General features: G+C 43.5%; 8 protein-coding genes across 24 annotated transcripts in view; 5 read left to right on the top strand and 3 right to left on the bottom strand.

Annotated features, from left to right (window-relative positions):
* The first annotated feature begins 829 nt into the window (after positions 1-829).
* On the top strand, positions 830-20,082 carry si:dkeyp-117b11.1 (B-cell linker protein). Of its 3 annotated transcripts, none has more exons than XM_048996688.1 (19): positions 830-915; positions 3,715-3,740; positions 4,083-4,111; positions 4,842-4,879; positions 7,590-7,689; positions 8,099-8,178; positions 8,452-8,506; positions 9,307-9,399; positions 11,458-11,486; positions 11,591-11,627; positions 11,782-11,869; positions 12,498-12,528; positions 13,051-13,072; positions 15,116-15,239; positions 15,710-15,765; positions 17,002-17,045; positions 17,356-17,439; positions 18,269-18,427; positions 18,827-20,082. In XM_048996688.1, the coding sequence occupies exons 5-19, from the start codon at positions 7,641-7,643 to the stop codon at positions 18,941-18,943; spliced, it is 1,068 nt and encodes a 355-aa protein (XP_048852645.1). In that variant the 5' UTR covers positions 830-915; positions 3,715-3,740; positions 4,083-4,111; positions 4,842-4,879; positions 7,590-7,640; the 3' UTR covers positions 18,944-20,082. The 3 variants fall into 3 exon arrangements, with proteins under 3 accessions (XP_048852645.1, XP_048852641.1, XP_048852644.1); XM_048996684.1 differs by lacking the exon at positions 830-915 and adding an exon at positions 1,571-1,745; XM_048996687.1 differs by lacking the exon at positions 830-915 and adding an exon at positions 1,573-1,745 and having other exon boundaries at positions 7,590-7,683.
* A 1,991-nt stretch (positions 20,083-22,073) lies between these two features.
* cltcl1 (clathrin, heavy chain-like 1) lies at positions 22,074-77,348 on the top strand. 6 transcript variants are annotated; one of them, XM_048996394.1, is made up of 33 exons: positions 22,074-22,349; positions 46,589-46,796; positions 49,695-49,963; positions 51,350-51,511; positions 51,845-51,958; positions 53,535-53,708; positions 54,066-54,263; positions 57,384-57,584; positions 57,782-57,934; positions 58,166-58,288; positions 58,729-58,866; positions 59,373-59,537; positions 59,651-59,831; positions 60,306-60,469; positions 60,844-60,969; positions 61,802-61,944; positions 62,287-62,521; positions 62,653-62,775; positions 64,675-64,820; positions 67,316-67,499; positions 67,846-68,038; positions 68,715-68,872; positions 69,099-69,263; positions 69,495-69,602; positions 70,042-70,209; positions 70,291-70,440; positions 70,562-70,693; positions 70,995-71,105; positions 71,476-71,646; positions 72,081-72,302; positions 73,342-73,362; positions 75,317-75,364; positions 75,848-77,348. In XM_048996394.1, the coding sequence occupies exons 1-33, from the start codon at positions 22,308-22,310 to the stop codon at positions 75,857-75,859; spliced, it is 4,908 nt and encodes a 1,635-aa protein (XP_048852351.1). In that variant the 5' UTR covers positions 22,074-22,307; the 3' UTR covers positions 75,860-77,348. The 6 variants fall into 6 exon arrangements, with proteins under 6 accessions (XP_048852351.1, XP_048852327.1, XP_048852344.1 ...); XM_048996370.1 differs by having other exon boundaries at positions 75,317-75,392; XM_048996387.1 differs by having other exon boundaries at positions 73,342-73,368.
* Positions 77,349-80,774: 3,426 nt separating this feature from the next.
* Positions 80,775-102,296, top strand: si:dkey-178e17.1 (tricarboxylate transport protein B, mitochondrial). 2 transcript variants are annotated; one of them, XM_048996830.1, is made up of 9 exons: positions 80,775-81,146; positions 89,686-89,793; positions 90,728-90,827; positions 96,167-96,305; positions 97,385-97,469; positions 97,872-97,976; positions 98,571-98,686; positions 98,925-98,998; positions 99,421-102,296. In XM_048996830.1, exons 1-9 carry the CDS (start codon positions 81,035-81,037, stop codon positions 99,533-99,535), a joined length of 954 nt encoding a protein of 317 aa, XP_048852787.1. In that variant the 5' UTR covers positions 80,775-81,034; the 3' UTR covers positions 99,536-102,296. The 2 variants fall into 2 exon arrangements, with proteins under 2 accessions (XP_048852787.1, XP_048852792.1); XM_048996835.1 differs by lacking the exons at positions 80,775-81,146; positions 89,686-89,793 and adding an exon at positions 89,804-89,910.
* Positions 102,297-104,696: 2,400 nt separating this feature from the next.
* Positions 104,697-131,975, top strand: si:dkey-178e17.3 (somatomedin-B and thrombospondin type-1 domain-containing protein). Its single transcript, XM_048996908.1, has 5 exons — positions 104,697-105,249; positions 119,782-119,964; positions 121,790-121,880; positions 128,531-128,689; positions 129,173-131,975. The coding sequence occupies exons 1-5, from the start codon at positions 105,015-105,017 to the stop codon at positions 129,276-129,278; spliced, it is 774 nt and encodes a 257-aa protein (XP_048852865.1). The 5' UTR covers positions 104,697-105,014; the 3' UTR covers positions 129,279-131,975.
* A 3,476-nt stretch (positions 131,976-135,451) lies between these two features.
* On the bottom strand, positions 135,452-143,961 carry snap29 (synaptosome associated protein 29). The gene is made up of 6 exons (XM_048996888.1): positions 143,841-143,961; positions 143,297-143,556; positions 141,873-142,066; positions 141,569-141,654; positions 141,358-141,465; positions 135,452-136,236 (listed from the first exon to the last, which is right to left on the bottom strand). Exons 2-6 carry the CDS (start codon positions 143,546-143,548, stop codon positions 136,076-136,078), a joined length of 801 nt encoding a protein of 266 aa, XP_048852845.1. The 5' UTR covers positions 143,549-143,556; positions 143,841-143,961; the 3' UTR covers positions 135,452-136,075.
* A 560-nt stretch (positions 143,962-144,521) lies between these two features.
* On the top strand, positions 144,522-190,385 carry pi4kab (phosphatidylinositol 4-kinase, catalytic, alpha b). Of its 2 annotated transcripts, none has more exons than XM_048996308.1 (55): positions 144,522-144,685; positions 145,411-145,527; positions 146,065-146,158; positions 146,294-146,382; positions 146,518-146,590; positions 146,773-147,032; positions 147,377-147,443; positions 148,384-148,532; positions 149,283-149,348; positions 149,437-149,533; positions 153,222-153,413; positions 153,753-153,853; positions 154,293-154,422; positions 154,601-154,730; positions 154,887-154,982; positions 155,063-155,246; positions 155,528-155,631; positions 156,144-156,312; positions 157,234-157,284; positions 161,872-161,980; positions 162,061-162,197; positions 162,419-162,552; positions 162,969-163,051; positions 163,179-163,249; positions 163,345-163,469; positions 163,624-163,705; positions 164,717-164,800; positions 165,089-165,178; positions 166,217-166,336; positions 171,068-171,160; positions 171,269-171,428; positions 171,769-171,896; positions 172,508-172,666; positions 174,874-175,025; positions 175,669-175,776; positions 176,174-176,301; positions 177,173-177,331; positions 177,792-177,871; positions 178,405-178,604; positions 179,541-179,631; positions 181,993-182,160; positions 182,608-182,661; positions 184,627-184,747; positions 184,958-185,087; positions 186,125-186,195; positions 186,480-186,552; positions 186,656-186,726; positions 186,865-186,971; positions 187,309-187,413; positions 187,576-187,701; positions 187,956-188,076; positions 188,310-188,469; positions 188,711-188,800; positions 188,989-189,072; positions 189,756-190,385. In XM_048996308.1, the coding sequence occupies exons 1-55, from the start codon at positions 144,587-144,589 to the stop codon at positions 189,805-189,807; spliced, it is 6,294 nt and encodes a 2,097-aa protein (XP_048852265.1). In that variant the 5' UTR covers positions 144,522-144,586; the 3' UTR covers positions 189,808-190,385. The 2 variants fall into 2 exon arrangements, with proteins under 2 accessions (XP_048852265.1, XP_048852256.1); XM_048996299.1 differs by having other exon boundaries at positions 171,766-171,896.
* On the bottom strand, positions 157,894-160,983 carry serpind1 (serpin peptidase inhibitor, clade D (heparin cofactor), member 1). Of its 3 annotated transcripts, none has more exons than XM_048996623.1 (5): positions 160,762-160,983; positions 159,463-160,385; positions 158,967-159,240; positions 158,679-158,823; positions 157,894-158,489 (listed from the first exon to the last, which is right to left on the bottom strand). In XM_048996623.1, exons 1-5 carry the CDS (start codon positions 160,890-160,892, stop codon positions 158,298-158,300), a joined length of 1,665 nt encoding a protein of 554 aa, XP_048852580.1. In that variant the 5' UTR covers positions 160,893-160,983; the 3' UTR covers positions 157,894-158,297. The 3 variants fall into 3 exon arrangements, with proteins under 3 accessions (XP_048852580.1, XP_048852573.1, XP_048852582.1); XM_048996616.1 differs by having other exon boundaries at positions 160,720-160,981; XM_048996625.1 differs by having other exon boundaries at positions 160,809-160,963.
* A 36,789-nt stretch (positions 190,386-227,174) lies between the features above and the next one.
* Positions 227,175-239,162, bottom strand: part of LOC125720732 (hypermethylated in cancer 2 protein-like) — a 19,582-nt gene continuing 7,594 nt past the window's right edge. For all 6 annotated transcript variants that reach the window (XM_048996533.1, XM_048996549.1, XM_048996558.1 and 3 more), the window contains one exon: positions 227,175-234,582. In XM_048996533.1, coding sequence (XP_048852490.1) covers positions 232,816-234,552 — 1,737 coding nt within the window. In that variant the 5' untranslated portion in view covers positions 234,553-234,582 and the 3' untranslated portion in view covers positions 227,175-232,815. The remainder of the gene's footprint in view (positions 234,583-239,162) is intronic.

Below are 239,162 nucleotides of genomic sequence, written 5' to 3'. Positions count from 1 at the left end.
ACTCCAGTCCTGGGGGACCAGAGCCCTGCACATTTTTGGGTTTCCTCTCATTTAACACACCTGATTCAACTCCTTGTAATAATTACCACACAGCTCTTGAGCTGAATCATTCATGGTGGAACAGGGAAAGAACTAAACTACACTGGGTTCCAGCCCCCCAGGACTGGAGTTGGGCTCCCCTGTGCTAGACAGTCCCTGGAACGCATTGCTTCATACTGGCCAGAGGCCCCTGTCTGAAGCCAGGGGAAGTGACACAGTCGTAGAGCCCACATGCATGTGCTGCCAGAAGGAAGACGGTTTGGAAACTGTATATCAGATTTCCTTGGATTCTCAGTAGATGCCCTTGTCGTCTTTTCTGCTTCAGTGATATGCCCAGCTAGAATGTTCAGAAACGTTGTAAGAATTTGGCTGGAACAGCAAACCGGCAGATTGGCCATTATGGCCTGAGACATGCAGCCTGGCACATTCCTCCAAGCACGCAGAATTTCTGCAAACTCCGTACAGTTTGTCACAGCTAACCAAGTGCTGGAAGGTCTTGGCTAGTCACCTTTGCATAGGCTGACCAGATAATCCATGTCAGAGAGGACACTTCAAGCTACTCCAGGTTTTATAAACTACTTTAAAACTGAAAGGCACCTGTGCTTTGCTAAATAGCTCACTTCTTGTGCTTTGACTCCTTTGATTGAAAAACATCCAGCTGTTAAACATAAACATTAGTGGCATATGCATGATTACATGAGACTGACCAATCAGCACGCAGCAAGAACTCTGTGCTTAACTGAGATCCCGGTTCTTTTATTTAAAACGGTAGTTTAAAAATCCTGTCCTAGCTCAATGTGTCCTCCCTGACATGGATTATCTGGTCACCCTACCTTTGCATCGATTTCCCTGTACTCTGTAGGCCACGTCGCTGAGGTGAATGCAGTTATGGTGAATGCAAGGCTCTTACACTCTAATACTTTGATCGTTGCCTGCTAATAATGCATTATATCTGACACAATAAGCACATTGTCACGCTTCCCTCTCATGTCACGGCACCCTAAGTTAGCAACCTGTTCTATCAGTTCAGAATGAAAACCTTAATTGTTCCACTCACATGCAACAGCATATTGCCGTGCAAATATGTAAATATATTTACGGGATTGGAGTCTATATATTCTCCAGGAAGGCATATGGACACGTGTCAGTATTGATTAGTGCATTTTACCGAAACCATAAGAAACTAGATACAATGCAACAGAGAAAGGAACTTGTTCTGGTTCAGTGATATCACTACAAATGTTACCAACACGTTAATATATGTTGTCGTTTATGAAGCTTCGTAAGCAGTTTCGCCATAGTACGGATTGTCCAAGAATTTAAATCGACAACATTTACCTTATAATATCCTTATAATAATCGCTGTTGTTAGTAATCTCAGACATTTAATAAGGAACATTTTGACGTAAAGGCAAGTAATTTTCATTTTAGCTCCTGACAGGGCTAAAACCTTTCTGGGTTTTACTGGTTTTCGCTGACAGTAATTTGGCGGAGCTTTAAAGTCGCCCGAGGCAGATGCATCCATCTGTTCGCAAGGCGACAGCCCATCACACACACTGGCATGCAAATAATCCCAGCCGCTGTACCTGGGCGCTTTAACCCACCTGCCGCTTTCATCCCTCCTTTGTTAATCATTATTTGCATGCGAAACCAGCAAACGCGTTTCCTGATGAGTTGAGCTGAACTTCAGTTCCATGAGCACTATGGTAACGTAACTAGAATTATTCATTCTAAATTATTATTCAAAATGATGTGCTGTGTTTGGGATTAATATGTGCCTGGAGAGCGTCGATTATAAGTATAAAATGCGATGTATAATAATGCAATGCGCTGCGTTTCTACCGGCGTTTCTGTTTCTGACTGCCAGTTACTGCTAGTAGCCGCTGGTTAAAATAGGGTTGTTAAAACTCCTAAAAGAACGACACTAATAGGACTAGACTGATTATAATTGTATTGCTCTGTATTTTGTTTGCATATGTGTTCATTCGTAGGAAGTTCGTGTGAAAGCAGGGTTGTGAACGTAAAACTTTTACGTTATAATACCAAAGCTTTTTCGCTGAGCTGCCGCTGCTATTACAGTGCTCATAATTACTATTTTCAATGCTTAATCTTAGCTCCCCCCCCAATGAACAATATTTTTACTCTCCCCGTAGCGTGCAAAATATGATCACTGTAAAATAATGAATGTGAAAAAGCTTAATTTACGTGCTCAAAATAAGAATTTAGGAAAACCAAAATTCCGTCACTGATCATGGCGACACTTTCATTGCTAAATGCATCAACCTGTAATCTATGACATAATTATAAAATTCACCTTAAACCTTTTCCGTTTATCAGGAACACATTATAAGGAAATTACTTAATTTGGCTTAATACAGATAAGAGAATAGTGGTGTTTATACGAATCTCTGTGGCCTCCCGGATCTTGCTCTCCATGAGACATACAGAAACACATACAAACTAAAAAAAGAGCCTAAAAGAGTCACGTTTCGAATATTTGTCGATATAATTTTTTTTATATAGTTTTTTGAGGATAGAATGTAAATTGTTGTTGCGTAGCCTTGACTCCCCCTTGTGGTGTGTTGTGTACTGCAGTGTACTGCACTCATCATTTTGACAGTTTTGTTTTTGGATTATAGTTTTATACAGTAGACGGTACTTATGACCAGTAAAGTGTGAGAGAAATGGGAAGATAAATTAAACTTGTGCAAGTGACACTTTTTAATTAGTATATTATCTCCAAACTCTTAATGTTGTAGATTTTTTTTCTTCTTTTAACCCTACATGAACTTTTATTTTTGATTGATTTGTCTCCCAAGAAACGTACTGCTGCACTAACTCATTTTTTGCATTAGATAATGGAGGAAATGATTATTATCACTCACATGTATCTCCAAACAGCGACGGTCAGGTTTGGTCAAAATCTTGATAATTGGTCGGGAGGAAGTTGTGACTGTTAAAACTTAACATTTGGATAGGACTGCTTTCTCATGGTATCTCTATATTTTGCACAGTCCAGTGGCCTGTACTACAAAGCGGGGTTACTGGCTTATCGGGGCAACTTGTCGGAATTAAGGTACCACGGTTTAAATGGACTTCATTTTCGTTCACTTACATTTTGCCCAGACTACCTTAAATCTGACAAGTCACCCCGAGGTGTATACACAGAACCCAGACAGCTAGCATGTTTGCCGAAGCCGTATTTGCGGTTAAAGCTGAAGTGAGCATATTCATGCAGGCATCACCAGTACAGGCCCTGGAATCTTTAACAGAGATACATAGCTGACAGTGTGTTTGCTGAGGGGACTGCTGTTAGCTCTGTCTGTGTGCGACTTCAGTTTCTTTGTGACACATTACACTCTGTGGTGACTCTCCTGTCACACCGTTCCACATTTCCCCCGGTGACATTGGGTATCATTACCAGCTTCCTCTTTCCCTGCCGCATTTTTATATGCAAGCTGGAGCATTTGGGGCAAAACAATCTTCATTCATTGATGCCCTTTGTATTGAACCCATATCGTTTACCAAGCAAAAATGACAGTGTTAGTGTACCTTTAATGAAGCTGCAAGGTTATTTCATATAACCGTATACAGGTTCATATAAAAACGCTCTCATTGGCCGGCTTGTGAGTCTGTGTGTGATTCTGAAAGTGCTGCGTTGTTTTGCTTTCACAGAGTTTCTTTGGGAAGTTGAAGAGCCTGTAAGTAGAAATGCTCAAACATTTCTGTTCTATTCGTACTAGTGCCGCCTGTACATGTAACACGCAGGAAGGATTATGGGGAGTCATTCTTAAAGCATAACAGCAAAAGCTCAAGGTGCTACACAGTAAAAGCAAATTCGTTGGAATCCACACCAACGTAGACTTTGCTTAAGAAGATGAGTCTTAATGGAAATAGGAAATTAGTGATGGAAATGATTTTGTTTAGTGATGACGGACAACCAATTCGCTTATAACTCACTCCTATTGAGGAAATGTCCTAAATCATGTTTTTTGTGTCATTTCCTGTGTGCTTTTCCTCTGTGGTCCCCCTGTTTGAAACAGTGGACCCCCAGCTCCACCCAAAAGGATTGGTGAGTCAATTTGGCACTCCTAGAGACAGTCCTCCTCTTTCTGTGGAAGCTGTTTCCTTCAACACTGACATTTTGAATATTATTGTATGTTTGAAAGCACCAGATGGTAGCTTCTTCAGCAGAGCATACACACACACACACACACACACACACACACACATATGTATGTATTCTTATCTTTGTAGGGACCGTCCATTAATTTCTATGAGAACACGCTAATCCCAACAATGACATCTTTAACACCTACACAGCCCTATCCTTAAGCATAAGTACCCAAACAAAATACAACACTTCTGTCATTTTTAGTTTTTGAATGGCAGTCACAGATTGTCCCTTGGAGATTGAAAAAATGGTCCCCACAATGTCAAAATAACAGATTTTGAGCACACTGTGGGGACATGTGGACCCCACAATGAAATATATACATACCCCCCAAACACACACACAAAGTATGAGCTCTGTAGACACTAGAGTTGTGTTTAAACATTTCTACTCCTTGCACTTCCTTCTAGATGATATGGTTTGAATAACTGTTCCAGTTGTTCTTCCTGTAAGCCACCCAGCTGACAGTGTCATTGATCATGTGACACCAGCTAAACGCATTAGTACCAGCCAGTGTGACTGTTTGCCCTAGAAGCTGACTCTCTCGCTTTATCTAAAATGGTGCCACAGTGGATTCCTATTGGTGTGCATTGGTGTGATCAGTCTTCCCTTTGAAACTGTCTTTCAGATAACAGCCCTGCTTATGACTGGCCGGAAAATGAGTTTGTAAGTTTCCAGAAATATCTGAGTACCGTACTGCCTTTTAAAATGTACGTGGAGAGATGGTCACAGATGCATCAAAAAGTCTTGTTGCATTTGATGAACAAGTATTTGTAATGTGTATCAAAATTAAATACAAAATACTGGTGTGAGAAAATGTATTTAATTGAAATACAAGAAATTTGTAATTCTGAAAATACAGAAATACACGTAAAATAGTAATGGTGCATGATCAATACATGTACAATTACAGCCTTAGTAATGTGTAATATTTACAAAATATTCAGCTTGTCAATCTTTCCAATTTTACATAGAATAATAATTTTGTGATTGATATGTCTTACACAGTGTTATGGCAGGAGATGGAACCACGATATGAGAATGTGGGCGTTGGTATCGCGGTTTCGGTCTCAGTTTCAGAATCACCAAACCCTTAGTTTATACCCAATGTATCCCACAGAATTAGTGGGGATGGCTGACAGGGGTTCCGGTGCATGCAGATATGCATGGAAGTGCCTCAACTCTTTCTGAAGTTAATTACCATACTATGTGAATTTCCCACTTTGTCTTACAGTAGGGTGCTGAACATGTGCAAATTCAGAGAAGAACCTTTTTCTGATATATGCTTAAACAAATAAGCAAACAAAAAAATAGAACCAGAGGCTGTGACGCATATAATAAGCAATGTCAGGTTCCCCAGTCGGTTCTCCCTTTTACACAGACTCAGTGGCTATAAAAACACCTACGTTTAGCGGATAGAAATTGACTTTTTTACCTGGGAACAAAAGTAACTAGCCTAATTTATCGCTGTTGGAGGCTTTCATATATGAAAAACCATAAGAGGCCACTGCCTGAGTGTGCCTGTTGAAGTGAATTAGAATGTCACTAACAGGCTAGTAAATTAATTCACAATTCCAGTTCAAAGTTTTGAAATCATTAACAGAGATACACAGCTAACTGTGTGTTTGCTGAGGGGACTGCTGTTAGCTCTGTCTGTGTGCGAGTTCAGTTTCTTTGTGACTTTCCCGTCACACCGCCCAGTGACCTTGGGTATCATTACCAGCTTCCTCTTTCCCTGCAGCATTTCTGTATGCAAGCTGAAGCATTTGGGGCAAACAATTGATGCCCTTTGTATTGAACCCATATTGTTTACTAAGCAAAAATGACAGTGTTAGTGTATGACTTTTAATGAAGCAGTAAGGTTGTTTTATATGACGTTATATTTGTGTCTCATTCCTCAGCGCACAGTCGGACAAATCCTATGTGGGACCTTAGGCAGGCTTCAGCACTACCTCCCACTGAATTGGGCAATTTCACCCTGTTCTGCGTGGTTGGGTGGGGGGGGGGTCACTCATTAACAAAAATCAATTCTATTACAACGGGTCATGATGAAGGAGGGACGGTCCACGTATCGGCTCTCAACAAACGGGGTTTTATTTACAATACAGAACAGAACAGGAGAACCAGAAGGTACCACGAAGGAACATAGAACAAGTATATCAAAACGAAAGCAGGGAACAACACAAGAAACCACAATAAATAACACAGGAAAACTACCACAGCTACAAACACATAATAACCATACAGCAAACAAAGGGTAACAGCCGGAAATATACACAAAAATACCATGAGAAGAAACGGGTATCGGCAAACAATGTCCAACTGAGAGACAAGGGCAGGAATTTAAATAGTCATTACTAATTGCACAAACACTAGAGATTAGGGCAACAAGGAGCAGGTGAGAGGAATTAACAGGAGCTAAGGAATTTAACACAAGGAATACAAGTGAAACAAAACATTACTGAGAAATCTAATGGACACAGGCAGAACTGACTAGAACATATACAGAACAAAGATCTATACTACAAGACAATGATAAAGATGGCTGGGGCCCCTTATGAGCCTCTGGGCTTCAGCCCAAATGACCCTCTGCACTGGTCATGGTGGGAGTGATATCTGTCCCCTGGTTTACATTTTGCCAAGAGCACAGTATTTACTGTGAAATGAGTACAGATGTTTTATTCCTATGCAGAATATCTTTAGTTCATTAGCGTAGAGGATTGTTTTACAAATGACTGAAAATCCTAGATGTGATGGTTAATGAATTGGCTGCAAATCACCTTCCCAGAAGGGGCACAGTACTGCACCACTGTACTACTGAACCCTGCATAATTTCAGGTTATATTCAGTGCTTTGGGCTAGAGTGTTGGCTAACATATTACATTATAATACTAATAATGTTACCTGAAGCCATAATACAGACACTTATGGTTTGTGTAAATACATTGAGCTGTAAAGAAAATTCTTCTGATATGGAATGTTAACCTATTAGCATAAGAAATGCTTAGCATTTGGAAGGCTGATTGGCCATTAAGGAATGAGGCAGCTGGCTTGTGATTCTCAGTCAAATGGTACATTTCTGCATTTACGTACAGCTTGTGCAAAGCCCCTTATTATTTTTCTGATAACCGCAATAAATCTGCATTACTGAACTCCTGTGGTTTATTATTCATGCATGTATTACTTACATCTTACATTGGGCATTGTTTAAATGACACATCACTGTGTATTTGTGCTGTTTAACAGTAAGATGTGTATTTAGGACTTGCTGGAATATAATGTGGATAAAATGGGAGGTACTGCTGACTGCCAATTGGACTGTCACTGCATGTGTGTTGCGTTTGCATGCATGTGTGTCCTGTTGCATGCTGGATAGGATGAGGATGACTGCGATACCTATGAGGCCCCCCCGTGTGAGCGACCTGTCATGACGGTGACCCGAAGGCCGGTGGAGACCAATGTTTACATAGGTAATGGTAGGTCAGGGGTCACTCAGCTTGGACCACACATCAGCCAGGCCTCCCTTTTTCTTGGCTGTGACATCATAGCCCATTTCCATTCTGTATCTCACAAGCACCATATCCCACAAAAACAAAATTTTGAGAAAATGAGCTCCAAAGTTGTATTTATCAAAAAATCAGTGTGCCTATACCCTACAATTGATCATAGGTAGCACAGAGATATGACTTAGATAATAACAGATAGACCCTCAATAATTAATATTGGACACTAAACTCATTTTTGACTGACGTGGGATAGCCCACTTTACCTCTCAAGGGCACATATCATATCAGACTGACCCAATTGTCACATCAGTTTTGTTCTTTTTGTGCAAGATCTGGTTAATTGTAATATTTATAGCATTGATCTGTTTTCTGATTTAAGAGAGATCCTCCGCTGTTGTTCCACCAAGACAGGCCCCACCCCCCCATCCAGCTAAGACGACGCCTATCGGCAAAGTCCCGGTAACGCCTCTGTCGATTGGTCAGCCTGTTCCTGTCTGGCCAATTATAAGCTGTCCTGTCTGAGAATTCACCTCTTTAAGTGGTCCCTGCCACAATATGCTGTATCTCGGACTTGTGATCATTTTGTGTCTATTGCAATGAAATTGAAATACCTACCTGTTTGTATGGCTTTTTGCTCATTGGCATGGTATATATCTGATTGGTACTTGTGTGCACAAAATCGAATGTTATATAACATGCGTTACGTTTTTCATTATGGTGACTTTCGCACAGAAACCGGAGCCACGCAGGGATTTCGATGAAATGCATGTCCAAAGTGCCAGAAAACGTAAGATTTTGCTCTTTTGCACCTTTTGACTAAGCAACCCTTTTGAACTTGTGTTTTCTCCAGGTAAAGTGTAGTGTTTTTGACAATGACATACATATTCAGGACACAAGTAAATTTTATTTTTACTCTAAGAGGATGCAAGTTACATCCAATGCAGTTACGTTTGAAATTGATTGTTATGCGCATGGTGCATTTGTATGCATAATTCAGTTTTATACATTGTTACAGCAAGAATATTCTCACACCTGTGACAATATACAGCAACTCATACTTCCCTCATTGCTTTGATTCAGAATTCAGAATTTCTACTCAGTTTTTCATTTGGCAGTTGCCCATGCCCTCACATTCACTGTGGTTTTCATCTTATGAAAGGAGACATGCTATGAACATCTCTGTAGGAAGTGCAGGATCCAGCAGAGGCATATGAAAAGGGGTACATTAAATACAGAGACAGATAACATCCCAAGGGATCTCCAAGGATACCAGGGAAGCCAGAGGATACTGAACTTAGAATATGGCTGAAAAACGAAGCATGTTGTGTGAGCTGCCAGTGCTCCTCACTGAACTCTCATGCCAGCCCGACTGCTTTTGAAGCTATGAAATTTGAAGCAATATAAAAAAAAACAGTAAAAGTTTTGTGTTGCTTTTTTCCAGTGTTAGGATTTACCTGCACTGGTGACTCTTAATAGGGGGGCACTCTGCACCCTCCAGTGATGGCCGGCCATAGCTAGGCGATGATGAATCTATCTTGTGTACCCTTTGTGTGGTGTTACCCAGTCTTTCACTTACTCCACTGTCAGCACCTCAAGTGAATCGCAAGGAGAAGCCTGGAACGAAGATCCCCCCAGCACGGGCTGCCCCAGTCCCTGTCCCAGTACCCCAGTGTGAGGAAGGTATGAATAGTCTAGTTCTGAGAAACAATCCTGAGTCTCGCTCGAGTGCATGTCCAAACAATGTATGTAGGTTATGTATGAAACAATGCACATTAAACATCAACTGAACTAATCATTACAGAGCATAATGCAGAAGTAAAATCCCCGATACCGCAACAGGGCAACAATGATAGACCTGTGGGTTAGTTGTATATGAGTTCAAATCCCATTTGACAGGCTTGAAATTCTCCTTGAATTAATACTAGGATGACTCGCAGGAAACTGATGTGTTATAATATAATAGGACATGAACATTTAATGCAGAAGTTCTCAGCCCAGTCCTCAAATTGCACAACCACTCCACTGTTTTACTGTACTTTTCCACATGCATAACAGAGCCAGATAATCATCAGCTGTATTTAATTCACTGACAAGTAAAATTTGATACCTGTGCCGCGAGTCTGAATCAAAACATGGACTGGATGAGAGGGCAGAGGACTTGGCTGAGAATTGCTTTTAGAGCTATAGTTTGCATAAAACAGCCTTGTGGGGATATTCCGTCTCTTAAATGAAAGCATCCCTTTGCGTTTGTGCAGGGGAATAAATTATGCAATTTGTTCTTGATAAAACTACTTTGCACAATCATTAAATAATAAATGAAGCATTAATCAATGTGTTTAAGACAACAACAAAGAGGGATGACACTATCGGAAGGATAAATTTCACAGTATCCTCCATCCATCCATCCATCCATCCATCCATCCATCCATCCATCCATCTGCTTCTAATCTTCCAGGTCTCTAGTACAAGTAAAGATGTCGAGATCTTCCACTCCCCAGCCACCTCCTCCAGCTCCTCCAGGGGGATACCCAGGCACTGCCAGATTAGCTGAGAGATATAATCTCTCCAGCATGTCCTGGGTCTGCCCCAGGGTCTCCTCCTGGTAGGACATGCCCGAAGGACCTCCCCAGGGAGGTGTCCAGCAGGCTTCTTAGCCAGAAGCCTAAGCCATCTCAGCTGACTCCCTTCAGTATAGAGAGCAGCGGCTCCACTTTGAGCTCCTCCTGAATGTCTGAGCTCCTCACCCTGTCTCTAAGACTGAGCCCAGATACCTTATTGCGGGAGCTCATCTCCGCAGCTTGTGAGCAGATCCTGGCAATCCTTCCCTCCATTCTTCCCACGCTTGTAAATCAGATGCCAAGATGATTAACTTCCTTCACTTTAGGCAGTAACTCATCCCCAACCTAGAGGGGACAAGCCACCATTTTCCAGTTGAGAACTCTTACCTCGGATTGGAGGTGCTGATCCACACTTCAGCCACTTCACACTCAGCTGCAAACCACCCCAGTGCACACTGGAGGTCACTGCTTGATGAAGCCAGCAGGATCACGTCATCTGCCAGAAGCAAAGGTGCAGTCTTGAGGTCACTGAACTGGACCCCCTCTGCCCCTTAACTCTGCCTAGAAATCCTGCCTATAATGGATTTGTACAGAATCAGTGACATGGGGTGGTGGAGAGAAATGAGAAATGCAGAAAAGTATAGTGAAGCATGTCTTAACTTCTGGATGAGCCGAGTTTTCTAATTCCGGTTAAGCTCTACTTGCAGCTAAGAGTCTCTTCCCAGCTGAAGGCTAACAAAGGGGTCATTTTATTGAAGCCTGGAACCAGGGAAACCTGTCAGGCGGACAAAGAGCCAGGACTCTCTACTGCTGCAGATGCCCAGCAGTCCAAACAGGAAATGATTTTGCAGCCTATGTTTTCACTTATGATTTTTTTAAGGACTCAAAAAATGGCCAAGAATCTTCTCTAGAAACTGACGTCCAGAGATTTCATAACGCATTTTTTTTTTGATCTGTGATTTTTAACCCTGGGCTGCATGCAACTTGATCACAGCAATCAAACTCGGTCTAAGTGCTGTCATGTGAACGTTATTCAGTTTGGTTTAATTAAAATGCTAATGGTTCAAAGCAGTGTTTGCACACTCTGTTCCACCAGGGTCCTGGATGATGCTGTAACTGTAAATTTAATACGTGCTAAGACAAATATGAGAGCACTTATCTGGCCTTCTTTGTTTTTCAGATTTGTACTTGGACCCAAATGAAGGACAGGTGAGTACCTGTTCAGCCAGACAATGATCAAAACTAAAAAAGGCTTGCAAGCTGTTTTGTGGTCATAGGATAATAATGGCCACGTTCTACTTCTCTGTTTGCAGGAGGATAGCGACGACCTTTATTTAGAGCCTCATGGAGGTCAGCATTAGATGTTTGCAGTCTTACTTCCTGGATCATTGACCACAGTCCGTTTAACATCATGTTCAAGGATTTCTTCAGGATGCTGTTACTTGGGCAGTGTTGGCTTCTCAGACGGCGCATGGGTATAAAGGCGGTTTCTGTTTATCTGCAGCTTGTCCCTCAAGTTCCCCAAATACTCGGACCCCTATGTGGATGCCCACCTCTCCCAAAACCACATCCTATGAAGCTCAAGCTCCCATGTAAGAAACATCTGACAGGATCAAACCTATTAAAGGGGCCCTATTATGCTTTTCCAGTATTTCCCTTTCCATCAGAGTGTTGTATAGCGTTATGTGCATATAAACTATCTGCAAAGTCTTAAGGCCCAAAGTTCACACCAAAGGGAGTAACTCACACTACAGAAACCACTCTTCTCTAATCTGCCTGAAACACCTTATTGGAATTCCAGCCCTTACTTCTGTAACATGGTGAGGTCACCTCGTAACACAGTCCTTATTGGCCACCTACCAGCAGGAATCTCTGCAGGCTGCAAGAAAGGGATGGAACGTGTAACTAGCCAATCAGGCAAGCTGGCCAATTAGAGCACATTGGGTTCATCAGGGGTGGGGCTTAAAGTTCTAACAGAGTGTTTCAGACAAATACAGTTCAGAGTTATACACAGATGTAAATCTATTTTAGTAGACCCCACAAATAAAATTATGAGTAGTGAAAATGAGCATAGTAGGGCCCCTTTAAAATTATGTTTAAGTGGATCATTCCGAGATTTTCAAGACTAAATCAAAGTGTCTGTCTGTAGACAAACAGATATTGTTCTCCATTTGAGTCTTGTGTTTGAATGCTCACATTTCTCCACTGTCTGTCATTCAGAATGAAGCCGCCAGTGCCCACCACCAAGGCTGTAAGTACTTCCTGAGGAACACTCAGACACTAAATATTTGTCTCCCATTCATTCAAATGAATTTAATGCTGTCAGCTGAGGTTTCTGAATCAGGAATCCCAATCAAGGCAAACCTTACTATACATAAAACTAATTAAAAGGAAATGAAGAGTATTGTGTATCTTTTAAATGAGTGGTGTTTTATACTCAAGTGAATTGACTTTATACTGAATGCCGGCTGAGTCATTAGTCTTCAGCAGACAGCCGAAGGATAGCTTGTTGTTTGTGCTTTAGCTCTGCATAAGAACTCCTCATTTGTCCTGCTATGGCAGCATCCCACAGCTCTGTAGCCCATGCAGCTGGAGCAGTAAGCGTGGGGCTCTGATTGCCCAAAGAGCTGAGGCGCTCATATCTCTTCATACATTTGCTGAAAAGTTGCCCTTCTGAAGATTAATGTTTGTGTTTATGATTACTTGTTTGTAAGCATGCTGCTATTTCCCTTTGAATGCCTGTTCATAATTTTTGTTTTCTCATTTTTACCAGAATGCAGCCATGCCAAGTAACGGTAAGAATCCTAAAAAAAATATGATGCAAATGAAAGGCCACCTGTCCATATTCTGACTGCTTATCCCGGTCCGGGGTATGCGAGGGCCTGGAGCCTGTCCCAGGCAGAATGGGGCATGAGGGTGGGGTGCAAATCCTGGGTGGAATGATAAAAGGCCATGTCTATCTTTTTTTAATTATACTCGAGCTGCAGCATATATTTAAAGTAGAGTTTTACGTGTTACTCTGACCTATTTGAAGTCTCCTAACAGGGGATTTAGTAGTAGATATGCAGTTTAACATACCTTATCAATCAAGCCATTGGGGGGGGGGGGGAGTATTTAGCCCCTACTGTAAAGGTTGCAAGTATTGGTTTAAGTGTATGGGGCATTTCAGAATATCAGATCAGGTACATCTGTTTTCTATGATGTGGGAAGCACAGGGCACACCTTGGTTGGTCATCACAGGGAACACACTCACATCAGGGATGGATTATGGGTTGTGTGGGCCCCTGGGCAAAACGTTTGCGAGGGCCCCCCCCACCACCACCACCACCACCACCAGCACCACCACCACAACCACCACAATTCAAGGGCCCTTGGCAGCCAAACGCCCTCCCTATAGGGTCAGGGACCCTTGTAGGCAGAGGATCAAAGAATATATATATATATATTAAGATGAAATTAACAGCAAATTAACAACAGTTTTTAGCTGCAGAGCTGTTCATGCTGACGCTGCCTCCAGTCTGACACACATCCCCATCAGCAGACTCTTGATATCTCTCTCTGACATGTTCTGCCAAGCTGTAATGACAGCCTTTTTCAGCTGTTGCCAGTTTTTCAGGTTTCATCTTCATTTTCTATCTGTTACAGTGAAGCACATGTTCAGCTGAAGCCTTCCCTTTATGATGAGCTCATTCACTAACTGTGCAGGATGCCCTGGTTCCTTGTGCGTTACAAACTTCTACTCAAGGAGCTTGGAGACTTTTCTTGGATATGGGACGACAAGATTTTTATGTACACTTTGGAATCCATATCATCATCACTAACATCATCAATGAAGAGCAGTGATCCAAGCCAGTGACAGTCATAACGTTGCCTTCTCTATGCTTCAGAGACGAGGGATTAGTGTCATGTAGCAAAGGACAACCCAGATCCAGGCTGCGGGCGAACAGACCCCTCGCAGGTGCATTTATTGTGGGGAGTGTTTAGCTGGATAGCACACGTGGGCAGAGAATGATGACTGAACAGGGAGCACAGGACTAAAGGGCGCTGTGGCTGGTTAACGAGAGGACAGGGATAAGAGGCACGACTAACAAGCTCCTGGCGCAGCTGATTGGACACCACGCCCAGGGAAACGCAGGGATCAGACAAGCAGGGCAGGGCTGGACATGGCAGTTAGGGTTAGGATCATCTTCAGTCTGTCCTTTTCTCCTTCTTTCCTTTTCCGTTACTCTGCTAAGGTTTACAGTATCTTCATCTCATCCGTCCATGGAACTCTGCTCTAAGAATCCTCTGGTACATCTTCATATTTCTTTGAATTCCAGTCCAGCTTTTGTGATCAGCTTACATCCTGCAATGTAGCTGCTGTGTTTCTCCTTTTGAAGTCTTTTGTGGATGATGGATCGTAATTCTCTGACTCCTGCCCTCTTCGGATTTCAAGACTGGGACCACCACCCCTGTCTATCATTTCTTTGGTTGTTATGTTTGCTTATTTCTCTGGTAGTTCATTTCTTTTCCAAAATATTCCATAAGGTTGATTTTGCCATCCTTTGGCTTTGCTCTGCAATGGTTCTTACTGGCATTTGGCATAATTGATAATTCATCATAGTTTTTCTCTTAGCTTATATCTCTTGTCTCAAAACCAGACTCCAAAGGCAAACTCCGGTGGCTACAGTCCATCCAGTATTCACAGCCCTTCTGTGTCGGCTAGGAAATATCATGCCAATAAAACGTCCTCCTCCTGCCTGTAAATTGCTGAAATGATTTAAAAAAAAAAAAAAAAAAACTCTTTCGTGACTCACTAGTGATGTTGAATGCAATCATCAGTCCTCCTTTCTCTGTTGTGTCCCATCCAGTTCCAGTTCTGCCTCCTGCCCATGAAGTCAGGCCCCCCCAACCAAAGCGCCCCCCTCGCATCCCAGGCCTGAAACCCCCCATTCCATCCCCCCAGAAGGAAGCAAAATCCAGGTGAGGGTAGCACCGTTTTGACCTATGCATTTCTTCTTATTGAGTTAAATTTTATTTCTATACTATTAAAACGTTTTTGGGGGGGAGGTGGATTCTGGCATTAACTAAGATTTTGGAAGTGTTCCATGGCACCCGATCTTCAAGGGCCCCTCATGTGAAAGTGTTTGCAAAGCCATTCAGCTCAAACATCTAAATGCAAAATGTTGCCCAGATTTATTTAATGCCTTCTGGAAGTTATCATCAATGGGCTTTGAGTGTAAAAGAACAATCACAGCAAGTGTTCCCTGGCACTCTGTTTTAAAGAGCACCTCATTGGTGTAGGGGTATGATTTTCACTGGTTCCAATCCCCAGCAGAATCTTGCTCTACCTTAAATCAGTAGTAGGGGGTTTAATGTTTCAATTCAGAACGAATTCTTCCAATATTCCCGGCAGATGAAAAATGTGAACATAAAACTCTTTTTGAATCTAGCATGTCGTACAGCCCCCCACCTCAGGCAGCCATGGAGTGCCACACGGCAGTTAAAGGTGAGTGTCCTTTGGGGGTGTGACCTAAAGCAGCTTGCATGCTGTCAGCTGTTTGTCCAATGTGTTTGTGAGGATTCTTCAGAGCTCTGTAAACAGCTGACTGTCTGCATTGTAGCTGAAGGCTGTTGTGTCTTAATCCACATCATTCGTTTTTTTTTTTTAAGTGCTTGTTGGCTCTGTTAGACTGAGAACATGACCATATATACAGATCCGAGAGTACTGACCCTTATTCCTACTTAGCTCTTTATTAATTACTTAATGAATGAACTTGCTCAGTCTAAGCTGAACTAAACATCTTTGGCTGTGGGCTTTTTATCACTGATTCTTGTTGCACCACACTTGCACTGATATAGCAAACAGACGAAGGACACATGTAAGTGTGAAATAAAACTAGCATAATGAAACATTTTCCTTTATTTCATTCTGACTGAAATCTAAACAAATCCTGATACATTTGTTTTATCCTTGTACTTTTGTTTTATACTTGCACTTTAATTGATTAAAGCAATAATTAACTAATTAATAATTCATTAAAAATCTATGCATTATTTGTATGAAAAATACATGAATGTCCCAGGGAGCACACACAAAAAATTGTAGTCCTTCCCTCTGCTGTAAGCTGCTTCGAAGCAAGTGTCAGATAAATTACTTAAAATGAAATTTACATTACATTTACATTTACAGGATTTGGCAGACGCCCTTAGCCAGAGCGACTTACATAAGTGCTTTGAGACTCTGCAATGAATTTCCGATGCTAGCTCAATAAGGACCCAAGCTATGAATACTATCTCTGAGAACTCCATTGAGTAGTGCAGAATTGTTTTTTTTTGCGTTTTTTTTTTTTAAACTGTAATTAATTACAAATGTAATTAATTAAGGGAATTAATTCAATTAATAGAACAAACAATTGCATTAATTGGTTTTTATTAAATAACATTAACATGAACATTAATTAACTGGCAGTAGGGAACCTGTGGACCTATATTTCTGGAATGAACTAATTTAATCTGCGCACCATTACAATGTGTTCCATAGCCATACGTTTGGCTTACATTAAAAAGATAAGTTCAATGCATCAGTTAAGTTTCGGTTTCACCTGATCTAAATGTAAAAATTATCCACAGTTAGTCTATGAGTGTAATAGGTTTAAAGTCAAAGATAGGGTGTATATCTCATGTAGTAATACTCAGCTATTGGAGCACTGTGACGCTGTGTCATTGTTTTAATCTGGTCTAGGTAGCCCAACTGCTGTGAGGCCCCCCCCCATATCAGGGATAGAGGTAAACACCTTTTGCTTTGGGAATGTCGCTATCAAGAAGGACTCTTTCAGCTCTTTGTCCTGTTTTAATTTATATTAAATGATTTAAATTTCATTTATTTTCCTAAAATGGGATGTGTTCCATGTCAAAACAATCACAGTGATGTTATAAAGTGAAGACAGAATGTTAGAGCAAATACATGCATCATCATTGCATTATAGATGGATATCATGATTATTTCTGATTTCTGGAATGCAGTGTGATTTTGGGTGATGCGGTTGTCATGGTGCCAGTGTCTGTGACATAGTTCTGATGGCTGGGTGTCCCACAGGCGTCACGTCTACTGGACATGGAGTGGTTTGCTGGGAACTGTGACCGCAAGGAGGCTGAGGAAGTGCTGCACACGGTTAACAAGGTGGAACTGCAGGGAAACACACACACACACACACACACACACAGTTATATGGATTATACTGAAATGCATACATACACAGCATCATACTATACTGTGCAAAAGTCTTAGGCAGTCCAAAGAAATGTTTAAAGCTGTTTATCTGGGTGGTAAGTGTACTTTGGCTTAGAACAAAAAACACAATTTAACATTAGAACGTGCTAATTAAGAGTAACACAATAAAAACTAGTAATTTCTTCTGTTTTCTAAAAAGTTACTGATATCTAGTTGGATGGCTAGATGAACACCGCTTCAGTTCCCAAACTTTTCCTCAGGGGCACCTCAGCCATTGCATGATTTTGATCAATTTCACCAACAGCTCAATTAAATAATTAAATATATTGGTTTAAAGAGTCAGTGACAGATTGACTAGCTATGTGAGGTGTGCTAGTGGCCAAGTCAAAAAATACATGGCTGCACTGGACGGTCGCTGCAAATACTAGGATGATTTTAGCAGAGGTTCTGAAATGGCTAAGCTGACATACTTTGACAGGCATAATATCATAGTTTTACACCTACATGAGGATAATCTAAACATCATTTTCTTTGCCTGCCTAAGACTTTTGCACAATTCTGTATATAGAAACACTGAAATGCAGACATACACAGTCATGTATAGAAACACTGAAATGCATCCATACATTATATACAAGCTATTTAATTCACACTCCTCAGTTATTTGCCTGTTTTTAGTTGCAGGATAGCTTCTTTGGTGTTTATTAACCTCAGGATGACTGAGCTTCATGTCCTTCTCCTTATTACACCCCCTACTGGTGGCGTTGCGATGGTGCAGGATGGAGCCTTCCTGGTACGCCGCAGCTCAGCGCAAAGCGCGCGGCAGCCTTACACACTGGTGGTGCTGTACCACGAGAAAGTCTACAACATCCCTGTACGCTTCCTGGAGGAGACACAGAGCTATGCCCTAGGCAAAGACGGCAAGAAGTCTGAGGAGGTGAGGGAGGAACCAGAAAGAGGGAGATCCAGGCATTAGCCAAAGAAAATAGGCGAGAGAATGACAGGGAGCATGACAGAGCTAAAGAGATGAGGGCAGCATACTACCTTCCTACAAATAGCATGGATTGAAAATGCATGTCTAATTATAAGAGTTGCATGACGCTTGTAACCTTAAATAGATCATTGAGGGACAGAGCTTATGGGCTTGTATGATTTGACTTGTTCTATGGCATCAGGCCCAGGGCTAGTCTCAGATCACTAGAAGGGTTGGGTGACATCATTAATTGTTGACAGGCAAGGGTGAGGGGAATCTAGCCTTGCTGAGGAGAATTAGGGACAAGGGAGGTGTTTATAATATCGATTATACCACTTTCTTCTAATTTCCTCTGTGTTTCAGTTTTTTGGAAGCCTTATGGATATCATCTCTCACCACAAGAATAACCCCATCGTCCTGATCGACAGCAAAAGCCAGACGTCTCAAACCACATATCTCAGCCATGCTGTCCGTCCATGACACAAGTGGCTCCTTATTTCCACACAAACACCACTGATGCTGTTTCATTAATGACATCTATCATGCATTGAACATCAATACTCTTATAATTTAAATAGACTCTGAAACTTGGAGGGCTGGATGTCTGTCTTTATACATTAGCACAATGCCCTTTCACAGCATAAATAACCATTTACGTACTGACAGAGTACAGCCTTCGGTACGCCCTCAGATGGCCATATAATTCCAGCAGCTATACATTTATACATAACTTTAGTGTCCAGTGTACTTTTATATTTGGGAGGGGAAAAAAATAAAAAAAATCTTTAGCACAATTTTAATAGCTTTATAGACTATATTGAGTATGACGGTGTTTAAATAAGTAAAACGTGATCACAGCCAATTTTTCCTCACATTTATATAATGGTTTAGACAGGGCATGTAATAACTGACATGAATAAGCATGGATTTTATTATCATTTATATATAAATTAATATGATGATACTTTTTTGGACTTTATCATTTTGTGAAATGCTTTTCATGTCCTTCTGGAAGTATGTGCCATGGGCCCCTTTGGTCTTCATGCTCTCTCACCACTTTTGTACGTGCAGGTCCCCTTTTGTGAAATGTTAGCATTGTTGGTGCAGAGCTGCGGTCTGTTCCAACAGCCCTGCATTTGTATAATTTGAGTTGCGGTTGTATCCACAGCATGGGGTCTGTTCTGTTTTCATTTGAAAGTACCTGATTTAAATGAAAGTTTCATCTAGATCATAACTTTTGACACTGATAGTGGCAAATAGCCTTTAGATAAACATAACCTTTCTAAATACACAGCATTTTGATTAGATGTGAATATTTAACTTATCTATGATTTGATTATGAATTATAAATTACGAACTTATTAATATAGCTGAAAACTTCAAGGCTCACCATTCCATCAGTATAGAAAACTGTCCCATTTTATGGGCAGAATGAATTACAAGAGTGTTTTACATCGGCGAGTGTCTATGTGGAATTCTCTCTGCAGTACACGAATATTCATTTGTAATTAGTGGCTCACCACTGTTTGTGCTGGTGCAGGTGCATGGTCATCACTCTTTTCATTACTTCTGGATTATAATCTTTTAAAGCTTAAAGTATAAAAAAATGAAACACTCTTGTTTTTTGTCTTTGTAGATCCTTGTAGTTGGTGGGAAATAAGCCAAAGCTGTCTGAGTAGACACACTTCACATAAACATGGTCATGAGTCTTATTTGAGATTCCACATGATCAAAAAACCAAACAAGGCAGGAAAACTTAATGTAACTAAAGCTGATCTCCTATTGATTCACTATTACAGCATTTAGTGTTATTTAACTTTTTTCTTTATAAATACAACCTGTGATTAACTGATATTTTCTAATCTGATGCTAGTGATCAATTACCCAGGTGCCTGGTTTATTAAATGTTCACTGAATGAATTAACCAGTAATAAGCTTCTTCACTGGTCTTTAAATATTGAATTATATAACCAGTGACTACATTGAAATGACCCTGACTAAGATGGGCCACAATGGATGGATGATAAATGCACTGCATTTATATAGCGCTTTTGTACTCTTACGAGTAAAAGTGCTTTACATTTCATGCCTCACATTCACACACCGGTGGCAGAGTCTGCCATGCAAGGTGCCAACCTGCAGACCGGGAGCAATTTGGGGTTCAGTGTCTTGCTCAAGGACACTTTGATGGGATCAGGAGGAACCAGGGCTCAAACCTGCAACCCTCCAGTTGCCAAACAATAGCACGACCTCCTGCGCCATATATCTGGATATATAGAAATGAGAATTCAATTGACTATTATCAGTTTTTAGACTGACGACCAGTTTATTCTAGTTTATCAAAAAATAAACAATGGGAGTGATGCAAAAGCATTTGAGTGTTTGAGCAACAAACAAGGTAAGATTTTTTTTAAAATTTATATCATTCCATCCATTCACTCAGCCTAAGTAATTAACAAAGATGATAATTAAGGCACCCTGTGCCATGAGGTGGTTTTGATGCTGATTTAGACACCTAAAGTCTGCTACAACTCCAGAAATGTGGTTGCACCCATGCAGTTCTTACACACTTTACAATATTTTCAGGGAGATATTAACACATTATTCCTTTGCTCTCACACGGCAGTCATGGAATCCCTGCTTAATGATACTTTCATTTGAATTTTTATTACCAAATCTGCAGGGATAGTAAATCCAACAATGTGCTGGGGGCTCCGGTTTCCTTCACAAAAGCGTGCAGGGCAGGTTGATTGACAAGTCTAAATTGGCTGTGTGTGTGCAACCTTGCGGTGTGTTGGCAACTGCCCAGGGTTCTTTCCCATCTGTGCCCCTTGTTCCCAGGATAGGCTCTGGTCCCCCCTGCGAACCCAATTGGGATGCAGCAGTTATGGTGATGGATTGAGATCTAGATGAATGATATGGAAAGTTTAGGCCTAGATTCTCCAGAAGACCATGTGATTGTTTTACCTCTGAGGATATGGGGTAGGTGCAACCAAATAAAAAAATGTGTAGGTGAGGAAGGGGGAGTTTTCCCAGTTCATTCTATATAAGTATATGTACGTGTTTGCTCAAGAGTTAATATACACCACGTGTGTACTTTTAAAGTATAGGTGAGAATGACACTACAGTGAACAATCACACACTACAGTATTATGACATTAAAACTGGCACACAACCAATTGCCCTTTTAGGAACGCAACATGGCACTTAGCTTTCAGCCAGTGAATGGGCTGTCACATAGACAATAGAGGAAGACATCCACATCGGCTAGGCTGTACGATCAATGTCTGATACGCTGATATTCGCCCAGCTGCATTCCCTATATCCCCTGCACTGAGTATGCAGAAATCGGAAGAAAGGTTGGGGGGCTTGTCACGTGCCTTGATTCCGACGTTGAAAAGGAAGGGGGAAGGGGCTGCGGAAGGGTACAGCTGGGCATCCGAAATAAGAATTCTTAAATATTCATCGAAAACCACGGGGCTCGGCCGATACAGCAGATGGTGAAAAGCGCAATGTGGCATCACAAAGACAAACGCAACGCTGCGGCGTGACGTCAAATCCAGGTCGATGATTGTCAGCCTCAGCATCTTGCGCGGCGCACTAGTTCGCTCAGCGGAAGCATAGAGCGCTGTGCACGGTTGCACTGAGTGTGGGACTGAATGAGACTAGTGAATCAGATTGATACCAACGCAAGCTGGACGGCGTTATAAAACCCGTTTAATATTTTGCTTGTAGTTTTTTTTTTTTAATAAATACTATACGCCTAGGGAATAGCCCGTGTTCCTTGTGTCCCCTTTCCCCCTTTTTCTCCTTTCTTCTTTTTCTTGTAGCAAAAGCTGAAGGAATGGCACAGATACTTCCAATACGGTTTCAGGAACATCTGCAGGTAAGATTGAAGAACAATAACGTGTAACCCCGTTTTGGCCGCGCGCCGTGCCCGTGCCCGTGCCCGTGCCCTGCCCTGCCGCGCCGCGCCGCGCTCCAGCTCCTTTACCGTGGTAAAATTTAATATTTACAGTGTTGCCCGGCGCCTGTTTTAGCCCAGGGCCTAGCTAGCTCCATTTGGGATGATGACTTGTAAAAATTGAACAGTTAGCTGTTATTGTGTGCCGCCAAAAGGGTGAACACGCTCTTTGTATTAAAAAAGTTTTATTTATGGATTTCATACGGGACACTGGTCAAAATTTCAGTATGTGAGGCGTTTTATTCATCATTCCTGATGAATGACACTTTGAAAGGTGGACCAAAAGGCGATTTTACTATCAGCTCACAAATGCTGCTTATTCATTTAAATTCTTTTTTTGTTCTTGGGAAAGCCATCAAGTTGCAGCCGGAATAGACGTGATAGGGTTGAGTGTGAATCATTTTTTCTTTTTAGAAAAGATAAATCAGCTGTATGATGGCAGAAGTACCGCTCACTTGCGTGGCCTCTCTGGTTTATTTGAGTTGCTGGTCTTTTACCCTCCTTTTTTGTGTAAAACCGCTGGCTCAGCAATTTTAAATCATGCAGATTTCTTTTTTAAAGGTTCAAATGACTTTTCTATGTGTTTTATGGTTTTCTTTAAAAAAATATACATGTTAAAAATGTTTGACTTGTGGAACTGTCAAGTATTTTTTTTTCTGGTGCTGGGCTGGTTGTTACCTTATATATCCTATACTTAAAATTTTAATTTTATAATTTTGTATAGCAACATCCAGAATACAGGCAAGTGGGTTGTCATGAATTCAGTAGTAATGTATTAATGGTAAACACATTTCACATTTTAATTTTCCAGTAGATAGTGACTGAAACAAGTCTTGTCCTCTGAAAGTCTGTCGCATCAGATAAAATTCTGAATTGTCCTTGTAGGGATTATAATTATCACTGGTTGAATGTTGTGTCTGTAGCTGTGGTGATCAAATTAAGTGGGATTGCCGTATTGCATTGTGTACTGCAACACTTCAGACTCAGTTTTTTTCTGCTTAGCTGTGTCAGCAGATCTAGTCTCTCTCCCCCCCCCCCCCCATCTCCCTGGATCACAGCATGTCAGAGTGTTGCGTTCAGCTGGAAAGTGCACCTCAGCTGGGCTGTTTCTTAGATTTAACCAATGGTTGCTGTAGTAACAGAGGGGGGCAGAAAATAACTCGAGCATAGTGGGGGTCCACTCTTCCCAAGGCCTTTTAGTACCCAACTAAGCAGCTTGCTTCAGTTTGACTCGGTAATTAAGCAGAATTTGAATAGCTTACTACATTTACCAAGCCTTCCCTCTTTATAGCTAAATATCTTCTACTTAATCAATGGTGACTAGTTATACTAGTTATCATTAATACCTAAAATGGTTATGAAATGGTATACCCATTTCATTTGTTTCTGTGAACTTCTAATGAGTTTCAGGCACAGCTGGTAGGTTGCAGGCAGCTGACAGGTAGCATTTAGCCTAACCTTGTGACAGAGTATGTTATTCCAGTGGAGTAAAAGTTTGTGTTTTGGTTTATGTTGAGGTTAGTTACTAGCAAGCTATTGTAATCTGTGAAATGGTTGGTGTAGCTAATTAGATTGTCTGCTGTTATATGTACATGCACTTATTGCACGATCTGCTGTGGTCATAGAATTTCAGGATTTGGTGCATATGCTGTTTTCCCTCTAGAGTTATGCCCTTAGCTGTTTTATTTCTGTCACCTTTTAATGGCACTGTTGGTGTGAAGCTAAATACTATCGTACCTGTACTGTTTAATTCTCACCTAGCCTCATTTTGTCCATCACTCTTTGGTGGAAGGATTCATTGCCCATTGTTGAATGTCAGTCAAAATGGACATTGTTATATCCTTGCTGGGTAGATACAGCTTCCGGATGGATGATGTCACATGACTTGTCAGTATTCATGATGATATTAAATGAGTGGCTGTTCTCTCTGAATGTTTTTAATCTATAATTTAATGTTTTTCATGCAATTAGCTTATTCTAAGGCTAGATAGCACACCATATACAGAAAGAATGAAATATTGACTGTATTTTCAATCCTTGCAAATGGTAAGCTAGTGATGAATATACTTCTGATGAACATACTTTTAGTTTCCTTTTCTATAACAATATTAAACTGCAGATCTTTTAAAGTACTTTTAAAGCCCTGTCTTAATGTATTTCCATGAGATTTTACATTAGTCCTGTTGTTTGTTTGGAATGAGAAATTAATGAAGGCCCATTGCATTAATATAAAATTCATTTGTTTCTGAAAAGATGAGCATCAGTCTAAAATGAAACTTTGTCTTCAAATGTTTACATGTAAATAATAGTATTGGCATCCATTTTTTAGAGTTTACTAATTCTGTTTATTGGTCTTAAAGTGCAAAGACTGGTGCACCTTTCAATGCAAGCTTTAGATTTTTTTTCTTATTACCAAATCCAAAATGTAAGAATACGATTTATATTGACAATTGGATGGAAGCAAAGAGTTGCTAATTACATGCATGTGTACAAATGCTGATGAGCTTATGTTAAATATGGTGAGATTTTGTGAAGCCCGAACTTTAGTTGGCTATGGAAACACATCTGTGGAATTTGCAGACTAAGGGCTTAGGGACACATTTTGTTTTTCTCCTTTCTTGGCAATGTTTTTAGTCCTCGTTACTACAGAGTGCATTTCGGTCTTCCTATTCATGCAGTGATGGCTAAGTCTCCTTACAACTGCGGTGTCTTGCTTCCTTTTTATGCAATCCCCTTGCATATTTAACTCATCTGATGTTTTTCCCCATTGCTTTTGGTGGTGCCCTGCTTCATGTTTTAGCTGTAGAACATTCATAGTACTGCAGTTAATTGGGTAAAAGGATTGCTTTTGCTAATCTGTGTTACGAGGCAGCTAACATCACCTCATATTGTTTAAGTCTAACATTCACAATTTAGGGTTCGTCAGCATATCTCAGATGGTATCTAACCTGGTGTATCATCTTGTGATGTGAATGTATTAATTTTAAAAGAATACAAATGCAAAAGTGTAGAAAATTAGGCAGTTGTAAGACAGAAGTACTATCCCAGATCCCAGTACTGTTGCCTTTAGGCTAAGGGCATACTTGCATTTGGCCTGGTTGCCTTGTATTATGCCTGTGCATGACTGCCCCCCAAGTCCCACTCCCCTGCTGGCCACATTGCACTTAACGTTCCTGGCCTGGGCACGGTTTTGCCATCATTGTGTGGCATTTTTGTGTTGAAGAAAACATACGAAGGAAAATGCTACCGTACACCAGAATGGAATTCAACATTAATATCCTTGTGTTGTGGCTTATTTGGAGTCACTTTGGGCCTGGTGACACACAGATTTATCAAGTATGCAATGCAACAGTTATTTATTTGTGCCACACCAATACGAAGATAGTCCCACGTTTTACCAGATATCTCAGAGTTGTGCAGACTAGTGTTGATGGGATACTGAAACGGTATTGTGGTACTGTTTTTTTGGTATTACCCGGTATTATTCGGTATTTCTTTAGCACTGGTACTAATTACACTGTTACAGACACCGCCTATGCTATATATTTTGCTAACCAACAAATCAGAACCATGGACTCGGAGCCATGAACTACATCTATGTCAGAATTGCATGCATCATGCTATATAGAACAGTAAATTGTCTCCCTCGCTTCAAGTCAGTTTATTGATTTATGTAAGGGATCTTGTAATATTGCTGGATCTTATAATGTAGTCCATCCATCCATTTTCCAAACCGCTTATTCTACTGGGTCGCGGGGGGTCCGGAGCCTATCTCGGAAGCAATGGGCACGAGGCAGGGAACAACCCAGGATGGGGGGCCAGCCCAATCACAGGGCACACTCACACACACATGCACTCCTACGGGCAATTTAGCAAGTCCATTTAGCCTCAGCATGTCTTTGGACTGTGGGGGGAAACCGGAGTACCCGGAGGAAATCCCACGACGATATGGGGAGAACATGCAAACTCCACACACATGTAACCCAGGCGGAGACTCGAACCCGGGTACCAGAGGTGTGAGGCAACAGTACTAACCACTGCACCACCATCACAATAGCATGTTTATACCTACACGTTATTCGGCTACACTGTGTTTTATGCACTTGGACAGTAAAGCATAATGTGCTGTGTGGAACTTTTTAATGTTTATTGTGCAGATGAAGAAAGCAGAAGAAACTGCTGTAACCTTTATGTGCGCTTATATTAGTGTATATATAAGAGTAATGGTGATGGCTTACGGAAGAAATACATTTTACATTTTTCTTCATTCCTCAGCGTAGCGCACTCTCAAAATCCATATAACGAATCGTATCCATACTGATCCCCCTCTCCCCCGCTAGATACAACCTGTACAGCCTATCTGATCCATTTCTTCCAGGTTCGGGTCAAGTATAGTGTACATGTGTGCATGCGTGTGTCAGTTGCATCATTGATGTAGTGTCTGTGTTCTACACCCAGGTACAGTTAGCAATCACACAACATCTGTACCGAGTCCGACTAATCATGCTCTGGTCCACCTCTCCAAGCGGGCCAGGGAACGGTAAAGCGTACCACACCCAAGCTTGGTATGGAACAATCACACTAGTCATATTAACTGGACTTCAACTGGGGTCAAACGTGCTTGTGCACTGTACGGATCAGCTAGTGTGAGCTCACCCTTAGTGTTTTTCATAAGAAGTTTGGAACTGCAGCTGATTCATTATAATCCCCCCCCAAATCAAAGAATGACCTTTTAGTTTTATTCTGGTGAAGTGTTTTAAATCTGTTATCGATGGGTTTGAAACTTGTTTGCAGAACAGTTTTTTTGTTGATGTGTTGATATCTAATAGTATCCTGCCCCATAATTTGTTTGTTCAGTCTCTGCATTGTTACTGTGCCAGTGCCTATGATTACCCCAATTTATTTATTTTTAACCAACAGAACAGCTTTAGTGGAGACCAAACTCATTGTGCCTGACTTCAAAATATAAAATACAAAAATATAAAATTGTTGTAACTTATTTAAATTTAATTGTTTTAGAAGTGCAGAAGATTAAATTGAACTACAGGAAAGCCTGCAGGAATTATGCTAGGAACAAGGTTTATCTGTAACATGAATTGCAGATAGATAAATCTAATAAACTTACACAAACATAATTCCCTAATTGTGCACATGCCTGTATTAAAGCATTGCACAAGATTAGAGTGGATTTCTAGAAAATTGTGTTGTGTCATTGTGTATGTAAGGGATATTTCATAAAATGTGTGTATCTGAATGAGCATTGTGATTATTGAACAGTCATAGCCAAGGACCTATGTATTTTGAAAATGACAGAATTCAGCCCGTATTTCCAGTTTTTTGGAAAGATTAAGATTTCTTGTTTAGAACCCTCATGATTGGCATGTAGTTCTTTTGTGGAAATGTTTTACCTTATAATGTTACACCCCGTACACCTTTTTAATTGATCAGAAGTGAACGCTATTACATCCTGTCCTCCTCCTCCAGCTCACAAGGCTCAGCAACTATGCGAAAACACCTGGGCAATGGCTGTGACGTGGAACTGATTTTAAATATGAACATCATCTTGCAGTTCTCCATTAAATATTCTGACCTGGCATACCACTCCAGTTCACTAGCATTGGAAGTAGACTTTAGTGGATGTGGGTTTAGTTTTCACTGTTTTGTTATAGTACAATGTATGCCAGAGCTGAATGATATTGGGAAAAAATTCACATTCTGATATCTGGAATATTTTTGCAATTAATATTGTGACCTTTATAAAGCAAAAAAAACAAACATTTACCCAAAAATGTAGCCAAACAGAACTTATTTATCAATAGACCTTAGGGGTGGAGGGATATCGCTTCTGTTGCGAATTGAGATTCTTCATGTTGGCAATTTTCATATCGCAAAAAATTGACTTCTAAACATCAGTCTAAACATGGGTTAATGAAATTGTATTTTCTCAGTTGCACGCAGCCTAATTCTGCTTAGGAACAGACACGCTTGACTTTGACCCAGTGCTGATATGAATCACTGTGTGCAGAGACTTTTCCTGCATCGTCTCAGTTTAAAACCACAACAAGTGTGTGAAATGTATACTTACTTGGAACACTAAGAACCGTTTCTAAAGAACTGAACTATTAACACCTGTAAACTCCTACCTTAGGTTTCACCTCAACACATGTCTTGCACTTTTTCATTGCCACTCACAACACTTATCAGAGTACAGGATTTGGAGTTGCTGATATGTCTGGATACTTAGCTTGCTAAATATCTGAGGAGTGTGCGACGCATCGGCGAGACTGTCCAGTCACATCTTTGAACTAATAGACATGGAGATGGAGTGCCGATTTGCCAGTATCAAGGCGAACACTGATTTGCCTGAGATCTGGGGCTTTTGTTGCCAATTACCAAACACTTTCGGCAAGCGGAGAATCAAGGCTAAAATCATGTGATGTGTTTTTTTGAGTCTGGTCTGAATTTCTTGGCAAAAGATGATGTCTAAAATGAGCTAACATGTTGGATGTATTTCACGAAAAATATCTAAGTCTGACATAACTGAGCCAACAGACCTTTTTAGTCTTATCAGCTACTCTCTCTCTCTAGTGTTGGTGTAATTTATTAGGAAGCCAGCATGTTCCCAGACTACTGATTTATGTGATGTAGAAGGGTGTTTGAGTTCGTTAGCACGGACTGTAGCCAACATAAAACCACAATTAACATGTTTTCCATATTGAATTGAGGTTTTACCTGTTTCAAGAAATGTATTCATTATTTCATTGCAAACTGAAAACACTGTATGCAAAAGACATACGAAAACATGTACCGTTATAGCCCTTGTCTTTAAATGTAGACCAGAAATACTTTTCAGCAAAATCTGTTTAAAAATTGCAATCAAATCAGCAAGCATGTATCGATATAAAACCAATTCAGGCAATCACTGCCGATTCCCACCCCTTGTAGATTGCCATGTAAGTTTGCTAGCAAACAAATCATATATTTTTGCTCAATATCATCTCTCTAGAATCCAAAATATTTCCATTAGGGCAGTTACTATGGATTATTTTAATTGAGTAATCTACTGCTTTAATTACAAATTTATTGTACAAATTGTTGTAATTTATATATATATTGTAATATATATACATATACAAGGTATTTTATATGTATACCAATGAGCCGAAACATTATAACCACCCCCAAATGAAGCGAATATGTTGAGAATCTGTGGGATGCTTGGTGCCCACAAGTCTGATCTATGGCTTGGTAGCCCCATATTCAGCAGCACTCCTTGCACTCTACGTCATGAGCCATTACTCCCATGATCCTCATCACGATTACCTGCATTTGTGCCACCGTAGCCCTTCTGTTGGTTTGAACCACATGGGACGGCCTTCAATCACATGCATTGTGAGTTCATGTTTTTTTTTTTCTCTCCTGAGGCCGCTCTCAGTAAGTGCTCCCCACGGCTGACCATGAGCACCCCTCAAGCTTTGCCCTTTTCGGAGATGCTCTGACCCAGTTGTCTGACCAGCGCTGTTGCCATACACTGCCGCTTTGTGTGTGTGGAGTAGGGATGGATATTCAGTATTGGCATTGGCCCGATCCTGGCCTACGTTACTGGATCGGCTATTGGGAAGGATTAAAAAATGTAATCTGATCCATAAAAAAAATCACGGAAATACTTAACAGAACTTGCAACATGTCGTAAGCAGATGCATCACGTTATCACATAGGAGCAGGATGTGTCATGTCATAAAAGCTTTTGTTGGGCGTGAAACTTGTCACCATGTTGGCAGTGTGGAGTTACTTCCAACTCGAAGAAGAAAAAGGCAAGACCGCCGAATGTAATTTATTCTGTACAAGTGTTTTGTGGGGTGGGAGCAGCATTGGAAACTTTAACACCATGAACCTGATTAAACACTTGCAGAAATGCCGTGGAAATTAGTATGCCAAATGTATTCATGTTTCTTTAGATACTCAGACTTAAAGTCTTGCATAAAGTTGCACTTAATATTTCAGGATGGATGTTTGGATGGTGCTGACCAGTCTAATACAGCTAAAAGTGATAAAGTTTAAGAAGCAGTGTTGCTGAACTGAGTCACATTTTGGGTGCAATATATTTCTCCCTTTTTATGAGTATAATACTTGTATGCTTTTGTGTTTCAGTGTTGAAGTGTGCAAAATGCATCGTTTTTTTTTTTCCCCCAAAGTATTATTTGTCTTGTTGTTTAAAAATAGTGAGACCGTATCCACAGAGATCCAAATTTACAGTATCGGTACCGGACATAAAAAGTGGTATCGTGCCATCCCTAGTGTTGAGTTTACTTGTTCTCCCTGTGTGTGTATGGGTCCATGCTTGACCCCCCCCTCCCCCCCCCCCCAGTTTCCTTCCACAATCCAAAAACATGCAATTTAAATAAACTGGGATGCCTAAAATATATATAATTAATCACTTGATTAATTATTAAATTATTTGGTAGATTATATTGATAGTGGATTAATCTGTAGTGAAAGTTGTAGTTCCAACTTGCATTAACAAATTTGTGATCCTGAGCTCCCTCTCTCATCCTGACTTCTCTTGTTCTAAAGGTTGTTGTGTGGACACAGCTAATATGTTTCATCCATTCATCTTCCAACCACTTATTGTGGACGGGTTCTCAGGGGGGCCTGGATTCTCTCCCAGGCGGCACAGGGCAGGGGTACATCCAGGATGGAATGCCAGTTCATGACAGGAACATATTTCATTTGGCTCCATTTGTCCTTCCATGTGTATTAGTGTGCAAATGGTGTGAACATTTTGTCTCGGCAATTTTAGAAGAGCTGAAAACATTTGATGGCTGATGTTTCACATGGTCCAAAATTAAACAAACCAGCAGTTTTAGATCTATCCATCCATCCATCTGCCCGCTTATTCTTGTCAGGGTTATGGGAGGACCTGCAGCTTATCTCAAGCAGCACAGGGTGCAAGGCTGAGTTATATCCTGGATTACAATTTGTGTTTGGCCCTTTCTGGATTTTGGCTGCTTCAGTATTTTATATATTTGTTTATATATTATATTTGTTTTTCACATGACCCGAATGTCATTTGTTTTTCAATCTTTGGGTGCATGTTTTTTGGGGTAGTTAGGTGTATTGTCTTTTCCCTTTTCTTGCCTTAAGTCTAAGAAAGGTAGAGAGCTTGTATGTTTAGGTAGATGTTTGCTTGTTTTGGAAAAATCTACATCCAATGCTGGTTGTCCATCTCTCACTTCAATATTTCTGACCTTTGTGAATAAACCTCAGAAAGAATTTGCTTTGATCTGTATGATATATAACTATACAGTACATGCACCCTGTCGCAACTCAACCCTAGACTGATCCGCAACACTTACTACAAATCCCTGATTTAGGTTATAATGCAGGAGACCTAGCCTTTCAGCACATTCTCTAGTGTGAGAAAGCTCTGGGGATATTGATGCTTTATCAGCAGGTTTCCCCACCGGTGCGAATAAATTCATGGAACCTTAACATTGGCTGATTTTATTGGCTAACAGATATTTTTTTCCCCTAATGTTTTTGGCTTAGACCTGTGGGTTATAGTTGTGATCCTGGGATCTCTTGGTGTCCATATTTCAAAATGTAGTTGCTTACAGAATATTCATCTATTTTTTTCACCAGAGTTGTGTTACATGAGTCCTTTCTCAAGCCACACATATAAATGGATTCTGTCATGTCATGCACTTAGGTGAATTTATACTTGGTCTTGACTTGGACTCAAACAGTCGTCACTCAAACTTTCCTGAGTCAATCTCTGTCCACAGCATATATCTGTAGCCTGCCGGCAGCTTAAGTGTCTTACCTCCTCCCCCGATTTCTTATATTAGCTTCAATGTTTTTCAACATTGTGCACGCACTCACACGGTTAACTCACGTCCTCATCATGTATGCTAAGTCAGCAATTATGCATTTTGGATACCTAAACCATAAGGAATTTCTGTGCTAGACCAGTAAAAAGAAGCACACTACAGAATGCTAATATTGCAAATCATTGATCCAGAAATGAAACTTAAAGACAAGTATAGAATTATAGCAAAATCAGTGTGTCGAAGCAATGACTAGCTAGGGTTGTCTCATGATCTTTATAATACACAATTGCCGTCCATGATTTGAATTGTGATCTTTCTTCCCAGTTTTGTACTGTCAAGAAAACCCAGACTTGAACAAGCCTAAAGACGTATCTATCAGCAATATTTACATATTGCATTGAAGATACTTTTCAAAATGGTAATTAAATGTTTTTAATGTGTATTAGAGATGTGCACGAGTACTCGATTAATCGATTACTCGAACCCATCAGCGACGATAGAGCATGAAAATGACGATCGATTGGCTCTAAAAATGCATTTTTTGAAATTAAACTACTTTCATTCTTTCTGATTGATTATGCTGGTATTTGGGCGGTAGTCTGATATTTGATTGGTTACGGCTGTGAGAAGTTGCGGTCTAGAGACAAGACCGAAGAACAGAGCAAAAATGGCTTCTAAAGTGAGCAGCGATGTCTGGCAACACTTTGAAAAACTTGGCGAAAAAACAGTCAAGTGTAAGATGTGCAGCGCCAAACTCGTCTACAACTCCACAACGAGCTTGATGCGTTATCATCTTGCACATAAACACAAAAAAGCAGATGATACCGATGCCACTACCAGCAGTCAGACGAGCATAAGAGATTTGACTATCAGACAGAAATGCGACAAAGGCAGGGCAGAGAAGATGACGCAGTTAATAGCAGAAATGACAGCAGAAGACTTGATGCATATTAGTTTTGTTGAAGGTGAAGGTTTTAAATTTAATTACGTTGAGCCCCACTATACTGTCCCATCGCGCAAAACGGTCACTGCAAGGATCGATGCTCTATACGAAAAATGCTTGTTCACTAAAACACAGTCTGCTGAAGCCAGCGCGGTTGGCAATAACTATGGACTCGTGGACTTCGCTAACCACCGAATCGTATATAACGCTAACCTGTCATTACATAAATGAATGGAAAATTCACAGCGCAGTATTAGCGACGCGAGGTTTCGAGGAAAGACACACAGCTGTGAACATTGGCAACTACCTGAAAGATGCAACAGAAAAGTGGCTGTTAAGCTCTGAAAAAGTTATGGCATGTGTGCACGACAACGCTGCTAACATGGATCTGGCAAATCAAAGTCTTTGGGAATCAGTGCCCTGTTTCGCACACACCCTGCAGCTTGCAATCAATGAGGGCTTCAATGTTGCGACTGTAAAAAATGTAATAGCTGCAAGTAGCCGCTTGGTATCACATTTTCACCACAGCCGTTGTTTTAAAGTGATGGGAGAAGCGCATCCACTATTTTATGATTGGCACGTAGTTCAAGCTCACATGCATTTTGTGCAGATAAATACAATTTGTAATATAACATTTACATATTTATGTATCTAGGCTATGTGATTAATTTTATATACAATGCGTCATATAGAAAAGGCGCTTCAGCTTCACCTCATGCTGTTATTTCTTTTAAATGTTTACTGTATACTGTGACGCAAACGCCCCGCCCCTTGCTTAAACTCCATTAATCGAGTACTTGTTTCTCAAACCTGTTTATTACTCGAAATGAAATATGATCAAAAATGCCCATCCCTAATGTGTGTATATGTATATGTATGTATGTATGTATGTGTGTGTGTGTGTGTGTATATATATATTTTCCAAACTGCTTATCCTACTGGGTCGCGGGGGGTCCGGAGCCTATCCCAGAAGCAATGAGCACGAGGCAGGGAACAACCCAGGATGGGGGGCCAGCCCATCGCAGGGCACACTCACACACCATTCACGCACACATGCACACCTATGGGCGATTCAGTAACTCCAATTAGCCTCAGCATGTTTTTGGACTGTGGGGGGAAACCGGAGTACCTGGAGGAAACCCCACGACGAAATGGAGAGAACATGCAAACTCCACACACATGTGACCCAGGCGGAGACTCGAACCCGGGTCCCAGAGGTGTGAGGCAACAGTGCTAACCACTGCACCACCATGCCGTGTGTGTGTGTGTGTGTGTGTGTGTGTGTGTGTGTGTGTGTGTGTGTGTGTGTGTGTGTGTGTGTGTGTGTGTGTGTGTGTGTGTGTGTGTGTGTGTGTGTGTGTGTGTGTGTGTGTGTGTGTGTGTGTGTGTGTGTGTGTGTGTGTGTGTGTGTGTGTGTGTGTGTGTGTGTGTGAGATATATATTAAACAACATTGTGCCAGATGCTTCCTTTTAAGATAGTTGAATAGATTTGTTATATTACCTCTGCGAGTACAGACCGTGTCACAACATAGTTTACGGATAACTTTGCTTTGTGAGATTTCTGCCGGGGCATGCCTGACTTACTGCTTGCGCATCTCCACATGCACAGAATTATACTTTACAGAATATTTTACGACTGTGCCTGGTTTATACCACCATTGTGTACCACTTTGTTTCATGACATTTTCACGACCCAACCCGATCCCATTAATATTTCTTAAAGTTTCATTGCATCACATTTTACGGACTGCATGTGAGCGATCTCCACCAGGCCGGAATGGGATATTAAGCCAAAAATTCTGATTCTTGATTCTTTGTGTTCTCCGTCTGTTTAATAAAAGTTCTGCTTAGCACCTGCACCTTTTGTCTGAGTGTGTTTATTAGTGTCGTTAAATATCCCAGTCACCTGTCCCTTCTGTTCATAATTGAACCAAAGCTGTAAGATTACCAAAATACCCAAGATACCCTGTTGCTGTATAGCAGCAATTTCAACTGATGGAAATATAAACTAATATTTCACATATGAGATTGGGTAATAGTGTTGAACCAAAAACTAGAAGTAGACAACCGGAGTGATCACTTAAAATGACAAGCAACAAAAACGCACTGTTCTAGCCAGGTTTATTCTTAGCCATTGTTAGCTATACCAATTAATAACAACACATTACATGGTATTTTGCGCATAAAATCACCTGCAATTTGTCCATAGACAGAGGTCAGAGAGTACTGTGTGTACAACTGATTGAATCAGCCACAAATAAGACCTAAGTCCTAAAAATCAGTATATAACTGCAGCTTCAACTTCTTCTGTTGATAAAGGGCATAGCCATCTTCAGTTCAGAGGTTCGGGTTGCAGTGATTCCTCCGATTTTCTAACTCGGAATTCCAACTTCAGAGGCCATTTCAGTTTAAATTTCAGACTATGAACTTGGAAATTCGACTTTCCAGTTAAAATGGAACACAGCATTACACTTTGGATCCATGCTAGCTTCACAAACCAATAGAATGCCTTCCTACTAGATGGCTCTGCTGATTGGCCAAGTTAAATCAAATGTCCTTACCACTGGGTCTCTTTCACATGATGCATTTCAAAAATCATTCCTTGTAAGCTATTGGTATGCCAGGTGAGGAGGTATTGTACAGGTTGGGCAGTGACACCCGTTTGTACTGTCCATCGAAGTTTTATGTGACGTTTGGAACAATTAATTTAAGGATGATCTCTATGATTTGCATGAAAAGCAGATCGTGGACATTTTCAAGATTAATAATATAAGGTCACCCCCCCCCCCCCCCAGAGCAATAGCTATCCACTTAGCGAACCATCATCTAAAAATAATAATTTTAAGACTACTTTTTTTGTGCCTATGTCAGAAATTCTCTTTTCACTTCCCTCACCTTGGTCTCCATTTAGACTGTTTGGTATCAAATCAGAGTCAGTCAGTGTTCAACACCCCTGGAGTAGTTTAATGTTTAATTGTATTACTCAAGGGCAGTGGTTCTCAAACTTGGTCCTCTGGACCCACTGCCCTGCTTGTTTTCCAGCTATCCCTGCCCTACACACTGCTGATTACCTGGATCAGGTGTGTTCAGTCAATCAGAAGCTGAATAACAGCTGGGACTTGTGTGTGTGGGGCAGGGATAGCTGGAAAATAAGCTGGGTAGTTGGTCCCGATGACCGAGTTTGAGAACTACTGCTTAAGGGTCTAGTGATGATGTCATTTACAGTATCTGCTTGGATTGGGACTCTTAACCCTGATCATGCATGTTCAAGCCATAAAAGGCTCATAGCATTTGTGTTTCTCAAAGGCAGTGTTGAGAGTTCCAGTCATCATAGATGTACGTAGTGTGTTACATCTTTCATTTTGTGTGGACTTTTAAGAGAATTTCAAAACATTTGTTAAATAATAACTTGTTTTATGGCTGTTCTTTGCTTCCCGAACAAATGTTAAATGTGTTGATACAGTTACACTACATTGAAATTAATAATTCCTGCAGGATGCAGTCAAGGTGTTTTGTGTTTTGGAAAAAACATTTTTTTATTATCTCAGAATAGTACAGGGTGATAGGACCAAACATTTGTATCACGGTATTTTTGAAGATTCTGGCTGTTTCATGGTATAACTTGGTATTCATTTTTTTCTCAAGTTCACCCTTACAATGGCAGCAAGCATTTAAAACATCATTAAAATGTTTACGAATGTTTTTCAAAAGGTGTGTTTTACTTTTTAATATAAAAAGTTGTTTATATTTAGCTTGATGGTACAGTATAACTGACGTGTTTCATTCAGCTTGATAGCAAAATATTTTATTGATTTATAATCATGATTTTTCACTGATATGCTTAGATTCATATTTAGCTCTATAGAAAGAAATGTTTTATTGATTTATACTGATTTAGCTCTAAAGAGATATGCTTTATTGATTTATTACCATATATTTGACTTGGTGACAGCATGTTTGCTTGACTGGCATGACTTCATTTTTACCCTGATTTGGGATTTTGCTTTACCAATATGCATTTAATTGCCGACCTAATTATATTGTATGTAGTCCAAATTTTATATGGAGAATTGTTGTGTTATAAAGTTATGACTGTTAGTAAGAAGGGTAGGCACAATTAGCAGTGGTTCCCTCTCCATGATCGATAGTGGTGTTAATTTTGACTAAGACAAAAAAAAATACTCGCCAACATTTTTTCTGTGACGAAAACGGAACAAAAACGAAATAAAAAGGTATCTTTAATGACAGAAACTTAGACGAATGCTTTTAAAAGCATTGTTGACTAAAAATAATCCAAACAAAAGTGTTACAGTACAAACAGACAACTGGACAATAAGCTATGTGAAGCTCTTTGCAGATCTTTATTTTACATGCCATGGATTTTATTTGGCACTTAATTTTGGTTTTATTTATATTTTATTTAATGTTAAATAAAATTCATGTAAAGCCATTAAAGAATTACCATGTTCCGCATCACAAGAGTTAATTCTATGCCCTTAAAGACTATGTTCAATCAGCGTGTGTGGGTCTGTGTACATGCATGTGTAGACTATGACTAAACCGGTCAGTTTCTTTTGACTACATGTACTGTAGATTTAGTCAACTAAATCTAAAGTAGCTTACTTGACTAATAGGCTTGTCGTGATAAACGATAAATCAATTAATTGCACGATAATTAAAATTAGGTCGATAATTTTTCCGGCTGCTATAATTTTCATTTGCATGCTTGTTTGTTTTTTCCTCGTGTCTCTCTCTACCAAATGGGAATATCGGCTCTTTTTAGAAAACCAGCTCATTTGGCTCATCTCACCAAGAAGAGCCGGCTCTTTCGGCTCCTAAACGGCCCTTTTTAAAAAACCCACCCCTCTCTTCATTTAACCTGACGCTGATTAGCGTGACCTGATTTGAGCTTGTTAAAAATAAGACAGCGTCTCGTGAGCGGGCTTTTTCGGAAGACAACGTGTTCAGGCCACTGTCGTCCTTAATGCTTGGGTAGCTCAAAAACCCAGACAATTCTGTAAACATTAATAAAACGGCTCTTGAACAGGAGCCGGCTCCCATCGTTCACTAAAAAGTCAGGTCGAAGAGCCGTCTTGTTCGCGAACGATACATCACTTGTAATGAGGCGTGAACTCTCGTGTCAGTGGGCTCTTTGCACGTCAGCTTCTGCGTTCATGGAAATGCGGCTCGGTTATTTCCGGTCTGTGAAAAATGACATGCCGTTTACAGGACTTGCCCAAACTTATGATCAACGACGTACATCGCTTTTGTAAATCCTTCACCAAAGTACCAACAAGTAAATCAGAGAAGGGCTTTAAGATGTTTGACTTGTCTTACATCCACGGATACGAATAATGAATGACATGAAGAAGAAAAAATCGGTTATGATGATCATCTGAATATAATTATCAATTTCGCCCAGGCAGACATGTTCACTATAAGAGGCAAAGTAAAATGTGGCAATAAATTATATGAATATGATTATATGCAATAAATTATATCTCTTGCTCGGAATTTGACAGACTGAAGTGGCCTGTTGAGGCACCTGCTTTATTCATATGGAGTGTTTTGTTAGTTCGCACTTTTTGTTTACAAAGGTCCTAACTGGCAGTTTTGCCTGTTTTCCCTGTCTGAACCTAATGTTTAACATTTTAAAGGTGATTTTGTTTACAGAGACTTCTTAATCCATTTTATTGTTTTTGGTTGTTTTTGTTTTACCTTTTGTGTTACCTTTTTGTTTTGTGATAATTTGAACTACTCCCATAATTACATAATGCTGTTAAAAGAAAAGATTTGTTATAATGAAGCATTAGAAATCATAATGGTAATCTTATTTTAAAAATTAAACAAACATTCGTCGATTTTAAATATTCATGCCGACGCTGATTGTCGTCGACGCATTTTCAGTGTCAACAAGACTACATGTACTACATGTCTACTAATCGCAGTAGTCCTAGTCTTGATTAAAATTTGACCAAGGTGGACCCAAACCAACACTGTTCATATCTAAATGATAATTAGCTACAGCCTTTCTATATTGCGTATGCCACAAATATGAAGATGCCATTATTTGATTTATATTCCGAGAAATTTTATGTATGGTAATTTAATGCCTTAGATGGTAACATGAAAAATGTGGCATCCTGGGGTCTGGTCTTTTGATTTGTTCAATTGTCTCGGCAGGTTTACTTCTGTTCCTCGAGTTATAATCCGTATGAAATGGATAATGGAAAATATGTGATGCGTAAACAGTCTGTGATGTAGGCTAGCCAGACTAAGGCCACTTGTTAATGCTGCTGTTTATCATGCGTTGTACTGTCACGTGTCAGTTATTTATTGCTGGGGGAACTACACTGAACAGACTCCAAGCTCTGGGGAGGACAAACGGTAAAATGCCAAGTGAAACCAGGAATGTAAGCTTCTGGGCAGCCGCCAGCAGGGTAGGAATGTGCAGCTGGTGGTCTATTTCCTGTGACTCAGCACCCAGCCAGCCCACACCCTGTTCTTACTGCAGCCTGTGTATTGGTGGAATGGCATGTTAGTCATTTTAGGTTAGCCTTTTTTCTGAAACTCTTCAGTAATCAAATGTGATGATTTTTATATTCCCCCCCAAACTAAGAATAATTTTCCTGGTTTATAGGAATTACATTCCTGAGACTGGGATTTACAAAGATGTTTATGTGACAAATATATGTTTATCTTGATTTTTTTATTATTATTATTTTTTGAGGATTCTTTGTGAATTCTATCGTGGTTGATCATCCATAAGCTATATGAAGGACGTGAATGTAATTTATTTTTGGAATGTGAGCCTTTCCGTTCCGCTATTTGTTACTCTACTGTGATGACTGAAACATTTTTAGTTATAGCTGGGCAACGTTGCTCAAAAAGTTGCTTAGTGATGATACACAGAGCAAAAGTCCATTTAAACTGCGCTACCTTAAATCTGATAATACATTTTGAAAAATTTACCCAGCTAAGCAATTATCAGGCTCCTTCTCTGGAGTATAACCCTTTATTTTGACAACGTTCGATACAATTATTTTTGTTTTTGAGTAGAAGTTTTACACTTGGTGCTAAAAGTAGCATGGGCAGTATGCAATTCTCATAACACAAGGTATCTTAGCTAAGTATCTTGTCTACGGCATCATCTTTGAAGTAGCAACTCATAGAAGAGTTTAAATCTGTCACTTTATATGCTCGTGATTAGAGATGTACTAATTGTATTGACCAACTATCATCATTGGCCGATTGTTAAAAATGAGCCGATATTTACCATTGATAATTCCCATAAAAATTGACACCCATATTACTTTGCACACCTGTGTACTAAACAATTACAATAATGTCTGTTGTGTGGAATTACAGTAAAACCTTGGAACTTGGGACGGAATGGTGGCTCTGAGGTTAGGGATATGTGTCAACAGCTAGAAGGTTGCTAGTTCAAATCCCGTGAATGCCCAGAATGATTCTACTCTGTTGGACCCTTGAGCAAGGCAATTATTGAGGGTTGGTGGCAGGATTGGAACTCCAGCCACTGGAAAAAAAACCTCACACTGGTCCATTCAGACAATATGGTGCTGAGGTATCACCCAGCACATGGCTGCGCTCATTCTCTCATCCTTGAGGTGGTTTGTCGTGTGGTGGGTGTGGAAACTTTACCTCTCCCTAGGAACTCGAACGCCTCTTAACTCGGCCAACTCAGACATTGAACGGGTCTGTCGAATTTTAAAGACTTGTACCTCGACTTAAATCTTAGAACTTGACCATTCCTGTTAAAACTTGTATGGATTGAGACACATTCAACTCCAACAATTCGGACCTTGAAGAGGTTGGTCTAACTGTAACTTGCCCGAAACCTTGGAATTGACCAAAACAAAACCAGACCCGCTAAAACCGGTACGGATCGAGACGCATCTCTGACGGCCTGATTCAAAGGCAAACAGACCTACTGGTATCCTGATGCCCTATGAATCGCTCTCAGTCTCGCAGTTCCTCTCGACGAGGTGTGCTTTATCTACAGTCCATTTAGTGATACAGTAATCATGGCCCCTAAGAAAGTGAGCAGTGATAGCAGCAAACCAGAGTAACTGTAGAACTTAAAAAGGAAATTATACCGAGACTTGAAGGTGGTGCACGTGTGTCAACTCTCGCTTTGGAACATTGGTGGTGTCATTTATTTAATGTTTATTGCTTTTGTATGTGTGTATTAGTTTTATATTGAATGTCAATGCTTTTTGTCATTGGGTAGGTAGATAAGTTTAAATAGGCAATCATTTTGGGGTCAGGAATGGGTTAAATTCATTTACTGTATTTTTATGGGAATTTCGACTTGGAGCTCGACCAATTCAACCAGCTTTCTGGAATGCATTAAGTTCATGTTCAAAGGTACCACAAACTTTGTTAGAAATTGATGTTGAAAGCATTGTTTTACTAAAATTTCATGAGGAGAATCTAGTAATAGAAATTTCACCGCAACAAATAAATCTGTTCCAATAAAAAAGGCTGCCGTACTGCCGAATAATGGTAGTCCATCAATAATGCAAGCATTTGATAGTAAAAGAACAGTACAGACTGAATTGTGAAAAGATATTATTTGGATGGGTGATTTGTTTTTAAGTTTATTTGGGTGAAGCGTCCCTTTAAACTTACAGTAAACAGAACCCCCCAAACAGATGGTATCACTGTGAATCTCAATGAAATGAGATATACAGAAAGTGCTTGAGAGTATGCAGGCTTGATTTCATAATTGGCGATTGCTGGTTTGTTCTGTCTTTATAATAATTCTGTGCACTTGTGTGTACTAGTGCACTTGTTCCTGGGCATTCATTGGAAGCTAAGCCTATCCACAATTATGCCTAGTCAACTCCTCAACAGCATCTATGCTTACAATGTGCTATTTGCCTTACTTGTACGTTGGACAAAAAGCATATGCTAAATAAACATAAACATAAATGTAGTGCTATATTGTGATTCTTATACCTCTGAAATGTGTACCGTGGATGCAATTGCAATCGTGTGAGATAAAATATTGCCATATAGACCATCCGTCTATCCATCCATCCCTGTTTTTTTCCAAAACACCGCAGTAGGCCACCACTAGTTGGGACAAAAAGTAACGTTAGCTAGTTAGTAATGTTAACTAAACCGCAAGCATCTAAACTGTCCCTACCCCCATGCCAACATGTACCAAAACCATCCTCACACCATCCCCACGTTCACTAGTATAACCAATGGTACAGTGTAAAATTAAAGTTGCTCATATTTGCCTTCAAATATCTTAATTATGAAATTATTCACTTGACACCGCTTCCAGCTGGTGTTTGGGTGAGAGCAAATAATTTCATGGAACAGAAGGACTATTATAGCAGATGTAAGAATATACATATCTGAGCAATATCATTACCATTACTGCGGTATTATCACACTTTTCATTACCATCCCCTTGGGCATATCCTAATGTTCATCTCCATTCCTGCTCTTACCATGGGAATATTTTCATTTTTTCACCATGCATTACCGTATATTTCCAAAACATTACCAATTTCCCCATTCTCATGCAGCCCTACTTGATCAACTCATAAAATTGGCCATATTTAGACTGATTGGAAGGAAGAAAAGGAAGAAAATCATCTATTTCCAATCACTAGCCAATCAATCGGTGCATCCAATGTACAGGTATATACTGATTTTTGTGATTGATTTATTGTTTAATTTGGAAACAGATTACACAATTTGCATTTAAAGAAATATTTCTGTTGTTACTGAATAAAACAAAAACAGTAAATCATGCTGGCTGTGGATTTCTTCCTGTAGCGTAGTGACATAGCTTTTGTTTTAGCAACATAACCATTATATTTTCCTATTCTTATCATACTGAAACAATGTCGTTATAGCACAAAATGCAGTTGCTTTGCCATGTTAATTGAAATTTATTGATCCAACCCTCTCATTTAATGCTTAGTAAAAATTCAGAAAAAATATAGGTTTGGTATCGGTTAGAGGTGCTCCAATCCATCTTTTTCAGTGCCAATATGATTCTAATACCTGAACAGAGGGCATCAGCCAATATAAGTACCGATCCAATACAGAGCACTTTTTAAAACTAGTAAATTCAAATGAAAAAAGTCTGCCAAAAAACCTTAATTGGGCTACTAGAAACATTTGAACATTTGCAGCAAATTTTACACAAATTAGCTATTTAAAGGAAACTGCAAATAAAATGCTAAAACTTCTCCCACTGCCAACAGCATCACTTGTGCTTTGTTCGTGATAGCAGCCCCTCGTGTAATATAAGCTAGGGCTGGATGATATGACCTCTGATCAATATCACAATTAATTGAACATTTTACCTTGATTACAGTTAATGATTAATGAATTATTTTGTTTTTGTTTTGTTCCCTCATACTTCACAGATTAGGTTTGTACTGTAAATATGCTGAACTATTAAAGCTAGGATATTTTTTCAAATGAAAGACTGTATTTCTTAAAGGAAACACACAGATGAACCATTTATGGTTATTTATTGAACATTTCGAACAACTGAAATCAAAGCATAATTCACTTGAAATGAAAAGCCTTATGAAAAGTGTCACGATCCGTCGCGGGGAGGGCGGTGATTGTGCGGGTTGGCTGGTACAGAGCAGGCAAGCAGGCAGGTTTCGGGGCGAAACTGGGGTTTATTGTGGACCGGGGACTTGGAACAGGAAACAACAAGACTACCATCACCAAACCACAATGACGGACAGGGGAGACAAGCAAGACCAGGACTTAAATACACAGGACTGATCAAAGTAACTAGACACAGCTGGGTACAATCGGGGAAGCACACGTGGGTAAGCAGGGGGCGTGGCACACACGAGGAGCAGACGAGCCGGGCATGACAAAAAGGGTTACACTTTACTGTAAAAAGCAAGTTCCCTAAAATAGAAAATAAAATAATGCATTTCTTGTAAACAAAATAAATTACAGTGGAAACCGTTTACAGTGATCATGTCTGTCTGGGTGAAATTGATCGCCATAAGCGGATGGTCGTTAGACTTTTTTCTTTGTCTTAGGTAGATTGACATCTAATTGGCATATGTATATTTATTACATGAATATAAGGTAATGAAACTGACCTCAGTGTCACTATTGATTAATTTTACTGACTCAAAAAACAGTACAGCTGTTTAAAAAGCTTTTCAAATTACAGTACTAATTTCTAATTTACATTACTGAACTATGTATAATTCTAATATGCTATGATACAGTACAGTACTGTGCATAAAATTTAACTTGGTGTAGTTTCACTACTGCATCTCGTTGGCTTGTTTTGGGCAGTTTCCCGTCAGGTTTTCTGTGTGCGCAACATTAGCCTTGGATATCTCGCCATAAGCAGATTGGTTACTGCAAGGCAAAGTAGGAATGTAAGAACAAGAAGAATAATTACCGTAATTAAATTTTTTTTCCATGTTATTTTTAAAAAGACCATGTGCACTGTAAGAGGACTATAAAATAAGCAGTTGATCACTGTAACTGTGATCACTATAAGCAGTTTCCACTGTATTTAAAAAATATTTGAAACCGATTGATAGTATTACCTTTGGTAGCAGAAATGGTTTTTCCGCAGTGTTTACATTTGATGCTTTTTTGTTTGATGTCTTCACTAAAGCCACAGTGTGTCCAAATGATGGATACAGCATTTTACAGTGGTACAAACTGCTTGAATTGCTGAGTCAGTTTGGTGTTTGAGTTCTGCTCCATGTTGCTTCCATGTCACAGACTGGACTGGGCAGCGTTACATGACAAGACAAGCAGTAGTATATTCTGTAGTAGTATATAAATGGACAGTACATGAACAAACACTGGGGAAAATATTCACAAGATTCTTTTTATAAGTATTAACAGAAAAATTGAAGTAAGCTGCAGCGAGTATGCAAAACAGTCCAAGCTAGCGATGCCCAAATCATCCATTGCGTTTCTCATATTTCTCGCATTGTCTTGCATAACTGTGTGCTGTTCGTTTAGTGAGGTTTTCCATTTATCCAGCATGGCTCCGATGGCATCTGAAACTGGAGTGCTGCTGTGTCATCCAAAAAATTCTTTAACTTGTAGCACCACACTCTGAAAGTCATAGTTTTGCGGGTTCATCCAGTGTACAGTTAAACTTAACAGAGACATGGGGTTCACGTCCGAGCTCCAAATATCTATAGTGAAAGTCATAGACTGCACATCTTAAACCTCTTCCAAAATGAGTGTAATAACTCTAGACTGCAGATCAGGAAATGTATTTTAGCGATGACAAATTGTACCTTGGTTCTAGATGTTCCATCAAGAGGTGAAATGCCGCATTATCTACAAGATGCAGGGGCTGATCATCTAGAATAATGAATTCTGGAACCTTTTTTGTTATTTTCGCTGCTTTTGGGTTATTGGTCAGAAGTTTCTCATGACGACTAAACCCCGGACTCAAAATAAGCTGTTTTTTTTTAACTCTTAGACTTTTTTGCTGTTTAGCTTGTGTTTCTTTGTGGCATGATTTTTAAGATGCTTGGATAAATTTGTTGTTTTATACACAGCAATGCTACTTCAATCTCTCAAAACTTCTTTTTTGCTACTTGTTTCAAGTGTAAAATACTTCAAGATTGCAGATGTTTGTTAGTTTGCTTCACAAGCTTGCAAGTTGCATTTGCTATCGTCACCCTCTTATGTGATGTTCACACTCCTCCTGCTGCAAAGGACATGTACAGACGTCACCTCAGGCAGAAGTCGTTGTGGTCACACCCAAAGAATGGGCGAAAAAACTGAGTGGCAGCATTAGTGTTACTCCAAATCACTCCTAAATGGGATTGAGCTGTTGTACGATTGATTGTGCAAATCGATTTAACAAGAAATAGGAGGTACCTTTTGCCAAAAACTAAATAAGTGTTGCACGTGAATTGGTCATATGTGGGTGATACCCGGTCCATCTGATTGAGTATAGATCTGGGCCGATCCTGAATATCGGATCGGTGTGCGTCTAGTATTGGTATCAGCAGATATTCAAAATTTTAATCTGGATTGGACTACAAAAACACAATGTGCCATCTGTAATTATCATTGTTATTTTAATCTGTTACTTTCCAGAAGAGGAACAATATGCATTTCTGAGGGAGATTGGGGATTTGAGGCAGGCAATATGAAATAAAAAAGAAAGGCCTTGAACAATGCATTCCATAGACGCTTCCCCACACATGTTGGCTAAGAGCTTGGGGAGGGTTATAACGGAACAAGGATAATGCTGCTGGTATGCTGTTCATTTACAATGGTGTGAGTCTGCTTTTTGAAAGTCCTGACAGCAGGGCTATCCTCTGTCATGATTGTTATTAGGTGACAATTCTTGTCCACATTGTTACCCTGACCCACAGCTGCAGAACCTGGGAGTGAATCCGGCCAACATTGGCTTCAGCTACCTGACCTTGGAGTCGGACAAGTTCATTTGCATCAGGGAGAAGGTGGGAGACCAGAACCAGGTGGTCATCATTGACATGAATGACCCCACAAACCCAATCCGCCGGCCCATCTCCGCCGACAGTGCTATTATGAACCCTGCTAGCAAGGTCATCGCCCTTAAAGGTATGTTGTATTACCATGCAGTGCTTCCGTGTGCCCTTTTCATAGTCATGGCTGTCATCTGGCCCTGTTGCATTGTTAAAACTATTGTCAGCTGTTTCGTCACTTCAAGAAAGCACTTAAGAAATTCTTACTGGAGTTTTTGAATCGGCATCATTTGACCACTGGCCATTGTGACATTAGAAGCCTGGAAGATGTTCGTAAATACTGGGTTTTATTCTTAAGTTTTTGTTTCACCAGATAAATTGTCATTTAGAAGTATTTCATTTACTTCTAAGAGATCAGCGATCACCGTTTTCATATTTTTTCTGTTTCTTTTCTCTGTTTTTAAACAGTCATTGTGTTTGTTATAAAATAGTAGCTTCCTGCGGCATACCTCTGAAACACATTCCGTCTTTTAATAAATGTGCTATTTCCTGCTATAGTGCAGAGTTTGTCACTTAAATATATAAACTTGGTAGTAACTGGCCTTGCCAGCCACATACTACATCAGTTGTGGGAAATAATGGTTTTTCCATGTGTCAAGAGTCGATTGTATGTAGTTTGCGAATTTGTCTATAGAAATACAATACTTGTCTGTTTACTATGGGCCACTCCCAAGTTAAAGCTTGAATAGTTGATATTGAAGTAAAAAATTAATATTTCGGGTGTAATCTGCATTCAGCTGTTTTATCAGGCTGATAATTAAGTTTTAATGGAATATTAATACACATCTTTAGATTATGTTGTAAAAATGGTGCCTATCAACGGTTCAGTCTTCATCTTTGGTACAAGTTAATTCCCCTTACAGTCTAATGCTCTGTTTCGGTATCAGAATGTAAGTAAAAGCCAACAATTAAAATTTCTTTCCCATACCATAGCTAAAGCCCGTACCCTTCACCATTTAACTACTATATTTACCTCTCTTTCTCTTTCACCAGTCTATTCATCACATACCTGTTCAAGTAGAAATTACTTTGCCTGAAATATAAGATCTTCCCCAATTAATGTTAATTTTATGCAACAGTACAATGGAAATTATATAATTAGTTTTTTTGACAGCATAATAAAAAGGTTTATGTTCATATATCCTGGTCTGGTTTAAGGTCTGGAACTGGGTGTTTTCCAGTGTCATTCAGCATAAAATTGTAAGGTCTGCTGAAACACTGACAGTTTGAAACTCTTTTTCTGAAACCTAATAAGAGTGTCGTACACTAAACGGGTGTAACTAAGACTGTATAAATACTACAGTTATTGTTGAGGGCACTAGTAGAGCGCCCGCTGCCCCTTTGTCACGCTGCTTCACTTCTTACACTGTTTTGCAATCTTTGCCTCCCCTTCCTTCTTTTCTTTTCCAAATCTCTTCTCTTCACTTCTGCTTTCTTGTCTTGTAAAGACGGTGAGTTCACCTCAGTGGGTTTAGATTCTTTCTTTCTGTGGCTTGGTGTACGTGGTGGTGTCGTCTCATAAAAGCTGACAAAATTGGGACCCTCAGCCTTATATCTTCCATCCTCTCCCAGCCGGCTCTCATGCATTTCCGTGAATGTTGTTTGAGTATTTCTTTGCGACATGTTTGTTTTCATGTCTGCCCAAATCACCCATGAATATTGGCTCGTCTCTTCAGATGATTGTCTTCCAAATGCACCCAAAATCTATATGAGCAGCAATTTAATCAATTCTCACAGAGGTTGACCTCTGAACTGATAAGTCCATCTCCAACCTGAAAGGATAAGTTAAAGCTTATCTATTAAGCTGATAGCATGTAATGTATATACATTTGAAATATTTTTGTTCTTACGATTTTGGTCGAGACCTGTGAATATTTAGCGTTTCCATCAGTTCAGAGCAGCCTGAACTTAATGCCGTACTAACACAGGCAATCCACCCCACATACTTTTATGAGAACCCTACGTGTGTAAGCATGATTTGTTGTATGCTGATAAGGACTGTGGTATGCATTACCAGATAATGTGAATACTGGAATAAGGGAGGAATATGACATGGAGAGTCTACATACACGTATCACCATGTAACTTTCCAGAGTGTGAGATGTGTGGATTCATTTGGATTCATTGTCACAGATGTGTGATTTGTAAAATGGTTGCTACTGCTACTAGCAGCAATGTAAGTAGAAGTGGGGTCACCGTAATGTGGTAAATAAGGGACTGACTGGACTAGATGACTGTGATGTCAGGCATGTGAAGACAGGAAATCATGAGAGAAGGTGCCTAATTCAGAAGCAACACTTGGGGGATGCCAAACCTGTTTAAGCCATAAATTCTCACGACTGGAATCCCCATTTTATCTGGTATAAAAGTAAGGAATGCATACTTGAAGTCAAGTCTTAGTGAACAAATTAAAACACAATCCATATCACAATATTAGAGTCAAATGTGGTATGATTTGTTGCTGATTGCGGCTTTATTCTAATAGGTGGGATATTTTACGTGGGTTTATGTTGAACTTTGTCCCTAAAGGTCTCTTTTTTTTTTAAGTACACTGCTTAGAGTTTAAATAAACCCTCACTAAATGTGGTTGCATTATTGCCAATAATTATGCAGTGCTACAGAACCTCTATAATATCTTCTTGCTGGGGAAAAGAAACTTCCGTTAGACTTTGATGGCTTTCTGGTGTAAGGGCCATTAGATTTCTAAAGGAGTACCTTCAGAGAAGCCAGCTTTTCATTTTGTAATGCTTCGAATAACCGATCATCATCCTTTCAAAAACAAAACCCGCAAAACAAAAAACACCCACGTTAACTGAAATTAACTCTGTAGTTCCAGTTAAGTGTGACGTGGTATTATTTTGGATGAGTTGTATCGGTATGTGATGGGATACTGCCACAGACATTAGCTTGCCAGCATGCAGATGTCTCTGGTTCCAACCCCACCCTTTTTTTCCATTGCTCCGCCCGCCTTCAGCTGCCAAGACGCTGCAGATTTTCAACATTGAAATAAAGAGCAAGATGAAGGCCCACACCATGACGGAGGACGTGATGTTTTGGAAATGGATCTCTGTGAACACGGTGGCCCTAGTCACGGAAACGGCTGTCTACCACTGGAGCATGGAAGGCATCTCTCAGCCCGTGAAAGTGTTTGATCGACACGCCAGCCTGGCGGGTTGTCAGATAATCAATTACAGGACGGATGAGCAGCAAAAGTGGCTCCTTCTCATAGGCATCTCTGCACAGGTGAGTTGTCACACAGGTGTGCCGTCACAAGGGACACCCTATATAATGTTGCATTATGTCAGTTTAAGCACACAGTGCCCTCATTGGATGATAATTCACACGCAGTGCCCTTAATTGGTGCCACTTCACAACGCTACTGGTTGCAAAGCTAGGTATTCTGATTGACACCTATTTGTAAGTGGAATGTCATTCAAGTTTCTTGCCTTGCATTATGTAAACACACCTTGGACTTTCCCCATTAACATTCAGCAGCATCAGTTTTACTGACACCACTGCTGAGAAAAGAGTACATTTCTGTATCAGCAGTTCCATGAAGATTTGTTGTGATCATGCACAGATCACCAACATTCTAGACTGGTCTACCACTGCACCTGGTTGCCCTAGTGTAGCTGCAAATGTGTAGCATTATCAGAGGATCAGTATATAAATAATCACAACATTGAATGAGCGCTTACATTAGTGCACAGCAACGGAACACGGCAATCCACAGTGTCAGTTTATGTGCCATTATTTCTACTATTACTTTATAACATTCACATTTTATTCCTCATTTCTCCAGTAATAGCTTGTGTGATTTCAAGTAACTTTCTGATACTGAAACATCTTTTGTCAAGCCTCATTTGCCCCAAGGCATTGCATTGTTTCCTTCATCTTGTCGTCTCCATTTTAGAAACTGTTTAATAGTCTTTTTTTTTATTTTTAAAGGTGTGCATAAAACACATTGCAGACATAAATGGATCGATGTTAAAATACTGAGCATGAATGCATACATAAACAGTAGGTCAGACACTGAGTATCCGGGGCACTCTTCATCATAACAGGCCCATTGCTGGCAGCTTCAGGGGGTCCGGAGACTCAATATTGCCAAACTGCTTAGTAGGCCAGTGGTTATTGGACAGCTTTTGTTTTCTTAGTGCATCAACATTCAGTTTCTGCAAGATTCAGGAAACAGATTGAGTTTGAAGAACGTCAAGGATAATCAGACCTCACTGAGGTTTTTGTAAATATCATAAGCTGTAAGTTTGGCATTCAGTGACCTTTATTAAGGAGAGTGATGTTTCTGAAGATGTGAGTTTTATAATGCACTTACACACTTATTGTTCCCCTCCCTGCTTGTGTATGGTTTATATCCATAACCCAGCCGATGACTTGGGTCTCCTTTTCCCTATTGCAATGCAAACTTTGTGGAAAGCACTGCAAGTTAATCTGCTTTACAAGGAACAAAATATATCTATCATATATTAGCATAAAATATGATCATATAAGATGTTTCTGAGTGTCTTGAATGTTCCCCAGTGGAAAACAGCTGCAAGATCAAGTGAGGCTTTGTAAATGTAGTTTTAATAGGAAAAGCCTTTGAAGGTACGTCTCCTATGTGCCCGACAGCAAAACCGCGTGGTGGGAGCAATGCAGCTCTACTCTGTGGACCGGAAGGTGTCTCAGCCCATAGAAGGCCATGCTGCCGCCTTTGCTGAGTTCAAAGTGGAGGGTAATGCCAAGCCCTCCACGCTCTTCTGCTTTGCTGTGAGGAGCCAGGCTGGTGGCAAGGTAGGATAGACTGATATCGCTGTGTTGCATCACTCTGTGTCTGTGCTACGTTTGCTCCTTAATGCGATTTGGCTCTTCACTTACCGTTTGTGGGTTTATCCACATAGCTGTAGCAAGGATTTATGCTTACTGTCCCTGCCAGCCCTGAAGTTGACTGCTGTTTTGATTCAATGATTATTTGTTGACATTTTAAGGTTGTGATCAGGGTTCAGTACGTTTTATTTCATAAGGGCAGTAATAATGATGAAAGCACTGGAACTGAGCCTGTGGGTTCCAGTGGCTTCCAGTGGCTTCATGGATTAAGACCATACACATTCACCTTCCACCTTCCAGCTGCATATAATAGAAGTGGGTCAACCTGCACCTGGGAACCAGCCATTTGCCAAGAAAGCAGTTGACGTGTTCTTCCCCCCTGAGGCCCAAACTGACTTCCCCGTGGCCATGCAGGTAACGGTGATGACCCTGCTGGTGGCTCTTGTGGCCTCCCGTTAGTTGAGGAATATTTTACAGTGGTGCCTGGAGCAGCCTGAGGCTCGTGGGTTTTAGGATATATGACAATTAGCTACAAATCGATAGCTCACTTAACTGGCTACATAATTAGCGCAATAAACAGAATAGGGATAGAGGCAGAGAGGGAAAAAGTCAATTCTGTAACCAAAATCAGTCTGTAACCATCAGAATGATCCTCTGTTTTTTTAATATCAGTCAGAAATCAAGGATCTTGATTTGTATGCTGATTAAGGATGTGGTGTTTTGTGACAATATTCAATAAATGTCATTTAAATTACCATTTAAATTATAATTATAAAGAAAACAACCTAGTATCTGATTGACTACATTGCAAAGTACAACAGACTGATCTTGCCTAGTCGATCGAATTCTCATTTATAACTGCATTTTATCCATATGTTCTATCCTGTATTATATCCTAACTTCTCAAAATCTTAAACTCTCCTAAATTTAGAATAACAATTAACCTGTCCTAACTTTCACTGTCTACCACATAGTCTTAGTTATAGCTAAACTTCAAGTGGACCAGCTATCTGGTAGGCTATAGAACATCACTTGGGGATTCAGGGAGACCGGCTATCTGGTTGGCCATAGAACATCTCTTGGGGATTCAGGGGGACCGGCTATCTAGTTGGCCATAGAACATCACTTGGGGATTCAGGGGGACCGGCTATCTGGTTGGCCATAGAGCATCACTTGGGGATTCAGGGAGCCCGGGTATCTGGTAGGTCATAGAACATCTCTTGGGTGTTCAGGGGGACCGGCTATCTGGAAGGCCATAGTGTAGTTATCCTAAAGTTAGGAGAGTTTGAGATCTTGGGAAGTTAGGATGCTTGTGTAATAATTAACATTTTCCTGTCTTAAATTAGGATAGGAACAATGGCTTTTTTCCCCTAAATCGGGTCTAAACCCTAATTACCATGGTTACCAGACAGTTAAGATCTGCAAGTTAGGAAGTTTCTGTAGTACTGGCCCAGGATGGAACAGACAAAAAATGTGGTTATAAAAGAGAATTCAGTCGATTTAGGCAAGAGCATTTTGATGTAACCTTAGTTTGTAATGTAACCAATTTGTGGTATTAATGTTGTTTTGTTTAAAACCTATTCACTGAGTTTAATGGGTGACTTTGACAGATAATTTTAATGGTTGCTAGTATTAGTTCATTTAAATAGTGATTTCAATGATTAATATAAATAATACTTTAAATGGCAGCAATTTAAATAATCATTTAAATAACATTCATTTATTGAATATTGTCAAAAAACACCCTCCATAAAGGAGCGGCTTTTATTTGACATTTCTGACAATCTGTATTCAGCAAAAAAGGCTACACTGTAGGTTGCATCTACCTGAACCCATACAATGCTTATAACAGCATCTACTGAACAGCGAAAACAGATTTTGTTATATTGGGAGTACATATAATCTGTTTAATTGCAGGAGTTACACCTGGCTTTACTGTAACTTACTGCTTTGGGAGTCCACTTAATCATCCAATTTCCCTCATATTTAGATTGGTGTCAAACATGGCGTTATCTACTTGATCACCAAATACGGCTACATCCACATGTATGATCTGGAAACAGGAGTGTGCATCTACATGAATCGCATCAGTGCTGAGACTATCTTTGTCACCGCCTCGCACGAGCCCACCTCTGGCATCATCGGGGTCAATAAAAAGGGACAGGTAAGCCATGTCCTTCATACCTACGCAGTCAGCAGCTGGGAATCCGCAGCCTTTAATCACGGAGGTCACAGATGTTCGCAGCTGGCCAAATACCTCTGCCTCCACAAGTCAATAAAACGAATATTTCTTGAAGTTTCTGTAGCTTTTATCACCATTAAGCTATGGAATGAAGTCAAAGTGGCTGATTGGTGTAGTGTGTGACTGAATCATGAAGTTGACCCTCCAGGTCGTTAATTAATTATCCTGTGGGCTAGTTAGCAGTCGTATGTACTTGGCTTCTTATACTGTATTATAGGGGGTGTTTGAAGGATACAGGACATGTTTGTGAACCTCATACCACTGCCTGTGTACTTCTAGGTGCTGTCTGTGTGTGTCGAGGAGGAGAACATTGTGAACTACGCCACCAACGTGCTGCAGAACCCAGACCTGGGCCTGCGCATGGCTGTGCGCAGCAATCTGGCTGGAGCAGAGGAGCTCTTTGCCCGCAAGTTCAACACGCTCTTCGCCCAGGGCAGCTACTCTGAGGCGGCCAAAGTCGCAGCCTCTGCCCCCAAGGTGAAGTATCACATGCTGGACTGTTTCGCTGAGTCAGAAGTCAGACTGGCTGGCCCCAAAGCTGTTAGTGTGGAGCAGGCTTTCCAATTCAGGCTCCGGACTCCCCGTGACCCAGTAGGATAAGCGGTTTGGAAAATGGATGGATGGATGGATTTTATATCTCAGAGGTTTTTAACCTTTATTGCAGGTCTAATTCATGTAATGTGAAAAATATTAAAAGGAGACACCCCCCTATTCTTATATAACAGTTACTTATGCAATCATGTGCTCTCTAGGTCCCTAGTTGTGCTCTGTTTTTTTTTTTTTTTTTTTTTGGGGGGGGGGGGGGGGAGATCCGTGGTTCAATAAAGGTTAAACTCTTGGGCCCTGTTCACACCTGGTATTAACATGCATCCTGGGTGATCCGATCACAAGTGGACAGCTCTAAATACATCAGTTCACACCTGGCATTAACACTTGTAATTGGAACTTACTTTCCCACAACTTATTTAAATAATCACGTAAATCATTTCTGTTTGTAGAATCTGCCACACATTCAAAGAAGGAGGAGAATAAATCAGAAGCTATTTGCTTTCGCTATTGAAATAAATATCTATAAATAATAAATTTATATATAAATGAATAAATAAATATTTGAATACTTATTTTATTTGACTTTTTTTAATAATGCCATAAAAGGTATTATATTTCATAATGTTTGTCTTCTATGTATATTCTTTAAATTGTTTCGTAATAATGTAATTTTCATTAGACATTCATTATCATAAAATATTATTTCATATAATGTAAATATAATTACTTAAATTCAAAATATATTTCAGAAAAAGTTCAACTTTCTACGTGGAGACATGCATTCTTTACATCCCGTCAACACAGTCCAAATGTAAAAAGGTCTTTCAGTACTAAGATATACTGAACAAAAATATAAACGCAACACTCTTGTTTCTGCTCCCATTTTTCATGAGATGGACTTAAAGACCTACAATTCATTCCAGATACACAATATTACCATTTCTCTCAAACATTTCTCACAAATCAGTCTAAATGTGTGATAGTGAGCACTTCTGCTTTGCTGAGATAATCCATCCCACCTCACAGGTGTGCCACATCAAGATGCTGATCTGACATCATGGGTAGTGCACAGGTGTACCTTATACTGCCCACAATAAAAGGCCACCCTGGAATGTGCAGTTTTTTGCTTTATTGGGGGTCTGGGGACTCAGAACCGGTCAGTATCTGGTGTGACCACCATTTGCCTCATGCAATGCAACACATCTTCTTCGCATAGAGTTTATCAGATTGTCAATTGTGGCCTGTGGAATGTTGGTCCACTCCTCTTCAATGGCTGTGCGAAGTTGTTGGATATTAGTGGGAACTGGTACACGCTGTCGTATACGCCGGTCAAGCACATCCCAAACATGATCAACGGGTGACATGTCCGGTGAGTATGCTGGCCATGCAAGAACTGGGACATTTTCAGCTTCCAAGAACTGTGTACAGATCCTTGCAACATGGGGCCGTGCATTATCTGTCTGAGTGGCTGGTCTCAGACGATCTTGGAGGTGAACCTGCTGGATGTGGAGGTCCTGGGCTGGTGTGGTTACACGTGGTCTGCGGTTGTGAGGCCGGTTGGATGTACTGCCATATTCTCTGAAACGCCTTTGGAGACGGCTTATGGTTGAGAAATGAACATTCAATGCACGAGCAACAGATCTGGTTGACATTCCTGCTGTCCGCATGCCAATTGCACGCTCCCTCAATGCTTGTGGCATCTGTGGCATTTTGCTGTGAGACAAAACTGCACATTCCAGGGTGGCCTTTTATTGTGGGCAGTATAAGGTACACCTGTGCACTACCCATGATGTCAGATCAGCATCTTGATGTGGCACACCTGTGAGGTGGGATGGATTATCTCAGCAAAGCAGAAGTGCTCACTATCACACATTTAGACTGATTTGTGAGAAATGTTTGAGAGAAATGGTAATATTGTGTATCTGGAATGAATTGTAGATCTTTAAGTCCATCTCATGAAAAATGGGAGCAAAAACAAAAGTGTTGCGTTTATATTTTTGTTCAGTGTATTAGGGCAGACTAATACAGGGACAAAGGGCTCAGTCTGTAATGCATTATGTAAATACACTAACATTGGTTGCCATATGATAAAGTTTTAGCTTTTAATAATAATCAATGAAACTCAAAGCGATTGGGACTGAATTTCTGACCAGGAGTTCAAGCCCCTGGACAGTCCAATATAAAACTATATAAACAATTATACTATTATTATATGTTTCTACTGACATATAATTTTTCTAGGCTGTTGAACGCACATTCTTACCTACATGCTTTAAATTTCACGTTCATTTATTTTTCCCAAAATTGCATGGAATATTACTAATGTACACTTTTGATAAGATTTCCATGCGAATGAGTCGCGACAGTCCTATATTAAACCAACTTCCCAGCACATTCAAACTTATTTTTTGGTCTTTTAGGGAAAATGCATTGTTATTCACAGTGCAATGAACCCATTCTGCACTGATAGATGTTCTGAAATAAATCATATCAAATACTGCTTGCGTGTTTAATGCGTACTTAATGTGTTTTGGGTGCGTTCACACCCGTAATTAGCACTGTCCACTTGTGATCGGATCACCTCGGACTCTTGTTAATACCAGTTGTGAACAGGGCCTTCATCTGTTGTTATTTATAAATATGCACTTTGCAAAATCAGTCCTGATAACCATCATGTGGAAATTCTTTTGTTGGAAAATTTGTGTTAAGCTACATGTTTTTCTGTCCCAGAATTCAGTTTATTCTAATTAAAATAATATTTTAGATATGGTCCATTTTCTGGCATGCAGGATAATTTATTGAATAATTTATTGGCTTTGCTGCTGCTTGGCCAGGAGCTAATTATTGCCTGGGTAAAGCTAGCTGTCATCTCGCTTTCTGTGAAATGTACTGAAGTAGTGCTGGGACACTGAAAACCGCCAAAGTCTGACAGGAGTCCTTTGCGGCATCGTCCTGCAAGTGTGGCGTTTGTTTGAAAGTGGGTATGTAACATACACCTAATGGCTGTCAGGCGCAAAGCAATCGACTGAATGCCTACTGTCCCCCCAGGGCATCCTGCGTACAGCAGACACCATCCGGCGATTCCAGAGTGTACCGGGTCAGCCTGGCCAGGCTTCCCCACTGCTGCAGTACTTCGGTATTCTGTTGGATCAGGGCCAGCTCAACCGACTAGAGTCCCTGGAGCTCTGCCGGCCCGTCCTGCAGCAAGGTCGCAAACAGCTCCTGGAGAAATGGCTGAAGGAGGACAAGGTACCTGCTGCCCGCCCTGGACACAGCTAACTTGGGGAGTCCTGATCGGGCAGCTTGGCTGCTGCTTGCTGTTGGCCGTTGGGCCTTAACTACTTGCCACTGCTTTCCCTTGTGGACCCTCAGAAATGGCTTATGTGTTGAGAGAAGGGGTGCTGGCCTTTAGTGTCAGGAAGGCTAAGCTGGGCCTGTGTTTTCAGCTGGAGTGCTCTGAGGAACTGGGTGACCTGGTGAAGAGTGTAGACCCCACTCTAGCCCTCAGTGTTTACCTGCGGGCCAATGTTCCCAACAAGGTCATCCAGTGCTTTGCTGAGACTGGCCAGTTCCAGAAAATCGTGCTTTATGCCAAGAAGGTAAGAAACAAGATTTCTGGGATGCAGGTAATTTTTGTATTAACCTTACAAGAGCAACTGCAGTTACCTGAACACATGCAGTGTCCCAAGCTCTAATATGGGAAATAATGAAATCACGTTCTTATGAGCATTTTTCTGATTTGCGGATCCACTCTTATGTGAACTTGGATGTGTTCACATAGAATTATGAAAGGGTCCTTAGACAAACATTGGAGTTTCTCTTCCCCCCAGGTGGGTTACACCCCAGACTGGGTGTTCCTGTTGAGAAGTGTGATGCGTGTGAGTCCTGACCAAGGGCTGCAGTTCGCACAGATGCTGGTCCAGGATGAGGAACCACTGGCCAACATCAACCAGGTACTTTTCACTTCCTGACTCCCTACTGCTGTGCTGTTGTCACAGATGGGAGAGGTATTCCTGGTATGTGCTCTGAAGACCAGCAGCTCCCACTCAGCTATGTATTTAAGGATCATTGTAGGCAAAAGCTTTTTATGAGTCGACTTCCATTAGCAGATATAATTGCAATAAATAAATAATTTTTTCCCAATACCAGAATTAAACACAACATTAAACTTGATAGTCCCCAATTAACACATAAATAAAAATAACGTGATGAGATCTCATGCAGTTGAAAATAGAGGCTTATATAAGGGGTTAAATGAAGTAAAAAGGATAAAGCATTTTCTCAGCTCAGCTCTCAGTCAGGAAAGAGTCAAACATTTGTTAGCATATGGAACCCCCTTGTAATCTCCCTATGCTCTGCCTGCGTCTCTGTGTGTGTTCGCCTGTTTGCCCAGATCGTGGACGTTTTTATGGAGACCAGCCTGGTCCAGCAGTGCACCTCCTTCTTGCTTGATGCGTTAAAGAACAACAGGCCAACAGAGGGCCATCTGCAGACCCGGCTTCTGGAAATGAACCTCATCCATGCCCCACAGGTATGGCCTTGTGGGTTCTGCCGCCACTCACGCTGTTTACATGCAAGCACACATGCAAATCAAATTCAGCACTGAGATGGGATGGTAGGACACCACTCATCACAGCAGTGAGGAATCAGACCATCAGGTTATGTTGTATGTGCATGACAAAATTATTTTCTGTATATGTGTGCATTTTTTCCTGTTTCCTTTATTTTTTCCTGTGCTTATTTTATTTATGAATTGTCTTTTAATATTCTCTATTTTGCGTACTGAACATGTATGCACCCACCCCAAAGATGTGTTTGATTTACACGTTTTATTCTTGTCACATGTCTGCATGTTTGTGTTGTTGTCTATGATTTGTGACAGGTGATTGTGAGATCTGATTTTAAAGGATGGGATTTGTCTGCTTTTTGAAAATGATGGCGTTTTTTATTGGTAATTATGATAAAATGCTGAGTACCTGTGATTCTGGTAATTGTACATGTTTGTTTGTTTGTTTGTTTGTTTGTTTGGGAGAACAGGTGGCAGATGCCATCTTGGGGAATCAGATGTTCACACATTACGACCGTGCCCACATTGCCCAGCTGTGTGAGAAAGCTGGTCTGCTACAGAGGGCGCTGGAGCACTACAGTGACCTGTACGACATCAAGCGTGCTGTGGTCCACACACACCTGCTCAACCCTGAGGTCAGGACCTGTGGCATGACATGCGTGTGCCATAATAATGAGGTTATATGTTCCCATTGATCTGTTTGTATGTCTGTATTATATGTAATGTTCCCCCCCCCATCATTCTACAGTGGCTGGTGAACTTCTTTGGCTCTCTGTCAGTGGATGACTCCCTGGAGTGCCTCAGAGCCATGCTGTCGGCCAACATCAGGCAGAACCTGCAGCTCTGTGTTCAAGTCGCATCTAAGTACCACGAGCAGCTCAGCACACAGTCACTTGTGGAGCTCTTCGAATCCTTCAAGAGTTATGAGGGTGAGGGCTGTCGCATGACCTCTGTGTGGAGGTCAAATGCGACATGCATGTTGAAAGAGAGTGGACCATTATTGAAAAGTACCTAATGTTATGTCCAAACTGTGACGTCGTAGCAGCCAATGACTTGGATGTCGTTAGACAGTATTCTCTTAAAATTTCTGTCTATAGAATAAATATTAGTCTTTACATCTCTCTAAAAATCAAAAATATTGAAAAGCCTACTATTATTTAACTTCTGCAAGTTGAACCAGGTGAAAGATTAAAACTGACAGTTTGATAATTCTGTAATGTTTGGTGTTTGTTTTTGTGATTTGTAGTGGAGACAAGCAAAAGTCTCTGAAAAACCATCAATAGGAATAACAGGACTAAATGGCTGGATCCTGTCATTACTTTCTTGTGTTTTCCCGTTACTGTGGAAACGGATTCTTTTACTATTGATTGAGAGAACTTGGCCGATCTTTGTCTAATTTGTAGGGCTGTTCTACTTCCTTGGTTCTATCGTCAACTTCAGCCAGGATGCTGACGTCCACTTCAAATACATCCAAGCCGCGTGCAAAACAGGCCAGATCAAAGAAGTAGAGAGGATCTGTCGTGAGAGCAACTGTTACGATGCTGATCGTGTCAAAAACTTCCTCAAGGTACCACATTTCAAACTGCCACCTATTGTTTTTTTGAAGGTGCTCTTTATCCGGAGTGATTTACGTGATTGGCAGGTCCTTGGCTGAAATATTATTTGCTGGAGCATTTCAAGCTGTGAGACCTACTTTGATTTCAGTCATAGTGCCAGTGCTAAGGACCATGGGAAAGGCAGGGCATTGAAGTTTCATAATGACAAGTCTTCTTAATACCTTATTGCCAGCTTTGGTACTTTAATCGTGAGACAAAACTTAAAATGACACACTTGTGGCACATTTGATACAGATGATTGTTTTCGTTGCCTTTCTCATTTAACCTGACATCTTAAATTGCGGGGTTCTCTCTTGACCATATCCTGTTTTATGTTTGCTTACAGGAGGCCAAGTTGACTGACCAGCTACCTCTAATCATTGTATGTGACCGATTTGACTTTGTCCATGACCTCGTCCTGTACCTGTACCGCAACAACCTGCAGAAGTACATTGAGATCTATGTGCAGAAGGTAAAAGTGGTTGTCACAGCATGACACAACAGCTGCCATATTACACCAGGAGTGAGCTGCGTTTCTCCTAGCACAATATAATTCATCAGTGTGTAGCATTAGCCTGAAATGAACCAGGTGAAAATTGCCAGATGGTTCAATTATAGGAAGACTGGGTATTTGCATTGGTTCATTATTAATGATTATGCCTTTGATTTATCTTGGTCATGTGACATGCATTTACACAGATGGGAAAATTTGTATCATTATCTCCCCATCGTTCATTTATTGGTAAACGTAGCATGTCGATATCCAGCTTTTTGCATGTCAGGGAAAATTTCCCACCTGGCTGATATCTGAAAACCCATGACAATGGGATGAGATGCAATGATTGACCAAGACATTTTCATCGTATTTTAAAATAACCCTTTAAGCAAATTTTGTTTCAGTGTTTGCATCGTCATTGCTTAAGGGCTATGTCAGGGCAAACACTGCGTTAGAATATTTCTGTGTGCAGAAACAGACAAGGTTTCCTAAATGCAAATTTCAGTTAAATTATCTTCAAAGAAAAGCTAAGCATTTTCTGATGCCTCAAGCTCTATGTTAATGCTCTTGTTGAATTCTCTGTGACTTTCAAAAAAAACATGCCTTTAGCTGAATTGGTTCTAAACTGCCCTCAGTGTATGATTGTACATGTGCCCTGCAATATGTTTGCATCCCCTCCAAAGTATCCTCTATATTGTGCTACCTAAAATATATGCCCCAGGCTCACAGTTGACCATGTCCTGAAAGATCATTGTGTAGGGCTTGGAAGGAGGGGGTTGCTGATGTGTGAATGCTTTTGGTTTGGTAGGTGAACCCCAGCCGTCTGCCTGTGGTTATTGGAGGACTACTCGATGTTGACTGCTCTGAAGATGTGATCAAGAATTTGATCATGGTGGTGCGGGGGCAGTTCTCTACTGATGAGCTGGTGGCCGAGGTTGAGAAGAGAAACCGGTAAACAGTGGATTAAAAAATAACCCTCCAGTACTAATATTGATCGTTTTTAGCCTTCTCTGCTTTTATGTCCAGGGTTATGACTTTTGATTAATAGGAAGCAGTAGGCTTTACATGTCTCCACCACCTAGGATACGGTATGCTGGTTAAGAAATCTGATTGTAGGAAGTTAACCTAAAAGGTCCTTGCAGATTCAGGTACTTCTGTATTAATTATTAGCAGCTATTTTCTTTGCAAGATTTTTTTAGATAAAGATTAAACTGAACCGGACTCCCAGAATTTCACACCATTGTGGATGTTTCTCGAGATTGTGGACAATAGTGTCTTTGTTTTCTGTCAAAGGCTGAAACTACTGCTGCCATGGCTGGAATCCAGGATCCATGAAGGCTGTGAGGAGCCCGCTACCCACAATGCACTGGCCAAGATTTACATTGACAGCAACAACAATCCCGAGCGCTTCCTGAGGGAGAACCCGTTCTATGACAGCGCTGTGGTGGGCAAGTACTGTGAGAAGCGGGACCCCCACCTGGCCTGCGTGGCCTATGAGAGAGGCCAGTGTGACTTGGAGCTCATCAAGGTCTGAACCCTTGTCACCACTCAACAGTCATTACCTACTAGTTGGTTGTATTTATGGTTCATATAGCGAATTCCCTTTCAGTATAATTTAAATGGTTAAATGACTGTTTCCTTTTGATGTCACCTGTCTAGGTTTGCAATGAGAACTCCCTGTTTAAGAGTGAGGCTCGCTATCTTGTGCGTCGGAAAGATCCAGAACTGTGGGCCAATGTGCTGGATGAGAACAACCCGTACAAGCGGCAGCTGATTGATCAGGTAATTCCCATCCTGTTCTGAGAACTGTAAGAGAGAACTTCGAACAAGGCTTTCCAGTGGTGGGGGGGACAAAGTAGACCTATTGCTGGATGGCTATGATGCATCAATAGTTGGTATGGATGACTTTCAGCACAGCAGATGTGGATTTTCAGGGATGCCGGTCTATGTCATTTGTCACCACAGGATCTGGATCTATCCACAGAATTGAGCCTATACAAAATTTACATTTTAAAACATAATTTCACCAATAAATCATGTTAAATGGGTTAAACACACATTCTATAATGAAAAACAACTATTGCTGACCATAAATAGGTTGTCCCTTTCATTTCTTACTCTTTTCTAGCAGTTTCAAGGTAACATTTTGTCTTAAATGTTTATCGGAGCTTCGAATTACTGAAATAACTCAGTATTAATCCAAATAATTCCTTGACACACTATATGAACAAAAGTAAAGGGACTCGTATCTTAATTATTGAATTCTAATGCTTCATTCCGATCCATTGCCACAGGTGTATAAAATTAAGCACCTAGCCATGCAGTTATGAAAGAATGGGTCGTTCTGAAGAGTTCATTGAATTCAAGCATTGTTATAGGATTCCACCTTTGCAATAAGCCAGTTCGTGAAATTTCTTCCCTGCTAGATATTCCACAATCTATTTTAAGTTGTATTATTGTAAGTTGTATATATGTAGTGGAGGCATTTAGGAACAACAGACCACGTCAAGTAACGGAGCGGGGTCGTCTAATACTGAGGCATATAATGTGTGAGTCAGTAACACTCTGTTGATTTAATAACTACAAAGTTTCAAACTTCCTCTGAAATTAACCCCAGCACAAAAAGTGTGCAGTGGGAGCTTCATGGAATGGGCTTCTGTGGCCGAGCAGCTGTATATAAACCTCACATCACCAAGTGCAATGCCAAGTGTTGGATATTGTGGTATAAAGCACATCGCCACTGGACTCTGAAGCAGTGGAAATGTATTCCATGGAGTGATAAATCATGCTTCTCTGTCTGGCAGTCTGATGGACAAGTCTGGATTTGGCAGATACAAGGAAAATATTACCTGCCAGTCTGCATTGAGCCAACTGTACAATTTGGTGGAGGAGGGATAATGGTATGGGGTTGTTTTTCAGGGGTTTGGCTAGGCCCCTTAGTTCCAGTGAAGGGAAGTGTTAATGCTTCAACATACCAAGACATTTTGGACAATCTGTGCTTCCAACTTTGTGGGAACAGTTTGGGGAAGTCCCTTTTCTGTTCCACCATGACTGTGCCCCAGTGCACAAGGCAAGGTCCATAAAAGCATGGTTGGGTAACTTTAGTGTGGAAGAACTTGACTGGCCTGCATAGAGCCCTGACCTCAATGAGGAACTAGAACGGAGATCACGAGTCAGGCCTTCACATCTAACATCATAAATGCTCTTCTGGATGAATGGGCAAAAATTCCCACAGTCACACTCCAAAATCTTGTGGAAAGCCCTCTCAGGAGGGTGGAAGCTGTTATTGCAAAGGGGGACCAACTCCATATTGATGCCTATGGATTTGGAATGGGAGGTCATGAAAGTTCCTGTAGGTGTCCCAATACTTCTGTATATATAGTGTATATTTCTGAGGAGGCTGGTCTCTGGATGCCTAATGCCATCTGTTTATGAGGATGTATTGTGATAGGAGTTTTAGTACATAGGTCATTTTGACTATTGCGATGACTATTGCAGTGAGAGTAGTGTAGGTTATTTTTTCATCATTGGCTATTATTGGCTGTCATAAGCAGTAACTGAGACCTTGAAGGTGATGATGAATAATATTACAATAGCTGTATTGTATTATTGTTATAATTATAAGTTTGTTTGTTTGGGAGTCTGAATGTTTAAATTCTGCCCCTGCTGTGACCTCCTCAGGTAGTCCAAACAGCGCTTTCTGAGACCCAGGACCCTGAGGAGGTGTCTGTATCTGTAAAGGCCTTCATGACTGCTGACCTGCCTAATGAGCTGATTGAACTGCTGGAGAAGATCGTCCTAGATAACTCGGTCTTCAGCGAGCACAGGTTAGTTGTTGGTTTCGTGTATAATCCTTATTTTAGTGTTATTTTAGTGTTTAGCTCACTTTGGTGTTGTTCTTGTTATTATTATTTATTATTATCCATCCATTTTCCAAGCCGCTTATCCTACTGGGTCGCGGGGGGTCCGGAGCCTATCCCGGAAGCAATGGGCATGAGGCAGGGAACAACCCAGGATGGGGGGCCAGCCCATCGCAGGGCACATTCACACACCAGTCACTCACACATGCACTCCTACAGGCAATTTAGCAAGTACAATTAGCCTCAGCATGTCTTTGGACTGTGGGGGGAATTCGGAGTACCCAGAGGAAACCCCACGACGACATGGGGAGAACATGCAAACTCCACACACATGTAACCCAGGTGGAGACTCGAACCCGGGTCCCAGAGGTGTGAGGCAACAGTGCTAACCACTGCACCACCATGCTGCCCCTTATTATTATTATTATTAATTATTATAATATTATTATTATTAATAATGATGATAATAATAATAATAATAATACACATAATGTGATGGGCTCAGCTGACCGAAAAGTAATGACTGCTGATATATTAATTGAATTTGATAATGCTAAACCAATAAACCATAACAAAATTTAGCGGAAGCTAGGGCTGAATGATCTATCAATTTCAAATCAAAATTGCGATTTGAAACAACGCAATTAGTAAATTGCAAAGACTGTGTTTTAGGATATGCATTATACAGCATGTCTGACTCCAGGATTTATAACTGTCGTGAGAATAGCTATACAGATTCATTCTGTCCTCCTTGTGTAACAGTCATGCTCCCCAATCAGAAGTGGCCCAAGGCGACTGCGTATACACTCACAAATAACAAACCCATGAAACGAAATGTTGTGGAAAAATATTGATTCTGCTGCCGGGTTATAAGTGAACTACCTACATATTTCGTGGTCAGAGATTGTTTACAGAAAGGTTCTGTTACTAGGGGTCCAAGCAGCATTAGCTGCGGAATTGCTATTCATATCTTTAAGTTTTCATCCTTGCATTACAATATAGACTAGTTATTAATTTGGTATTTCATGTTGTAATTCTGCATCATATGTTTTAAATCTGTTACACATTAAGTATTGAACTGAAGCTTGACTTTTAAACTATATTGCAAATCATATCGTAATTGCAATATCTGTTAGAAAAATTGCGATTAGATATTTTCTTGAAATTGTTTAGCCCTAGTGGAAGCTAACGATAACCACCAGCTTTTATTATGAATTTAGCTTTGGTTTGGTTTTGGGCTCTGAACATTAAATTCTGACCCATTTAACAATATGGTTCCACAGGGCTGGAGTGATTACCTGGGGATATTTAGGACTTACCCAGCTGGCAATCGTTGGATTCTGTAGAGTCTCCAGAATAAATTTACTTTCAGTGATATTTCATTTTCAAGGCACCGTTTACCCAGAACTAGCAAGGAGGATCTCAGCTCTTTATTGATCTATAAAGGAAAATAAAGGGAAACCAGGGGCCGTGACAGGATTTGTTACTTAGCTGGATAACTTATTTAAGGTAGTCCATTTAACTAAGGTGCCTGAAATCCGACGAGTAATGCAATTAAGCAAGAAATCCAGCTTTCTGATACACCCGCAGTTCTCTGCTTAGTTCAGAATACTCCAGTTTAAATGGACTTTATCTTTGTTCACTTACATTTAGCCCAGACTACTTTAAAAAGGCAACAGGTTATCAACCAATCACGTTTTGTGTTTACACATAGTCACCTAATAGCAGTCACCCTTCACTATGTGTGTGTATACAGTGCTGCAGGGTTAGAAAATACTGTTTATTCAAAGAAAAACAAATTAAGAAAAAACACATGTGCCACAATTGTTGGCACCCTGGGAAATTAAGGTGAAACCATGTAACTGAAGCATGTTTCTCATTTAAATTGGACTCTATTAAGTTACAGGTACTTCAGCAAACAGTGATTTTGTTTTTATAACCCTTACTAATTTTTACAAGGGGTGCCAATAATAGGGGAGGATGCTGTGCATATATACATGCACCACATACTCTTTTATTCGTCAAATTAATTGGTAGATTACTCGAATATTAATATAACCGATAAGTAACGGCCCTACGTATCTAAACCTTCTTTGGTTCCAACATAAAGTGGTTCCTAGAATGGTCATGGTGGACCTCATTTTGAATGGAGCACATGAGTCTTGCTCTACAAGAGAGAATACAGTAAAATCTCGTTTTAGTGGACTCTCTTATAACAGAATATCATCCATAATGGACAAGGTCCGCTGGTCCGTGCGCCTTTTAAGAACATGCAGAAGAAGCATCGGATATAGCGAACTCGCATATAACGGAATTTCACTTGTAACGGAGAAACAACTCTGGACGTAACAGACTTTGGATATAAGAGACTGTTTCGCCCGGTCCCTTGAAGTCCGTTTTAACTGGATTTTACTGTATTCTGTATTCAATTAACATTTAGCATTTTTTTCTTAATGTGACAGGAACCTGCAGAATCTCCTCATCCTGACAGCCATCAAAGCCGATCGTACCCGTGTGATGGAATACATCAACAGGCTGGACAACTATGATGCCCCTGACATTGCCAACATTGCCATCAGCAATGAGCTGTTTGAGGAAGCATTTGCCATCTTCCGCAAGTTCGATGTCAACACATCTGCCATCCAGGTCAAAATGAAACGCTTCTTCCAGTGCAGCATGCAATTATGGTTGAGACATCTCTCGAGTCACGCTATTGTATGCACCTGCATATGTGTGTACTACCTTATGTTTGAAACATCTGATGAAAAAGGAGATGGAAATTTGCAAAAACAGAAAAGTAATCAGAGCTTCAGTGTTTATCATGACTGTTAAAAGCATTATTGTACTGAAATACCACAGTCATCATGAGCCTGGCTTTTTTTGGATCTTACATGAAACAGTGACTTCTGACTGTTCTGCATTTGATTGTATGCCGTTGTAGTTTGAATGTCTCTCTGTGCTATTTGTGCTGCTGCTACTGTTTGGCTTCCAGGTTCTGATTGAGCACATTGGGAATCTCGATCGGGCCTATGAGTTTGCTGAGCGCTGCAATGAACCTGCTGTGTGGAGCCAGCTGGGCCGCGCACAGCTGCAGAAGGAGCTGGTCAAGGAGGCCATCGACTCCTACATCAAGGCAGATGATCCCTCTGCTTACATGGAGGTGGTCAGCGCGGCAAGCCGAAACAGTAAGGAGCCGGAGCGGGACCCCTTAGCTGAGTCTGTGGCACGTTCCTGAAGGATCAGGAGACTTCTTCTGGTTCTTACATGAGTAGAATTTTGCTGGGAAAATATGAGAAGTTCTGGTGTGTGCAAAGGCAAATAGCATTAAATGTTCAGCATCTGTTTGAAATGAAGTGTCAAGCTGATACACTATGGATATCGGTGGCAGGGAATGTTTAAAACAGGTGAATTGTGTCTATTACTGGTATAAAAGTGCTGTTTCTCTTCAGTCCTCCTTAAACACTCTCTGGCTGCAGTACCCATCTGTGCACAAGTTTAATGATCATGGTTTAATGGTGGTGATGGTTCTCATAGATGAGGAAGGCACTTGTCATTCTCGTGATGTCAGGATAATTAATCATGTTTGTGAAGAGACTGCACTTCTGATCAGTATGATGCAGAAAAAATACAAACATACCTGTTTGCTGGCTTTATGCTGGGATACAGCTTCTACCTTTCGGCTGACATTAGTAAACTGCATTTGGCAGATTTTTCAACTTTAGTCAATCAACATGTGCAAGAGATTTGGAGACTCATTGTGTCGTTGATATTTCAGTAAATTGGAATATGGACTGGATTTTGGAATATGGACTGGGAGACTGATTTGTTTTCAGATGGGTGACTTTGGTTATGACTCCTCAGATAACTGGGAGGACCTGGTGAAGTTCCTGCAAATGGCTCGCAAGAAGGCAAGGGAGTCCTACGTGGAGACGGAGCTGATCTTTGCCCTGGCAAAGACCAACCGACTGTCAGAGCTTGAGGAATTTGTGAGCGGCCCCAACAATGCTCACATCCAGCAGGTATGACCTCACCCTGGCCAGACTCTTTGGAAGTGTTCTGAATCACTTGGGCTACATGTCATGGTCGTGTGCCTTCCCGAGTCTTTATGTGTGTTTTATTCCATTCACACCGAACAAAATGAACTCTCATGACAGGGGTTGCCGCATGCCTGGGACAGTTGTGGTTGTCTAGCTTCACACGGGTCCCCTTTAACCTGTGAGACTGACTTCTCCTCTCACACTGCAGGTGGGAGACCGCTGCTATGATGACGGCATGTATGACGCAGCCAAGCTCCTGTACAACAATGTGTCCAACTTTGCCCGGCTGGCCTCCACATTGGTGCACCTGGGTGAATACCAGGCAGCCGTTGACAGTGCTCGTAAGGCCAACAGCACTCGCACCTGGAAGGAAGTAAGTCCTCCCCCTGCTCTTTTGATGCCCCCCCCCCCACATACATACACACACACACACACAACCCTTCAGGCTCTGAAACAACCGTTAGTATCCCATCCCTAAATCCCTTGGGTTTTCAAGTATGTTTCGTTTCCATCATGCCCTATCGGACTTGCATGGGTGTTATGCTGTGATGTGACTGATGAATGTTGTACATTGTCTGGCTTCACATGGGGTCTCCTGCACTAGGTGTGCTTTGCCTGTGTGGATGGGACAGAGTTCCGGCTGGCCCAGATTTGTGGCCTCCACATCGTCATCCACGCTGATGAACTGGAGGAGCTCATTAGTTATTATCAGGTATGCTGGCAGCTCATATTGGCACTTTCAAGATGTGTCTGTGTTGCAGAAATCCTTGCTTTTAGAACTATGTTGCTGTAATATTTAGAATCTCTTGCATTAATGCATGTACTACAGCACAATAAGAGCATTGAGAATGTGTGCTGTAGATGCAAAGATCTTTATGCTGTAAATAGGTTTTTGGAGTGACACACTCTGCCTCAGAGGAGTGCATTCAGTCATCAGCCTGTTCTTTTTGCCGAGGTGTGATTGTAATAGTGTAGTTGGTTGTCTGAGAGTTAGGGCCAAACACTAGGAGTGAGTGACTCTTAAGGAATGCATAGGTAGTGCACCTAGTCAAAGACTGTCAACATGTGCAGAAATGTGATCTGTAAGACACTCTGGAGCAGATACCCTCCTTAGAACTTAAAGGGGGGTTGTGCCTTGTCTCATCCTCTAGGACCGGGGATACTTTGAAGAGCTGATAGCTCTGCTGGAAGCAGCACTAGGCCTGGAGCGTGCCCATATGGGCATGTTCACAGAGCTGGCTATCCTCTACTCAAAGTTCAAACCGCAGAAGATGAGGGAGCACCTAGAACTCTTTTGGTCCCGGGTCAACATCCCCAAGGTAACGTCCTAGAAGCAGGCGAGCTATGATGGGCTTCTTACTAATTATCAGTGTCAAATTATTGTCATCACTGCTGACCAGGTGCTCCGTGCTGCGGAACAAGCACACCTGTGGGGAGAGCTTGTCTTCCTCTACGACAAGTATGAAGAGTATGACAATGCAGTCATTACCATGATGAACCACCCAACTGATGCCTGGAAAGAGGGCCAGTTCAAGGACATCATCACCAAGGTGAGCTGATACCCTGCACAAAGTCACACTGTAAGCACTGCAAGCCAGAGTCATAAATCCTGCCATAATAATAATAACAATGGTGGTGTTGTATTGATTTATGTTTTGTATCCATTTACAGGTCGCTAATATGGAGTTGTACTATAAGGCCCTACAGTTCTACCTGGACTATAAGCCCCTCCTGATAAATGACCTGCTGACTGTCCTTTCTCCTCGGCTGGACCACACGAGAGCTGTTTCTTTCTTCTCCAAGGTAGGGAGCATACAGTGGCAGTGGGCGGGGGGCACAATGCTTTCAGCTGAGTTGTCAGTCAGCACACTATGGAAAGCTGTGTTCAAGCTGGTTTTGTTTCTCCCAAGGTCATCTGCTGGAACTGACTTTCTGTTCTCTGAACAGTTCGCAGATGAGCTCTGCTGTAGATAACACTGGGAACGTGGTGTGTAAGGGGATGTCAGCCAATACATTACAAGGGCTCTGTTCTCAAGTCAAAGAAATGGATGTAGATCAACTTACGAACAATCTTAACATGATTATTTTTTTCCATGCCTAACAGATGGGCCAGCTGAAGCTCGTCAAGCCTTACCTCCGGTCTGTGCAGAGCCACAACAACAAGGGGGTCAACGAGGCCTTAAACATGCTCCTTACGGAGGAGGAGGACTTCCAGGTGACCTGCTGCACTGCCCTAGAAAGCCTTTACTGTAGTCAAGCCCAAGGCTCTGTTTGGGCTCAGTGTGTGTCTCAGGAATGTTCAGCAGTGCTGTCCCCATTTCGGCCTCTTCTGACCTGAAATTCTATGTCTGGTCCATTTCATAAATTGCAAAAAAAAAGAAAGGGTTAAAACGTGTGTCTTCTGCTCCTCATCATACGGTGATGACTGTACCGAATGTCATCCCACCCCCCGACCCCCATCATGAGAATTGTTGTGTTTGTGCTTCAGAGTTAATAAAGGTCTCCATATGATATAGATTATGTGGACCTCTCTGGTTTGCTGGTCTATATGCATGTCCAAACCATTTGCATGGTTGCCTTTTCAGGGTCTGAGGGCCTCCATCGATGCGTACGATAACTTTGACAACATCAGCCTGGCACAGAGGCTGGAGAAGCATGAGCTGATTGAGTTCCGCCGTATTGCTGCATACCTCTACAAGGGCAACAACCGCTGGAAGCAGAGTGTGGAGCTGTGCAAGAAGGACCGACTATACAAGGTGGGGCGCCAGTCAGCGGAGCCCTCAGAGGTCCACCTTTCAGGAGATGTGGCGCTTTAATGCTGTCTCAGCATTGATGCTTCTTCTGGTTTCTGTTTTCTTAATGAGTTTGTTTTACACCTGTAAGTCATTTCTCTAATAATTAAAAAGGTTCCTGAAACGCATCATATACGCTTTTTCCGACCACGTTATCCCTGCTGACTGTAGACTTGTCTTGGGACGCTAGCCTGCTAAGTGTGCTAACCGAGACTATTATGCATATTATCATGCAGAAGTACTTACCTCAGTGCTAACCTGTTGACTGTGATCACAGGCCTGTTACAAAATGTACGCTAATAATGTCAAAAATAAACTTAAACCCTTTGTAGACGTTTAAACTAATCAAACATTCTAGCCATACTAACAGTGACCTCACACCTGCCGCCTTGTCTCAGGATGCCATGCTTTACGCGGCCGAGTCCAAGGATTCAGAACTGGCAGAGAAACTCCTACAGTGGTTCCTGGAAGAGGGCAAGAAGGAGTGCTTTGCGGCCTGCCTCTTCGCCTCCTATGACCTGCTCCACCCAGACGTGGTGCTGGAGCTGGCCTGGAGGCACCGCATCATGGATTTCGCCATGCCCTACTTCATCCAGGTGATGAGGGAGTACTTGACTAAGGTGAGTGTGAAGATCTGGAACACTACCCAGACTGCCGTGCAGTGGCCACATAACAATAGTCTCAGGTTTTGTTGAATTTTTTTAATTAGTTGGTCAAAATAAATATAGGATCATCGCCAAAAAATATTGTTCATTTGCAGGTAGTATGTTTATTTATCACTTAAAATATAATACATGGCAATATTCCCAGCATCTACTACTGGTGCGTTCTGTCAGTTTAGTCTTGTATGGGTGCAGTGCTTTTGGATTTTCAATCGCCTTTTTTGTCGTCTTCACGGATGTTTTGCTTTCTGTAGTGTCTAATTCACGGTTTGGTCTGGAAGCCAGACGGCTGTCTCTTAACATCCATTCAGTACGTATTGTACATGTTGGCCTTTCAGATGAGATAAAGTCATGTCTGCTGTTTTCAGAGTGGATGTGATGGTTTTATTTAATCTATAATGATCGATGACTTCCTTGGATTATTGTGTGTGATCTAGAAAATGGAAGCCAGTGTAGATACCTTTCTTTGCTTATTTTATACAAACTGTAAAAGGCAAAGAGAGCTTGGGAACATTGTGTGGGGTGTATCGCACCTCAGACAAATCAAAAAGAGAATAGGGAACTCCTTATATTTATCCATCTATGTTCCAGCTGCTTATTCGGTATCGGGTTCTGGAAGCTTATAATTATAGCCAAAAAATTGTTCCCAAAAGTAATGTGACTATTAGCACTGTGTCTATATCCCATTTTCAGTCAGCCTTCATTTGGTGAACTTCCAAATAAAGGCATGGTTTCTAATCTTCAGGACTGCACTCATCTCAGCTGTGAATGTGCTTTTAAAATGGGTTTTGTGGAACTACATTGATTCTTTTGCTGCAAGAAGACAGCTTCACAGTCCATTGGCAAAGCTCCATTTCATGTAATTTTAAGTGTCTTTGTGAAACCCTGTGATCCTTCATGGAGGACAATGTTTAAAAAAAAACAACAGAATAACGCAGAAGGAAAAGAGAACTTGCTGCTGATGCTGTGAGGATCCTGACTCTGGATTTTCTTACAGGTCGATCTGATTGCGGCGAAGGTGACGGTCTCTGCCTTTTAATTTTTCTCCTCCTTTTGCTGTTGTAACATAGATCTAGGTTTCTGATATAGGAACCTACCTGTAGTTATAGTGAATGTCTAACTATGATGCTCTTCTAACACACGTGTCAGCCTGGTTTCTGTTTTAACAAGTTGTCTAGGCCCTGTTCAGTAACTGAGTGCATCTTTAAGGAGTGTTTACACTAATTCTACAAGCACTGCTGTCACACCCAAAGTGTTTCAGACTGTCCTGTAGGGAAATCTGTCCCTGTCCCCATAAAAACATCACTGGAGCATCCATCTCAGACCAGATCTCTGGCACTTATTTTTCATGTACGGGAGTCCCATTTGTAATCATAAACTGGGAAAGTGCTGTGAAATTGTAAAATGTGCTAACCACCTGATCCCTGTGCCTCGCCACCCCCAAAGAAAACTGATTTTCTTTGTTATTAAAAAACATTTAAGATTGCTTGAATTGACATAATGATTACTTAAATTGAGTACAAGTAGTGCTAAGTACTTTTACAATTGCTTCATTACTATTGCTTATCGTTATCTTGATTGAAAATGAAATTGTTTTTCTCCGGCATGAGAGGTTTGACATTTCTAAATGCCATCAAGTTAGCATATTGATAGTGTAATAGCCTTATTTGGTTTCACCGTGAAATCCGAATCCATATTTATTTTAATATTTTGTGATTTTAAGTTAACGCTTCTGCTAACTTTGGCTTTAGAAGATAATTGCTTGCATGTACAACTTAGATGACTTTGCAAGGAAGTGGTATTGTCCAGCACATTAAAATATGCTTTCTTATGGATTACTGGGTAGTATCTCATTTTTAGTGTATATAAATACATATTTGCATGATTGGAGTGCTTGTTGTCTGTAATATGAAAGATTATTTTTGTGTCTCTTGGAACAATTCATGAGAACTGCAACAGAGTTTAAGTGCAATTTGGATGTGGTATTACAGCATTAGTGCAGTGGTTATCACTCGCGGCAAGAAGGTCCTGGGTCCGTTCCCGGGTGTGGGTTCGCACGCTCTCCCCTTGTTCGTGTGGGTTTTTGCTGGGAATTTCGGTTTCCTCCCACAGTCTAAGAGTGTGCAGGGTAGGCTGATTGGTGTATCTAAATTGGCCCTGTAGTTGGGTGAGTGTGTGCGCCCTGCGGTGTGTTGGTGTCCGCCCAGGGTTGGTTCCCACCTGCCCCCGTTGTTCTGGGGATAGGCTCCGGCCCCCCGCAACCACAGTGGGGATTAAGCGGCTGTGATAATGAATGGATGGATATTACAGCATTAATGTTGTCTTGTAGAGAGAGATTTGTCCTGTCCATAAGACATCTTTGAATGTGGTGTTTAAAAAGCATGACATTTTGTGAAGAAATTTTGTGTGCATGGTGCTTGGCAGTTATTCTGACCTACAGAATGGGTGACTGTCTCATTGACCCAGGATATCAGAACTGCTGAGTCACTGTCTTTGTGGAATTTTGAGAACTGTTTTTTGTTTGCCTGCTCATTGGCACTTACTGGTTGTTAGCATTTATTTGCCCTTCAATATTACAATCAAGTCAATTCTTAAGTGCTATTTTAAATTATTTAATAGAGTTGCCTTTTGTTTGGAAGTGCTGCTGATGATGAAGACCTAAGACTACTTAGTACACACAAGCTTATTAATTCTGAGTGACTAGAGCTTAGTTTTTCTGCTGTCTCCATTGAAATATTACAGTAATCTATTGAGTAATATTTAGAATAGTGGGTGTGTGGTATTTTTAAATGTGTTAGGAAAATTTGCCGATTATCTGGATAGAAGATTTGACTTGATTGGCAGTTTTGTGGGGAAATTATCTAAAATTTTAAGCAGCATCATGTCCTGCAGTCACATTTTCCGTTTGTGGACACCTGAGGATGTGCAATCTGGGTGACGCAAGTGAAACAGACTTCCCTTTTCACCTGCAGGTAGACAAACTGGAAGCTTCAGAAAGCCAAAGGAAGACCGAGGAGGAGGTGACAGAGCCCACTCCCATTGTGTTTGGTATGTGTGTCATGTTGTCCAGGTTGCCTTCAGCTCGGCGAGCGTCTGCTCCTTCCACTTCTGCGCTGACTTGGACCTGGCAGCTCCTGCTCAGCTCAGAAAATGCAGCATTTACTGACATTTGAAAGTGATAAATAGTGACATGGCACACACTGAGGACCGAGGCTTGCATGAGTCGCTGTATGCCCTTACAGATGTGAGTGTATGTGTAATCAGGTTGGCCACTAAAAGCACCATGATGCCAGACAAGTATCTCATTCTGCAGCTTTTTGGGCTTCTTAAGAGTGTGTCTGTCTGTGTGTCTGTCTGTCTGTCTGTGTGTCTGTCTGTCTGTCTGTCTGTCTGTCTGTCTGTCTGTCTGTCTGTGTGTCTGTCTGTCTGTGTGTCTGTCTGTGTGTGTCTGTGTGTCTTTGCTGGCATGTAACCTACTTGTTATGTCCACTCTCATCCTACAGGCCAGCAGCTGATGTTGACAGCTGGCCCAAGCACTGTGCCCCCCCAGCCTGGGTACCCAGGGTACGGCTACGCTGCACCTCCCTACACCCAGCCCACCTATGGCTTCAACATGTGAAGGCGGGGTCCACACCTGCTCCGCCCACATCGACCTCACCTATCCAATGGCAAGCTAGGGATTCACACAGCACATCACGCCTTTTTGTTATCGCCAAGCCAGCTCCGCGCAGCATGAAGACAATGCCCAGCTCCTCTCGCGACACAGCCTGCTTCTGCGTGCTCGTTCCCCCGCCCATCCTCTTGTCCAGTTTCCGTCACACTCCACCTGGAGGGTTCTGCGCCTTTCGGATTGCCGTGTTAATTGTGAGCTGGCAGCACTGATTCTGAAATGACACTGTGCGGGAGGGTCTTTATACTCCATATGTACATTGTATCATGGGGAGGGTAAGTCTTGGCTTGCCCCTCTCTTTTTTTGGACATTTGAATAACTGCATATTGACCTGCTGCGGATGCCCATTATGTTCTTGTGGTAGAATAACATCACTAATCAGCTTTCTGCAGGTGTTACATGTGGGGAGGGGTTTGTTCAGTTTTGTGTTCTAAGCATGGTGGAATGTAGATAACGCCGACATCTCTCTTCAGCAGTGTCACTCATCACTACAGTAAGGCACATGCTGGTCTTTGTTTCCCTACAGTGTTGCCACAAGTAGTCATGGAAGCCAGGCTGAAGTATACTCACCTTCACATTGACTAACAGTACAGGGCTCTGCAGTCCTGCGGATGGTAGTCTTGAGCAAGGAGTAGCGAACTTACAGTGTACTTGTTTGTGCATGTACCGGCAAGCCGTATAGAGCTGTAACGATGCAAAATGGAGCACAATTTAGATGTGGTGAAAGTGTTACCGATGTAGTGAGAAGACCCTTGAAATGTGTGTTGTGAAGAATTCAGCCTTTCTTACGAAAGGGCCAGGTAGGACCACAAGGAACATTTTAAATAGTACAAATGCGTTGAAGAAATAAGATACAGGATAAATGGATTATATCGCTGTACCACTTTTCCAAAGTAGTATCATCATTTTAATGTACTGCAAATGTATAATTTAAGGTAATGAAATGTTACTATTCCTAATTAATCAAACACCAATATAATATAAAACCATATGTATTGTCTATAGTGCATTGTTGTAGTCTTAAGCATAGTATTATTTTTAAAAAAAAAAAACAAATACAAAACAAATTATTCAGCACGTGTCAACAGATTTCTTTTTTCAATTTTAAGTAGCAGGCTTGAAAATGTTGTGTAGCTCCTGTATTGACAGCCAGTTCCCCTGCCACCGTATCTCTATGGAGTTCTGCTGACTGGGGTCTTCAGCGGTTCCTTCCGTCCTGCCGGCGTGCTGTTGGCCAAACATTTGGATTCAACAGATTCTCAACTATAAAGTGTTTCCTTCCCTCCCTGCACAAGTCATGCCTTCTGAAGGAGAAATAAAGTTTACACACATTGTCTCTGTTTCATAGATTCCACTTTCTCCCTACAGGCCAAGCCAGAAGCGTTTAAAGTCTGATTCAGCTCTCGGAAGTCGAAACGTTCTTGTGTTTAGTTACCAGCTACTGCATTGTCAAAATATTTACTCTGGGGGTTAGAATGATAAAGAGATGCAGAAATTTTCAACATGTAATGTGAAATGAAAGTGATAAGTAGAATTAAAGGAGGACATGGGGAAATGAAGAACCTTTAGGGTATTTGTTGATTTTCCTCCTCATTCATCTGATCTGGCACATTTTGTAGGAGCTGGTCTTTCCTAGGGCTTCCAGTATTATGTAACTGATTGGTTCATAAGCTAAAACTTTCTGCAGAAGATGGGAAGGAATCTTCCTCCTTGCGCTATATATAAAGTGCTCTTTGGTTCATGTAGGATGTGATAATGAAGCCTTATTGTTCTGAGAAAATGCTAATTTTGGGCTTCTCATGGATGTTGTACTCTGCCCTCTAGTGGGAGAAATGGATACAAACTGGGCAGTGTCTCTTCAAGTAGGCTAATTTTGAGAAATTGGTGCTGGTGTGAAGCACAATGTCTTTAAAAAATACATTACAGTTTTCTATTAGTGTAACTTTTGAGGAGTCAATAATTTTTGGGAACATTATATAACAAGCCAGATGAAGTGATATGTGGCTGGCTATGGGAAGAACCGTGTGGCGAATCTGCTAGGAACAGTTATGCTTCCAAAGCTGTTTGAAAGCACTTCGCAGCTTCTACAGCCCTGTGCACAGGCAGGATCCATGTTATTCTCTTCTCCTGCCGTTCGCTTTGCAACATTTTGTTGTGTTTCCGTCCCCCATCCCTGCCAGCTTTTCTGATTTCAGTTAATTTTCTCAGCCATATCCCTGAACACTACGAATATTCATTAATAAGAATACTGATAAGAGATGGGAGCTTTATTGTCATCATACTGCAGTAGAATGACATTTTGCTGACACTTCTTGTGCAGCAATTTTAAAATAACAGTCAGAAAGCAGGTACTTCCAAAATAAAGTGCCAACTACAGACAGCAATAACATGCAGAAGGGAGATAATAAATATAAAATATAAATATGCAAATGTTAATGGCAGTGTGTCTTTATAGTGCCTGTATTTGTTGAAAATGGGGAGGTAATGTATGGAAATATTTACAGTTCTGGGGGGTTGGGAAGGGTGTTCAGGGTGCTGAGAGCCACAGATCTGGGGAAGAAGCTGTTTCTCAGTCTGATAGTCCGGCATCTGAGTCACTTTCTTGGCAGCAGCGGAATTCATCAGGTTAGAGATCTTCTTCCTACTGTAGTGAACTGAACTCATGATGCGGCCTGCATAAAAAATGCACTTCTTGAGGAAAAAAATACATATCTGACACTGGCATCATAGGTGCAGGGTAAGTTAAGTTGAAATTGGTTACTACTGTGTTTCAGTGTAAATGCCACCGACCCCTGCAATTTTATGGTAAGGTTGGCTGCAATGAATTAGTCTTCAGCCAGCACCATAACTAGTAGCTCTGATTGACTAAATCAGTATTTCCCAACCTGGTCCTCTGGGACCCTCAGACATTCCAAATTTTTGCTCCCTTCCAGCTCACTGCAAAGATGTGGACTGTTTGGCAGGGTGCTGGGAGGGAGCAAAAACTTGGACTGTCTGAGAGTCCCTTAGGATTGGGTTGGGAACGTTTCTGCTATATGTCAAGAATTGAGCAATATCCATCCTTCCTACCTCCAACCGCATCACCACATACTGTTACTCTGACCTGATCGATAATTGACTTCTTTAATTAATGGACTTTTAAGATTTTTAATTTGCCAATTTTTATTATACATAGCACAAAGTTAACGTGTTATTTAAAAAATCCAAATTTCCATTCAGTACGATCATTTTCAAAATTACATTACATATTTCATGACACCTGTGTAAATCTATCCATTAGAATATAAAAGTGATAAGCTCGGTTGTACTTCATTAACTTTGTGCATTAATTAGGTGTACAACAATGTAACAAAGCTGAAAGCACATGCGCGTGAATTTGCCCGTTTGTATTTCAACCGATGAATGGGCATAATTTTGAGATTCACGCCCCTCGGCTCTCAGCACCACGGGCCTCAGAAGGAAGCATGACATGATAAATTTCTCTGAAGCGTTAAGAAATTTGGGCGAGGTTTTTTTAAAGAAAAAAAAATAAAAATCATGCAATCAGCCTTTCATGCAGAGGGTCCCGATGCCGGCGTGGATATAAGTCCCCTTGTAATCAGCGCGGTTGTTGCGCTATGCTTGTGTATAAGTGCTACAACTCCTTTGACCGACGCCCCTAGAGCCTATTTAGTTGGGCTTCAGCCCCCTGAAAAATAATTATTCTACATTTCAAACCCCCAGCTCGGCATATTTTATCGTAGCCCTACCTTTCTGCGAAGTTTATCACAAGAGACCCCGCCCATCTCTCCGCTCGGCAACTTGTGATCATCTGGACTATCTTCCCATACGGGTATAAAGCAGAAGAGGGTGACAACTTGGTTCTCTGTATGTGTCTAAGAAAATGCAATTGCCTGTGTGTCATCGAGTGCATATATTACAGGGGGTTCTCATCTGAATCTTTTCTCCCTGTTATTTAAACTTTTTTTATACAGGGGCGTTGTGCCGAGGTTAAAATGGCTGCCTAGAAAATTAAATAAAATGTGGTGTTGAATACTGTTTATATTTCACTTAACTTCGCCACCTAAACCTGAACAGTAACCGGTCCGGTGTTACAGCAGAAGAATAGTTGCTAAATATTTCCGGGGGATGAAGTTAGAAAGCGCACTCCTCCATTTTGCGCTAACCTGTACACAGCCCTCACATGGTTATTTCCCCCCAACAAACGTTGCGATCTTACTGATATCTGGATCGCACACTCATTTACCAGAGCTGTAAGAAAATAAATCGCATAGCTGTGCTTGTCTGTTATTTATATTTATTTGTTTGCTTATTTCTTTTTCGTCACGGAATGGGAATCGCGAAAGGATCACGAAACAAGACCTTTAGGTTACGGTAATCTAATCAATAAATAAATATGACAGATTTATGCCGAATTTTCGGACTGTACGGATTAACATGCAATTCATATGACTGAAGGTGTGCAACTTGGTATTACAGCTGGTCTCATATTAGGTGGAACGTCTAAGCGCCATATATATTTTTCGTAACTTGCAAAATTGAATTATCCATAAAGCATTCAAACGCATTTATGCCTCTGGGGAAGGAATATTACATTATTCGCGATATATTTTTCTTTTTAGGCGACATATATACGAATTCTTCATCCAGCACTACTGTGCTGTTAAGGGATTGCGTCAGTCTACCTTAAAGTGAGATTCTTCTTTGTTAAGGATGTGACGCTCCGCCCTGCTCCGCCTCGAAAGGGGCCGGAACCGGAGCGCCCATCCGAGCCGCTGGGCGTCCAGCGGGGCGAGCGGAGCCGCTGTCAGGAGTTGCGAAAACAACCGGATCGCAGACGGTTCCCGTGTTTTTGCGCTCCTCTGCCATCGTTATGCTCATTTAGCTTATTTCCCGTCGCCTTCCCACCTGTCCGCGCTGCTCTTTACCCCAACTAGTAATTCAAAAGCCACATTGACCAAGAAGAACCGTATTTTTTATGTTACTTAGTTGTAATAAGTTGTAAGTTTAGTTTACAGATATGTCAGGGAATCCCGTGTTTGTCAGTCACTTTCACAGACCGCAGTGTTTGGCGGCTGCCGCTCCGGGAGAGAAAGCAAAATTAACTCATCCGGGTAAAGCGATCTTAGCGGGTAAGTTTGTATTTTTTCCGCTGTTTTTTCCTCCGTCGCCGAGCAGAAACGCGCTGACAGCCGCGATCGCCGTCCGCCTCCGCCGCCCGTGCGTTTATACCTCCCCTCTCTAGCATGCGAGGTTTATGCCTGCCATTTCCAACAGCAAACATCGTTCATTATTTCCCTCCTTCTGATCGCTGTCAGACACGCTCTTAAGATCTTCCGCTTATTACATTAATAATGACTTTCACCGTGGGGCTGAACTTCACCGAGTTACACCGGAGTTTGCTATCCATTGTAACTGTCGAAGAGTTTGTTCGGCTAGTCGATCCAGTACCAAGGTTCAGGTTTTTATCGTTGAAGTCTCAAAGGTAAACAACATTAAGGAAATTTATTTTTAAACCTTTTATTTCTTTCACGGATGCATTTGTATAGTTTAACTAAGTGCTATAATGTTCATAAAATTGACATTCATCTGAGACATCTTTTTTCCACACTTACCGAGGTAGCTATTTATTTTTCCTTAAGCTCTTTAAGAAATATGACATACATTCCCTGGCATCATCTAACAACTTATCTGGGGGGGCTGGAGCTTATGCCAGGCAGCACAGGCCACACCCTAGGTGGGATGCCAGTCCCTTTCATAATTATACACCGCGGGCAATTTGGAGACACCACTTAGCCTAACTGCATCTCTTTGGAGTGTGGGAGGAAACCTACATTACATGGAGAGAACATATTTTGTATGTGTGTATATATATATATATATATATATATATATATATATATATATATATATATATATATATATATGTTACCGTAATCTTTGGTGATGTCGTGAAATTTAAGTACAGTGTTTTGTTGCTCCGAGGATCACTGAGCAGTTTTCTAGATTTACAGCATTCCCCCATTCCAGGACTGATGATTTTTCTCAAGAAGAATGTATAAAGTGTTCTGCACTAACGATCGCACTGATGTCGTGTTCCTCAATGACAGGTGTCTCAAAGTGTTATTAAACAGCGTCTGAGTCGAGGCAAGTATGGGTCCGGGCATGGACTGTTTCTGGGACACGTCTCTTGCTCTCCAGAGGCATGCTCACCTGGCAAAGAAGGTCCTCAAGAGCCTGCCTCTCTCTCTGCGTCTGTGTGTGTGTGTGTGTGTGTGTGTCTGCGGTAGCTGAAGCCATTCTGTGGCCAGTTCCATTGTGCATCGTGCTTTCTTCTGTGGGTCAAAGATTTACACCTGTTTAGTGACCCACATGACCAGGCAATGACCATGTTGTTTTGGCCGGAATGCAGAACCTCCTGAGGAACAGGGGGCGGAATGCAGGTCTTCGTGAATGCGGCGTGCTGCATGCAGTTTTGCTGTTTCTCCCTCGTTGCTGCCTGTTGTTTACTGGGAGGGTGATTGGCAGAACATTACCGGTTGCGCCCTGACTTAAGTGATGGTTGCTCTGCTACTGGTTTCATTCCCTCCCACCCTGATAAATATATGGAAGCCGATTAAGGGGTGTAGTGTCAGTTCTACAGAAAGACCAAAGTGACAAAACTAATGTGTGACAGTGTCATCTAAGCTCCGCAAATTCGCCTAAAAGATCATATTTATTTTTTGTTATTTTTGTGTGATTCATTATATATGTAATATAGGTAGTTAACTACAAGTATAGATAGATATGCATAGGATGTATGTGAGTGCAGATCAGTGGAATACAGTGGGATTTGCAGGCCGGCTCTCCACAGCCAGCTGAACCTGAAATTCCTCACTGCCCGACCCTCAGGCTGGGATTCTAGGCAGACAGTACTTTAATTCTGCTCTAGCCGCTCTTTCCTGTTTGGCAGCTTTTACGCTGCCACTGGAAGCAAAGAAACCCACTGGGGAAAGGTCACTGCTCGTACGGCGGATGTGACAGAGTGCCTCTTAGTGCATTTTCCCCTTTCATAGTGGCCACAGCGTGACAGTCACATCAGGGTCACTTTCAGCCCTAACGTTCAGCTGCGTCCCTACACTGGGCTGCTGGTCAGAGGAGTGTTAAGTTATTGTCCTCGGAATTAGTTTTTGTCCCTTACAGTGTTATGAAATAGTTTAATGAGACGGTCTTAATAGTCTGGGGCAGGGTTTGAAACATTACGCTTCAGGGCTGCGGTGTCACGGTTATGTGCAAATGCATGATTTATAAGTTTGTGCTGTTTGCTTGCGTAGTGCGTAGATGCGCGTAGGACTGTTTCCATCCTGAAGCCCCAGGCCGGAAAGACCTGCTTCTTTGCAGGGCCCTGCACCATGCCAGCCGTGGCCTTTTCATAGACCAATCACAATTTGGGTTGGGCTCCTGTCAGCCAATCAGGGCTGAGGGATCGAATATTCATGAATGGCTCCACTACCTTCTGACACTTCTGTTGGAAATAGAGCTGCATTATGTATTTTTTTTTAAGTGTACATTTTGTGAACCTTGCACTTTCTTCACACTTCCTTCACACTGAAATGAACTGGAATCTCCAATCCATCTTCACCGTTAATTTATTGCATTTCAGCTGATTCAAACTCAGATGCTGGCCTAAATCTGCCTGAGTGAGCAGGCCTGGCCCTTTCTGTCCCTTACAGGTCACTGAGTGATTGAAGCATTGAGATAAACTGAGTGCTAAAGTCCAGGCAGACGGTGCTTCACGCTGCACAGACCTTGAGCTCAGACCCCCCCTCTCTCATACTGCCTCCTGCCCAGATTAACTGGGCCCATTGCCAGACAGCCATTAGAATGGGAGTCGCTCCAGGAGGTGATGCATCAGAAGGCCACGTCAGTTTCATTTAAGATGCTCCAGCAGGCTGGTTGTGACTCTGCGCAGTTAGGGGACGTTACTCTCTAACAGTGACGTTATTTGCTGGATGCACATCACGGCATGTATCGGGGCAGGGTGACTGTTTAATCAGTCGGCCTGGGGGCTGTGTACCGCACTGATAAAGTTGAGTGAAAAGAGAGTCGGCCTTTGCACAATAGATGTTGCTCAATGGAGGCAGTGTGTCAGTGATGTAAACGGCACAATGGAGGCAAGTTCCGGCAGTGACTTGGTGTCTCTAATCACGGAGCTCATTCAATCAGTCGGCCGAACCCACAGGCCCTGGATTCTTCATATGCTTCATAGGGCTGAGCAGGATCCCCTTCTGGCCTGCTGCTTGGTGGGGGGCACTGTCATTCACATCTGTGTGCAAATGCATGATTCGAATTCATACAGCATGCTCTGTTGATAAGGCACTTTTGATTTTTGTAGCTTCATATCATGTTGTAATTGAACATTTGTCATTTTTACTTAAGGTTAATGGCTTATGTCTCAATTATAAACAACTTGGGGGTGGGCAATCTTATCTGCAAAGGACCGGTGTGTATGCAGGTTTTTGGGGTAACCTTTAGGTCAGCTGTTCAAACAAGGGGTGAGGACTCTTCAGCCAATCAGCCCTTTAATTAGTAATCTAATTAGGGAGTTGCAGCAAAAACCAATAGCCCTTTCTGGATAAGATTGCCTATCCCTGGCTTAGACTGGTCAGTGAGTGGGCAGGTGCTATTTAGCCTCAGATGGGTGGCAGCTTCTCTGTCGCTCCTTGGACTCGCTTGGACTGTGTGTAACGGATTCAGCCTTGCGGGTCAGACGTGGCAAAAATCAATGCAGCTGCTGACTAGCTTGTTCCGAAAGGGGTGTTTTACAGCCCTAAGGAATGACATTACAGCCTTGCGTATCACTTTAGGCTGAATGTGGCTTGAGAGAGGTGATGTGCAGCCTGCCTGTGATTAAAGACGAGGAGGCGCACATAGCCCTGGGTTCAATGGACAGCCTGGCCATGATTAAAAACGAGGAGGCGCACGTAGCCCTGGGCTCCGTGGACAGCCTGGCGGTGATTAAAGAGGAGGAGGCGCACATAGCCCTGGGCTCAATGGACAGCCTGGCCATGATTAAAGACAAGGAGGCGCACGTAGCCCTGGGCTCAATGGACAGCCTGACGGTGATTAAAGACAAGGAGGCGCACGTAGCCCTGGGCTCAATGGACAGCCTGACGGTGATTAAGGACGAGGAGGCGCACGTAGCCCTGGGCTCCGTGGACAGCCTGGCGGTGATTAAAGAGGAGGAGGCGCACATAGCCCTGGGCTCAATGGACAGCCTGGCAGTGATTAAAGAGGAGGAGGCGCACATAGCCCTGGGCTCAATGGACAGCCTGGCAGTGATTAAAGAGGAGGAGGCGCACGTAGCCCTGGGGTCAATGAACATCCTGGCCGTGATTAAAGACGAGGAGGCGCACATAGCCCTGGACTCAATGGACAGCCTGGCCGTGATTAAAAACGAGGAGGCGCACATAGCCCTGGACTCAATGGACAGCCTGGCCGTGATTAAAAACGAGGAGGCGCACGTAGCCCTGGGCTCGCAGTCCTGACCCCTTTTGGCTGGCGAGTGCCGCTTGGATGAGGTTTCTCTCCCTGGAGGTCCTGGACCAGGGTCAGCTCTCACCTAATTGCTGCTTTTCCGCTCCCTGCTCTGCCTGCTTTACCTTTGGAAGATAAAGCCTGGCTACAAGCAGGAGCGCTTTCATTATCTGCCCCCCCTGAGGGTCGGGATCCGGCACGTCCTGGGGACCGTGCTTAACTGTGTGGGAAACAGCCAGTGAGGTGGCAGTTAAATAGCTAAAACAACCTGGGGAACAGCATAAACTCTTAGTACCAAGAAAGAAAGTAGAAATTTGCACGTCCTCTCAGAGCTCAGGATCCCCGTGTCAGCGTTGCTGTCTGTGGACGAGCTGTATATAAAGCTCAGTGTTGATGCTGCTGCTTCATAGTGGGTCACCCCCCCCCCCCCCCCCCCCCCCCCCAGGTAGCATTGCACTCGTGTAACAGAGAGGGGGGGGGTCGGTGTAGCCCTGGTAGCTGGCTCCGGACCCGCCTGCAGTTTGTAAGGCTTTTCAGCTTTTCGATAGTTACGCGCTCAAGTCAAAGGCAGCACAAGCAGCGAACTTTAGAGTTTGAGCTCGCTGCCAAAATGCAGATGCTTGCCTTTATTTGTCTGGTTGTGGACCTTGACTTCCTGCACGTTAACTTTCCCTGGGGGGTGGGGGAAGCTCAGGGAGTAGACAGAGAGACCGGAATTTCTCTGCTGCACAGAATACCTGTCAAACCTGTGTGAATGTGAGCCCTACAATGGACTGTCCCCGCCTGTTACCCTCAGCTACTTTATGCTTATTTTACAATTTTGCTTATATAGCCAATATTATCATTTTAACTTTTATGTTTCATTTTTGAATTGCGGCCCTGCCTGTGACTAAGCATGCAAGCTTTTATTAAGTTTAAACAGGGTTACAGTTTGCTTTAATTTATATAAATAAGAAATATTTAATTTCAAACAGCCCAGTGCGCCAACAAAAACGTCACATGATGTGTGTGTTACCCAGAGGTGATGCAATAATTTGTAAGTGTTCATCTTAGTTTAGGTTGTAGTATTTTTTTTAATTGTAGTAACAATTGTAGAAGCATGATAAAAAGATCTAAAATCAGGTTTGGGCTGCATTTTTTGTAAATAGCCAGAAATAACTCATGCTGCATGAATTAACATCGCTGACTCGTTTACTGTATCCATAACTGACCGTTTTTTGGAATTTATCCTGGATTCACCCCTCTAATGAAGAGCTTTAATTAAAATGCTTACGTATGGGTGGTTTGTTGGGATTCTCCCAGGAGCTTACGTCAGGAACCCTGGGTGAACTGCAAAGTGTAAAGAGCAGGTCTGAACTTGATTAATGGGCTGTTGTCTTAATGGGAGAGCAGGCGGGCGGCTGGTTATGTTGGGAAAATCAATCCTGCTCTTACTACTTTAGTTTATTTCAACAGGACTATTGATTGAAAGGAAGTGAACTGTGTCTGCCTCTGTCTGCCTCCGTCTGTCTGTGTGTCTCTCTGTGTGTCTGTCTGTCTATGTCTCAGTGTCTGTCTGTCACTGTCTCTGTGTCTGTCTATCTCTGTCACTGTCTCTGTGTGTCTGTCTGTCTGTCTCTGTGTCTGTCTGTCTGTCTCTGTGTCTGTCTGTCTGTCTCTGTGTCTGTCTGTCGTCTGTCACTGTCTCTGTCTGTTTGTCTCTGTTTGTCTCTGTGTCTCTGTCACTGTGTCTGTGTCTCTGTGTCTGTCTGTCTATGTCCCTGTGTCTGTCTGTCTATGTCCCTGTGTCTGTCTGTCTATGTCCCTGTGTCTGTCTGTCTATGTCTCTGTGTCTGTCTATCTCTGTCACTGTCTCTGTGTCTGTCTGTCTGTCTCTGTGTCTGTGTCTGTCTGTCTGTCTCTGTGTGTCTGTGTCTGTCTGTCTCTGTCACTGTCTCTGTGTCTGTCTATCACTATCTCTGTGTCTGTCTGTCACTGTCTCTGTCACTGTCTCTGTCACTGTCTCTGTCACTATCTCTGTCTGCATTGATATCATGTCGTAGGTGCTGTATTTGTGGAGTTTCTGATCTGAATGTTACAGGTTCAAGTTTCAGCTTAAGTCGTATTTCCCCTGTTACGTATTTGCCTGTATAAAGGCATCAGATGTGTGTCTGCATTATGCAAAGTCTGCCAACCACATGAATGACGATCAAAAAACAGAACGTGTCTATGATCTGTAGCCTGCATGGCATGTCAAACCGGATACACGCAAAATTTGGTCATTTCATCTTTTCGTTGGGTTTTGTAATGCGGCATGATCACTGTTCTGTGTCTTAGGCCGTGATACTTACAGTATTTGGTAGTTCATGATAATATGATACTTCAGTCACATGTTTTCGCATAATGGGCACGTTTTTTTCTGGCATTGCGTGTCTGGGTAACAGGCATTCACTGAGCTAATCATCCTGCCGCTTCTTCTGGGTTTGTGCTCTTTCCTTGTGGATTTTGTGTCCCTGTCCTAAATTGTTTGTGTCTACATGAGTATTTGTATAAAATGACTTTTTCCATCTTTATTAAGGGAAAAAAACAATAGCTTGTGTTGTATACAGAGCAGCTGAAATGCATGTATGGGCAAAAGGTGATGTTTATTATTCACAGACAGATTTTTAACGGTATCATGTAACTGAGCCTGTGATGGGAGTTTAAACGGTTGATTATGTCAACTCACGAACTAGTCAGAACCCAGAATTTTGTTGTTTTGTCTTACTCAACCTGTTGTAAGTAAACCTTGCGAAACCAAAGATATTTGGTAATGAAGATTATACAGATGTTATTTGACAAACTGCATTACACAAACAACCTCAAAGGTCTTCAGTTTGTATTGGTCAATGCTTCCTATTGAGTCACAGTCACTGATTCTTTGACCACCCAACTGCCCATTACCCACCCAACGAGCTATTAGTCGTACAGACAGCCTTTGTCCGAAGGGCCAACTCCATTGGCCAGTGCAAAGTCAGGTCACATGATTCCTGAACAAGCCAATAGTCAGCCTTATTTCTGTTTGGATCTTTAATATCCCAAGTTGTTTTTCAAAGAGTGCAAAAGTTACACTTGAAGCTAGAAGCTGAATTTTAATCTTTGGATGCCAGTTGCAACACTTATCAGGTTTAAGGCAAAGTAGTTCCTTATTAACTATGGTAACTATTTACTGCCAAGGTTTGTTCTGGATGGTTAGAAGAGCTCACAGCCTAATCTATAACGTATCCCTGCATGTTCATTACACACAGGATGGTCTGTCTGATCCCACGTTGTTTTTTTCTGACTTGTGTAAATCCATGTATAAACAAACAAACAAATATATTAACAGGAGCATTCAGCTGGTTAACTAAATAATTCAAAATCACAGGAACAGTTTACATTATTGTTGTTGTTGTTGTTTTGGTCTTTCTGAATCTTCCATAGTTTTCCCATGTCTGTGTATCAATGCTCTGCTGTTAGTCTTCTAACTCCTCCCTAGATAATTTAGTTCAAAGTTGTGCTTCTGGGCCCATTTGTGCTGATTCAAAGCTGTCTGGTCCACTAGGGAGGCTTGGATTCTAAGCTAGCTGAGTTTCTGCCTTTGTTAGCACTGTGGCTGAGTTCATATGTCCAATATGCACATCTGTGTGCCATCATCATGGGGGGGCAGTAACTGGGAAATGCCGCCCTGCTTTTCTGTGGCATCACCACGGGGGGGGCAGTAACTTTTTAAATGTCCCCTGTTTTTGTGTGTCTTCATCACGGGTGGGGGCAGTAATTGGGAAATGTCTCCTAGTTTTGCGTGGCATCATCACAGGGGGGCAGTAATTGGGAAATGCCCCCTGCTTTTGCGTGGCATCATCACAGGGGGGCAGTAACTGGGAAATGCCCCCCGCTTTTGCGTGGCATCATCACAGGGGGGCAGTAACTTTTTAAATGTCCCCTGTTTTTGTGTGGCATCACCACAGGAGGGGCAGTAACTGGGAAATGCCCCCCGCTTTTGTGTGGCATTACCACAGAAGGGGCAGTAACTGGGAAATGCCCCCCGCTTTTGTGTGGCATTACCACAGAAGGGGCAGTAACTGGGAAATGCCCCCCGCATTTGTGTGGCATCATCACAGGGAGGCAGTAACTGGAAAGTGCTCCTTGCTTTTGCAGGTGGAATCGCTGGAGGCATCGAGATCTGCATCACCTTCCCTACAGAGTACGTGAAGACGCAGCTGCAGCTGGATGAGAAGGCCAACCCTCCCCGCTACAAGGGCATCGGTGGGTGAGCTTCATGGCTGCCGATAGGACTCCACATTCTCTTTTTGTTGCCAATTAACAGAAGAAGTACCAGCTAGACTGTGTCAGGCCAGCAGGTGCCCTAGTGATTAACCAAAGGTTAGTCCTTCACTGTACCTGGCAGATATGCGTTATTTTCTTTTTGAAATGTGATCTGAGTCAGTACTGTCATGTGATTAAATATGTACTTTGTAGGAGTGGTGAAGTTATTCAGCATATCCTTGATTTTTCAGCGCTCCCCAGAGTGCTATGTAAAGGTGGTAAAGGTCTTTATTTGTGGCCCCCAACTCTAGGAGTTTGAAACTCAGGTGTTTGTCTGCAGCGCATTTTATTCGCACGCTAACAAATAATCCTCATTAGCGCACCCCAGGCAGAGCTTGCTAACCTGATCTCCTGCAGCCCCTCCCTGCGTCGTTCATCCTCTTTGATCAGCCGACGGTTCAGTTGTCTAAACTGGACGTGCTTTGACCCTCTCTGTGAGTCATGTGACCTGATTGGCAAACATTAGCTGCTGCTGAATCTCTGTCCCAAAACCACAAAGTGCTTCACTGCGGAAGCAGAGGAAGGGTAGTGATCAGTGGCTGTAAACAAACTCTGCGTCTCTCTGGGACTTTACCTCGGCTTTTAATGAGACAGCTGCTGCTTGCGCTAATTACGCTGCACATGCCGAACAGTTACACACCAGTGTGTCCGTAAAAGTGGGATTGCATAAATATTAAACACGGAGAAGAGGTGAAGGTAATTCAGAGTGAGACTCTAGGGAAAGTTAATATGGTTTCAAAGGTTTGCACATACAGTTATCTATGATACTTAAGATGGGGGAGAGGTATCCTCCTTATGCAGCTCACCTCTTTCCTTAAGCAGCGCTGCCTGTAACCGCTATGGATTCTAACGCAGTACTGGCTCTCTCCTGCAGGGGACTGTGTGAAGCAAACGGTTCAGGGCCATGGCGTTAAGGGGCTGTACAGAGGCCTCAGCTCGCTGCTCTATGGCTCCATTCCCAAGGCTGCTGTCAGGTACCTGCCGCTCTTACTCCTCTTATGCTCCAATGTCTGCAGGTTCTTCTGTGATTCTGTTACTGCATACAGTGTCATGGTGGTTAAGGATGTGAGCTTGTGAACTGAAGGATGCCGCCTGTTCAAGTACCAGAAGCAGATCACAGATGATACCCTTGAGCAAGACGGTAAACCGGATTGATTCAGTAAAAAGATTCTGCCTTGTTTGAACCGGGTTTCAATTTTTGCCTGTGTTCGAAGGCCCCCTGCTGGGGAAACGGATTCATTGTTCCTTGATGGGAGCTGTCTAATCAATAAGGGTCTATATTATTCAGGTGGCTAGAAAATGCTGGTCGCCAATGGTGTGGATCAAACAGTTTGGGGGGGGGGGGGGGTGTCATCGCTGAGGGTGACCACATGTCAGGCGGACTTGCAGGTTATTGCTTTGGATAAAAGTTTACTAAGCAGCTATTCTGTGCTGAATTCAGCAGCAATGCAGGGAATCTGCATATCCTGGAATGTTCCATGTGTCCAGCAGATAGATCATAGCCTCATGTATGACACAGGACAGTGTGTGGCTTTGGTTGCCAGTTCATATCCCGTGTTCAGCAGAGTGATGTTACCATTGGAGCTTTAACCATTAATTGCCCCAGTGGCTGTCTGACTCTGTTTTCTCAGTTATTGTACGCCACTTTGGATAATAGCTTCTGCTGAAATAACTAAATGTGATGTAAAATATATAACGGTGAATCAGGCACACTGTGTGGGACCACTGAGTGGAGAGCGGGTCAGTCTGACTGTAGGTAAGTAACTGAGATCTAGGATTTTTTAAATAATATAAGAAGCTGCCCATTGGGTGACCTCTGCCCTCCTGATTGGGTCTGATTGGGTATTGGTTGCTCTGCCATTTGTAGCAGCTTGGCCTGGCAGTAAAGTCTCAGTATGAATTACTGGTCAAACACAGATAACAGAGGGGCCAGCAGGCTCAAATGTTTTTGGTTAAAATCGAAATGATCTCTCCCTGGTTTCAGGAGTCCTCGAGGCAGACTTGAGGTTCACTTTATTATGCCTTCCTTAAATTCATCTCTGTCTTTCTTTCTGCATCCAGTGATTTCTCATGGCTGGTCGTGAGACGGCGTCTTACCTTTACATGGAGCCGCTGTCTGCTTTTCTTTGACGTGTGGCCAATTAGAGACACCTTTGTGCTTGGCCTATCGCAGAGAAGCTCTCATTGTCGCTGAAAGTCTCTATTCCTGGAGCTCCAGAGCAGACAGGTGCACTAAGTGTGACGCATCTCCTCAACCTCCCTACTGACAGTGATGGCCCTGGTATTAAGGTCATTCCCACGGAGCAGAATTCTCCTGTAATTTGCATCGTGTAGCATCTATGGAGAGTGGCGTCTGAAGCTGACAGTGCAAGTCTAGAGAAATCCTCAAGGTCCCTCTCTGTTTGACCTTACGACAGGGTGGCTTTTGGACATGTATGACAGCTAGATGAGAATCGCCATTCTGTCAGTCAAGGCCGTCATGCACCTCTTGGGGGAGGTGCTGTTTGATGCTGAGATATTAGCTGGCTCATCAGCCAATCAGAAGCCCAGTGTGACATCAGGGTGTGGAGTTAATCCTGTGAGATGGGAGGAGCATGAAGGTCCTCCGCAGCTCTCGGCTGGTCCACTGTATGCCCGATTTGTTTTATGTCTGGTGCGCCTTGAATGCTTCCCTCTTCCTCTTAATATCGTGAGTGCTGTGTTGCACAGTGGAAACTTCTTCATTAACAAAAAGCACTTAAGCATCGGTGGAAGAACACTTCAGATACGCTTATCATATCAATGAATTTATTTCATGGGGGGAGTCGATAAAGGACCTCTCTGTGAAAGAGGACCGTTAGGGGCAAGGCAGCAAAGATCCCATGCACCACCCCCCAAAGCTATCACCATGTTCCCCAGATAGTCAGCCCCAGACAGCCAATCCCCCCCCCAAGCCCCACCTCCATGTCCTTCAGGCATGTTCTCTCTCAGGATTAATGAATATCTCTCCAAGGCGAAGAGAACCTCCTCGACAGTCTGTCCAACAGCACATTACACAGAAGCCATATAAACGGACAGCCATAACCCAGTGACAGATTCCCATAAAATAAAAGCCTGTCCCAGTTGCCAGTGAGGGTAGAAATAAGGCTGGCTTCCCGATGACCCCCGCATCGGAGGAGGCCTGCCAGCTGGTCTGCCCTCCTTGAAGAAAGCCATGGCAAAGTGCTGGGGCTGAGGTGCCCTGGTGCCTCCGTCTCCCTCTTTGGCTGATTGGATGAGATCTCTTTCCCTCATTAGCTGATTGGACGCCTGCTGGGGCAGCCATAGAGCAGGGTGACCTTGTAGAGGGCGCTCTAATGGAGGGACATTCATTAGATATTATTAGATTAGATACTGTTACTCATCTAGAATTGGCATCTAGCCCAAGCACGGGAAGAATGAATGTGCTGGCTGCAAAGGAAGTTGGCACTTTTGGTACCCAGGATGGATTTTATTTATTTATTTTTTTTTAAAACTTGATTTTCCTATTTATAGATTTTCCATAAGTGTTTTTTTCTAAATTGCTTGGTGCTGTGTACAGCTGATTTGCACACTCAGGAGTAAATAAACATTTTGTGTATAGTAATGATGTATGCAGTGTGCCAACCAAAGTAGTCCACTGGCTTTCCCAGCTGAGCTCACCTCCATTATTGCTCAGCATCCTTGCGTTTGTGTAACTGGCTGCTCTCGGTGGTGTGGTGTCTCGGGGTGACTCCTGCCCTGAATCTTTGTGAAGTTTGAATCTTCTGCTTTTGTCTGTTGCCATAGCATGTCTGTGTGTGTGTACGTTTCTGCTCTGTGACTGGCCTGGCAGCCTGCCTGGTGCCCTGTGCTTTGAATGGATGGATGGATAGATGGATAGATGGATGGATGGATGGATGGAGCTGTACTGTACCAGTAGCTCTGCTGTCAGATCTACATGTGAGCCAGGCCAATTCAGATGAGCTGCTCACTTCAAACCAGCCAAGTTCCCAGCTGTAACTATGGGATGCCCCGTAGCTGTCAGGGTGGAGATGGCTGCATCACTCTAAACGTCGCTCAGTCCATAACTCGCCACCTCGCAGTGCTGTTAATGGCTGCTTGACCAGGTGGCACCAATTAATCTTCTGCTTAGAGACACTTCATATCTGTAAATCCTCCCTGCTTTAATAACTAGACAGCCTGGTAGGAAATGGGGAATTTGTACATTAAGGGTCTGAATTATGAAGCTGTTTGTCTTTGAGTGATGTTATTCATTATATACAGGGTAGTGAAATTGCCAATATGAATGCAATTAAATCACCATTGAGTATGGGGTGTCACGAGATCTCGCGATATTACAACATGACTAGATTTCTCGTCAGAGTGAAAAGCGGTCTCGTGGAGGCGCATAAGTCAGTCTTTGGTCTTCCATCTGAAGTATTGTGTCCCGGAGGCTCATGGGTAATGTAGTTTTGTATCTGCAACATCAAGGTCCTGTTGCGTGAATGCCAGAAGGAGTTGGGAGATCGAGATGCTTGAGAACACAAAACGGAAAGTACTGTCGGAGGAGAAAAAGCTTAAGAGTAAAAATGTGTTACACGGTGATGGAGAGGAACAGAAGAAAAGGCGTAGTATGAATCCTGATTTATATCTTGTGTCCCTTCATCTCATCTCCATAGATCTACAGGCCAGAAGTGTCAGTCTGAGTGCCGTGATGGAGGCTCGGCATATTTTATGATCCTGTGCAGTGGAGAGAGACTCCACAAACAGCTGTCAACTGAATAAAAGCACGAGGTTCCCAGAGGCAGACGACAGATGCCGAATGCTAATTGGTTGCAGGAAAAAAAAGCAATAACTGTCAGTACTGCAGTGACAGCGTACGCTGAGGCTCTCAAGAAGCGGCAAACAAGATGCGGTACCTAAAGACCAGACCAACTGCTCTTCGCTTCAGTCGCCACCATAATTCAGCCAGAGCTATAAATAGATGTTGTCAGCGTTTTACTTCCTGTTTCAGACTCTTCAAAGCAACGGCAGGAATGTGAGGAGAGCTGGGTAGCGGCTGGCAAGGAGTGGGGAGAGCCTCTCGCATCACAGCACAGCTCACGCTCGTTAGTCGTTAGCTAGTGGCATTTCTATACCAATTAAGTGGGCTAGTGTGCAGCGCAGTAGGCTTGGGGTGTGTTTCTGTTTCCAGAAGAGTGATCATGTCACCTTTGGGCCTTAGAGCTTGGCCTTTAACCCCAAACTGTCGTCACCTAACTATATGAATAAAAGCGTCTGCTGATTATTTACATGAAAATGTATAAAAAAGTACTCTGGGACAACTGGAGGGTATTCCATGAAACAGGATTTCTCAGTTAGCTGGGTTGACTTAAGCTAAAAGTGATGATTGTCCAATAGGAATGTTCCATACCTAAACTCTGATTGGACAGTCATAAGTTCTGGCTTAAGTTAACCAAGCTACCTCCGAAATCTTGCTTGGTCACCCCTCAGGTGCAAAGGCTGTTTTTCCCCACAAGACCACTATCTTTATTCCTTTGTCATTTTATTTGTTACTTTCAGTGTTCCTCTATCACCATTTTGATTTTCTTTTAAAACTCATTTTCATAGCTCTGTCAGCGTGTTCTCCTGCTCTGTAGGCCATTCTTCTCCAGGATTTTGCTTTTAAAAGTTTAAAGTCGCACAAGGAATGTGGTGCAGCACCAAAAGTAACTTCTGTCTGTCATTTTCATTTCATGATTTTCAGCAAAGAAGTAATTATGTGTCAAATGAGGTCATATGGTTAGTTTGTGGTCTGGGAGTCTGGGGCCGAGTCGTGGATCAGTCTGAGCCTGCAAGAGTCGCAAGTAGCTGGGGACTTCAATCTGTAGCTGAGAGGAAATTGCCTGGTTCACTGGAAGCTAATTTATTGGTTGAAAATGCAGCTTTGATTTGGCGAAAACAGTCACACATGAGAAGGAATACAGAGATACACCCTGTAGCAGGGCTGTGACTTCAGTTATTTTTGGTTTGTGGAGAATAACATTTATTCACCCTAGTGAGAAGTACTGAGATCCTGCCATCAAACCCATTCATCAGGTGCAGATTCAAAGCGACACCAGGACTTGCTCTCTGATGTCTTTAAGGAAAAATGGAGCACAGTAGCAACAATGTCATATTAAAAAGTGATAGATGACACACTGAGGCAATAACCAGAGGCTGAAGCAAGGCAGGATCCATCTAATTCCTGCTCTTCCTGTTTCTAGCTGCAGGTGGCCCTTGTCTTGGGTCATTCCTGATGGCTGGAAATGTCCCAAAACCCTTTGGGTCACCCACGGCTGCTGTTTCTCGCCAGGTTCGGGATGTTCGAGTTTCTCAGCAACCAGATGCGAGACGAAGCGGGGAAACTGGACAGCACGCAGGGGCTGATTTGCGGGCTGGGGGCCGGTGTGGCTGAGGCCGTGGTGGTGGTCTGTCCCATGGAGACCGTGAAGGTAAGCAAGACCGAACTGGCCTTGGATGAGCACGCTTATCACACGTGCACGGGAATCTCAGACACATGCGCCCAAAGGCGTCCTGACATGGGCTGCATGATTCCAGATACAGACTAATCACTTTTTTTTTCTCACTCGGAAATGAGATTGAGATTTTCTCTTATGATTCCTGAGCAATTTTGGAATCTTGGTATCTTGCCTTTTTTGTTATAGTATTAATAATGATATAATTTTTCATTACAAATTGTCTTTTTAAATATGAGACAAACGATATCCAGAGATGCATGATATATCGGTAAACATACTGATATTGTCAAATAATATTTAAACTTTATCAATATTGTTAGTAGCACAAGAGCTATAGACACAGCTGTAAAATGTTGGAAATGATTGCATTGAAAAAGCAGCCATTTTCCGTAGTGGAGAATGAGGGATTTCATTGGCTTATGTGCCATTTATAGGAGGTGTCATAGAACCGGCCTGCAACATGTGTATGAATTATTATTATCATAATCTTTCATTTTGCGTTGAATGAAAAACAGTGTAATGTCATTCTGTTAATGCACGCGGACAGGCTGGGCAACATTCAACTATGAATCGAGATTGCGATGTAAAATAATCAATCATGTAGCCCTTGCTACAGATAAAAGGCGTCTGTAGGCCAGAATTTACACCTGAAAATGAGTATCTTCTTATTCGAGGTTTCACTGGCCCTAAACTGCCTCTTGCTGGGATAAACAGGACATTTAGGCCCAGCCTTTTGCTTTGTCATGCACTTTTAGAGAAGTCTTCCGTACAGAGATAGGAGCATGAAAATTTTCCGTGTAAAGTTTGTGGGCATATACATATATGTGCATGTGTGTGCGTGTGTGTGTATTTTCAGATTTAGAATCTATATTCGGCATCAAATATACTCAGATTCTTTTTAAAGCTATTTTGATATTTCAAAATAAGCACATTTAATCAGGAATGTGCCGAGCAACTGGCTTTCTAACTAGTAGGTCAGTGTCATATATTTAAGTTAAATCATGTGGAATTTATTATTAATCTAATAATGTGTGTAACCTTATGGGTTTCAGGTTAAATTTATACATGATCAAACCTCTGCTAATCCTAAGTATAGAGGATTTTTCCATGGGGTGAGAGAAATCGTCAGAACTCAAGGTAAGTAACATTTACCGTGCAGGTACCGCCATCTGCTGTCTATTTGGAGTAGTGCAGGAAACCCATTGCGCGTGGATCAAAATTACAATTTGCAAATTACAAAATATGCCTAAATTCATCTCTAGAAGACAGGTACTAAAAACAAGTCAGACACTTAAATACTAAATGAACATAATGACTAAATGCAAACAATATGCACATAATAGCCTGCTGTGTAACTTAAAACTATTTCAAACTGATAGCAAACCTGGTAACCCTTTATTCCTTTTCCTTTTAATTAATCAAGTCTTTTTTACAAAACTCTTTTTTGCTGTTTTATATTTGATATTCCAGTAAGTCAAGCAGGATGGTTTAGGTGCCTCGTATCTGTGCGTCTGATTGGCTGTGGATGCTCTTTTCCAGGCCTCCGGGGAACTTATCAGGGCCTCACAGCAACAGTGTTGAAACAGGGATCCAATCAGGCGATTCGCTTTTTTGTTATGACCTCTTTGAAAAACTGGTACAAAGGTTAGTGTCTCTGTATAGTGCTGTGGACTAATGACAATGTTAGTGTTTAACACAGGTGAAGTAAGACATTATGGTCTGAAACCTATATGCTGACTGAATCTGCGAGCATTTCAATGATGATAAAGTGATGATGCTTTTCTGGGTTAAATCAATCTGTGTACTTTGTTTGGCATGCTAGTCTGCTTTATATGCCAAGAACATTACATTATCTGGACTGGCAGTGCTGTCCTGTGCTTGATCCTTGGTTTATCTAAATGCTAATTATGAGCCAAGCGCGGAATATGCGTTACTGATCGAGAGCAGCACTGCATCGTTACCACTGAAATTACATGCTCCCTCTAATCACCTGTTTGCCAACAGATTATCCAAAGATGCAATTTGTATAGTAGATCAGGCACACTTAAGATAATCAGCTGAGGCAAAAGGGTTTGAATTATATTAAAGCCTATTTGTGGGAAAATGTTTTGGGTTTAATTTCCATACATCCCCGGTAAAGCCCTGCTCAATATCGGAGATGCCGTTGTGGTACCTGCTGCAGTAGATTGTTACCCTGCTTTGTTTATGCATGTAACTCCCTGATCTCCTGTTGCCTAGGTGATAACCCCAACAAGGCCATCAACCCAGTTGTGACAGGGGCATTCGGCGCTATTGCCGGGGCTGCCAGTGTTTTTGGCAACACCCCCTTGGACGTCATCAAAACCAGGATGCAGGTAAGAGATCCTACCAGCCTGTTTTGAGCTCAAAACACTGTCCAATCACAGTATACAAAAGGGGAATCTGAGTGTGTGTTTCTAAATATTCAAGCGGTTTAATTCTGACCTGTTCAATGTGCAGACTTTTTGATTGGCAACAGAAATGGGCGGCGCTTGAATTTTACTTACGTTAGACGTTTCTTAAGCTTGGTTGTGAGCTCAAGAAAATACCTGACATGGCTTCTTCTCTGCGCAGGGTCTAGAAGCCCACAAGTATAAAAGCACTGTGGATTGTGCTGTGAAGATCATGAGGCATGAAGGCCCAGCTGCGTAAGTGGGGAGGGGGTCTTTGGGGGAGCCTCTCTCTGGGTTGCAGACAGACAGGCTTCTGCGCAAAGAGATTCTTACTTCGGTACAGGGATAAAGAACTGTAATCAGCTCGGATATAGAGCTACTCTAGGGTGAATCTGGGCTGTAATTAACATATTTCTTAATTATATATACTCTTAACATGTGACTTATTTGATTAAGCTCACCTAAATTGCCTTTTTCGTAATTGTCGTGTCGTTTTATATGTTTGTCTGACAAACTCTGGCAGAGTCTATTAACATCTTCACTGTATCCATTCAGAAGGTTGAAGGGGCTCATCCCTGATGTTGTGTTCTGTTATATTTTAACGATTCGTTGTTGTGTCAGTCACAGTGTGATTGTGTTCCCGGCCCCCAAACGATGCCTTTTCCTGTCCCCCATAGCTTCTACAAGGGGACAATTCCCCGCCTAGGTCGCGTGTGCCTTGACGTTGCCATCGTGTTTATCATCTACGAGGAGGTGGTGAAGGTGCTGAACAAGGTGTGGAAGACGGAGTGAGGGGGAGCCCCGCTGACCCCACCCGGGGGGCCCTGGGTGGGGCATCTGGCGCTAGCAGTGTGGCAGATTAAAAACAACTAATTACTACATATGCCGTTGGCAGAGGTGACAGCCTGCGCCATACAGACACTCAGCGTGGAAAAAGCTAATGTACCTAATTTTGATGACACTTCTAAAGTGGAACCTTGTGTCAAATAGAACGGTGTCGCAGTTTTGCTGCATTTACTGTCGCAGTGTTTCCTCCAGCAAAGGCAGAGACGCAGTCTGTGCACTGGTGGTCATCACTAAACTGTGGGTCCAATGATTCATTTAATTTTGTGACCAAGATTCTGTGTAATAGTCTGTTCTAAGGTTAGAATTTTTTTTTTAATTTTTAGGTTCCTGAAATAATTTCTACCAAGCGGCTCATAACAAAGATAACTGTAAATGGTACTTTCAGTGGACAATGAACACGTTACAGACAAGTTAAAAGACAGTCCAGTAAAGCTGTACTTTAAAGTCTAAAACTCACCACTGCACCACATGAGAGGTTTATTAATTGCCAATTAAAAATGCCCTCAAGCCAAACTGCAGGCGGCTGTCAACTGATTAGGCTGTCATGTCCTCCGCATCCGGCCTGGAATTATAGCCAGGACCAAAGTCTGGTTCAAAATGCTAATCCTGCTAATGAGCATCGGAAGAAGCAAACGATGTCTCGCTCATCTTTGCTGTTACTTTGTGTATTTATTGTACTGGAATGATTTTAGCTCTCCTTCGGAAACATTTGCAACTTTACATGTGAGGTTAAGCTGCAGTTCACTGGCAGCAGGTGGAATTTAGCTACCGCTGTGAATTTTAATGATTGTGAGAACAGAGCCAAAAAGAAAAAGTAAAATATTCCTTACCTGTCATTTAGTTTTGTGCACAGGACTGACTACATGATGCATTATAATTATCCTGATGGCCCCCAGTAGCTCCAGTGTAATATCCACTGTTGGCTTAAGGCCAAAAGAAAAAATAAGACTTTGAACACCCATTACCTTAATTTTTTATGCTTTTACTGAAACACCAAAAACGTCACATCATGCCTTTTCGTTTGTCTTTATCGGAGCATCTTTAGCTTTACAGATGTGCCTCATATCTGGATTGATAGATATTATTTATTTTTATGAAAATAATGTATATCCTTCAGTCTCGTTCTACCTCTGTGCTCCTCCAAATATCTTAACTTGCCTAACATGAAGATCGCACCATTTCTCTGTGTTAATGAGTCCTGCCTATTCCCAGTCTTAATTCCAATTACCATACTTTCAGTGGAATGGAACACATTTTGTATTCGACCAAATTGTGTGTATGTGTGTGTGTGTGTATGTATATATATATATATATATATATATATATATATATACACACACACACACATATACATATATATATATATATAAAGTATATAGTGAATAAATACATATGTGTGTGAGTAACAAAAAGTACTATTACTTAAATCGGTTTGTGACATCATTCATAACTAATGAATACGTCAAATGGAGATTTTTTCCTTGACTAATGTAATAACTCGTTTTAGTGCCCATTTTTGTGTAAAAGAAAAAGTACCACTTTCAGAAAACTTGGTGAAAAATATGACAATAAAATTTCTTCCTGTTGGTGAAAGTTCATTTCCGTGATGCTGGGGTACTGAACCCATACAAGAATTATATATTTATATATAAGGTTCCAGCAATATTGCAGTAATGTCACAGTTACCGGAACGTTGTGTAGCAGCTGAGAGGTAACACCCTCACTTTCTGGGTGACTGATGTTGCTGCATGTACCTGCGTTTGAGCACTGAGCCTCTGCGACTGCTCGTATTACCTGCTGATGATGGATCGATCTGCTCTAATCCCTGTTAGAAAGGCATGTCACAGCTAGCCGTACATTCCAAGTATGGGGTCTGCAATGAAGCTGTAACAATGTGGGAACAATGGACTGATACTGATAAGGTTATTCCTGCAGCAAGTTCAAGCTGCGAAGCTTGATTTGTTTCTCAGCTCATAATTACCCCTAATCCTCAGCTGTGCTAGCCTCCTATACCCTCCCACCCCGCCCCCACCTGGCCACAACCACCATGTTACTGTCCAGTAGGTGGCAAGGAGGCATTATGAGCTGTTAGACAGCAACACTATAGGACCAGGTTTTTCATGGCGGGGGGGGGAGATCAAAAACAATGTTTTCCCAAGTGCCCATTCTGTAGCATTCTCTTATAATGCCCAAATTCCCATGATGCTTTGCTAGTGTGGCGTGTACGTAAACTGAAGTCAAGTTAGTGTCTGACCTGTCAGCTGACCTCAAAGACAAACATTTCCGCAGCTTCAGTGGGTGACCTTCCAAGCACCTAGCAACTGTCGCTTGAGCAGTATCTGCTGTTATTTTCTTGATTGTCGAATGTAGACTCCTGTTGACTGTTCAGTTTTACTGCCTAAGGTGGGTGTCAAAAGTGTCGTGTCTTTACTTATGTGCCATAGAAGGTATGTCATGCAAATGGATCTATAAACTGTGTGAGGAAAAATCAGTAGTAAGAATAAGAATGCTAATAATGTCTGGTGTATGGATATAGTGACTGTCCTTGAGCGTTGTAGACTGTCTGCGTTGTGAGCGTTGTAGACTTCTCGTGTGACCATTACCTTGCAATGTGCCAAACAGTGTGCCTATATCCGTTTAGAGTATATTTATGAACATCGGTGTCAAATGTCCTCTTAATAAATTATGAAATCTGAAAAATCTGAAATGCTCTGTTTCTTTGCTTGAGACCCGGATTTGGTGTAACAATGATTGTACAATCAATGATGAGGAGTTGCCTTCACCTGGGAGTTACTGTAGGTATATCGCCCACATTTTTACAAGGTTAGTTATGATGCTCGTAATCAAACTAACGGGATACTAGATAACATTCCTTTATAAATGTTAGGAATAAGCAAAACAGTCCGTTCTCAACCCAACAAGCGATAAATGTCGTTTGATGCTCTCACATCACCGCTTTGTTAGTCAGCTGATTGCTAGTCTGTCGGACACACACCTTCTTGGGGTTTCAGCTCTATAGCTTCCTGCCTTTATCCAGTATGCTGCCTGTACCTGTGAGAAAATAATATAGTGACTTAGAACTGCAGCTTTTCACTCAAATGTTTGCAGGGAAACATTTCCTTCCTTGGCCCCTGGGGATACCTCGATTCCTCCTTGAAGTCTGCATTCTTTATACAAGTGCGGAGTGAGAGCTCAACCCGCCCCCCCATCAACACCCTGGACCCTCATGGATGTTGAAATGCAGCCATGGGCCCCTGAAATGCCTTTGTACTGTTTCTCTTGCAAGTCAGATGCCAGCTCTCTCTTGTCATGGATTGTGGCCCCGTTGGTGATTGATGGCTCCCTTTGTCCCTACTGTACAATAGAGCTTTGTTTGAGGCCCACAGCCTGGCCAATCACAGGGTCCTGTCCCTGTTTGCTTGTATTCCGCCTTCAGTTTACATGTTCAGCTGTTTGGTTGCACACTGCAAGTTCTCCTTCCATTAATTAGATTTATTTACCAGGTGCCTCAATCCAAAGCAATGTTCACGTGAGAAAACAGGCTCAGCCAGTCTGCAGCAGCTGGGCTTAAGGGTCTTGCTCTGGGGCCCCACAGGAATATTACTCTGCCTGCCGCGGGATTCGAACCAGCAACCTTCAAATCACACACCTTCTGCTTTATTCCTTAATAAGACACGTGTCTCTTAAACACATGCCATTAATAATCTATGTAAGCCTAATTTATAATACTCCACAATCAATGGTATTTTGGATGCTTGGTTGACTAACCTATGGCGTGAACCCTCTCTTTGTTAAGGTCATTTAGCATTATCATTATCATTTCCACTGCTGTAATCCTTCATAGTGTCAACTATGACAGTATCATCACCAAACACACTGCAGTCATCGTTAACCATCTGGTCTTCATCTCTGTACCCTCTAACTGGACAATAATTGATTCCCGAAAGCCTGTCATTATACAGAGGAGGTGGAAATGTTGCTTGCAGTAGGCAGTGTGTGTTCAGGCGTGCCCCCTGTCAGTGGCTGGGTTAGCTCGCATCGCTGTCTTGAGAAAAGAGTGATTTCCCTGCATTCACGCTCTCCCACAGGCTTGTTTCCCATGTTTCGGTTGCCATTGAACAGTCAATCCCTTTCAAAATGTGATGTGAAACTCCAGCCTCCTGATGGAGATTTACACCACCCTAAACCACCGAGTGACCTGGCCAGCCCCTCCCGTGCCACAAAAAGCCACTGAAGGGGAAGCAATCGTATTGTTCAGAGCTGGGCTGCTTTCTGAACCTGGTATTCTGTCAACAGGGTAGACCTTCTTTCTGTGAGGGAACTGGATGCCATTGCATTCAGTTTGCTCTGGAATTGTAGTGTGTTTCTCCATTAAGTGTTTCTGCAGTCTGAGCATCTTATTCAGCAATAAATTTAAGTTTTAGCGTTAAAACTTGGTTTCTTTTCTAAATAATATGGCAGTTTAAGGACAACACACAACTTGCTATAACAAATGGTTTCTTTTAGCAGTTATGTAAAAGGGCTTGGATTACATGGGTGATGTCAAATATTATGAATGACTGATAGGACTGTCATCTTTGGAATTGTAATTGCTTGTTGCTGAGTGGCACAGTGGCCCTGTGGGTAACAGTGCTGCCTCCCACCTACAGGAATGGGGCTGTGACCCTGCACTGCACACACACTCAGGTTCTCCCTGAGTCATGTGGGTTTCCCCCCACAGTCCAAAGGCATGCAGTTCCACTGTTTGGTTGCCCTTGTGTTGGGCAGCCATCCCATTCAGAGTGTGCAGGTCCCCTGTGACCAGACGGTGATGCTTCCTTCATTACAATATAGCATAAACATAATAAAGTGCAAAGTTCATACTAACAAGTAATTATTAACTAAATAATTTCCTGTATAATCTCAAATTAAATACAATTAAAGGTGAGGTAATCGTTTTTATTTAACTTGTGTGGATAATGCAGTATATCTCAGTTAAACCCGGAATAGGTTCTAATTTGTTACTGGGCCCATCTGCGGAATTGCGAGTCTGAGTAAGCGGAGAGGAGGACTAGATGACACGGCGGTCTGTTTTCCAAGGGGCGGGACGGTCAAGCCCCCCAAGAGAAAAGTGGCAGAAAGAGCCGAGAAGTTCGCGACAGAACCTGCAGTAAATACTTACTCAACATGCTGGTGGCAAATCCGCGCTAGTTCATCAGAAAATAGTTTACAATACTGCGCTATAGCCACAAGACAGTATTTTAAGATTAACATAATTACTAAATTGTCTAATTAATCACTGATTAAATCATTTTGACCTTTTCAAGATTTCAAGGAGTAACTTTTCTAATGGATTTGAATTTGCATTTCTCGACTTAAACATCCGAAGTGCGTTGGGAGCGCGTTCGGGGAGGCGTGAAACCGAAGCGCACCGACGCTGTACAGCATGGGGGCATCCGGCCGCTGTCTCTGCATGGTGCTGCTCATCCTCGCCGTTTCGGGGGGCTTTTTTATCCCAGCCGAAGCGGGATGTGCAGACAGATCGAGCCCCACTTGCTGCACAGGACGAAACAACGAGTGTGGCGACTTTTCGAAGCAAAGAAGTGTCTGCTACTGTGATACGTACTGCCAGAAAACCGGGGACTGTTGCGAGGACTACGGACGCGTGTGTCACATATCGGGTAAGCGCTTCTTGTATGATTATTCATTTGATGTCTGTTGTAAAGAAAAATTTGTCATCATGTAGATTATATGGCAAAGCAGAATGAAATCAATAATATTTTACCAGTTACTTTAAAAAAAAAAAAAGTGTACTTTTTTTTTTTTACAATACAATAATACGTGAGTAATTACGATGGGCGCAGGTGTTCAGACTTTCTCCAATTTGATGGAAAAAATAATTACGGATTACCTCTTATCAAAGCCACGCCCGTCAGTCTTATAAGTACCTAGCGCTCATTTAGGTCTAGTGTACGTTTCAGTCATATAGACTGAAAAATATTACAACTTTAAATATTACACATCTTAGTCACTATTACATACAGAAAGTGGTTACTGAAGAAGATAATAACATACAGGCACACTATACTGATCTTTGTGCATGAAATAGTGTGTGCATATGGATTTTAACATTGTAAATATGTTAGTTATGCTTGAAGATGTTCAAACGGATTATGTCTCAGCGTCAGTTTATTAAGAGTCACGGAGTCACGAAGGAATGCGTATGGTTTTTGTTGCGTTACGTAGTCTATTCAGCTGGAATGAAATTAAATGTCTAAGAACTTCGAGTAGTATATATGTCTGTAAATCGTTTAGCAGGGAATAAAACTGTGGTGATTTTCATTCAATTGTGCCACTTTTACTTCTGCATGTGGTCAGAGATGTTCTCGGACATGCGCTGCACTCGAAGGATGGCGCAATGCTGGTATCACTTTCCAGGAACCGTTTAGGTCCTGAAGATTACAACGCAGAAAAATGCAGCCAGTTTGTCAATTTTCTGAATCGGTTTATTTTTACCCTGTTGTTCGCTACAATTGCATGTTTTGGCAAATGTGAACTTTCATGGGATTTTTTCCTTCCCGTGGCTGCATGTCTTTTAAGGTGCTCGTTTCATTTCGTTACTCATGAACAGGGTTCAGAAGGTGCATGACACGAAGTCAGATGAGGTGTGTCTACGGAGGGAAGTGCAGTACGGCAATAGCATCAGTCAGTTCCTTTACAGGACATGCTTTCAGCATGAGAGTATTGTCTGCTTCAATTAACGTTACAGACCCCAAATCTGCCTTTAATTCCATCTGATATTGTTCATGAATTGCAAGCAGATTTTTCCAGATCAAATTCTATTGTAGCGTGAAATATGCTTGTCTTCCAAATATACGAAGCAGTTCTCCCGGTATGGCTAATATTACCCAAGAAGGTTTTTTAGACCAGGCAGGCTGTAACAAATGCCAATGATCATAGGGGTGAGTTTACATACCAGAATTGTAGAAAGCTTTGTAAAACAACTTTAATTTCACTCTTGGTGTTTATTGTAAAGGTAATTGTCACATATTTCCATAAAACTGCAATCTACATTTGTGCCTATTACAAGGTTTGGTTGGGGTGGGTCTGTTTATTTTCATAGTCAGAAAACAATGGCTGAAATGTCAGATAACGTCTTTTAACCGTTTATGCTTGTCTGTACCGTAACTCTGTGACACTTTAGCTTGCTTCACCTTGGCTGGTCACTGCAGACGGAAATGATGGTGTTTCTCGTCCATTCCCTGCTTGTAGTTATGGTTGGAATCTGGTCATACTGTTTTTTAGGGAGAATTCAGCGTAAAAGAACTACAGTCACAAAAGTGTATTTTTATTTAGTAATTTTGCTGTAATTGTATTTACACCTGTTGAAAACAGGCTTTATGTTCATAATGCCCCAGTATGATGGCATGCTATGTCATGCCCTATTGCATTTTGTGTAGCTTGCTAATGCTTCTGGGGAATTAGTTGTGCTATACTGTAAGTATGGACATGTGGATAATGCTGCTGTTTGATTACTCTGTACATTTAACCGCCAGGGACACTCCATGTTACGATTGTGTGTGGATTGTGCTTATGTTACATCGTGGGGACCAAATGTCCCCCACAATGTGATAAAATCTTGTTATTTTGACATTGTGAGGACCATTTTTCAAGTCCCCACAAACATCTGTGAATGCAATCAAAAAATGAAAAATGCCAGAAGACTCGTATTTCGTTTGGTTACTTATGGTTAAGGTTAGAGCTGGGTAGGGGTTATGGTTGCCATGTTGGAATTAAGTTTTCCCCATAGAAATGAATGGAGAGTCCCCACAAAGATATAATTGCAAACCTATGCGTATGTGCGTGTGTGAGTATAACAAATGATGTCATGACAGACATATGAATTTTCATCCGGAAACATTACTGAATAGTTTGACCCTGAAGCACTTACATAACTTTTTCTTTAATGGAAGCTTGGATCATTTACAAGTGAGATTATTGATTGTCACGGGAGATCGCGGGCAGAGCGAGTGCGCTGGCAGGCGAGCGAGCAGGTAACAGGCGAGCAGGCAAAAGAAGGGTAAACGGGGATTTATTGGACGGACCGGACACAGGAAACATCGCTCGTAGACGTACACTAGGTAACATCAATGACGGACGAAGGACTCAGGTAAGACACGGACTGAAATACACAGAACTGAGCAAATGAACTAGATACAGCTGGGTACAATCGGGAGAAAACACGTGGGTAATCAGGGGGCGTGGCACACAGGAGGAGCGGACGAGCCGGGCATGACATTGATGTATTGAACTGAAGATTTTTTTTTTTTTGCTTAAGGTTATATTACTAAATGAAAGAAATTGCACCTGAATTCACATTGCATGCTTGATATTTAAATGGTGGAACCAGAATTTCCCCCAATTTTTAGAGTTGTGTAGGTTTGTTGCACTTGGAGGGTTCATAGAAAATTGTAACTGCTATAAGTGCGTATCGGTGGAAGGTCATGTGGCACTACAGGCACGCTTCACTCCCAGTGCCCCGTGTCCAACACAAAGCCAAATCGGTTTGCTAATTCAGCACCCCCTCAGAAGACGGCGCCCCTGGTGGCTGCCTGTCTCCCCCAATGGGATGACAGCACAGGTCATAGTGTTAATTTTCTATTTAAGGGTTGGTATAGTGACTTCCCTTAAGGCCAGCATTTTATGTTTTGAAACATAAAATGTTTGAGTTCAATTTGGATTGGCACAAAAGACGCCAAAGGGTAAAATGTGCACGACAGCTGATAAAACCACATTCATTTATTCCCTTGCATTCATTGTTTGGGGCAAGCCACCGTTCACATGATCCCGTTTGGTTTCATGTTTAACAAGTGCTTAGAGGTGTTAATGGAACAGTGGAACAGAAGCAAGGCTGGACTGGCAATCTGGCATACTGGGCAATTTCCCAGTGGACGGAGGGGTCTGTGCCCCCCCGCAGAATTTATCGCGGGGAACCTCACAGATCCGGGCCAATCTTTAATCCCTGTCCAGCCCTGAACAGAAGGCAATATCAAGGAATACAGAAAAGATAAGGCACATTTCAAGGGCAGACAAAGTTTATTTCTGCATTTCACTGGAATGCCATGGTCCACAAGACTGGTTTTGTTTATTTTCCCAGTTGGCCTATGCTGGATAAGTGGTTTTAAGATGGGTGGGTGGGTGTTTTGGATATTTAGGTACCTAATAGTACAGACAGATTAGTCTGCAAACTGTAACAATTTGTAACTGTTTTCTTCAGGGACACGGAAAGAAACTAAACAATTTGCATTTTTGTGGTAGATTAGAGCAATTTGCTATGCCTCTCTAACTCATACGGAAGGCCTTGTGTTGAAAATATCAGTGTTTGATTAATTCAGCTATTTACTACATGGCTTGCAACCCATTTTATACCAGAGGTTAAGTTTTATTTGAAATGTAATTTTTAAGCCAGATCTGTTAACTTGGGCCAGCTAATACCAGCATGCTCCTAAGAAGGCAGTTACCTTGATCAGTGCAGGAGAGAAGTCCCAGGCACAGGAATCAGTAAAAACGGGCCTCCTCCATACAGCGTGTGACTGGCACATTGTCACCACATCACTCAGACCAGACATGATGATCACCTCTGAGGCTTCAAAACAACTGATCATGCTGACAGTGTCCTGGGAAGAGGAATCGAGGAAGCCAATGAGAGGAAACACGCCAAGTACCAGGAACTAGTGGAGGAATGGAGGGAGTCCTCACATGGCTGGGCATTACAGGAGCGGCCAAGAAGTGGGCGACTGAAACCGCAAGTGAAACCGCAGAGAAACCCACAAGGCGGTTTTGGTTGAAGAGGGCTGATCCGTGGATGGCTGCTGGGACATAAACAGGGGCCTGATCAATCCCGGCTGGGTCGCCTGGGCTGGGGTGTATGATGTTGTGAGACTCAAAACACCCAATGACCTCAGGCTACATCACTGAGGATCTGTCTCAGTGCATAGGAGATGTTTCGTGTATTGGGGTCGGTCATAAGAATGTTGACAGACAGGGCTAGAGACTAACATTCCCTGTTTTCTGAAATTATGATTTACTTGGTGTAGTAATTCTTACTTTAATGTCACAGTCTAATAGAGCATTTATATGACACAGGCCGAGCAGCTGGTGTAGTGGTTTAGCGGCCTGCTCTTCAAACTCCAGTTTTCTCAGACTATGTCATTGAGTGTCACTGTGGGCAGTGTTTGGCAACTGCATAATGTGAAACCACAGAGACCACCCAAGCAGAGCTGTATGGCTTACTGACACGTAAAGGTTTGATATCTAATTGGACCATCTGATCATTATAAGCTTAGTGACTCTCCAGTAATGATGTGCCCACTATTTAAAATGTAAGTTTTCTTGAATTATTAGGAAATTACTGCCTAAAGAGGAATGTGATGTTCAGCTGATCGTCTGGTTATTAAATAATGTAAAACATTGTGTCATTGATTGTATAATTGCACTGATTGTATGATTGCACTGATTGTATGATTGCACTGATTGTATGATTGCACTGATTGCTCTTTTCATTCTTGTGTGGCTTTTCAATTCAGCTTTTTTTAAATAGCACCTGGCAGCCAAAACCAACAGCCTGAATTGTGAGGTGCTGCTGTTGTTCTTGTCTGTCCTGTAAGTCAATTACCCTAATTAAATTGATTAGGCTGGCTTTTAAAGGTAGTCAAGCAACAATATTGCAGTCACATTTCCGGGTTTGGACTCAGCCCGTTTGCCTGGGCCTCAGTGTAGCAGCCAGGGTGCTTCTGTAGACCTGCTCTATCTGCAGTGATGTGACGTCCTCAGGAGGACTTACAGAACTGTCCAGTTACTCTGTCTGCTTTGGGCATCGTTAAATTCCAGTCATTATCTCCTCCCTAAAATTATTTGTCATTCCATGCAAGACAGACATAGGAAACAATCAGTCTTAAAGCTCTTGTGCCAGCCAGACCACTGCATCAACAGCAACTACATGCACAGATATTTCATAGAGAAAGGAATCAAAGTGCACTTTGTTATAAACGGGACAGGACGAGAAGTGGCTCAACATCACAGAACTGAAATGCAAAAATAATCTATTTTTGCAGATGACAAAACAACAAAAAAGCAGGGAAATGTGGTGCTTGCGTTGATCTCATGGTGCCGGCCGAAATTTGATGTAATACAGCTGGTAGGGAGACAGGTGCAAGTAATCAAGGCAAGAATCCCGGTCAGCTGACCTCCCCTCCTGTGACATTCCTGCCCCCGAGTCTGCAGCTCTGCTTTCACCATAGAGTTATTCTGCAGTCCAGTCCAAACACCCCCCCACACACACATACTTTGATTAGCACTCAAATGGCCCAGTTAGGGGCCCCTACCCACGTCAACCTAGGGCCCAGACAAGTTAGTCCACCCCTGCTTACCTCCAAATATATTGTTTTTGGTAAAAAGCTGACATGTAAAAAATAGTAGTATTACAAACTTTGCCTTGAACTGTCATGCTTGTTCTGAGGGGAGAGATTAAACCTGTATGAACACAAACACGTCTTTGCTTGGCTGGTAACTGGGATGTTCTAAAGCATTTCCCCTTCCAAGTGACAAAATCATCACCTTCGGCGAAATGTAAACACGACCTTTATACTTGATTGTGATGAGCATTGGCGCGTGATAGCTGACATTATTGTCTTTGTGCTTGTATGTTGGAATGGCATAGCAGACATGAACCATGGACCATTTTCAGGAAACTAGCTTGACTTCTTATACCTCCGGTGACAGAGCACTTTGTTAAGAGACTCTGAGTCATTTTCAAATTAAAGCATTTCACGGATGAGATCTTAAAACCTCTTTTGGCACTGAATCAATAGGGGCAGTGAGTCCCACGGCCGTGGCCTAATGCAAGCTCATGTCAGCTCGAATTTACCATACTTTTTTTTTTTTTGCTTAAATCACTTGCATTATAGTCAAGCTTTACTTGTAAATAAAAGTAATTGCTAAGAGTTTTGCCACAGGTCATGACCCTCTAAACATATGTTGCATGCAGGGCCAGTGACAACACCCTTTGGTAAATGTATGGTGAATATAAACGTGATTTAAATATCAATACTGATATTGTTGCATCTTGAGATCATGCTGAGTTTAAAGAAATTCAAAGAAAGGAAATGATGATGTTAATGCGTTGCCATGACTACTCAGTGTGATCCATCATAGCTGCTAGCTGAGTACAGGTTGTCTATTGCTCCATTAGGTGCCATAGGTGCAGATATATGGTTTCTTAGGGAAGCCTGTGTTCCTGAGAAAGACTAGAAGAAGCCTTCTTCTCTTTACAGCTATCTCTCCTGCTCAGGAACAGGGCCAGCTTGCTCTGTGTCCTCCTCTTACTGGGCCCCGGAGAAGTCTTCCAGCTGCTGTCTGCCACAAATATGTACCTTGTACATCGGCAGGGTTTCCTAATTCATCCTGGCATTTGCACATAGAAATATCAAGGCCAGAGCTCTCCCTCGCCTGACACTGGGCCTCAGGCCAACACTGTCTCATTAAGCAAGGCCAATAGCTCAGAGGGCTCTTCTGCGATAGCTTCTCTCTGTCCTGCACACTTTCTTTTCAGGCCATTGTAATCGGGTGACACTGTATTGCAACATATTTGAATATACCATTTTTAACCTGTTTTTGTAAATTATTACTGCCAAATACAGCATCCAGAATAACACTGAAACTTCAGATATGGATAAAAATGTTGTATATTTTGTAAGTATAATGAGTCCATCGTGCCTTGGAATGTTTTATTATATGGTGAATTGGAAGTAGGCCAGCAGTGATAGTGTGAAGTACTAGCTGTTTATCATAGTGCAAGGATCAGCTTTCGATCCCAAAGATCACAAGCAGGACGAGATTTTCAGTGTTGCATGAAGAAGAAATGCACGAAGGTGTAAAATTCTCCAGGGATTCGAAGATTAAATACAAGATGTTTTGAAATGACTTTATTGGCAGGCTTGGGAATTGAGAGAACATGGCGTCTGAATTAAGTTTTAGAAATTGGCTTAAAGTACAATTTTATATAAACCTTTTCTGATACCTGGGTGGCATAATCTACCCAGCCAGCTGCTGTGGCTCAGGTGGGTAACGCTAAGGGTTATATTGTAGTCACAGTGTTGCTAATGTTTAAACCTCCAGAAGAAGAATGTTGAGTTTGCGCCATGTGTCTCTGAGTGTAGGTATGGGGTTTTTGTTGTCTGCAGCTAGATATATGTGTGTATGCAGTAATTTACAGCATCAATCTCCACAGAACAAACAGTACCCCCTCCCCCCATGGAAACACTGGACAACTGAGTCCTACAGCCCAGAACTTTTTCTGAAATCCTTGCATTGTCTCTGCTGGTTGAGCTGTCTGTGTTCACCTGCTCATTCATGGTGCAGCGACTCGCCTACCTTATTGTGTAAGGATGCACCTATTTATACAGGTGTACATTTTAACAAAGTACTTTTGGTTGGATGCTTAATCAATTAATCAATTAATGCAGCGTATTCTGGAATTATGAAGGAAAAACGGATCACACTTATGTGCACTGTATTGAAATGAAGTGCATCACTTTGGATAAAAGCATCCGCTAAATAAAATGTGCATTTACTAAAACAAATACACTGCATTTCCAACCCGTTCTTCTCTGTATGAATGAGTGTAATTTGCCTGCAGCTTAAAAGAAGCATGAAATATTTGAATATGACATCATAGTTTAGATGGACCTTTTATGGGAGGGAAGGTCCACTGTGTCAGTCATCTAATGGCCTCCAAAAAGGAAGTGTTCACCTCTGGAGGGAGAAATGCTGTCTCCATACAGAGTTAAAGAACATCTGACTTTCTATTCATTTCCTGTTTTGTCACTTTGACTCTCCAGCATTGCCCTGCTTCCATCTGTCTGCCCAAACAATCTAGGTCCCTGTACATAAAGAGCAGGGGTAACTGCTCTTGCTGCAGCAGACACTGTCCATATGCTTAAATGCCCTGGGAGAGGCAAGCAGGTGTACAGGAACCACTATCAGCGCTGGGTAAATTTGCAGAACTAATCTGGAGGAATCTGAAAACTCTACACTAGCTTTGTACTCCAGATGAGTGTGAGCCTGGGAATGGGCTTTGGCGGTGACTTTAAAGAGCTGGCAGTGACGTCCGTTTGATTTGGACCTTTAAATAAAGACTGCTCTAACAAATGGCCACCAGAATGAAAATGGGAGCCCTTTTTCAAGACACAAAGTGCATTCAGCTAAAGGTCAAATGAATACATCCATGGTGGATTGTTGTGCTTTCTTTTCTGTCTGTCTGTTTTGCTGTTTTTATATGCTTAAAGTGCTGCAGCTTATAGTATCAGGGCGTTAGTGCTCTAACATAGTCAGCAATTGCCGCAATCATAGTAAAAACGTTCTCCTTCTGTATCGAAGGACTGGTAATTGTAAAATGGGGTGTTATTCTTCGCTGCTGAAATTATTCTTAGTATGTTTTAGTCATTCTCAATATCTAGAAAGTACTGAATCTATATTGCTCATGGGAGCGTTACAAAAAATTTTTTGAGGACCGAATGGAAAATGATTGGTTCAGAGACACAACCAATCAGATTGTAGAGGAGGTGGATCCAAGCATCTAGAGGAGGCAGGACCAACCAATCAGATGTCTTGGTCCCGCCTCCTTTAGTTGCTTGGGCCCACATCCTCTGCAATCTGATTAGTTGGCTGTATTAACTTTAAACAGAATTATTGCTGTAGACCCCAGGAATACAAAATAATATATATTACACATTAGGGATGGGACAATTATTCGACGTAATCAACGATGTTGATTATAAAAATGCGTCAGGTGGAATTTTAGTGTCGACGTGTTGTGGAAAACTACGTAAATGTTTTGTAACTGCAATGCACTAAGTGATGTTAAACGTATAAGTTAACGCTGTCATTTTAACAATCGCGTAATAAAACAGTCTGCTAATGACTGAACTTTACTGTCCACCTGATGATCTTTTTGCCACTTGAAAGCTACAATATTTTATTTATTGGACCTACAGCATGGTTTTCATGTACAATACAAAGTTATTCCGCTAATAAGTTGGCTAGTTGTTTCACTGCTGGCACTGTTAAAACTATATCAATTATAGACTGAATTCCGATATAGTTTTGCCTAATCTCGCTGGTGCCAGCACTGCCGTACTATTTTGTAAGGCATGCACTGGCCAATCATGTAGCCCTTCTCTCATAAATATTGAGACATCTCCTACCACCCTGCAAAAAGGATATTTGCCGCCCGCCCTGCCCCCCAGTTTCAGCAGTTTTATATTTTATGTTTACTTATTCTGTCATATAAGAATAAGACAAATTATTGTTTACTACTATTCTTACACACTAGCCTAAATCGTTCCTTGCTCACTGAAGTAAGCTTAACTATGAGCTACCTTTGCTAGTATTAAAAACATGTTTCTCTAGTTATGAAATCATCTCATGTTTTAGCAACTGTTTCAACATTAAAGTCAAATTGGTGTGCTGAAATAAAGTAAAAACTATTGCAGTGATTATTAACTTCAGTTTAACATAGAAATCCTATTGAATCTCATAAGATTTTCCTTTTTTGTTAATAATGCTGTAATGTTTAAGAAATGTTTTAATAAATTGAAATGTTAATGAGAATTTCAGATTTGTGTATGTGGGGGAGTGGGTGAATTGTTGTGTTAAATGACTAACTTGAAAATAATTGCTTATCAATAAATTTATCATCGGATCAATCTAAAAATTAGTTGTTAAATTAGCCGAATAACCGAAAAAATAATCGCTAGATTAATCGTTTAAAGAATAATCGTTTTTCTGACAGCACTATTACACATACACAGAAATACATAATTACATATATAATTAATACATAACTCAAAGGACATTTGAAAGCACAAGTTTTCCGACCATAGTTGTGCAAAACTGGCCAACAGGCATACTAATTATATTCATTTCCTCTAAAAAGTATCTGCAAATGATTGCAGATTGCAATCAAGTTTTGGCTAACAGGGAGGAGATATCTTGCAGATTCCATTGTACTCATTCAGACAGGAAGTGAAGTCAAGTGAAGCACCATTTTCTCTTCGTGTATTGCGTATTGTTGCTAGACGGCAGATCTTTCAAGAACAACACTTCCTGGAATTTTCATTTTTTATAGGGTTTCATATTTCACTTTGGGAAGATTTCAATTTAGATATGTGGTAACAATCCAAAAGTTTCATAGGTTACCTTTAACGCGATTGTTTATGTTCTGTATGCTTTGACCATGTTACAAAAAGTATAGAGACTCACTGAGTGGCATGGTGATGGTGTGAATGCTGCTTATGAATGTTCTATGAATGCATTATGAAGGTGCACTGAATGTTCTATAAATGCATAATGAATGCCTTATGAAGGTGCACTTAATATAAAGCTTTACCAAATAAATTAAGGCTTGCATGTGCAGCTTTTCAGCGTGGTTTGCCCTTTTAATAATTTTCGCTCTAGCGGTGGTGAATTGAGCTCACTGTGGTGCCGGTGGACATGCTGAAACATGTTCGTTGTGCTATTTGTGTATGTTATCAGTCTTTTACAATGTCTCAATGCAGTTTTTGTCTTGTTTGTGATTTTCTCGCCGTTTTCGTCTGTGATTACCGGAAAGCTAAAATGCCGCCACACCGCCGATTTAAGATCGGTGCGTCCTCCATTTTCAAATTCGCTCGCCATGTGGCATTCGGTCAAAACCAAAAACTTACGTGTACGTCGTCGACGTGAATAAGCAGTGACATCTGATGTCAAACTGACGTTGTGAAATAAAATGTAATATTACAACAGTTTTGTCTGTTAAGTAAAGTACCGTGAAATACTCCTAAAGTAACTATTAAGTTTCCACATCAGCCGGTTTAAATCGTCATACGTTTACATCGATTTTTACATCGATTCGTGATTCATTGTTACATGCCGAACAGTCACTGGTATTTGGTCATTTCTGATTTCCCCCCAAAGTCGTGGAAATGATGAGCGCTGTACAGGCCTACTAATTCTACAGAGTTTAATAACTTTTGTTATCTGGGGGTATTCTCTGCCTAGATGCCAGTGGCATTTTTCTGGGCTATTTACCATGAGTTACTGACTCCCACAGGTGGATAACACCTGGTGGTCACAGACTGGGCCCACACACACGTGCGTGTTTATGTGCGAATGAAAAAGTGCTCTGGACCTTGATGAATTACAGCATTATCTCCACGTGCCAGGGCAAATGGAAGAGTCTAGAATCAGATATCTAGAATGATTAAAGAATCCCAGAATGCATTATTTAGTTTTCTTTGTCATGAAGCATATTGTCTGGTTCTTTAAAAATACACGCCTTCCATTCAGGCAGGTAGATGTCCTGGGCGGTGTGGAGTCTCTAAGGGGAAACTGAATCCCTGTGAATGTGCACGGCAGTGTTGTGGGAAACCCAGTTCTGGCACAGTGACGCTTGACTGCTCCTTGGTTCCTTGCCCAAGCTGCTAATTGCCATCTTCTGATAGTCTGACTTCAAACATTGCATGGAGGGACTGGAGTCTTTGCACAAGTCTGTACAGCAGCAGGGTCTGTGGCTGTGAGTCAGGTCTGTGTCCCTGCTGGGAAGGAGCCACGCAAAACGACTGTAGCACTCAGATTATCACAGTGCATCAATTATTACGTGTCAGTGTGCAGCTCATCCAATTAGGGGACAAACTCCAGGTGCGGCCCGGCTAACAGATGCTGTTCTTCATGTGTATTACCATTATTACATCTCTCCCCCTGCCCTTCCATCTCATATCTGTTTAACCCTAGGTACCCAGCACGAGATGCAAGCCCATCACAGGACTATAATAATAATAAATAATAATAATTGGGCATGGAGTATGTTCCTTAACCAAGTGAATAATGTGATGAGAAATTTCTAGATGGCTCCAGACTACAGAGGGCTGAACTCACTTTGAAAATATTGTTTCCCTGGCCTGTGTGTAATCAAACAAATATGTTCCCTGATGCTTGTGGCTGTGTATGGGAGGCCCGTGGGTTTATTACAGTCAGCTCACTCCACACCTAATTACAAGCGCAAAAGAATACAACAGCTTTGAAGATAAACAGGCACGACAGAAATCTGCAACTGCTTGTCTTTTTAATAGAAACGGTTTTTGTCCTTGTAATCCTGTGGCCTAGCTTGTGTATTAGACTGTACAGCAGACTGCTATATAACCCATTTAAACTCATAATCCATTCAAATAACATATTTTCAGAGCAGACCAGCCAGCTCAGGGATTTATTATCCATTTCAGTGGACAGCATTTTTTTACAGCTAAGCATATGTGCCCCCTGCAGGTCAATAATGCACATCCTGTTTCAATTCCCCATATAGTCATTAATAATAGTGACTAATGTTGATAGCATACATGCAATAAATCTGAGGGGCACTGAAAGCGGTCACATGTCAGAGCTCAGTAGAGCTGGGGAGCCCCGAGTTGACACACAGGAGTTGTGCTCATGTTTGCTTATGTCAATGTTGCAACTAAAGTCATTAGTAAACAACAAATCATCTCATCCCATGTTTCAGTGTCAGTTCTATATCCCATAATATGTGTGTTAAAGGAAAAAAACATGAAACAGGGCCACTTAGAATACTTAACGCTTTATATAATATTATAACTCTTAATATAATAATATGACACTTTATATAACATTGCTCCCCAGATCCCAGCCTGCACACAGTCCGTTCCCCGTCTCCCAGCCTGCACACGGTCCGTTTCCCGTCTCCCAGCCTGCACACAGTCCGTTTCCCATCTCCCAGCCTGCACACGGTCCGTTTCCCGTCTCCCAGCCTGCACACAGTCCGTTCCCCGTCTCCCAGCCTGCACACAGTCCGTTCCCCGTCTCCCAGCCTGCACACGGTCCGTTTCCCGTCTCCCAGCCTGCACACAGTCCGTTTCCCATCTCCCAGCCTGCACACGGTCCGTTTCCCGTCTCCCAGGCTGCACACAGTCCGTTTCCCATCTCCCAGCCTGCACACGGTCCGTTTCCCGTCTCCCAGCCTGCACACAGTCCGTTCCCCGTCTCCCAGCCTGCACACGGTCCGTTCCCCGTCTCCCAGCCTGCACACGGTCCGTTTCCCTTCTCCCAGCCTGCACACAGTCCGTTCCCCCTTCTCCCAGCCTGCACACAGTCCGTTCCCCTTCTCCCAGCCTTCACACAGTCCGTTCCCCCTTCTACCAGCCTGCACACAGTCCGTTCCCCGTCTCCCAGGCTGCACACAGTCCGTTTCCCATCTCCCAGCCTGCACACGGTCCGTTTCATGTCTCCCAGCCTGCACATAGTCCGTTTCCCGTCTCCCAGCCTGCACACAGTCCGTTTCCCTTCTCCCAGCCTGCACACAGTCCGTTCCCCCTTCTCCCAGCCTGCACACAGTCCTTTCCCCTTCTCCCAGCCTTCACACAGTCCGTTCCCCCTTCTCCCAGCCTGCACACAGTCTGTTCCCCGTCTCTCAGCCTGCACACAGTCCGTTTCCCGTCTCCCAGCCTACACACGGTCCATTCCCCGTCTCCCAGCCTGCACACGGTCCGTTTCATGTCTCCCAGCCTGCACACGGTCCGTTCCCCATCTCCCAGCCTGCACATAGTCCGTTTCCCGTCTCCCAGCCTGCACACAGTCCGTTCCCCATCTCCCAGCCTGCACACAGTCCGTTTCATGTCTCCCAGCCTGCACACGGTCCGTTTCATGTCTCCCAGCCTGCACACAGTCCGTTTCATGTCTCCCAGCCTGCACACGGTCCGTTTCATGTCTCCCAGCCTGCACACGGTCCGTTTCATGTCTCCCAGCCTGCACACAGTCCGTTCCCCATCTCCCAGCCTGCACACAGTCCGTTCCCCGTCTCCCAGCCTGCACACAGTCCGTTTCATGTCTCCCAGCCTGCACACAGTCCGTTTCATGTCTCCCAGCCTGCACACGGTCCGTTTCATGTCTCCCAGCCTGCACACGGTCCGTTCCCCATCTCCCAGCCTGCACATAGTCCGTTTCCTGTCTCCCAGCCTGCACACAGTCTGTTCCCCGTCTCCCAGCCTGCACACAGTCCGTTTCCCGTCTCCCAGCCTGCACACAGTCCGTTCCCTGTCTCCCAGCCTGCACACAGTCAGTTTCCCGTCTCCCAGCCTGACCACACTCTCTTCCCCTTCTCTCACCAGCTATCGACTGTGTGCTGAGCCCGTGGGGGCAGTGGACGGAGTGCAATGCGCTGTGTGGAACAGGGAGCATGGAGAGGACCCGCCAGGTGACTGTGCCCCCCCGAAATGGGGGTACGCCATGTCCAGACCTCAGACAGCGGAGGGGCTGCTTTGGGAAAAGTGAACTGTGCCGCTCCTCTGAAGGTAGGGGAACTTGGAACCAATTACATGGACCCTCCTAATTCTTTAGTGATCAAAGGCTGCCTGATTCTAACAAGTATTGACTTTGTAATTTTTGACCTATGATTTCTATAAATGGTCTTAGCTGATAATGATCCCCTTCGCTCTGTTAGAATCATGACTTTATGACCCAAAGAATTCAGCTTGTAAGCTGCCGACAGCAGTACACCTTTGATAAACCTTGGGCTGTATCAATGATCCTTAATCATTCATTAGTCATATTACATAAAAACATTGCTTCATATATCACATGTTGGCTGTACTGTCAATGAAGTGGTGATGGTGAACATTAATGAGCCAGCATGCAGACTAGACATGCACACATGATTTAGAAACATGTCTTCACTTTAAACTGTGTGTCTAGGTGGAGACCCACACGACGTGCCACCACATGCAGGGGCTGTGGTGTGACAGTGCTGCCCACCAAAGAACCATTCCACCCTATTATCATTAATAATAATAATGTTAAACGGAATGCTGGGGGCCAGAGAGCAGGTCAGCTCATATCCCAGGAAAGGTCTAAGGGCCTTGCTCAAGGGCCCACTGCTGACATGACTATTCTGCCAGCCAGGGGATTTGAACCCACAACTTACTAGATATAAGTAAAGGTCCACATCGCTTGACCCTGGCCAGCTGCTAGTACAGCAGCACTAGGACTAATGTTCAAGAAAATAAACAAAAACCTTCATTTCTGACCTCATTGGCTTAATTCCTAACCTCATATAAATTATGTAAGAATGAAATAAGTGGATGTGGGGTAGCGTGGTGGTGCAGTGTCACCTCCAGCCTCTGGGACCTGCGTTCGAGTCTCTGCCGGGAGTCTGTGTGTGTCCTGTGGTTGTTCTCCCCATGTTGTCGTGGGGTTTTCTCTGGATGCTTTGGTTTCACCCCCCCCCCCCCATAGATATGTCAGTGAGTGAATGGTGTGTGAGTGTTCCCTTCGATGGGTTGGTGCCCATAGCCTCCTGGATAGACTCTGCCCCCCCCCCACTCCAACCATGAATAGAAGAAGTGGTTTCAGACAGATGGAATTAGTGGATGTTTGAAAAAGGTTTTTCAGTAATAGAGTGCAAATCAAAAATTCCATAAGGGAGCCAAATATTTTGTTCACATTAAAGGCTTAATTTCTTGTCGGGGACTAAGCACTGAAAGCAGCACGCTTTTAACGGAAATCTTTGTAGCCCTGGGTATGTTTTCCAACAACAGCATAGCTTTCCTGAGGCCTTGCAGTCTCTGTTTTCATTCTCGGGAGCAGAGTGACCATTTCAACCCGGCTGCTATGCTCACAGGCCACATCTGGTGGCTCAGCTTTTCACTGCTCTGTGCCAAGTCTCAGAGGACACTCTGTTTATTTTCTGTTAGAGCACTTGTTATTTTCAAGTGTCTTGTTGCTCTCTTTTACGTCTTGAAGTCGAGTTTGCTGGCTGAAAGCAAAGATGCCCCAGTACAAACCCTCTGCTTACGGTCAGTTCTGTACCTCCCTACGATCACCCACATTTTCAGTGATAGCAGTAAGTTTCAGATCCACTTGTTTGTTTCAGCACCTCCTCTGCTTCGCTTTGCGAATCTGTTTCCCTTTAATGTTGCCCTGCCCAGTTGTGTTACCTCAATGTGAAACACTACAGTACTTTGCAGTGTTGTGTCCTGCTTCAGATGTACACCTCTCATTATTTTCCAAGTCTTACGCAAAGCTGACTCCCCAGATCCCGGATGAATCTCTTCGTGATTTCCCTGAATCTCTCTCTGGAAGACATTAAAAAGTAATTAATGGTCTCACTCCCGCCCACAGAGGTGGCCAGAATTCTACCTGATTCATTCAAAAGGAACTTCAAGGACCCATGGAGGCGGCCACACATGCTCATGAAAGAGATCAAGCACAGGTAAGTCCCATGCCAGCTGCCTGAGCAAAATTCACATGACGTCTTCGGTTAATTATATTTATCTATCAGTGTATGGTGTATTTATGTCTTCTTCCTCAAAAGAACAGGAATAACCAATTGTATTAGCAGTAATTTAATTATGTCTTATGAACAGGAAATGAATGGATTTATATGAATATATGTGTACATGTGCTACATTGTTACCATGACTACACCATTTTATCCCATTAACTTAAGAAGGGACATACTTTAATCTGCACCAGCTGGCTTAATGCTGATCCCATTTGATCCCCTTGTGTGTGGATCATGCACAAGGCAGCGATCCAAAGCAGTACAGAGTGACATTTGATATTCTTGTAGTGATTGACCATGGAATAATCATGGTCCCCAGGGTATTATTGGCTTCCCACTGTGGGTTAGTCAGCTGCATCTGAATGACACGTGAATGTGCTCTATTAAACCCTGAATACTGCCCAATTCTCCATGCGTGCGTTAGTGTTTCCCTGAGCGTGGCAGCACACAGTGCCTGGGGACAAACAAGTCATGCCTCTATGGTGGCAATAGAGACCTGCAGTGGGTATTCAAGAACATAAGAACACAAGAAATTTACAAATGAGAGGAGGCCATTTGGCATATCAAGCTTGTTTGGAGAGAACTTAACTAATAGCTCAGAGTTGTTAAAATCTTATCCAGCTCTGATTTAAAGGAACCCAGGGTTTTAGCTTGCGCTACACTAACAGGAAGACTATTCCATACTCTAACTACACGCTGTGTAAAGAAGTGCTTCCTCATATTAATTTTAAAATGTTCTCTCACTAATTTCCACTTATGACCATGAGTTCCAGTATTTAAACTAATATTAAAGTAACCATTTGACTGAACAGCATCCAGACCTGTTAAAATTATATATACCTGGATCTAGTCCCCCCTTAGTCTCCTTTACTCGAGGCTAAACAGATTCAGCTCAGCTGACCTCTCATCATAAGACATTCCTCTAAGACCAGGAATCATTCTCGTAGTCCTATGTTGCACCTTTTCTAAGGCAGCAATGTCCTTCTTAAAGGTATGGTGACCAAACCTGCACACAATATTCTAGGTGGGGTCGTACCAAGGAATTATATAATCGTAGCATCACCTCCCTTGACGTAAACTCCACACACCTAGAGATGTAACCCAACATTCTATTGGCCTTTTTTAAATGCTTCCCCACACTGGCGAGAGTGGGACATGGAAGCATCAACATACACACCGAGAACTTTCTCGTAATCAGCTACCTTTATTTCAGTGGAACCCGTAAAATATCTGTACTTTATATTTCTGCTCGCTACATGGATTACCTTACATTTATCTGCATTCGTCTGCCAGGTATCAGCCCAGTCAGTAATTAAATCCAGATGCCACTGTAGCCTCTCTGCTGCTAGATCAGTATCTGCTACACCATCCACCTTGGTGTCATCTGCAATGTATGTATTGGTGTCAATATCATTGATATAAATTAGGAACAATAGTGGTCCTAAAATTGAACCCTGCGGTATCCCGCTATGAACGCAGACCCACTGTGACATCCATCCATCCATTTTCCAAACCGCTCATCCTACTGGGTCATGGGGGGTCCAGAGCACGAGGCAGGGAACAACCCAGCATGGGGGGCCAGCCTATCGCAGGGCACACTCACACACCATTCACTCACACATGCACTCCTATGGCCAATTTAGTAACTCCAATTAGCCTCAGCATGTTTTTGGACTGTGGGGGGAAACCGGAGTACCCGGAGGAAACCCCACGACGATATGGGGAGAACATGCAAACTTCACACACCTGTGACCTAGGCGGAGACTCGAACCCAGGTCCCAGAGGTGTGATGCAACGGTCCTAACCACTGCACCACCATGCCACCCCCCCACTGTGCCATTGTGCGTCTAATAACTACTCGCTGCTTCCTGTCTGTTAACCAGTTTTCGATCCAAGCTGCTACTGTTCCTAAAATCCCTGCAGCTTTGAGCTTAAGCAAGAGCCGTTTGTGGGGGACAACATCAAAGGTCTTCTGGAAATCTAAGTAGATCACATTGTAGGCCTTTTTGTGATCAATTTCTCTTGTACCTTCCTCAAAGAACTCAAGTAAATTCGTTAAACAGGACCCACCTCTCCGAAATCCATGTTGGCTATTCCTCAGAATGTTATTTGGATACAGGTAATCTAACAATTTTTCTTGGATTATAGTTTCCATTATTTTTCTAGTAATGCTAGTTAAACTGATTGGCCTATACTTTGCCAGATTACTTCTATCCCCTTTTTTGAATATGGACGTTATATTAGCACACCTATAATCAGAAGGTACCACACCAGCAAATAATGATTTCTCTAATATTAAAGTCTCTTTTAAAACTATCGGTAAGATGCCATCAGGGCTCTACGATGTATTTATTTTGAGCTTAGCTAAGCTTAGTACCACATCAGCCTCAGTTATACATATATTGGTCAAGGATGTGGCTGTATTTCTACTAAATGGTGGTAAGTTACTCTTGTTCTCTACTGTGAATACCTGTGTATAATAATCATTAAACTCATTTGCTATATCAATTTCATTTTCAATTATAAGGCCCTTACTATCCTGCAAATTAGTGATTTCAGCTTTTTGACCTCTTTTGGAGTTAAAATATTAGAAGAAACTTTTATTATCATCCTTAGCCTCCAATGCAATCTTTCTTTCTATATTCCTCTTGGAGTATCTAATGTTATTTTTAACTCACCCTGTAGACTTAGATATTCCTGCTTTATTTTGAAATCATTAGTTAATTTCCATTTGTGGTACGGAGCCCTTTTCCTCCTGACTTTATTCTTAATTTCCTTAATAAACCACCTTGGTTGTAGTTTCCTAGATTTAGTTTGGCTGGAAACAGGTATGAAGTCCTCTTGCACTTGCAACAATGTGCTTTTAAAAAATTCCCATGGCTGTTCAACCGTTTTGCTATTTAACTCCATCCAGTTTACAGTATCTAGTTTCAGTCTCCTACCATTAAAGTTAGCCTTCCTATCGTTGTATAATTTAGTTTTGGACTTTGCTCTTCGGACACTAAAATTAACCTTGAATTTAATCGTGCTATGATCACTACCGTCCAATGGTTCTAAAGCCTCTAATTTTCCAATCCTATCCTGGTTCTTAGAGAAAACAACACCAAAAAGGGCTTCTCCCCTGGGAGGGGTATTAACAAACTGAGTAAAAAAACAATCCTGTACTAATTCCACCATCTCAAGTTCATTTACAGAAGAGCCAGAGACTGTGTCCCACTGTATCCCAGGTAAATTAAAATCACCCATAACCACCACATCATTTTTATTACTCATAATCCTGATATCATCATATAACATTCTGCTTTGCTCTGCTCCCTTGCCTGTAAGTTTTCTTTTACGTATACTGCAAAACCACCTCCCTTCTTGCCTATCCGGTCTCTACAGAACGTGTAACCATCCATATAATTTTCTTCTCCATCATTGACACTCATCCATGTTTCAGTTATTCCTATAATGTCGTAAGTGTCTGATGATATTAAAGCCTCTAAATCATGAATTTTGTTTCTAATACTCCTAGCATTTAAATACAGACCACAAAAGGTAGGCCTTTTACAGTGCCCACTTTTAATATTAATTGGGGCTTTCCGTCTGTCCCCACCTAAATTCTTAACTACCCTCCCTGCCCCCCCAGTCCCTAGTTTAAACATTCCTCAACTACTCTACACATACGCCTCCCCAATACACTGGTTCCCCTCTGGTTCAGATGCAGCCTGTCCGGCTTGAACAGGTCCCACCTGTTCCAGAAGGTTTTCCAGTGCCCCATAAACCTAAAGCCATGTTACATTGTACAACTTATTCTTTAACAGTCCATTCTTGTTTTTTTTTGGCACAAAATGTGAAAATTTCTGAAATGAGCCAGCATCTGACTGTTGGCATATTTGTACCATCACAACTGTATTTAATGGATTTAGGCTCATTTTAACTGCTTCATGTGGTAATAGTAATAAACAATACATGGAAATATAACAATATATGGAAATAATCATGTGGTTTATTATACTTGACATAAATATCTGAGGGAAATTACAGTTAACTGTCTGAGTTTCGCTGACTGGTTTACAACCATTCATGCTCAAACACTGTATTTGCTGATACAGGCGCTTCTCTACTTACGAACGAGATACATTCTGAGCGGCCGTTCGCAACTTGAAATGTTTGTAAGTCGTTATTCAACATCATTTTAAGGGCATACGCAAGTACTAAGAACTAGGATGCTGGGAGTCCGCACGATACGCTGCTGCGCGGCGGGAGTAGCGGCCAGAAGTCATACTAGGCGAAACTGGAGGGCAGAAAAAAGATTTTGATGCTGCGGACAGGAAACGGGAGCCCAAGGAACACAATTTGGACTCACAGTCCTCTTCGTTCATATGTCTGAAAGTTCATAAGTTGAAAGTTCATAAGTAGAGGAGCGTCTGTAATGCTAATAAATGGCCATTGAGACCTTGGAAAGAGAGGACACTTTACCATACTAGCAACAGAAAGACATATGTATTACTTTTAAACAGAAGAATGGTCAATCATTTAACCTATCTTTTTGGGGTGCTTTCTATTTGAATGAATGAGGTATAGACAAATAAAAGCAGCAAGTTGATTAAGGATGAAAAATGAATGTGTGATTCCTAGGCTATATTTCCTGCCAAAGTAGCAATATATCATTACTCTTCTTGTGAGTAGGATTATGAAAGGGGAAGGGGTTTGTTTGTGACAACTTAATGACATTTCTGTCTGACCTGGTAAGTTTTTAATTAAAAGTTGCAGCTGACAAGCTGTCCTGAACAGGAAAAACAAACGCGATCTGAGCTGAAATGACACAGCTGTTACCCAGCTCTGTTGTGAAAATGGCTTCTTTCTCTATGGAACTGAAACTTCGATGAGTTCCTGAAAGAGGGAGGCTGTGGGTTTTCATAGAGCCCCGCACTGCAGGCCGCAGTAGGCTGTGTCTAACAGCTGCCTCCCTTCAGCCCTGCCTCTCCCACCATGAGCATGTCTGATAAAACCTCCCCATGTTCATGTGCACATCCTACCACGCCTTATAGCTTCGGTACAGTCTGTCTGGTACAGTCTGTCTCCATTTGTAGTCGCTGTCTCTGCATTCCCAGACATACAAAGAGGAATCCTATCGTTCCATTCATTCACATTTATTTATACCAGAACAAAAAGGTCTACTATTGTACAACCGAAGGTTTTGTGATTAGTTATTGGATTTTCACACATTTGGCAAAAAGGGGAGACCCAATGGTCACATCAGCAGCTAACACAGGTGACAGACTTCTGGGGTCAAAGCCAAGCCTTTCCTGCTTCCGGCTGCTAATTCATGACAGGCTTTGGGGACCTTGGCTGGGAACATCCTGAATGGGAGGCCAGCCTGAGTTACAGATTAACCCTGTGTCCATCTTGGAAAACCATGGTTAATTTCATCCTAGTAATTCTCTTGTTCTCCTGTTTGCGTTGTCTCCATGGTTCACTAAATAATTCAGTGGGCTGTTCCTTTTATGCTTACCCAGCATGCTGGCTCAAAGAGACCAGACACCAGTCCTTCACTGACCTCTGTATGCTTTTGCAGACAGGAAGTCACATTATAACTTGATTTTATATGGAATATGTATATGGAAGTTTCACATTAGTCCCAGTGTACTGAAGTGTGTTTTGGCTCTACATAATGGAATTTGGGTCAACCCACTGAAGCATTCTGCCAAAATCTAAATGTGTTGATAAATTCTCATATTGTAGTTAATTCCTCTGTGCTTAAAAAATCTACCTTATGATCTCGTGCACAAAGAGCATGTCTGATTGGTTTGGCTCAGGCACAGAAACAATAAAAACTAATGACCTTTTTCAGGTCTTTCAAGTATAGCTAAATATGCTTGTTTTTAATTGGTATTCTTATTTCTGTGCTATCCAAAAACCACCACTTTATTATAAGGAAAACCTTTCCTTGTTGAAATAATATAAATATAAACGTTTGTAGTTCTTTTAACCTTGCGAAGAAACACGCAGTGGGTGAGAGATTGTTTGGGTGATGAGCTTTTGCGTAGTTTAACATGTCTGTTTATCTGCATCTCCAACTCCAAGTGTACAGACAACATCAATTTCATCTGAATGAACACAAAAGTCAAACAAAAAATGAGTGATGTGTGTTGCAATCCTGCAAGAAAACTGCATGGAATGTGTTACATTTCACCCTTTTTGAGTCTGCTGACAAACAAGCCCATCATTTGGTACAGTACTTTTGTGCGATAATGTCTCTGTTTTGGCTGTCGTTGTGGTGACTTATCATGTCTCTGTCGGTGTGATTTATATGCTGCTGTCATGCTCATTCTTTTCCCATACCTATGTATCACGATGTATCAAAATTTTACTTCGATATTTTAACATGCTCATTCTCGGTACTTTCAAGGTAGCTATCTCACCAGAACTGTCTGGTGTGTGGGAAACAAAATTGAAATCCTTTAATTGCATTTTCCTGTATCCAAAATCTCCAAAATTCTCCCAAACCCAAGAGTCTTCTCCTGCTTTGGTGACAGCTTGACAGCAGAGCCTATCCCGTGACAGTGCCCCTACTGCCCTATGCCCTGCAGCTACTGCGTGTGGCTGCGTATCAGCCAGGCCAGTGCCGCCTGCCGCCGCGTCTCCTGGGCCGCCCAGCTTGTGACGGAGCGCTCCGTCTGTGCCGAGTGCCAGGGCGATGCCATGGACGCCACGGGCCGCTGTGTGGGCGACGGCCTGGAGGCCACAAGGTGAAACATCTGTTTCAGTGAGCCAGCCGTAGGCTTCCTCTGCTGACAGAGCTACAGAGGGCCTGCCAGACAGGATGGACAAGAATATTATAATAATATAGCATTCCTATACTGTATGTTCTATATAATCTATACATAAAAAAGTGTGACTGTCCTTTACTGTACATCTTAACTTAATTTTGATGGTAACTGTAGAATTGTTCGGTAAGTAGAGATAGACAGGAAGGAACTTCTTAAACCCCTAGAACCCTTAAGTGGAACCTGTTCTGGAAGGAACTCTTCCAGAATTCAGAGCTTGGAGACAAAAAGCTTCTGGATTCCGCTTTTTGTACCTTTTGTACATTGAAAGCACTTAGATAAGAAATAAATTTGTATTAATAAGGCAACAATCTTATAAAATGTTTTATTCAGAAGGATGCGATAGTATCCAGCCTAAGTGGCTCATATCAGACAAGCTCTGAATGTGAATGTGGCGCCTTGCAGAACCTTCTGGATGGCAGTGACCGTCCCAGGCTGCCATGGCTCCTGGGTGCGAATGGCCTCCCCGTGGGGCTGCCGATGCCCTCAGCACTCCATGCTCTTCGTGTGACGCCTGGGATGGAAGTCGGGGGCAAGCGAATCCTGCCAGCCTCTGCCACAGGCAGTGCAGCGAGACGCGGCCAAGCGCCGTGCTTCCTGTACCTGCCTATGCTGTATCACAAAAGCATGCCTTACCAGTCAGGGCTGGACACACCTACTCTTAGGAGGGCACATTTTATTGATTTTACAAGACATCAAAACTGTAAAATAACATGTATGGAATCATCCAGTGAACAAAAAAGTGTTAAGCAAGTCAAACAAAAATCTTATGTTCTAAATTCTTCAAAGCAGCCCTCAGTTGCCTTGACAGCAGCCTTGCACACCCTTGGCGATGTCTCGGCCGGTTTGATGAGGTGGCCACCTGGGATGTTCTTCCAACAGCCCTGAAGGAATTCCCACATATGCTGAGCACTTGTTGGATTCTTTTCCTTCTCTCTCTGGTGCAGCTCATCTCAAGTCAGTTCTGTTGGGTTTTGGTCCTTCTTTGCCAAACAGCTCTAACACAAGCCTGGAGACCCTAACCCTAACCCTTTGGGGTCATTGTCCTATTGACAAACAAATGACAGTAGGTATGTCCAAACTTTTGACTGGTACTGTATGTACTTCCACAAACATTATGTAACCTGCATCTTCCCTAAGCACAAAATTGTTTAGCTGCCTTTTTACCTCTGAAATCTTGCTATCTACCTCCATAAATGCAGCTGTATTTAAATATGCATGTATGTATAAATATATTTTGCTTTATATATTTTCTTTTTTCGTCTTCATATTTGTAAGAATGCTCCAGTGTTGAATCATCTGTCTTTCCAGAGGCTTTGCCTGACTTTGTATGCAAAGTGGCACAGTCAGTCGTAATTCACTAAGTACCTGTTATCTTGTCTGACTGATGCTCTGACACGATAATCAGGAGGTTTGCAGGATGAAGGACAAACCCACCATTAGGGTAGGAGTCAGCTTGACCTGTAATTAGAGTCTCTGAGGAACCAGAGTGCAACTTTGTATTGATCTTCTTTCTCTTCTGTTTTTAACCATCTGTGCAGTATTCGTATTTACAGAGAAAGTGGTAAGGACACTGAAATGACATATTTGGACCATGCAGAACTCCTGAGCCCTAATGTTGTAAAATCCCTGTTTCTGCCTCTAAGAAAACAGTGTTTTTAGGAAGCTGCCAGAGTGCTTTAATTCCTTCTCATAGATAAATGTCTATGTGCATCATTGCAAAAATCTGAGGTTAGTTTGTAATACAGTAAAAATAATGGTGCGATTGTTATTGCCTAAATTTCTGTCACATCCAGCACCAGGAATAGAGCACAGTTTCAGTTTTGCCGATTTTCTTGTATCAATCCTCGAATCCTGTTTGAGATTTCTAGGTATAACTGTAAAAATGAAGCTGTGTTTTCTGCCAGTTTCAGCAGTTCACATGTTGTGACAGATTCCCTTGACAGATTCAGGTATGCTGAGGCAATCCAAGCTACTTGGGGAATTTAAATTGTATGTATGGACTTCGTACGTATGTCAGAAGAATAAAATTATGACCAGTATGGGTGATGATTGAAATATGTTACTGAATCCTGGTCATAAATTCTTGGACACCTGTTTGCTTCCTGAGAGAGTGCGAATGGAAATCTAGACGTAAAGCCAATCGCTTACATATCACAGGTCACCCAAATATAATCAAATAGCTGACAGCAAGATGGTGATGGTGCATTACATCATATTCCATGGGAAACTCACCACCTCTCATGTCATGCTGTTGTGCTTGACCCTTGTAAATGTGACTCATTGCAGTAATTTTCTGAGGTCTAGTGAATGGGAGCCAGGCCTCCATTTACAGGGCTGCATGAGAGTGCATCGCCCTCATATTAATAATGTGCCTTCGCGGGGGTGGGATGGCTGTGGTATTGTGCCCCCCACTCATTTCAGATGCATCTTTAGTGATATTGTCCTGCAGCCTGCACTGGTCAGATTTAATGTCTCGCATTAAATGTCCCAAGGTCCCATTTGTATTACTTAATACTGCCTTCTAAGGGGTATTCTTACCTTTTCCTGCATGATGAGCAGGCTGCATCTTCCCATCCTTCCTGACACTCCTCTGAATTCTGTTGCCTAGGTTTCAAACAGGATCCAGATGCTGCAGATCCAGGCTGTTTCATCATGGAATTGTTGATATTTTAGAACATCTAAATTATTGATCTATTAACCTAATGTCTCAAAAACATGATCTTTTGCCTGCCAAGTAACCGTTGAACAAAAGGCCCATGAATTTGGTTTTGATTACCATTAACCATTCTGCTTGCGTTTTTGTTGCATTTTTATCTGTTATCACCACTATGGGTGTGTTTTCTGTTGTTGTTTTAATGGTGTTAACCTCTCTTGCTCCACTGTCTTCACTGGTTTTTAACTATCATCCTATTGTATGACTAATATTTCCCTTGCAGTTGAAACTGGTCAGATAAATGAGATATGTTGCTATGGTGACCATTGTTCCTTCTGTTTAAAATGTTCGATCATTCCAGACTTTATTTCACAGATATTTATATATTCATAAATGAATTACCAAATGTACTGAATGTATGTAAACTCTTTGTGGTAACAGTGTAAAGTGTTACATTAACAATTGGTTAATTGGTTAATGTTGTGTACTTTGAGTTACATTTCCATTGTTTATATCTTATAACATTCCATTAAAAAATATTATGCTCTTAAATTGACCGAAAAATTCATCATGTCATCAGTCCACTTCATTTGCATGTCTTTGGACCATTAAATGTAATAGTGCTGCTATATTTGCTTTGAGAGAGATCTATCCTCATTCACAAATAAATAGCATGATTCTTTAGTGCAGCAAATCCAGATATCACATTCTTCCCATCAGTTTTACAATAGGACAATCTTCCTTCTGTTCATTCATGATTTTTTTAATCCATGTTAATTTTTTGATTTACCAGTACTCAAAATAAAGTGCTTCATTTATCGGTAGAAATTATCATTGGTGAAGACACCTGGTGTTCACCAGCTGGAACTGTCTAGTCCATCATTTAATTTAGTCTACAATTAGATTTTTTAACTATACTCACATGCAACTGAAATTCTATGTTTTTAATGGCATTTCAATGATAAACACTATTCTAAATGAAAGTGAAATCCTGGAGGAAACCCCATGATAACATGGGGAGAACATTCAAACTCCACACACATGTGACCATGTGAGACTCGAACCCGGGTCCCAGAGGTGTGAGGCAACAGTGCTAACCACTGCACCACCATGCCACCCCTGAAAATGAAATTGAAAGTAATATTTTCTTTTAATATGAAGCTTCTTCATTAACAGATACTAACAAAACTATGACATCAAATAGAATTTATTATGGTTTAATTTTCTTATGAAATTCATACAGACAATAAAAACGAACAAACAAATGTCACTGCTTACCAGTTACGTTAAATGCTTTAGTGCAGCTCTCTGCCTACCCACCCACCTTCCAAGCTGCCTATTCAGGGCAGAATTATGGTGAGCTTGCAGCATTTCCCATGCAGCTCTGGGTGCAGGAAGGAGATGCTTTGTGCAGAGTGCAGCTCCATCACAGGACATTAATGCCATTTCCTCATTTCGTCAAAAGCCTTTTACCATTTTCACAGCAATTTACATTTACAACCTTATTAATGAAGCGCATATTTCAAAGCAACTAGCCTTACAGATGTTACGGCATTCTATGTATTTTTTTCCTTTTCCCCTAATTTTTATTCTTAAGCATATATAATAATCTGACAGATCACGCATACAGTCTGTATGTGATTTATTCGAAATGCAGTGTTTTTGCATATGTATTGGTGTGCAGTCTGATACCTGTGTATGTTTATAGTAGTGGAGCAGTTTTTTCCTGGCATGTCAATAAATACCACAGAAGCAAAGCCTTCTGTTGCAGTAATTACAGCGTAAATGCAGGGGCCTCCTATACACAGACAGACAGACAGACAGCGATCAGTACACGTTTGGCTGCATTCTTTGCGGTGTAGCAGCTTGTCAACTATCTTGCGTGAAATGAACATTTTTGAGACACACACGTTACTGGCCTGGCATCAAGTGTTATAATTTTATGGCTTTCAATGAATCTTTTCTCCGGATTAAGTTGTGCTTATTTGGAAAGCAACTGCAGAGCATCAGTAAGCAGATGAAGATGTGGGACCTGAATGCTAATATCATCTGCAACAAGTTTAGTCATTATTCCAGCATGCAGTGTCACGTATGTGCAGGTGAGCTATAAAGATGTTTTGAATAGGTTCATTTAAATGACAAAAAAGCTACAACACTGCAGAATGAAAAAGTACTTGCACTCTAAATGAAAAAAATCTACCATTATCAGAGGGAGACTCGATAGAAGGGCTTATATTCAGAAATGTAAACTTCCTGCTTTCTGCTTGATAAATAGTATTTCTGTGGAAGTTTCAAAATTAATCAATATGAATGTGTGTTACCTCCTAATTTTAACATTTTTTAATTGAAAATATACATACCTGTTGCTTTTGATCCATTACAATATATTTCAATAATTCATGTTAATGTAAAAAAACATACACTTTGAAAGTTTTTGTTTAAAAGGGTGCATCGCCAATAATGTTTTAAAGCAGAATATGACTGACTGCTGGCGTGAAAGTGATTCTGACACGAGTCTGAGACGCACCCAAGCTTATAAACCGGTTACACTTTCCCGATTCCTACATAAATAGACCCTAAAATGTCATCAGATCTTCATGTGAATCCTCAAACCAGATAATCCATCCCTCAATTTTCCAAACTGCTTATCCTACTGGGTTGCGGGAGGTCCGGAGCCTATCCTGGATGCAATGGGCATGAGGCAGGGAACAACCCAGGATGGGGGGCCAGCCCATTGCAGGGCACAATCACACACCAGTCACTCACACATGCACACCTATGGGAAATTTTAGTAACTCCAGTTAGCCTCACCTTGATTTTGGACTGTGGGGGGAAACTGGAGTACCCAGAGGAAACCCTACGACAACATGGGGAGAACATGCAAACTCCACACACGTGACCCAGGCGGAGACTCGAACCCGGGTCCCAGAGGTGTGAGGCAACAGTGCGAACCACTGCACCACCATGCCGCCCCCAAACCAGATAATGAAAACCCAATTAAACAAACACTACAAAATGTCTTTCTATCTAAGTGCAGCACACGTCTCACTAACCTATGACATGAAGATCAGCCTTTGTCAGTGAAGATCCAGGTTTATGTTATTCTGAGCAGGCGTCCCACACTCACACCTGACTGTCCTCCCATTGGCTGAAACACCAGACTAATTTGCCCTATAAATGAACTGAAAATCCTACAGGTTCAGATACTTCACAAAATATTTCTCAATAGATAAAGGAGATGTAGCGTATAGTGTTTTGCTGAACTGGGCTTCCTCTATGTAGTTTAAGGACTTTTGTAAAAATCTGGTCACGTTTTGGGTCACAACTGTACTGGCACCACTGTATGCACAGTACCCCCCCCCCCCCCCCCCCCCCAATTTTGCTTCTCTCTATTTCAGGAGCTGCACTGGCGGCAGTGGGCTTATGTCAGCCATTGCTTCTGAGCATGACTTACTCATTGTTGGAGCCAGGACTCATGTTTCAAAAGGGCAGGAAGGGCCGCCGCTGGCCCAATGCCTGATGAACCCTGACGGCAGTCGTTTCTGGGATTACTGGACCTGAAAGGCAGCAAATTCCAGCCTGACTGCTGTTTGCTCACATGAAGGCAGCTACACAGAGCTGTGCTGCATGGGATCCCATAGACCAACAAGGCCACTTCCGATGGTGCTTTGGGGAACTCCACCCCTCAATATCTCTGGAACTTTCCCTCCTCTTTCAGGACTAGCTATACAACAATACAGGAGTGAAAATGAAAAATCGAACTGAAGAATGACCATGATGATACTGTCTTCACACCACAGAGGCATGGAACAGACTTGTCTGGGTGCCCCTAAAGATCATCTTTTATGTCATCACATTGTTTATTGCATTTTACATTTGTTCATTTGTGTTAAAATCGGTCCCAATAGGGATGACCCAACAGCAGTTAATTTACCGGTGTAAAATTTTGCACTAATACCAACTAGTGGTACTACATCGTATTCAAACCAAACTCATTACTGCTTAATCAACAGCAGTATATCTTGACATTTTGATCCATCTTATTTTATTCCAGTCAAAACTGACTTTCCATTTTCAACTTCTTTTCCAAAAGAATTTCTGATGCATCATCACTGTCAGGTGACCATAACATATGGAGAGATAAGGTAATGGCAGTCTTTAGTTAATGTCAAGCGTGAATATTCAGCTTTCTGAGTAAGAAATAGTAATTCTTTACTAAAGTGTTTATAGCGATACTTACAAATGACAGTTTATAATGCTACTGCAAAGCATATGAATAATGAACCAGTGGTAAGGCATTGTGCTATACAATATTTCACAAAACTCCAAACAAGTGATTCTTTCACATTACATTAAATTTCTTTCGAGTGTTTTACACAGAGGTAAAATTATGGGTATTGGATAAAAGATTTTAGTCATCTTTCACACACTTTGGACCTCTATGGAAGCAAAGTCGACAATAACCACTCTACTTGAAATTCCATCTTCACTGGCTTTGGAACAAGTCAGGCAAGATATAAAACATATTTGAAATACAGGATGTGGTTCAAAACAGTCCTGTTTTTTTTTTTTTTTTTTTAAAACAAAAAACAAAGTAAATCCTTATTACTGCCCAATGCAGAACTGAATATTATTCCAGATGGGTGGCATATTTATTTTAGATTTTTGATCTGCTGGTTTGTGGCTCTGATCTTGCTGTCGGTTCTGTCCACTTTGTTCATCAGGCTGTCCAGTGTGACATCCTGGTCCTCGATTTCTGTCTGCAGTCCTAGTCCCAGGTTCTTCAATCGACTAAGACCCAAGCTCATGTCGTCTGTGAGGGTAAGGCAAGGATCAACAAATAGCCTAACTGCAACAAAAGTGGCTTTAACTCACCATACGTGCTAGCAGTGCTCATAGATGTTTGATCTGTGATTATTTCTATGTTTAGTCAAAATTGGTGAATGGCTCTTTTGTAGGCAACGTTTTTTGGTGAAAGGGCAGGACTTATACCCGTTTTAATATATAAAAGCTGGCACTTAAACCTGCTTGGTATGGGGCAGTTGTGCAGCGTAAAATTAAGAAATTAAATTAGAAGTGAGTCTAATATCTTAAATTTATAGTACGAAAAACTCAGTAAAAAGCCTGAAGAAACTAAGCCGGTAAACCCGCTTAGTATTACACTGCTCTGGAGGAAACCGACACAAACACAGGGAGAACATGCAAACTCCCCACACAGAGCAAGGGATGGGAATGAAACCGACACAAACACAGGGAGAACATGCAAACTCCCCACACAGAGCAAGGGATGGGAATGAAACCGACACAAACACAAGGAGAACATGCAAGCTCCACACACAGAGCCAGGGATGGGAATGAAACCTATAGAAACACAGGGATAATATGCAAGTTCCACACACATAGCAAGTGATGGGAATGAAACCGACAAAAAAACAGGGAGAACATGCAAACTGTCATGCCCTGCTCGTTGGCTCCTCCTGTGTGCCACGCCCCCTGCCTACCCACGTGTTTTCTCCCGATTGTACCCAGCTGTATCTAGTTCATTTGCTCAGTCCTGTGTATATCAGTCCGTGTCTTACCCGAGTCCAGTGTCCGTCATTGATGTCTGTTGCCGTCCTGTATTCCCTGCCCCGGATTGCTCCTAATAAACCCCTGTTTTCCCGTATCCTGCTTGCCTGCCTGCTCCTTGCTCGCTCTGCCCGCTTCGCCCGACCGTATCCCGTGACAGAATGACGGACCACAAAAAGAAGCGGAGAGGGAGGAAGAGAGTCCCGCAGGAGACGATCCGTCTCGGCGCCTGCTCGCTCTCCAGGCTTTGGCTCCCGACAGGGGATGAGAGGGAAGTACCCGCCCTACCTCCAGCCCGGAGGCTGACCACACGCGACCCCGATCCCGTGTGGAAGTACTGGTTCTCCAGTGAGGACGAGGACGAGGAGCCCTTCTTCTACCCTTACCCGGAGCCGGAGGCCTTTCTTCCGCCGTCCGTTTTTACGGACGTCGCGCCGCCTCCCGCCACCGCTAGGCGCCAGCGAAGGAGAAGGAAACCGGCGATCGCCGATACAGAGGACCTCCCTCCGCTGCTCGCTGCAACGGCCGGACCCGAGGAGCTCCCTCCGCTCCTGCCGCCCGCGGATCCCGCTCCCGTGCAGCCGCCATTGCCGGCGGACCCCGCTCCCGTGCAGCCGCCATTGCCGGCGGACCCCGCTCCCGTGCAGCCGCCATTGCCGGCGGACCCCGCTCCCGTGCAGCCGCCATTGCCGGCGGACCCCGCTTCCGTGCAGCCGCCGCTGCCTGCTGCAGCTCCCGGGCAGGCGCCCCCACTGCAGCAACCTGCAGCTCCCGGGCAGGCGCCCCCACTGCAGCAACCTGCAGCTCCCGGGCAGGCGCCCCCACTGCAGCAACCTGCAGCTCCCGGGCAGGCGCCCCCACTGCAGCCAGCTCCAGTTCCTGACCGCGCTCCAGTTCCTGACCGCGCTCCAGTTCCTGACCGCGCTCCAGTTCCTGCAAAGGCGCCCCCACTGCAGCCGCCTGCTGCAGCTCCCGGGCAGGCGCCCCCACTGCAGCCGCCTGCTGCAGCTCCCGGGCAGGCGCCCCCACTGCAGCCGCCTGCTGCAGCTCCCGGGCAGGCGCCCCCACTGCAGCCGCCTGCTGCAGCTCCCGGGCAGGCGCCCCCACTGCAGCCGCCTGCAGCTCCTGTCCCTGACTGCGCTCCTGTCCCTGACCGCCCTGCTGCAGCCGCTTCTGAGGTGCCCCCGCTGCAGTCCCCTGCAGTTCCCGGGCGAGCGCCCCCACAGCAATTGCCTGCAGCCCCAGTTCCTGATCTCGCCCCAGTTCCTGATCTCGCCCCAGTTCCTGATCTCGCCCCAGTTCCTGATCTCGCCGCAGCCGCTTCCGAGACGCTCCTGTCCCCGCCTGCTACAGCCGCTTCCGAGGCGCCCCCACTGCAGTCACCTGCAGTTCCAGGGCGAGCGCCCCCACGACGGCGGCTTGCAGCGCCTGGGCCGGCGCCCCCACTGCAGTGTCCTGCAGTTCCAGGGCGAGCGCCCCCACGACGGCGGCTTGCAGCGCCTGGGCGGGCGCCCCCACTGCAGCATCCTGCAGTTCCAGGGCGAGCGCCCCCACGACGGCGGCTTGCAGCGCCTGGGCGGGCGCCCCCACTGCAGCATCCTGCAGTTCCCGGGCGGGCGCCCCCACGACGGCGACTTGCAACGCCCGTGCCGGTGGCCCCTCTGCAGCGTCCTGCAGTTCCCGGGCGGGCGCCCCCACGGCAGTGGCTTGCAGCACCTGGGCCGAGGTCCCCACTGCAGCGTCCTGCAGTTTCCGGGCTGATGCCCCGGCAGCCTGACCGTGTTCCTGTCCCGGCGCCCCGGCAGCCTGACCGTGTTCCTGTCCCGGCGCCCCGGCAGCCTGCAGCAGCTCCAGAGGCGCCCCCGGCAGCCTGCAGCAGCTCCAGAGGCGCCCCCGGCAGCCTGCAGCAGCTCCAGAGGCGCCCCCGGCAGCCTGCAGCAGCTCCAGAGGCGCCCCCGGCAGCCTGCAGCAGCTCCAGAGGCGCCCCCGGCAGCCTGCAGCAGCTCCAGAGGCGCCCCCGGCAGCCTGCAGCAGCTCCAGAGGCGCCCCCGGCAGCCTGCAGCAGCTCCAGAGGCGCCCCCTCCGCCTGCAGCAGCTCCAGAGGCGCCCCCTCCGCCTGCAGCAGCTCCAGAGGCGCCCCCTCCGCCTGCAGCAGCTCCAGAGGCGCCCCCTCCGCCTGCAGCAGCTCCAGAGGCGCCCCCTCCGCCTGCAGCAGCTCCAGAGGCGCCCCCTCCGCCTGCAGCAGCTCCAGAGGCGCCCCCTCCGCCTGCAGCAGCTCCAGAGGCGCCCCCTCCGCCTGCAGCAGCTCCAGAGGCGCCCCCTCCGCCTGCAGCAGCTCCAGTCCCTGTCCTAGTCCCCGAGGTGGTCCCGGACAACTCCATCTTGGCTCCTCCCTCTTCGGAGGTGGAGGAGCTGGAATGGGACCCCTCGGGGACAGAACTTGTAACCCCTTGTCCCTCGCCCCGGCGACATCGACCCCGACCTAGGGTCGGCCTGTCTGTGTCCCGCAGGGGAAGGGGACACAGACGCAGGGCTGGGGTCCCGCCCGCCCTGCCCCCTGGCTCGCCCTCCCTCGCCTGCGCTCTGGCTCGGCTGGCGCCTGCGGGTCCTGGCCCTCCGGGTCGGGCGTCGCCTGCGGGTCCCCCTCCGAGGCTTCGTCGCCCCGCCTCGCTCCCCTCTCCAGAGCCTGGTCGGTCGCCTGCGGGCTCCCCGACGGCGGCTCCTCGGTTGCCTGCGGGGCCCCTACCTCCGGCCCTCCCCCAGACGTCGCCGCCTGCTGCAGCTCCCCCCTCCTCCGGGCCTTCGCCGTGGGCCCCTCCTGCTCCCTCGTCCCCTTCCCCGGTGCTCCCTCCTGCTCCCTCCCTTGCCCCTCCGCGGGTCCCTCGCCCTGCCTCCTCGGCCCCTCCGAGGTCCCCTCCGGCTCCGGCCTCCCGGCCGCCTGCGGCCCCTCTGGCTGCCTCCCGTCACCCGCTTGGGCTCCCTCGGGCTCCCCTTTGTTCCCCCTCCTTGTCTCCCTACGCCCCTGCCTTTGTCCCGCCTGTCTCTGCCCCTTCGTTTTCTGCTCGCCCTTTCGTTCCGCCCGTCTCTGTTCCTTGTGCCCCGGTGTACCCGCCTTGCACTCCTGGCCCCTTTGTTCCTCCTGTTCCCGCTGTGTCTCCCTTCCTGGTCTGTCTCTCTGCTTTCCCGACCCTCTGTCAGGTTTTGTCCTTTGTCTTGTCCCTGGCTGTGTTTTGTGCCTCGGTCCTGTTTCCTGTCTCTCGTTGATGGTTCTGGTTTTTTTTGCTCCAGGTCCCGGTTCCCGTGTCCCGTCTGTCGCCTCCTCCCTGGCGCGCCCGGTGAAGCGCGCCTTTGGGGGGGGGGTTCTGTCATGCCCTGCTCGTTGGCTCCTCCTGTGTGCCACGCCCCCTGCCTACCCACGTGTTTTCTCCCGATTGTACCCAGCTGTATCTAGTTCATTTGCTCAGTCCTGTGTATATCAGTCCGTGTCTTACCCGAGTCCAGTGTCCGTCATTGATGTCTGTTGCCGTCCTGTATTCCCTGCCCCGGATTGCTCCTAATAAACCCCCGTTTTCCCGTATCCTGCTTGCCTGCCTGCTCCTTGCTCGCTCTGCCCGCTTCGCCCGACCGTATCCCGTGACACAAACTCCACACAAAGAGCAAGGGATGGGATGTGAACCTCCAATGTGGGAAGTGTGCTACCCATGGTTATTAAAGGTGGATTGTTGTCTTTGGGAAAACAACAACAATAACACCAAATCACCTACACATCCGCTTAAAAACAGTGAAAGAAAACCACCCAGTGGAAACCTGTTCTGAGAACATGCACACTGTGCACACAGAACCAGCTACAATTGAGACCCATAACCAGGGACTGACATAACCGGTACGCAAATACACATTCACCTTTAAAAGCAATATGTGCAGCAATTGATTAATGTAACAGCGCAAATATGTACCTATTTTAAGTGCATTTGTGCCGATATGAAAGAAATTACTGTGCATTTTAACCTCCATACCACAAATGAAGTACAAATTAGCATATACAGTTTAAAATGCACGATAATTTCCAGTCATATCGGCGCAAATGCACATAATATACGTATGTATCCACGCTGACACAACAATCGATTGTTACATTTATTGCTTTTAAAGGTAAATGCGTACCAGTTATGTCAATACCCGCCCACAACCCTGGAGCTGGCAATGCAACAGTACCACCTACTGGACCAGTTGAGGTATTACGCAATACAAAATGTAAAATGTGTCTGAATAGTAATAACAGGCACAATTAGCCACAACTGTGGAATTCTGACATTTCCATTATATACGGGACAGATACAGAATCCTTTTCCTTCAAAGATCATACCCAAATTGTCATCCAGTTGTTGGTGAATAGCTCTTAATTGCTGGTTCCTGGGGTAACCATTCTGGCTGGATATAGATTCCTCAGGGGAAATCCCAGAAGCTCCAAACCCTTTGGAAGAAAAATTAAACCAAAGTTCACATTAGGCATAAAAAAAAATCTCACCACCATTAAAGCACAGTAACAGCACTGCCAGACCAGAGAGATTCCCCACCCGAAGTGTTTAGCTTCCTCATGTTGGGGTGACTCTGTTGATATTCGTCTTGGTGCCCTTGGCTCTGACTGAGCGCATCCTGCAGTCTGGAAAAGATGATGAAATCACACCAGGGCACCCATTTGTCCTCCCACAGAAAAACAGCAATTCATCTTGCTACTATCTGCAGTTATTTCACATAATTTTCAATTGAACGTATATTTTAAATTCGCAAAAAGTCTTTTTAAATGTATTCTGGTGAAACAGCAACCCGAGAATGACTTGGAGGGGCAGCATTTTTAGCCTGGATGTCACAGGGCCGTACTTGCTGCTGGGCTGATATGCAACGGGCTGCTCAGGGGCTGCATTGGGCTCTGGCTTTGCTTTGAAGTAGTTGACGATGCCTCCCCAGACGCTCTTGATGGTGTTTATGTGTCGCTGACTAGTCTTCAGATCCTCGTCCATGTTGTCCACCATTCTCTCTGTCCTCTTCAAAACCTCACCTTGGCGTTTGAGTTCCTAGGGAATGCAGAGCACATGTGTTTAGCCAAAAGAAACATTTCACTTTTAACGGGCTTTCAGAGGCGTTGCCATTTATAATCCCACCATTTTAGCAAGCACTGGTAGTATGTAAGGTGGTTTGATCATCATTAGACACTATTACAGTGTTCCTCCAGAATTACTGCCAACCTTGACAAAGAGGAGTAAGAAAGGTTATTGAAAAACATTGCGTCAGTTATGAAGGTCAACACACTGTTGTCTCATTTCATTTGTGTATTTTCTACTCTTTTCCATGCAGATGAATGATTATGGAATTTGGCATTTATGTCACGTCACATATATCCCTCCAATGAAACAGTAAACAACGGATGATCGCTTAAGAGTTTCTAAACACAGCAGAACATAAAGTATAAATGGGAACATGTTTCTATTACATGCTGTTAAATAAATTTGATACTAATAATTTTTCTTCAATTAAACCTTTTCTCAGTTAAGTTAATTGACTGCAAACACAATTTTTCAGAATGTTTTTTACGCATCTTTACCAAGGGTGTCAATGACTCTGGAGGCCACTGTATATAGAATAAGAAAATCTTATAATATATGGAAGAGCACAAATGTTCAACCCTGATCCTCAGTATTACTGACATGACTCTGCATGTGTTTGAGATTTTAAAAAGCATTTGATAGACTCATAGATAAGATTATTTACCATCTAATTACCACAATTGCTTCTTTAACGCAATTTTGAACAGGTGCAGAGCAGAGACAAGTATTCCCAGCTCTTAATGGAAAGAACAGTTGTTGTCTTGCACCTCACAATAATACAGTAACCGAATGATAATTCTTTAGAATGATGTATCAGCAAAGAAGCTAGAATCTGAAGACCAGATGCACACTACCGTCAATGCTTCTACTACACGACCTAAATAAAGAAAATGATTAATCAGCATTGTTTTAACTGTATTTTAGAAGAAAACCTCAGGTGAAACTGAACTGTAGTCGAGTTTCAGTTCCCAAGGTTTGGTTTCAGGTCCTTGTCTTAAATAAACGATTTTTCATTAATTTCCCATAAAAAAAACAAAGAGAACCCGCCCCCTTCTGAGATTACTATGTTTGAAGGAAAAAAAACACTTATCGTTATAATAAACACACAATTATGTAACGCACAAAGAACCTAATAGGACTTCTTAGTGTTTCGGCGTCAGACATCTTATTTTGCTATCCAGACGTGATCGCGCCCCATACCTCCGCAGTGTCTATCCCCATCTTTTCCGAGTCGTAAATCAGCCCTAAGGATCGCTGGCTGCTGTCGACTGCCGACTGCGCTGTCCTCATAACCTCCTGCTGCAGGTACTTCTGGCGCCTCTCGGCTTCGCTCATGTGGCTATCCGCGGAGTCTTCATAGCCCCTGCCGCGCCCGAAATCCTGGACCCCATCATCCTCCTCATCATCGTCGGCGGCGAAAGGATTGTGGTTCTTGGGATAGGCTGACATCATAAACTACACTGTCCGTTTAGAGAAGTATGTAGGAAACATACGTTAGGAGTTAGGACAACAATGATCAACAGGTTAACGAACAGCAAGCATATAAAATGAAGCTAACAGCTTAATGTCATTAGATTTCTGAATGTCTTAGTTGGCTTGCTGACGGGGAATTCTGCCGTGAGACAGGCGGAAAAAAACACTAGTACGCAGATAAAACAATAACATATCGTCGAGACACTAGAAGCAGAAGATATCGCAAAGCAAATTTAACGAATTCTTTTAATTTAAACCGAATGATACTTACCGTTTAACCGCTAAGTCCTTACTGCAGGTTTCATGAATTCGCTTCATCCAGAATGACTTCCGGTCTCGTTCTAATGACGCGCGTCATGTGAGTCGCCAGTATCCGTATAAGCGGCCTGTAGTTTTTTCCCCCATCTTACATAAGATCGGTGCGATAAATATCAATTGAACGATTTCTCAGCGGCTGAAGGGGTCTGAAGTTAAATACAGACGCAAACCAAAATTTTCAATTTCACAGAAAATACTGCCCAACAACTGTTTGATCCAGTAGCTTAATATTTGTTCTTTTCTGGCTATAAATGTCTATTTATTCAAGATGACAATCAACGTTTCAATTCATACGAATTAATTTGGCATTTCCAAGTAGTTTCATAAATGTACACTAAACCGCTGACTGCTGGTGTGTTTTTAAATTAATTGGTTAGGTCTCACAAATAACTTTCTGCTTAATTAACAGCTAATTAGTCAAATCATATAATGCAGATAAGCAGAAATAATATTCTGATAACTCTTTTTATTAGTCTTTTGGATATAAATGTGAAAATAACTATTGAAATACTGGCCCCGAGTATGGGAATTACAATAAAGGTCACTTGTTAGACGACCAGCAGCTAGAATGGGTCTATGAACTTCGCAACGCGATAGTCCTTTTCGCACTGCTTGGACTGTCAGGCTTTCCGTAATGCGGCTTCCTCGTCCTCTTCGCTTTTTTACGTCGGTTTTCCTGTTTTTGATGGAGAGCCGAAAATGTCGGTGAAAGGGGGAGGACCGAGAGGATTTTACTTTAATACAGTATTATCTCTTGCTCGGTCTTTGGCAGTACACCGACCTGCTTCGGTTGAAAAGGTTTGCGTTTTGTCTAGCCGTCCAAAGTTGGGAGAAATTGGCATACGCAGTACGGGAATGTGGCACCAGTTGTTTCCTTTACAACTGCTGTCTGCTTTGCTAGCGAGTCAGATAGCACATATCCTTTATTTTCAGGATTAAGTATAAAACCATTTCAAATGTTACCATAATTTGATTGATATTTGATTATTCGTATTGTCTGTGGTGTTACTTTGGTGTGTTGTGCTATGAGTGACGGTAATATTATGGAGGTTCTTCATTTCGTAGCTGTTTCACTGAACCTACTTTTAGTTAACGTAAAATTAATCAGTTGCTAACGACTATGATATTAATTGATTGTAATCTGAATATTGCATGTTTCTAGAGTTTCTGCCAAATAATGGTTTATAATTATTTTGCTTTGGTACTTAATGTTAAGTTAGGCTTTAGGAATCCTAATGGTGTCATATTTTCGTTGCACAAAAACTTAAACATTCTACACGGACTTCTATATTTATATGCAACAGGCATTCATTTAGAGTGTTGATATCTTGAATTTAAGTCTATTATCCATAAATCACCTGAATTAAACCCAGTCCGACGACTCTATCAATAATACGTCAACGATACAGTATTCAAGTTGACAGCTTGATAATGTAGTCTGATGGTAATACCCGCCAATTAGACCATGTTATATAAGTGTTTCGGGTTAATTTTTGCGAAGATGCATTGTTGCCTGTCCCCAGGTCCAGAAGCTGCAATGCATGTGCCCGGTGGATTCGCGGGGCGTCTTCCAGCTGGACGAGCGGCGCCGAGATGCCGTGATTGCGCTGGGAATATTTCTGCTAGAATCGGATTTAGAGGTGATTTCTTTCACACAAACTGATAGCTCAAGAAATGCATTCACTAATCCTGATCTACAGGAAAACCCTTTAAGACAAAAACAATGTATTCTTTGTTCTTTGTTGAAATTAATTAATGTACCCCTCTTTTGTAATGATTAATGTAACACTTAACGGGGCACAAATAATATAGTATTATGCTATTGCTTATATATTAATTAACCACAAACTAAGTCTTAGTTGCATACTGATCTCATGTTAATTCATCTCTAATGAATTGTGACGCATAATTTATTCTAATCGGTCGCTATTTTTTGTTGTTAATTCTGTAAACCTTTGCGAGCTACTAAGCATCTGCCGAAGGAGCAAGTAATGAATAACACTAGTGAAATACTGATCTCGGTTTTGCTCATAATTATGTAATCGTAATGAATCTTTCATCTGAAGTAGCATCTATATTTGTTCATGATATGTGCTTCACTGCTAACTTAGTTGTTACTAAGTATTTGTGCCCTGTCAAGTAAAGTGCTACCAATTTATGTATATTTATATTTGCAGCACAAAGACATCATTGTTCCATACCTGCTGGGTCTCCTGAAAGGTTTACCTCGTGTGCAGTGGGTTGAGGAGAGCACAGGAAGAAAAGGAAGGGGTACATTTATTTTTTCCCCATTATAAATAGTTTAAAGCAAATTCTAGGTGTCTGATGATCTTTTTATAGCGCTAGGATACTACACAGGCCTCAAAGGTATTTAACACCATGTGTTGCTTTTATTTTTTGTCACAGAAATACTCCCCATAGCAGAGAACTTTAGCTTCTGTCTTGTGACTATGCTGTCAGACGTGGCCCAGAGAGACCCCTTTTCTCGTGGACAGGTCTGTGCTGCAGCTGGTGATCACAGCCAGGAAACGACACGAGCTGATACATCATCATCATCTAAGCAATCTGTCATTGTGTAAAAAGCATCACACTTGAAATATGCTGCTGAGCTAGTTGCTGTTCCCCTCTAGATTTTGGAAGCTGTCATCAACCTCATGCAGACGCTGATGGAAATGTGTCAGGCACCGGAGAACCATGACAAAGGTAATTTACTTCCTTTTTCACTTTGTATAACATATTTCTTCCAGAAAGCATGCTAAAGATAAACCTTTAATTGCCTGGAATTACACCTGATGGTCATGTGACCTTCATCTCCATCCATCCAAGCATCTTCTGATGGAGAGGGTCGTGCTGTTTGATTAATTTTCTGATGCCTTGTTTCACAGAGTACCTGTGCAGGTACACCGTCCCCTGTCTGTTGGGGGTGGCCAGAGCATTCGGCCGCTACAGCAACACCGACGAGTCCCTGCTGTCCAAGCTTTTCCCGCGGGGGGCCCAGAAGCCCCCCCGTGTGGCAGACGAGATTGAGGGTGTTCGCCGGCGCTCCTTCAACGACTTCCGCTCCATTCTACCCAGCTCGCTGCTCACAGTATGTCAGGGCGACTCGCTGAAGCGCAAGACAGGCAGCGTCTCCAGCCTCTCCCAGGTAACCAGGCCACAGTACGGCTGGCAGCCAGTCCTTAGTGCATTAGTGCTGAAAGGCCCAATGGAGCAATCACACTGGTGACCATGGGATTTGGTCACTGGCATGGAAGTCTAGCTCACAGGGCCACACTCCATCCTTTGGTTTGGTGGAAAGGAAGCCTGCACGTCCAGTGGTCAACTGGGAACGTCGGTGTCAGCCTTCTGCCAGCTCTGTTAATCCCTGGTTTTTTTAGTGTGTCAATTGTTTTTGTTCGATATACTTGTCACCTGTCTCTTTTTTTCCTCATATTTGTTTGACATGTTCATTAACAATTAAAGGATTTCTGTTTTATTTGTCATTTGCAGCTCAGTCCCGAACGGAGAGGGCCGTCGCCCATTTCCCCGTCTGTCCCGCCCGCACAGTACTTTGAAGGTAAAGTCATGTGTGCAGTACAGACGCGCTTCTCGTACTTTGTTCTCTTTTATTATTTAAAACCAGCTATGCAAAGATGTATTGATTTCCTGGCACAGATGTTCAGCTGAATAAAGCTACATGGCAGTCATTGACTTTGGAAAGCCTCATTTTCTCTGTAATTTGGACAAAACATACTGTTTGAAAGAGATTTTTACATTTTTATCATAGTGTGTACATGGCAGCTTTCAGACATTGACCAGAATAAAGATTCTTGGTCTGTATTTGATATGTGGTTGTACTGTGAATGTAAATGCATATGGGGAAGACACTGTATGGCAGATAAAGGCTAACATCTGCTTTGAATAGATATTATTATTTCAGGGATTTTGAGTGAAATGTTCATTTGAAATGGCAAATCATTTTCAGTAGAGATTATGGGGGCGGGACAGATAGAGGTACGATATTGCCTTTAGAAAGCAGGAAGTCCTCTTTAGGAGTAATCATACGTAAGAGTTACCACCTAAAAACACCACCTTATTTTATCTGGGATTATGTGCTTTTCAAAGTCCATTTTGTGAAGTGAGGTGACAGTCATCCAGGAAATATTTTAAGAGTTTAGATTTTAGATTAGGGTGCTGCTTTGATACTTTTCCTTTTATAAATTTCAAAGATACCCTCAGGTACGCTGACTGGTTAGACTCTTAGCCCAGCAAGATTAATGTAGTAATGTTTCATTTCTGCATTTGTGAACTAATGAATATATTTTTTCTGTTCTGCTTTGTGTTATGAAATGGTAATAGGTGGGATCCCAGTGTAGGTGTGCGTTTGTGATTTAATGGGGTCTTTTAGATAATCTGGGGTTTATGACTATCATTTTCTCTGTGAGTGCCCATCTGTTTCTTGATATAATATTCGGCTGTGTAATACCTGCCCCCCACCCCCCTGTCCTGTCCCCTAGGAGCATACCTCCCCGACGGCAGTGCCTTAGACCCCGAATATTACTTCTCCACAATCAGCTCCAGCTTCTCTGTGTCGCCTCTCTTCATGGGAAGCAACAGCAAGGAGTTTGACGTGCCGCTGCCTGTGTTGAAGTTGCTTCTGCACATGGTGCGAAGCGCTCTGTGTCTCTCAGCACCACGCTGGGGGGGGGGGGGGGGGGGGGGAGGATTAGTGTAATGGCTGCCTCTGGTATTAGGTAGGGGAGCTGAATGGTCATTTTAATGGACAAGGAGGTGAAGTAACTTAATATAATTTTAAAACATTATTTAATACTTAAATTGAACACAGTTATTTAAATGATGCAGATTTTGAGTGAGAAACTGCAATTATTCACCTCTTGTTTAAGATTACTTTTATTGGGACAAACGTTTACAGCAGACGTAGGGAACCCTGGTTCTGGGGGCTGGAATCCAGCAGGTTTTCCATCCTGCCTGGTCCCTGATGAACCACACCTGATCTCAGGCAGATAGTAACACTCGTACACTGTCAGCGGAAACAAAAGCAACGAATTTGTACCTTTGAGGGTATAATGACTTGTCACTTGCACTGTACCCTCAAGGGTCTGCCAACTGCAGCCTAGCTGTAGGTACTTTTAAGGTACAGAAATGGACTCTGAGGAACATTTTTTACCATTGGGGGTACATGAATGTTTGTATCTTGTGGAGCAAAACTGTCCCAGGGCTGTACCCCTTTTCCCGACAGTACATAATAGAAAGCCCACTGAATGCCAGTACTCCACAATCAGGGTTGCCTACCCCTGCTTTACAGAATTAGATCTCTGCAGTCGAAGAACATGCAGTACAAATAAATCAGGATTCATTCTTTGTTATCTGTATATTTTTATTTTTTCTGTTGCAGGTGAAGCGGTTTGTCTCTGAGTCTTTCCTGAAGAGTCTGGACTCCATGATGGCTGATGTCATGGAGGTGTGTCATTTTAGTTTTTATCATCACAAATGCAAAAAAAAACCATTTAAAATGGACTGTTAATGTTTATCATGTTCTTTGCGGGTAGGAGAATCCAGGGATTTATTTGCATTACAAAAGCTTCAGTGACCCCCTCTACGTGGACATGTTTAAAATGTTGCGGGACACCCTGTACTGCATGAAAGGTAAGAGATGCTGATGTTAACTCATTTCCTTTTTACTTTGATTTGTATATATTTTTTATTTACGCTTGTTTCCTATTGAATAAAATGTCTGTAAATTATTTGTGGTTATTTTATGTCTGAAACTTTTATATTTTTAGCTCGTTATATGATGCTTTTTTCAATCAGCTTAGTTTTTGGTGATTTATGCAGCGGGGTGTTTTACAGCAGAAATTCATCGTGCAGTTTGTTCCACAGCTGGTACCCACCCGATTTTTAAATAGCAGTCTTAGGGTGACGTCAGCGTTAAATCAATGTCTTTAAGCTTGCTTAACCAGCAATTAACCTTTGGCTCAGTTAAGTATGTAATGGCTTTTCTCTTAAGCAGTGCATCAAAGTCAAAAACTGCATTTTCTTTTCAATAACACAGGAGCATTGTTTTTATGATGAGTGAATGCATTGCCTTTTTGCCACGTTGATTCCTGTTAGATAGCTAACATTTAAAGTGTACACCTTCTTCAATTCCTCCACAAAAACATCCTCCAATATAATATAATATTATGAAATGTAATACCATAATTATTGGAGGCAGTGTGTAGCTCAATGGACCGCAGTGGACGAGAGGGTAGCCTCCCTTCGCCTTTGGGTGGGGGGACGGGTTCTGACTGTTGTTTGCGCTTATGCGCCAAACGGCAGTTCAGAATACCCACCCTTTTTGGAGTCCTTGGAAAGGGGTGTTGGAGAGCGCTCCTCCTGGGGACTCTCTTGTTCTGCTGGGGGACTTCAATGCTCACTTGGGCAAGGACAGTGAGACCTGGAGGGGCGTGATTGGGAGGAATGGCCCCCCTGATCTGAACCTGAGCGGTGATTTATTATTGGACTTCTGTGCTCGTCACGGATTGTCCATAATGAACACCATGTTCAGGCATAAGGGTGTCCATATGTGCACTTGGCACCAGGACACCCTAGGCCGCAGTTCGATGATCGACTTTGTAGTTGTGTCGTCGGACTTGCGGCCGTATGTCTTGGACACTCGGGTAAAGAGAGGGGCGGAGCTGTCAACCGATCACTACCTGGTGATGGGTTGGCTCCGCTGGTGGGGGAGGAAGCCGGCCAGGCCTGGCAGGCCCAAACGTATAGTGAGGGTCTGCTGGGAACGTCTGGCGGAATCCCCTGTCAGGGAGAATTTCAACTCCTACCTCCGGCAGAACTTCTCCCATATCCCGAGACAGGCGGGGAACATTGAGTCCGAATGGGCCATGTTCCGTGCCTCCATTGTGGAGGCAGCTGACCGGAGCTGCGGCCATAAGGTGGTCGGTGCCTGTCGCCGCGGCAATCCCCGAACCCGCTGGTGGACACCGGTGGTAAGGGATGCCGTTAAGCTGAAGAAGGAGTCCTATCAGGCCTTTTTGGCCTGTGGGACTCCAGACGCAGTTGACGGCTACCGGCAGGCCAAGCGGGATGCGGCTTTGGCGGTTGCTGAGGCAAAAACTCGGGTGTGGGAGGAGTTTGGCAAGGCCATGGAGAATGACTTCCGGACAGCTTTGAGGAGATTCTGGTCCACCATCCGGCGGCTCCGGGCGGGAAAGCGGTGCAGCATCAACACTATTTATGGTGGGGATGGTGCGCTGCTGACCTCAACTCAGGACGTTTTGGGTCGGTGGAAGGAATACTTCGAAGACCTCCTCAATCCCACTGACATGCCTTCCGATATGGAAGCAGAGTGTGGGGACCTGGGGGTGGACTCGCCTGTGGAGGTCACTGAGGTGGTCAAAAAGCTCCTCAGTGGCCGGGCCCCAGGGGTGGATGAGATTCGCCCGGAGTTCCTCAAGGCTCTGGATGCTGTGGGGCTGTTCTGACTGACATGCATCTGCGGCATCGCATGGACATCGGGGGCAGTGCCTCTGGACTGGCAGACCGGGCTGGTGGTCCCCCTCTTTAAGAAGGGGGACCGGAGGGTGTGCTCCAAGTACAGGGGGATCACACTCCTCAACCTCCCTGGTAAGGTCTATTCGGGGGGTCCTGGAGAGGAGGGTCCGCCGGATTGTCGAACCTCGGATTCAGGAGGAGCAGTGTGGTTTTTGCCCTGGCCGCGGAACAGTGAACCAGCTCTATACTCTCAGCAGGGTTTTGGAGGGTTCATGGGAGTTTGCCCGACCAGTCTACATGTGTTTTGTGGACTTGGAGAAGGCATTCGACCGTGTCCCTCGGGGAGTCCTGTGGGGAGTGCTCCGGGAGTATGGGGTACCGGGCTTCCTTTTAAGGGCGGTTCGGTCCCTGTATGACCGGTGCCAGAGTTTGGTCCGCATGGGCGGCAATAAGTCGGACTTGTTTCCGGTGAGGGTTGGACCCCGTCAGGGCTGCCCTTTGTCACCGATTCTGTTCATAGCTTTAATGGACAGAATTTCTAGGCGCAGCCAGGGCGTTGAGGGTGTCCGGTTCAGTGACCTCAGGATTAGGTCTCTGCTTTTTGCGGATGATGTGGTTCTGCTGGCTTCATCGGACCATGACCTTCAGCTCTCACTGGGGCAGTTCGCAGCCGAGTGTGAAGCGGCTGGGATTGAGAATCAGCACCTCCAAATCCGAGACCATGGTTCTCAGCCGGAAAAGGGTAGAATGCTCTCTCTGGGTTGGGGATGGGGTCCTCCCCCAAGTGGAGGAGTTTAAGTATCTCGGGATCTTGTTCACGAGTGGGGGAATGATGGAACGGGAGATCGACAGACGGATCGGTGCGGTGTCAGCAGTTATGCGGGCGCTGCATCGGTCTGTCATGGTGAAGAGAGAGCTGAGCCAAAAGGCGAAGCTCTCGATTTACCAGTCGATCTACGTTCCTACGCTCACCTGTGGTCATGAGCTATGGGTAGTGACCGAAAGAACGAGATCGCGGGTGCAAGCGGCCGAAATGAGTTTCCTCCGCAGGGTGGCTGGGCTCTCCCTTAGGGTGAGGAGCTCAGTCATTCGGGAGGGACTCAGAGTAGAGCCGCTGCTCCTCCGCATCAAGAGGAGCCAGATGAGGTGGCTCGGGCATCAGATTAGGATGCCTCTGGGACGCCTCCCTGGGGAGGTGTTCCGGGTATGTCCCACTGGGAGGAGACCCCGGGGAAGACCCAGGACACGCTGGAGAGACTATGTTTCCCGGCTGGCCTGGGAATGCCTCGGGATCCTCCCAGAGTAGCTGGATGAAGTGGCCGGGGAGAGGGAAGTCTGGGCTTCCCTGCTGAGACTGCTGCCCCCGCGACCCGACCCCGGATTAAGTGAAGATGATGGATGGATGGATGGATGGTGTAGCTCAATGGGTTAGAAATTTGTGTCAGTGGCCAGGAGGTCATGAGTTCAAATCCTGTGGCTTGAGTAATTCTATCACTGCAAGGCTCTTGTAAACTAATGAATGTAAAACCGTCTGCAAAATAAATAAATGTAATGTAATAAAATATTAAAGGGTAGGGCCATCCAATGCTCATTTCCATAAGCCACTGCATTTTTTCCAGTTTATAGAGCAGATCATTGTTTAATTTTGAATGTAAAGTATAACATTGTATTACTTTTAGATAATCTCAGAGTAAGGTAGAGTAGCTTTACGGGTTTTTTTGTGAATTTGATGGGAGTGATTGATGAAAGTCCACGACCTCAGAGGGTCATCCTGCATTGTAGGTGCTGGTTCCTAGCTTAGTTCGCTGAGCCTCCCTCTTTTCCCCCACTCTCTTCCTGACAGATTTGCCCACCTCCTTTGTGAAGGAGGTCCATGATTTCGTGCTGGAGCAGTTCAGCAGCAGCCAGTCGGAGTTGCAGAAGATCTTGCATGACATGGAGCGCGTGAACACTGAGCTGAGCCCACTGAAGCTGCGTTGCCAGGCCAACGCTGCCTGCGTGGACCTCATGGTGTGGGCAGTCAAGGAAGAGCAGGGTATCTCTCCATTCCCCCTCACCGTCTGTGCCTTGGGGTTTGCCCCTGTCTGCCATCTAGCACTTGCCCATAAGGCCAGATCACACTTTTCTAGCGAGGAATCTCGTTATTGGTCATGATGGTGAAGTGCTCAGTGTTTGTTGTGGTTTCTTGTCACCATACTCTGAGGGACAGAGAATGAATGAAATGCAGTGCACTGAATTCCATATGTAAAGCCTTAAAGGTTACTTGTTGGTGTGACGTGCAGTACGAGAGAAGCAGCGTTATTCTCCCTGCCTGCCTCTTTCTGCCACATCTCCACTGCCATGACTTCAGTGTCACTGTTTAACCCCTTCCTAGGTGCTGAGAACCTGTGCACCAAGCTGTCTGAGAAGCTCCAGTCCAAGACGTCCAGCAAAGTCATCATCGCTCACATGCCTCTGCTCATTTGCTGCTTACAGGTGCTGCTCCCTACCCGTCTGTTGAGTGGCTCATTTCCTCACTTGGTATTTTCTCATGCTTTGTGTGTATTTGGGGGAAAAAGATTGACTGCAACGATTAATTTTGTAACCGTCACAGATGGTTAACCATTTGAACCTGGGCAGTGTTTCAGAGTTGTAGTTTGTTATAGTTGACATTAATGCTTGTCATAATTTGGAAGGTCTCAACAAATATCTATGATATGAGATGTCTAAATTGGGTGTAATTTGGCTGTAGAGAGAGAAGTTTAACTGGAGAGGAATTTAGAACAATTTTGGTAATTGTTGTAGTTGTGTTGGATAAGAAGTTAAGCTCTTATGTGGTTAAGTTGATGATGCTGATGATAGTGATGGTGGTGGTGGTGATGATGGTAGTGGTGGTGGTGATGATGATGATGATGATGCTGGTGGTGATGTTCAGGGCCTGGGCCGGCTGTGTGAGCGCTTCCCCGTGGTGGCCCACTCTGTCACCATGTGCCTGCGTGACTTCCTGGTGGTGCCCTCTCCTGTGCTAGTGAAGCTCTACAAGTACCACAGCCAGTACAGCACAGGTGAGGTGCATTCTGGGAAAATGGCTGTCAGACACATGGTAGTTGTTCATCTCTGTGTGGTTTTGGTGTCAATTATTGAGTATTATTACTATTATTATTATTATTATTTGGAACTTGACGAATATACTTTTAAGTGGAATTAAACCTCAGACTCTTATTTGGCTGAATCTTTGTCCAGGCACTGGGGACATAAAGATAAGCATCACCAATGAGAATTCCCAGTCCACCTTGAACCTGCTTTCCAACAAGAAGGGCCAGCCCTCCATGTACGAGCAGCTGAGGGACATCTCCATTGACAACATCTGCAGGTAGCCTCTCTGATTCTTCTGTAGGGAACTTGGCTCTGTTGAAGCTTCTCTCTTGTATAGCAGCCTGATTCTTCGAGGAGAGGAGACATCATTTAGGTCTGTCTGCTCTGTGATGGTGCTTCTATGTTGGCCTTTCTCTATCGTTTCCGTCCCCAGGGGTCTGAAGGCGGGGCTTACTGCAGACCCGGTCACGGTGGAGGCCTTCCTGGCGGGCCTGTCCAATCGCCTCTACATATCCCAGGAGAATGACAAGTGAGCGTGACCCACAACCCGTCCATCTATCAGCTTCTGGTTCAGATGTTAATGGTGATCCTGATGGTGATCGTTCGCAGGGAGGCCCACCTGATCCCGGACCACACTATCCGGGCTCTGGGCCACATTGCTGTGGCGCTACGGGAAACGCCTCGCGTGATGGAGCCCATCTTGCAGATCCTGCAGCAGAAGTTCTGCCAGCCACCATCACAGCTGGATGTGCTTATAGTGGATCAGTTGGGCTGCATGGTCATCACCGGCAATGTGGGTTCATTTCCCATGTACATTTATATACATCGACATGCTCACAGGAGACCTCCATTCTGTTTGATATACTACCCCCTACAAGATCGTCATGCAGATGGTTATTTTATCAAATTAAGCATCTAAATTTAATGTCTGCTTATAAAACTGGTGAAATCAGCTTAAATTTGCTGCTCTGTGTTGTCCTTGAAAACATTTTTGGAGATTTAAATACTATGTAAACCTTATGGGGAAACTCGGATAAACTGACATTTATTAGTCATTCATTTTAATCCCCTCAGCAATACATCTACCAAGAGGTGTGGAACCTGTTCCAGCAGATTAGTGTGAAGGCCAGCTCCGTGGTCTACTCTGCCACCAAGGACTATAAGGACCACGGATACAGGTGATGCTTCACACCAACCCTTTAGAACTTTGACTTTTTGACTTTAGAACAGCAGCATCATGAAATATAAGGATCTGGCTTTAATCATCCTCACACCACAGGTACTGCCTGATTGCTTTTCTGATCTGGACCATTTTGTTAGTCAGTTTTATTCTGGTTCACCAAGTTCCACACAATGTTTAAAATAAATTCCTAAAAGTAATGAATCTGATCATGTTTAATGCTTTGGTTTCATATGTTTGGACATGAGACAGTGATTTAAAATTTTTTTTTCTCATGTTTAAATGTCTTGCATATTTATCTTATTTATTGTTTCTTTGTGTTACAACCAATAAGATGAATATTGTATCTCCACGTATGACCTGTGCAGCATATAGCTGAAGATGACAAGATGACCTTGACAATGTGCTGGAAAGCCATGCAGAAGAGTGAGAGTTTGATCAGTCAGCAATGCAGCTTCTGTTAAGAGACCATGTGTATGCTGTTTGGTTTTTGTGTTGATGTCTGAGCAGACACTGTTCTCTGGCCGTGATCAACGCCCTGGCCAACATCGCCGCCAACCTCCAGGGAGAGCAGATGGTGGATGAGCTCCTGGTAAACCTGCTGGAGCTGTTTGTGCAGTTAGGCCTTGAGGGCAAGAGAGCCAGCGAGCGGGCCAGCGACAAGGGCCCTGCGCTCAAGGTAGGCCCCCACTCAGATGCCGTGACGTTACTCACGTGGTGTGAGATGTGGACACAGACCTACTCAATCCCCGAGACAAGGGCCCCACACTCAAGGCACCCCACTAAGAGGCAGTGACGTTATTCAGGTGGTGTGTGATGTGGGCACAGACTTACTCAAGCCCCAAGACAAGGACCCCACGCTTCAGGCCCCCAGTCAGATGCAGTGACATTACTCACATGGTGTGTCATGAGGGCACAGAATTTTGACATGACACTGGGCCAGTTTTCTCCAGTGAATGGAAGTTTTAATGAATAAAAGCTTGTCATCTCTCTTTAATCCTATCCCCTCTAAGCACTGGTTTGTATCTGTGTTTTAATCTTTATCAGCCTTTGATGTAGAAAGGGGGGCGGCATGGTGGTGCAGTGGTTAGCACTGTTGCCTCACACCTCTGGGACCTGGGTTCGAGTCTCCGCCTGGGTTACGTGTGTGGAGTTTGCATGTTCTCCCCATGTTGTCGTGGGGTTTCCTCCGGGTACTCCAGTTTCCCCCAAAGTCCAAAGACATGCTGAGGCTAATTGGAGTTACTAAATTGCCCGTAGGTGTGAATGCGTGTGTGAGTGTGCCCTGCGATGGACTGGCCCCCCATCCTGGGTTGTTCCCTGCCTCGTGCCTATTGCTTCTGGGATAGGCTCTGGACCCCCCGCGACCCAGTAGGATAAGCGGTTTGGAAAATGGATGGATGGATGATGTAGAAAGGCTGTGATAAGCAACATGATTTGTTTCTGCTCTGTGTTAAAGCCCTGTAAGAAATCTGCCAGCCTGTATACATACAAATCGACATTCATAGAAGTTGAATAGTTACTATTTTGGTCCATCCTTATTGGGCATTCTAGGCTAATTACATGAATCTTACAGGTCCTTTCACTGCTTTTCTTCCAGGCGTCCAGCAGTGCTGGGAATCTGGGTGTGCTCATTCCTGTAATAGCTGTGGTAAGACCTCCGTGTTGCCGTGCTTTTGGGTTCTAGCAGTGCTGCTCACGGCTCTGGTTCACCCAGCGCTGCTGTGAGACTCCTAGCTGAGTTTGAAAAGGTGGCCAATGCTGCCCTTTGACACAAGTAATATTCGTGGGCGAGTCTGTGAGCTAAAGTCTATTTGCTGCTTACATGGAGCTTCTAATTTCAGCAGGTTTAGTCCATGAATCTGCTAGACTTAAAGCATAACATTGCATTTTTATTCAAGGTTGTAATTTTAATGTAAGATTTGTGAGCATTTAAAAGTGTTTTTTTCCCATCACATGCTATTAATATTGGTCATAATGTTGGGTTGTGTGAATATTAGATGAATTGACAAGAAAAGTACTATTGAAATATGAATTTAAAACCAGTGTATAACCAAAAAAACCTACATTAATCTCTCTGTAAAGTTTTTAAATCAGTAACTTTGTGCAGTTGGTTACATTTTAACTGTTGTAACAAATATTTACTCAGCCTTCATAAGATGTGGACTGTCTGGACAGTCAATATAGAACTTAGTCAATAATGCCATGCTGGTGTCAACTTTCCAGGCAGCTCTTGTTAATATTGCTCAAAATGAGAGAATTTCTATAATGGTTATTGTTTATTGCTGGGATATATATGCATTTCACAAAACATTTAGTTTCAAGATTTGTAATTCTATTTTATATACACAGTTTATATTAAAAACCTTAAATCTGCTTATACAACATACAGAACAAATGCAGTTATTACATAAAGTAACTGAATCAACACATTTGTCCTGCACAATACTTTTTTTACTACATTGGTAAAAATTGTATGACATTGATAAGGTTATTGTTTAACTCCTGCTCCCAGAGTAATTCGCACTGTGGCTCTTTTATTAGCTCCTAGCATGAGGAGCTTTGAGAGCTGAGAAACTCTCAGGCAAGATTGCCAGCAGGCCATGATGTGCCAGTTAAGCTTAAGGGGGCTGGAGGATGAGGTTGGAAGGACGATTTCTGCAGCTAGTTCTTGGAGGGGTCCACCACCCGACCGATGAACAGCAGGCAGTTGGTGCGATGCTCATAGATGAGGAAGAGGAATGGGCGGTCCACCACAAAGCGGATTTGGGAGGACAGCGGCATGAAGCCCACGTGTGTCACCGATGCTGCTTGTGTGCCTTCTTCGTTCACGGTGATTGTTCCCTGGTGTTTGAACTGCAGAGATGGAAGGAATCTTTTAATCAGCTGCTGCACTGGAAGCTTTTCACGGAGCAAGTTCATATCTCATCGAAACAAGGCAAACAAGTCAGCTTTCAAAGACATAGTTTTCTCATGCAGCAAACATAAAATATAAATTACTAGAGCTGTTTACAAAACACACTTGGGAAATTTTAAAGTTATTACCCAGTTGATCATAATTTTCTCAGATGTCATCTTTGAAAAGTCTCCTGTCTCTCCAAATAGGTCCTTGACTCCCATCTCTTTGAGATTTTCAATCAGATCATAATTTTGCTCCAGAGTAAATTTTGGAAAAACGACTTCCCGTGTTCTAATGAAAAGAAAAATTCACCAAAGTAATACACATGACATTAGTGCAATAGGGATTAAACAAAGGAAGGCCCTGCCTGTGTTTATACATCTTAGGTGGTACAGTGAACCCATATCGAGAAGGTGGCCAGAAGAACGACATACCGGTTTGTCATGTTGCTCATCCACCTTTTAATCACGGATGGCGAGATTTCCTTCTCCAAATTGCGCATGCCACTGATCTTGCGTGGTAGAGCTACCAGCATGCTGATATTGCCAATGTACGGCATCTGCAGGACGTCACACTGCAGCTCGTGATCAGCAGCTGCCTGGTAGTTGCCCCGGTTCTGCATCATGGGGACCCTCACGTACTTCCTTTCGCTGATGTGGAAGTTACGGTAGTATGTCGCATCCTTTGAGAATTTTTGTTCCCAGTTGCCTGTCAGAAAATTTGTCATTTTAAGTGATTTCATTTATTACAGTTCAGCAAGTAGTTATTTCTGCAGTGACCCATGGAATGTTATTTAATTTTGTCCTTTAGAAGTTAAATATAGCTTAAAATGATCTGTTGTTTAGCAGAACACATACTTCTTAGCTGCTTGTGGTCAGTCGACAGGCTACTCATTATTGGATGAGTGGACTGTTATGGGGAGTTTTATACCTTTGAAATAGATGTAGTTCAGGAGCATCATCAACATGTTGGGATCCACGCTCTTAAGAGGAATGTTGATCAAGCCCTTGGTCAGCTTCTGGATACGTCGGTTAGCCATTCCCAGGAAGGCTGGGTCTTTGAAGTCCACTGTTTGTGGCTCAGCAAAGTAATATGTCTTCATATCCTTCTTGAATGGATCTTCCAAGGTTATATCCCTCTTGACATAGAGATCGTTGACAGAGCGTAGCACATAGCCGAAATTGCGCCGGAAGAGACGATGGGTGAGCTTAAGGAAGAGCTTGTGGACTGTGATGTCCTCATAGTGCACACTGGCGTTGACAAAGTCGGCAAAACCGAGGGTCTTGGAGATTTGCTCATGGGTACTAGGCCCTGTGCCAAGGTCCATCATGCCCATGGCTATGGAAATGCCCACTGGGGCCAGCAGGATGTTGTCTGTCTGGTTGACGTGGTTACGCAAGCTCCGGTAGAGGCTAAAGCCAAAGCGGGCGTTTACGATGTTGAGCCGCTCAATACGAGACCTTCCGTTAAAGAGATGCAAAAGTCGAGCCCGACGGACCTTGGGGTCAGAAGGCTCGTTGGAGATCTCTGTGTCTGGGATGGTGATCTCATCGATTTCGTCACCTTCGCTGTAGTCATCTTCTGACAGGATTTTGTCAAAGTCTATGTAGTCCTCATCCTCAAACCCATCAAAGGCTAGGTCATTCGTGACGGTGTTCTCCTTATGATAGTCCAGTGGGATGGCGTCTGCATCCAGTACCTTGCCCTCAGTGAGACTCCGAGGATCCACGGGCTGCGACTGGTTCTGCTCCATGAAATCAAAGTGCAGCTTGATGTCCTTGATCCCCGCGTAACTTGGGGACAGCAGGAGGCATGATGCTGCCACAACCGTGAGAAACCACATCCTGGGACCTCTAATGAAGACATTTCACATAGTGGGGTTGAGTGTGACAAATATGAACATTCAGCTCTACCATCAGAAGTACCTGCTAATGTTGCTCCCGAATGGCGAATTCATTTTCAGCAAAGGTGGCATCTTTTTCTTTTTTTAATCGTTTTAAGTATGAAACAAATTACATGTTAGTATAAAATATACAATAATCATTAATACAATCATTTTTACTTGACAACAGCAATTTTAGTGCAAAAGCCAGTTTGATTTTTGCTGATTACCATCAAATTGTTATTGAAATAATGGAGGTCATTATGCATTTCCCCTTTTGCATCCTATTTACTTTAGTTCTCTACCTTGAATGTATGAAAAATTCAGCTCCGTTTGTTAGCTTGTACCTCTGGAAACCAGTGTGGGAGATGTTCGAAGCTGCATCGAGGCTTACCTCTGCACTGATGGCAGCTGTTGTGCTGTACCTGTTTTCCACCAAAAGGCAAAATCCAGCAGCGTAAAGTGAACTTTGATGCATTTCCCAATACAAACACCCCGTCCAGTTCAAATACTTCGAAGTGCTGTGTCAGTTCAAAACCTTTAACCATTACCTTGACTTACTGGAAGCCTGGTTCCCCTGCACACCCCACATTATCTGTCTCAAATTTACCAAATCCCATGGCAGACACTGCAGTTTCGAATGAGCTTTATTTAAAAAATGGTTATTCAGTTTCTAGATAGTTCTACCTTGTCTGTTGTCAGTCTGTTTTCTAGTAAATACTTCAGAGATCCATCTTGTGCTGTACTCTAATTACTGTGGTTGCTCCCGGTATACTGTTCACATTCTGCCTGGCCACCTGGCTGAAACTGATCACATTCCAGCCCGCCTGAAGGGAATGACGGGAAACGCAAAATAGACACGGATGAGTGTGGTCTCAGCAGCCCTGTCTGCTCATTATGCTCACAGCTGCCGGTTTAATAGCGGAGTCTGGAGATGACGTCTTAATCACCGGGAGCAGCAGATGTTTGGATGTGCAGGCTCCGCCTCCTCCTTGTCCCCTGCTCTGCATGCCTTAAAACCTCCACCCTTTGCCTCTGACCCTTTGCTGCTCCTGCTGTTTTACTTGCATTTGTTGTGGAGTTGAAGAAAAACGTCAATTCAGTATGTGCAGTGGGAATGTGAACTGATAATTGTACAGGAGTATATGGCAGCAGGGATTAGAGTACAGTATAGAACAGCTTCACATTTCACCCATTGATCCCATGACTTTTAGTGCTTAGAATTTGTCAATTCTAATTTGTCAAGCTAATCATTTTATACCTGTAAACATCCTTGCAATTGTTTTGCTTTTCTCTCTGAATAATGACGTGAACGTTAAATAAAAGCAGATTTACCTGTTCTAAAGTGCTTAATACTACACAAAACGTCAAGAAAGACACAGCTGAGCTAAAACTAGCCCTTATTGGAGCCCTTGGAGTCTTACTCTGTGCTGTATTGTTGGCTGTCAACCTTTCAGTTGACCCGGCGCCTGCCCCCCATCAAAGAAGCCCGGCCCCGGCTGCAGAAGCTCTTCCGGGACTTTTGGCTCTACTCCGTGGTGATGGGCTTTGCTGTGGAGGGCTCAGGTAGGCCGTGGGCCACTGGCTTGTCGTCTGGATGAGTCAGAGCCGTGCTTCTCTGAGAGACTCCTGGTGTCTGTCTGCAGGGCTGTGGCCTGAGGAGTGGCACGAGGGCGTGTGCGAGATCGCCACCAAATCCCCCCTGCTGACCTTCCCCAGTGGAGAGCCGCTACGCTCTGAGCTGCAGTACAACTCGGCGCTCAAGAACGACACCGTCACCGCGGTAATACCCTGTCGCCAGCCAAAGCTCATCCTCTGAACACACAGGAAACATTTTATATTCAGAAATCACTCCAGCCTACCTTGTACGTCAGTAATTATCACTGTTGGTTGATGGGTGATGTGATGCCAAAGCAAGTTGGTTACCTTGCAGTGCAGGCCTGTCACATCCCAATATAGGGATGTGCGTCGGTTTTAGTGTGTGTCTCAAATTGCCTCCTGCAGGGGGAGCTGAACGAGCTTCGGAGCACCATCATCAACTTGCTGGACCCGCCACCTGAGGTGGGCGCACTTATCAACAAGCTGGACTTTGCCATGTCCACTTACCTGCTGTCCGTCTACCGGCTGGAGTACATGAGGTATGGGCCTGGTTAGAACAGCAGTACTTATTGGCGGCTGCACAGCGAGTCTTTTCGCTTTTTCACGCTCCCCTATTGCTAGTGCAGTGGCTCGGCAGGTAGCACTATGTCTTCACACCGCCTGGCTCACGACTATGTCTTGCCCCCCCGTTGCTCTGTGTGTGGAGTCTGACCATGGTCTTGACATATTTCCTGCATGTCTTCCTGCTCATTCCTTCAGTGCAAAAGCATGCAGTTAAGGTGAATCTGCATCTCTGAAATGCACATTGTCTGTGATAGTGTGCATGATTTAAATCATTTAAAAAATACTAGCATATTTTTCGCCTGTATCATAACATGATGCTTAATTCATTAAAGGTACCGCCTGCCAGGTTGTGAGTTCTTGTTTATGCTGGTTTCTCATTGGCTGTTGCCAGGGTACTGCGCTCCATGGATCATGATCGCTTCCAGGTGATGTTCCGCTATTTTGAGGACAAAGCCATCCAGAAGGACAAGTCAGGTAGGGCCCAGCGCAGCCCGGAGCAGCATGCAAGCTAAATGTTAAGCCTTTAGAAGAGCTCTTCACAAACGGCCGTAAGCGTAGTGTCTGTACCTACAGCTGTTTTGTATGACTTTTTGGTCCCCAGGAATGATGCAGTGTGTCATAGCTGTGGGGGACAAGGTCTTCGAAGTCTTTCTTCAAATGATGGCGGACAAGGTAGACCCAGATTGCCGAGACATTGACCGTATGAGAAAGTGATTGACCTTCCTCCCTTCGTGACCATCTCTCTGTCCTTCACTTCTGTCCTGTAGCAAAAGACCAAAGAGCATGAGGAGGAGCTAGAGCGCCATGCCCAGTTCCTGCTGGTTAACTTCAACCACACCCACAAGAGAATCCGTAGGGTGGCTGACAAGTACCTGTCTGGCCTGGCCGAGACGTAAGCCTGCTCCTTTGTGTATGAACCCACGTGCTTGCTGGTGACTGGACTCATTCCTCTAATTTTGTGTTAAATGTGAGCCAGGGTGTGGAGCTGTGAGCATTGGTGCTGTTGTTTGTATATCAGTATGGGCTCCTGCCTCCTCTCTTCCCAGATTCCCTCATCTGCTGTGGAGCGGCCGAGTATTGAGGACCATGCTGGACATCCTGCAGACCCTGTCGCTGTCCCTCAGTGCTGTACGTGCTGTGTGACGCCCCACAGAGGGGTCATGTTCCAACTCCCTGAAGTCATCCTAATGTTTCATTGTCATTTGTCCATTTATTATAAGCATTACTCTTAAAAATGCATATATAGTGGTACCTTCGAACAAGAACTCAATTTGTTCCAGAAGGCTGGTTGGGTTGCAATTTTGTCGAGCTCCAGAAATGTAATCCATTCCAGACTCCAAAATGATTGCCTATTTACCCTTATCTACCTACCTAACTAATGATAAAATAACAACCATTATTTAACTAATACGCACATGAAAAATCCCACATACAAAAGCAATAAACATGAAATAACTGACAATCCCACACATGTGCACCACCTACAAGCCTCGTTATAATTTCCTTTTTAAGTTTTACAGTTACTCTCACTACTTTCCTCTTTGGTTTTCTGTTATCACTGCTCAAAGCATTTGCACGTCAGACCGTGAGACCGAGAGTGATTCGTAGGCATCAACATCCCAGTAGGTCCACTGGTCTGCAGGTCTGTTTTGTTGTATTCCAAGTTTTCGGTCAAGTTGTGGCTAGATTTTTCTTGACCGACCTGTTCGAGATCCGAATTGATCGCATCTTGACTCATACAAGTTTTAGCAGGAATGGTCAAGTTCCAGGATTTCAATTGTGGAATAAGTTGAAAAAAAATCAACAGGCTCATTCAATGTCCAATTTGGTCAAAAGGCAGTTTACACTTTTAATTGTAATTATACAGATAATTGTTCCTTATCTAGAAAACAGCCAATTACCTTGCTCTTACCTTTTAGCTATAGCTCATCAGACTATGCCAAACAATTAATGTACATCCAGATCTTTGCATAAGCATGTGTTGATTTTATCAGCTTACAGTTAATTAGCTGCTTAACTGACTTGCACTTGGTCTTAATAGCACTTTAGCTCTAAAGAGGTCCCTCATTGTATACGGCAGTCATAAGCAAGAGTTCCTGATACCTGCTGCTGACTGCTTTTTTCCCTCCCCATGACCAGGATATCCACAAGGACCAGCCTTACTACGACATCCCGGACACCCCTTACCGGATTACGGTGCCAGACACGTATGAAGCGAGGGAGGTAATGTCTGCTGCAGGCCGATTCCGATTCCGCCTTCTTCCTGATGCTGGTGCTCAACAGCTGGATCTTATCTGGGAATTGAACTGGCTACATGTTTGATGTTTTTTTTAACTACCTCCTGCTGTAGTTGTTTGGGTTCCTTGTGACCGTGCATTTTGGTTTTTAATCATCCGGGTGAGTTGCTTCCTATCAGACCCTTCAGGGAGCAGTACTGCAGTCTGTATAACCATTTGAGGACCTATGGCTGCACCCAGATCTCTGACGGTGACTGTGCCCCCCCCCCCGTAGAGCATCGTGAAGGACTTTGCTGCCCGCTGTGGTGAGATCCTGAAGGAGGCTATGAAGTGGGCCTCCTCTGTCACCAAGTCCCACCTCCAGGTAGGTCCACACTCCACTCAGATCTTTAGGCGACAGGCATGTGCTGTTCGACCTTGCTTCAACAAGCCTGCCAGTTTACGTTACGTTCGTTAGAAAAATGTTTCAGTAGTAATTGCATTTTACTCACAAGTGCATACATAGTTAATCCCATTATTTCTGGTTCAGTGGTAAAGGACTGTAGGATCATAGGACTGTGTCTCCTGAAGGAATAATCAGGGTTTACCCTAAAATAAATTTAATGTCTTGTTTTTAAATTTCCTGTGAGTAGGTACCTGCAAATTGCTCCAGGTTACGTTTAACAAATCAGCATGTTTTATTTTGATCCCAAAGAAATATAAAAAATGTAAAGTAATTATATTTTCATGGTTTTTGAGATATGGCTGTTGGGGTGTGCCCTGGGCCGATGAGTAGAGACTGTCTAATTTCCATGGTCGTGATTGTGATTTACGCTGTTGATTGTGGGATTTTGATCATTTGAAGAATGTTTTTTCAAGCATAATTTGATGGGTAGTTTTAGTGAATTTTTGCAGGCTTCTGTGAAAAAGATGAGGGTGAAATTGACCAAAATTTTACCTAAAGAATGCACCATTCTTTATGGTAATACTGTTGCCCTGCTGTGTCACACTGTTGAATGTGTGTATGGGAACATTGTCACATTGGTGACAGCGCGATAAATTCCTGATTCTCTTCACTTGGATTACCTTTCATATCAGAATTTAAAAATTTTTATTGGATAATTGCAGTGTGTGTTTTGAATGAAATAACAGCAAGTTGTAGTTTGAAAGTCAGATACATTTTTTTTTTTTTTTTTAATGAAAATAAGATATTTCATGGACAGAAAAATAAGGTGAATCTGAAGCTTTTTGAGTGTTTGTTTCGCTCCACTTTGCTTCAGTCGACGTACTCGCCTCCTGTACTTTACATTCCTCCTTCTTGACGTTTTGTGTAGTGTTAAGCACTTATAAGATGCCCATGTGGATGGTTGGGAGTTTTTTTTTCATCCTTTTAAATGTCATAACAAGCTACCGCATCTTGTAGGAGTACCTGAACAAGCACCAGAACTGGGTTTCAGGCCTGTCCCAGCACACAGGCCTGGCCATGGCCACCGAGAGCATCCTGCACTTTGCTGGCTACAACCGGCAGAGCACCACGCTAGGGGTGAGTGCCGATTGGGCTGGGGGGCGGGGGGTGATGGCCTGCTCTGGTATGTCACATTGGGAATGCAGTGTCATTGCATGTCCTCCTGCTTATAGTTACATACACAACATGTAATACTGCGTTCAGGAACACTGTCACCCTGCTGTGTCACATTGGTGACGCTGCATATGGGAACATTGTAACCCTACTGTGTCACACTGGTGACGGTGTGTACGGGAACATTGTCACATTGGTGACAGCGCGATACATGCAGGAACACTGTCACCCTGCCGTGTCACTTTGGTAACCGTGTATGGGAACACTGTCACCCTGCCGTGTCACTTTGGTAACTGAGTATGGTAATACTGTTGCCCTGCTGTGTCACACTGGTGAATGTGTGTATGGGAACATTGTCACATTGGTGACAGTGTGGTACGTGCAGGAACACTGTCACCCTCCTGTGTCACATTGGTAACCGTGTATGGTAACACTGTTGCCCTGCTGTGTCACACTGGTGACGGCATGTACTGGAACATTGTCACATTGGTGACAGCGCGGTACGTGCAGGAACACTGTCACCCTCCTGTGTCACATTGGTAACTGTCTATGGTAACACTGTTGCCCTGCTGTGTCACACTGGTGACGGCATGTACTGGAACATTGTCACATTGGTGACAGCGCGGTACGTACAGAAACACTGTCACCCTCCTGTGTCACATTGGTAACTGTCTATGGTAACACTGTTGCCTTGATGTGTCACTTTGGTGACTGTACGTACAGGAACACAGTCACACTGCTGTGTCTGATTGGTGTGGTGTGTGCAGAAATACTGTCACCCAGCCATGTCACATTGATGATGGCGTTTACAGGAACACTATCACCCTCCAATGTCATACTGAGAGTGTAGAGTCATTCCATGTTTCCCTTTGTACAGTTGAAGAGGATGGTTATGATTTAGAGTTCTGCTGTAGATTAAAATGGGCATGAACTGCTCCGGCTGACACTTTGATCAGGGCCCTGAGCAGCCACAGCGCCAAAGCATTCCGCTTGCTGTGAGCCTGCTGTGCTCACGGTGAATTCTGTGATGCTGATTGAAAGTCTTATTTGGCCTGTTGTATTGAGTGAATGATGCAGGCCATTTTAGAAGATGGATGTTTCTGGAAGGCTGAGGGCGTTCACGGGAGCGCCGCTGTGGCAGGAGCCTGAATATCTGATTTCACTGGGCTGATGTCTCAGTGGCTCAGTTATTTACAACATAAACATTCATTGAAAATCTCAGCATGGGGAGGGTATGGCTGTGTGGGTTAGGCCTCGGTGCCTGTGATCAGAAGGTCACCGGTCTCTTAACCCTCAGCGCTGGGGGTGTATGCAGGCTGACCCTGCGCTGTGACTCCAAAGCATGCTCTCTCACCCGCATCGATGTCGGTGTGTCTCATGAAGAGCAAGGTGGGATGTGTGAAGTCCACTCAGAGGGATACCTCCCCCAGAAATAGAAAATAATATCCTGTAGTATCCCAAAACCCAGTAGCAAATCCCAGTGCAACCCTGCTTGGAGATAAATAAAATACTATCGCAGTATAATCTACGCAGTTTTTGAAACTGGATTTGTAGTTTGCACATTGAGTGGTACTATAATACTGTATTTACCATTGATCATGTTGAAATGAATGCAGTGACCTTTTAATGCCAGCAGTGGTCTTCTGTAGATGCTTTTGTACATCACAGCACATTAATTAATCATATTAGTTATAATGCTGACATCCTGCAATCCCATGCAGAGTAACGTTACCAGATGGACAGTCACATCTTTTCATTTAAATTCCTGATTCTCTTCACTTGGATTACCTTTCATATCAGAATTAAAATCGGTATCTCTTCTCCATGTGCCACTGTTATCACACTGGTACTGTATAATCAATTTTATATATTGATAATGTCTGAGGTAGATATTCCATAGATGTTTTTGGTACTTCTTGGTGAGCAAATGGTCACTAAATATTCCTTTTCAAATATTGCCTTATTATAAACTTTCTTTTTTGTGTGATTGGTGATTTGATTGTTTCTTTTGTGTAACATAATGTAGAAGAGTAGAGTTGGTTGTTGAGAAAGCAAGATATTCTTTAAAAATTAAAGATCCTTTCTCCAGCCCGTTTGCCTCTAAGTCACTGTAAAGTGACCCGTTATCTGTCGTCTCCTGGATGTTGATTCACAGTTGGGTAAGTACTGAAAACTCACAGGGCTGTCAGAATGATTTCCTGCAGTGTGTTGATGGTTTCCTTTTGATGGTAGATGGCTGAAGCTATTGGACAGCAGATTAAGGTAAGCGAATAGAATTAGATGATGAATAGATACAGAAAATGCTCTTCCAGATCCCTTTAAGTGAAATCATATCCTTACTAATGGTGGTAGCAGTGTTGGCAATGATGCCAATTATCCCAGACTAACAAGGAAACAAAATCAGTTTTGAATCATTACTGAAATAACAATAGTGAAATTCGTGCAACTTTTGGGTTGTGCATAGCCTGTGAAAAGACTGCATGGCTATAGTGAAGAATATTAAATATCAGATATTTGAGTTCCTGTGTTAACAGAATTATTAGTTGTGAGTTAAATCGTAATAGATTTTTCCAGAAAATGGTGTCGTGGTTTATGTCTGAGGAAGGACCTTTTTACTTGCGCTCTCTGACTTTGGAACCAGGGGGTGGCGTAGAGCAGGCCTGGGCCATAGGGACCAAAAGCTGTATCTCGTATGTCTCGGTACTTTCTGTGAGGGGGGGGGGGGCACATGTTCAGTTGTAAGTCGGTTATTAAAGCAAAGTATGCACAAAGTGAAATGGAAATATGGATTTTACTTCCTTGTTTGCAAATATACATCTACAGCTATTCAGTATAGACAGAAGTCTGTACTAGAAGTCTCAAAGACAAAAATACATTTTGCCTGTATCAGTGTTGTAGTGTTTGGTGAAATAAAACAGCTACGACATAAAAACGTTTCACTGCCCGATGTCCACCAACAGACTTTCTTTTTCCCTCAGTTTAAGAAATTGTTCTCAAAACATAAGGTGAATGTTTAGGAACAACAAAACTGTCTAAATCTAAAATCTATTTGGCAAATGGCTCTAAAATCTGAAGCCGGACAACCATTGAAAGTGCACTTTGTAACAGGACAGATACTCAATTTATCATATCAGCCTTCAGTAAAATAAAACAAATCGCAAATTCTGATATTTTTATCCTCTGAGCCGTCTGTCAATTTTTATCAACAAAATGAACAATGTAGCGATATTTCCTTGTCGTGAGACCCCCGTGAGATGCGAATGGAATGGTTTTTTATTTTTTTTTTATTTTTGCAGTGAATTCTTTTCTTTGCTCTTTGCTCCTGCCTGAGTATCAAAATCTCCATTAACCCAATCAGAGAAATAATAAGAACTAATTTTAATGGTATTGTCCTACATCTCGTATTTCGCTACACCGCGGAAAGTTGATATATACAGGGTTGGATTATGTTTTTTTTTTCTTCTTTTTTTCTGCATATCGGATAGTAATGGCTGTCGGTCTGTCAGCTTCCGGGTGTCTCACGCCACGTGTGCCTCTCTGTGTTGGATTGTGTCTCTGCGTGTCTGCATGCCATGTGTGGTTATTGCTCTGACCGTTGCATCCTGTTTTATGTCCCATAACCCCCCCCCCCCCCACCTCACATTGTTCCCGTGCTCCTGTTGCCTCCATGCTGCGCCTCTCTCCCCTTCGCTCCCCCCCATGGTAGGCCGCCCTCCCTCAGGTTGGTCTACTGCGGCGCCCCCCACTGGTCTCTTAAGTGCATGCATCCATCTGCCTCTGGCCTCTCTGGAGACCTGTCCTGGTATTGCCAGTGTCTGTCAGGGTTCTGGATACACATCACTGTCACAGGTCATCAGTCACTGTCACTCCCACACGTGTCATGGCGAGGGATGGGGAGCTGGAAGTGGGAGACCTTTAACACGTCACATCATGTCACCAGCACTCAGATATGGAGTCTTGAGTCGCAAAACACAGTGCTGGATGTTATGCTGCTTAACTGTAAGGTAGCTTAAGGTTGTATTTAAAGGAAAATTCCACCTGTAAATGAGTTTATTTCCTCTAGAGGGTGCTCTGTACAGCATATTCGCACAGCATTCAGAGTCGGAGAGCTGTTTCGTTCTTCCTTCGCTTCACTGTTGTTCCTGATCTAAGGATCAAACATGCAGTTTGTTTTGGGTGTAACATTTTGTTAAAATAGGGTGATTCTCTGGATGCCTTCACTGCTGTTTCCCTTGAGTGCGTGAAAAGCAGACGAGCAGCCTGTTCCACTGTAAACCGCGACAGTGCACTGAGCAGTGTACAGCCAGACTGCCTGCGGTCTGCTGAGAATCACCCCAAGGAAACAATGTCAGTGTCTGTCTTGTTATTTATGGAATAAACATGCCTGCTGGAGATTGTTTCTCTTTTTTAACATAGGTAGGTACAAGTGTGGCATAGTTTCAGAGGTGGAATTATCCTTTAATCAGTGTGGACTTGTCACTGCCTCAAATAAGCACAAATTTCTGAAGCTGTTACTATGCTGTTTTGGTAAGAGTATTTTGCAATGGATTTTCTTTACCTTCTGCTTGGTAAATCAAGTTGTGAGGCTTGCAGAGTCATGGCAGGCGTGTGGTGTGTTGTGAGTTGAGCCTCCTGACTCGTGGGCTGGCTGCAGGTCCTGACTCTGCCGGAATGACCCTGGTGCTTGCTTTTCAGACCACGCAGCTGACAGAGAGGCCTGCCTGCGTCAAGAAGGACTACTCCAACTTCATGGCCTCCCTCAACCTGCGCAATCGCTATACTGGCGAGGTATGGAAGCATTTTTTTTGTGTGTGTGTGAATGTATATCTAGATGACTTTGGGTTAGGTCTTGTTCACATGAGATCTGTGCTGAAAGGTTGTGTGTCTGCTTGACAGGTGGCAGGTATGCTGCAATTTTCTGAGGCTACGCAGTGCAGCATTGCTGACCTCAACAAGCTGATGATTGATCAGATGGAGGCGGCGCTGCAAGCTCTGAGGCCCGAGGGCTTTGCTCAGGCCATGTTCAAGCTCACAGCCCTGCTCATCAGCTCCAAAGGCAAGGCGCTAGAAGGCTGGGGCCACAGTGAGCCTGTGCGCCTTTGTCTGTGATCCAGATATAACTTGCCTTGTGGGGACCAAATGTATAGGGATCAGGAAAGGGAAAACTCAATTTTCTAAAACTCTTTGACTGCAATAAAAAAAACTAAAAATGCAAAAACGTTTGTATTTTGTTTGGTTGCTTATGGTTATGGTTAGAGCTGGGTAGGGGTTAAGGTTGTCATAGTTAGCATTAGCATTTTTCCCATACAAATGAATGAGCGCTCCTCACACAGATATATGATTATAGGTGTGCATGCGTGTGCTTAAACACCCTGCCTATATCCCTCATCTAGCAGATTGCGACCCCCAGCTCCTACACCACCTGTGCTGGGCTCCTCTGAAGATGTTCACTGAGCATGGCATGGAGGCCGCCATTGCCTGCTGGGAGTGGCTGCTGGCAGCCAAGAACGGTGTTGAAGTGCCGGTACGTAACCTGTGGCGACATCACCGCATGCAAAATAACACGACACACGATTTGGACACTGAGTGTAGTTGAGGTTATGCTCTGTAGTTTGTAGTAATGTTAGCAATGCTTCCCATCATGATAAAATAGCATTAAAGTCCAAAATTCATCTTTTCAGTTCAAAGAGGACAGAGAGAACAAGGGTTTGTGGCCTTGTTTTGACCTTTAACCCTTGGTGTGTCTTGGGATGTTTTGTTGCACATTGGGTGTTTCTCAATGTGAAGAATGCATTGATCATGCTTGTGGTTTTGGCAATAGAGACCTTGCTGCTTACCTCCAAAGAATGAATTTGGAATGAATCATGGGGTCGGTGTCATTTGGCAGGGATGCAACCTATGTATCCTTGATATTTGGGATGGGGCAAGACCAACATCCAGGGATTTTACTGTCCTCCATACTCCTGTTTTTAGTATTGGAACTGGTCTTCGGCAATGACAGATGATGATGTAATTGGTACACCCATCATAAATGAACCTGGTTAATTGCATTGAGTAGCTCTGCAAAGTATCGAGGGGCTTCGGTCTCGCTAGCCGGCTTAGCACGTGTTGGCTATCATGGTGCTGTCGCTGCAGTTCATGCGCGAGATGGCTGGAGCCTGGCACATGACGGTGGAGCTGAAGATGGGGCTCTTCTCCGAGGCCCGGCTGGAGGCCGACCCCTTGGCCGCGTCCGAGGAGAGCCAGCCCATGCCGTGCCCCCCCGAGGTCATTCCACATTCCATCTGGATCGAGGTGAGTCTCTCCTCACCTCAAGTGTCGATGGAGCTTATCTCCACTCCTCACCTTGTCTTGGCTTCACTTAATGAAGTTCATGCTGCTACCTACTCTGTGCATTAGTGTGCGGTTTTAACAGTTTTAACAAAACTTGGCAAGCTGATCTGGTCATGTGAGTAACTCATTGGGCGAGTCTTGGATCAATATTAAGAGATTTAAGCAAACAAAGTTTACTTTTTTGGGGGGGGGGGGGGCTATGAATTTGACTAGCTATATTTGCCTTAATATAAGCTGCACAGTAGTGGTCCTTATACTGTTTTAATGCTATTGTCCAGCTCTATAGATTGAACAAATAATATGCCATCCTCATTTTAATAACTACTATGTAATAAATGATTAATTATTAAAAATTCAATAACAAAAAACCTATATTTCAAAATTGATCTTTTTTTTCTTTTTTTTTTTTTACTAAAGCTAGAGCATCATGTAATGAACATCTCCAGAAAATTTGGTCTTTGGTTTTTAAGGTGTTGCTGAGATATCTTGACGTAAAGGTAGCATCACATGGTTTCATATCACTAATGGGCCTTTTTAATGGCAGCCAACCTGACATGAAATAGTATAACAAGCACTGGTGTAAGTAATAACATTAATTAAGGTTACAAACATGCTACAATGAAATTTAATGGAAGCTCCAGTAATGTCATTACAGACACCTGTACTTGCTACCTGTACCATTGAAAAGGCCCACATGGCTATTAAATATGGCTAATAAATGCCCTGCATTCATCAGAGGTGAGTGAGGTGTGCAAATCAGTCCGGTGTAAGTCCACACTGAGGGAATCACTCAACAGCAGGCGTCAAAGGTTATGTTGTGGCTGCATATGATGATAATTGGTGGCTAGGATGTGTTGAAGAAACTATGCCCAGCACTGGAGAGCTGAGACTGAGCTTTTTACATCCTCATAGACCATCTCCATCCTATTCATTCCCATGCCATCCTGATAGACTTGTTATCGATCATCAGGATGTGCTTTTAGTAGTTGAACCTGTGACAGCAACAGGGCAGACATACACAATCTCAAGCAAAGTCACAATAGCTACATCAAAGGTTCTGATGGGCTATAAATTGAGAGCATAGCAATTGTTTATGTTCTTACGTTCCCACCTTCCCTTTAAACAGTACTGCTTATATGCAACTTATGCATTATTACACCAATGTTGAAATTCTTTCCTTGCCCTAGTAGCCTATAAGCCTATCTAGTTTATTTTTGTCCCTGAGGGTTGTTGTATGTCACAGGTTCATAAAGTTAAAACTTTTCTCTCTTAAATCTCCCTCAGTATTGATCCAAGACTCACTCAATTTCAGTTTCATGAGTTACTTATGTCGCCAAATCAGCATGCCGAGTTTCGTTGAAATCCGTGACGATGAGGTCCGAAAGAGTGATGATTTGACCTAAAGGAGAAAAAAACTTATTTTTTTTTGCGGTTTTAATGATTTTGCAGTTTTAATGATTATTGATTTTCAAGATTATCTAGTATATGCTTAAAATTCAGTTTACCTCCACTGGTTTTTCATGAGGGCTGCATGTGTTCTCTGAGACAATTATAATCGTTTTCATCTTCACTGTTTAAATCACTCCTGGACGGCTTCGAGGGAAATTTGTTGATCTCCTATTTTGTTTCATAAATACCCAAATATTTATTACAGCAAAATCACATTGCGATATTTGAAGAATTTCCAATACCGTGCTGTCCTAGTATATTATACAAAATACTTTATTTCTTGCTATGCTATCCTGACCTTCTTCCATCCAGATCGCTATTAAAGTTTGTCACTTCATTTGTCCACACACCCATTATTATTTATTTTATTATTTGTCTGTGGTGTAATCGATCACCCAGAAAAAGCCCAATACTAACAAGCTGAAAGGAGCCATATCGCCACCTATAGTAGTGGAGTCAGAAATGCTTCGATTAATGATAAACAAACACTAAATGGATTCCCTTCCCGTGCATGTATACTGGGACAAGGACAGCAGTCTGATTAACAGGCATAGCTGAGCTGTAACCGTGCTTCCACTAAGCTGTACAAATAAATGTACTGAGGGATGAAGCAGGTTGGAGAGAGCAGCCGCCTCTGGGCTCGTCCAGCGCAGAGGGCATCTTTTACTGCAGGTTTAATTGCTGTCCCGTTTGTTGCCCCCCCCCCCCCCATGTGTTAGTTCCTGGTGCAGAGGTTCGAGATTGCAAAGTACTGCAGTGCCGACCAGGTGGAGATTTTCTGTGGGTTGCTTCAGAGATCACTGTCCCTCAGTGTGGGCGGGGCCAAGAGCGCAATGAACCGTCACGTGGCGGCCATCGGACCTCGCTTCAGGTACAGCTAGACCATTCCTGGGGGGGTGGGGGGGTGCCACTACCTTACTGCATTGTCTTTGTGTATTTTCTCATTCAGTTGTGCAGACCTGGTCCTCAGCTGCCCCCATTGTGAGATTATAATGTCTCGAGTCAGACTTATTCCCAGCTATCTCCATGTCATAGTTGGGTATTGGCCAGACTCACTATAACACGGATGGATGGATGGATGGATGGATAGATAGATAATAGGATTACTGGGAAATCTATGCCGTTTCCTGCCTTTATCTTACACCATTTTATACATGTTAGAAATCCAGAATTATTCCTTAAGTAGCTCCAGACTATGTGTTTAATTGCTTTGGGTGGAATAGCACTGAGTGAAAGAACTGCTGGGTGAAGACCATCGATGCCACGTCCCTCCTGACACTGGGGCAGTGCTACACTTTGAGGTGGCTGTCATGTGTCTGGATACAAACCGTGATCCCTTAGTACTTACTGATTAAATGAACGTCCGTATTTGTTGTGTGGTATGTTGTTTAAACACCGGTAGCCCGGCTCTGTTCTCAGCCCTGTAGAGCTTAACGGCAAGGGGTGGGTCACTCTGCGGAAAGTCGACCTGGTCGGGTTTCATTAACCCCTCCCACCCCCCAAATCCCCCCCAGGTTACTGACCCTGGGCCTGGCTCTCCTGCATGCTGACGTGGTCACCAACGCCACCATCCGCAATGTCCTCCGCGAGAAGATCTACTCCACTGCCTTTGACTACTTCAGGTGAGTCGCAGGGCTGGGTGGGCGTCCTGTGAGGCCTGTGTGGCCGTTTGTGATTTTAAATGCTGTTCCCTCTTTGGAGGTTGTGTAAGCATTCCAGTTTAGAGGGACCACCCACACTTATGCATGCAGTCTTTGCAGTGGGTTTGTTATTGCCATGCTTCATACCAGTGGCTTATGTTGGCGATGCTTATGGTGCATGTGTGCTTATATCCAGCAGGTGGCAGCACTATTCTGTCTGAAAAAGGAAATAAAATGTATGGAACACATCCAGCTGTATTTTTGCAGGACAATTTATATTTAAGCATTCTTACATGATCGCTCCCCCCAACTTGCACTAAGCCATTTCTGTAGTTCCCATGGTTACCCTCTGCTTTTCTGCACCTTTCCTGCTCCCCAGTGTGGCAGCTAAGTTCCCCACGCAGGTCGAGAAGCGCCTCCGTGAGGATATCAGCATCATGACCAAGTTCTATGCCAGCATGCTGTCCGACAAGAAGTACCTGACTGCCAACCAGCTGGTGCCCCCCGGTGAGCCCCTGCAGAGCTTCACCCTACAGAGCCCCTTACCCTGCAGTCTCCATGCATCCTGCTGATAACACCAAGTGCCATCAGGCTCTGCACCGTCTCCTCATTTAGCTGTTTACCCCCAGTGTCTGTTCAGATAATCCATGCATCCACAAACCGCTTATCCTGGTCAGAGTCACATGGGGAGGGGGGCTTGAACCTATCCCTGGCAGCACAGGGCTGGGATTCCAGTCCATTGTTGGGTACCCACACACATGCGGAGGTGGGATTCAGACCTATAACACTCGGGTGTGAGGCGACAGTGCTGCCTGCTGAGCCGCCTTGCTACCCCAGTTCTCATAATGTACTTATTAAATGTGGTTTTATGAACTTCACCCTGAGCCTCTGTCATGTTTACTGGAGGTCAGTCACACAGAAAACTGATTTATCTAGAAATTTTTTTCTGATTCTTCATGAATCTTTTCATGCTTATTTATTTATTTTTTTTATTAGATTTTGTCAATTGCTTCCGTAGTCGCAGGCTTAACACGTTACCCTCTGTCTGATTGGTCCGCATTGCAGGACCAGGAGACCTGCAGTGTGTGTATTCCTGGTCTCTTTAACATGCTACCAACTTCACCACTGCTCAGTGTTGTTATTTAAGAAAGCAAATTTATTTTAAAAGTTATTAGAGCTCAGAATATGAATCTGCAGTACATCATACTCCATAAAGAGCTTTATTTGCTGAACTTACTGTGCTGGATTTGTACTATTTACTTACTTGTATCCTCAGTTCCTTCCTATAGGTTAAATCCAAGTTGTTAGATATTAGTGTGAATTGGACTGTGTGTAATGGAAATGCTGAGTTATAAACAGTACTGTGTCTTGTCCACAGATAACCAGGAGCTGTCTGTGAATAGCCTGTCTGTCATGACAGTGACAGACTCCAGGAACAACCTGGACGTGTCCATGGGCCCCAGGCAGCAGAGCACACAGGGTTGGATCAACACGTACCCACTGTCCAGCGGCATGTCCACCATGTCCAAGAAATCCGGTACCTTTCCGCCGGCATCGTTAGCATCACTCTTCAGTGTGTGAGGGAGGCTTTTTCAGCCGTGCCAGATGCCCCGGCATTCACTCAAAGCCCATGATATTCATGCTGTGTGAATGAATGTTCACCTTACACCTCCACCGCAGCCTGGCTGTCACGAATGGTGACGATCCCTGAGACAGGTGTTATTCCTCAGACGTTTTAAAGTTCTCTGATCATGCACTGAATAATGTACCCTAACAATAAACATGTTTATACACTATTACTAAGTATATCAGTCCCTAAAACGAGTTAACAAAGCATTATTCAGTATAGATTTGGCAGGCATGGGGTGATATAGACACGTAGTGGGCCTGTGTGACTCTCACATTAATAGTAATGGACGTACAGAAAGACACTTGGTAGTAGGCGGTACAGGGATATCTAGCTGTGTGCCCTGGCTGACGACTCCTCTGCCCCTCAGGTCTGTCCAAGAAGAGCAACAGAGGTACGCAACTGCACAAGTACTACATGAAGCGGAGGACGCTGCTGCTGGCTCTGCTGGTAGGACCATCAGTCCGCACTGCGATGGGATGACGGGGAGCCGTTCCAGGTGCCGATCTCGCTCTCTCATCCCCCCGGGGGTGCTGCATGTTTAATGCTGCAGTATGTGGTGAGGACGCCTCCAGAATGCTAAAGAGCCCAACGGCCTGTCAGGCGGCTTTGATGGCTGGGTCCTCCTCCATCGCTATGCTGCCGGTCAGACCCCTGGTGGGCAGTCGTGCAAATGGCTTTGAGCTACATGAGTTGGGTCACGCACGGTATCTGCACATGCAATGAGGCAAACCCGGGGTGTGACATCACAGTTACTGCAGGGAGTATCTTGTGATGTCTGTCAGTGTCGTGCATCTGGGGGGGAGGCTTGTGATGAAAGGAAAACTGCCAGTTTCAAACTGGGACAGCGATATTGGCTTGTCAGCTGCATTAATATCCATTAAGCAGAATTCCCATCATGTTACATTTAAAGCAGATAATTAAGACCTAACTACCCAAACCTGATTCATACCCCAGACATCTTCTTTCTACGTTTCCATCAGGCCAGCGAGATCGAGCGACTCACCATCTGGTACAACCCCCTGTCCACCCAAGAGCTAGCCATCTCCACCGAGCAGTCCGTGGAGACTAGCATCACCAACTGGAGGTCTAAGTACATCAACCTGAGTGAGAAGCAGTGGAAGGACAATGTGAACCTGTCCTGGAGCATCTCCCCCTACTTGGCCATGCAGCTGCCTGCCAGGTGTGGGCGCCGCTGAGACCCTGAGTTGTACTTCCTGCAGTGTCTCCATCTTGGCTGACTGCTACATGCAGCTGCTACAGTGGCACACAAAACAGTTCTTTGAATGACAGAAATGTATTTTATGGTAACGCTTTACTTGATGGGTTACAAATATTTGGTAACACTGTTACTAGTGAAGTGCAAATTATGAACATATATAGTCACTACTTTAGATAAATGATGCATCACGATTCATGATGAACAAACATGAAATCAATATTTCACTTGTTATTCATTACTTGTTCCTTCAGTAGTTCACAATGGTTTCCAGAATTAACAGATAGAGTAACAAATATAGTAATTGCTTGAGATAAAAGATGCGTCACGAATGATGAATGAACGTGAGATCAGTATGTTACTTAAACTTAGTTTGAAAAAAAAGGAAAAAAGGAAGAAAAAAAAGAAAAAAAACTTAGTTTGTCTAGGTTAACCTGGTGTGATTCCTGAGTTTACCCAGTTAGAGCTCAGCTTCAGTTCTCAACAGTTCTGCAGGATCTAAGATTGAGCAAAATTAACTTTGTGATGTTTTGAAATGCACAGATGAGGCCCTTTAGTGTGTTAGCTGGAATGACTGTGTTCGCCTTGTCCCAGCACACGGGGGTGCTGCTGAAACAGGTGGTGGAGGAGATCAAGGGCTCGTTAGATGATGTATCACAGTTCATTAATGATGAACGAATATGAGATTAATATGTAACTTAAACTCGGTTTGTTGTTAATACATAAGTATTATCATAATAACACATTATTTGTGCCCTGTCATGTAAAGCGTTAACTATCTTATTAATATTGCTGCAGTGTGTGGTCATGTGTTTTCCACTCTGAATGTTACTGGTTACCAAATCACCTCTTTGCACATGACCACAGTAGTGACATCCTCCTCTGCCTTCCCTTTTGTAGGTTTAAAAACACAGAAGCCATCGTCGCAGAAGTTACCCGTCTGGTGCGCCTGGACCCCGGTGCAGTCAGTGATGTGCCGGAAGCAGTCAAGGTGAGATCCTTTATCAGGACTGAATAAATTGGTATGTTTAGCTTAATCACTGGGTCAGTAATCGCTTAGGTGAAACTACACGTACCCTGCAAGGGCCCCTCAAGTATTTGGATGGTAACACCCTTGAAGTAAATGACTTGGCAGTAGTCTGGGATGTTTTGGTCTCTCAGCAGCTATTTTGCCGTGCTGAGCAGTATTTACCTCTCTAGTCCCCACTGGCGTTCAGTCTTTTGCTCTTACTTCTGCCTGGCTTGTGCTGGCTAATGAGTCCCTGCCTGTCTCCCGTTGATGTCTGAGGGACGTTTGTTTGCTGTTGGCCCAGCTGTTTGTGTCAGTCCGTAAACAACACAGAGGAGCCGCAGCACCTCCCGGTGGAGCTCTCGAGTGGGTCTCATTGCATGCAAGCTCAGTTTGGTCTGATGTCTGGAGGAAAAGGGCTTTGTTCCAGCAATGGAAAATAACTGATGATGACAGAATAAAGCAGGAATATTTAAGTCTACAGGCTGAGTTAAAAAATGATATTAGACGAGCTAAAAGAAATGTCGAAAGGATGATTGCATTGGAAGCTAAGGATGACGTTAAAAGTTTCTTTCAGTATTTTAACTCTAAAAGAGCTCTAAAACCTGAAATTACTAATCTGCAGGATAGTAAGGGTCTTATAATAGTAAACGACATTGATATAGTAAATGAGTTCAATGATAGTTTTGCATGGGTATTCACTGTTGAGGACATTAGTAACTTACCAGTTCTTATTCCTGATCCAGCATCGTCTATAACTAATATATATATATAACTGAAGCTGATGTTTTGCAAAGCCTAGCTAAGCTCAAAATAAATAAATCACAGGGCCCTGATGGCATCTTACCTATAGTGTTAAAAGAGATGAGGGATATTATTTGCCGACCGTTAGCTTTACTGTTTCAAAAATCCTTATCGGAAGGTGTGGTACCTTCTGATTGGAAGCACGCCTTCATAATGCCTATTTTCAAAAAAGGGGATAGAAGTAATTTGTCAAACTATAGGCCAATTAGTCTAACTTGTATAACTGGTAAAGTTATGGAGGCTATAATCAAAGAGAAAATGGTAGATTACCTGGACTCCAATAACATTTTGCGGGATAGCCAGCATGGATTTAGGAGAGGTAGATCCTGTTTAACGAATCTGTTGGAGTTTTTTGAGGAAGCTACTCAGGAAGTTGATGATTAGAAGGCCTATGATGTCATCTACTTAGATTTCCAAAAGGCTTTTGATGTTGTCCCCCACAAGAGGCTCCTACTTAAACTCAAAGCGACAGGTATTTTAGGTACCGTAGCGACCTGGATTGATAACTGGTTAACAGATAGGAAACAGCGAGTAGTTATAAGAGGCACAATGTCACAGTGGGCCTGCGTCCATAGTGAGGTACCGGTAGGGAGCAGAAATATAAAGTACAGGTATTTTATGGGTCCCACTGAAATAAAGGTAGCTGATCATGAAATGTGTGTATGTTGATGCTTCCATGTCCCATTCTCGCCAGTGTGGGGAAGCAATAAAAAAGGCCAATAGGATGTTGGGGTATATCTCCAGGTGTGTGTATAAGTCAAGGGAGGTAATGCTAAGATTATACAATTCCTTGGTGAGACCTCACCTAGAATATTGTGTGCAGGTTTGGTCACCATATCTTAAAAAGGACATTGTGGCCTTAGAAAAGGTGCAGCGTAGGGCCACAAAAATGATTCCTGGTCTTAGAGGAATGTCATACGAGGAACGGTTACTTGAGCTAAATCTGTTCAGTCTCAAGCAAAGGAGACTGAGGGGGGACATGATCCAGGTATATAAGATTCTAACAGGTTTGGATGCTGTTCAACCAAATAGTTACTTCAGCATTAGTTCAAATTTACGAACTTGTGGCCATAGGTGCAAATTAGCGGGAGAACATTTCAAACTGGATTTAAGGAAGCACTTCTTTACACAGCGCGTAGTCAGAGTATGGAATAGTCTTCTTGATAACGTAGTGCAAGCTGAATCCTTGGGTTCCTTTAAATCAGAGCTAGATAAGATTTTAACAACTCTGAGCTATTAGTTAAGTTCTCCCCAAGCGAGCTTAATGGGCCGAATGGCCTCCTCTCGTTTGTATAGTTCTTATGTTCTTATGATGTGCGGTGCGTCAGAACCCTGTCCTCTGGGACTGCTGCAGGTTTCTGCTTCTTGAAGGCCACGTTCACAGTATTGACCATCAGTATTGTTTTGTGCTCTTTAACGGGAGTAGTATGACGAACACTGCCTCAGGTCTTTGATCCTTTGACATTGGTGTCCCAGCTGTGTTATGTCCAGAAACCATGTGTCACCCAGAAACCATGTGTCACCTGTGTCTGTGTGCAGTTCCTGGTAACGTGGCACACCATCGACGCCGACTCTCCTGAACTGAGCCACATCCTGTGCTGGGCACCAGCTGACCCCCCCACCGGGCTCTCCTACTTCTCCAGCATGTACCCCCCACATCCGCTCACGGCACAGTACGGCGTGAAAGTCCTCCGGTCCTTCCCCCCTGTAAGACTCTATCCCTAAGTAACAGCAGTAGCTCTTCTGTTTTTCTTTTGTTTTGATTCTTATTTAACCTCATATTTTTCCTGAATGCTGTATTTGGAGCTAATCTGGTGTTAGATTAATCATAAACACCTTTTCAGTATAAAATACTTGGAAAGATGAGCTTAGTTTCTGCACTTCCTAATCACCCAATTTAGGATTGAACCCTTAGCTTTACGCCCGTAGCCAATGCGCGGCCTTTACGCCCGTAGCCAGTGCGCGGCCTTTACGCCCGTAGCCAGTGCGCGGCCTTTACGCCCGTAGCCAGTGCGCGGCCTTTACGCCCGTAGCCAGTGCGCGGCCTTTACGCCCGTAGCCAGTGCGCGGCCTTTACGCCCGTGGTTTTGTCTTTTTGATAAACATTGCATTTCTTTCCTCTGCTAATGCTTGTATTCTTGTCATTTCTGTCAGGATGCCATTTTATTCTACATACCTCAAATTGTTCAGGCACTTCGATATGATAAGGTAAGACTTTTGTAATGTTTTTTGTAATGTCTTAAAAGTATCACCAAGGCAAATTCACTGTATGGAAATATACTTCACTAATAAGAAGGACTCCTCTCTGATGTCTTTCATTCTCAGAGCCTTTTCTGAGACTTGTGAAACACATTTATTAGTTTTGTGTTTTTTTTTTTTTTTTTTTTTTTTAAATGTCCCATTTTGGTAATTTCTCTAAAGAAAAGGATTTTGAAGCTGTAGAAGGAAAAAAATGCAGTAAAATCAGTAAAATAGCCCCATATTTTAAAACCTTTACTAAGATGCCTAATAACATGTAACTATTTTAGGCTCAGGTAAAAGTTAGTGATTTGAAATGTTTACAAGGACTGTCGCTGTAGATGTGAGAAGAGCCCAGAGATAATGGCGGCACTCCTCAAGTTCCAAGGTACCTTGGATGGGAGGTTTGGGATCATATAGAGCATCCAGTGCTTTAGGTTTATGGTTGAGAATTAAGTTCAGCTCAGTACTGGAACAAATTTGATGCAGGCTGTGAAGAAATTAATAACATTACCTAGGCGGAAGTATTTGGACACCTAACCATTACGCCTGTATGTGCGTATTGATCATCCTTCTCCAAAACTATGGCCAGTGATATGGAGCTGGTCCCCGCTTTGCACTGTAAGCCCCCCACTCTCCTGGGAAGGCTTTCCACTGGATTTTGAGCCCATTCAGCCACATGAGCATTAGGGAGGTTAGGTGAGAAGGCCTGGCGCTGTCGGCATTCCAGTTCATCCCAAAGGGGTTGTATTGGGAGACACTGTATTGTCTTTGTTTGCTGATGAATTATGATTACCCTTCCCTGGAGCTAAGGCCATTATGCCCCTCCCACCGAACATTACAGGTGGCACTCAGGCAGGTTGTGTTCTCCTGGCATCCACCAAACCCAAATTCATCCATCAGATTGGCAGATCCGCACTGCGTATACGGACCCGAGAACGCTTATACTTCTCCACGCACGCGTGACACTCTGGCGTCCGCACTGCGTATACGGACCCAGGAACGCTTCTACTTCACGCATGCGTGACACTCTGGCATCTGCACTGCGTATACGAACCCGAAGACGCTCATATTTCTCCGGTCTAGCTGTGCACTTTGCACGTGTGCACAGCGTACTTGGTATGTCATTCCAATATGGATATCAAGGAGAAAGAGCCTGCACTTGTGCAGTGTGTCCAGAGCGGCTCGTACACTGTCCGTGTGGACACAAATTTAGAGTGCAGCACACATTCATCTGCAGTGGCGCACAATGACATAAAACAGGTCAGAAAAAGTCCACGTGAACACGAGCGGAGGAGTGTGAACCAGCCTTTACTCATCATTTCAGAGGAGGAGTTTCGGCTGCTTCCCAGTCCAATGCTGATGTGCTGTATACCTGTCGGCCTTGTGTGTCCTCAGGCAGCTTGAAACTCTGTTGCTGGTGTCTGCTAAGTGTCTTCCTGTCAGCTAAGTTAAGGCTGTTTACACGCTACATGCTTTGGCACTCTGTGCTCTCACTCCGCCAGCTTGCCCGGCCTGCCTCTTCATGGCCGAGCTGTGGATGTTCCCGGATACTTCCACTTCACAATAAGAGAACTAACAGTTGCCGGGGGCAGGTCTAATGGGGCAGAAAATTTGACAATGATTTAATTTCAGTGGTGGCATCCTTTGATGGTGCCACATTCAGAGTGACTGCTCTTCCGTATGACCTTTTCTATTGCCAGTGTCTGTCTATGGGGATTGCAGGGTTGTGTGCTTGATGTTATGCATCTGTTACCAATGTGGGTGGCTGAAACAGCTGAGCTCAATAATTGGAAGGGGTGTCCACATACTTTTGGTTAGGTAGTTTGTGTTGTTATGTTATACTTAGCAGCAGTCCAGGCCTTGAGCCCAACTCAGAAACATACAGTGTTTGCCCACAGTCCACTGATCCTTTTTACCTGTGACCTTCTCCAGATGGGATATGTGCGGGAGTATATTTTGTGGGCTGCTCAGAAGTCCCAACTCCTGGCCCACCAGTTCATCTGGAATATGAAGACCAACATCTACATTGATGAGGAAGGCCACCAGAAAGACCGTACGTCTGGGTCAACCTGCTGTGGTTCCTGCTGGGTTCACCCAGTTAGAACTCAGCTTTACTTCTCAAAAGTTCTGCACCAGGCCAAGTGACTGCCCCATATAGCAATTAGAATCTGAGACTGAGCAAAATGAACTTTGTATGGTTTTGAAATGCAAGGATGAAGCCCTTTAGGTGTTAGCTGGAATGAGTGTGTTCTCCTTGTCCCAGCCGACATAGGGGAGCTGCTGGAGCAGATGGTGGAGGAGATCACCGGCTCTTTATCAGGACCAGCCAAGGACTTCTACCAGCGCGAGTTTGATTTCTTCAACAAGATCACCAACGTCTCGGCCATCATCAAGTGCGCAGAATGATTGTGAAAACCCCCTTTCTGGTGCTTTCCGTGCTGGGCCCCCGTGTTCTGCCCAGTCTGGCACATTGGTGTCATCAACCAAATAGTCTGTCTACTTTAACCTACTCAGTGTTTCAGGTGTTTAGACACCTCCTACACAGCAGCTGTGATTCTCTGTATGACTGTCTGAGGTGTGAAGTGGCCCCGAGGTGTCAAATGAAGTTTCTAGAATATTCCAGCCAGAAAGATGGGATCATTGCTGTTAAATATGTTAGAAATTAGCGGGCTAAGGCGAAAATAAGAAAGTCTCCCTACTAGGACCTGTATTGCTGTTTTTAAGTTCTGTGTATTATTTGCTGATCTGCCAGGATTCATTCATTTCTGCCAGCAGCATGTCTCAGTATTTGGTTTGTATGAGCTCTGCAGTAGCAGTACGAGCGGTAATGATAGAAATACAAATAGAGATTTTGTTCATAATGAGTTCCTCTGCTTACCCGGGGTCACCAGCATGACGTGACAGGTGGCTCCCGCCTCCTCGTCCATGCTGCCATGATGTAACATCTGCCAATGGTGGCATTAGGTGTCAGGGGGCCATGAGGGGGGCAGTTAAATCATCAAGCACTGTCATGACAGGGCCCGTTAGCGTAACGAAAGACATGGCTGAGCATTAACCTCAACGTCACCTCGCCCCCGATCATGGGCCGCTGGGTGTAATTAGTGGTCCGCTTGCCTCATTAGACTGGTAATTATGGATGGTTATGGGCATTAGGATGGAAAAGTACCCATAAGACCCTAGAGATGGTTATACCTCTCACAAAACACCGGTGGCCATTTTGGCCCAGTGAAAGGTGTCGTGGGTAATTTTATATATTTCTCCGTTGTGCATCTACAATGCCCCATATTGTTCGCTTGAATAACACCCAGAAGCACAAGACTTCTTTGGAGTTTTTGGCCCTCTGTGTTTGCCGTCTCATTTATGTATGCTGTGACCCTTCAGACTCTTTCACACCTAGTACTGTGTAACTTGGTTGTGCTTCTCTCTATAGGCCTGTCCCTAAAGGTGATGAAAGGAAAAGGGCCTGTTTGAAAGCTCTGTCTGATATCAAAGTACAACCTGGTGAGTCTACTAAGTAATACAAACATATCCTCTGGCTTATAACTATATGCTTATATGCTGCTTTGAACAAGGACCCATGTTCAGCCTCTGGATGTGTAATCGGCCCGATTATCATGATCTGTTTGATTAATTCTTTGAACATTTGCAATAGACGTTCACCGAAGTACTGTACCTGTCTGCTGATTATAATGCTGCTACCTGAAACCTTAGGATTGGTACCATTTGGCCTTTCTGGGCTGTTAAGATGTTTCATTGCACATGAATGACGTACTTTGTGCTTCCAGGCTGTTACTTACCCAGTAACCCAGAGGCCATTGTGCTGGACATTGATTATAAGTCTGGAACTCCGATGCAGAGGTACTGCTTTATTTAAGTGCCATGGATAAAACAGAATGTTAAACTTGTGTATGGGAAAGCGGTTTCATTCCTGTAACTGCGCAATGCTTTGTATGTTTTCCAGTGCTGCTAAAGCTCCTTATCTGGCTAAGTTCAAAGTCAAACGCTGTGGTGTGAGTGAGCTGGAGAAGGAAGGTGGGTGGATTTGGCTGGAGTAAGGAAAAGCCATTTTCCTGCCTGGGTGAAGTGATTTGCAGATTCTGTCAACAAGGATGGCAGGACCTGTGGCCTGCGAGGTGCCACTTCGGCTCTCTGACCACGTCTCACCCACAGGCTTGCGATGTCGCTCCAACTCCCTGGACGAAGAGGACGGCTCAGATGGAGCTCGCAGGGTCTGCTGGCAGGCGGCCATCTTTAAAGTTGGGGACGACTGCAGGCAGGTGTGTGGGCAGCTCTCAAGCATTTCATATACAAATATGAAGCGTTATCTTTAAATGCCATAGGGCTCCACCCCTAAACACATGTGGTTACCCTTAAATGCCTGTTACCAATAAAATCAGATGGAACCCCAGCAACTTAAATACGACCCCTGTATTTACTTATTAATCAGTGTGCATGTGTTAAAGCCCATGTATTTGGCTCTGACTGTTATTAAGTTTACTTTAAAGGTCTGACCCATGACCAGGGTAGGTTAAGGGGATTGCTTTGCAAAGGCCACATAAGGCTGAGGTGAGCGACTCCACCTGCATGCTGAGCTGCTGTGTTCCCTCCACCCAGGACATGCTGGCTCTGCAGATCATTGGCCTGTTCAAGAACATCTTCCAGCTGGTGGGCCTGGACCTATTTGTGTTCCCTTACCGGGTGGTGGCCACCGCGCCTGGGGTAAGAGGCCCATAGCCGGCTTCCTGTCTGTAAGAATGCTCAGTCACTGGGCCCAGCTGAACCCTCACACATACCCAGACCCTCAGTGTCCATCAACCGCTACCGGCTGTGTTTGTGTGATCCCTCATGCCACATGTGAAAGATTGTTCTCCCTGTTCTTAGTGTGGCGTCATCGAGTGCATTCCGGACTGCAAGTCCCGTGACCAATTGGGCCGTCAGACAGACTTTGGGATGTACGACTACTTCCGAAATCAGTACGGAGACGAGTCCACGTTGGCTTTCCAGAAGGTAACCCTGGAGAAGGCAGCTGGAGATGGTCTTCATTTATGTGGCGGCAGAAAATGGTAGATAGACAAATGGTCAGGTGTAGACTGGGTCTGTAACACTACCGCCAGAAAAGGTCTGAAGTTAAGGCAGTTGTGAAGGTGTGATTCTCTGCAGTAGAACTTGCTGTGGTTGTTTTGATGGTGGATTAACTTCTCATGCTCAGTTCTTGAGCCTCTGCATGCTGCCTGCTGGTTGATGACTTCTTTCCTTATCAGGCTCGGTACAACTTCATCCGCAGCATGGCAGCCTACAGTCTGCTGCTGTTCCTGCTGCAGATCAAGGATCGACACAACGGCAACATCATGCTGGACAGCAAGGGCCACCTCATTCACATTGGTCAGTCGGGCTCCTGCGGCGCCCCGCCCAGCTGCAGCATGTCAGATGTGTGACGTAATAACGACCAGAAACTGACTCACAGACTCTCTGCTAGCTGCTTCACACTAAGGAGGTGTTTTTTTTAAAGAACAAGCAGCCTAATCAGGTTGTCCTTATCTGTCTCCATGCCAGCTGTTAACCTTTTAACCACTTTAGTGGGCATCGTCCTGAGGGCATCTGCGCGTTTCTTTCAGACTTTGGCTTCATGTTTGAGAGCTCTCCTGGTGGAAACCTGGGCTGGGAGCCAGACATCAAGCTTACTGACGAGATGGTGATGATCATGGGGGGAAAGATGGAGGCCACGCCCTTCAAGTGGTTCATGGAGATGTGTGTGCGGGGATACTTGGCTGTCAGGTGAGGTGCATCTCCACTTCTTATGTTCATTTATTAGCAGAAGCTTATAGGTCTTGTTCAAGGCCCAGTGGTGATTCGATTACTTTCCCAGCCATGGGATTTCAGCCCATATGATGTGGGCACAGACCCTACTACTTTGATATTATATCCAGTTGGTCCATTAGGGAAATTTTGCAAATGTACCACCTCTTCTTGCCTTCCTTGCGCTATTGATTTGTCATGGTTCTCTATTGGCATACAGACCGTACATGGACGCTGTCGTCTCCTTGGTGACACTGATGCTGGACACAGGATTGCCGTGTTTTCGAGGACAGACAATTAAGCTACTGAAGTAAGTGATGTGCGTCTTTATGGTGATGTCATCCAGTGTCCAGGACTTCCTCCCTCCAGTGAACCTGCCAGGGAAGTGGATTGGTTTTAGCATGAATCAGAGGAGCATCTGTCAGCTTCTCTGTGGTCTCTGGCAGGCCTGACATGTTAAAAACCACCTAAAATCCCATGGCGCTCATGCATTTGCAGGCAGAGGTTCAACCCCAATATGAGTGAGAAGGAGGCAGCCACCTTCATCATCAAGGTGATCCAGAGCTGTTTCCTCAGCAGCAGGTCAGTGGCTCCACGCTCTCCCCTCATCTGCATTCTTCTGCATTTCTGCAGCCTTACCACAGTGCGCAGTGCTCCCCTGCATGCTTATGTGGATGCGACACAAGCCTCACAGCTGTTATGTTACTGACAACTGACATGTAAACATCTGCGTGCCTGTTTCACATGGCCGGTTACGGTGTTATTGGTCTACCATACAGAAACTGTGTGGAGTGTTTTTCTGGTAAATTTGTGGTGCAACGTTATTTCTGCGGCATTCAAACATTCAAGCATAGGTTCGTCTCTGTCACTCTGTTTCCACTTCCCCAATGGTTGCATTTATGCCGACGCACAAACACACAGCAGTGGCTGAAGGGTAATTGGCTAGGCTCAGGATGGATATATGCATCCCCTCTCCCGAATATTTCTGCTCCTGATTCACTATGGAGTTACGACATGGAGAGTTAGGCTGGTACAATCGATCACATCCAACGTGATGCTGTCCCGATGTTACTGCTGGAAACCCTTCATACCTGAAGCATGTAATTTATGATCAATTGCTAAAATCATTTCCTGTGATTGTAACTTAATTGTTTATAATTAGTTAATATATTATTGCCCACTGCTCAGTCCAGATAGTGCTGTAATTAAACATAGACACTGTGTTGCTGGATGAATAATTGATGTTTGTTTTGTTTCACTTTCAGGAGTAAAACATATGACATGATCCAGTACTACCAGAACCAGATACCATACTGAGTGCTGCCTGCTGGTGCCTGTATTCCCCGCCCACTTTTTACTGAGTGCTCCTGTTACTCTTTGCACTAGCCGTTATGTGCATTTTATGACGCTAAATTGTTTACGCTGGTTTGCATGTCTTGTGACGATGCATTTCTGAAGATGACTTGCCGACGTTTTTTGTCAGTGTGTGCATTCTGCAATGTTAATTTATGTATACAATTTAAATTTTAAACTAGTTTGTCTCGTGACCTTAACTGTGGAACCTTTTCTATGACAACTGATGTACTGCACTGCACTGCACTGTACTGTACTGTACTGTTGTATTAATCTTGAAACAAGTGGAAGTCCTACTATTTTTTAACCACCATTGACTAACTTCAGGTGATCCTGTGTAAAAAATAATAATAATAATAATAATAAATAATAATCATAATGCTTTGTTCTCTGTATGCTTGTGTGCAGTGGCATTATGTAAAAGATTGAAAAAATAAATTTCCTAGTTTTCTATTTTCCTTTGTTTTGGGGGAAGGTATAGTAACATATATTAAATATGATGTATGTGCATTAAATAAAATGTGTAAAAAAATTTAAAAACATGCACTGCTTACACTTAATTCCTTTTTAACATGTCATTTTGGTGTAAGTGTTGGTTCCTGCCTGCGCCCATTGTTCCCAGAATAGGCTCCGATCCCCCCCGTGACCCAGTTTGTGATTAAGCGGTTTCAGAAAATGGATGGATGGATGGGTTTTGGTGTAAAATCTACGATATGGAATCTTTGCAGCTCTCCATTAACCGCATTACTAAGATATGGTACTAAGAATGTTGCTGCGAAATTGATTATCGTGTTGGCATCATAATCCTACAGCACTGTTCAGGCGAGCTGCTGTTACAGCATACGACCAGCAGGTGGCAGTTTGACATTTAAAAATAATTTACAAACGCTTACGGGTAAGACCAGTTCGCACTTAATGTTTCTGACATCGATCAATAAATGACGATTTTGAACATGTTTAAATCCCATTAAAACCTTAATATTTTACTGTAGCAATAAATTCCACGTAGTGGTACTTTTTTTAAAATAGTTACATTGTGACTCCGTAGTTGTTAAACAGCAACAGCAAGATTAAAATTGATAGTTTCCCGGGTGGTTGCATAACCTCTTCACTCTCGAAAGGACTGTAGTTCCCAGTTCTCTCTTCAGTCTGGCAGCTGATGCATTTGAAATATTATCAAGCTTCTTATTTGCATATAAAGCCTGGAGTTATGGGAAACAATCTATCAGTCATTAATGTGCAAAACTTTCCAATGAAAAGTGCAAATTAGTACAATGAAGTTAAACTAGTTTGCATTTCCTATTATTACAAAGCTGCTACCTGTTTTTTATGCAAATCCTGATTTGTTTATGTACAAAGTGTAGTAAACATTAATTGCAGTAGGTAACCTGTAGTTCATATAAATGTAAAAGGTCAGTAGGTTATGCAGTTTGGTATTTTGATGGGATTAAACACCTTTGGGGATTTATGAATTTACAGTCTGTACGGTTCACTCAATCTCTGAAAGTATTCCAGCTCCTTCACCCAAAACCACCTGAAATGCTTTACTATCCTGTTACTTATTCTGGTGGTACATTGCCTTATGCTAATATAAATCACTAAAGAATATCTTCGGACCCTGCAAAAAGGTGTCTGCATTTCTATGGTTGCTTACAGGAATTTTAAGGCAAAGATGGCAAAAATGAACTGCAATCGTTTGATGATGCCTGGCTGCCGTCGTCGTCCTATCAGCATGGTCATTCATGGACATGTGGCAAGATGCTCTGAGAAAATTCAAATAGCATCACAATGTTTTCCTGATTTCCCACAAACGTTTGAGTTTAAATTTTGAAATACTACAAATAGTTTTATATCTTAATGAAAATTTCCACATGCTATGCTCCAGATGAATCGAAAAACGTGTAACTTGTGTTTTAGTGGGTTTAGGCTAGCGATGTTTGCAAAGATTCTGTATATTTCAGATATACAGATAGGGTGCATGTCCCATCATTATACTTACCAAGTGTTTGGCTTTTTGCAGCTGCTTAAGTTTATTGTTTAAAAGTAGCAGAATAGAGAATTTCCTGGGACTAGAACCTTCAACCTTCTGTTCACGTCAGCTTCCTAAATCACCGTGTTGATCAGTTGCCTGGTTTTATTTTGTCCTCAGCATTTTCTTCATACATCTTTAATATAACTAAAAGGAGTGTTAGTATACTCTGGTTTCCCCCCACAGTCCAAAAACATGCTGAGGCTAATTGGACTTGCTAAATTGCCCATAGGTGTGTATGTGTGAGTGAATGGTGTGTGAGCGTGCCCTGCGATGGGCTGCCCCCCCATCCTGGGTTGTTCCCTGCCTCGTGCCCATTGCTTCCGGGATAGGCTCCGGACCCCCTGCGACCCAGTAGGATAAGCGGTTTGGAAAATGGATGGATGGATGGAGTGTTAGTATATTTAGCTATATGTGACAGGGTCACTTTTATTTATGCACAGCATTTTTCTTTATTATTGTGCTGTGTGTAAAGCTGTCTCTAAGCCCTTGTGTAGACACTGCTTCGTTTCACTGCATGACAGAGCAGAGGAGTAGTAGGAATGGATGTCATACCTACATCTCCATATTTAACTTGTGTTTATAAACTGTTCGGCTTTAATTGCACATATTTATTCCCTTTGTTGAGTGCAAGCGCATCAAAGAGCTTGAGTTAAGTTGTATGTGTGTAAATAACCATAGCTGTGCCTTTGTACAGAACGATGCATTTTAGATGCCACTGTTTGTCCATCACTGAAGCAGGCCATGCTTAGTGACAGATGCTTTGCCCATATGAATCAGACATTTTGTTTTTGATAATTAAGACCCCCTTTAATTCCCCCCTCATTTGGCAAGTGCTCATTTTGCAGGCATGAGAAGCCAAATTGCTGCACTTAAAAGAAAAGCATCTTCTAATCAGATTAAACCTAATTAGGCTTTTTGTTGCATGCAAAGGGCCACACGCAGGCAACCTGGAGCAGGCTGGTAATCTGTGACTTGTTTACCAAACAGCAGTGTCATAGTTATGGATGATTCAGGAACTGAAACATGTTTATAAGTTTATACTTCGAGGCAGATGATCCCTGACGGTTTCATGACTCGTCCTTTGATGTATTTTTAGACTCTAAGCAGCGCCTTGTCTTCAGCTGGGTATTTGTTCGTATTTCTTTTTTTCCTAATGTTGCTTCATTTCCCCTCCTCCTCTTCTCCCCAACCTCCTTGCTTATGGAGCCTAGCTCACCAGTCTCCGCCCCCTCCCCCCCCCTGCATTTAATTATGGCTTGCCCGGCCTCTGTTTTGAGAGGGGGGGGGGGGGGAGCTCACTTGATATGCACTGCCTGGGCCTCTGTTGCAGCCCGCCGATGAATAATTCACCAGTGACTTCAGAGGGGGCAGGAGGGCTCAGAGCACGAGAGAGAGCTGCAGGCCTGCAGATCCTCCCCGGGCAAAAGCAGCATCCCAGAAAGGCTGGCCGGCTAGGCCTCGCAGGAGAGGGGGCTCAGCCAGCACCCTGCTCCCCCATACTGCCCCATCCCCCTGGGCCCCCACACTGTGATTGACACTGGAAGTGCGCCCCAAGACTCCAGGGCCGACGTCCACCTGGTCCACATTCCTCGCACAAAGGCCCTTCCGGCTACCAGGGCCAAGCTGCCGCTCTGGCTAATTCAATGTGTATTTTTAAGAAGCAGCGACCTTGATTATTTATGGTTGCATTTCAAAGCTACAATGTTTAGTTAATATTTCATAGCTACAGCAGCACAGGGATGCTTTTTGATGTATATTTGATCGGGCGGTACACATGTAGTGTGTGCTTGTTCACCCCCCGCTGCAGATTCTGCCCAGCCGTGGGAGCCGTTTCCCCACTGACTCTGTGGGATGGATCCTTCCCAATCAAGTCGAAGCCTTTTATTTGGTCTCTGCACTAATACTCGCCACTTTTTCGGTTAGATTTCCAGGATTCCTTTGTTAAAGTGCATAAGTGAGTTTGTATATTAAAAGTAAGCATAAGCTACAAAGATGAAACTCGAAATGAGCTCCTTCTTATTAAAATAGCTTGTTTCCCTGGCATGGATTAAATATATCAATAGTGGTGACTTTGAATTTAAAAATGCGTGTTGTTATATTAGAGAAGGTTTAAAATTATAGCCTACGGTTGATTGCCCGAAATCTATTTGTCTCTGTGCTTCATTTTAACCATACCACAGTCTGAAATGCATATACCTGTACATGTCACTAGTCAAAGACATTAATTGCTATTAATTGTTAATTACAAATGACTGTAATCATTAACTGAAAACTCCCTGAGACACAATTAAGGTCATACAAGGCTGGCAATTAAGCTAGCATGAATGGTCCTATCCAGGACTATTTACTGTTGTATGTTGTCTACAGATTAACTGAGTATATTAGTGAATTATCCACATGTCACTGATTCCAGGAGCCATTGCGGAAACACAAACGCTTTTGTGGAGATCAGCGGTGGCCTCGTCGGGCACTCAGCTGGACGGCCGAGGACCTGCCAACGTGCGGCGTGCTGTGATGAATTCTCTACTGAAGAGCCTCCATTATGAAACAGGGCTGCAGTGTGTGGACGGTGCCGACAGTCAAGCTCATTGAGAACCAGAGGTCCTCTACAGCCGCTCCGGGGAGTTAATGGGCGGCTCACACAGGGGACATAGGAGGAAGCCCATGCTCTCCACAAAGTCCACCAGCACTTTGTTTAATGCTTTTAACACTGCCACCTGCCAATTATCAACCACACTTTCTCCCTAAAATGAACGATACCTGCAAATTTAGCCATAAACTCCTAGGTCACACATTGCAGAGCTCTTTCTGTAAAGTGTCACAAGCAGCAGATAGCCAACAGTGATGTTTTTAGATGAACGATGTCTGATACTCAGTGAGGTTTGTTCACTGGGTCGTCTGGGCAAACAAACAATGCCTTTGTTGTCAGCACCGAGACAATCCTCACTTTAAAACTTGTCTTTGAGACTTTCAACAGCTTACTTAGAGTTAAAGCATTAAGTATTTTTAAATACTTTGTCAATTTCAATTGTCAGCACCCTACAAGCACGAACTGGGACTGTTAGGCTGCCAGTGATAAGGTCACTTATCTAAGTAATGTGCAATATTAACAGAAGCTCACTCAACAGGTCAGGTTGAGCTGGTTTTGTTATCACATTTTCTGCTGACTCTGCTCACTGTTGACCAGCCCTCCGTCTGATTCTGTCTGAAAAGGCCAACAGAGCATGACACCCCCTCAGGCCCTTATCTGGGCCATATATGGTGGATTGAAGATGCTTAATAGCAAATACTGCATGAAGTCACCAAGAACTAGTCAAGGCCTCCTGTGATTGATCCATAAAAAGTTCTTTGTTTCCTTATAAGTTGGAAGTCTAATGTCTTATTAAGAATCTCTCTTCAACAATACTCTTCAAGAGTTAACAGCATTACAAGTATGTACTGATTTTTTACAGAAGTGTGTTTGTTTAAGGACAAAGCTGCTGTAAGAATGAATAATAGAGTCATCTTTGAGGTTTAGTGATCCTGAATGCCGACTTGAAACCATAATGAGAGAATGATTAACATATACGTGTAATCATCTATGTAATTAGTTTATTAAAATCATGTCCGATCAAGTTCTGATTTTAAAATTAGCAAGCAGCTCACGTCTGGGACAGGCACGATGCTGTCGGCTTCAGGTTTGGTCAGATTTGAAATTGAATTATTTGGAAGTAATTTTAGGGATTTTTGGAAGAGAAAGAATGAATATAGGAGATGGAGGAATGCAAGGAAATTCCGGAAATGCCAGTTTTTTTAATGTGACAGGCCTTGATGGATTTACTCAACCAGACACACAAACACTGCTCTTGTGGGAAAAAAAAGTTTAGACCTGCTTGCGATAATCAGAGCACACAAAAAATCAGAGATTTGGCATTTAGAAACTCCCATTGGGTTTCACCCTTTGTCATTCTACTGCTGAAAGAACCATAATCCCTGTAAGGAGACCATATACTTCAAATGACATCCAGACAAAATGAAATCAAACACGTCGACAAGAACGATTTGTCACACACTTAAAACGACGCTGCCACCTTGTTCATTCTGTGTCACGCCACAAACCTGGAGGGTTTCTCAGTGCAGCAGATCCACATCCAAGCGCAAATAAACATATTGTGGTGAGTACATCTGTCATTTTAATAAAGGAGATGACAGCTCTTTTAAAATGGAACTTGGTCTCTTTATTAACAGCCATTGTTGGTTTAGTACTAGCAGTGACACAGACAGGGAAGCTGATGATTTTACTGATGATGTTACTGCGTAACTGGTAACTGCGTAACTGGTAACTGCGTAAATAGCCATGCTGACCAACCCTGTGGCATCACGTTTACTTCATGGGGGATACCATGCAGACAGATATTACGAATCATGCAACGTCAAATTGCTAAGACGATGTTGATCGCGTAGATTCCATCTGAAGTTGATGGCCAGCTTATTGTGACACTGAAGGTAAGAACATGTGGAGGAAGTACATGAATCATCACAATTAAAGGAGGGACAGTAACTGCTGAGTTTATTTAATCGACAGCATGTGGAACACATACATTTATTAATTTGCTGCCAGCTCTTACGATGTAGAACTGAACTGCTCCTGTAAAGTATCCAATACATACACTGGAAAAGCGTAAAGACAGCAAAAACACTGAGACCTGGAAGAGGTCAACTGTTGTGTTTTCACTGTCCTTTTGCTGGTAGATCTAGTGCAGTGGCTCAGACACATTTCCCTGAAGACCATATTTCCCATCACTGATCAGGAGCTAAAGAGTAAGTCCGATCCATCCTCCAAAACTCAACCAATTAGCCTGTAAGATCCAGCTCACCTCCTGAAATGCCCCAGAATAAAATTCTGAGCCGTCCTGGTTCAGCCAAAAATCTGGTGCGATTTCAAATCAAAGTTAAACTGAAGCAAAAATGGCTCGAGAGTCATTAATGGATCCGGAAAGATCCAGAAACGTCAAGAAGGACCTAAAAAGGTCCAGCTGAGAAAAACTGTGCAGGCCAACAGCACATGAACAGAGAACTCCAACTGAAGATGACATAATATAGAAAAAAGTGGGAAATGCAGAGGCGTAGCGCAGTCCAGTCATATCATAATCATATGATGATATCATAATCAGGATCAGAACACTTTCACTATCCCAGAGGAAAATGTTTATTGCCACTCTTTGACTGCTATTCATTCACAAGTAATGTTTTAATGGTCCTGTTATCTCAGTATTGGAGCAAACTTTGCATCTGTTAAAGGATGATGGATTTTGGGATGAACATTCGGAAGTTACAGCAGGAATGATCTCAGGCGTGCCTTCAGATGGCCCATATTCTTCACGGAGCACAGACAGCCTATAAGCAGTTAATCAGGGGCAAATACCAGAAGCAGCAGGACGTCTAGCAGAGAGGAAGCTGGAGATGCTCCACAACAGGACGCCACACGGACCTCCCCCGAACTCTCCTTTATGAAACTCTTTGTGTATATCAATTATCCCTCCATCCATCCATCCATGCATCCCTCCATCCAGCTATCCATTCATGCATCCATCCCTCCGTCCATCCATCTGCTTATTCAATACACTTTTATATTAATAAATATTAATTTATTATCACATATGCTGCTTTAGGGAGTATCGCCAAGAGCTCTTGTAGTACCACTTGCCTCCAGCAGGGGGCTTTCACATTCTCTCTGCTCAGCAGCTGGATTTCTGCCTGGGCACTGGCTTGTTTTTAAAAGGATTACTTGAGATTTACAATCATCTCAGTGTTAAATCTACAAGTGAATCCTCTTTGTTTATTGCAGCCTACCTCGTGGTTTCCTCTTTACACAACCAGCTCTGTTCCCTTTTCTGAAGGCACGACTTGGCTTCTGAAAAATGTAATGCAGACTGGAGATGCTGAATTTCGATGTTTTAGAAGCAGGAACTCAGTGCACATCTAACTGTAGTTTTGCATGGATGTTTCTCTCGTGTGTTTAAATGTCAGCTTTACAGTGTGGCCCATCATCAGTTTTCAAAGTGCTTGATTGAAATGTTTCAAGTTCAACCTTGTATGTCTTCCAGTTAAAGGCCAGAAAGAAAACATGTGAAAAAGGTTTCATGTTATATTTTTAGCCAATTTAGCAATTAGGCAGTTTGATGCCAGTTGTTCACCTTCCAGGATCACTGCACTCTTAAGACGGGGAGTATAAAGAGCCATTCAAAGATATGAAGTGACCCAAGAAGATGACTCTGAGACGGTCATTATACTGTAATACTGGCAAATCGCAGCGCTCTCAGGCAATCAGCTCCTCCTGCTGCCTGCCTGCATTATCGCAAGCTTTGTGTGTGCAGATACAGAATAATGACACACTGGAGGTTTTTCATTCGGTTCCTATGTGTGACCGACACAATCCCTCATCGCAGAGGATGGTTCTCCTCATCCAGGTTTAGACAGTCATGGACAGTTTGCACTCTGTTGTAAAAATCTGTCCCAACAAAGTGGCAGAGAGGGGCAGCTGGGTAAAATAATTCCTCCGGGAATAAATGGCAGTTGCCCAGCTGGGGGGGGGGGGGGGGGGGCACTTGACAGCTTGCGTTTATCAGGGCAGAGAGTAACCCTTTTCTCCCTGCCTCTTCACAAAGAGCAGCCCATTGACACAGTGCATCTCATTAAGACTCACTGGGCAGCTGCTACTGCTGTCTCCGTCCTGTATTCACAAGCTCAAGTGCAGCACAAAAGAGGCACAGGGAGGGAGAGCTGGGGGGTGGGGGGTGGGCAGTGGGAGGAGGGGGGGGGGGCAGCGGTTCCTACTCCCCATCAGAGGTCCGCAGCATCGGTCCTGGATCTGAACGCTCCGCACTGGGATCCCAAGGGAAGGATTGGACAGATACACGAGCCGGTACCCCAGATATCCAAAATTGGTAGTGGCCAAAATCTGGGGGACGTTTGCTGCTGGACCCCCCTGGCGATGTGGGGGGGAGAGGAGAGGGATTTTTAGGCAGGAAAAACCAGGGCTGGCTACATGAAGCTGGGTGGTAATAAGGTACGTGATGAGGATGGAAGAGAAGCCTGTCCCTGATAGCTAACAGGAAGTGATGCGAAAGGCAGCTGTGGTACGAGAGGGAAGGGAGCGGCGTAAAAATAAGGCCCCTCGCTGAGGCCGAACTGGGCCTTGTCACGGCCGGGGGGGGAGGGGGCTCTTCATAGGCCTTGGCTTTGATTTCTGCTGCTACACCATGTTGACAGCTGGAAATCAAAGCCATGGCAGCCGCCCCCACATCTCGTCCACGCAGTGTGTGGCAGCCTGAAACTGCACAGCATAGGCCGGAAACATTAAGGGAGGGGGCACGTGCTGTTCCCCGCCCGAGAATGGAATCTGCCGTGCAAATTTTAATTACCGATTCACCGGGGTGGATGTAGCCAAGCATTAAATTGGAATCTTTTCCTTTTGCAGGCCGCTAATTGATCTATCCACAGGAGAATTTGTCACGTTACAATGCCAGGGAAACTAAGAGAGGGATATCGGAGGCAGTGATGAAAATAACAGAAAGATACCTTTCTGTTTAAGTGTGAACACATTGTAGGTCTCCAGCTGTAATTAATGAATGAATACAAGGTTCATAAACAGACGGCGTGTTGTAGCTGGATGAAGAGAATTGCGATGTGTAATTTAAAGACTATACAGTTACTCAACACTAAATTTATCATGTGAATATATTTACAAACAAATTCACGCAAAAAAAAAACTACAGCTGATTTGTTAGTATAAATATTATTATTAATGTTATAATGGTAATATTTAAAATTCATTGTCTGTACTTGCTATAGGTTTACACCATCAGTCAGATTTTAAATAGCTATGAAAAGTTAAACTCTGAGGACAGCAAAGTCATTTTGTCACTGTTGATTAATCATGGGAGATTCGAACCTGGAGACAGACAGGAGTGAGAGATCTTTGGCCCCTAGCCGGCACAATTTTCTTTGCGTATGTTTGCATATGTTTTCTTGGCCTAGGGGCTTTTTAAATAGTCATGTAATTTAAATTATCCTCAGTTTAAAACACCGCATTAGTCTGACCACTTGGGGATGTCCTCTGATGGTATTAATTTAATCAGGCTACAGTGTGAAACAATCTGAAATGATAAAGGGAACACTCTTTGCAATATGAAATCATGTCAAATGTAGCTCTTCCTGTTATATTGTTAATGTTAATGCTGCAATGCTTAGATGTCCCAGAACTCTCTGTTTGGTGACAGGATGACTTGATCTGACATTTTCCTGCTTTGAAAGGGTCACAGGAAGCCCCCTGCCCCCTGGGGGGAGGATGAACATCATTCAATATCAGCAATGTGACACAACGTAAACAATTCAAGTAAACAATCTGTCCAGTCATAAAGCTTCTTAATTGGCTGGAATCGCCGTAATTTTCAAGTAAATTTTTAGAAGCTGGTATTCATTTTGGAAACAAAAATCAATTGATCTTCTTCTTAAGTCCTGTTGCTGTGAATCTAAAATCAATGAAATGACTCTAAGCAAACATTCACCAACCACCAGATAAATATGTAGGCCGACTATATTATGAAAAGGAACTTAAGATTGTGGGTCATTTTTTTTCTTATTGCCTGCACATATAGTGCTTTTCAATATACTGTTTATGTGTGTTTCTCTGTACATTTATTGATTTCTTTATTGTGTTTTTAGTATTTCTTCTCCACTCCATAAATAACTTACAAAAAATATACTGAAACTAATTGTGACCATATTTCCTCTCTTGCTTTTACTTTCATTGTGCTCTATAGCCATATTTGACTGAAGGAGACATTTACTGGCAGACACTGTCAGCTCTGATCTTCATTAAGGTGTCATGTTTGCCCCCGATACCTGATTTGATGCCATGGGAATGGTGTGCAAAGACTGTACTGAGTGGTATGGAATGGAGACCCATGAGTTGTGCAGTTTGCTTAAGGTCACAGCATCTCAGAGAAACATTGGTGCAGGCAGGTCCATGGACACCCCTGGGCAAACACTCCAGTCTCCAGTATGACCTCACCCCCCCCATCTATACTTTCCATCTTCCTCATCTTCCTCTACCTCCATCATTATAGGAAGCAGATAAGTCCTCCCTCATGTTGCTATGAATTATTAAAGAGTGCGGAAGCTTCTGGACCAGAATGTCATTACATGAAATATTTAGTGGCTTTACTGCAGCTGGATGGGTTGGACGGATGTTCGGGTGAGTGAGTCTTTGACAAGACGGGCAATGGGGCGGGATGTCAGTGGAATGTGGGTGGGATGACACCACCTGAATGCTGGGGGGGGGCAGTTAGATACAGTGGGAATACAATACTCTGCACCCATGTAACAGCAGATAGGACAGCACTTAACCCACTGGAGTCTGAGGCCTGTCAGCCACTTCTGAGGCAGTCTGACATACCTTGACATTTTTATATATTTCATCTATCTAAATAACATTTATACCAAAGTGCTACATATACTTTTATTCAGCACAAACTTGCACCAGTAATCTGAGATTTAGAATGTCTTCAATTTAATGTTTAAGTCGACTGTAAACATACACTTTTCTAAATTCTTTTTTCAGAGGTGCTGAAATGTTGGGATGTTGGGTTATAAACATTTCTGGCCAAGGCTTTGAGCTCTGAGAGTTTGCAAAGCTCTTGGCTACCTATAGGTGACTGAACCATTCATAAATTTCATGTGGTTTGATTACTAAAGTTTTGGAACTTTGGAGTGACATAATTTTTTTCAGAGTCAGTTTTTTTCAATGCCTACACAATGAATATTAGTGAGATAGGTGTCACCACACCTGTAATAGTTTGCATACTGTCAATGGTCCATCAGCCTGGAATGCCATTGTCACTGCCCCCCACGCCCATCACTTAGGAAAGACAGTCTGAATTTTAAGAAAAGAAGAGAGAATAATAGCCTTTTTACAGCATGCAATGGTTAATGAATAAAAAGTGCAATCACATCATATTACTGGAATAATACAAAACAATAAATAAACAACAATAAACAAACAAAACAAAAAAACAATAAATTCCCAGTCCTTATCAGGATGCCAAGCTTTAACAGAGTTTTCTTCTGTTTAGTTCAAGGCAAAGGTAGACATCACATGCTTTGCATATCCAAGGGGTTTTGTGTGTGTGTGTGTGTGTGTGTGTGTAAAATGCAATAATTTTCAAAATATACTCATATTTCACTGCTGAACTGGGCCACATTTCCCAAAAGCTCCTGTTAGTAACTTACATAGCTGGAACCATTCAGTTGCATATTTCCAAATATGTAAGCTGCTAACGTAATTAGCAACTACGCTTTTGGGAAAGCCCCGCTCAGCCTTTGCTCCTTCCATTTTCAAACAGAGAACCCATAAGTTGCATCATTTATGTGAATTATATAGTCTATTTTTACGGCAAAAGTTAATATTTTACATAAAATACCTTATTTTCAGCAAAGACAATCTATACTATTTTAAGGTATTATACAACATGTATTTTGAGAAATATAAGTTAAATAGCTTGAAAATGGTTGCTTTGTAGTCTTATACTTCCAAAAAATTCTCATAGGCCTAAAGGCAGGGACGGATTACGGACCGGGCCAGCGGGGCTGCTGCCCAGGGGCCCTTGGGGTGCAGGGGGCCCGTGGGGCCCCTAGCCCGAAACAATTTGCAATGCTTATCAACAATGTATTTTCGTTTGTCTATTTTAGAGGGCCTACATTCTTTGATCCTCTGCCTACAAGGGCCCCTGACCCTATAGGGAGGGCGTTTGGCTGCCAAGGGCCCTTGAATTGTGGTGGTTGTGGTGGTGGTGCTGGTGGTGGTGGGGGGGGGCCCTCGCGAACGTTTTGCCCAGGGGCCCACACAACCCATAATCCGTCCCTGCCTAAAGGTAGTACCTCGTTACTGACAGTTTGCACATATTATTTTCTTATTTTTAGTTAAAAACAAGTCCTTACAGTCATAACTAAAACAAGTGACATTTTTCAATTCACAAATTTACTGTTTATCGGAATTCATGGTTCCATGACATGGATGTCCAGGTTATCTGTTTTTATCGTACTTCCTCAGTGAAAACTCTCTCACATTATGAAATAAAAGTTTTTTTCGACAACCTTATTTTTCATTTTTCTCTTTGCGAAAGTCGTGACCATTAATAGAATTGCTGAATCCCAGCTTCATAAGGTCAGTGTCCTGCCGGTTTTAAAGAAACCATTTTAATTAGTACCTGACTGACACTTAATTAACGCCATCCAATAAAGCAATTAAGAGCTGAAGTAGAGTGAGAAGGTGCTGTCCAGCAGCCCCCGGCAGCAGGGCTGGGCCTCCCTGCTTTCTGTCAGGCACATCGCCAGAATGAGCGAGCAGGCCGCTGAGGAACATTATGCAGTTTGGTGCAACCAAAGAAGCACATATCATATATCAGAAAGCTTGGTATTTTTGCAAGACTATTTCATTTCATGAAATAGTCTTTCATGCTCTTTGCTTAAATTTCAGGTGCACTTCTTTGGCCAGACGGGATATTTGATGGAGTTCATTGGCCAGCTTGTCAAACTCTTTCCATCACACAACCATGATTTTTTTTTTTTAAATGACCAGTAGAAATGCCTCCTTTACAGCTCAGACAAAGAGGCAGGCTGGAGCTTGCAGTACTGCCTCTTTAAATGTTTAATATTCCGATGTCATCAGCCACATAAATGCTGATATCATCTGCTGAGCTAAGATTAGCCAAGGCAATCACTGGAGGCCCTGTGTGGCTTCCCCACTGTAAATCTGCCATGATTGCTGCCAGATAAGGTAGCGCCCCCCCCCCCCTCCTGTGTCCCTGGCTCCTGGCCAGGCGGAAGCTGGGTGCCGGGTCTCCCCTGCTGGCAGGCAGCCCGGCTCACGCAAATAATCGTGGCCATTCAGAGGCCTGTGCGGAGTGTGGCTGTGTTTACATGACGAGGGTCAGCGAACAGGCAGCGCCCCCCCCCCCCCACATACACACAAACACACAAAACGCATGCACGTCTGAGTGCAGTGGGACACCAAGGGAGTGGGGAGGGGGTGATTATCACATGACTCTTGGCTCTAGAGAGAGGGAGAGAAAGAGAGAGAAAAGATGAACCAACAAGAAGAAGATGAAAGGAAGCAAAGAGAGGATGAGGAGGACGTGAAACTGGGGTGTTAAAAAAGAGCGTGACTCACCTGCGATCCTGTTACTGCTGTGCAAGTGAGAGCCCCCCTGGCAGGTCAGGCCTGGACGTGGCAGTCCCGCCTCCATGTCCCCCCTCCCAAAGGCCTGAAGACACACAGCTGGCCATTTGTATAGTAAGTAAAGGGAATTTTATGCTTCCATAGCAATGTGCAGGGTTTACAGGTTCATATGTCCTACAGCTGATTAATTAACTCACTATTTTCACTAGTGAGATTCCAGTACACTACCTGTGTCCTGTACACACTGTACTGCCCGAGCAATTTGTTAAGTCCAGTCTTGTGTGACCATGATCCTCGTAGGTGTGAGAGCTCTGAGGGGGGATGGGGGTTCAACCTGTGCATACCAGATGAAGTCGTGAGGAACAGCCCCCCCCCCCATGAAAGAGTGAGCCCACAATGCGTAAGGGGTAAGAGGACAGGAGAGGCAGAGGGCAAGAACAAGGAAGTCGGAGAGAAGGAATCCTTTCTAATGCTGGGGCGAATGTGGTATTGCCATGACAACCAGCTAACCAGTGCTGCATGCTAAGGAAGGAGGGGATTAGCTGGGGGGTGTGAAATGAAGAGTATTAGGCAGTACTGTGCAGACTCAGGATTACCCACCCACCCCCCCTCACATGAAGGTGGTAGTGCTGTATTTGAACAAGAGTACAGTTATTGTCATTATTCATTTGCATACCTATGCAGTGTTCTCAAGGCAGATGCAGTCAAGGCATCATTTCACGTATCTTACTCAACAACCTATATCTGCACTCTTAATTATGGCATATTTTCAACCAAAGAAACCAATAACAATTGGTTTGAGAGCTGGGTAAAACCAGTTTATAGTGCTCCCACCCACAGTCAACGTTAAAGGCTAACTGCTACTCCCGAAGGCTAACACACCTAGCATATTAACATACCTTGGTGCCACACAGACAGGAACCAGGAGCTCCTGAGTGCCAATCATTTGTACAGATCCCTTCACTCACCCAGTGCTTCATTAATGCATTTGTACAACCGGATTAGTGGTGGAGTAGGTCAAATATAGGCCACGCGTAATTAGCTTCATGCTAAAGGCTATAAGGGTGGATCCTCATAGCTGGCTGTTGAATCACTCTGTGATCTCACAACCACACACTTCACATGCACTCTCCTCCATCCTCCACCTCCCCTCCCGCTCATCAGTCACAGTCTGTCTCTGAAGCCAGTATCTTTTTTGCCGTGAAACAAGCAAGTATCTCTTCTACTACGTATATTCAGATGCTATATATACCAATCACAGTATACCTTTGGGTGGGGGGGCTTGGCTGTGCTGGAATAGCGTTGCTTATCCAGGCTGACACTCCATCCATGGGAGATGATATTAGAGGCACGACACAAGGCCACACATTCCAGGAAAATGGTTGCCCCCCCCCCCCCCCATGACATATACCCTCCAGCATGTCATGAGATGCAACGGACAGCAGTTTCTGCAGACTCCTTGTCTTGCTATCTTTAGCAACCCTGCAGCCCTAGTGCTCGCATGACACCATGCAATGTTATTTTTTTCCCCTTCAGAAGTTGGCAGCGCCCAATAAGCTTGGAAAATGCCCAAGTAGATTAAAATGCCTTCTGTGTGTTTAGGGTGGATTACGTGCAGAGTACTGCGATCCAGATTACCCCGGGCAGCTGGGCAGCCACTCCCACACTGGGCACATGCTGGGATCCCAATGCCATGTGCACTGATCCTGATTATCCGCGCGGAGCTGCCCCAGCTCGCGAAAGCACTGCAGGAGGCTTTAGGACTCTGGGCCCATAAGAGCTGAGTAGACAGAATGGGATATTACAGTGAGTGTGCATCTGAAGTGTAGGCATAGGATCGCTCTGCTTCCGCTCACTGTGGATCGCAGAAAATAATGTGTCAAATACTCCCTCGTCTGAGGGGTTGCTTACAGATCGTGTGTGTTTTAGCAGACCTTGTGGTGTTTTTAGTGTTAAGATCACATCATATCATTACTGAAAAGACAAGCTGGTATTTAGAAGATAAACGATGACATAATCTGGCCATTCTCAGTCCTAAAAGCAGTTCACATATTAAACTGTAGTAGGCAGTGATAGTTCAGTGTTGAGTTTAGCGCCTTCCTAAATGAGAGTGCGTGGGTGAGGGGGTATAGCACAGGGAAGCGCATGCCTGTCTGTGTATGTCAGGCTCGTGAAGAGGAGTGCACATGGTGTCGACTCAGCAGAAAAGGAGGAAGAGAGCCGATGCATTAGATCCCCCCCCCCCAGTGATGCTGTGCATTGTGCTAATTGCCCTGAAGAGCAAGGGGCTCAGTGGAATCAACCCCTGATGTTAGCCCCAGTTCACCGGTTACAGGGAAGCTTTAACAGGCCACTCTATCTCAATCGATATTGTCGCCCAAGTCTTGGGGGGGGGCACATCTGCCCACACACAGGTAAGGTTTGGTCATTCCCTTGGCATTGTCCCCTGCTGCCCAGTGACCTTCACAATTTGGTCGCCAGATCTGATGTTACCTTCAGAAATGCAGAAGGTTTCAGCATTTCTGTATGTCATCCATCATTGCAGGCATTGTGCCTTACTTTGCTGCACCATAAATCTGTTAAAAAAACAATATGGCCATTAATGAGTGTCACCTCGATGTGTCACTTGTGAACAGTGATATAATAACCAGATTATCTGGACTGCTTTCTGATTTTACCAGAAAGCACAGCTGCAGGGTTGAGCTCCAAGGCAACATGTGTGCATGACATCAGACAGGTTCAGCAAAGCAAGTGAATCACTCTGTGATCTCAACACCACGGGATGTGCATGCAATTCTTCTCGTTCTGGCCGCCCTTCCTCCTGTTTGTATGCACTGATTCAGTCTTGGTCTCAGTATTTGCATTTTTCTCTCGGACACACTGAGTATCTGTGGTATACGCTGAGACTCTGTGGCACAAGATAAGTATCTATGGCACAAGCTGAATATCTGTGGCACAAGCTGAGTATCTGTGGCACAAGCTGAGTATCTGTGGCACACAATGAGTATCTATAGATCATGCTGAGTATCTGTGACAGAAGCTGAGAATTTGTGAAATGCTGAGTATTTTTGAAACACATGGTGTATCTGTGGCACAGAATGGGTAACTGTGGCACAAGCTGAATATTTGTTGCACATACAGAGTACCTGTGAAACACTTTGAGTTTCTGTGTTGTACACTGAGTATTTATGGCATACACTGAGAATCTGTGGATCACGTGATGTATTTGTAGCACAAGCTGAGTATCTATGAAACACATAGAGTATATTTGGCACACGCTAAGTATCTGTGAAATATGTTGAGTATCTGTGGCACAAGCTGAACATCTGTGGAACAATGTTGAGTATCTTGGGAACACACTGAAGATCTATGAAATACGGTGAGTACCTGTGGAGTGTGCTCAGTATCTGTGAATATCTGTGGCTCACGCTGAGTATCTGTGGAACACACTGAGTATCTGTGGTACAAGCTGAGCATCTGTGACACAAGCTGAGTAATTATGAAACAGGCTGAGTATTTGTGACCCACCCTGAGTATCTTGGAAGCACACTGAGTACTTCTGGCACACTGAATATTTGTGGCACAAACTGAGTATCTGTGGCACAAGATGAGTATCTGTGGATAGTGCTGAGTATCTTTGGATCATGCTGAGTATATACGACACACACCGAGTCACTGAGTATCTGTGGCACAAAATGAGTATCTGTGGCCCATGCTGAATAACTATGGATCATGCTGAGTATCTTTGGATCATGCTGAGTATGTACGACACACACCGAGTCACTGAGTATCTGTGGCACAAGATGAGTATCTGTGGCCCATGCTGAATAACCAAGGATCATGCTGAGTATCTTTGGACGGTGCTGAGTAAATGTGACACACACTGAGTCACTGAGTATCTGTGGCACAAGATGAGTATCTGTGGATAGTGTTGAGTATCTATGGATCATGCTGAGTATCTTTGGGCGATGCTGAGTAAATGTTACACACACTGAGTCACTGAGTGTATGTGACCCATGTTGAGTATTCGTGGATCATGCTGAATATTTGGGGCTCATGCTGAGTGTCTGGGGATCATGTTGAGTTTCTGTGACCCTCACAGACCCCAACCCCCCCCCACCCCCCCAGTTTTCCAGCCAGAGTACAGGACACTATTTGAAAGGGGTTACTGGGCTGTGCTCTGGGGCTCCCTGGGGGGGGGGGGGCTTCAGGCAGGCAAAGGTACAGATCGAACACTGAGCACAGGCCGGGCTGGTTGTGCGGCGATGTAAAATCAGCCCCGCATGGCAGGGTGTCAAGCACCGCGGGTGCTGGGTGCAGGGGGGAGGGTGACATGCTCCTAATGCGGACTGACAGAGATGAATGGGCCCCCGCTTACTACAGCCACTCGCTACCCGGCTACCAACTCATCTGCATACAGTTGGGAAAAATGGAGGGGGGGGCAATTAATGTTAATCAAACACAGCTGACAGCTCCTGATGAAAATTTCATAGAGGGGGTAATTTATCACCACTGGTTAGGCTTCCAGAACCAAACAGTGTGGTGCGCTGAGGCGCTAACGGGCCTCGCAAATAAAAATACCCGGTTAGAGGGGAGGTGTGCAAGGCAGACTGGCAGCACCTCCAGTGTGTGATTAGTGAGGGGCTGGGGATGCTGCGTTTGGGCAGTTTCTGGTTCAGTGTCAGTCCCAAACCAAGTGTTGTGACAGTTTGTTTTTTAATATATTCAGATGAAATTACCTTATGTGAAATGACAGTTTCACGCAATTTGAACACAAAATCGCGACACGAAAAAGGCTCCCTATTCTCCTTAAGGGCTGATTGGCAGGACGGCCGCTTTCAAGAATCCATTCGTCGTGTGGTGGACATGTTCGCGTTTGATGGGTAGCACATATGACTTTCGTCTTCTGCAAAGACTTTCCACAGAGTGATTAAAAACAACATGATCTCAATAGCAGGTCATTTAGCAACTCTGCAGAAGAAAATGATTGCTGGAGGCAGGGCTGGATCGACCTTTCATGGGCCCAAGGCAAAGCATCACTTGGGAGCCCCTCACCCCGGCAAAAAAAGTGATGATCATTTCACTTCCTGCACAATGCAGCCTATAAATACAGCTGGCCGTGTTTCTGCCTACAGGTAAAAATTTTTATTTGATAAATATGTTTTTTGTAATTATTCTTATTTATAAATTGTATAAATGAATATGTAATATATATACTTTTTCTATGATGTCCCTTGTGCCAATTGGGTTTGCCTATGCCTGGAACCGGTCCTAGCTGGAGAGGTAGAAATGTTGATTTGTTTGTGCTTGCATGCTTACGGCTGAATGGGGCTCACAGCTGTCTGTTATGCAGTGACACCAAGGCCACACCCACTGACACAGGATTGGTCGTAGAGCAGTGGCTCGCATGATCCTGAAAATGACACATTTAAAGCAGCCCGTGTTAAATAATAAAGAAAATGAATTAAGTAATCAGCAGACTCTCCTTCTCAGGGTCCAGCTGGAAGGCACAGGGTCGACAGCCAGTGTGAACAAAATGTTTGAACAAGGGGCCATCTGTGAGGTGGGGGTTGGTGGGGGGCACCTCTAAAATGCCCTGCCCTCTTTCTCTTTGTGTGAGACGCCCTGCAGCACAACATGAATTGCAACTGGGCAGGCCAGTCCCTACTGTCAGCACAGAGTTAGCCATAAACACAGTATTGCTAGCAGGTAATTGACGAAAGTAATAACGAAAAGATTACATTCCCAGTGGTTGGCTGATGGAGGACAGCGCTATATCCTCAGCAGCTATCTGCTAGAAATGGATAACAAAGGAAAACTGACAATATTATCTAAAAATATAAAAGTATCAGATTGATTCCTCCGGATTATTCGATCTCTTACTCATTTCTGTACATCTATTATTTATGTTCAGTGTAAATCTGAAAAGAATAGGTGTAGTTATCTGAGTAAACTAGACAACTCTCATAAATGTCGTTACAAAGATCAGAAAATAGTGAAAATATTAAAACATCAATATGATGATGCAAAACTATCAAGTTTATGAACACCTTTGTTTGAATATTTTTGCATGTTGTAGGTGATAATTCAGATTAATTAATTAAACAAAACACTCAAAAGTCACTTCAACCCAGGACTGGATAAGTGGTCATGGATGGATGGATGGATGGATGGATGGATGGATGAAAACACCACTACAAGTTCCAATACTAGTTCTGAATCGCTTAAAAACACATACAAGCCGTGAAAAGACACAGCTTAACTTTCAGCCTCCCTGGAATTTTTTTAATTAGAGAGATTATAGTATTTTTCCCAACAGTTTAGAACTAAAAATAGTTTTAACTGAACTACTGACTCCAACATCCGAGCCTGTCAGAAATTGGTAGATACACTAGTTCATGTCCAGATAAAAACAAAGAACGGAATTTTTTTACAATATTTGCATATGCTGGATTCTAGAAACATCATCACATTTGTATTATGTGTCATTTGCACCATCTTAAAATTGTTTTCCTGCTAAAAACTTTTTAAGTCCCACAGATGTCTTTGGGTGAGAGTTTTATTCACATATTGTTGTGTTTTGATTCAGGACAGACCATAAGTCATATTGGCACTACAGGGTGTGGGAAGCGTGAGCTTTCTGATCCACTCTTAGCTTTGAAATCCTTCAAGCAGGGCACTGGATTTTGCACTCCGTCTTTGTGTATCCGTGCTCGTAACGTTTCCCTGACTTCACATACCTTTTCACAAGTCTGCATTTATAATTAATGCACGTAGCTTCACAGAGACATGCATATTTTCACGTGATTTAATGCACGGGAAACAGTGGCTCGTCCGTCCCCCTGCCCCCACCCAGCCCCACCCGTGTTTTCCGATGCTGAAAATTACTCTGACCCCCCCCTTCCTGCACAATCCCCAGCTCCACTTTACTCTGCTGTAACTACAGGCTGTCGATCAGAGCAGAGCAGTTGTGATTGGTAGGCCCTTGTGTTGTGGTGCTTCTGATTATGGAGAAGCAGCAGCACTGTTTGCTGGCTGGATTAGACTGGCCTGCTTAGCTTATAGGCCAGAGAAAGGTGGGGGCTGGAGAGGGCAGGGGAGCCACACAGAAGACACGCTGCCCTTGGACTGTGCCCATTTTCAGATCATGGGTCCAGAGGTATTCAAAACACTCACCAGAGATGTGAGCGATTCAGCCCTTTCTCGGCCCTCCTAGGGTGGGGAGCACAGGGAGCGTGAATTCAAGCAGGATTCAAAGAGAAGATGCCAGCCATTCTCCTATTGGATCAGCGTGGCATTGAGATGTAACCGTGTTTGATGTGGTGCCAGCTAGTTTCCAGCTGGAAACAAATACTACAGAGCATCACAGCTCAGAGTAAGAAGTCCACTTCCCTGCCCCCATTACCTCTCTTTTTTTCTCTCTTTTCATTTTTCCCATCCCCGCCATATTTTTTGTCATTCACACAGTCACTAAATATTAATATAATTGCCTGCTTTGATTTGCAATTTATCTTAATGTACACACCCTCACAGCCTCTAAGTATAACAGTGGAGTAGAGTATGATTTAAAACTGCCAAACAATCTCCATGGCAACTCTAATGAATATCATACACCCCGAGCTTAGAGCTCCTCTGCATTTCATTAAGTCAGAATGCAAAGGGCCTGGGTACAGGAGTGTAATTAAACTGAAGCATACATCCTACAGGAAGGGCTGAGCGAAAAGGCACCTTTGCACTCTGGGTAATCGACAGCTGCTTGTCATGAAAATTTCTCAGGGCAGACCTTGTGTGTCGGTAAGTGTATTGCAATGCTCAGTATTGCGCTTCTCCTTTCATATTTTTGATTTTACTCACACTCCCCAGCTATATGATTCCAAGTACTAATGCTTAGAAGTGATGTGTTTAGAAATAAATCGATTTCAATGGCGTCAAAAATGTTTGTGTGGCATTGAAATAGCCATGGCATAACTATGTGGTAAGGCGTGTAACAGGCGTGTGTCGGTGCAGAGGACGTTATAAACAGTGACAGGGATTTCCGTCCTGCGTCAGGGCTTATACCAGTGCTTCTCAATCCTGTTCTTGGGGCCCCCCCTGCCAGATTGTTTTCACTGCTTTCAACCTGTCACATTCATTATTAGCCTATTAAGGACCATATAATCCTGATTAAGGTAGGGGTGGAATGAAAACATTCTGGAATGGGGGGGGGGGTGTCGGGGGAACAGGATTGAGACCCACTGGCTTCTACATATATTGGGCAAAAATGTTGTCTTCAGGAAGCCACCTTGGCCACTCCCCCCAGTTAGTGGGGTGGGGGGGGGCACAGAGGACCTTCTCTGGGCATCAGCAAGAGCAGCTTATGCTAAGGCTGATTAAGCAGGACTGCTGACCTGTTTCAGTTTTGACGGCTCAAGGTGGGATGGGTAGCGCCAGGCTGGGGGCTGGAGGGCGTGCCGAGACCCCTCAAAGCAGGTCTAGACCTGCCTCGCCCAACCCAGCTCACCCACTTTGCCGGACTGAGACGGGCGTGCGAGTAGTGACCACATACGTGCCCACAGTGAGCCCCTCCCAGCCCATCTCCTGACACTCTGATCACCCTTATTGTGCCGCTTAATGTCTAACGATGCATAACGTGCTGCTTGCCGCTCCCACAGGCTGCTGGTCCCACAGGTCTGTCTCATTTGTAGGCATTCATTATAATTACATTACTGCAATTATGTCCGCAGTTCCCTGGTAATGTTATATCAGGGGTCTCAAACTCCAGTCCTGGGGGGCTGGAGCCCTGTGTAGTTTAGTTCTTTCCCTATTCCACCACAAATAATTCAGCTCAAGAGCTGTGTGGTAATTAGTACAAGGAGTTGAATCAGGTGTGTTAAATGAGGGGAAACCCAAAGATGTACAGGGCTCCGGCCCCCCAGCACTGGAGTTTGACAGCCCTGCATTAGATGATTTGGTTTACTTGAGAATGAAATTGTCCAAAAAACATATTCCAAACAGAAAATGCTAGGTTGCCTGTCTGCTGTCATTCAATCCCATTATTATTCTTCAATCCTATTATTCTTAGTGTAAAATACTATAAGTGGTCAAAATTAACACATTATTAAATGTATTACTTGTTTTGTTAAGAATGCAGGTTGCCTGCATGTATTCCAGATACCAGTACTGGCCTGTTATTCGCCTGGCCATATTGTAAAAATGCCACAGTGATATGAGAAGCTGCTCTGAACTCTGCGCTCTCCTGGTAACTAATAACACATGAGAAAAAGACAAAATCTAGCCAGCTTATAGAATATTGCTCATACTGATAATGTATGTTAGCCATACAATTTCAGTGGCTAAGAATACAAAATGGAAGATCCAGTGAGTCAAATGAAATCTTTCATCTAATCCCAAGTAGCTGTTGGCTTATAAACAGAAGAAAACAGCTTTGGTGTGGCGCAAGGAGTCAGCAGATGGAAATTCATGAAACTCTTACTGGCCTCCATTAAACCTGAGGTCAGCACAAAGCGCTCATGACTGTCAGCCCAGGGATTCCTGGGATCTGCTCTAACCTGCCAGTGCTGGAATCTGGGTCTGAGGGTGGAATGGGATTCCTGGGATCTACTCTAAGCTGCCAGTGCTGAAATCTGGCTCTAAGGGTGGAATGGGATTCCTGGGATCTACTCTAACCTGCTAGTGCTGTAATCTGGCTCTGAGTGTTGAATGGGATTCCTGGGATCTACCCTAACCTGCCAGTGCTGGAAACTGGCTCTGAGGGTGGAATGGGATTCCTGGGATCTACTCTAACCTGCCAGTGCTGGAGCCTGTCTCTGAGGGTGGATGGGATTAGCGAGATCCACTCTACCCTGGGGGTGGTATTCATGGGATCCTGTCTAAACTGCGTATGGTATTCTGGGGACCTGCTCTAACCTGTTGGTGCTGGAGTCCAGCTCTGAGGGTGGGAAGAGTTTCCTGGGATCCGCGATAACCTGGTTATGGGATTCCCTGCATGTCCTCTAACCTGTCGCCATTGGAATCTGACTCCAAGGGTGGGATGGGATTCCTGTGATCCACTCTAACCTGTCACACAGAATTTGGCCAAAGCTCCCCTCACCGAGGACTTGTGTGGGGGCTGGTCAGAGAGTGTCAGCAGCGTCCCCAGCTGCTGGCTCACAGGTCATGTATATCCCACATTCCAGAGCTCTCCACTCTCTGTATGAATGCAGTGTCCAAACCCAGCAACCCACCGACTCTCCTCAACCCTGCAGTCTGCTGGGAGCTCTCACAGCATCACACCTTTCCAGAACTGCTTCTTCCACTGAGCTGCCTGCATGATCAGCAGCTAAATGTGGATGACTGCAACATCCCTTACACCTGCATTTTATGTAAGCTGCATGCGTGTTATTTGTGTTCACTGCAGTACTGCAGTGTTATTTATTTATCTGTGCAGTATGGCTGAATGTCCCATAGAGGCCGGCCATCAGAGAATCCAGCTCTAATGGCAGAAACCTAGAGGCTAAAACAGTCGTCATGACACCCAGAGCTTAGTTAAATGTGAATCCAGGAGCTGGGTTCAGCCTTAGCTGCGAAGAGATTCAGGCAGAAACCAAGTTGGTGCAATGCGGAAAGTGGCCTTGCTTCTCTAGTGTTTTAGAATTCATTACCTTTGCGTTTTTCCCATTTAAAAAAAGATTTCACATGTTGTCTTGCAATATACAAGCTTCTGTATAACAACAGAATTTGAGCCAGAATGTTCACTTTGTCAGCATCATGTTCAATCTTGGTGAGGAAAATCCCTTCTGTAACAATTTTCAGGGTTAGAGGAGTATTAGATTAGGTATACAGTATCAGAGCTGGGTGCAGAATCACATGTCATTTAGTGTATTATTGATGCTGCTGTGTGGAGCCATAATCGAGTGGAATCAGGAACGAGTTAATGACAAGGGAGGCGTTTCTGCACCATGACTCCACAAGGTGGATCAATCCATCGTCATTTATCAGGCTAATTAACTTAGCAAAGGATCAAAAAGCTTGACAGCCTGTCAGTAATTCATGATCAAGTCAGAAAATCCAGGTATCTCCTCTTGGTTTTGTAGCTTACTGGAGATCTTCATTGTGCAACTTCTAAACGTCAAATAAATCTTCATCATACCAGATATCACTTCTTTACTTTTCCCCTTCGAGAAGCTTTTGCAGCTCCACAGTAGCAAAGACCCTTTCTCACTCACACACACACAATCCTACACAGTACCTCTCTTACATACACACAGAGTAGCTTTATCTTTATTTCTCTCTCTCTCTCACACACACATACACACACACACACACACACACACACACACACACACACACACACACATTTGTATTCATATATTTTTGGGGACCACCCACTTATTTCTATAGACATAACCCTAATCCCAACATGACAATCTTAAACCCTACTCAGCTCTAACCGTAACCCATCCATCCATCCATCCATTTTCCAAACCGCTTATCCTACTGGGTCGCGGGGGTTCCAGAGCCTTTAGCAACTCCAATTAGCCTCAGCATGTTTTTGGACTGTGGGGGGAAACCAGAGTACCCGGAGGAAACCCCACGACGACATGGGGAGAACATGCAAACTCCATACACATGTGACCCAGGTGGAGACTCGAACCCGGGTCCCAGAGGTGTGAGGCAAGAGTGCTAACCACTGCACCACCATGCCGCCCCTCCTAACCATAACCATAAGTAACCAAACAAAATACAAGATTTACCGCGTTTTTAGTTTTTTGATTGCAGTCACAGATTTTTATAAAATTGAGTTTCCCTTTGCGGGGACTGAAGAAATTGTGTCCACAATGTGAAAATAATATGTTTGTATCAAATTGGGGGGACAATGTGATAGGATGGCACTTAGACCCTCTGGGTTTGTGTCCCAGGACAGTAGGCTAAGCCTGTGTGCTTGTAATCAGAAGGTCACAGGTTCAAACCCAGCCTCAGTATGTCTGTGGGTTCTTGACCAAGGCCCTTAACCCCCAGCTCCCTGGGTGCTGCTATGGGTGGTTGCCCTTCATGGACAACTTACTCTACAAAGAGCAAGTTCAGGGAGCCGTAAATAGAGTTTCCCCATGGGGATCGATAAAGTATCAATTATTATTATTATTATTATTCCTGGACCCAGATGTCACGAATGTCCACGACCAACTGCAGCCGGTATCCTGAGTGGGCCAGGCCAGCCACTGAGATGCCTTGCGCTCTATATTTCGGCAATTCTTCAAAGGAAGTGGTGCGATTTATAACGCAGGCATCATGACAGGGCTGCACAACCGCTCTCTGGGCTGAAAACCCGGGGCTCAATAACACTCAATAATTACAGCTGTGTTTACATCCTGCGCTGACACTGCAGCCATATTTATCAATGTCTCTTTCCCTCTCCCTGCTCTGGCAATGGCTTGAGTCATGCTGAGGAGAAAACAGCATGGCTTTTTCTAGCCAGATTAGTCATTATATACCACAGAGAGGAGCAGCAGGCTGTCACTAGGCACCCACATCTAAGATGAAACTATGCTTCCAAGCTATGTAAACTGGGGAAAGTTACAGACTTAATTGTTTATTGGAAAACGGTGTAGATTAATGCATAGGGTAAGGCATGGAGATACTATTCGGTTCATGGTTCTCAGAGAATCCCTCTAGTTGCCAAACTACTTTCAGCATATCACTGGTTTCTATAGACACCATGGATAGCATCAATATGTAGTTGGTCCCCCTTTGCAATAACAGCTGCCACCCTTCTGAGAGGGCTTTCCACAAGATTTTGGAGTGTGTCTGTGAAAATTTTTGCCCAATCATCCAGAAGAGCATTTGTGAGGTCAGTCACTGATGTTGGATGAGAAGATCTGACTCACGATCTCCATTCTAGTTCATCACAATGGTGTTTGCTGGGGTTGAGGTCAGGGCTCTGTGCAGTCCAGTCAAGTTCTTTCACACCAAACCCAACCAATCATGTCTTTATGGACCTTGCCTAGTGCACAGGGCCGCAGTCATGCTGGAACAGAAAAGGGACTTCCCCAAACTGTTCCCACAAAGTTGGAAGCACAGATTGTCCAAAATATCTTGCTATGCTGAAGCATTAAAAGTTCCCTTCACTGGAACTAAGGGGCCTAGCCAAACCCCTGAAAAACAACCCCATATCATTATCCCTCCTCCACCAAACTCTACAGTTGGGACAATGCAGTCAGGAAGGTAACATTCTCCGGGCCTCTGCCAAACCCAGACTCGTCCATCAGACTGCCGACAGAGTAGCGTGATTTGTCACTCCATGGAATACGTTTCTTCTGCTCCAGTGGCGGCCTGCTTCACACCACTCAATCCGACGCTTGTCATTGCTCTTGGTGATGTGAGGTTTGCATGCAGTTCTTGTTCTGGGGTTAATGCCAGATTTGGAACTATGGAATTATGTACCTCTGTACTCAGACACCCCACTCTGCTACCTTATGTGGTATTTATTTTTTTATGTTTAACTTGTGTTGTTTGGATTTTTGTGTACTTTGTATGTATGTATGTACAGATATGTATGTGTATATGCATATTTTTTATCTTGCCTGCTATATTCTTGTCTTTGTGTTTTGTATGTGAGTAGTACAGCTTTTCTTAGTTTAATCTCAATCTTCTGATCTTGATTTTGTTTTGGTCTTTTTTTTTTTTTGTTTTTGGTACATTTTAGCACATTTATATTGTTCAGAGCGCTGCAACATACACTAAATGTGACTGCTGTCTGGGAAAGGCACTTTATTAATAAATTTTACTGACTTACTTATTGCAAAGGCGGCATCTTATGACAGTACCATGCTTGAATTCACCAAGGTCTTCAGAATGATTTCTTTCACAAATGTTTGTAAACCTGACTGCATGGTTAGGTGCTTAATTTTATACACCTGTAGTAATGGGTCTGAATGAAACACCTAAATTCAGTGATTAAAATGTGTGTCAGAATACAAGACAAACTCTTAATATTGAATTAACTCTTAATAGTTAATTAACCGAGAAAACAAGAATTTTAAGCGGACACATCCACTTCCTAAGTGATTTCCTTACAGACATTTTCATAGTGCAGTTACTGACAAGCGCTGTGTTCTTAAGAAATTGTTATGTCACAAAAACAGTTTAGTAAAATAATGAATTATCACATAATGAATTACTTCTAAGCGTCAAAGATGATTTGTGAGGTTTTTAAACGAACCATTGTAAGCCAAGCCAAACCAAACATTATTCGCGAGACCGTGTGGATGAATCACTTTGGAAATTGAGACACTCTGTGCTGCTGATTACCATGAGTCTCAAGAACGACTGCAGCAGCCAATCATCCAGCATCACTGGCTGGAATGAGTCACATGATGCCACACAGGGGCAAATGGTGTGAAGTGTTGGGGGCAGGGCCATGTCCCCCCCATGTTTGGGGTCAGTTTACACAGCACCTCTCGCCCTTCAATTATTCATACTGTGCAGCATTCTGCTGCCTGTATCAGCGAGCCCCCAGAAAAAAGGGGGTGGGGGGGGGAGATATGCACATAAGTTAGAAAATGCTGCCAGCAGGTTCCCTGATGGAGGTTTGATCGCAGCCATTGTTTACCTAAAGCTGGTCGAAAGAAATCGTCCCAGGAAAGATCAGGAAGCTTACAGGAGGGTGACAGCAGAACACAGGACTGGCTCTGTCTCACACAGCCTGCAGCTACTCTAAGTTTGAAGGCTAGTAGTGAAAATTGCAGAAATGAGTCAAATGACTCTGTAAAACATAATGAAACACAACAGCAGGGCTCATTTTGCGTAGCGCAGCCTTCAGACTACGGCAGGTCTGTAAACATCACACTGTTCCTCGAGATGCTGGTCGGCGAGTCAATCTCACTTCTCCTTCCGATACACCAGACTTCCATTGCTAAGCCAGAAAATCACCAGCTAAAACCTATCAATGTAACCAAGCAAAGCGGTCATATCCCTTATACACAACCATTACACGAATGTAATCATACATGATTTCATTTTCTATAACTTAAATTCTTTCTTAATAAAGGTATTCCTCTCTTAAGGAGATACACTAAAGCCATTAGCTGTCAGCAGCTGACTTTACATGCTAATGCCTGGCATGTAAATGCACAAGCAGAAATGGAGAATAACCACAACACGGCTCCTTATGCTTCTCCTCGCTTCATTCCCTACTGTGAGCATCCATAAGTATTTATTGAAAACCAGGTTGTGGCAAGTCTATCCTAGAGAACCCAGGCCATGATATCTACTGTCATGCAGCTATGAATTCCAGAGGAAACTTTGTGTTGCTCTGGTCCCCAGAGTTAGAGGTTTTATAACGTAATGAAAGCTGGTAGTTAATTTAGAATAAAATATGGTTCCCCAGAATTCCCTGCAATGTTTATAACTGAGTAAATGCAGTGAGGTTTTAAAAAGCATGTCATGTGACGGACAAATAATCCACAAGGAATGTGTCATTGTTTAAAAACAGCACATGATAAATTGCTTGTAACTAGTGGTGTGTCAGGTCAGATAGAAATGTTTTAAACTTCATCAGTCTGCCCAAACATTTGACCAAGGGTGGACAAAACTGGCCAACAGAACGGCCCGGGGGGGGACTGCAGGCCCCATGGGCCTTGCTAGCCAAACAGAATGCTGCTTTTTTTACCTGTTGAGCTTTTAATTATTTAAAATTAAGATACTGAATTAATTTGATCATTTTTGTTTTTTAGTTGAAGCTATTTTTTATTATGTAAATACAAATATTGTTAGAGATGTCAATAAAATAAAAAACAGATTTCTCTGGAAGGGCCTAGTATTAAAATATGGTTATTTAAAATGATCATTTTAGTTATAAACAACATAGTTAAAACAAATTGCAAATTTATATGACTATTAATGGATTTCACCATCCATCCATCCCATCCATCTATCACTGTTTATCCAGTACAGGATCACAATGAGCCTGTAGCCTATCACAAGCAGAACAGGGCTCACTAGATGGGATGACAGTCTCCTTCATTCTGGGAAATTTAGAGATGCTGCTTGGCCTCAACACACCTTCTTCTGGACTACTGATGGAAACCAGGACAGCCACTGGAAGACCCATAACAACTGGAAGAACATATAAAATGCCCAGCCACGCTTGCAGAGCCAGGAATGAGAGTGAATCAGCCATGTCTGGAGGTGTGAGGCTGCGGCTGAGCCACTGCAGCAGTGTGCAGTAAGAGAGCTAACAGGAAAATCAGCCAAGTCTGGAGGTGTGAGGCTGCGGCTAAGCCCAGGGACGGATTACGGACCAGGCCAGCGGGGCCGCTGCCCAGGGGCCATTGGGGTGCAGGGGGCCCGTGGGGCCCCTAGCCCAAAACAGTTTGCAACGTATTTTCGTTTTTCAATTTTAGAGGGCCTACATTCTTTGATCCTCTGCCTACAAGGGCCCCTGACCCTATAGGGAGGGCGTTTGGCTGCCAAGGGCCCTTGAATTGTGGTGGTTGTGGTGGTGGTGCTGGTGGTGGTGGTGGTGGTGGTGGTGGTGGGGGGGGGGGGGGGTCCTCGCAAACGTTTTGCCCAGGGGCCCACACAACCCATAATCCGTCCCTGGCTAAGCCACTGCAGCAGTGTGCAGTAAGAGAGCTAACAGGAAAATGCTCACGGCGGTGTGGCAGTTCCTTCCCATGCTCAACAATTACGAATTCCCCAAGGAACACAAGTATGCCATAAAAAGGTAGGTGACCGGCATCAAGCTCTCAAAGAATATGTCTTGTTTAACTAAAATTGTCTAAATTAATTTAACTACCTGTTAAACAAAGCTAATTAATTAAGGGCTCATCAAGAGCAATAATCGGCCAAAATCCCCAGCTGGGGGGACCCAAAATTTACCCAGTGCTGTTCTAGAGACCATGAGTTAGCTACTGATTCCTGTTGAGACGCTACACAGCTGGTTTGCTTTCTAAAGATTTATTTCAATTAAGCAATTAAGTGCTGCAGAAGAATAAAATCAGATGCCCCTCCTAGACCAATAATGTTCAGCTCATTCATGCTTTTCCAGTTGCGCAGTGGCTGCAGTAATAATCCATCCCCCTTCCGTATCGGCTCATACGGAGCAGGTCATGGCAAACCTAGGAGACATGGGTCGAGCATCACCTTAACCCTATGACAATGGAGGCGGGGTAAATCAAACCAGCAAGCCCCCCCCCCCCACCCCCCACTTACTGATTAAATACACATAGGCTCCCTGCTTTTAAGGTAGTGTGAGAGCGATGCCCATTCCGTTAGCAACTTTAAACTGAGATCTGTCCCCCGGGTAGTGATATGGTCCATGAACATTCTTACTAACGCTGTATGGTGGTAGCAGCCATGCTTCCAGACTCTGTAGCGATCACAAACATCAATATCTCATACAGTGTTTAACAAGGTGTTGTACAGTGTTTTTTCTGTGGCTAACCAAATAAGCTTGTTTTCATTTATTTACTTTTCAATTACTAGTATTTATTTAGTTGAAATAATTATTTATTGACTTACTCAGTGACAATATTTAATTACTTTTATTTATGTTTGAGTTCCATATACAATGGATTCATTGAAATGTAACCCTATTGTAAGTCGAGGAGCACCAGTACGTCTGTGTGTGTATATATATATATGTTAGTTTTTAAGCAATATTACTGTGTCTCAGATGCCAAGGAGCCTAACTGCATTCCTGACAGAGACAGAGGTTAGGTTCAAACCCACAACCCTGAAGGTGAGGCAACGTTGTCATCCGATGGAATAAATGGTTTCAAAATGAGTTTGAATTTCATGATTAAATATGTGGGATTAAGGTCACTGCCTCCATAGCTTATAGGAGCTATAAAGACTGCTGTTGCCAGTTAGCAGATGCATAATGAACAAAGCAAATATTCCTGAGAAGTGATCAAAAGCAGAGTAAAGACGATGTGACCAGAAGGCTTCGGCCTCAGGCCCCCAGAGGTTTCCTGCAGTATCGCCATGATCGCCCAGGTAAGACTTCTACACATTTAAAGGCCAGTGGCACAACTTTATGCAAACACTAAACACCACTTGAAAATACGCTGTAACGTGCTGCTGCTTCTTCATTTTCAAACTTGTAAGTTACAAACCCAAGCAGCATATTGATGTGCCCGAACAGTGAGTGTCTTCCCTTCATAAACACGGAGTCGTCAGCTAGCGAGCCCTGTCGTGACGCTAATGTGCTTCCTCAGTAGCTCTCCGCTAAGCTAACTCCTCAGCTCAGCCTAAAGGCCTGCATGCTTTTAAAAGGAGGTGACAGGAGCAGAAAAAGCAGCTGGAAAAAAGGAGTTTCCCTCACAAGCCCTTTGTGGTGTTTTCTCTCTCACCCCTGAAAAAAAAAAGCAAAAGATCCCATTGTGGTCTGAAAGCGTATTTGCAGTGGGCCATGGCACTGTGTAAATAGGGGTGCGGACATCGGGAGAGAGAGCGGGCGCGGTGGTGATGTACCCGCTGAAAAGGCCCCTATGCTAAAGCCGCGGCCCCCCATGCCCACCACCTGCGGGGGCTTTTCTCTGCCTCACGCCGTCAGCACCACACAACTGCCAGTTGGCTCCATTCAGTCAAAGGTAAGGAAAAAAGGAAAGTTCTAGAAGAAAAAAAGAAGCAGCGATTGGTTTCTGGGGAGGAGGCAGGTATTCTATGTCTGCATTGATCTGCTTTAAAAGGGGCAGCTGGCGCTGAGCTCACAAAGGGAACCTGGCTCCGCATTGTCCGCTCCCCACGGACCAGGCCACTAACACCTTCTCTCTCGCTCCTTTCTGCACTCATCCTCTCTTTCACTCCACGCCGAGGATTTGCCACGGCTGCAACAGGCCTGTCACAGGTTGCGGGTATTATGGAAAGTATCCGGGGATATAGGCAACCGGTAAACAAAACCAAAAGAAAAAAATAAATCCTTCTCAAGGATGACAATGGGCTGTGAAACTGGCATGAGATGCGTGTCTTTCAGGAAGAAGATCTTTAACCTCATTTCCTGTCACTTGGACAAAACACAATGCAAATTCACTTCTAAAATTACCCAGAATTCCATAATGTACGTCAAGGTGTCTTTTTGTTGACTCTTTACACATCTGTGTTTATAGCACAGAGCATCCTTTATCACAAGCATGCAAGCATCCATCCATCTTATTCTGCTCAGGGTCATGAGGAGCCCACCGTCTGTCAGACAGTATAGGACATGAGGCTGCAGGACACCTTGGATGGGATGTAAAATTGTGTTACATTAACACTAAATGAATTTCAACCTAAAATATTTTAACCTTCAGCAATGATTATGAATTTTAACTTGAATTAGTCTGGGATCAAGACAATCAAAGACTCAGAGCTCATGCGAAAATTACAGCATGACGAGGTTGGAAGCACAGGCCTTTGGCCAGCCCAGGACTGAAATGTTCTGTCATTATACTCTTATTAGAAGCACATCAGGAGAATCAAACAGCACCTGGACATGCTGGTACTTGGTATTTCAATCTTGCGTGTTCACAGGCCTGTGATGCAGAAATGTTTACCGTGGTACCTGAGGGCTCAGTACCAGCATCCTCCTTCCCATCTTAGACCTTGAGATGCTCGTGGTCTCCAGCTGGACTTGGAGTCAAACTGGGACCAAAAAATCAGCAGCAAACGAATCTCACTCACTGACTACCACTCGTCAATAGTATGTAATATTAATGCATTATCAAATTATTACAGACCATCGATGGACCTTGACCCAGAAAAAGGAAGTCAAGGCCAACTGATTACCATGCAGGAACAAAAAATCAATTTAAAAAGAGAAATTGCCAAGAGCATGCTACATTTCTACCTGAGGTTCTGTCCCAAGAGGGAGAAGATATTCTCCTTTAAGTTCAGGAGTGCAGAATTTGGCCTTATTTGTTTTGTTTTACATGCCTTGCTGAGGTGGATTTTTAAAGCCGACAAGGGCAATTTGAGAAATCTGATCTGATCACATGTGTGAATGTTTAAGTGTAGCTTGTGGCAGGGCAGCTCTGCAGAATGGAATTACAAACATAAATAATGGCTTAAGATACAAAGTGTGGTTTACACATCCATCTACAAAAGCTCAGACTTACACTTTGTAAGTATAGAAATATGAAAGTGAATTGGGCTTGAGTGTCATTCGGAAGGGCACACTGGCAGGTACGGATCTACCCGCTACTTTTTAGAGCATTATCTACCTCCCTCACAGAGGATCACAGGCAGTCCTCATTTTGTTAATAAATCATTAACTACAATAATCAATTATTCATTAAATACAGGTAGTTCAGCAAGACCACGGCTTGTGACCAAAAGGGTCCGTCTCCCATATCCTTCGAACAGTAGCTATGACCTGTTTCAGCAAATCATCCACCTATAAAAACAAATCAAAATATGCTATTAACAACACAATTATGATATTATGCACAGGCAAGCCGAGGGCACCCATGTCCTTTAAGAGGTCCTTGACCCCTTGCACATTCCCCAGTAAACATGGCACCCTGGGGCACCTCAGACGAGTAGAGACAAAGCTGAAAATCCCACTGGCCAGCATTAGGAAATTCCCTCCATGCGTAGGTCGTTACAGTCTAATTATGGGTGTTTCTAGTAACGCAAAGTTACACAAACTGTCATGAGACCAGGCAGAAACATACCATGAGCTCTAAAGTTCTTTGATGGCCGACATAACTATCACAGATTATTCGTAGATATAAGGAGTGAAAATATTACCCAGAAATATTTTTAAATCCCCATCCCACCGCCCTTATTTCAAGCGTCCAAGAAGCAGGACCTCATAGCCCTTTCAAATGCGGCACATCTGTCCTTTTGCTAGGCCCTCCCTCCTCAGATCGGTCTATCCCACCCCCCCACCCTGGCTGCGCCCTGCCTTTGGCAGGGGGCTGGGCAGTGTAGAGTATCAACACCCGCCTCATTGTTTGCCGAAGTGACCCCATTCAGGGTCATTTGGCATGTGACACCACTTGGGGCACTGCTAAAGGGGGCGCACATTATAACTCGCACAGCGGCTATAAATGTGCCAACCCCAACCTCCCCCCCACCACAGACAAGTAGAAACAAAAATGTGGGGTGAGCCTGTATGAGCAGATATGACTCTCAATGTACACAGAGCAGGAACCAGGATATGGAGTCCGCAAACCCCCCCCCCCTGCCCTGACCCCCTCATCAATCATGGGCTGCTCACATGGCAGCGAAACAGGGAGACCTCAGCAAGCACTACAGCGCTTGCATGCCAGCCCTGCGCTCGGAGCAGGGTGCAGTATCTATTCACTCCTGCTCTGCCCTGGAGCACTTCCAGCAGCACTGCCAAACCAGTTTCACATTCCATATATATAATATAAAACACACGTACACACCAGTGGCCAAAATTGTGGAAACACCTACCATTTTTGGCACTACACTTAGTACACTTACTAAAAAGTACTACACAAATTGACACACAAGTTCTGCAATCTCTAAATATTGAAAGTGTTTCCACAATTTTGGCCAGTTGTGTGTGTGTGTTTGTGTGTGTGTATATAGACACACACACACAACCACGTTTCCCAAAAGTTGGGACAGGCATGTTTAACACTGCGTTGTATCACCTTTTAACAACACTCCATAAACGTTCGGGAACTGAGGAGGCCAGTTGCTGGAGATTTGAAAGTGAAATGTTGTCCCTCTGGGGCGGCGCCATGGAGAAATGGCTAATACTCTCACCTCACACCTTTGGGACCTCAACTGTCTGCCATGATTCCATGTGTGTACAGTTCTATGTTCTCCCCATGATGTTGTGGGGTCCCCCCCCAGTCCAAAAACATGCCAAAGATAATTGGAGTTACTATCATAGCGCTAGGATATGCTCTGGACCCCCCACCCAGTGACCCTGAAAAGGATAAGGGGTTTTGGAAAACAGATGGATGTTGTCCTATTCATGTATGATATAGGATTTCAACTGCCCAACAGTTTACAATGGGTGGGAGGTCTGGACTACAGGTAGGTCAGTCTTGCACCTGGACTCTTCTACTACTGAGCCAGGCTACTGTAATACTTGCAGAACGTGGTTTGGTATTGTCTCGCTTAAACATGCAAGGCCTTCTCTGAAAAAGACATTGTCTGAACGGCAGCACGTTCCTCCAAAACCTGCATATATCATTCAGCATTAATGGTGCCTTCCCAGATGTGCAGGCCACCCGAAACATGGGCACTAACGCACCTCCATATCATCACGGATACTGGCCTATAAACTGTCCACTGATAAGCTGGATGGACCACAGGACAGTTTTCCATTTTGCCTCAGTCCATCTTAAATAAGCTCGGGCCCAGGGAAGTCAGCGGCATTTCTGGCTCATGTTTAGATACGGTTTCTTCGTAGCATGGTAGAATTTCATCCTGAATTTGTGGAAGCAAAATGTGTTCACAGACGATGGTTTACGGAAGTGTTCCTGAGCCCATGCAGTGATTTCTCTTGTAGAACCGTGTCTGTTGTTAATGCAGTGCTGCTTGAGGACCTGAAAAATCACGACTATCCAATATTGATTTTCGGCACTGCCCCACGTGTACGGATATCTTTGGATTCCCTGAATCTTTTAATTAAATTATGCATCATAGATACTGAAATTGCCAAATTCTTCGCAATATTATGTTGAGGAACACTATTCTTAAGTTGTTGAACTATTTGCACATGCACTATTTCACAGATTGGTGAACCTCTCCCCATCTTCACTGCAGAGATTCTACCTCCATTTTCAATTAAATATAGCTTTACAAATTGAAAATCATTGCATTGTTTTTATTTGCATTCCAAACTTTTTTGCAAATAGGGTTGTATTTGTATTATTTACACACACAGACGTGCAATAAAGTAGGACTAGCTGTTCTGTTTGACAGGACTAGCTTATATTTTTCAGAGGCTGCCCCTGCAGAGCCCAGTGGAAGCCCCACTGCAGCAAGACAGACTGCGGTGCTACACCTTGACTGTGATGGCAGGAATGTGGGGGAAGGGAGGGCAGGAGCAGCGGGATGGGGGGGGGCATTTTATGAAAGATTCCACCCACCACCCCAGACAGACCAGCACAAACACAAACAAATCCAAGGGTCTTTCGATCAAGCTTTTAATGAAAAGATCATAAAATAACAGTTTGTTTTTTCCCCACACTGCTGTACATTAAGACAGACACTGAACGCTGAGATCAGCTCGAAGCTGTACAGTGGAGTACTCTATGACACTGACGGGGCCACACTGCGAAGGCCCTGACCTGAATCAGTGCTCTGAGGAGATCGGCTGGCGGAGTGCTGCTGCAAGCAAGAGGTGCTCAAGGCGTGCGTGCATGCGTGTGCGTGTGTGTGAGAGAGAAAGAGATAGAGAAAGGAATGGCAGCCTATTTAAGTTTCAGTGCCTTTGCATTTCACCCTTCTTATATATAATTAGCCACCTCATTGTACAACCAGATAAACCAGTAGAGGACACCCAAAGCATTTTTTTTTCCAATTTAAAAAAAGTGTTTTTCCAAGTACCACATTAGCAGCTATTTTGTCTTGTACTGGTTTAAAACACACATTCTATTAACCAAGACTTGTTAAAAAAAATATTTGTTTTTAAAAAGTATATATATGCGCGCACACACACACATACACATACATACACACACACATACATACATACACACACACTTTTTGAGTGTCGCTGAAACCAATTGGAAATTAACATTTTTATTTTCGCAGCAAAGACTACGGGGCTATAGGTGGGAAGCAAACAAATGTAAGGAGTTAGAGTCCCTAAAGCTTTAAAAGCAGAAAAACCCTGCTTTGTTTTGGTCTGCCGAGAGAGGCAGGGGGGTGATCTGTCACTGGATGCTATCAGTGGGGGGCGGGGGAGACAGAAAAAAGTCAGAAGTCAAAAATGTGCATCAGAAACAAAACCAGTTTCTGGCAGAAAACTCAAACAATAGACGAGTGGGTCGATGTGGAGTAGCTTTCAAAAAGAAGTGATAATTTAAGTCCTGAATCCCTGATATCACTACTGTTAAAGCTTTTTAACACTGCATTATGACACAATAAGATCACAAAAAAAATATTACAGCACTACAATGAGGTAATGAGAAGAGCATGGACTGGTATGTGTGATTCAGGGGCAACTTAGGAGCTTCACAGAAGCACAAAGTGCATTTCATAAAGCTATTTCCATCCACATCTGCACACCGGGAGGAGGAAAGAAAATGAATACTTAGTCACATTACAGAGGAGAAAAACAAAGACGTTTGACAGAGGGAACTGGAAATAAGCACCTCGTTTCCCCAAAGACCTTTGGCATGAAGAGAGAGCAGGTCTGATGCTTCTATCATTTGGTGAAAAGATTGTGAAACTGAAGCCTTGACCCTCTGCTGTGCAAAAGCACTCCAACCAGTGGATGACACACAGAGCAAGCTACATTTGGAATATCCGTCACTCGAGCTGGAAGGCCCGGCACTGAAGGACAGAACGTCGGCTAAGGAATTGTCACGTGAAAGATTCAAAAAGAAGAGAGAAAAAATGCTGTGTAAATACCATGAAAACATTCGGTTTTTCCATAGCGCACAACAAAACCCCAAAGAGTGCTCATGTCTCGTCAGAGAATAAGTCAGAATCGCACAACGCGCCACTGGCCTTGAGGGACCAAATGCCTCAGCTCTCTGCCGTAACTTCACAGGATATGGGTTTATGGCTATGTTCTGTGTGTCTTGCTTCTCAGCTTGAAATCCTGAAGAGGAAGAAAAAAAAAAAGGAAAAAAAGAAACCAAGACAGACCCTGGAAACACCTTGTTTCACACAGAGCGAATTCTCAGCTAAAGTGAAAACAGGATCAGAAGAAAATAAATACATTCATCACTGACAATAATAGACATTTGATAAAAAAAGAACACTGTCAATAAGTGTTTGCACCAACTTTGATTGAAGTGAGTCCAGCCTGAGATTTGGTTTGCTTTTCCTATAGAGAAACAGCAGGCATTTCAGGAAAGTCACTCAAATAATAGAACACCTAGAGAGAAACCCAATAATTCACAGTCATTTCCCATCAAAAAAGGATTCACATGCAATGTAAGCAGTATCACTGATAGCATAAGGGCTATAAACAAACCAAAAGAGATCCTGAGGGGATTATTTAGGAGGCTCCATTGTCAATGTATACCTTGACAGCCCCACCCTCGTGTAAACAAGCTTATTTACATGTTTTTAGGATACACTCAAGCAGCAGCGGGGTCTCACCGAAAGATCATTGGGGTCTCACCGAAAGATCATTGGGGTATCGAAGATGAGTTTCACAACAGCTACTAGAAACAAAACCCTTTTATGGGGGGGGGGGACAAAGATACACCACCCTCCCCCAACCGGCAACCATGTGCCTCAATGAAGCTGAGAGCCAGATTGGCCGGTCACAAAAGAGGCATGTGAAAGGACAGCCCAGGCAGCTGGCCGAGGCCCCGGCAAGCGGCCTCAGTGCGTTCTCAATGCGGCTCCGACAGGCCAGCAGTGCCCGTCGCTATTGTTTTGGCAGCAGACTACGGAAAAGCATACACAACCCTGACTGGTCTCACTTCAAATGAGGTCTGAAACTGTAAAAGTTTATGTAAACAATGAGATAAATACATACATATCTTTTTTGAGCCACACAAGGTTCCATAATCATTCAAATGTGCTTTGGTTTAAAAAATAGGTTTGTGGATTTGGGTATGAGCTTTTTCTTAATTTTTTTTAATACAATTTGTGACTATTTGAAAACATTCTGGAACTAAATGACTAAAAGTAGGCTTGTTCTGAGCTGCCCTGCCTTTTATCAAGGACTTCTGTTTAAGTGAAAAAAGTAGACCCCAACCCATCTTAAAATCTTACATATGAAACTAGTGTTTTGTTTTCCCATAATTAAAATACAGAAAATCGATACAATACTATGTCTTACAAATGTAGCTGAAAGTTCAGCACTCAAAGGTGCAGAACCATCCCTGAAGTTTTTGAGTAGTATTGTCACAGTTTGGAGTTCATCTTTAAAAAAATAAAATAAACTTAAAAAAAAAAATTAAAACCATCACTGGACTGCGCCCAACGTCTTTGTGGAGAGCTAGATGTTATTCCGATGAGCATCAGACTTCCGCCTGTACGGCATAAGTGCTGACAGGTATACAACTGTTTGAAGGCAAAACAACCTGGTTATCTACATATCTGGGGTGGGAGGAGCTGCCAGGAGAGCATAAGCAGGACTCACTCTCCAATGAAGCTGCATGGAATTTCATTTGAAAATGTGGAATTGTATTTTTTGGAAATTCCTGGAAAATTTGAGGCCCAAAGGACTATGCTACTGAGGGGGGGGGGGTGGCAGCAACCAATATTAGAATTCCAATGGCTAGCACAGTGGGACTGCACATGTGCCTTCAACAGGGAAAAGGGCATGGTTTGATAGGAGATCGGTTTGTGCACTTAATTCAAAGACAGTTTTTGACTGGAGGTAGTTATGAGGGAGGGATGTAAAGGAGTAACAGGAAAGAAGAAAAAATCCAGGAATGCAGGTGCCTTCAAATAGTACACAAGTCTGACCACAGCTACATCCCAAAGACAAGACATTCTACGGAACATGAGACGGAGGGGTGTAGAAAAGCCCAAGGACAAACGAGGAGAAACCAAACATAACAGGAATGCCTAAACCAAACACTCGTACTGAGGGTCCCTCCACAGATTTTTACAGGGCACATGACACATTGGACACCTTCTGCCTGACAAGTACACATTTTCCATAAAGACCTGCTTTGCAGTACCTGCTGATGACTCGAGAACCATTTTACAGGAACAAGCAGTCTTCCTTTAAGTGGGTTTCCCGATTGCCGTTATTAGGTGTAATCGACGGCGATGGAATTCAAATTAGTCAATCTGGTGAAAGGCATATGGATTGAATGGGTGAGAAGCTGCCCAATGTGTCTGTATACCCATCTTTCAAAACAACCATAACAAGCCTGTCCCAAAACTAACAAAGGAACATCACATTAAAAATGATTATAATTTTAACAATTTTTTTTTGGTCTGAGGTGAAAACAGAAATGCTATAAAATCCTGATAAAGACAGGTAAATAAAGTGATGAGGCCCTTGTAACATTAAAAGGGAACATAAGGAAACACTGCAAACTTCTAGATCTGAAAGTTTACAGTATTACCAGCCCACCAATCAGCAGAGGGTTTACTAGCAAACCACAAAAACTGTCCTTGGTCATAAATAGTCATTGGTCAAAATTCCTATACCACTTAATAATTGTAGAGTTCTTTTTTTTCTTCTAAACCTAGAATAAAAATCACAATCTGTTTTGTACAAGTAAAAGAAAAATTAAAAGCGAAATAATTTAGTCTGCTATATATTTAAGCACATCTCTTTTTCAACTTTGGTTATGAACTTCTCTAGCAAAGCAAGTTAGTTTAACTCATTCCTCCTTGACATTCATTAGCTCTTTGGAACACAATTATGCACATCTGACCTACGATCAACCGTTTGCGCCAGGCAAGGCAAGGCGAGGAACGTACAGTACGTCAAAGAGGGGCAGTACGAGTTCACAGGAACCCCCTCTGGAAAAAAGCTCTTCTGACAGGAAATCCCTCCTTTAAAAACGAACCGCATAAAATCTAGCATTAAAAACCTTTGTTGAGAGATGGGCAGGTTAAAGCGTTAGGTTAAAAGTTACTATATTCTACACACTTTATACAATTAATTACATTAAGGAACTTCCACTAATCAATGTATTGTTCTTAAGAATAATTAAGAGGTAGCAAGATAACAAGTCTGTTTAAACTGACTTGCTTTTTTTTTTCTTTTTTTTCCAGTGGGGGGAGGAAAGCTATACAGACACAAAAATAAAAACAAAAATGTACCTATAGAACTGGAAGGCTAGCCTACACCAACAAAAGCAACCCCCACCCCACCTCAAATCCCACAAATAACCCAAAATTCTTCCAGTTTAGAGACGTTCACAGAAAACATCACATCTCTTTTTCCAATAAGATCCAGTACCTCTAATATTTGCTTTAAAAAAAGAAAATGAGCGCATCACAACAAAAACATATCAAAGACAACTCCACCCCTTACTTTCAAAAGCACTATCAAACAACCGTGAGCAGGATGTGCATGTTTGGAATACTAAAATAATCTGACCACAGTTAAGAAGACCACACCAAGCTCCGAATGTGATAGCCTGGGCCCGGCCCACACTGTTGAGACTTGCGTGTCAATTGAGACGCAATGCTTTGAGGGAGCGTAATCACAATGAAATTATTGCCTACATGTATGGTAGAATCCATTTGCCAATATTTACCAACTTGCTCGGCTGGAGGACTGACATATAACAGGACTGACATATGTATGCATTGACGGTGAGTGACCTCAACAGCCAACAAATATCACGGTGCTGACACAGAAGAATGTAGGTGAAGGAGAAGCTTGTGGGAGGTTTGGTGGTTTGGGAGCTTCGGGTGGTCGCGATGCCATTGCAGGATCCCAGTCACAATCACAGCAAGTAATTAAAAAATAAAATAAAATAAAACCTCTGCATCGAATCATACCCAGGGGCAACTTCAGAAACATCTCCTGTTGGTGTTGCTTCGATGCTGATGGCCCTTGCTGAGAGCTCTTCACTGGACGGTCCGTGTGCATCTCCGCCATCCGAATGCGTGCACAGAAATTCGGGAGGGGAGCGCAGCCGTCGAGTGGCGACAGCGGCGTCTTTGGCTTCTACGTGGGCGAGGTGTGCATGCGCAGGTGGCTGATGAGGTTGCGCTGCTGGGTGAACTTGCCGCCACACAGCTGGCACTCGTAGGGCTTCTCACCCGAGTGCACGCGCATGTGCTCCGTCAGGCGGTACTGGCGTGTGAAGCGCATGCCGCATTCCTCGCAGGCGAACGGCTTCAAGCCCAGGTGGCTGCGCATGTGGCGTGTCATGGTGCCGCGCTGCGTGAACATCTTGCCGCAGATGTTGCAGGGGAAGGGCCTGGTCAGCCAGTGCGTCTTCTCATGCTGCCGCAATGTGGCTGGGTCTTTGTAGCTCTTGCTGCACACCGAGCACTTAAACGGCCGAGGCTCGGCCCCAAAGCCAGCGGGTGCTGTGGGTGCAGACAGGTCCTCTGCCTCCTCCTCAGCCTCCTCCTCTTTTACATAAGCAGCCTCCTCCTTGATGTAGAGCTCCTCCTCTGTGTGCGTCTCCACATGGGCGTTGAGCTGCTCCGAACTGGGAAAGCCTTTGCCGCATGGGATGCAGACGTACAAGTTGTCCCCAAAGGCTGGTTCAAAGCCTTCCTGCCGGTACACGTAGTTGGCGCTAGGATGACTGCCTTCGCCATCACTCTGGCCGCTGTCTTCGCTGTGCTCCTGCCCGTTTTCCACCTCTTCCTCCTCCTCTTTACATGGGAAGGAATGGTCTGAAGCGAAGCTGCTGCCACTGCCTGCACCACCACTGCCACTACTACCCGAGCGATGCTCCCCAGCCTCAGGCCCGACAATGACGCCATTGGGCACTGCCCGCTCCTCACTCTTGCCCCCCGCCTCTCTCTTGGGCCATTCCTTCTTGCGTGCAACCTGTCGGGAACTCTTGCGGGTATGGACGGGCTCCAGGACAGGCTTGCTTTCCTCACAGCCGCCGACAGCCCCTACGTCCATAGGCTCTGCACTGTCCAGGCTTTGGGGGTTGGTGGCTGAGTCTTCGAATGAGGCACTGTTGGTTGTGGATACTGAGGCAGATTCAGGGGATTCCTGGGAGTGGCTATTGGGACTCACCTCCTCAGTGGCAGTGCCCGCTGATGGACTCTTTTTGGACAAGTCCAGGCCGAGCTCCTGGTCTCCACCACTAGCACTGCTGATGTTGCCGTTGCTGCCGTTGCTTCCATTCTTGCCAACTGAGCAATGGAGGGAGTTGATGGAGGCCTGGTGCAGGGGGCCACTTATGAACAGCTCATCATCAGACAGCTTGTCCTTCAGCAGCTCATCCGGCGGCTTCTTCTCACACTCTGTTGTGCCTGGGAACCGGTTTTGGGTGACAGGTGTGGAGGCTAGCCGCTGGTTCCGGAGGGGCCGCCCAACACAGGGTGTAGCGGGCTTGCCGGGCAGGGCTTTCCCGTTGCGCTTCAGCTTCTTTCTACACAAGGCCGCCAGGTCATGGAGCTGGAGGTAGCTTGCCGCCGTCAAGAGGGCATTGAAGTTCTGCTCGTTGGCCTGGTCTGAGGACAGAAGCTTCCCTGTATAGATGAAGTCCAGTATCTGCCGGAACACAGATGGGTTGACCATCTCTGTGTCCAGGTTGATCAGGTTGTCATGGAGCACGAGTGACTTGAAGTAAATGCTGCTGGCAGCCAGGATGTTCTTGTGTGCCCGGAAGAGGGCGTTTTCCACAACGATAATCACATCGCACAGGAAGCCTTTGGCTCGCTGTTGATTTAGTTGCAGCAGCAATTGTTTGGCATGATTTGGCAGTTCCATTTCAACCTTGTCTTCCTACATCCACACAACCTACAGCAGAAAGATAGGAAACTCAGGTCAGAGCTGAACAGCAACGAGTAACGAGGAAAAGCCACTTTAAATGAAAATTAAAGTTGAACCGGACCAAGAACTACTTCAAACAAATCAAAAAAGTGACTTCAAAACCTTGCAGTGTAATTGGATCTGGCAATTGCTAAAACAATCCATGTATTTTCATTTATACTAAATTGAGAGTACAGGTATATATGAAAGGAGAATCATATATTTGCTAACCAGCACAACACTGCCAGCAGCCACCAAATGCAGGGCTGATCGTAGTCATTACGGCACCATGGATGAGAATCACCGCTGGTGCCCCCTGTCTCAAGCAAAGCGAAACTGGTTGGCAAGTTGGCACCCATCTATAGGATTGTCCGGTCCTGACCAGAAGAATTTCTAGTGACAGCTGCTTAGAGAAAAGAATCTGTTTGAAAAACCGTTCAGGTCATTGTCCTTATCACATTCTCATCCATGCCTCGATCCTCCCATTCTGTTTGAACGAGTCGCTGAAAACATGCATAGTGGTGGATAAAGTGCCTCAGGAAGTCAGTTACTGGGGCTACGAGTCCACAGCTAGTTCAAACAATCGAGATATGCAGATACTAAGTTATCACTCGTCCACCTTCCAACTGCTTATTCAGTACAGGGTCACATGCCAGGATCCACAAGGCACCAGGCAATGGAACACCCTGGGCAGGGGGCCAGGCTATCAAGAGCCAATAATTCCTCACAGAGCCAAGAGATACTGGTATGGCAGATAACCAGATGCAACACCTAAGGCAGCTTTTAAAGATCAGGCCTTCCACCACCCCCTCGAACTGCGTGATCACACACATTGAGTTGCGCCTGACACGCGTCTCCACCCCTTAAGGAGGGAAAGGGCACTTTGCTAAATGTTACTTGTTTCATCTCTTCCCCCGCCATGTCCCACGCAGAAGCACATCTATCGTTATTCGGGGTGCTCCAGGAATGCTCCCCAGCCATTCATTATGCCCTGCTCATGTCAAAGGGCCGGGCGGGCCCTATTGTTCGCCTGTGGGGGATGGAGACTGCTAAAAGGCCGTGTGAGGGATTAGTGGCAACCTGATCTGGGAAAGCGGCGCACGGGGCAGGGATGGGTGTGGCCCCCAGCACTAAAGTACCACCTGATCCCATTCCGACTACCGCCCCGGCAGGCCATGGCTTGCTGCGCCATTTGCATTTGGCAAAACACGTCCTTGGCAATGTGCTCAGGGAAGACAGTCCAGTCCACCTCAAAGAGAGTGAATGGGGGGTGGGGGTGACAAACGCGTCCCACACACCCAACCTGTGCCTTAATTCCCATTAAGCTCTTTGTTTTCAGAGCGACCTGCAAAGGGGGATGGTTTGGCACCAGGCAACATGAGATAACCTCATAGATCAGAAGTCGGCCATGGCCCGAGGGCCACATTAACTCAGGGTTTCCGCGACATCACCTGGATCCTACCCCCGGAAAACCCAGTCTCTCGGCTCAGATGTGCTCATGTGAATGAGCCCAAACAACTGCCAGAGAGAAAGTCCTCACTACCTTTATATGCATGATATAATGAAAGGGCAACACTATCATGATGTACAGCTATCTAGAAATGGACGCATGTGGCTTAGCTAAACCCCCACCGCACAAGAGTACAAAGGACACGTTGTCTAACTAAAAGATAGTCTAGATAAAACGCAACTCAAAATTTCACTAGTTTCTTTCATCTCATCCTACGACTTAAAGCATGACTCCTTCTGCCCAGCTCACGGTGGTATCAAGAAATATTTTACCAGCTCAAAATTCCTGCAAGTCATTACTTATTTCACCTAATTCAACCATATGTATAAATACATAAAAACCAATCATAAGCTTTATAAATAATTTCAGTACAGGAAGAGCATGTGTGTAGTTACGATCCCCAGTTTAGGGTTGGGGCGAAACTGAAGGGAAGGATCATAACAGTACTTAAGATTGTTTAATCTATCCTACAGCCAAAAAGATACTGTATTCCAAGCAAGAATCCCCCATTATAAAAGGAAAAAAAAACACTAATTCCATATAAAATGCAAATATTAAAAATCCATAGAAGAATTAAATACAAACCTGAATAATAAGTCACCATGTCAATCGAGAATTAAACTTACACATTAAAACCAGCAGCAGGTTTGCATGCAAATTAACACAACCTGACCCGTCATACGTCCTTTGCCAGATCCCAGTTCTGCACTCCGATTCCCCCACTGCACCCGGAAATGCGGAATGCCAGAGCCGAGGCCCTGCGCACTCTGGGAGCTGCACTGCCCTACCTGACCTCTGGCTCCTATCAAAGGGAATCATCCTGTAGGGAGAGAGTCTCATTGAACCCTTATCTTGGAATCCAGCCTTCTGATTTTCAGACAAGACCTTCTTTTGACTACACTGCTGTTACCCAAGCAGGGCGCAGTCTTGTGAGTGTCTATAAATACCCAGCTGGTGGTAATACAGCACTTATTCCAAACCTATCAATGACAACATCAGCAGTAAGTATGGCAAATCTCACATAAGGCAGTTCATACATGCTGTCTTTAAATAGTTACACCTTGTTTGCTTCTAATATTAACAAGATTACATTTTGCTCTTGATTGGATTACAGATGTGTGTCAGAAAGCCGACAGCTGATTTTCAGTTATGGCTATGCACTCATTCAAAGGAATTATTCCAGTTAAAGGAAGTCGCAGCAGCTGATCCGCTAGCAATCAAAATGGCGGATCCAGAATTTGGTAGAACTGCACCATAGTTTGATAACTACCAGACAACACAGCATGGTTCACATTCCCAGCCATTACGATATAAGAATGGACAGCTTACCAGTTCCTCCGATGCTCAGAAGAATATACAGGCAGACACCCGACACTAGCCTGCAAGCATCCCGACATACCTGGAGTGTACTTCCGTTTTAAAACACTACCAAAGCATGCATGCTAACACATAAACAAGGGATATTCAAACAACACTGGCACAAGACAAGCATCCCACGCTGTTCCCTGCACTGTTTCCCAGCCTAATTAATGCTTCATAATTGCCAAACCTTCTGGAATTGCAAACCTCTTATAATGCCCAAGTCTGACTAAAATATGTAAGTCGTATGTAGGTTCTCCATTATTTAGTACATGCATTTTAAAGTAGGCTTCCTGGATTCAGCCGATAGAAAGGTCTGGATAGGACTCTGGGCTATATACACTGCTGAAGGTCATCATGAGCTAACCGTCCTTCGGAATATGCTTTTCCATCCGAAGAAAGGTGTGTCTGAGCAGAAGGAATCCAAAAGGACCAAGCCGGTCAATTGCTCATTCATTCGCAGGGTGAAGAGTGGAGGCAGTAAAAATCCAGGGGTTAGGGGAAAGGAGCACATGCTCTTAGTATGACCAGGTCGTTACTGAGCTATAACCAGCATTGGGTCAAAATACAGAAACGTGCGCAGAGAGTATCCAGCGCCATTAACCTAGTAATTTTCTTCAGAATTCAGTGCAGAATTCCCACACTAACGGCAAGGTCATTCTAATCAAATTTATATCAAATGATATACAATGTATAGAGCAACCACTTATGCCTATAACAGGTCACACGCACACAGACACACTGCTGATGCACAAACAGACGAACTAAGCAATATGGTGAAAGCCACCAGGCTTCCTGGAACTGATGACGACAATGATGTATGGCGAGCTTATACCTGCCTATGCTCCAGCCATGCTTAACCAAATAGGCCCCTGACTGAGAGCACAGGCCTGAGACAGGTGTACCTTACATATTACCAGCAAACAGGGAGCTCCCACATAAACACACAGTCACACGCTACAGGACATTCAGGGTTACCTGTTTAAATGAGCTGGATGATATTTGGAGTAAAACAGCATCACAAAGCAGCTGAAATCCATAGAAATGCCGACAGAATAAAAACCACATTGTTCTTTTTTTATACAAGAAGTTTCTAGTTTAAACAAGGAAATATGGACCTTGCATGGGATGGGTAATAAAAAACACAAAATTTACCAATTATATAACCATCCAATGCATCTTTTTCATTTATAAGTTTTCTAGTGTTCTGTGTGACGTCTGCTGCCATTAGACTAATAAGACCAGAAATAAAATTACCAATACAGAGGAAAAAAATAGTTTCCAAATAAAAACCGGAATTTGCAATCCGGAGGACCAATGATTATTCCATTTCGTTTGTCTAAGCCGTAAAATCTGGTTCTGATATTTCTAACATCTCCAGTTGAATCAACTAACTGCTGCTTTCATCATGTCCAAAAGTTATGCTGGAGATACAAAACGTTTACCACAAAGGAATATTTCATTACTAGAAATCACTGATGTTCTTTTTGATAAACTTTGTGCTATTCATATGGAGAAATAATTAAAATACAAGGAGTGGGGACTGAAAAATATTTGAATAACTTACCAATTATTTTTCCAGTAAATAGTAGGGAAACAAATTCTGTGGAATCTTTTGATTTTAAGCACAAGTAAATCATGATAAATTGATAGGTGGCAATTCAGCTGCATTGAACTGTAACATCAATATTCATTATAA

Source organism: Brienomyrus brachyistius, chromosome 2, assembly GCF_023856365.1.
Source record: "Brienomyrus brachyistius isolate T26 chromosome 2, BBRACH_0.4, whole genome shotgun sequence".
NCBI classification, from domain to species: Eukaryota; Metazoa; Chordata; class Actinopteri; order Osteoglossiformes; family Mormyridae; genus Brienomyrus; species Brienomyrus brachyistius.
Note: the sequence above shows the minus strand (reverse complement) of the source record. Positions and strands in the feature narration are given on the sequence as shown.

Coding starts and splice junctions, on each gene's coding strand:
- snap29 (XM_048996888.1), bottom strand. CDS start 143,548: ATGATGTCAGCCTATCCCAAGAACCACAATCCTTTCGCCGCCGACGAT. Junction 142,067..143,296: donor TGGGGATAGACACTGCGGAG/GTATGGGGCGCG, acceptor TGCATTCCCTAG/GAACTCAAACGCCAAGGTGA. Junction 141,655..141,872: donor GCATATCAGCCCAGCAGCAA/GTACGGCCCTGT, acceptor CATCTTTTCCAG/ACTGCAGGATGCGCTCAGTC.
- si:dkey-178e17.3 (XM_048996908.1), top strand. CDS start 105,015: ATGGGGGCATCCGGCCGCTGTCTCTGCATGGTGCTGCTCATCCTCGCC. Junction 119,965..121,789: donor ACTGTGCCGCTCCTCTGAAG/GTAGGGGAACTT, acceptor TCCCGCCCACAG/AGGTGGCCAGAATTCTACCT. Junction 121,881..128,530: donor ATGAAAGAGATCAAGCACAG/GTAAGTCCCATG, acceptor TATGCCCTGCAG/CTACTGCGTGTGGCTGCGTA.
- serpind1 (XM_048996616.1), bottom strand. CDS start 160,892: ATGCATCAAAGTTCACTTTACGCTGCTGGATTTTGCCTTTTGGTGGAA. Junction 158,824..158,966: donor ATGAGCAACATGACAAACCG/GTATGTCGTTCT, acceptor TCTTTTCATTAG/AACACGGGAAGTCGTTTTTC. Junction 158,490..158,678: donor AGAAAATTATGATCAACTGG/GTAATAACTTTA, acceptor CCATCTCTGCAG/TTCAAACACCAGGGAACAAT.
- si:dkey-178e17.1 (XM_048996830.1), top strand. CDS start 81,035: ATGTCAGGGAATCCCGTGTTTGTCAGTCACTTTCACAGACCGCAGTGT. Junction 81,147..89,685: donor GGGTAAAGCGATCTTAGCGG/GTAAGTTTGTAT, acceptor TTGCTTTTGCAG/GTGGAATCGCTGGAGGCATC. Junction 97,977..98,570: donor TTTGAAAAACTGGTACAAAG/GTTAGTGTCTCT, acceptor CCTGTTGCCTAG/GTGATAACCCCAACAAGGCC.
- pi4kab (XM_048996299.1), top strand. CDS start 144,587: ATGTCGGTGAAAGGGGGAGGACCGAGAGGATTTTACTTTAATACAGTA. Junction 145,528..146,064: donor TGCTAGAATCGGATTTAGAG/GTGATTTCTTTC, acceptor TTATATTTGCAG/CACAAAGACATCATTGTTCC. Junction 146,591..146,772: donor ACCGGAGAACCATGACAAAG/GTAATTTACTTC, acceptor CTTGTTTCACAG/AGTACCTGTGCAGGTACACC.
- cltcl1 (XM_048996360.1), top strand. CDS start 22,308: ATGGCACAGATACTTCCAATACGGTTTCAGGAACATCTGCAG. Junction 64,821..67,315: donor TCGGTCTTCAGCGAGCACAG/GTTAGTTGTTGG, acceptor TTAATGTGACAG/GAACCTGCAGAATCTCCTCA. Junction 68,039..68,714: donor CAGCGCGGCAAGCCGAAACA/GTAAGGAGCCGG, acceptor ATGACTCCTCAG/ATAACTGGGAGGACCTGGTG.
- si:dkeyp-117b11.1 (XM_048996684.1), top strand. Junction 7,690..8,098: donor CAATGTTTACATAGGTAATG/GTAGGTCAGGGG, acceptor TTCTGATTTAAG/AGAGATCCTCCGCTGTTGTT. Junction 8,179..8,451: donor CGCCTATCGGCAAAGTCCCG/GTAACGCCTCTG, acceptor ACTTTCGCACAG/AAACCGGAGCCACGCAGGGA.